This window comes from Thunnus albacares, chromosome 20, assembly GCF_914725855.1.
Source record: "Thunnus albacares chromosome 20, fThuAlb1.1, whole genome shotgun sequence".
Classification (NCBI taxonomy): domain Eukaryota; kingdom Metazoa; phylum Chordata; class Actinopteri; order Scombriformes; family Scombridae; genus Thunnus; species Thunnus albacares.
In genome coordinates, this window is record NC_058125.1 from 649,632 (window position 1) to 937,989 (window position 288,358).

A 288,358-nucleotide genomic window follows, 5' to 3' on the forward strand; every position below is an offset into this window, starting at 1 on the left:
ATTGAATTGTGCTAATCACACCAATAGATCATAATGATTTGTCAATAACCTGCATGTTCCTGTTCTTCTAAGATCATAATTATATCAACATTCTTTCATCATCTGGCAAAATGAGACATTTGTATCTAAAAAAAAGGAGTTCATGTTTGGTGTTCACCCTAAAATGTCTTGTTAGGTTTGATCTTTTCATGGGATTTGTTGACACTAAGACAAAATATAACTAGACACATCAGTCACTGGTTAATTATTATCATTACCTGTCCTTAGTTCCTACAAACCTTAATTCTTATGTACACTTATATTTTCAGGTTAAGGTAGTGCCTTTTTGAAACCAGTGAAAAGTATAAACCCTGACAAGGTGGCTTTTTTAAAGAAATATAATTTTTATAGTCTCAAATGATCAAATTACTGAAAGTATACTAAAATTCAAGTTAATGCACATTCCAATTAGCAATCACAATCCTTGTCTGATCACAGATGAAAGACAGTGGCATGGAGATAATACTTATTCTATACATGTACGATGGTGGACTCTGAAGTCTACAGGGCTGTTCAGACAGATGATTTCTGCATGTTAGCTCTTTTTTAACTGCTCCACTGCAAATGTAGAAGAACCTATTTTAAGATCTGCATTGGGGGAATACATTCCATATTAAAGTTGCATCAAACACTTTCAGTGTGGAGAAGGTTTTCTTTTTTTTTACTGCACTCCAGTTTTTGGAAGGTATGTATCATTTCATCATCAATAAACCATTACCACATTAATTTTAAAACATTGGAATAATTATTATTAACAAACCAGACTATTGCATACATTTTTACATTCCATGCTACTGTATATGGGCTAGATCTGACAGGGGAATCGAATGAATTGATTTAGGGCACAAAACCTGATTTACAAGACAAACTTTGTGGACAGCACTGCCCCTACATCCCCCTCATGACAGGAGGGAGTGGTGTGCATGGCAAATGTCTCAAGTTTGACATATTGACACTTACCAGTGTAAAAAAAATAATGAGCTAATTCATAGTTAAAATAGATTATGAATACCATTTCATCTGTAGCCATTTGTGCTGAAATTGGTTTTTAAGACTTGCTTGAAATGAGGCCATTTACATACATGTATGCATGCCTGGTGCAGCCTTGGCTCTCACTCCTTTTTACATCTCCCTCTGAGACGACCAAGAGCTCAGAGACAGGCTGACTTTCTCTCTTTTTTCCCCAGCAACTACCATTCAAAAGAGAACATTTTCCTATCAGATCTGGTCGTCATGCTATTTCAGGTCTGGATCATGAATAAGTTAGTCCAGACTCTGCATGTGAGTGAGCTAATGCAAAAAGACGACAGGCTGGGGGTGGTTGAGTTTTTTCAGGATCTTGGAGGAGAGAAGCAACATCAGGTCAGTCAACAGAGATGCAGAGTATAGAAAAATAAGCACGAGATGAACTTAAACGCACAATATGTAATTTCAGCCGCTAGGGGTCTCTCAATCAAAACAATAACAAAAGACAGAGTGTGATGACTTTGTGAAGTGGCGTGGGATCATGGGAGTTGTTGTCTTCATTTTTAAATAACCAGCTTCTTCAGGTTAGGATTACTCCAGTGTTCATCATTCAGGATGTTTTTACCGGGAGCCAAATTATCCACAGAGGTCTTTTTACGTAAAAAATCAGTGTTTCTCTGACGCTGTTCAGCAGGCACAGGATGTCCGGTAGGGGCTGCAACCTGAGCTGATGCTAACGTTTGCTCAGCTTGTTTCTCTGATCTCTTAAGAACCAGACGTTCAGCAGGTTTTTACCGGGATCTGAATTATCCGCAGAGGTCTCCTCCTCTCCAGAACAAACAGACCCAGTGAATAAAACAGGTAAAAACACTGAATAAAACAGTTTAATGTAAAAAAACCAGTGTTTCTCTGACGCTGTTTGGCTGGCACCGGATGTCCGGTAGGGACTGTTAGCTGAGCTGCTGCTAACGTTTGCTCAGCTTGTTTCTGTCTGATAACTTAAGATCCAGATGTCTGATGACTAAAATCCTTCATCCAGTTAAAAGACATAGTTAAAAACAACCAAGATCTAAAAAGTTTATCATAAAAATGTGGCTTAAAACTGTAAAAAAGTAAATTTATAACAGTTTCTATCAAACAGCCATAATGCCGACATCTTGTATGTGTAAACTCTTTGATAGACGTCATTATGGCAAACAGCCACAACACCAATGTATTATCTTGTAGGTGTATGATCTTTGGTAGATGCCATTGTGGCAAACAGCCACAATGCTGATGTATTATCTTGTAAGTGTATACTCTTTGGTAGACGCAATTGTAATGGACAAACACAACGCTGACACATGCATCTTATGCATATATGCTCTTTGGTAGAGGGGTATGACGCCATTGACAGGCGACCAAATGAAACTGTTGATTAAAATTACAGATTTCTCTGCGTTTGAAAATTGTTGGAAACATTGGGGATAATGTAAGTGCACAACTCAAAAAAATATATAACATAGGTCTAGTTGTTTTTAGTCTTACATTTTAATGAGGAATGGTTACATATTATAGCTTTAATGTACAAAGTGAATGTTGACTTTACCTTTCAAGTAAAATGTTCTCATGATGTGTGCATCCCATCAAACTCAGAGCACTTGTGGTGACACAGACTTCCAGGGGGATATTTACTAAGCCAACTCCAAAGTTTTACTAAGTAATGGCTTATAACTGATATATAAATGATTAGTAAATTATTAATTAATCATTAATAAATCTGTCCATTACAGTGTATGAAGCTTTTATTAAGGGTGCCTTGCAGTGGTGGTTCTAGCCCATTTAAACCACTGTGGCCAGACAGGGGCCATCATCTAAAGAAATAAAGTATACAGTACAACACTGTCATTTTACCAAAACAGAGTGAACAGCTTCAGAATTCATAGTATTGTTCTGTTGTGAGAACAGATTTATACTCACATCAAAAAGAGACAATGCACGTATCATGGATACATGATTTACACTTGTTTCCTATGCATTTTATTAATATAGAAACTGTATACAGGTACAGATCAGTACAGAATACTGAAAAGCTTACTTAAAACTTAGAAATATTCACATAACCAAAAGTTGACATCAAAAAGTCTTAATGCATGCATCAAATACATGATTTACAAACACTTTTCTATATGGATGACATATAACAGCCTTCAAAGCTGACAGTGTTCTTATTACTTTAAGCTCATTACTCATACAGCATGGAGAAAAATAATCTTACAGGTAACCAGACCTTCTGCACAGACTCATTTACAAATCACATATCAACACGTGACTGATACGTGACCAATAATAATAATAATAATAAAAACTGGATAAATTCTAAATGAATCAGGCTATGTGCCTGTGACTGAGTTCATGTAGACAGCTCACTGTGACACAACAGCTTCAGTGTCAAAACAACCTACAGCACATTATATGTGCTGTTTGCTACATTGTTTTTAAGGAGATAAATACACACAAAAGCCACAGAGAAACATTTAGCCATCAGAAAAAAACGAGTGCCCAAAAAGACAGAAAGAGACAGAGAGAGAAGGGGTACCTGTTTCAAGTTTTCTGACGTTGTGTTCTTTTTTTTCATGTAGTTCACTCACTAGCAAGGACCACACCATCAACAAAATGCATTTGGATGATTTATTAAGCAAAACAATTGATGTGCGTAGTTCTTTCGGAAGCTTATAGGGAATGAGGGGACCCCCTCAGGACCCTATGAAGGAGAAGAATAATCATGAAGAAACAGGAAAAGAGCAATGATACATATGGGAGGAACAACGGCCCATGAGTTGTATGAAGTGCTTTAGGACGTGCTTTGGGAAGCCATTAAGAGAGGCTGAAGAGGCAGCTCCAATTCTGAAGGCGTGTATGGAGTAATGAAAGGGAGAAATGCCAGACAGGTAGAGTATGTGGTGGAAGTGCTGGTGGAGCCAGAAACAAGTAGCTACTTGTATGGATTCAGAGATGAAGAGAGGATCTGTCAATTACAAACTCTGGAATTTCTGGAAAAGCAAGTGGTTTGCGATAGTCTCAGAAGGATTTAGTGGAGATTGAACTCTGAAGTAAAAGTGGGTATGGCTGACCGGATTGATCGGTTGTAGTTTGTTTAGTCAACTCAAGTCAATTTTATTTATAAAGTGTCAAATCCCAACTAAAGTTATCTCATGACACTTTTCATGTAGAGCACGTCAAGACCATACTCTTAATTTACAGAGACCCAACGTTCCCCTATGAGCGAGCACTTGGCGACGGTGGCAAGTTCTGCCTTGACCAGTTGGATTGAGAGAGAGATGGTGTAATCTGAGAAATATATAAGTCTGAAAAGCAGGCGTGGCGGTTTTGGTTGGAGTAAAGAGTTCAGGCGATGTATTCAGAGCATATCAGAGAACTGAAGAATGCAAGTAAGAACGTGACTTCTAAATTTTGAGCAACTAGCGGAATGCTATATCTGGAGCAAGGGGTGTGGATGCTGACTGACAGCAAGTCAGCAGTAAGAGGAAGGCGGCAAGGACTTTTAGGTGGCTCTTGGTTTAGAAGTCCTCTGAAGAGTGAAATTAAATGAGAATGGCTGGAGACCAGGCCCGGCTGCCGGTGAGGAGTTTAGAGAAGCAGAAACTGCTAAGGAGTTTAGAGAAGAAGTTGATGCCGCTAAGGTAAACATGGATGGTATGTGTTTTGACAGCCATCACCGAAGAGGTGTAAGTGATGAAACGGTAATGGTGATGAGGTTGAATGACGGGCAGGTTATGTTGTACTTGTTGTGAAGCGATGACGACTGGGTAGATCTCATGAACAGCTGGAAATGTTTGAAGAATTTACTGCAAGCAAGAACTGTGTGATCTCGATTGGCCATTCATTCTCCTGCTAAGCATGGCTGTTGTGATTGCTGGAGCTGGATGATCGGGGTGCTGACATCCCAGTGTCATTCGCCCTGCTGATGCTGGTGTTGAAAAACCTGAGGGGAGGTGGAGGGTCCTGGAGTTCTGGTGTTGGGTGCTTCATCTGAAGAACTAAAGTGAGGCAAGAACAGGCAACTGGCAACCTGCTGCAGAATAATGGTAACAATATGAAGTTACTAAAGTAATGTTAGATTAGTTGTATTACTAACTTGCAACCTGGTGCACATAACGGCAGACGTTACTGAAGTGACTTTAGATCTGTTTTATTAGTAACTGGCAAACAGGTGCACATACTGATAGACGTCACAGATGTGATGTTACATTAGTTATATTAGTATTTGGCACCCAGTGGCGGCTGTTACTGAAGTGACTTTGGAGTAGTTGTATAGTAACTTGCAACCCGATACACATAATGGTAGACCTTACTGAGGTGACATTAGTTGTATTAGTAACTGGCAAACATCTATGGCTACTTGCCAGTAGCCATAGATGTTACTAAAGTGACATTAGATTAGTTGTATTAGTAAATGGCAACCCGGTGCCAGTGATGGTACACATTAGCGTAGTGACATTAGATTAATTGTATTAGTAACTTGCAACCCAATGCATGTGACGGCAGACGTTACTGAAATGATGTTTGATTATTGTATTATTAACTTGCAACCTAGCGCACATAACGATAGATGTTACTGACGTTTGATTAGTTGTAAAAGCATTTGGCAACACAGTGCGTGTAGTGGCGGATGTTACTGATGTGAATCTAGATTAGTTATATAGTAATTTGCGATCCCATTGCACGTAATGGTAGATGCTACTGAAGTGACGTTAGATTAGATGTATTAGTAACTTGCAACCCGGTGCCAGTAACCATAGATGTGACTAAAGTGATGTTAGATTAGTTGTATTAATAATCTGCATCTTGGTGCAAGTGACGGTAGACATTACCGAAGTAACGTCAGATAACTTGTATTAGTAACTGGCAACCCCGTACCAGAAACTATAGATTTACTAGAGCAACATTAGATTAGTTGTATAAGTAACTTGCAACCCGGTGCAAGTGACGGTAGGTGTTACTGAAGTGACGTTAGATTAGCTGTATTAGTACCTGGCAACCCGTTGCCAGTAACTATAGATTTACTAAAGCGACATTAGATTAGTTGTATAAGTAACTTGCAACCCTGTGCATGTAAAGGCAGGCATTACTGAAGTTACGTTAGTGACCGGGTAATTGGCAATCTGGTGTCTATGGTGGAAACAGACAGACAGCCAGATCAAGAGGAGGGCACACTGTAGGTTCACTGTGGTAAATAGTATCCCGGACCATAGAGAGACAGCTCATGAGGGGAGAGTTGACTTCTGGCCCTCGCTGACAGAGGAGAGGCCTGAGATCAACCGGGAGACGGAGAGTCACATTAGGGGAGCTTGAGTCGAGGTGCCCAGCGTGGTATGCACACGCTGAGTGCAGTGTTGCTGCTGGGATGCTTGTCTGTGGTCTGACAGCTGTGTTGTGGTTGTAGGAGAACTGGTTTCAAACAAATCTTCATCTGAATCGGACATGTTGATCTGCCGTTCGTGATCCGTGGTGGGTTGACCTTTTTTAAAATTCAAATTTTGGAGTTTGTCCAAGTTTTATATCATGCAATTGTGCGATTAGGTGTGAAGTACGGTTTATCTGTCCAGAAATCTGACACAAACAGCTAATATCTGGTGGCTTGAGCTTTTTTTTGAGAGGGTAGACTGAAACTACATGCGCATGAAGCGCAGAACACGAGAGTGAAAGACGTGGAGAGGGTGGGTGGTATTTATGGGAATGCCGGAATTGGTGCAGTTGAGGTGTGGTCCTGCTCCTAAAACATCGCTAAATAAGCTTCAATTAATTACAGTCCCACTGCATTTGTTGCCGTTGGTCATCTTGTTTGGTTGTTAACAGAACTCTGACACTGCTAGCTAACCAGTCTATTATCATTAGCAACACTGACAAACAAGCTAACTCCTCCGGTTGTTTCATTTAAATTAAGTTGTTAATTTTTTATTGCTGTGTGGACAGAGTGTGACCAACTTCACGGTCAGAGTTTCCTTTCCAGCATCTTGTCCACTCACAGTTTGACAGTGACGTGAAAATTTCAATCAATTTTCAATCAAAGAATGCCAACTTCACCTTTCTTCCTTTCGGTAGACATCAGTTAGGTTTATACATTGTATATATATATATAATATTTGACCATGAACCCGCTGACAATTAGTTCTGTGCCTAAGATGTTGAACTCAGTGGTCAACATAATGTTGAATTGTGTTTGAGTGCCCAGAACAGTATATCATTCTCAAAATACATAAATACAAATATAGTTGAGATCGTAACACAATGTGAAATGGTCTTGCTTTAATCACGGTGTGTTCTGAATTTTACAGCAAACTCAAACATTATCGCTGACTCAATATCATTATGACCCCAAAAATTGTTACTAGATAGATGGTATTCCAGTATTTGAAATTGCCAAACACTATAACAAAACCTAATTTTGAAAAACAAAATGAAATCTAACATACTGAATGAGCCCCTTCAGCGCGGAGGCCTACATTCTGGGTTTCAGTGCCAGAAGCCTTCAGAGAGCAGTGTTTCCAGCTCCCCCTGATCTCAGTCCTCCTGCCAGAGTTCCTCTCATTGACTCACTGTCTGCTGCCAGACACACTGCACAATCTCTCACCTGGAAAAACTCAGCAGGCTGTTTTGGCTCCATTTCTGTTTATTCTACTCTCCAGGAGAAAAAGAGGCAGGTTTGTGGTGCATTTGTGTCTGTATGTGTTGCATCTTAATAACAGGTGTCCCTCTGGTGTCTTAGTGGGCACATATTGGCATTCCCTTCGTCTCTCTTTTTCTCTGTCTGGAATATCTGGGGACAGTACTGGCTGCTCTGTGTCCACTACTGGGGAAGAGGGAAGAAGATACAGATTAAAATGAACGAGGACGGAAGAAGTCAAGTGTTTGCTCGGTAACAAACACTTCATATTTGGAAGTTGGTTTCATCATGACTCAATATTCTTTTCCCACAAACTTGGAAATACATTTGTATAATGATGCTGATTTGTTTTGGTTCTTCATATTGGGATGATTGTATGTTAAAATTCAGTCCCTGAAATTTAACAACGTTTGTAACTGCCTGCCAGAATGACACATATAAGATTTGACATACTTTTTCAGTGCCTTCTAAAAAAAAAACAAGATAAAAAGACTTATCCCGCCCTCAAGCAAAGAAAATATATTTCCCTATATATTAACTGTCAATATATTAAATTGTTTGGTGTTCTGATATGCTGGTTAATTGAAAAGATTTATTTAAATTATTATTCCTCTTGGCTACACTAACTGATACTGATTAATAAACACCTGAAAAATTCCCACTGGAATCGCCATGGAATTGCCACTTTTCATATATTGAAAAATATATGAAAATATATTTACTCAATGTATGTCATTTTACATGTCATCATACACTTCATTATAATATATATATATGTGTGTGTGTGTGTGTGTGATTTTATTTACTATATTTTACCATATATATTCACATTTATATGGGAACATGTATGAGCAATATATGTACAATTAAGAGTAATATATTACCATATAACTACCGTATATCCATTCAGTTCAGTTCAGTTCAGTTCAGTTCAGTCACTTTATTATCCCACATGGGAAACTTGACTTGCAGTCAGGGGCACAAAATAAAGCAAACACCATGAGTACAAATACAAAACCCCCCCCCAAAACTATAAAAAAAGTTTCCTATACACACTATATACAAAACACAATACTACAATAAGACAATCTCTAGATTATACTAGATTAGAATCTAGGAAACAGGAACAAGGAAAGAAAAGAAATAAATTCTGTTATCCTGTTTAACAGTTTATTTATTTAGTCTATTATCCTCTTTAACTATGTAACGCATGTTTTTTCTCTTCACCTGGTGCCTTAACTCACAAATTATTGTGTTGATTGATTTTCTTATATCTAATATTTTGTCTCCTGGATGGTGGTTTACAACAGTATCTGTGGAACAGAACAATAACAATTAATTAGACATTCACAAAAGACAGGAGGAAATATAATGATATCCATAATATCTATATTAAATCATGAGCTGGCTTGGTGAATAATGGGGTAATGCAAATAATGGAAGAATGGGGTTTGCACATTTTTGCCTGAGGGTGGCGCTACTAGGGGACAGAAACAAATAAAACACCAGCACTCATGGATCTATCTTCTTATTATCTATTGTGGACAGAAACGCATTTCAGCCTACAATTAGGGGACAGATCATGAGGTCCCCAAATTTGGCATGGTTCATTCTTTGGGAAGCATGAATGTGCTAATCAAATTTCATGGCAATCCGCCTAACAGATTGTGAGATATCAAATTGAACATTTTGGCTTCTGAGTGGGGCTACAGGAAACATCATGGAGTCATGAAAACCCTGATAAATAAATAACTAAACTGCAAACTGATACATTTGCTCATGGTTCCAGATGATCCCATGTTACTCACTGTCATATCCATCACCGTCATATCCAGTTTTATGACAGTGTCGGTCACTGCCTCCTTTTGAACTCTACATGTGTTGATGTGTATTTACTGCATTTATTTATTTATGCTTGGATTAATTAGTTGATGACTGTATAGTCTTGTAAACTGCAGTTTCAAATTTGTTTGCTGTTAGACTACTTTTAAGAGACAGAGTCAGTGTCAGACTCATTGGTATGTAACTATAGGCTATTTCACTTATTTGGTTTGTAGCCTGTGGTTCTGCTGTTTTTACAGAGGTTGTGCAATATTTAGCTGTGGTACCATGTAGCGCAGTCTGGTATTTTTCTTTTTCCTCAACCTGGTTCAGGAGGTCTCTGATTTGGTCAGCATCATTGCATGAAACTTCTCCTGGACTCTGGATTCCTGGATTCTGCACAATTGGTCCATGGTCATGATATCCAGAACAAACTGGTCCTGGTTTCTGGATTCCTGGGGTAAGTTGGTTGTCTTCAGAAATAAATTCTCCCTCAGCCCGTCTCTGAGCTGCAAGTTTGGGCTTTTTCGAGAGGATATTCACTTTTGACTTTTGATTATGGATTAACCAATATACAAATATTCTAATTTGATGCCAGTTCCAGTTTTTTTCAAGTTTCAATTCTTAATGTATTAAAAAAGTAATCATGTTACAGAACTCTGACATATGGTGTGGCTCTAAAACAGAAAATCTATTTCAAAGCAGTACTAAGTAATGCACACTGATACATTATCTAAATGAGAGAATGAGAAGGCAGTAGCCTGTATAGATGGTATTGTTGTCTTTGGTCACAACCAACTGCAAATCCAGTTTCCCCACCTAGTGCATTGTATAGATCTTCTATTGCCTTTCCTCTTTCACAGTTTGTGTCTCCAGATGAATCCTCACCTTTGTCAAAGAACAGCCATTTGGGTTTCCTGGGTCTCTTGTGGTATTTTGGCATGTCCACTTTTAAAAGTTCCCGGTCAGCAGATTTCAGTGTAAGTTTCCAGAATTTTTAATGCCAAAAACATGCCAAAAATCAACACCATTACAGGCTATAAAACACTATACTTGAAGGCTAACTTAACAGAATAATTTCAAAATTAATAATGTGTCCCATTATTGATTTCTTTCAAAAGTAGCCCTATAAATCCAGGTAATGTACAGCTAATTATTGCAAAATAAATTGCTTCATGGGCCTGCTGTGTGTTTTGCAAGAAGGTACACCTGGCTATACATTTCTAATTGCTAACAAGATTAATGTTACCTCATTAGCATGCTGGCCCGAGAGTTTTCTAATTTACGTTATGGTTACTCTTAAAATTAAGGGGTGAACTTGCCTGCTAACTGCAGCACCACTGCATGCTCAACTTGCCATCTGTTGACAGGCTTCTAGGTATTAGCCATGCAACATTCCACAAGATATGTTCTGGAAGTATCTGTTGGGTCAAAGTCAATTATCCAGTTTGTTGGTACGATGCTAACCGCATCTTTGTCTGGTCCCTTAGTCCAAGAAACAAGGGCATACCTATACTTAGACATTTTATTTAGCAAATTCAAACTTGACCTTGAAAGTTAGCCGTTGTCTATCTACAATTTTAGCAGTACGTCCTTTTTAATGCTAGTTCTCAACAGTCTTAACATCCTTTTTGCAAGAGTTGTCCCACCCTATACTGTGCTGTGATTGGCTAGTACTACTGTGCTGTGATTGGCTAGTATTTGTTTCTCCAAAACCTTCTTATTTTGTAGTCCAAACATGGTGGCTCTTGCGCCACTGATCTCAAAAGAAAATCGGTGGAACGTGCTCTCAGAACCAGGCACATATGTCCCAGGCGAGAAAAATGGATCAGTTGAAAAGGAAATATATTGTCCCTGGTTCCAATAAAATGGAGATTCCAACAAGAACAAAGCAATGGGAAAAGGTTAGTGTTTTGTTTCATCTTAGCAAACTAATAAACAGCGCAGTTATGATTCTGCACGAGCATTAGGTTACAGCTGGTAACTTTGGCTCTAATTTTAGGAGTTCATGCTAACATTACCTACAGACGGGTGACAAAGTCAGACAGCGCTCTCCACCACCATCATCAAAACATGGTGTTTCTCAGCCTTGGCATTGATTCCACAAGTCGCTGGAACTCTTTTGGAGGGATGAACACCATTCTTCAAAAAGATATTCCCTCATTTGGTGTTTTGATGATTGTGGTGGAGAGCGCAGTCTAACACGTCCATCCAAAATATCCCATAGGTGTTCAATTGGAGATCTGGTGACTGTGAAGGCCACAACATGTGCGTCACATCATTTTTATATTCATCAAACCATTTAGTGACCCCTCATGCCCTATGGATAGGGACATTGTCATCCTGGAAGAAACCACTCCTATCAGGATAGAAAAGTTTCATCATGGGATAAAAGTGATCACAGATAACAACTTTGTATTGATTTGCAGTGACCCTTCCCTTTAGGGGACAAGTGGAGCTAAACCATGCCGGCGAAATGTCCCCAAAGCATAACAGAGCCTCCGGATCCCCTCATTGTAGGGGTCAAGCATTCAGGCCTGTACCAGTTTTCCCTTTAATTTGTCATCCGTCTGTATCCGATGCTTGCTTAATTCAACGGATTTCACGGCAGGGATGATGAAGGTGAAGGGATAGTTTGGATTTTACTTGTTTCATTTATTGCATAGTTTCAACGGCAGAGTGGCACTGTCCACATTTCTGCTCGATAACTCCATCAGAAGTGAAGCAACTGATTGCAGTGAGCTATCTTTCTTGTAGCCTAGCACCGCACAAACTGTAATTGTGTTTGGCACTTTATGTTTGTCATGTCTTAATTCAAGGCTCTCTTGTCATGTTGTTTATTTGATAATGCTCCTGTTACATCTTGAAAGTTATTATGGGTTCATAAAGACCATTTTGTGCACACTTCTAATCATTGTTTTAAGTTAAATAGTGTAACGCTAACTCATCATGCTAGTGTCCTGTCAGCCAGTTCAGTTTATGACATTAAGTGTCATGTTGTAAAACAACTTTATTAAGCAAAATTCCTGCATTCAGAACATATGTAACAGCAAACATTTTATTGGTTAAATGTAGTTAAATATCATCAGATAAAGTCTTCAAATGTTTCCAACAGTATATTGTTATAACAAGAAATGTTTCTTGTTATAATGTGATAAGTTTGTATGTTGTAACAACATGAAAATATCTTGTAATAACATGAAAATATCTTGTTATAACCTGAAAAACATCTTGTTATAACAATAAACTTTTCACGTTATAACGTGATACTGATCTGTTCTTCTTTTTCTGGTGTGGCAGCAATATGCTTCCTTACATTAGTATCTGGTCCTTGAATTGTTCTTATAAACTTTAGTCACAGCATGACTGTGTCAGTCTGCATAGCAAATTTATGTATGCCAGAGGCTTACATCTCTAAGGTTTTTTATTCAAACTTGGTTTGCCTTTCATACAAAAACATGAAGCTGTGCCAACATTTGTCCTTGAGGGCGGTTGCTATATACCATTCATTTTACATGAACACACATCTGAGCTAACATAACATTATAACTGATTTAGCTGGATTAGTTTGTTGTCAGTTAAAATCCTAAAATCCAATTTAAAATTTAGTTTAACTTAACTGTAACCACAGCAGCAGCCCCTTAAAACCAAATTCTAAGGTTTAGTCAGTTAGCTGAATACTGTGACTTTTTGAACTTCTTACTTCCATGAAGTAATTTCCAGATAGCTGCTCATTTCCTCAGAGAGGAGCCACCACATAGAATTGTTATTATGAATAGACAAGCTTTTAGAGGGAATATTAAAATCCTTTGGTGTCTGAAAGATAGAATTTTTTTTAAAATCAAGCTTTTTTTTTCTTATCATTTGCATCCTTAAAGCACTGACAGAGGCCAACAAAATTGAGATTCATCAATCAATCCAGGATCTGGTGAGTCATGAACTTTTGGAAGTTACTTGTACCATGTGTCTATTTTGTCCGTAGCCAGCACATGCTACTATGTACAAAATAGAGAAAAAAAAACAAAACAAAACTTTCGGTAGTCAGTCTGGCATTGTCATACTCTCCTGCAGCAGAGGTCTTCACTGATATCTTGAAATATGTAGTATGATACTTAAATTTTGACAATGCCAAGCTATTGGATTGTGTGCGATCTGTGTGTGACAGTATTGGAGATACTGTTTTTTGCAAAATGTGGTGCACTCATTACATAGACAGTGTTTTGGACATATGTGAGAGCTTTGTCCTTTTCTTAATTTTTAGCCAAGAGCCCATAACAGTTCTGAGGTCTGGAGCCCCCTTAGTGGACTATTTTAATAAAGTCTATCAGGAACTACAGAAGAAGTCGATGTAAGTTTCAGCTGCTCAATTTCTTGTTACCAAGATAGTCATGATACATTGTGATGAATAATAGCTCAATAGTGTCTTCCCTATATGTTTCTTTGTTTTATCCATATTTCACTGACTGCACTTAAATATATTAACTTAGTCAGGACATTGGTGTTATTCTCATATAACAGAACCTGAATCACAATTCCTCTGACCATGACTCTGACAATGGCTCTGAAGATGCACATGATGTCAGCCACGTTGCTATGAGAGTAGTGTACTTTTTTAACTGCACATTTTATGTGTAAGGTTTTGTCTTAAAAATATCTTAAGAACTTCATGTTACATCTTGGTAATTTTGGTCACATACAGCTTGGTTTGTACACTATGTATGGGTATTTATTTTCTAATCTGTTTTTTAGATAACTGAGGACGATTCTGAAGCTTGGGCTCCACTCAGTTGACAACAAAGTGTGTCAGGAGCAGAAGTTTCTGTAAGTTTCAGCTGTGTGGTGTGTAGTTGAACAATATATTCCTTAGCAACACTATCTGCACTAACATAAGAGAGTAAGAAAAAACTTGATATCTGCTGATATCCAACCAGCCAACATATTAAAAAACAAAATGTATGTGTGTTTTGCTATTGATTTCAGGTCAATGTCTCTAGCCCTACTGGTTTCTGTGTTTGACTTTCACTGAAGTCACTTAAAAACTGTAAGTTAATCAAAACTTTTTATTCTTACACATCAGAACCTGAATCACAGTTCCTCTGACCACAACTCTGACAATGGCTCTAAAGATGCACACAGTGTTGGTGACATTACCATAAGTACAATGTGCTTTCAACTTGGCAATGATCTGAGAACAGGTTACCATAACCTTAACCAAACTGTTTTATTTATGTAACTTTAACCTTTAATCTCATCTTTACCTGTTTTGCCTGCATTGCTTAACTCCTTACACTAAAATTTTACCTTTAATTTCCTCTTAACTATTTTCATATGTATCTGCTAGTTGCAGCTTCATTCACAAACTACACACTTATAGTAAAATATTCAAAGCCAAGATGCCATTGTTTTACGGCTACAGCATTACATCAAATAATAAATATCTACATGTCTTGTGCATCATTTCATACACACTGTAATTCAGCACTATTTGGTATCTTTGGAAACCTTGAGATCTCCCCTAAAATTTAAAAGAAAGTTCTGTGGGTTTAAACAAAGCTTAGCTGCACAGCGATTACGAACCAAACAACTGGACAAGCAAGTTTGAATTAACCCTTAACACTTACCTTAAACCAAGGATTAAATGATTGAGTCAACTCTGTTTTCATGTGAAAAAAACTGAATAGTGAACACGGCAAAGGGGATCTTCGCACTATATTGTTGTTTTATAGCCTATGTAGGCTAACACATTTATTGTTTTTATCCTTATTTGTTTTAAATTATTCAGGAGAAGAAGTCTCTATATGTACCAGTTATAATGTGTGTAGATGATGCAATGCATGCTTCAGTAAAAGCAAAGCATAAGCCTTTTCTTGTGTGAATGTGTGTGATGAAGTTGTTTAATTTTAAAATTAGTAAAGACTTGATCATTGTTCTCAACAAACAGAACTTGATGGGCCATGATGTTGAAAACTCTGAAGATGCTCATGATGCCCAACGCATGTATACAAGTATAAGTATATGAATGGGTTAGTTTCATAGATGCTATATGTAAGTCACAGTTTTATTTCAGCAGACTGAGTTTTACAAATAAGACATTCTGTTTTGTCACACACCAGAACTTGGATCAGTTAAGATCAGGTCCTATTGATCAGATTTAGTCATTCAGGATCATCGCCTTTGTCCCACTTAGCTGGTTGAAGATTTAAAAAATCCAAATTCACAAGCTGTCTGCTTTTTGCATCTAAATTAGTATTAGTTCTCATGTCCTAAAAACCCAGGCAGTTCCTCTGAAATGTTAATTTCCTATGTTGCAAAATGAATTTGTTAAATGTTTGTGGGGGTATATGGATCACAATTTTTATGTCTATGTTTAATGCATTTCTATTTTTTATTGTTTTTGTCTCTTATGTAATTTTCAAATAATATTTCTGATCAGAATTGACCTTTTCTTTTCTCCCTATAGATTTCCTGTAGATATCCTACATCCCCACTCTTATTTAAAGATGAATATTACACAGTGTGAGATCTTCACTTCAGTGATCTACCAAATTTGAGCCCAGCATCAGAGTCATCAAATAACTTCATTCCTGATAACTTGGATGACAGTGTTGGTATCGGTGTGTTTGAACCAAGGCAGTCTTTTACTGACTCTGACTCTGAATCCATTCTTGGCAGTGGAGAACAATTTTCCCTTGTATATGAAGACAATACTGATAAGTCAGTAAATGGGGGATCACATTTGGGAGAGGTCACTAATGAAAAGGTTCCTCAGGTAAATGAACAGCCACTTTACACTGGTTCATGACCAACCAAAGTTTTTGACTTACACTCTTATTTGTTTTGACACACACATTCACGTTGCCCTCTCTGATCTGATAGATTAGATTAATATCCACTGTCCAGAAAACACAGTGTCAACCTCAAAGCATCTGTTCTTAAAAGAGCTTAACTCAATACAAGGTCACCTACAATGTCACATACTGTCCAAACTGTGAGTATTACATTGGTGAAAAAGTTAGTGAAGGGCAGTGTACTGTATGCAACACATGGGATAAAAACAGCTCACTGAAGAATGGAAACTTCTTCATATACTTACTAATCCAAACACAGTTGGAACATCTTCAAAGAGAATATAATGAATGTTGTCTCAAGTCAGAAAATGGCACATGCAATTCTGAAAATTATGATGATATATGTAATGGTAAAATGTATCATAATCTGAACAAAAATGGAGGTCTGCTTGATCGTCCTCATGGATAATCCACTCTACACTCAACTGCAATGTTGTGCCTGTATTTAAATGATCACTGTATAGTATTTGGCCATAACAAGGAATTGTAAACGAGTTTCCTTACCCTGTGCGCAAAGAAAATGTTTTACTTTTTGTCTTGTGATTTGGCAATAAAAAGCCAAACATTAGTACATTTTTAAAGCCATTCACTATAGAGTGTCAGAGGTTGTCAACTGTGGGCTTTAAGTTAAAAAGAAACAGCATTTTGGAACAATGTAGACTTGTGGCAGCTCTTATGATGTGTGATTCAGTTGCCAGGCCCATACTATAAAACATGACCCAGATGCAGCCACTGCCTACTGTGGTGGAAAACTGCCTTTCCATGATCAAACGAATATGCCAGTGAGAGTGTAAAGATAGCATTATGCCAGTAAGAGACAGTTCCCAAGGAGTTAGTAAGACGGTTAACCTGTGGTATAGCAATTTGGTTTTCTGTGTGAAATGATTAAAGGCCGCAAGGTCCATTTTAAGTGTGAGAAAAAGATGGAAGATGCTGACGCAGTAATTTCTGAGTCACACTTGTATTATCACCAAAGCATCAAGGTCACTCATGAACTCAGAAATAATGACCAGATGGATGCATTTAATTAAAAATGAGGCGGAGACTAGAAACTAAGCTCCACAGTAGGAGGAGTTATGAAAAGTATATAATATGAGGTTTCATGATTTTGCATCAGGTTTTTCTTTGTCCCGGGACAAAGGCCTCAGTTTGCTCTGTATTTTTTTATATGCACAGTAAACCTATTTACATTGAACTCTACCAGCTTCCGGTGTATTTTTGAGTCTTTCTCTTATAAGTTTTGAGTTTAATACTAAGTTGTGGGTGACCTGAAGATTTATTGACCCATCTGAAGATTTTTCCACAACACTACATACTGGTGAACAAGTTCAAAAGGGAAATGGTACTATTAGGGCATACCCATACAAAGATGTTCCAAAAAGGGACCGTGCTTCAACCGTAAGTGATGCAAGGGAGGCTCTGCGCACCACATCTGTGAGGGTTGATAAAGGGCCCACATGTCATACAAACATTCCACACTTTGACATCATATCTGGCATGCCTCCTCACCATATGTATAATATACATCTTGGTGTGGTTTGGCAAATGGTAAGCATGTGGCTGGACAGTGAAAACCACAAGAAACCATATCATATCAGGAATAAAGTGATTGAACTTGATCAACAACTCTTACTGATCAAGCCTCCTTGCATTGTGCCAAGAGTGCCCCGATCTCTTCAGCAAAGGAAGTTTTGGAAGGCTAGTGAATGGCAGAAATGACTGCTGTTTTATAGTATCTTTGTGCTAAAAGGAATTCTTCCCCAGGTATTTTACCAGCACATGTTCTTACCATGCAAGGACATTATTACAACAGAGGCGTTAAAAAGATGTGAAAAACTGGTTGTAGATGTCAAACAATTGGAAACACTTTACGTAAAGCAAAATGTGTCATTTAATGTATATTTATGTCTTCATTTGCCTTAATCTGTAAAGAATTGGGGACCTTTGTGGGCACATTCAGGATATATTTTTGAGTCATTTCATGGGGAAATACTAAAAATGTTTCATGGCACTCAGTGTGTCTCTTTACAGATAATGAAAGAATTCACATATAGTTAAGTATTGACTCTTTTGAGGAATGGTGCACTGAGAAATTCTGTGGCTGAACGCATCCAGCTGTATAACAACTTAACTGGTCAAAAAAGACTGAAGCAATTTGAATGAGTAGCAGATCAGGTTGTTACCCTTGGTTTGCATTATTCATGAAAACTTACTAGTGGAGAGATACTGGCCATGAGAGAGCAACTTTCAGTCACTGCAGATACAGATGTGAAAATATTCAGTAGACTTCTAGTCAAAGGACAACTGTATTACTCACAAGAGTTCACTAGAATAGTGAAAAGGATCAGCTTCACTGTTTTGTTGCAGAATGGACACACAACCACTGTTTACTATTACACTATAGTAGAGCGACAAGGTAACAGAAAATGCTTTGCTCTTGGAAGAGAGTATGATAGATCAAACAGTACTTTGATTAATGTTGAAAATGTGGTTGGTCTGAAAAGAGTATTGCGGGGCAGGAAACAGATATTTGATGCGACAATGTTCAAAGGAAAATGTATGCTAATTGATCTGCCACAATATACAAGCTTCTATGCATGCATACCTTCAAGATCCAGTGTGGATGACTGTAAAGTTAAGGGCAAAGTGGATGTCTATTGGCAAGAAAAATAATGTCTTTTTTTAACACATAATGCTGCGATGTAGTTCCTGGGCCAGAGGGACAAATGTCATTTCTGGTTATATTGTTCAATGTTCAAAGGAAAATATAATCCGAAATGTGGTCTGGCCCATGGACAAATGTCAGTGATTTTCATATCTCTGTCTCACTCCCTCCGTCTGTAGCTTGACTCTCTCTTGCCTGGTTTAACTGGACTTCCGTAGGCATTAATCAGAGCAAGTGTATAAAATACATAAACACATACATAAAGTTTGAAAATGAGCAATCAATCCATTTAAGCATAAATATGAAATCTCCTTTTCTTCTTAGCATGTTGCCAAAATGACTTTGACAAGGCACCCAATTGTCCAAAAATCCTAAAAATTTAACTTTTTGTTTTCAGTAAACACTTTTTTCATGTATACCATCACACACAGTTTCATATATCAAGTGTGTAACTATGCAAACAATAAAGTGAGATAACATTTCATGAATATCTGTTCAGCTTTATGTAAACTTATGCAGCAACTCATGAAAGAGAAATGAATTGTTTCAATAAAACTATTACATGTAAAAATATAGTGCAGTTTTTGTCTTCATTTCAATATATTATTATTTTTTATATGTATCAATATATAGCCATACATGGTCCATGCATATATTGCAATATATTGAAAAATATAAGCACTACTTTCCCATATATGTAAATGTATATGTTCATAAGGGTGTGTCCAGGAACCATATTTTCTTTTCTCAGTACAGGAACTCAGGAAGTATAAGACATGCATTATAGGTCCAGCTCAGTTACAGTACATACAGCAACATATAGTACATACACAATGTATTTACTGCATACACACACATATTCACACACCTCATTAGCTTTGAGGGCATTTGCCTTCGTCATCAGTTCTGGATGCACAATAAACTCAGTGGAGGAAGGTCTATGGAGGTGTAGTCCCTCTCTCTTCTCCAGGTCTGTCTCTATTCATTTCCTATTTGCTTAATTAACACATTAATTACGTGTCCCACAGATAAATGGCTTAAATGAAAAAATAAAAGCTTCTGACACCAGCCTACAGTACAGTATATACTACTGAGTAACAGACAGGCGTTTTATAGCAACTTGGAAGGGTGGGATGTGGATTTTAGATATTAATTTAGATATATTTTTTGATGGGGTGTTCCAGCAATTTAGTACTTCGCTTCCGTAAAGTTGGGGGTCTCACATGCCAAACAAGACTAGGTCAAAGCCTAGTATATGGCTGAGCTGTATATGGTCAATGTGTGTAAGTGGTAGTGTCTGTTAAACTTGAATTAAGTAAAAGGACCAAATATAAAAAAAATGCTGCCTATATAATTTCAAAACACCATCTGAAAGGCCTACTCTTCAAAATTTGGCAGTACAACTGATTTCCAATTTCCAAACAGTGATAAATTATTAGGGCCTGAGCACAGAAGTGCCAGGAGCCCAACAGTCCCTTGTACTGAAAGTGCGAGGAACCTATTGTTTTTGAAGGGATTATTATTACGATTATTATTAGGGCCCAAGCACCAAGGTTTAGAGAGATAAGAACTCCAGAACACTTGTAGTATGAAGAACAACTTTATTAGTTGACTGATGCATTTCGGCTTGTGGCCTCCATCAGGGTCATGCACAAAGGTGCCAGGGGCCCAACGGTCTCTGGCACTGAAAGTGCAAGGAGCCTATTGTTTTATAAAGATTATTAGGGCCCAAGCACGAAAGTACCATGGGCCCAATGGTCCCTGGTACTGAAAGTGCGAGGAACCTATTGTTTTTGTAAAGATTATTATTAGGGCCCAAGCATGAAAGTGCAAGGAACCTATTATTTTTGAAGAGATTATTATTATTGTTATTCTAGTACACCATTGCATTTTTTAGGGGCTTAGGATGCTCGAAAACTCATGAAAATTGGCAGACACATCATAACTGGCAAAAATTGCAAAGTTCTGTAGTGATTGGGCTTGGGTGTGGCAAGCAGGCTCCATAGCGCCCCCAAATGCAAGGCCATTTTGGAACAAAGTTTCTTTGATGTGGATGAAATTTGGTTTCATCATTCTCAACATAATACAATTTTTTTTCCTAATTTTTCGCCCAACAGGAAGTCAGCCATTTTGGATTTTGTGCATCAATTTTCATTAAACGAACATGTTAAAGGCATTTAGGATGCATGAAAACTATCAAAACTTTGCATACAATCGACCTAATAAATGCCTCAATTAATATCAAAACTGGGCTTGCATTTTGACTCTTTAGCACCTCCTGATTGCTTTTAGTATTTTGAGGTGCTAAGGCTGCTTGAAAACTCACAAAACTGCACATGCATCAGAAGTGGTGTAACTTGATAATGGATATGGGTTTTGGGCATGGGTGTGGCAAAATGGCTCAAGGGCACCCTGTGAAACCTTTAATTTGGATGTAGATTTATGAAATTTGTTAGGCAGATGTACCATCTCCAGATTGAAAAAAAAGCCTCTTGGAGCCATACCACAAGTCCAACAGGAAGTCAGCCATTGTGAATAAATTGTGCATTTTTTTTGCAAAGTGAAGCCATTGACAGACGTATTTTAACAAAGTCCTCCTACAGATTTAACCCAACCAATTTCAAATTTGCTAGAGTCCAGGCCTGAACATATCTACATGTCAATATTGAGTCATGGTCATAGCACCACCTACTGACAACAGGAAGTCAGGATTATGTGTCAAACACTATCCAATTTACATGAAATTTACTTGGTGTGGTCTACACATGATATAGAGCAACATGACATATAATTAGTGGGTGCTCTCTAGCGGCACATGGAGGACACAGGAAGTGATAGATATTTCCTGCATGCCATTTGCCTCCTGGTAAATGTATTTTTGCATTACAATTTCACTTATGTAGTATTGTCTACCGGCAACAGGAAGTGAAGCCTCAATGACACAAAGTTTATCAACTGTATGCACAATTTCTAAAAAGTCATATCCAGCACCACATACTGCACACCAGAAATAATATTTTACCCATTCAAACAGTTTACAGTAGTGATACCACAGCTACCGCTCCTTCCGACGTGTGTGAGGTGGGGGGCCTGTTCAGTGCTGCTTGAAGATTATTCTAGTACGCCACTGCATTTTTGAGGGGCTTGGGATGCTTGAAAACTCACGTAAATTGGCACAAGCATCAGAACTGGAAAATTCGGTGGGTTCATTGCTCTCATCCTTCTCAACATAATACATTTTTCTGAAAATTTTTCACCTGACCGGAAGTCAGCCATTTTGGATTTTGTGCATCACTTTACATTTTACAAACACATGTATAAGGCCTTTAGGATGCACAAAAACTGACAAAACTTTGCAACCATGTTCTAACAAGTAAATATTTTGATTTGATATTGGAATTGGGCTTGGGCGTGGCATTTCAGTTCTGTAGCGCCCTCTAATTACTTTTAGTAATTCCAAGGTGCTGGGGATGATCGAAAATTCATGAAACTTTGCACATTCATCAGAAGTGGCCTAACTTGATACCGGATATAGGTCTTGGGCATGGGTGTGGCATGATGGCTCATGGGTGTCCCTTAGAAAATTTCTAATTGAAAGCCCCCACCTTAAATTTTGACCTATCCATGTATGTATATGTACCATCTCCAGACTTTAAAAAAGCCTCCTGGAGCCATACCCTAAGTCCAACAGGAAGTCAGCCATTTTGAATCTATTGTTCAAATTTGGTAGCTTACATCTAAAGACATTTGTGATGCTAAATTGCAAAGCATTTTAGTTTTCATGGTATGCCCTTGCATGGCGTGCCAGTCGATTTTGCCCAAAACATGTTTGAGGCTTTAAACAGGAATTTGTAATAACTCGATTTTACAATCTGCCCCAAATTTCTCATGCTTGATGAGAGTCCAGGCCTGAACACATCTACATGTAAATATTGAGTCATAGTCATAGCGCCACCTTGACAACAGGAAGTTGGCCTTAACTGACAAACATCATCCGATTTACATTAAATTTACATAGTGTGGTCTACACATGATATAGAGCAACATGACATATAACCAGTGGGTGTTCTTTCACACCACATAGTGGAATCAGGAAGTGATAGTTATCTCTTACATGCAATGTACAATATTCATGAAAATATATGTCCATTTCAGTTGCCTTCTGGTAAATGAATTGCTGCATTACTATTTCACTTATGTAGCATTGTCTAAGGGCAACAGGAGGTGAAGCCTAAATGGCATAGTTTATCAAATGTATACACAATTTCCAGTATGTCATCACCAGTGCCATGCACTGCACACAGGAAATAATATTGTACTCATTCAAACAATGTCCAATCCTGAAAATTCAGAGCTGTGTCAACAGTCCTCCAGTATCGATAACACGGCTTCCACTTCCTCAATGCATGCAAGGTGCGAGGGCTCGTTCATCGCTGCCCGCAGCTTTAATCTAAATTTATAATATCTACAAAAAGCAAAGACTCCAATTATTTTCCCATAAACCAAAATCAGCTGTCTTTCATCAGAGGCAATAAGCAGACAAATCTGAGAGTGTGTATGCTTCACAGGCTCACGGGTGAGTGATCAAACAGCCAGCAAATGTCCTCTGCTGTATCCTGACGGGGTGACAACATCAATATCTATCACATATAACATTTATCAGCAGTTCAATAAAACAGAGCCATGCAATCAGCAAGTGACATGGAAGAGATTACAGCCTAATTCACAGTTAATTGAAATACCACTAATATTGCACTAGTTTGTGTTAATGCTAGAACCCATTTCATTATTTAGCCATTATTCAGGTTGGTCCTGAAATAGAAACAACTGTGAAGGCAGAAACACAGTCCACACAATGTATTCTTATTTATCCCCAGCAAGAAACCTGAAGAACACCATAATGCTGTTAAACAATTTGAGAAACAGCCATATTTCAGACATTAAAGTCTTGCAATCACAAAAAAAACCTGTGCAATTAATTCTGTTTACAACCATGGTTCTCAAACGTGTACCTCTTTGAGAGGAGAAAACATATCATGTATCCTCACCCCCCCATAAACTAATTCATTTTTTTTCAATGTAGGAGGTCATAGCTGAGCTAGCACTACAGCTAGTTAAGTAATATGCTATCATACTATGATGAACTGCTCAAGTTTTGGGGACAGATGTAAAACACACTTCTCCTTCTTACAGACCAAGTAGAAAAGTGAGCAAGGCTACAAAGAAGTAGGCTACTGACTCAGTCTGTCATGTGACCCTCAACTTGAGGGTCATCCCTAGTGAGTATCCCTTAATGATATTGGGGAAATTAGCAACAAAACAAATTGAACGTTATTTAATTAAAATATCATGGTTTACCCAACCTTTTTCAGTTGAAAGATTCAAGGGTATACTGTCAGTGACTAAATCAGTGAGAAAGACTCACCTTAGTTTTGAGTGGTTTGTATTGTATGCTTCTTTTTTCTTATTCATTGAAAATCTGTCCATCTCGGACTGTTAAATCCAACACATTGGCTAACTATTTAAACCTCCAATAACGCCAGTTTAAATAGTTACAACATCTTTACAATACTTTTAAAAGCACAACATTAATCTAATGCACATTTTCCTTGGATTACAGCAAACTAAACAAAGACCCAAAGATTCATGTTAAGTAAGTTGTTAGACAGAGGTTTATTTGTATAACTCTGTGATTCTCATGTTTGTACAAATCCTCCACTACTTGGCACACACTCGTCCTCATTCCCTCTCAGTATTATTAGTGCAAGCATTGTTGTTAGTATGGCTGGTGCCAGTAATGTAAACTCCTGGCTTTGGTAATGCAATTAAGAAACCATCAATCACAGAAAGACTGTGTGTGTGTGTGTGTGTGTGTGTGTGTGTGTGCTTGAGAGAAAAAAAGATATTCAGACAGAGATAAAGCCAGCTGCAGAAGCAAAACCACAAAGCATGGGAGATAAAGAAATATAGAGAGAGAGAAGGGAAGGAAGAGTGAAATCAGGAACTGACCAGTCTGGTGACGAGGGGAACCCCGATGTGCCAGAAGTTCTCGTTGAGCAGCCCGCTGTATAGCACGTTACCAAACAGAGCAATGGTTCCTGGTTTACACAGACCGCTTCCTGGCTTGGTTTCTGCAAAATAACACAGGTCATTTTTCAATACTGTATACAGTCAATTAAAATTATTATATACATATACATTTTATATATTTCAAACAGTGAGACATTGTTAGATCAGCCCTAAGATAGTGTATATACACATCCACCTCCTTTCCCACACCCATCTTCACCTCTCAACCCCCTCTTACCTCACATCAATCAGACCCAAACTCCTCATCATCATCATTACCATCATCATCACCATCATCATCATCATCATCATCTGCTTTAACAAAACTTGTCCATAGCAGACAACAGAAACCACCAGTGTGAGTGTAATGCAAAGTTTTGTATCTATTTACTTCACTAAAATATCTGTATTTGGGGCATACTCTGGAAGTATTTATTTGTGTCTTTGTTAACGTGATAACATAATAATCACACAATAAAGCATGATTCATGTATTTGAATCCCACCTTCAATAAAGTAAAATAGGTTGTGTAGAGGATGGGAGGAATCTCAGATAAATGTTGGGTTGGTCTGTCTATGATTGAACAAGAGTAAGAGTCTACAGGCATGCTAGCTGCTCTGTGAGGCCATACTTATGCGTAGTGGTGATCTGTGCTAAATGCCAACATTCTCCCCCCTAACATGCTGATGTTTAGCAGGTATAGTGTTTACCATGTTCACCGTCTAAGCATGTTAGCATGCTAACATTTGCTTATTTTCACAAAACTCAAAGTACAGCTGGGGCTGATGGGAATGTCATTAGTTTTGCAGTATTTGATCAGAAACTAAAGTATTGACAAATATAAACTTTCACCTGATGGCGCTAGTGGAAAAGTCAGGGAATCACAAAAATGAATACAAATGATGGCAATGGCAATAAATCCAGTAGTTGTTGAGTCATTTCAGTCTGGACCAAAGTGGGCAACTGAAAGAGCCATGACACTAGCTGCTGCTTGCATGACTTAAAGTGCGAAAGGTATTGATTTAAATGGGCCATAGTTGCTCAATGGACCATACTGCAAAATGTTGAAAAACTGGAGGTTATGTTTGCAAGGGGACAAGGTCAAGATGAAAAAAAATCAAAAACAATTTTGACAAAAATATGAAAAGCTCTCTTGGCCATTTTACATGCACTTTTGAGGGTGTATCATGAAATATCATGCTACTTTGCCTGTTCACACTGCACAGACAGCAATAATCTGGATTAATTTTTAGGGTAAATATTACTGCAGAACTTTGGATGCTGTTCAAATCTTTTCAGAGAGCATTGTCTGTTCATTTCCAAATAATGTATTTATATTTGTTTACATTCCTAAGAAGGAGTACTGTCAGATCAAAGTAAGATGAACAAGACTGACAACACACTGACCAATTACAGACCAACATAAGACCCCCCCCCCCCCCCCCTTACCCCACCACCCCCCTTCCACACACACACACACACACAAACACAAACACACATGAACATTAATTGTGGGTCATAAAACAATGCATATTGGGCATGAAAAACCACTAACAGCAAAACTAAAAACAAAGCAGACAGATGTCATTCTGCCTCTTGTCTTTCCTGATTTAAATTGGAAAAACTGTAAAAACTGGAGGACATCATAGTGTCACTGTGCTGTTGGGGTGAGCTGAAACAGTAAAGGGGTCTCATAGCAAGAGAGCCAAACCATGCCAGGAGGAAACAGTGGAACATTACAGCCTGCCAGGCTTTATGCTCTTGGAAATTACACTCCTGAGTCTGACTGCAGGATTCTTCGTAAATCCATTCTTCTCCTGTCTGCTTCACCTGTATTCCATCCATTCCTGTGGTCCCTCCAAGCACAAAAGTGCCAGGGGCCCAACGGTCCTTGGCACTGAAAGTGCAAAGTGTAAAGATTATTATTAGGGCCCGAGCATGATAATGCCAGGGGCCCAACGGTCCCTTGCATTGAAAGTTTGGGTAACCTATTGTTTTGTAGACATTATTTTCATTATTATTAAAGCCTGAGCACGAAAGTGCAAAGGGCCCAATGGTCCCTGGCCAGAGGCACAAAAAATCTTTTTGGAGCCATACCTAAAATCCATTTTGAATTTAATTTGTGATTTTTGCACAGATTTTGCAGGCGTTGTGTTTAACAAACTCTTCCTAGACATTTAACCTGACCGACTTTAAATTTGATCAATGTCATCTAAAGACCTTTGCGAAAAGTTAAAATCTTGAGCTTCCAGTGAACACTCTTGTTGTGGCGACGCAGAAGACTTTGATGTTTCACCATGAAACAGGAAGTTGTTATAACTTAAATGTACATCGTCCAACCTGCCCCAAATTTCTCACGCTTAATAAGAGTCCCGACCTGAACACATCTATGTGTCAATATTGGAACAACTTGCAACAGGAAGTCAGCCCGATTTGACCAACATCATCTGATGTTGAAATTTACATGGTGTGGTCTACATATGATTATACAGCAACATGACATATAATTAGTGGGTGTTCTCTAGCTCCACATAGTGGACACAGGAAGTGACAGTTATTTCCTGCATGCAATGTCCACTATTCATGAAAATGTATATCCATTTCAGTTGCCCTCTGGTAAATGTATTGCTGCAACAATAGTTCACTTATGTAGTATTGCCTACATGAGAGGGGAAGTGAGGCTTAAATGACACATAGTTCATTAAATATATATACAATTTCCAATGAGTCATCTCCAGTGCCACATACTGCAGGAAATAATATTTTTCCCATTCACACAGTGTCTGATGATCTTGTCAATTCAGAGCTGTGTCAACAGTCCTACAGTAGTGATACCAAGGCTGCCACACTCTCTGACATGTGTGAGGTGCGAGGGCCTGTTCATCGTTGCTTGCACCTTTAATTATCAGGGCCCAAGCACAAAAGAGCCAAGGGCCCAATGGTGCCTGGCACTGAAAGTGCAAGAAACCTATTGTTTTTGTAATTGTAATGGTAATGGTAATGTTTGTCAGCGCTGAATATCTAGTTAAGCTGAATATAGCACAGTTATCAGCAGGATTCACTGCCACAGAAGAGGAATAAATATCTTATTCATGTATGAACTCATTCCTCTGCCGGTGCTTGGGAAGGCTTGCAAATGTTACCAGCAGCAATGAATTAGACACACAAACTGGCACAATAGGATCAAAATTCAAAACATACACCAGAGTCTTGCTTATTAGCTCAGACAGGGGACGGAGAATTCAGCTGAACTGACCTGTCACTGTACAAACTCATTTTGGGCAGACAAAGTGTTTTTTTACACACAAAACATGTAATGTTAGAAAAATCACCTGTGTTACCTGTATTATTATTGCTGACGTGTCTTCCTTACAGCAGGCTGAATATTCACAGACACTAGTGAGCCGGTATTTACAGTATAAATAATACTGAAATATTGTTAATATTTCAGTAATTTTGGTGAGTACAAATTCAACAAGTAATACATATTTATTTAGAAAACCAGGAGAGATGAGGAGCTTCCATGACCTACAGGCCACTGACTGAATGGATATCAAGTCTGCAAATGTAATGACAATGAAACCCATAATACTAAATGTGATTGCAGTCTACAGCAGTGAATGATGAGATCTAAATAAGGGGAGCAGGTAAATGAGGCTCTCCTCCAGGGTTTCTCAAATACACTTCAGCCAGATTACACTCTGTCTCACTGCACCAGCTCCTCTGTGTCACAGTCTAGGTTTGGCTAGTTTCTCCTGGCTCCGCTTAGAATGGGCCTATCGTACATTCCATCACTCTAAGTAGTTTGGCACACGCGCACACGTGCACAAACACACACACACACACACCATTATGGCCTGACTTGGCTTGGTTCTGGCCTGGTTCTTTGGCAAGTGTGTATCTGCTAGGCCTGCATCCCAATCAACACCCAATGGGTTATGTGTATGTGTATATGCATATGTGTGTGTGTGTGTGTATGTGTGTGTGTGTGTGTGTGTGTGTGTGAGAGAGAGAGAGAGAGAGACACAGAGAGAGAGATTACCGCTCACCCACTTGTCTCATCTGATGCTGATGGCAAGAATAGAAGGACAGGAGGAAAAGAAAATATGAGTTCGGCATATGGAGGTGTTTGGAGGCCTGGGGTCTCAGAGTGGGTCTCTCGCTCTCTTTCTCCCTCACACAATCACATACACACATTTACACCCTCTGTCACCTTTAGAGAGTTGGATGTTCCCAGTACACACTCCCTCTCCAGACCAATTTATCGTCTTCTCTCTCACTGTATTCAGAACCACTCTCTCTCTCTAAGCAGTAGCTCACTTCCCAGTATTTATCACTTTCCCTGCCCCTAGGGCTCTGGGCAACAAAATGTAATCCACTGTGTGTGTGTGTGTGTGTGTGTGTGAGAAAGGGAGAGAGAGCATGAAAGAAAGAAAGAGGGATGAGAAACAGAGCAAGATGTAAAGGCCTCTAGTTTCACAGCAGTATTGTAGTATAGCAGGCAAAGGTATGTGCAGTGGTCCTTTTTCAGTGAAGAAATTTTGTCAAAGTAGCACAGTTGTTACTAACAACATTAACAATGGCTCTGTTCTCTTTAAGTGTTCCAGTAAGCCATGACAGTGTGTCATTGAGCCAGAATGCACAATACCAGGACCCTGAAACTGAAGTAGGTAAATGGAATTCAGCTTCAGAGTTTAACAGAATTTTACTGACATCCATCAGCCTCCATACAAATGAATCACATTTACCTTGAGTCATTTAAGGAGAAACACTCATTCTGTTATCTTAAACATATGTAGATGTGTCTCCTACATTATCTAATAAGTGCTTTGTATCACTGTGCATATACGGTTAAATAATAAGCCTAATTATTAAATCAGCGTAAGTTTGAAATGTGATATTGATTCATATATTTGCCAGTCATGACAGCAGCAGGGGATGTGATATATTTTTTAAAAATGTGAATGATACTGACCCATGAAAAATAAATAAATAAACAAGTAAATAAATGTGAATTTGAAGCACACTCTCAATTTACCTCATCATTTCGAGTCTTGTACAATGTTCCTATAATATCCTCATAGGGCCTGAGAACATATCTGGTTAGGTTAAGTGACTTTAAATGTGAGCTTAACATATTTTATGTTCTTTTATGTTATGTTTAATTTCTAACATTTCTATAAGAAATAACTGATGTAGTGTAATTGAGGAAGAAATTCAAAATATGCAAGTTAAAGGATGTTGCATCTCCAAAAGAGAAACTTCAAAATAAGAGTACACAACAATTGCTTTTTGCTTTTTATATTTCATTTGTTTTGATTGCTTTTTTCACATTTGTCCATAGAAGCAAGAGCACACTTCTCCATGTCATACAGTGTCATTAATTCTGTTTTAGCTATTCAATAGTGAGTTTAGTTTACCACTGAGAAACTACAAGCCTTTGTGTCTCTAACATTCATGTTCAACATCATCATGATCATAATAATATTAATCAGCACTTCAAAACTGATCTCTAACATCTCTTTTTAATAACACAGTGAGCCTTGGCCTCGTTGCGGTTGGCTGCACAGGCCATCTGAGGAGCTGAAGCTCATCCTGCAGCCTCACTCATTGTAAGCAGCACCTCTGGATAATATTGTCAGCTAAATGCTTTAACTCTTTGGAAACACACTGAGTGGAAACAGAAACTTCTTTTGCTCCTCATCAAGCAATTCAAATGAGCCAATAAAGACTTTGCAGACCATCAGGCCAAGCAGTGGATTGGTCAGCACTGTTACTAATAACTACTGATAAAAAAATCATAAATGCCAATAAAAGCCGATGGATGAGCTGCTATGGGTTGCTATTACCAGCCAGTCATCTGGAGACAAATGTGTCTGGGACAGCATCTTAGGTAACTACAGCATAGATTTACACAGCACTTTGCAGCATACTCAACCTTGTAAATATACTTTTTTGCTGCAATGAAGATATTTTGATAAACTCACTCAATGGGTGCTGTGATGAATCACCTACTAAAATCTTCTAACATAACCCTGTGCAGTAAGAAACCTGGCATTATTACTTGTTTGGGGATGTTTGGGTAGAACTGACAAAAAGCGGCATTCACCATTCACCTCGAGGGGACACATGCCCCATGAATAATATTTTAAAAATAATAAATATTTGAGATTGGATGGCTTTAGAAATTGTTAGATTCTATTTTCACAATACATGTTTTAACTTTAATAATATAGTATGAACAAAAGTCACATTTCTGTGTGTTTTCATTTGTATTTAACTCTTACTGCTACACACAGACCCCCCTCTCTGTACCTTCCAGCTAGAGAGCTATATGTAATAGCAGCAGGCTAATACAGCCACTCAGGTGGGGCTGTGGAAGTCGGGGAGACATGTCAAACAATGAAACAATGTTAACCGCAGTGTGAGGTATGAATAACCAATTCCAGCAATGAATTTGTAAATTAGTTAGAGGTTTAGAATTTTCTTTTAAAGTGACTTTAGCATCAAGTCATTAACATTAGTTAACAATAGCTCTTGACTCTTTTTTACAAAGAGTCAAGAGTTAAAGTAACTCAAAACCAACAAATTAAATGACCAAATATGTGGTTTGACCATGTGACTCCAGAACCACACAGGAGCGTTTTTAAACTGGCACCCCTACCAGCAGTAATCAGCAGGTCAACATCATTTGTCTGTGCTTTCCAAAACAGTTACATATCACTGTTAAAAAATAATGATGTTTTATGACGTGATAAAGGTGTAGTTAAGGTGTGGTTAGGTTTAAGGAAAGAGATAAACATGTGGTGAGGGTTGAGTTACAACTTCCTTAAGGTTAGGCTATCTTCATCGTCATAACAATAATAACGATGGCGTTAAGGTTTGAGGACAATTGTAGTTATACTTTTTGAAAAAACTGTCCTGACTTTTGGATAGAAATGTGACGCTTGTGTTTGGAAACAGGAAACAAACAGTGGTCTCCTGTTGCAAAGCTCACTGTTTGCAGGTTTGGGTTAAGTCATCCACCCAATCCTCCGAATGAGGAAATTTGTCAACATACAGACGTCATCTGAACTGCGCCACTTCTCTGGGTCATAATTCCTAATACTGTTAGATGGCATCTGTCACTCAAACCTAACTAAAGGAACAACTGACATTATGATCTGTTGTGTCATTTTTCATGGGAGGACAGTCTCCTAAAAACAGTAGCTATATGTTTGTGAGCTTTCTTTACTTAACATTAATTTATTTAACCAGACTAATTAACCAGCTAACGTTAGACCTAAGTCTAAAGCCTCTTAACCTTTTAACATTTTGTTGTTCGGTATTGTGTCATTCAATTATAGTTGAATAGATAGGTACTGATAGAGGGGCGTTTTGATCATAAACATAGAAGCCAAAGCAGACAATTACTGGTAACAACTTGGTTTCATGTGAACCTTAATATATGCATTGTGAAACTGTGAAACCTCAGAGCAACTGACTGCATGACGCCCCTGCTGAAAACTATGTGGTGCACAGGTGGACTGGAAAACAGATACCTCTTTATCTACCTTGCAATATGTGATGCAATCTCACACGATGAGCGAAGACTAGGAGACAGTCAGCTAGCAGAGACGGACAGGAGCTGTTGGGTTATTGTTTCTGCTGTATTTATTTTTTTTATTCATTTATTAGACAGCAGCAGCTTTTCAGCAGTTGATTCGTCCCCCTCCTTTTGGGGACCAAATGTTTGTTTTGCTGTATTTATGTTCAGAGAGGTTTTTGCCATTCTGTATCCCGGCATAACTTATCAATGCATGGCTAAATCAATGTTTAGCATCCTTATGGATTAGCTCCAAATCATAAAAAAGGCCTTGACAAGCCATGTGGAGGAAGTAATATGATTCAATTACACTCACTAACCTTCCCTCCGGTATAAACACACACACTTGCACACACCCACACATGCTGCTGTGAACAGCAGCCTAATAAAACAGCTCTTAATTGGCACACACACCAGCAGGGCTGGCTGTACTGTGTTTATTTAACATAGTGCTGCACTGATAGAAAAAAGTGAAAGAACTAATTTGTTATTGAAGGACATTGGAAGGCTGTATGCATTTATGTGCATGTGCAGTATGTATGACATTATGCATGCACTACAGTCCACTTAACCTATGAAAACAATTCCTCTTGCCTGAGAAAAAACTGACCTCAGATATTTTATGAGTAAAAGCACTCTTTTAAAAAAAGTGGAGCTTTTATAAAGTGTGTTTTTTAACACACTTAAATAACACTAGTGACTAGAAATCAGATGAGTGAATGATCAATTACTAGCCTGTGTAATTTTAGTGATCAGTGAAATAAACCTTTTGCCAGTGATATCCAGAGTGCAGTGCAGCTCTTGTCCTGTCCCACCTAATACTCTTCCAGTGGCTCGAGGTCACATATCAAAACACACTAACAGCTAACTGGGACTGCTGCTGATTCCCCTACAGACTCATAAGACCCAGTGTTTGAGTGCATGTGGGTTGGGGGTGAAGTATCTCTCAAACAATACCCAGCCTCAGTATCCTTGGTTCACTTTCCTACAGTTTACCTTCAGGCCTCCAGTTCAACTATTATTTTAGCTGTTGCTACTTTTTTACCTTTCATTCCATCTCTCTTTCTGCTCTTGTTACTGTTCTGTACCTTTCAATTCTCTCATCATCCTCTCCACCTCTTCCTTTCATTTTCTTTCTCTTTTCTAGTATTTTCCTACCACTCCATGCCCCCTCCTCTGTGTTTTCTTCCCAGTACTCCAGTGTTCCTTGTGCTTCTTGTTTTACATTTTTTTTATCCATTAAACTATTTCTTCCCTTGATCCTTCCTGTTACCTTCCACTCTTCTCTTCTTCTGCACCTTGTTATACTGTATGTCCTTCACTCTGTGTTTCTTCTTCGTTAACTTTAAGAATCATTTACTTTCATCTTTCCTAACCAGTCCCTACATCCTTCCTCTCACCACTCTCAATTTTTTGTCTCTATTCTTTCCTCCTTTGCCTTCTCCTCCATTTTATTCCCCACTTTCCTTCACCCTTTCTTGCCTTTTCATTCCTTGTTTCCTCATTTCTTTCCTCTCATAACTCCTTCATCTCTCTGTTAACTTAACTCTCTTCTCATTGCTCCCTTCCTTTCCTCCTTTTCTGTCCTCCTGCCTTGCCTTCTTTCCTTTCATCATTCTGACAGCGCTCAATTCCCTTTTCTTCTGGTTTCCTGCCTTGTTTCATCCTTTCATCTCCTCCCTACAGTTTCCCTCTATTCCTCCTTTCCTCGCCCCTCCTCTCCAGCTTCCTCCCATTATGCTCCCCTCTCTCTTGGCTCTCCACGATGGACAGCTGGTTAGGTGGGTCTGCCTGTTCCTGTCAGTTTAACCAGCTTGGCTGCACGGTCAGCAGGTCTTTGATCCACTACCAACAGCCTTGAGTCCCGCCAGGGCCACAGCCGTGCCAGACCATGGGCCCCCGAGTGCTCAACCTCCCCCCACCATGGCTCCCTGACTGTGGTCTCCATGAACTGGCCAACATTGCCCACCTCCAGGAAGTATGTACATGGCAGCTTTTGCCAAGGTCCACAGAGAAGGAGGTATGGGAGGGGGGTAACCTGATGGAGGGGGAGGGTAGGGCCAGAGAGAGCTGGCTGGGGGGGCATCAGCCTGGATTATAACTCTCTATGAGATCTATGATCTATGATCCAGCAAATTAGCAAATGGAAAACCTCTGGGGGCTCCTGCTTGTGATGAAGACACCAGATATTAAATTAAGATGTGAAGAACTGCACAGGTTTCCACACAAATGTAAACATACACACACAGGCAGGCTCTGAGAGACAGGCTAACATACATAGATACTTACTGGAAATCAGTGTTGGGCAAATTACTTGAAAATTCGAATCAATTACTGATTACACATTACTCATTGTAAAAGTAATTGCATTAATTTACTCATCATTCATCAGCAAAAGTATTCCATTATGTTACCCATTACTTTACCTTTGTTACTCAGCTCCGTCAAACTTGCCTTTAAACAACTGAAAATCCTCCATGCCCTACACGTTGCATGTCTTGTATTTAATACACACAGAAACAGAAAATAAGACCTTTGTGGTTTAACAAGCAGGCAGGATACAGTTTGGAAAGATTTACTGACATCCAACAGCTAGCATTAGCATAGTTATGGTAGCATATGTTTGTTTTCAAAACTACAGGAAGCAACCATAGACACAGAACAAGTGAAGGGGATGTGAGGCAGAAAGTGTTATCTGTTATCTTCCTACAATTATGTTACACATGAGAAGCCTGAGGATAGGGGTGGGGTGTGCATGGGGAGTTAAATTACTGAATAAAGGAGGGAAGATGCAGGGATCAGCAAAGTTGTATGCAGGTAATATGAGCACCAACTTTTTACTCAATATAGGTTATGGACAGTATATGCAACATTTGAATATAAAAGGACTTAAGTGCCTACAGAAAATACCCCAAAATTTGTGTCAAATATAATTAAAAAAGGGCAGCAATATCCATTGGAGGAGGAAGGTATTCTCATCTGCATATACCCATGTCCACATGAGCACACTCTCCAAGAATCCACAGATACTCAGTACATTCTAGTGAAAAGCTGTTCCTTCTAGTTAAAGGTTTTGGGCAAAAAGAAGCAACTTGGCATTCAGCTGCCGGTATTAAAGCCTTAACTTGAATTGCCATGAAATACAAATAGTGTAATGTGAGCACAGTATGGTGCGTGCCTTGCTTCAAAGACCGTTCTTACATGAGATTGGAAATGGGTCATTCTCTCCTGCCTGGAATCAACTTGCCTTGCTTGCCTCTGTCAACAGCTGCTTTGAGAGGATTCCCATGGGCTGCTGGGGAGACGGGGAGGGGTCGCTAAGCTTTATGCTGGCTTCTCCTCGTGTCGGCTGTTTATTCCGGAGACTAAGCACCACAAAGCCAGCTAACTGTAAAACAATTAGATTAGCATAAATATGTTCAATTATACATGCAGATTTAAGGCCCAGCGCTTTGCAGCAGGGAGAAAATCTGCTGAATTATTCAGAATGTACAAATATTGGTTAAATCAGATCGAAACAACAGGAAGCAAATACGACTTCATTACTCTACAGTGGCCTGGGAGCGCACCATATGCCTCTGTCCACATTGGTTAAACATTTTATACTCTGTTTACTCATTGTTTGCAACAAAGATACAAGAAATATACATATGTATATAGAAATGGAAAAATCAAATGAGATGTAGAGAGCATGTAAAAAGTAAAGAGTTAAAGGGAGTATGGTGATGGCGCTCACAGCTTTATGCAGTTCCACCATTTCAGATCCAGCAGTTATTTTAACCCTTTAGACCCTAAACTGTAGACTCTGTTGACTTTCTATATTTGTGGCATAGTCACTACATGTCTTAGCTTAGCATGCTATATCGGTATTTTCAAAATAAGTTAGGGTATTCAGAATTACAATCAGTTACCATGTCAGTAGTTGGGTTTCCATCCAAATGTAGTGCAAATTTTAATTGGAATTGGAAAAAGAAAATGTTAATTAATGCATTTCCACTGACTACTGTTAAGTGAATATTAAGAGCTGGTTCATTAAGATAAATGGCTGGTGGTGCTAATTCTCCAGTCTAGTACCATTAAACCATCACAGAGGAAGAAGGCGATGTAAAAGAGTGCCAATCACATCTCATATGGCAGAAAATCATGTGGACAACATGATGGACACATGGCATTATTTCTGTTTGTTTCATGTATTGGTTTGAAGAATGTTATAGTGTCCTCATCGCTTCACACGGATCTGATCTTTTTATCTGCCGTTACTTTTTGTCTCTTAAATGGAGTGGAAGCTTGAGTGACAAATAAGCCATGTGCTTTATGTATATGATAAGACTGTTTCCATTTCACTTTGTCATATTTTCTTTTCAATATCGTAAACTTTTCCACTTCAGCCATGTGTACAAACATTTTTGTGATATTTCAACTTGCTTACAAATTTCTGCCATTTACACACTAAATGTGCATTAAAAAAACAGTTCCATGGTGCTACTTGAAGTCAAAACTCCACAGGGTATACCTTAAATTATGAGTGAAAAAAAAAGAAAAGAAAATGTAATGGCGCCACAGAGTCAGTAAGTCAGCTGTGAGCTACACCAAAGTTGCAAAATAACTAAGACATTGTTATATTGTTAAGATATATATAAATATTATATTTTGGTGAATCTACACCATTGGAAAGCATTTCACATTAGCTACTGGCAACTCCTGTTCACACAATCATTGATTTACAGACCACAATCTTCTGGATTATTTTTGATGCTGAAGAAGACATTTGAATATGAAGCAAGATCTCAAGTTATACAGAACTATATGAGTTCTAAGCAGGTTTATGGATGTTTATCCTGGATGGACATTGAAGAGATTGATATCATTGGAAAGAGAGATGAAGAAGAAAGCGTGTGATTTTTTATGCTGGGTCACAGGGTGAAGAGCCTTTTTCCTCTGAAGCTGTAGTTCAGATGGAATGTGTGAGATTGAGCCTGTTTCAGACCTGGTGTCCTACTATAAAACAGATCAATATTGAACACATCCGCTCTAACAGAAGACACTGTCTACTCACACTATACTCAAAAAGACACACAAATACACACACATGCACAACTCCATGCTGCCGAGGAAAGCAATAATCTGCAAGGTCAAGGGAGCCGTAGTTGATGTAGTTGGTGATACATACATGTAGTCTGTCTAATGTTCACTCCAGGGAAATCATTAAATCCATAACACCAGGATGTATGTACATCACTGGATTCAGTGTGTATGTGTAGTGCAGAGGCACCAAGGGACCCAGACTAGTCATTTCATGCATGAAATGCTCATCCCATTGGTCTTAAAGGAAGAGAAAATCAACCTTGGAAGAATGCACAGCTGAAGGAATGCAAAGATGGAGGGAGAGAGCATAGAGGGCTGGAGGAGGAGTGAGGGATAGACAAGAGGAGAGTAATGTATTATAAATGAGCTTAATTTTAGAGTCGCGGGTAAAGAAAGAGCCAGTTGTAATTCTCACACCATACTGCAGCAAATAAATATAGACTGCACAAACACTTTCCTGCTATTCTCATGCTCACTCTTTTTCTCTCTTTCCTTCTCTCCCTTGCCACATTTCCGCACTCACTCATTCATGTAAACCCACACACACACACACACACACACACACACACAAACACTAGTACTGCTCCATTACCAGCAGCTCCCAGTGATTGAGGATTCCTATGGTAATGGTGATGTGGGGTTGCCCTGACTGCCAGCTGGCAATACCATGATACTGTGTGTGTGTGTGTGTGTGTGTGTGTGTGTGTGTGTGTGTGTATGGGTGTCTGTGAGTGAGTCTGTTTTTGTGTGTGTTTGCAACTGAAAAGGAATTCATGTAATTAAGTCAAATGCAAAGAATGAGTGTGAATAAATATCAGTGGGTGTGTGAGCGTATGCCTGCGTGCATGCGAGTGAGTAAGAGAAAGGGAGGAGGAGACAAACCGATTAGTGCCCAGTCACACCAGGGGGTGACGCAATGAAATTCATTTGCACGTCTTCTCCATGGATATTGTGAGAACTGGATGCCAAACTTCAAGATGGCATCCATTCATTGTAATGAAAGTTAGACCATAAAGGTTTTCTCTCTGTGCTTTGCTTTTTTGTTGTGCTGCCCACTGCGCATGTGCATTAGTGTTTTCCTCCCTGGCCCTGCTTGTTCGTAGAATGGTGTCAAATCCCTAAAAACAGCGTTTCTAAAATCTTCATGTATTAAACAATCACAAAACAAGGAGTGATAATCAGGCATCCTGCTGGCCTATTGGTTAAGATGCATACGGTATAACTGCAAAGTCCCAGGTTTAATTGAGGACCTTTGTTGTATGTCATACTCAGCCATCCTTAAGTGCAGCAAAAAGGAGAGAACTGGTCGAGAAAGAAAGTGGCAACGCGGCGACAAAAAGCACTTTTACCTTCCATTTCCAAAAGCAAATACTGTAACTAGTTTTGTCAGACAGTATAAACCCAGTACAATAATATCAAGAAAAGCAAATCTTCACTATTTGACTAAATAATTAATCAGAAACATAAATGACACATTAATCAACAATGAAAAAAAGATAGTTGCAGAACAGGTGGTGCTGGAAGCTTGATGATGCAGTGACTACTATGAAGCTAGCTGGCGAGTTACTGTAACGAACAAATTGACTCGTGGGTAGCATGCTAGTACTAGTCATCCACAATAGCTTGCCAAAGTTTGCAGTTAACCATATGATAAGTTAACACAGTTAAGAGACATATTTATCAGTTCCTGTCTCACTGACTGCAAATCATCCCTCTTTTGTGAAGCAGTTTATTGTATACTCCAGCAGAAGAGGGTTCTGTGAAATAAGACAGCTCTGATAGTTTCCATTATTTGGCTGTCCATTCGCTCAAAGATAAGCACTGTCAAGATATGTGGCAATTGGTCAATAGCACAAGGTAAATAGCACTAGGTAAAAGAAGTACTCAAATCCTTTACTTGAGTAAAAGTACTAATACAGCAATGTAAAATACTCCAGTACAAGTAAAAGTCCTGCATGGAAAATCCTACAACAGTAAAAGTACATTAGTATTATCAGCTTAATATAGTTAAGGTATTGCAGTAAAAGTAGTGGTTTGGTCCCTCTGACTGAGATATAATTATATATGACATCATTAGATTATTAATACTTAAGTATCAGTGTGTAAGCAGCATGTTACCGTTGTAGCTGCTGGAGGTGGAGCTAGTTTAGTCCAGTGGCTCCCAACTTAATGGTCAGGCCCCTCCAAAGGGTCACCAGATAAATCTGAGGGGTCAAGAGATTATTAATGGAAGAGGAAAGAAGAAAAAACAAGGCTCTGATACACAAATCTGCTTTCAGTCTTTGGGCTTTTTCTCTAATCTTTGATTTTTTGGTGAATATTGGATCATCTGAAATGAAACCATGTGAGAGGTTTAGAGGGAAAAATCACTATTTGGTGGAGCTGTTAACAACTCATAGACATCTGAAATGTGACTCCGACTACACACTGCTTTTTGTAAGACGTCAAAAGTCAAAAAGGTTGGAAACCACTGGTTTCATCTTTAACAATCTGTTGTATTTTAAAAGCTTGTTATATTATCCATTGTGTCAAATGTTCATCTGAAATGTAACTAAAGCTAAATAAACTAAATAAATGTAGTGAAGTAGAAAGTACAATATTTCAATTGGAAATGTAATGAGTGGAAGTATAAATTAGCATAAAATGGAAATACTCAACTAAAATACAAGTACCTCAGAGATGTACTTAAGTACAGTACTTGAGTAAATGCACTTGGTTACTTTCCACCAAATTTCAAACTTCACCAAAGTAGAACACTGCGCGAAAGCTCCTCTATACTGCTGCATGTGAATCCTATGATCATAATGACCTGTTGAAATTAACATATTTTTATATTAAGGCTGGTTTGACTGGGCCATGAAGGATGCAGGCACTGCAAAGCCAGCCCATCCTCAAGAAAACCAACAGCATATGTCTAAAATTCAGGCCAGCAAAAACTACCTATAGTTACATTTGAGTGGCAGTGGCTGTAGTAATTATGACCTGGGGAAGTGACACAGTTCAGATGACGTCAATATAAGGTGTTGGGTGGATGGCTAGATAGTTAGATGGCAAAAAGTGGACTTTGCTGCAGGAGACCACTGTTCGCTTCCCATTTCCAACCTTGAGTATCACATTTCCAAACACGACTCGTTACAGTTTTTTAAAAACTGTAATAATGATTGTCCTAGTGTTTAAGTGTGACGAAGGTTGCCTAGCTTTTTGGAAGTGGTAACCACGTTACAACTCATCATTTTAACCTAAACCATGATCTTTCCCTAATCCTAACCAAGTGGTTTTTGTGCCCAAACCTAACCAGACCTTAACCACAGTGTTGTCACACCATAAAACATCATTTTTTAACAGTGATTTGTAACAGTTTTGGAAAGTGACATATTACGCTCCTATGGTTCATTCTGAAAACACTCCTATGGGTCATTCTGGAGTGCAGGTACAATCAACCTACTGTGCACAGTACAGGAAAGCTGTCTTAACAAGCTAACTCATAAAGCATTAAATACCTGATCAATCAAATGCAGTAATCATTCTTGTACTGTCTTTCCCTGTCTTTCACCTGCTCCCCCATTCACATCTTGATCTCCTTCCCCCTTCCTTTAACCTCGTTATACTGTACATTTCTTTAATTTCTTTCCCCTATCTTGCAGCCTTCTTCACCTACTTTTCCCCATTCGCTCACCTCTCTTTCCCCTCCATTTCAGAATTCTTTCACCAGCATTTCTCTACCCCTTTTCCGCCTCTCTTCATCCTTTTCCCACCTTAAGCTGTTTTTGTTTTTGTTGTTTTTCGCCTTTCTTCACATTTCCTCTCTTTCAGTGACTCGCACACACACTCACACACACGCAGAAACTTCTCTGCACAAGAGCACAAATACACACACTAACAGCCTCCATGCCACTTTGTTCTCTTTCTGTCACACAAAACTAGTTTTATTTCCTTCTGCCTCTGTTTCTCTTCCATAAATACTCTCTCTCTCTTTCTCTCCTGGTATAATGTACCACCTGCCAGACTGTCGCTGCCAGTCCACACCACATCACTAACATACTGTGGAGGGCTACAGCGAGGGAGGGGGTGGGTCAACAGGACTAGAAGAAGTAAAGCATGACCCAAGTTTGTATCCTTCACTTTCCTCATACACCTTCTCTCCTTCATCCTTATATCCCATCCTTGCCTTACCGCCACATCCAAGCAGGAAATGCAACGGTGAATTCAAAAACAAACACAGTCTATGGAGAGTGTCCTGTCTTCTCTAAATCCTCCTCCTTTGTCCAGTATCCCTAGGAAATCATATAGTACAAATCTGCATCACAAAATTTACAGTGACAGTGAGTGAATCAGTGAGTCACTGTAAATTATGTGCTGCAAATTTATTCTATATGAATGTAAGTTGAGTGTAATGCAGGAAGTAGTGTGGCCTTTGTGTAGTGAAGCAAAATGTAAGGATGTGGAGGTTAGGGTGTTGGATGATGGTGTAGCTTATCTAACTTTCATGCGGGAGATCTAGGTTTGCTTCTTGTCACAAGCCAGCAGTTAAAGTTCCCTTCATCTGACATGTGATCTCTTGTGGCTGTGTGTTCAGTTAACTATGACTACAATTTTTCCCTAAGCTTAACCAAGTAGCTTTAGCCTAAAATTAACTAAATCTTACAAGTAATGGTGGCAGATCAGAAAATGGCCAAATGACTCTTTTCATAACCATTTTAGTAGACACTGAAAAATGGAGTCATCTTTTTGATAGGGCATTAGATCAGAAAGCATTCATATGAATAATTAGAAGACATTGACTAACAGTGTGTTCTGTCATTTTGTTTTAGGACTTATTGCATATTTTAGTTTCTCTTTCAGTTTATTTTCTCAGAGAAATTGTAAAGTAAAATTGTAATGTAAAGCTGGGAGAGCATTCCTATGAAAGCCCAGTATTCATGTTAAATAATGTTTTGACTTGTCATCAGGCTCTGTAATGGGTATCAGGCGTCATTGATCTACTGAGCTCTCTGACAGGCAACACAATTCTCTAGTCCTGACCTAACGTACCTTTACGCTAACTTTGAATTGTACCCTCAACCCAAGCAAAGAAAAGATACTCAGCAGCTTGACCTGGCCCACTCAGTTGTCCAACCACCATCACTGTTTATACAGTACCACTAGTCTTACCAAGTCATTTATTAGCAACCCCCTTGGAATGAGATACTTTTCATGAATTATGTCCCTTGACCTGTCTTACCAAAGGAAAGAACATGGTTTCAATAAGAAGTTATGTGTCAATATAAGAGTAGAGGCAAGTCCCTAAGGTCATCAGGTGGGCACCCTCCCATTAATTGGGGTTTCACTCTCTCAATAACTGGGCCCACAGCATCGAGAAGACTCAACCATTTGCTCCAGGGTCTCAGACCCACCCCCCTCTTTACCTGCACCCACATACTCAACACAGTTCTCCGTAGCAGGTTATATTCACTTTTGAACATCACCAGCTAACATCTTCAGCTAACATCATGCTAGCTAACAACAACCAGCTAGCAGCTATCACAAACATATTGCCGCTCATTTTGTCCACACATGCTAGCTAACAACAACTAATAACATTTAAGGTAATCAGACTTGTTAAGCTGATAACATGTTAAGCTAACCAGCATTCTGCCATCATCTCTACATCTTTCCCATCATCCTTCTCCTCCCCACACCTTTCGTCATTTGTCATGCAGGTGGAGATTAAAAGGTGTCTGCATGGGTTCACAGGGTTTGCTGCCCAACGATCACTCTCCCCATTGAGGCTTAGCAGGCAGTGCCCACCCCATATGCCAGTCTGCAGCCAGGCCTGCACTGGTACGGACTGGTCTGGCCTGGATGGGGAGGATTGGCCTGGCCTGGACAACAGTCCAGGTGGATGTGGGCCATTTCTCTCTTCTGTCCAATGGAAAAAGAGCCACCAGGGGATCCTTTATGCAATAATGATTCACTGGATGACATGATATATGTGTAATTACTGGGACTGGCTCACAGAAAGAAGACACATCATATCGCACATGGCACCCGCTGGTAATTAGCTGTAATTAGGTGTTGGCTGGCATGCAGAGAAATGTATGGCATTGCTTATTGTTATTATACTGCTCTAAATGAAAAGGAAACAAATCTATACTTCATTAATGCTACTGTATTGCATAGTTACTTTGTTGTCTACTGTCTGCCCTCACTATTTCACTGCATCATGCTCTTCCATCATACAGCTTATCTATGAAAGAGAGGCTCACATTCAAATTGAAAGACGTTGCTGGTACATGGTATTCTACAAAATACATTTATATATTCATTTGCTTTCCAGCATACATTTTTGAAAAATCATAATCACATGTAGTGACAATATTTATCCAATTAAGGGAGTGTGACTTTACTGCACAAAAGTTGTAGGGAGCCCCTGAAGCAGCGCTCTGTTGTGAGGTGATTCTGGCATTGTTTTGGCCACAGTTGGAACTGCAAATCAAAAACATTCACAATATCCAAAAAAATTTTTTCCCTTGAACAATCCTTGCAAACTAAATGGCTGTAAAAGCATTCATCAAATGTCACAAACACTCCATAATGACATCGTAATGTTTTGCAATTTGCAAAATTTGAGCGTTCGATAAAAATAAAAATTTTGCCATGGATGTACATTATTTTTGTGGCATTTCTGTATGTGGTGAACCAGCAGGATGTCAGTAGCTCAGACAGCGAGCAGTTGCCGTGGCTCCTGGCTAAATCCAATCCTTCCAGTGTGTACACCACAGGATGCTGCTATCCACCTAGTTTGATCTCATCAACACAAAATATAGCAGACTGTAGCTTAACATAAATGAAACGGTAAGCAATATGTAATAAGTTTTGCTAACTAGTATGATGTTGTTGATTGACTGGATAATCAGAATTGAAGCTGAAGCTGCTCCAATGACGTTTATGTTCATTTATCTGTCTGTTCTCTACTGGTGGTGTATAGTTCAGGAAACTCGGTTACCAGTAAAATCAGTATGGTTTCCCAATGTGTTTCCCTTGCTGTGGTTTCCATGGTCACATGGCAAGCCACAGTGGCAAGCTGAAAAAGTTCATATAAAACTATCACCCATCATAAGATCCAAACACAGCGGCAAAGAGTTGTGCACGTTCAAGAAGATAGCAGCCTCTATTGTGTGTACAATAGCTCAAGTGGTGGCCACCATTTCCCAGTTTTGGAACCACTGCCTTACACTGTATGTACACTGGAGGAGTACTGTGAGCAGCACATTAGTAGAGCAGCAGCGAGTGCAAGTTTGCATGTCCACACATGTACGAAGGACCACAAGAGTCACGGAAATAGTAAAAAAGCATGTCATTAATTAATAGCTAATTGAACAATAAAAACAGGAATTCATAAATTAGTTTACAAATCAATTAATTAATCCATAAATAAATACACTAAATTACAAAGTAATTCATTATTTGATATTTTGATGGACAATAAAAAGAGGAATTAAAAGAATTTATAAATGAAATATTTATCCATCAATAAATTGCTCAAAAAGGGATTTAAAAAAACAACAACTTTCAAATAGTCAATAAGTACATAATTTAAAAATACATTAATTTCTAAATAAATAATGGAATTTCAAAATCAGTTTGAAAATGCAGTTTTTGTTCCTGTGAGTGGCTCCTGGTCTTCATGATAAAAGCTCTGTAGTGTCTTGTAAGTAAGGTTGTCACGTCATGTCTGTGGTTTGATTGTTTGTAGTGATACTCAGGTTTTATTCTAACAAATGTAGGCTAGCTGTTGTATGTATGTAATTAACATACATCTAATTGATGATTAGTGCCAATCACATACTTGTAATCTGAACCGAAGGAATGGAGACAATAGCTAGCTAAGACTAGTTCTCCTGAACCTGCCAGCTCATTCCAGTAACTTGCAGAACAAACACTAACATGGTGTCAAATACTGGCATCATAACTCTCTGGAAGGCCACATAGAGTTTGCCAAGTGCTGGGAGCAACAAGTGCAAATCTACAAGCTGCTGCTGAGACAACACACACCATTACCTCAGTAAAGGTTAGCCCCAGTAAAGGTTAGAGTTAGCCTAGCTCAGCTAACTTTAATATCTGGCTGGTTTGTCAACAGTTTAATAAGCATGAACTAATTTCAAGATCGTACACTGATGTATTATGAAACTGAATTGCATTGTTTTAGCAGTGCAGGGACCGAAGTGTCACGGAAAGGGCAAATGGGAAAGGGACTTGCCCTTTTAAATGCCTGATTAAAAACTGTATTCTTAATTCAATTTGCAATTTCAGTTACAGTGGAAACCACTTCTAGTGATCATGGTTACAGTCATCAACCACTTATATGGATCAAAAAGCTCAGGACAGAATCATTCCTATACAAATGCTGTTTGAATAATTAATTTACAGTAATCAAGTAGTTCGCTTACAGTGTTCATTTTGGGTCTTTTCATACATGAAAATGTGGAAAAAACATTTTAAACTACAGTAATTCTATTTTCTCTTTACCTTACTCCCATAATACACGTATGATGTGTATTTAGCGGCTGCAGCACTATTATCAGGCGTTGCACCTCTGCAGGTTTGTGCAGAGGTGTGAGGTGTGGTTGTGGGCATGTTTATTTGTAACCGCCGTCAAACAATCAGAAAATAACATTTTATTCCTCTCATTCACAGGCTTTTTTGCTACTACTACTCGCTCTCCTCATGCACTCTCTAGCCCACTCAACCACTGCTTCTCTCTCAATCTCTCGTCTTTTTTAAAATAAATCAGTAAGCTGCCAGCAAAGCCTAACTTTACTTTTAAGATTGTCAAATGAAGAGAAATGTCCTCCCCTCTTCCTAGTAATGTATAGTGTTACAGGTTGTGTTGCTCCAACAGTTGATTCTGGTTCAACTTTCTGGCTGTAGCCACCACCCCTGCAGCCCAAACGCACAACCAATTTGCTTTGGGCTGGGAGGCTGAGTGCACGTTGAAATCATGATGGGAAAAAGAAAAGAAAAAAGTAATTTTCTCTCAATGAAAAACATAGTATCTTTGAAGCTTATGACAAACTGCCAAAAATGAGCCAACGAGATACAGCAACTAAACAGGCGTTTGAAACAGCTGTACTGTATTTTGAAACGGTCAATAAAATTCAGTAAATAGTGAAGCTGCCCATTTTTTACTTCATATTCATGCAATAAATATAAAAATGTCAATTAGACGGTAGTCTGCATGAGAAATTAAGAAAAAGAAAAAAAAAATTGGTTATCTCAGACTCAGACTCAGACTCAGACTCAGACAACTTTATTTATCCTGAAAGGGCAATTCAGTTTGGCAGTGTACCCAGACCATGCATAAGAAAACAAAAAACAAACAAACAAATAACAGACAGATCTATACCAGAGACAGTCAGTACACAGGTACTCACAGACATGTAAATAAATGAACAATAAATAGATACATAATAAAAGTAAAATCCTAGTCCCAGCAATAGCAAGCCCTAGAATGATTAGTTAAGACAATAAAACTCCTAGAGTATGGAAATATTATGCATTCCACATACTGCTATCAAGGTTTAACAGCCTGATGGCAGAAGGAATGAAAGATTTTGAGAGACAATTTGTCTTAACTGAAAAAAAAAATTGGTTATAATAATCATCTGCTTATAGTGATCATTTAGACTTGGACAGATGTGATCACTATAAGCAGTTTCCACTGTATTCTCTTTTTAAAACTGCATTTTCAAATTGATTTTGAAATTGCATTATTTATTTAAGAATTCATTAATGTATTTTTAAATGACATACTTATTGACTAATGTAAAGTGTTGTTTTTTTAAATCCCTTTTTAATTTGAACAATTTTTGATGGATAATTATTTCATTTGTAAATTCTTGTAAATTCTTCTTTCTCATGTGTTTGGTCCTCCATCCACATGAGGCATTTAGGCACAATGGTGAGTGTAGGTCACCTACATTTTGGAAGTGCTCAGTCTAAAAAAATATGCTTCAGGTTGTGTTCGCACATGTATAGCAAGAGTGAAATGCGAGCCGTTCCGTGGCCTGTGTAGACAACTGAAAAACATGACTGAAAAGCTTTCTGTATAGACATGGCATTAACCTTTACTGTGTTTTGAGCTGCCTAAAAATAACCATAAAAAGCTTAATGGTACTCTAGTTGCTAGGAACAAATTGTAGGAAAATGTGTTAGTTAACAGTTTGCAGACACATTCAATATAAATGTTTCTGAAACAAATTTGTTAATGCATATTAGACATATATGAGCAGAATTTCCAGGAGATGAATTTAGGTATTTGCTTCAGTCTTCAGGACACCAAACTCAACATGTTTTTAAAATTCAAACTTCTAAAAGGGTTTGTCCCTCATCAATGTTCCTTTTCTTGAGGAAACATTTGTGTGTATGTGTCTAAATGGAGTGATAGGCACCAGAGGGGAAGGTGATGAAAGGTCACCCCCATCCAGGCTCTCCATGGTTGTATATGTGCCGGTTTGTGCTCAAGAAAACAAAGGAGGCCAGGCAGCGATGTGGACAGCTAATCAATAGTGGACTTACTGCCTCATAACTGGTCTGGTTGGGAACTCTGTCTCCATCTCCTAGCAAATGTCATCACCACTCCCTCATCAGAGAGAGAAATAGGCAGAGGATGGCTGGAGGGAGGGAGGGAGGGAGGTAGGGAGAGAGGGAAGGTGAGTGAGACTGCTTGGTTATTCAGCAGGGAAAAACACACAAGGAGAAAATTCACTCAAAAATTACCAAAGGCCTGTTTTTTGTGATGCACATATCTTAATTCCATTCCATAGATAACTGCCCAAAGAAGGACAACATAACATCATACTTCCACCACCTTTATGATACTATGAGACTAACTGCTATCTAAGAAACTACAGAATTCCATCACAAAATGACCCTAGAATAGCCTGAGCACAAACTAATCACAGTTTAAAATAATTTGAGGGTCAACTTTTCTTTCAGTGCCGGGTGCAGATGACAGCATATTTAGAGTAACAAGTCAGAATAGATCACCACTGCTTATGCTTTTTTGTCTTAAAGAGAACACACTATGTGGCTAAAAATATTTATGATGACTGCAAAGTATAAATTTTTTGCAGATATTGAATGTATCTGGAAAACAAAAACATTTTTATTTTTGCTTACAATATCCACTAAATGGTTATTACAGCATGATTACATCATGATTCAAATCACTTGGTTAAAGTTAGAGAATGATCTTGGGCATTGTATGCTCTGTAAGGTTCTGTTAAGGTTTGACTAACTTGATAATTCTGGTTTATCACAACTTGGGTCTTATGTTTCTACTTTTTTGACTATCATTTCTGTCAATTATTATAACACTACTCAGCAAAGTAATTGCTGTGTAGTGATCTATGATCACACTGACAGTGCTACAACAAAGTTCATGTATATTATCTAAACCAGGGATTCTCAACCTTTTGTAACTTAAGGTCCACTTCTGATTGTTAAAAAATTTCCAAGGACCACCTTCCCGAATAAGTAAAAAAACAAACGTAACATGACAAAAAAAAACTGTACCGCTGTAAATATGTGTTATGCCACTATCAGCTGTAATGACCAAAATAAATATTCTGCTTACCCTCAGTGAGATACTTGGGCTTGCTTCTGGGAAATAATTAGATCAAGTTGTGGTGGGATGGGTAAGAGGCTGACATGCAGAGTAGCATTCCAAGTTGCTTTCAGTTTGTTCCTTGTCTTTGATTTTGTGACTGTCACAATGGAAACCCCTGACTCACATAAATAGGTGGTGGTGAAAAGCAACAGAAATTTGATTGCCTGTTTTGACAGAGAGGGATATTGACTGGCAGCTAGTATCCAGAATGAAGCAAGGTCAACTTGTATTGTCAAAATATGTTTATCTCTACCTAATGATGTGTCGTAATTGGCATGATTGGATATTCAAACGTAACTGGTCATTGAAATTATGCATTTTAATTTGGTGTTTTTTATTTATGTGAAGTCTTGAGCACATTTAGATATAAAAATAACTAGCTTTGTAAATTCCCCCAAAAAGTTATTTTAACCATTTGGCAGTACCACTGCCTCCACGGCCCACTAGATGGAGCTCTGAGGCCCACCTGTGGGCCACGGCCCACTGGTTGAGAATGGCTGATCTAAACCACTGTATTTGGAACAAACACTGAAAGTGAGTGCACCTGTAGTAATCTATCATTGCGCAGGAAAACTGTGCACACATCTAAACTACAGTAAGTACAGCAGGCCAACGCTGAAGTAGCTGTTGTTTACAATGGATGTTGAATGGGGGTTTGTTTCTAACCTTTCCGTTTGTCTGACCACCTTTTGTTGCCCCATTAGGACTTCTATATTTTTTTTTGAGTACAGTGTTTAATAAAAACACTGTACTCACCTTGGTGAGTACAATGTTTTTATTATAGATTGGAGTGATGACCAAAACTACAAAAATAAGATCCAAGTTGTAACTGACCGCAAGTATCGTTTAAGGTTCAGTAACAAAGACATTTGGTGAATGTCAGGGAAAGACTATGGTCTAGATTCATTAGTGAAAATCCAGTGCAGACTTTCAGACCTCCTCCCCAAGACTTTGCTGTGGTACAAGAACATAAAGATTTCTGCATCGGAGAAAAACATCACCCAGGAACTAAATGCAATATGTTCAATATTGAAAATTAGTGTTATATAAATGTAATTAACCAGAAAAAGACTGGCACTGGGATTTCCAATTCTTGTTTTTTCCCCAGTCACCCATGTCTTCAAGAGCTAGAAGAATCAGAAGAAACTCCAATGATGCCACATCCTTTTTAAGGCTGTTTCTTAAGCATGAAAATAGTCAAAAACCCAAATTCCAATTACCAGTTAATGGAAGATTCTGTCCAGTATTGGCATCAACTTTCAGCCCCCCAAAAAATCTCCACAGTTGATGATCACTTTGGAGCAAAATAATTGGTTCTATAACAGCATGTTAAAAGAAAATAAACAGTAAATAAATAAATGAAAAGAAAAGGAAGAAAAAGTTTTGAAAATCAAGAGAGGAGGAACAGTGTGGCAAGGATGTGTGGATGAGCCCTGCCCTCTTACTGCCCCTGCGCCCCTTACAGTCCTCCTCATTCTACCTCATCCCTGCTCCAATCTATCACTACGGCAGCCCCAGCTGGAACACAAAGGACTGCTGGTAATCCCTAACAGTCCCGTCTTAAGCATTTTAAACCTGTAGTATTTTGGCCTTTCTAGTCTACTTAAAGTTTCACTTCAACCAAAGCCACATGGGAGTGGCCATTTCTTACATAGTGATGATTTATCTTCTGAGGTTAAATTAAAATTGATTGTGTTTTCCATCCAAACAAAGCTCTAGTGTTGTTTATGGTGAAAAAACCCCTCTCAAGAAGGTCCTGATGTGATTGCTGTGTTCTCAAATTGGAAAATACAGCCAACTAATTAAGAAACTACAGGTTGGCAAAGGTTGGAAGTAATTAAAGCAAACAGGTGTGTACATGCCCGAAAATAGGACATGAGAGAGGACAGAAGCAAAATGTCGCTATTATGTTGCTATTATATGTTGCTATAATATGTTGCTATAATATGTTGTATTATATTATTATATTATATTATATTGCTGCTCTGCCATCTCTTCTGTAAATGTAGCTTTCACTGGTTGTTTAAAGATGGTACCAAGGATTTAAGCATTCCCTTGATGGACATTGTTGATGTCCATCAACTTTATTAAAGTCACAATTGAATTCCCACCTTTTTACCAAGAATGCAGTTTTGCAAATAGTTCCTCCAAACCAAAGGACAAAATACAGCACTTCTACAGCACCTTTAAAAGTGACCCGCAGTAGCTTTTTCTGATGTGACAATTGTATCTACAAAACAATATTTGTCAAAGCCTTGCAAAACTCACCATTACAAATATTATTCAAATGACTTTCTTCTACTGCTATGGTTAAGATTTCATAAGGTTTAAAATTTAGAGAAAAAAATGTTGTTTAGGTTCAAATATACTTTGTACACTTTTTGGTTAGGTTTAGGTTTAGGGTTAGGTATTGTTCTCATGATTAAAGAAACCGACATTGACTGTTGGTAAAGAATAGGTAATGAACAACAGTTTGCCACATCAAAGTCTGATGCATTGTTGACCAGCCTCCACCTCGACCCTCTCTACTTATGAGGTTTTGAAGCACGTTCTTACGGGGCTTGGAGGAGTTTCTTTCATCTTTGTCCCTGACATACAAGAGTCAGTATTTACACAGCCACTAGAAACCCGTCTCAGGGAAAAGTAAATGAAGCATGAAGTTCATTGCTTTCCCTTCCTTGGTGAAGTTTATATTACATATGCCTATAAATTCTACAGAGCAAATTTTGTCTGTAACACAAGTGCAAAGTTAATGGCATTAGAAATTATTCTGTTGTTAGCTGTTTTTATGGAGTATTGTTGAGTGCTTCAATTAAGCTAATTAAGAGCGAACATGGTGTGTAAATTGGCTTGCCTCACATGTCAGCTACAATGTTTAACATATTTGCTTTAGCTTATTGTTTGTTTAGATAAGTTTCAAATGCTCACAAGCATGCCATATTGTTTATTGTGGTGGAGATCTTGATAGATATTCCTGTAAGGAAATATTACATGGAGTGCTGTAAAGATGGCAACATTCAAATGTATTTATGTAACATGTCAAATCTGTGACTTTGTTGACAGAATAGTAAACATATGCTGTATTAAGGCATTCAAACAAACAAATGGTGCTGTCATTATTCTTGGGTCTCAATTCATCTGGCTAGACAAGGCTTTAGGGATTGCATTGGATTTTACACCTCAATTGCATCCTGTCTTCATTCAATTGGAGTTTTTACCTGAAAGGAATTTTATTTGGCCTTTTGGTTAATCAGAGTCAATCATGCAAAGGAAATTGAAGGAAACTGTTCTCTGTCTCAGTGAGGTACTGGGAGGGTTTTGGGCATAAGACCCAGGACATGTTTTCTCTGTCTCAGTGAAGTACTGGGAGGGTTTTAGGCCCAGGACCCAGGACATGTTGGGAAAAATTCCCCCATCGGACGACTGCTGTTTTCCTATTACACCCCCAGCTGGGAGTCTCCCACTCGCCCACTGGGCTTTCAGATCCATGTCCTGCCGAGCTCCTGCTTGCTAATAGGGGAGCTGTTATAGGATGTAATTGACTTCATCAATTAAGAGACAGACGCCACGCAGCTGTTGGTATGTCTTGATATGTGTGTGTGTGTGTGTGTTTGTGTTGTGTGAGAAGAGTCTTTCGATCCTTTTGGTTTCACTTTTGCATTCCTTTCATTATGTCTCTTTTCAGTTCTGTCGAATTGTGCAACACTGAATAGGCATAGCAGTAGATAAAATATTATTTCTTTAAACAACTAAGTTTAATATATTAAAAACATGTTGAGATTTTGATTCTTTGGCCCGAAAACATTGCAACATACAGTTAAACAAATCATGCCATTATGGGTGTATTGGACACTGTAGTAACCAGTAAATGAGTGGTCTCTCTGTCTTTCCTCTTCCTTCCCTCTGGCAGTGATAAAAGCACCCACCCGAACTTGAATTGCCCTCTTGATGAATTACTTCATAGTGTGAGAGTATTGTGCACAAATAGTTCAACATTTATCTTGAGCACAATATGTGGTATAATGTACTGCATTTGTCTGTGCTAAATGTCTTGTGGCAAAGAAAAAGCCCTGTTATAGCAGTAACATCTGCTCTTACATGGCATAGCAGTGACATCCAAGATGGCTGCCGTAGCTTGGGGAAACAGGAAGTTAGAGGCTGGGGGTGGGGGCTTACAGTACAGGAGACAACAGCTGGCTGACAGTCACAAATGAGTAAACAAAGGCTGCACGACTCAGCCATTTATTATGGCATCAGTAGGCATTGTTGTTCTTGTCGTCGGCAGAGAAAAGAGGATGGAGGGGAGGTGTGTGTGTTTTGGGTGTTCAAAAACAAAGTGAAAAAAAGGAAAGAAAAAAAGGAAGGCAAAGAAAATCACCTCAGCTAGATGCACTGCACTTTGAAATCAATTATCGAGCATCCCCTGTTGTGACAAATGCCTCAAACACTCTGCTGTGTGTGCATACACCATGACACACATGACACTAACATGAAAGTCACACACACACAAGCATAGATGCAGCGCTACCACATCTGACAAAGAGAGTAGGAGAGGAAGAGGAAATGCATCACAGGAATTGAGCCCTCTGCTGCTTTCTTCTCTTCTCTGTCTTGTTAAATGTGATGGCTGTGAGAGCTTTATTCTATCTGGAAGTGGAGAAGCATTATGAGTTCCAAGCCAGGCCAACTCGCCTAGTGCTTACAGAGCAAACACTGCATTCAGCTTTTAACAAGTAAAGGGAGAAAAAGGTACAGCAGGAGTGTACGCCTGAGCACAGCTGCCTCATAGACTAATACTGAGAGAACAGATCCTTACTGGTGTCCTGGAGCCTATGTGTCAGACATCCTCAAACAGCTACCCACAGCATTACAACCTTGTCCAGAGTGCACTGGGATCATTGTGCACACTGGGTTGAATGACACCAGGAAAACAGCAGTCTGAGATGTTAAAAGAGGATTCCAGACATCACCTAGCTACACTGCTGTCCACAGGTAAAAGGATCCTGATTTCTGGTCCAATTTCAACTTTTGGACTCGGCTACGGCTGCTTCACCAGGCTTCTCTCTCTGTGCAACTGGCTCAAGGCAATCCAGACAATCCATTTCATTGACAATTTCAATCTCTTATGGAACCATAGTGAATACTATAAGAGAGATGGACTCAGTTTTAACTGCACTGGCAAACATGGACTTTGCCATCCTACACACTGTCATACTTGACTGAGAAACTCCATGCCCTCACAAAGTAATCACATTAAGAATGCCAATGTAACGATGGCACTTCCCAATACATAAACTTGACTGCATGTTTTTAACAGAAACCTGATTAAATAGCAACATACCTGCTGTTCTTATTGAGATGTCCCATGTTATATTACAAAGCATGGTAAAAAAATGCAGTGGTACTGCCTCTATATTTGCTGATGCCCGAAACTGTAGAAATATCCCTATTGGTGATTTTTCCTCCTCTGAACATCATAACCTGACATACCAGATGCTGTGTTGTTATCTTACCTCTGAAGTTGCTGAAAATTTCATAAATCATATTAATAACATACCCCCACAGATCCTTCCTTCCTCTTCTGATGATTTAATTAACAATTTTAATAATAAGTTGAAGACTACCATTAATGCTATAGCACCAGCCAAACTTAAGAACATTACATCTAAACAGAAACCATCATGGAGAACTGGGAATATAAGTGTAAAGAAAAACTGTAGAAAAGCCTCAGACCCAGATTCAGATTCAGATTCAGGGAACTCTAATTATCCCAGAAGGGCAATTCAGTTTCACAGCCTACCCAGTTCACATAAATAAAATAAATACAACTCGGTCTAGCAGCAGCATTCAAACATACACATCAACATCAACGTGTCAGTGACAACAGGTCAACGTATAATGCAAGTGCAAGAGCAGCAGGCAACACTCTGGCACCCTCAGATCGCCACGTATGGGCTGACGTGAGTCATGTGATAACAAGTTTACAACTTAACAAGTTTATAGGGATTGGCCTACATTTCACTTACTACTGTCAGCATTTAGCAGCCTGATAGCAGAAAGAATGAAAAAGGCTGAACATCAATAGAGAGAAACTAAGTTCATGGTACCTCTGCCTACCAAATTTCATAAATCTACGTCAAAATTAAAGGTGAGGGCTTTGACTTTGAAATTTTCTAGGGGGTGCCCTTGAGCCATTTTGCCACACCCATGCCCAAGACCCATATCCGATATCATGTTACGCCACTTCTGATGCATATGCAAAGTTTTGTGAGTTTTCGAGCACCCCTGCCACCTCAAAAATGCTGAAAGTAATTAGGGGGCACTATAGAGCCAATATGCCACACCCAAACCCAATTGCGACATCAATTCAAAATATTTATTACTTCGAACATGGTTGCAAAGTTTTGAGTTTTTGTGCAACCTAAAGGCCTCCATGCCATTGCATTTTTTAGGAGCTTGGGATGCTCAAAAACTCACACACGTCAGAATTGGTGAAAATTGCAATGTTCTGCTGTGACTGGGCTTGGGCGTGGCCCGCGGGCTCGATAGCACCCCCCAATGCACGGCCAAGTTGGGATAAAGTTGCTTGGATGGTCATGATATTTGGTGGGATCATTGTTCTCATCATTCTAGTCATAAAACATATTTTTAAAATTTTTTTCTACACATGATATATTGCAACATCGCGTACAGTACTGTGCAAAAGTTTTAGGCACCCTAGATGTTTAGATTCTTATCCATTACGCAGTACCATCAGAGAGGTGTTTGATCTGTCCCAAATTTATTCATGATATAACAATGACCCAGGGAGTTAGCAAGAAGGCTAATCTGTGATATAGCTATTTGGTTTTCTGTGTGAAATGATTAAAGGCCGCCAGACTAGAAACTAAGCTCCACAATAGGAGGGGTTATGAAAAGTATATAATATGAGGTTTCACGATTTTGCATAAGGTTTTTTCTTTTGTCCCGGCACAAAAAGGCCTCGGTTTGCTCTGTATGTTTTTATATGCCCAGTAAACCTGTTCACATTGAACTCTACCAGCTTCCAGTGTATTTTTGAGTCTCTCTCTTTCTTACGAATTTTTGAGTTTTGTGTTGAGTCGTGAGTAATCTGAAGAGTTATTGGCCCATTTGAAGATTTTTCCACAACTCTCCCCTCGCCAGATGAGATGAGACTTCACCTGTGTTCAACCGAACACAATTACCGGATCCGAGAGAGACCGCTGCTGCAACCAGCGCTCTCATTTCCCTGCAGAAGGAAGAAAAGGATTTCTTCAGGAAGATGCGGATAACTTCTCTGGCCCACTCTTCAGCCAAGTTGACTCCGCTGCTTTCTCCACCACACCGCTGAGGATCAGCTGCCATGCACTGCCGGCACCGTCAGCATCTGAGCCGAGGAACCGAGCTGGACCGAAAGACGGACTTAACACACACACACCCTGCTTGCTTTCTGAAGCGACCAAGTAAGAGGTTTAAGTCTGGAGAGAGGCAGTGTTATAGTGTGTTACCTTCAGCCTCAGTGCTGTTGTTGTGTTGCTAGCTTTTAGCCTTTTAAGCTTTATTGCTATGTTTATTGTGTGAAACAATGGACCGCCGAGTCCCTTTGTGCTGTTTACTCTGAGGAGTATTTTAAGTTTGCTGCCTGTTTAGTTGTGTTCACCATGCTAGACTGTTTTTGTCCCGCTCAGGACTACTACTGTGTTTGTGCCACCATGAGTGAGAAAGTAAGTTGCTTTGTCAATCAGAAACCAGACAACGTGCGTTACAGACTGCCATACGTACGCACATGCTCTGTGGACAAAGGAACCGCTTCTCTCCCCCTCATGGTTGCTTTCTCTCCTCTTTCTCCCTTCTCTTGCAACTAACACACACGCACACACACACATATACACGCACCAACTTCTTACACATCTGATGGTCAGATAACATCGCACAAAGTGTCGCTCTGTCCTTCCTTATCTGCCATCAGACACGTGTGTTTTACATGGAATTGGGTGAGAATAAGACGCCGACCATCAGGTGGCACCATCTTGCTATTGTCTAACCAAGACACCACCGTACTTCCGCCATTTGGTTCTCGGGTAACGTGACTTCCTCCTATAGTCGCGTCCGTGTCCCAAACCCTCAACGTCATCACACCAGATCACGTCGCCATCTTCTCTCTCTCTCTCACTCACTCACACACACACACACACGCACGTGCATTCACCTGCATGTGTTCAACACTGTACATAGCTGTCATTTGTTTACTTAGGTAGGATTAGATTTTAGGTCAGTGGCTTATTGAATGAAGTATTTGTTAACTTTGTTAATTCTGCCAAGTTTAATACACATTGTTATATCTTTAAAGAGAATTTCTTTTGTCATTATTGTGTTTAATACATTGTGAAAAGTGGCTGATTGAGGGAGTCAGAGCTCAAATTCAACCCTTCCTTGTTCACCTGTGAATGCTGATATCCCTCGGATATTAGTATTCTAGAATACTAGCATTCTACGTTAACGGAGTGGAGCAGCGAACTCCAGCAGTAACAAACAAGACCAGCTGACCAACACACACAGCAACACTTAAAAAACTCAAACTAACTATTAGGAAAAGAAAATAACTCGATGCTCAGTCTGATTCACCTCAAAAACCCTGCGCCCACTCAACATGTTGGACAGCGATGGCTTCCCCCAGAGCTAATGGTGCAGCAGAGAAGCTGCTCTCCACTGCTGGAGACATGACATTAATAACAACACAGTGGGGCACTCCTCCCCATTATTTTGTCAGTCTCATACAGGCAGAAGACTGTATGATGCTTTCAAATTAATTAATTAATGAATGCAATTATGTTTCATATTGTATTAAGGACACCAGTGAATGGTTTGGCACACAGTATACTGGAGCAAGTGGAAATAGTGCCCCTTTTTCTATTCATTCAATAGAGAATCCGTTTTGAATCGAGAATCAATTCTTAATCAAATCGACACTGAAGTATCGCAATAGTATCAAATCGGGAGATAAGTATATTGTCCCAGGTCTACAAAATTATCACTGTCATTTGTCAGAACCTTTATTTTTCAGTTTTTTGTTCAGTCTTGGTATAAAATTTAAATCCCTATGGACAGTTCTGTCTGTCAAATCGTGATTTTTTCACTTAAGCGCATTGACTGTAACGGTGTGTGATTGTGGGCGCAAACTGTACACCGCACCACGCACGTTCTCCAGCCCTTGCCACCTTTGTCTCAAAAAAATCCAGGGAAAACCTGATTACACTAACAATAAAGTATTACTAACAAAAGACAAATGGGTGACATAAACACACACATTTGCCTCATGTTAGGGTATCTCTAATGCTGGCATTTCTATGGAAGGTAATAAAAGATTTCAAGATTTCCTCAAACACATTTAGTCTATTTGTTCAGTACTATTTGAAAAATATTTATTTATTTTTCAAAGAAAAAAAAAAGCCTTCATCCAAGGGTACTCTGAGTCATTAAAAACAATGTCAGGCACTAATGTTGATGGTTAAAAGTACAAAGGGGCCCACACTTTTACTTGAATGCCATTGATATATAGTAGTTGCTATAGTTTCTTTTACTTACCTCTAACTTACTAAGTGTTTGTTTTCTAAATAATAATTTGTCTTTACTGAAGAAAGTCTTGAGATAAAGCACCAACTTTAGGCAGCATGCTGTCTTTACAGGAGAATTAATGATTAGATTAAAGTTGCTCCAAACATTTTAACCCTACCTGATCTTCTAACTTGTTAAATGAGAGATTCAACCTAATGGTGAAAGTAATATCTTAAAGAGGACCTATTATGCTCATTTCCAGCTCTAAATCTTATTTTTGGACTCCACTAGAGTAGCTTTGCATAATCAACAATTAAAAAACTCTTTATTTATCTTATACTGTCCCTTTATGCAGCCCCTCAGTATACACTGTGTCTCTTTACAGTCCATTTAAGCTTCTGTCTCTTTAAGCCCCCCCTCCCAATGAGCCCACTTGGCTCTGATTGGCCATCTTTTACATATCAGAGTTGTGTAATGTTACTTTACTTACTTTACTGCTTCAAATTAAAAGCTTTTAAATTACTAAATAATGGGAGGCTTTTATTGTGAAGAATTTACAGGAAATGTTTCTCACTGAATTAGCTGCGCTAAAAACCAGTTGAAACAACAACATATGGACATATATGGAGCTATTTGTTCAGCGGATCAGTTAGAAATAATGCAGGGAGGAATAGTGCCACAGTGAGATGTGGCAACAGCCACAGTGAGATGTTTGATGAAGAACTGCAGACGACCAGCACATCTCCAACAGGTAAAGTACTTATTTTATTTTGTTGTATTTGTGTAAGAGTCTCAGTGTGACTACCCCCAAAAAGATGGAAAAACACCATAATGTTAGCAGAGTGGAGCAGTGAACTTGTGCGCTGTGTGTGGAGCAGATGTCCATATAAAGAAATCCATCACAAGCCGATGTCAGCTTGGGCTGAAAGTAGAAAAAAACGTTGGAAACTTTGCGTTCAGAGCAATCTGAAGCTAGTGCTTTTTGCTTACAGGGATTACTTCTACATACCTTTACCTCATTATTTGACACGTCAACCACTTTTAACATCAACATCCGACACTGTGACATTACATAGTCTATATGTCTGAAAATAAGGAAAAGCATAATAGGTCGTCTTTACGAAGACAACACTAGGATGTGTGATAAGGCATAGTGGATCCCAAAAAGTCATCCACAGCAGATGTGGTCCAGTTAACAGTTTGGGCTTGGATGTCAGAGGGCTGCAGAGCTGCACACACTCAGCCAGATAATGAGGGATTTTCCTCTCTACTGTGAGGTTGATCCACCACAGCCTCAGTCCTCACGTGGCAGAACACATTTCTTTCATACAGAAACACAGATGAACACATTCTGCCAGGCAAGTGTCTCTATTCCTCAAGTGTGTGAGGAAGTAGCAGCAGGTCAGGCTTCTTCCCAGGAAGAAGGAGGAAAAAACACTCCACATCTTCTTCTGAAAGTCCTGGATTCCCATCTTCATCGCCATTTCTCTGCCTTCACTCTGTCTTACCTCTCACTCTCTCATGCCAAAAGTCAACTTATATCAACTGCTTTCCCTTCACTGTCAGTATCTCGCTTACTGGTACTCCCACTCAGGGATCAGAGAAGCCTGGTAAATTTGTCCTGGTGACATCAAGACAACATCCTTTGTGGGATGCCACAGAAAATTGATTTTGGAAATGTACAGTGGCACTCCCAGAGGCACATTGCTGACAAATAGGTAGATTCTGCATGAATGCACAGGAGGGGAGGTTTGATAAATAAGAGGCATGGAGATCAGCACACTGAAACATCAATGAGAGAGAGAAATTGAGAGAATAAGACAAGAGAAAGATGAAAAAAGCACAATACAGAGATTTTTCATAATGCAGAGTTGCAGAAAGACTGGTCTACTGAGTGAGAGATGTTTGCACTGGAGGTGATGAGACTGCTGAGGTGCTGCTGCCTCAGGCAAAGACCTGGGGAGGCTCCACTGCCGGCCAGGCCTCCAGCCTCCTCCTACTCAAAGCCATTCAACATGACATCCTCCAACACAAAGCCAGTATCAATGGTGCCAGATTTCAGCTGCAGAGGTTTTCAGCTCTGCACTGTTTATTTGGTGGACCTTCAAACAAACTCACAGGGTTGCTCTGAAGTAGCCAAATGATGGAGATGAGCTCACTCCACCATGGCTGGGCTCGATCCCAAAACTCCAGTTCAAGTGGTTCACTTTTACAACGTGAGGAGCAGATGAGTGATGTTTGTTCACACTATAGAAAAATGCTAGTTGGAATGTTGGCTCCTACAATCAAACTTATTCAATCTGTTGCATCCAACTTGTATTCTGCTACTGTCTTAATATAGCTCCATCTTCTCATCCTCCACCCAGAGTCTCCATAAGCTGTTGGCATTACAGTTAACAAAGAAGAAAAAAAAAGAAAGAGCACTGGCTCCAGGGTTTGTGAGGTACCACTTAAAGTCTGCTGACAAGGGGCTTCCAACCAAACCTGCCCTACAAGTGCTGCTTGGTGCTTTTAGAGACAGGCACAGGAAGAAGCTCATTCAAATTCAAAGGCTTGCTGTAGCCAGGGTTCAACAAAGTATCACCTCCCAGCTAATTTTGGACTCAAGAGCTATTTGTTCCACACTGTCTCAGTTGGACTGTTTTAGCATTCTCCACATTAACGGGCCCATCATAAATCATGTGATATAACAAATGGACTCTGCAGATACTGCTGCTCCTCCCAAAGCCCAGGACAAGAAAAGCAAAGGTCAAATGATTAGCCTTGCTCTGCCTATGCGCCTTTAATGATTGTGCCGAAGCTTTGTGTTGGATGCATGCCTCCTCAGCACATGTAGTGCTTGTTAAATACAGAGCAGAGAGATAAATTAATGAAGGTTTCCTCCTGCTGCTTCTTTGGCCTCTGCATGACCTAGTAGTGATGACTGAGCAGAAATGTGGCCACACTGTAGCGCTACTGTAACACTGTGTTAAAGTACATACAGCTACGCCAAAGTCACTTAACAGCTACACTGTAATTAATGTAGCATGTGGTGTTTTTACACCTAAACCATGTGGAAAAGAATCCAGGAACTACTAAAAAATCATGGACACACGGTGGAAGAATCATGTGACTCATTTGTAACCAAAGTTACAAATAAGTCACCAAAGTCAGTAACCAAAGTATCATAGTTTGGATATTAGGATTCTATCAGGCACTGTCAACTTAGAGCTAACCAATCCTAAAATAATAACAATGTATAATAATAATAACAATGATATGTTCACATTGCTATTAATTATTTGCCAGACTTTGCAAATGTATTTATCTACAAATTTATTTTGGGAATTTTGTTTTGTTGTTGTTGTTTTTTAATTTGTGTAACTATGTCCATACCTCTTTGGGGGATGATTGTAGAATAAATTCAAGTCTCTTGAACACTCAACTTTGGATACTACTATTACTGCCATTATTGCTGATTAAAATATCAAAAATATATAAATGAAATCATGCTGAATTTGATGGAATGGAATTTGAATTTACTGAGCTTTTTTTTTTCTCATAAAATATGCTGTAGATCAATAAACATCGATAGACGTAGAGATCAACTGAACAGGTTACAGTACAGGATCTCAATGAAAGGTGAATATCAGCCTCAGTTATTACTCTTACATTGGTTGGAATTAATGAGCTAACCAGACTTTAATATATCATTAACACAATGTGTTGTTTAGGTGAGTTGAGTCAGACTGGAATATCTCTCAATATATCTTGTTGTTTCAGGGGAACAGTGAACCACTTCAATCAAAAACAAGTTGTTGTCTTCACACATCACTTTCTTCACCTTACACCCTCTGCACTGCACCAGCCCAATAGAGTAGTGCAGGTGGCAGAGAAAAACACAGTACCAAACTGTTTTATGTGCTGCTTTAAACACTCATTGAGGACTTCATCCTCACCTACTCTATTCTCTGCACTTTCTCTCCAGGCCCCCATGCTCAACATCCCAGCCATTTACTCTGTTTCGATCCCCAGTTTATGGCCAATTATTAGCACAGCTATAGGACACAAATCGCAGAGTCAGCGAAAAATACAGTGCAAACACTCATTTAGCATGCCATCACAGGCAGGCAGGGAGAGGAGGGAGGAGGGAAAACGAAAGGAGGAATGGAGCTTCCCTAAATAGGATGGAAATGATAGTAGTGCTGGTGGTGGGGGGCTGAACTGTGTGGCACTCCATACAGATGTGGGCTGGAGAGAGAAGGAGATCATATGGAAATTGTGCAGCTAGCAAAATGCAGATGGAGAATGGAGAACTATGCAAGTAACAAATACCAGAGAAAAAGGAGTTTGATTTTTTTTTTCTTTTTTTCTCGGGTGGTTTCATAGAGTAAGAGATTTTTAATTATGAAACGTAAGTGTTGGGTGATAGGGGGGTGAAAAAAATGTTTGGGGGCACTAAAGTTTGGAATCTCTTACCCTGAAGAACCATGGAAATATATCAATGACAGATGATGTGATCTTCTCTCACTGGGGCCTTTGAGGAGGCTTCTTAACTTACATGTATGAATATAGAAGATGCATATGAAATAAACTACAGAAGGATCAAACTGCTGGCTGTGTACTGCCTACCAACCAAATGAATGATACATGATTTATCTTTTCTCTCATATAAACAACAATGCATATTCTTTACACATCTACAATATATGAACTGACTGCAATGTTTGAAGACAAATACAGTATGTACTGTAGTATGTATTGTCACTGTCACAGGTTTGTCCTTTGTGTTTTAATTGGTTGCCAGTGGTTAATAAGACCGGTCTTAACCTAATATGAGCTGGTCAGAGAGCAGAAGCCTGAGAGAGTAGAGGAACAAGTTGTGGTAAAGTTGCTGTCTGTGTCTATTTGTTGACTTAAATGAACTGAAACCAATACACAGTTCAGTGGTTGCCAATATGAGAAGAGGCCTCCAACCACACAGCGACTGCAAGCAACGCTGCAAGTGGGGCAAGTAGAGTGAATGCAAAAAGCGTGTTAAGCTCACCAGGACTCAGGTAAGGCCTGCATACTACATACTGGGGGCTTTCTGTATATGTTGTGGCCTGTTATTAGCTGGTACAGCTGTAAGCTGTAAGCTGTAATTACATCCCCTAGACCTAAAGTCATTTTATCAATTCTTTCAGGAAAATGTTAATGAACGTGTTTATTAACATGTTCTGTCTGTATTTCAAGCCCTTCTGTATTAAACAAATGCCATATTTTTTTCCTAACCTTAACCATGTGCTGCCAGTATCTAAACACAACCATAAAAAATAATGTAATGCTGCAATTATTACCAGCTGATACTGTACTGCTGTGTTTTGGTGGGAAAAAAAGAACTATGTTGCCACTGATCATTTCACTCATGCCTTCAGTATCAACATTTTTGCAATTTACCAAATACTTTAATTTTTCTTTTCTTTTCTCAGTATGTTGAGACAAAATGTAATTTAGTCAGCATTAAGTTTACTGCAAAACATATTTGCTGTTGCAATCTAGCAATATATAAACAACATTTCTAGGAGACAGGGTTGTCCGACACCTTTATTCAACTGGTATATATTTACTAAGCACAAGTGCTCTTTTCCAGGTTCACCCTGCACAGCACACATCACACCTACACCTAGGAACTGCCCCGTGCTTCCTCAATGGCATGTCAGTAGTGACAATTAATAGCAAGAGCTTTTTAGGATCAATGTTGCAACCAGAGGGGGGAGTAAGTTAAACATGTGCAAGTAACAAGCAAGTCTCAAGTCTTAACCTTCAAGTCTCAAGCAAGTCCCAAGTTACTGTGGCGAGAATCAAGCAAATCAAGTTGAGTCTCTGCTACAAGTCAAGCAAGACAAGTCAAGTCATTGCTCAGGTCAGGCAAGTCACAAGGCATAGAAAAATCTGATGATCTACCCCAGTTTCCAAATTTAAATCAGTTAAAAGACAGTGGTCATGAAAAGTCAACATTAACAAAACCTGTTGCAGCCTGCTTACTAGGGATCCCAGTATTTGTATTTGTAACTGTATTTGTTGAGGCAGCAAAATTATTTGTATCTGTATTTGTATTCGAATAAAAGTAGAAAGACGCTTAAAAATCCTGTTTTTGTTTTTATGACACTTAATTTTAGAAAATTAAAGTGTTACAATAAGTGTTCATGAATAAACTACCTTACAAAGGAGGTCCACACATCGGGTCTTGAACTGGAGTCTCCCAGATAATAGATGACTGCGCTGATTACTGAGCTAAAACTTTACTCATCGCCTCATGCAGACAGACCTCTACCTATTTATACACCCATAACACAAAGACAGCACACCGTGTAATGTGTAGGGAGGAACTTCAAAGGCAATTATTGCTTTGCATTTTTCATTTATTGCCTATTTTTTACAACCTAACTTTGTGGAAAGGAGAAGGGGAACAACAAGTTATGGAGAGTCCCTTGAGAGCACTTTGCATGTGTCAGTAGCTCAGCTTTATCTCTGGTGAATACCCCCAACAAATAATTTTTTAAATATTTGTATGAAACAAATATTCGTATAAAACCCACTATTTGTGTTTTGCCAAATAATGTATTTGTATTCGAGCACACCCCTACTGCTTACACCTCATAAATCTTACTATTTGACGTTTTGTGGCAATCAAAAACATGCCTACTAAATGAACAGCAATGGAGAGTGGAGCTCTGAAATTATAATATAGCCCTAGAGCTCTAAAGGGCTCTGAAATGAAAACAGAAATATGACACAAAAAATTTACATAATAATGTTAAGCCTCCTGCCCTGGCTCCCCTTGAGGAGGCTCAGACCATTTCCCCTCGGCCTATAAAGGCATCTGTCTAAGGTACTTCTCATATGACACTGGATCACTGTTTTCCTAGTTAACTGTTTATGTACAGAAAAATTATTGCATCAAAGCCAAATACAGTGGAAACCATTTATAGTGATCACTTCCATCCGGGTCAAATTGATCAGTATAAGCGGATGATTATTATAACCGATTTTTTTTCTTTTTCTTAATTTCTCATGCAGATTACCATCTAATTGACATTTGTATATTTATTACATGAATATAAAGTAACAAAACAGACAGCTTCACTATTTACTGAATTTTATTGACTGTTTCAAAATACAGAACAGCTGTTTAAAACGCTTGTTTTGCTGCTGCATCTTGTTGGCTCGTTTTTGGCAGTTTGTCATAAGCTTCAAGGAGACTAAGTTTTTCACTGAACAACTTTTTCCTTTTCTTTTTCCATTCATGATTTCAGTGTGCACACAGCACAAGCCTCAGGTCACCAGCTGGCAGCAAACAGCTTGTGCGTTGTGCATTTAGGTTGCAGGATGGGGGTCGCAGCGGCACTGCAGCGAGAAAATTGAACCAGAATCAACTTTCGGAGAAACGCAACCTGTAATGCTGTGTAACCCTGCCATGGGGGAAGATGAAAATATTACTAGGGAGGACATTTCTCTTCATTTGGTAATGTTAAAAGTAAAATTAGGCTTTGCTGATGGCTTTCCGACTCATTTTAAAGAAGACGAGAGAAAAGAGAGAGACAGAGACATGTTTTCATGTATGAAAAGACCCAAAATTAAGACTGTAAGCGGACTACTTGATTACTATAAGCAAATTATTTAAACAGCATTTTGTATAGGAATGATTCTGTCCCAAGCTTTTTGATCCATATAAGCCGTTGATCACTGTAACGGCGATCACTATAAGTGGTTTCCACTGTACAACTGAATAGTGTATAAAATTTAAAAAAGTGTATAAAAATAAAGAAATAAAATTAATGGCGTATTAAAGAGGCACTTAAAACAGAGAAAGGGTACAATGGTATGTCATGAGAAGACTAATGTTACACCTCATTAGTCATGAGCATGCAGCTGTGTTAGCTAGTAACATGGTGGCGTAGTTTAAGTGGTTATTTGGTTCCAAATCAGTCCCCCATATATCTTTTACATTAACAATATGTCTTCTCAATAAAATGCATAATCACTTCAAAGTCAACTAACAGCTTAAAATTAATGTTAGCTTTCTAGCTAACATTTGACGAGCCAACAAGTTAACTAAACTGAGACACATTCATGTACCTTTCTTTGTGGGTTTTGTAGTGACAGATGAAGCTGGATGTTATGGTGGTCGTGTCACTGATTTTTGAGCTGCAGACCTTGCATACTGCTGTTGTCTTCTATTACTATCATCAACAAACTAATTCTTGAATCCAAATCTAATTATTTTTGGACTAGTCCTAGGGCTATCACAATAACCATAATATTGCAATACTGCGCTATACACAAGCCAGCCATGGTGGATGGCAAGCAACTGCCACAACCGCCCTATGTTCACGTTTTTCCTTTTTTATGAGGCAAGGCTGTTGTTGTTTTACACTTCAATGCGTGTGTACTGAATGTTCGGTGGCTCCCCCGGTCTGGTCTGGTCTGGCAGCTCTGGAGGATCCCACCTGTTTCGTGGCTGAGCGCCAGCTAACCTTGCACCCAGCCCTCGTAACAGAGCCTGGCTCAGGATGAGCTGATAGGGGGTCGGTGCTGATGCTTGGTAGTTAAAAACATATCTATATGAATATCTTGTCTCGGTTATATTGGGGTTCGTGCTGAGCAAAACCACTTGCCGTGTGCAAAGGTGTTACTGATGATACATGGTGATCGAGCATACACCAATTACATTACTTGCTCACCGCCCCCACCATTGTTTTGCTTTTTTCATAAAAATAAAACCCATTTAGTTCATTTTTGCGTATCAGTGCCCACATTCATCAAATATAAAACTCTAATTTGTTAAATATTTAGCGTGTTATCAATACTGAGTCAGACGAAAGTGTCTCTATGGAGGACCACAAGGGTCATAGAAATAGTAATAAAGCATTTCATTAATTAATTACTAATTGTACAATTAAAAAGAGGAATTATAAAAAAAATTTAGAAATAAAATAATTATCTATCAATAAATTGTTCAATTTACAAAAGCAACTTGGAAATAGTCAATAAAAACATCATTTTAAAATACATTAATGAATTCCTAAATAAAAACATAATTTCAAAATCTATTTGAAAATACAGTTAAAAAGAGAGATAAATAACAAAATTCTTGAACTGAATCAAGACTACAGCTTTTAATCAGGCATTTAAAAGGGCAATTCCCTTTTCCCATTTGCATTTCCATTTCCTCGCTGCTTTTCCTTTTCCTATTTGCTATTGGATTTGCTGAGTCATTTCGCCTCTCCTTTTCACCTTTACGTGACACTTTGGTCCCTGCGCTGTTAATACAATGCAAATCAGTGTCTGCCAGAAGCCCCCCCTCCTGTCAGCGGCTCCTGGTCTTCATAATAAAAGCTCTGTTGAGTCTTGTCAGTAAGATGTCATGTTATGTCGGTTGTTTAATTGTTTGTAGTGATAGTTTTATTCTAACAAATGTGTGGTTGCTATGTTGTATGTATGTAAATAACATATGTTTAATTGATGATTAGCGCCAATCATGAACTTGTAATCTGAAACAGAGCTAACGTTAGCTAACCCTAGCTCTCCTAAATCTGCTGGTTCATCTCAGTAATTTACAGAACAAACACTAACATGATGTCAAATACTGGCATCATAACTCTCTAGAAGGCCATGGAGAGTTTGCCAAGAGCAAATCTACAAGCTGCGTCCAAGACAACACACAGCGTTACCTCAGTAAAGGTGAGTTAGCCCAGTAAAGGTGAGTTAGCCCAGCTGTTAGCATTTCCCCTGTGTAACTTAACGTTACTCAGCTAAATTTGATATGGCTAAAGTCACACTATCATGAGACGTTTGTCAACAGTTTAATAGGCATGAACTCATTTCAAGATCATACACTGAGGTATTATGAAACTGAAGCAGCTTATTTTTAATTTTTATTGTTGTCACTGTGTGTGTTTGAGTCACCACAGTGGAAGTCTATGGAGTTATATGATCAACTGAGAGTTAGTGTACTATCATATGTGTGTTGTCATTTGTTCTTTTATATCATGAATGCTTTTTATTATTACATGCATACTCATTTGTCTCTTGCCTCAAGTCAAGCATCCCTGGTTAGTCACTGCCTAGACAACAACAGACTTCAACATGCATGTTGCTGCCTTTCTGTGCACCAACTGAATTTCTGCTGAGGTTCACCTCCTTTGGCAAAGTGTCTGACAGAGTGGGCTTCACACACAGCACCATCCTGGAGGCTTGTATGGACTGGGAGGGACAGCAACTTCTTGCGACCACACACTCGCTACGAACCAAGTTATTCTTCATGCCAGCCATTCTCAACCAGTGGGCCACGGCCCACAGGTGGGCCTCAGAACGCCACCTAGTGGGCTGTGGAGGCAGTGGTACTGCTAAATGGTTAAAATTACTTTTTTTTTTGGTAATTTACAAAACTAGTTATCTTTATATCTAAATGTGCTCAAGAATTCACATAAATAAAAAATGTCAAATTAAAATGCATAATTTCAATGACCCCTCACAGTTGAATATCCAATAACACCAATCACGACACATTATTAGGTATAGACAAATATGTTTTGCCACTGTTAGTTAGCTAGCTTTCTCTGTGGATCCTGCTTCAGACAACATGACTGTATCCACTCTGTTGGAAAATGATCTGATGGAACTATAAGCAGACAGCAGTCTGAAGCTTCAGCTCACACAAGTTGACCTTGCTTCATTCTGGATACTGGCTGCCGGTCAATATCCCACTCTTTCAAAACAGGCAATCAAATTTCTGTTGCTTTTCACTACCACCTATTTATGTGAGTCAGGGGTTTCCATTGTGACGGTTATAAAATCAAAGACAAGGAACAAACTGAAAGCAACTTGGAATGCTACTCTGTGTGTTAGCCTCTTACCCATCCCACCACAACTTGATCTAATTATTTCCCCAGAAGCAAGCCCAAGTGTCTCACTGAGGGTAAGCAGAATATTTATTTTGGTCATTACAGCTGATAGTGGCATAACACATATTTACAGCGGTACAGTTTTTTTTGTCATGTTTCGTTTATTTTTTCATTTATTTGGGAAGGTGTTCCTTGGAAATATTTTAACAATCAGAAGTGGACTTTAAGTTACAAAAGGTTGAGAACCCCTGCCTTACGCTACTTGCAAAACACATTTTAGTTTAGAAAACATCTTAAAATACATTTTTTTTAAAAATCCCCAATGCTTAGGCCTGGTAGGGAGTCAACTCAGGCCCGGCAGGCCGGTGGACTTGCAATACACTGGCAGAAACCCTGTATACAATCTAAAGGTGTGTCCAGGCAAACGCCATTCATAAATCCCAGGTTTAAGGACACTCGGCTGTAGGTCAGCATTGTTTCTTGCCACAACATGATTTAAAGAGTAAAGGTTAAAGGTACTGGTGCTTCATTCGGCTGACACATAACCAGACTCACACACCTTGATTTTCACAAATAAAAATTAAAGCTGCAAGCAGCGATGAACCTTGCGCATGTTGGAGGGAGCGGCAGCCATGGTATCACTATTGGAGGTCACTGTGTCACTGTGTGAATGGGTAAAATATTATTTTCTGTGTGCAATATGTGGCGCTGGAAATGACATATTGGATATTGTGTAAATATTTGATGAACCATGTGTCATATAGGCCTCACTTCCTGTTGCACATAGGCAATACTGTATAAGTGTAATATTAATGCAGTAATAAATATACAAGAGGGAAAATGACATGGATATACATTTTCATGAATATTGGACGTTGCATGTTGGAGATAACTATCACTTCCTTTGTCCACTATGTGGCGCTAGAGGGATACCCACAAATTATATATCATGTTGCTATAGGCTATATCCTGCATAGAACATGCCATGTTAATTTCATATATATCGGATGATGTTTGTCATGTAAGGTTGATTTCCTGATGCCAGTAGGTGGCCCTATGACTATGACTCAATATTGACATGTAGATGTGTTCAGGCCTGGACTCTCAATAAGCATGAGAAATTTGGGGCAGATTGGACAATGTTAAGTCGAGTTACAACAACTTCCTGTTTAATGCCCCAAACGTGTTTTGGGCAAAATTGATCGGCACACCATGCCAAGGGTGTTCCATGAAAACTAAACGCTTCACAATTTAGCATCGCAAAGGTCTTCAGATATCACCTACCAAATTTGAAGTCGCTTGGGTTAAATCTCTAGGAGGAGTTCATTAAAGTGTAAATTAAAGAGTACGGTCTTGACCTGCTCTATGTGAAAGTGCCTTGAGATGACTTTTGTTGTGATTTGGCGCTATATAAATAAAAATTGATTGATAAAATTGAAAGTACAAAGCCTGTAAATGGCTTCACTTTGCAAAAAAAAAAGCAAAGTAAATTCTAAATGACTGACTTCCTGTTGGACTTAGTGTATGGCTCCAAGAGACTTTTTTAAGTCTGGAAGCTCAATTGTGATACTAATTGAAATATTTACCACTTTAAACATCGGTGCAAAGGTTTGTGAGTTTTCACTCATCCTAAAGGCCTCCAACATGTTTGCAAAATGAAAATTGATGCATGAAATTCAAAATGGCTGAATGAAACTGCTTCAAGCAACTGAATCCTGTCTTTTTTCCATTATCATTATCTCACTGGACTAAATAAGCTTCTATTACAAATTTCCAACTCATATGGGACTTTAGAGACAGTGGGGCTTTAAGCTGCACTGACAGGGGTGTATGCAACAGATGCAAATAAGAAAAGTTTTATTTTTCAAATGTGAGAATGATGATGACAACAAATGTGTTAATTTTGAATGAAGCCACTGTGTACAACATGGATATATTTCTGGGTTAAATATTCGTTCTGAATTATAACTGCTGCTATCTACACAGAATGGACAAGAAAATTATAATAATATACTGAGATAATGATGCTTGATTTAGCAACTGTAGGATGCAATGATAGTGACAGTGTACGGCGAACATCACAGTTAGCATTTGCAGAACACACATGTATAACGAACAAAATAAATGTATATTCTAATGATGTGACAATAAAACACACATGTCCACACTGTAAATGACCACTGGCTTTGTAGTGTGTATTTTGGGTCTATGCATAAAATACAGCAGAGTCATCAAAAAAGAAATGAAAAAGATGCAGTAGCACATGTAAAGTGTAATTTGACCTGAGCCGCCGCAGCTGTTTATGACTGGTCTTTACCTCCTCATGTAGGAGGCATTGTGTTCTGCATTGCTGCCCTCATATTAAAACCCTAGCTATTAAACAGCACTCGGCCAAAACATTAGCAACTACCCAAGAATTAATTGAATATAAGCTCGTTCAGCACATGCGGTGGTGTGGCACAAGTACACACACACACACACACACACACACACACACACACACATACACACACACACACACACACACACACACACACACACAGAGATGTAGATAGCATATGTGCAGGCCAGCCACAGAAAGCCAACAGGGCCAGAATTCCTTTCATTTGCAGTGTTAAAGGATAATTCTGGTTTATTACAATGTAGGCCTTATTTTGGTAGTTTTTTCTATCAGTTATGATGATACTGAACTCACAAAAAAATCCTGACCACTGAAAACACCACTAAATTGTACAATGAAGTCCAATGGGACAAGAAACAAGAGCAGTCAAATATCAAATATTTTGAAAATAAGCATAATTATGGTACAGTAGGTTAAAGATAGAGCAGGAAGTGGGTCTGTAAACTGTGATAGATGTTTATAATGGACATCGTGGGCAATACATTCAGCTTTTGTCTTTGTTTTCTCATTCAAATAAGTTTGGCTGCTTGTGATCCTTGAGCTTTCATACTTTTTTTCTTAGCAAGGTTGTTGCATTTCCAGATCTCAGCAATAAACCTGGTGTCTACAGTTAGATGTTATATGCAGTTATATAAGTTAAGCTATATGTAAAAAAAAACAAAAAGAAGAAAAGAAAAAAAAAAGAAAAATTTAAAAAAATCTAGGCTCACAATGTCCACTTCAAAGGTTATCAGAGCTTTCAAATGTATCTCATGGTCTTCATCAGTATCTGGAGCTGGCTCAAGTGTCAGCATGTGAACTAAGTGTGGAACTTAAATCATGTGATGACAAATTGATCAAAAGATTCAAATTGTAACCAGTAGAAATGTCACATGTGATATAATTAGAGCAGCTGATTCAAACAAATGTTGTATTAGAAAACAGATTTACATGGGGGAGTAACAGATTTCAGAAGTAATTTAAAAGATGACACTTATAGTGTCTTTTTCTTTTCTACATAGTATGTGTATTACAGCTAACCCTAATAATGTGTGTGTGCTGCATGATAAAGTTTGTGTGTACTACAGCAGAGCATGAAGAGATGACTCAGATCATGAAGTTAAGACTCATGAAAAAAATGTAGTAAGTAAACACAAGGTGTTTTGGCCAAAGTTGTAGGAGTAGTGGGTAAATGTGCCAAAAAAGGCCTTTCATGTCAATGAAGTCATTATTGGCAAATTGGCAAATTCATTGGAAAAAGGGGAAATAACTGTGGAAAGTCCCTAGAATTTGCCAATTGGGAGGAACCCTGGAGAGTAGACTCCACACTGGGAGGTGCTCTCCAGGGTATATAAGATCATGGTTTTTCTTTTGGTTTTGAGGTTTTGCTTCATGAACCAGCCTACTTGTATCTTGTTGAATACACAGTAAATCAAATATTGCACCAAACTCTGCCTGACTGGGTGTTTTTCTTCAGTTTTTAAGTATTTTAATCAATTTTTGAGTTGTTTCACTATTTTTGAGATACAGTGATGTTGTGAATGATCTGAAGATTTATTGGCCGATCTGAAGATTTTTTCAGCAACATTAAATTGGCGAGCCAGCCAGGAGGGGTGTGGTGCTGGGGCCTGGGAGCAGATGCGTCTGTTGACCAGAAACAACTGTGGCCACAACATAGAAGGTAAGCAGAACCTTTTTACGTAATCTGCTAAAATTGTTGGTTCTGGCTTCAGATTGCTTCCGCACAGCCCACAGGTAATATGACTCTTCTCTAAAAAAAAACCTAGCACATTATAAATGTTGATCATAACATGGCAGAAGGAGTTCAGTGTGATATTTAACTTGCATGCTTTGAATGTGTTAACCACTATGCTTTAAAAATGTTTGAGTAATTATAAAATGATGTTTTGAAAAAGCTTGGATAACTTTATAATAGAAGAAGTTTGGACAGTGCTAAATTTATGTTGTTTTTAAGTACTAAAAGTGTATTGTGAATATATAATGGAAACAACATTTGGGAATTACTAAATTTCATGGTGGAAGTTGTTAGGGGGCTCAAGGGGACGACAACTTAGGAAATAAAAAGTTGCAACAATGTTCTGGAAGTACCAAATTTTGTGGAGAAAGTTACTAGGGGGCTTAAAGAGGACAGTAACTTTGTGAAATACTCTGATATACCGCTGTAATAACACAAAATCCAGCTGCAGGACTGTGCTGTAGTTTTTACAGGGCAGAATCCAGAGAAATTACATGTGTTGCCAGTGTGTAATAATAGTGCCAATACTAATAAAAGTAGAAGTAGTAGTGTGCTGAGCTTTGCTTGTGAGCTCACTGTAAATAGTTGGTTGGTTGTTGTCATAATTCTATGTGTATGTGGTGATTGCTGTTATAATCCTATGTAGATAATGTAATTAAATACTTATTCATTTGTTTGGTGATATTGGCCACGTGTGCTATCAGTACTTGAGTGAGGATACACACAATCAGGTTCGTCTTACTCCTACTGAGATTGTTGAACATACTGCGCAGCTTGTGTGGTGTAGTTGTGTTGGTTTCCTCAGGCAAAAGGGAGTGATAAAGAGTAGAAAGTCAAGACAGGAGAAATCAAGTGTGTAGAAGATGGTTAATGTGTAACATTTGTAAATAAATACTGTAAAACAACTGCAGATGAGTGCTGTAACTGTAGAGGAAATACAGCAGTGTACCAAAAAAGGGGATCACATATTCATGTGTGCATTTTCTGTTTCTTTTGTGCTTTTTTGTTGTACTATGGCTAGTGGCACTTATATGGATGACATAAAAACATGGTATTAGAACACATTTTGGCTAAAAAAAAACTTACATAGATGATAAAAGAGAAGAGTGTTATCAACACTTAATTAATTGATCTAAAATTGTGGAAAATTACTAAGTGGACAAATTTAGAGCAGGTAAAGGTTGAGTTTCCAAACATTTTTTGGGAGTCATTTTTGCAGAAACTATGGACAGCTTATGCCTTAGCCCCAGTATCAGAGTTTCTCTGCCATGACCCAGAAGGAGTAGTAACCTTTTCTCTTGATCCATTTTTTGAGCAAGAAAAGGAGGGAGCAGATTGTTAGTTAATTCTAGATTAGACATTTCTATTGTTCCCAGAAAAGTCCAATGGGAACCAGATAAGAGGGGGTATAAAACTGCTATAACAGCTGGAAAAGTAATTGTTCTCATTATAACAAAGGGATCAGATGAGGGAGCAGAACTTAGCAAATTAGAACCAAACTGTGCTAAGCAAGGGTGCATGGGAGCAGGTGATGGAATAATGGGACAAAAAGATGCTGAAGAAGGGGCAACCACCCCAGCCAAACTAATAATCAAAAGACATCTGGACCAGAAGAACAGATTCTGAAATGCATGAAAAAATGGAAAAAATGGACAGCTGCAGGCCAACAATGGCCGATAGAGGGCACCTTTGACATTGCCTGCTGTGAGGAGGTAAAGGCTAACATTAAACATCACTCAGCATCAGACACCAGTGACAATAAAAGTAGGCAACAGACAGAAAGAGAAGTGCTGGCATGGTTTGTGCAAGAAGGCACTGCATACAGACAATCAATACAAGAACTGTGAAAAATAGTAAATGCAGAAACAAAAGAAGTCTCAGAAAAAGCAAAAGAAGCAGATAAGACTAGTCTGGTTAAGTCAAATGGTGGTGAAATACCACTAAAACCAATGCTACCATATCCTGGTGATATGAACCCACTCAGAGTTGGGCAATACCCTGTAAATGTAGACAATGGTGAGGCAAAAGTGGTAGGAGAGATGACAGGTTGATTTGAACTAAAAATGACAGAAGAAAAAGAGCCAGCAGTTTAAAAACAGAAATCACAACAAATAACATGAAGCCTTCAGAGATGAACTGGTTAGAGTACATGGAGAGTCATGTCAAGAATGGAGGGGTCAAGAAAAGGATCAACTCAAGAAGAATATGATGAGTTGGTCAGAGGTCAGCCACAAAGGCCACCTGGGAGAGAAGACTGGATGCTGGTGACAGGAGGGAAGCAGGGCAAAGAACAAAGTAGGAGGAAAAAGCCATTTTATACATACACACCAAACCTAGTGCTACTAATGGAGAACAGGGAATACAGGAGGGAAAGAATACATAGCTGGAGAACTAGTGATAGTGGAAATGAGAAAAAGAAGAGTTGCGGTTATGAAACTAATGAGAGTAAAAGAGGTAGTAGTAGTGAGCATGACAGTGAATTCGAAAGTGGTGAAAGCGAGGATGATGATCAGGAGTTTGATGAGAGGTTAGTGTATGGTACAATGAAAATAGAACACAAGAAAAAAGCTAAATAGAGACAACAAAAAATGAGGAGAGAAGTAGAAGGGAGATGGAACTGACAACACTGTTGATAAAAGATTCTGAGGAGAAAAGACGAGAACTGCAAAGGTGTAGAGCTGAAATGCTGCAAGAATCACAGCTCGAGAGAGAAAGAGAAGAAAGGATGATTGGTGGATGAAGATAACAGATGACCTGTTACAAGAAGCACAATGGCAGAGGGTCGATAGTCAAAAGGAATATGAAGAGTGGAAGCAAGAAAGAGAAATGGCGCAGAGGAAACTGCAAGAGTCACAGATGTGCTACAATGGAATGAGAAGTGAGCCATCCCAACCTAAAGTGAGAACATTTAGTATGGAGACTAAGGCACAGAAGCAGGACAGGCTGCTGAGGTGCTATAGTGCAGCTGACCTAATGGACCTCCCCAGTGAAAAGACTATTGTGACACAAGTGCCAGTAATAGAGGGATTCCAAATACCTCTCCAGACAAAACAGGGTCAAGACCAGTTTATATCATGGACATTCACAGACATGGTGGGACTGGCAGCAAAACTGCCTGAGCTCACAGCAGGTGCCAACAAGTGGATCCTCACCCTTGAAGAATGGCCAGCAGGATATAAACTAGCCCTGGGTGACATCAAAGCCCTGTGATGCACGCGGCAGGCAAACATGTCACAGAGGACATTCAGGCAACAGTGATGTCTGGAGTGATTGCAGGAAATGGTGCAGACCACACGCCATGTGGGTTTTATTGGACTCATGTGTGGGAACAGCTCAGAAAACAATTCCCAGAAAAGATGGATGCATCAAAACTAGAAGATGAAAGACTAAAAGAAGATGAGTGTCAATCTAAGTTCTTGAGAAACTTCCAAAGAAGATGGAAAGAAGAAATAGGGTTTCATGGAGTGAGAATGAAACAACAAAAAACTTCTTCAAGATAATGGTAAAAAAGGCCATGCCACCAGAAGTACAAAAGTAGCTGGAAGACGTAGTGGCGCTAATGAAAATGGAGTGGGATATGTTTGCAGCATATGTAGTTCACTATATGGAGCAACATAGAAAAGAAAAAATACAGCTGGAAGAACAAAGCAAACAACTGACCACTAAACTGACCCAGCAACATCTTGGAGAGCTGTTTGAAAACAAGAAAAACAAAGCCCCAGAGATCAAAGTCCCAGAAATTCAGGCTCCAGTTGTATCAGCAGTAGGGCCAACCCACAATCCAGCAGCAACCCCCCAAGTACTAATACCCAATCACAATCAGCAACAAGCTTACAGTTCACAACATGCTGATCCAGCACCCCAGTTTCCTCCTTTCCAAGTGGTGGTGGATGTTAGACAACTAGGAGAGATAAATGCTGAGCAACAAGGACCATACTTGAAACCATGACCACAACAACCACAGTGGCGTGGAAGACCAGCACAGAGAGGAGGTCCAGGCCCAATGAGAGGAAGAAGAGCCAGACCACAGTCTGCCCCACATGGCAGACCACCAAATGTGCCACCTGATCAGCAGAGATGTTTTGGATGTGGACAGGCAGGACACAGGCACAGGGACTGTCCAGAGAACCCCTAGATGGCAACTGCTGCTGATTTTCAACAATAAGGGTGCCCAGAGGAGCCAAGGGGGAGAAGGATGCTACCAGTCATCTCCAGGCATCCTAAAGAAGAACCTACCATACCAGTCATCATCAATGGGAAACAACATACTTTTATGGTAGACAAAAGTGCAACATATTCCTGTATTGGAAAAGAGGGCTCTGACCTCCCCCTCTCACAGTCAGTTATCAAGCCTGTCAGCTTCTCTGGAAAAAGACAAGTAACACCACTAACAGAACTTGTACCTATGCGAATTGGAAGTAGTGGTTGCACCACTTCTGTACTCAATCCAAACACCAATCAACTTGATGGGGAGAGACATTTTGTGTTCACTTAAAGCCAACATAATGTGCACTCCATGTCAACTTCCCAGGCCGATCAGAAGATGGCCAAGGGATGATGATGTAATTGGCCCTTGAGAAATGAAGAAATGATGTCATTAACCATGGCAGATGAATAGATGATGGAATTAACTGTGGCAGATGAAGAAACAGCAAAGAACCCGCAACCAATGGTTTACTGGATTAGACTGACTCCACAAGACTCAATGGGCTAGATTCAATGTCAGTGGGAGCAGTGGAAACCCTGGGTTCAAGCACAACTTCCAACAGTGTCATCTCTAGCACTCCATTGCACACTAACCTTTGATGCTGGCCAATTAGACACAGACTACAAAGAATGTTGGGATGAGTTTATAAATAAAAAACAAGTATTGCTGACTGCAGAATACATCTACATTGGACCACAAGATTAGCAGCAGCAGCAGTAACACTCCCAGAATACATTACTCAATGGTTCCAGGTTGAAAATTCAACTCCACATGTGACCTTGATTGAACAAGGATATGAATCACATGACTTGGGGCCTGTGGTAAAGAAAGCACTGCAAGTCCATCAGTGGATACCAACTAAGAACCCTAACATCTACATGTCAACTGACAGACAGTTCGTCAGGATTTTAACAAAACAGGTGATCAGGACATAGCTGAAAGAGTGTTGTTAGATGACAGGCCATTGACTCAGATGTCAGTTTCATGCAGCACAGAACACCAAGAACTGTTACAACAAATACTACTACTGCCCCTGGTCAAAACACAAGACAGATGTAGGGATAGTAAAATCAGCACAACCAGTTAAAACAGTGTGACAAGGTACTAGATCATGATATCAAAGGCAGTACCCCCTCACACCACAGGCAATTGCAGGTATTAAGCCAACAATTGAAAGTTTGTAAAAGGCAGGAGTCTTGATCAAAACCAGAAGCCCGTGTAATTCTCCAATCTCCCCAATCCAGAAAACACATTCAGAGGATTACAGACTCATGCATGACCTGAGAATTGTTAATACAGTGGTTAATGCAGAGACAACCATTGTGCCAGATCCTCATACTCTGCTATCAAATATTCCAATAGGTACAAAATGGTATACAGTCACTGATTTGTGCTCAGCATATTTCAGTGTTCCATCGCACCCAGACTCACAGTACCTGTTTGATTTCACATATAAAGGTGAGCAGTACAGCTACACTAGAATGCCAGAGGGTTATTGTGAGAGTCCAACAGTATTTTATATTATATATTGCATCAAGATTTGCAACACTTAGACACTGAGTTGATTTGTGACTATGCATTGAAAATGGCACCACTGAGTTATGGTCAAAGCAGTGGGACAAAACACTAAGTCAGCTAGGTTGTTGTGGACAGAAGAAGCTGAAAGTGCTTTTCAGGCACTTAAAGTTGAATTATGGAATGCACCTGCTCAAGGCACTCCAAATTATGCCAGACCTTTCCAACTTTATGTAGCAGAGAGACAGGGATATGCTAATGCAATATTGATGCAAGTAACACCCACAGGTAAGCAACCAATAGCCTACTATAGTACAAAACTTGACACAGTAGGACAAGGTCTGCTACCTTGATATCAAGGGTTGGCAGCAGCAGCCTTTGCATATGAAAAAGCCTATGCAGTTACTATGGGACATCCTGTGACCCTGTACACATCCCATCAACTGTATGCTTTACTCATTAGCAAAAGGTCTGTGCTTAACCATGCCAGAAAAACAGCCTATGAGGTCACCTTATCTGCACCAAGCATTGACATACAAAGATGTACCACTGTTAAACCAGCAACCAAAATGGTGTTGCCATCACAGGGGACACAGCATGACTGCACAAGACTAACAGATATATTTTTGAAAGCCAGAAAAAACATGCAAAATGAGTCAACTGAAGCTCAATTCCTGTCTCATCCAATTGAAGGGATGAGACAGGAAATCATGTTGGCTATGGACTTGCCAGACTGAATGATGATGGAGAAACATTTTCTCAAGTGCAGCTGTAGGGGCTTGATCAACCCTGTTCAGCACAGTTGGCAGAAATTAAGGCTTTCATCACAGTCTCCAAATAAGCAGACAGAAACAGAGTTAACATCTATACAGATTCTGCTTATGCTTATGGTGTTTGTCATGTTTTTGGTAACATTTGGAAGTAACAAGGTTTTCAGAGAGCTGATGGCACACCCATTACTCATGGAGCTTCAATAGTAAACGCCCAGCTCATCAAAAATCAAATACATTGGTAGCCAAAGGTAATAACTTTGCAGATGAATTTGCAAAACAGGCTGCAATGGGCACCAAACTGGCAGCTTTACTAGCAAAGTGTAATAATCCAACACCAGAACAACAGTTGTCTATTACAGCACAAGTGATGGCACCCATAGGAGCTGAGACACCACCTCCTGAGGCAGACATAGATTCATTAATCCATGCACAGGATGCAGCCAGTGTCTATTGGAGAAGAGTCTGTGGCTAAAAACAGGGGCTTATAAAAACATGGGCCCTATTCACAATGGTTTATGGAAGGGACCGCATGACCACTTTGTGGCACCAGCTTACCTTTTGCATACTCTTATTAGGACTGTGCATAAAGGTCATTGCGCAAGGATGGAGGTTATACAGAAGATTCAAGTAACATGGTGGTCACCCTACATGACAGCGATGGTTGATAGATTTTTAGCTGATTGTGAAGAATGTGATCAATACAACTACAGAAAAGCATTTTCAAATGATAGGCCATTCGGACACATAATGATGGATTTTGTGGACATGGGTGCAGACAATATTGTGAATGGTATGAGATAAATGTTGGTTGTTGTGGACAGATTTAGTGTTTGGGTTGAGGCTTTGCCATTTGCCAAGAATGATGTTCAGACAGTAGCAAAATTCCTCAGCATGGAAGTGATACCAAGGTTTGGAGTACCAGACAGATCAGCTCAGATAACGGAGTTCATTTTGTTAACAAACAATAGAAATCTTGACAAAATGTTTGAGGATTAAGCACAGTTTAGGTTGTGCGTATCACCCTCAGTCACAGGGGGCAGTAGAGAAAGTAAATGGCATTTTGAAGACTAAGATAGCTAAGATCTGCGCCAACAGTGATCATTTAGTCCCAGGAAGTCACAAATGACCTCCTAACTGCATCAGACAAAGGATTTGTCTCTATACTTGTCCTGTTAGATCTTAGTGCTGCATTTGACACAATTGACCATCAAATCCTTTTGCAGAGACTGGAACATTTAATTGGCATTAAAGGAACTGCATTAAGCTGGTTTAAGTCTTATTTATCAGACCGATTTCAGTTTGTACATGTTAATGATGAATCCTCCGTGAACGCAAAAGTTAGACACGGAGTTCCACAAGGTTCTGTACTTGGACCAATTCTATTCACCTTATATATGCTTCCTTTAGGTAATATTATTAGGAAACACTCCATAAATTTTCATTGTTACGCAGACAATACCCAATTATATTTATCAATGAAGCCAGATGAACCCAATCAGTTAAACAAACTCCAAACATGCCTTAACGACATAAAGACCTGGATGACCTGCAATTTTCTACTACTAAATTCAGATAAAACTGAAGTTATTGTGCTTGGCCCTAAACACCTTAGGAACACATTATCTAATGATAAAGCTGCTCTGGATGGCATTACCCTGGCCTCCAGCACCACCGTAAGGAATCTGGGAGTTATCTTTGATCAGGATATGTCCTTTAACTCCCACATAAATCAAATTTCAAGGACTGCCTTTTTTCACTTACGTAATATCTCAAAAATCAGGCACATCCTGTCCCTAAAAGATGCAGAAAAACTAGTTCACGCATTTGTTACTTCTAGGCTGGATTATTGCAATTCCTTATTATCAGGCTGCCCTAACAAGTCTCTAAAGACTCTCCAGCTGGTCCAGAACGCAGCTGCACGTGTATTGACTAAAACTAGAAAAAGAGATCACATTTCTCCCATTTTAGCTTCACTACATTGGCTTCCTGTAAAATCTAGAATAGAATTTAAAATCCTTCTCCTAACTTACAAAGCCCTTAATGGTCAGGCACCATCATATCTTGAAGAGCTCATAATACCGTATTACCCCACTAGAACACTGCGCTCCCAGTATGCAGGCTTACTGGTGGTCCCTACAGTCTTTAAAAGTAGAATGGGAGGCAGAGCCTTCAGCTATCAGGCTCCTCTTCTTTGGAACCATCTACCGGATTCAGTCCTGGGTGCAGACACCCTCTCTATGTTTAAGAGTAGGCTTAAAACTTTCCTTTTTGATAAAGCTTATAGTTAGGGCCGACCAGGCTCGCCTTGGATCAGCCCTTAGTTATGCTGCTATAGGCCTAGACTACTGGGGGACTTCCCATGATGCACTGAGCTCCTCTCTCCTCCTCCTCCTCTCCATCTGTATGCATTCATGTAACAGCAATGCATGTCACTAACTTTGCTTCTTCCCCGGAGTTTTTTGTGCTTTCTCATCTCACAGGAAAACCTGACTCCCGGGCCGAACCTTCGCGGTCCTTCACAGTCCTGATGGCATCCTTCCCTGTCTGTTGATGCTTGTGCTTGTTGTTGTTTGTTGTTGTCATTGTTTTTCTGCTGTCCCCCCTCCCCCTTCCCCTCTCTCTTTCTCTCTCTCAACCCAACCGGTCAAAGCAGATGGCCGCCCACCAAGAGCCGGGGTCTGCTTGAGGTTTCTACCCGTTAAAGGGGAGTTTTTCCTTACCGCTGTCGCCAAGTGCTTGCTCATGGGGGAACTGTTGGGTCTCTGTAAATTAAAGAGTACGGTCTTGACCTGCTCTATGTGAAAAGTGCCTTGAGATGACTTCTGTTGTGATATGGCGCTATATAAATAAAGATTGATTGATTGATTGATAAGCTCAAGTGGCTAGAAGTGCCACTTGCACTGATGTGCATGAGTCACGCTAACCACACAATGCATCTAACCCCACATGAAATGCTCACAGGCCAACCTATGCCAGTTGCATATATTAGAGGACCTTATAAGGGACCTCCACTTGAGCAGCTTGAAAAAGAACTGGAAAATTACTGTAAGCACTTAACTGAGATCCACAAAGTCATTTTTCAACAGGTCAAAGGTGCCACCAAAGGAAGAATGAGTGCGATTGCTGAAGACCATAGAGAGGTAAAACCAGGAGACTGGGGGCGCATCGAAGTCCACAAGAGAAAATGGTGTGATCCCAGATGAACAAAACCACAAAAGGTGATCTTAGCTACACCAACTGCAGTCAAGGTTGAAGGTAAGACTGGCATCATCTTAATCACTGCTGCAGAGCTGAAGAAGGAAGATGACCAACAGAGATCAGAGACAATTTAGGAAGAGGAGCACCTCCAGTAGGGGAACCTACTGGGGAACAACATGGAGAAGCCATCTCATAGGGAGAATCAGGCACCCAAGGGGCAAGATGATCCCAGAGACTTGCTGCTAGACAGACAGGCAGAAGGCCCTGATGAAGGATCCTCGGGATTGTAGAAATCAAAAGACCAGAAGAAGCACCCTAAGAAACTTAGGGGAAAGACAAGACCAACAGTGTTTTTTCTCATGGTTTTGGCACAGCTAATAAGAGGCCTTACCTTAGTGTTAACACTGCTAGGGAAAGGAGTAGAGCAGATTAGAGAAGTAAAGACAAGAGAACCAATCAAATTGCAAAGTACACAGGCAATCCAGTCAAGAGATATTCAGATAGCAAGCAAAACTGACATACAGACAGAAAATTGTGCATTGACAGCAGGGGCTGTGATAGCTTTGGAAGGTTGCATACCACTAGGAGACACACTGACTTTGACATATGACAGACCAACTGACTTCCATTCCATACACATCAGAATATCAGGCCAGAATGAGATTCAGGGAACCCAGAGAAATTTGAACAAAAGACATAGGAAGAGAGGATATGCACAAATCACAGTCAAGTGCCTCAAAGATTATTGTGTAAACCTGAACACAACACGGCTTGTGACCTCAAAGAGAGCAAGCAAGCCAATAGAAATATTCTCAGAACAGAATATAGAAATATGGAACAAAAATTTTGAACAAAGATATGGGCAAGACAAGCATAGAACAGAGAGGAGTACACAAACCAACCAAAGGGCAGTGATAGATGAGTTAAGAACCTCACCATGGGGAGCAAATATGTTTGACCAGTGGATAGAATATTCAACTAAACAAGCAAGTAACACATGTGACCTGTTTTGATATGAAGAAACTCCCTCAGGTAATGCCACCCCAGGTGCATGGATAGGAAGTTGTAATGAGACAGCCAATTGTTTTGCCTTCTGTGTAAAGCATATGGCGGGTGGACACCCAAGATGGAGTAATGACCACAAAATTTGCCCAAGAAAGTTGAATAAAACAAAGGTGGTGGAAGACAATATTTGAGGTATTTACCACCAAATAACATGAAGATATTATGAATTAAACAAGGCATAATAGCATATTTTACTCATTTTCATAGGACCAAAATGGTATGTGGAGTAGCTTGTAAGAACATAAAAATGTACATGGAAATGCTTGATGTATGGCCATTAAGGGTACAAAGTGCCAATGTCCTTCTGTTTTTCCTTCATACAAAATAGACACAGCTTTGAGAGATATTTTACTTCTGGCAGAAAAACATCCATTTCAGGATTACATTTTTTTTGCCACAGCATCTCCTTGATTATTGAACTCCTGTGTTATAGAAATTCAAAGAAATAAAGGATAAACATGTTTTCAGTATGTTCACTGGAATAGAGGGAATTTGAGATGGGAATTGTGTCTCCGGTAAGGTCCTGGATATTGAAAATAAGTGAAATATTTTGATAAGACCTCTGGTATACAGAGGAATAAGTGGCATCCTAAATGGCCCTATCAAGCTCCAGTGGAAGTATCTAATGTGTTTCACATAAAAGGTTGGATGTGTTTATTAATTATTTATTAATGACCTATAGTAAAACATCTATTTCTTTACTATATTAATATAATTAATATATATCAATATTTCAGAGGCTGGGACACTCAAAAGTACTGATAATAAGGGAAGACCCTGCTTCTTCATTATGGATGATTTTTCATAAATAATGCCAAATGACATTGGCACTTTGTACACTAAATGACCATACATTAAGTTATTTCCACATACATTTTCATGTTCCTACTAGCTACCCCACATACCATTTTGGTCCTATGAAAATGACCGAAAAATGCTACCATGACTTGTTTTATTCTTGATATCTTCATGTCCATTAGCGGTAGAAACCTCAGGAATTGGCACAAAAATAATAAAACATTGCATTTGAAGAAAAAATAATGATTGATCACTCTCACTTAGGAATTGTGCACTTTTTTCCAAATCTAGGGCCTTATAGAAAGTCGATAGGTATGCAGTACAATTAATGGTTCAGTTATACTGAGAACATGTCTCTCTTCCATCCTACAAAGTTTGGTGAGGCTAGGAATAATACCTGTCAAGATGCCCAAACGCCCAAAGATGCCTTCCCAGATAAGGGGGTGAGAGTGTGTTTTTGAGAGTGTAAAAATTAAAGAAACACCAAAAAATGTAAAAACATAAAAATGGAATTGAACAAAAATATTTTACAGGCCTTAGTTTTAGGACCCAAATATAAACTCTGAACAAACTCTGACACAGTGCTGCAACCACTTTCCTGGATTCTGTCGGATTTGACAGGGAACAACCCCATTTTATTCTATAATGGCAACTATTGTTGGTTGTTGTTACTAATTAGGGTAGCCATTTATTACAGATGCACATACATACTGTTCTGTATAGTATACAGATGTAAGAGTTCTTCAAGTCAAGAATGCTGCTTCAAGCCAGATTTCACCACACATCCTCTCTGCTAAAGTCTTCATGAGCAAGATTCTCCATCTCTCCCAGTTCTCAGGCTACTCTAGCTGCTCATGACCTCTGAACTCTTTGTGGAGGGGCACCACCTATGCAGAATGAATATATATATATATATATATATATATATATATATATATATATATATATATAGTAGTCAAGCTAGGGGAAACACTGAGGGGTCAAGAGAAAAGACTGTAATCACCAGAATCACATTATTATATTCCATAACTACATCATGTGTACACATGCACACAATACATAATGCATAACTATAGTTTCTCCCACATACCTCTAGTGCCCATACAGCTGTGCTTATTATATTCTTGTTTGTTAGCTACTGCAGTTGGAGTGAGAGGAGCTCCACCCTGATTAACAATCAAGGCAGAACTGCTTATTTTCACACTTCTGTTTGATTCATGATCTGCAAGCTGCGAGTCAGTGCAGGGTCACAAAGTCTTTTCGTGAGTTATGAGAGTATTTAGTGGGTACTAGAGAGCCATTAGCGCTGGCTAATCACCACAGGTGTGAGTATGAGTCTGCCCTGTGGGTGAGGTTAATTGTAGTGGGAAGGCCTTGGATTCTGGCAGGGGTCCCAGTGAGTGGAGGAGAGGTGAAAGGAGGAGGTAGACAGGGGGTCAAAGGTGAGAGGCCTGCTCAGGGCAATTTCTACTGTAACTCATTATCAGAATCAGGGTCAGGGGGAAAAGCTCATGAACACACAAACTCAAGTATGGTATACGTAGAGCTCTCGCAAGTCTTGTACACATACACAGAGGAAGAGAGGGAGAGAGAGAGAGAGAGAAGGAGAGCAATTACACAAGTTACATTACCACTGTCACAAGCCTAAATTTAGAATGCAATATTCCATCGTCATACGCTGACACAACCAAGCTCAGAACAAATACACACAAATATAACAGGGCCATGAGCAAACAACAAAGAGCTCAACACCACTGAAGGCCACAACGAAGCACACAGACAGCTTTTTAGGGATACCAATCCATTCTGTGACAACAACCTTATGACAACAACCAAAACAGATGAGCATGGACACATTGATACTCGTCACCATCTTTATCAGTCGATCCAACAAAAAAATATGGCCAATGCACGGACCAGCACCACAAAGGCAGGGTGATAAAATATGCTTTCACTCACCAAAGCTGACGGCTCACTTGAAGAGAAAGGCAGCATGGCGGTTCTTCCTCTGGGAAAACGTCTCGATGACTTTGGGGATAAAGCTGCTGAATGAGCTGGCTTTTGATGGACAGTTGAGTCGCAGCTGTCCCATGGTTTTGCAAGTGAAAGTTTTTATCCTCTTCAAGGTGGAAAAGTTCCTCTCTGACTCAGATGTTGTCATAGGAGTTGTTTTTTCAGCAGGGTGATGGTCTCAGCAAAAGCCTCCTCTAAGTTGTTCTCATGGATGGATTTTAACAGAGACAGGGCCATCTTACCAGTATGACGCTCAGTGTAGTGGTCAGCTCAGATTTCTACTTTTCCTTGTTTCCTACAGACTATAGTTTCACAGCACAGCCAAGCTCAGATGTAGAGAATGACAGGACAAATTGTGAAAGAGTGAGCTGTTAACCAGTTTTGCAGCGATTAGGTGGTCACTCTGTGAAAACCTCTGTTTCACCTGAGAGATGACTGTGTCACATGCACACAAAGGGCCAAATCCACAAAGAATGGTTTGCGCCTGCTAATAGCACTGTGAATTGCACAGCATTTGCACCTGCAAAAGATTTTCTGCTAATGATATGCCTGCGCAAACACGTCCAGTACAATTTGCCCGTTTTGTGTCTGATTAAATGGAGCTGTTTCCAGTGTTTCAGGCTTTTCTCCATATTTCAACATACAGATTGGTCCATAACAAAAACTGCAGAGAGCTCAAAAGCCTAAAATTGTGTGTCTTTAAATGACAGGAGCTCTCCACAGTCACAAACCTTTCATGCATTTTTCTTCTTTTACTTCTCTAGTGTTTTGCATCTATAGCCTACTGAAACATCAAATGTCAAAATACAGCTATTAATGTGAGGTCTGAAATGGTTTAGATAAATGTCTGAATCTTAAAATAATGTTGTGTCACCGAATGTAACCAGGATTTCGCAGATACATCAGTACTGATGTTCTGTTTGTTCTCCACAGCTGGATGTATGTCACAGCTGGCTGCAGCATCACACAGCAGCTGAAATGATAAGTGCGTCTCCAAACTGTGAAAGAGGCTGTGCGCATTTATGCATGCAGCACAGCAGCAGTAACTTCATTAACACCGGATCAGTCAGGATCTGATGGTAATTGATGTTCTGTGTTCTGCTTCACATCTACACAGGTCAGATGTTACACTCAGATTCCAGGTTCATATGGTGGAATTGTTTGTAATAAAGCAGCCCATATGGATGAATCCTGTCCTCCCTTGTGCTCTTTGCTATAAAACAAACGTAATGTTAGTTGTTAGCAAGCAGCTGCTCTCATGTCTCCCTGGGTCTCGGTGCTTGTTTTCAGCAGAAATTCTCCCGCTCTCTGCCTGCACAGTCTCTTCTTGGTGAGTCTCTCTCCGGATGGCAAACAGGTTGTGCCGGTTCTGGTTCTAAGCGGCAGTCATCCTCTGGCTTGTCCCCACATCTGTGTGCGCCACAGACTGGCTATACATGGAGGACTACTCGCTGGCAGCAGCCTGAAACCCACTGTCACTAACTCTTAAGTAAGGGGAAGATCTAAACTAAAAATCTAACGTTATAGATCAAAGTAAGCGTTCTTACGGATGAGCGTCATTGTCGAATATCTTATCTTGTAAAATGTCTGGGATAACCAGTAACACCAGTGTTGTCAGGAGATTATTAACCAGTGGGAAAACATCTCACTGTGGCATCCCTAGCGTGCAGTTAACACCAACTATCTGAAGATGCTAATAACTCCACTCTAATTGCATGTGTCAGTTAGCGCTGGTCTTTGTGAATTAGACTGTTTTTGCAACAAGGCTTATTTGCATAGAAGGGGCCAATATTGCACCTTGATGCTATCTGCTTGCACAGTTTGCGGTGCATTTCGCCCTTTGCAGGTGCTTTGTGAATTACATACTATCTTTTTGTCTCATTTACACAGGTCTAGCGGCTGCAAAAGCCGCACAATCCTTTTGTGGATTTGGCCCATAGTCTCAAAAACTCATATGATTATTCCCAGATCCAGAGAGTCTTCTGACTCATCATGGCCCCGCTATGCTGTTTCACATTTTCCACAAAGTTTAATACATGTAATGATCCAACTGAGCACGTACTTGTTTTCCTCCACCTGTTTATTATGCTGCTCAGTGGAGTGCCTATATGCACTGTCAATTTGGGCAGCGACTTTTACCTTTCCAAGTAAACCCAATTTCACAGCATTGTCAAGATGACTACCGCCGCTCTCATGTCAATCCTCTCAGAAAGATTTTTCAAATCAATTGTGCTGTCCTGAACCAAGTACCATCTCCACCAAATAGCAGACACGGAAAACAGGAGAGTGCCTTCTTTTGTATGCTACCTATTTAGCCACTTTTTCTTCAAAAACCACTTCACATTAAACCTGCGTAGCTGGTGGGCTCCAAGGCGCTTTAATTCCAATTTCTCCTCCAAAGTAAGGGTTTCAAACCTGTGCTTGAGTATGAAATCCACTTTGTTCATTTTCTCAAGTTAGCTGGTATTAGCTAATAAAGTCTCCCCTTTTCTTGCCGACTATAAATTCCAAGCTTGCACCATAGCCCCACTACAGTGTCATATTTCACAGTTGATTGGCTATCTGTCAGACAGATAGCCAACCAAAATTATACGTTATTAACGTATTTCATAAATATTTGAAATGTAATATGTGAACAGCTTCCATTGGAGATAATTGCTACTAAAACAGCCCCTGAAGACAGTGCTTCTGAAAAGGCCATTTTTCATTGTTGTGACCAGCACAATTTAAATTCCATCCACCTCCATTGTATTGGCATGAAGGCAGAAATCTCAGAAATAGTTGTCTCAAACCTGTACAAATAAAGCCAAAACTATGAGAGTGGAGATACCAGTGGATGTACATAAGATGTGTTTTTTTCCTTCTTCTTGGTAGGGTCTCCTCACCATCCTGATGTGAAAAGGCTGCTGCCTACCTGTTTCCAAGCAATGCAACCCTTACATCTTAGTGTTTATGATATAATTGACCACAAAGAAATAACGACCAAATAAAGGCTTTTTAACTTTACTAACTCCATATATGAAAATCTTAGTTTTTCATAGATGACGTCTGCACCAAAACATACAGAATTCTTTTAACATGCATGTTTACCTGCAAATAAAGCATTTTGGAATGTGCCTTAGTTTAACTTGTTGAGATTTACTTTTTTGTGTAAATGGTAATTGGACTGAATTATGCTTTATATCTCACATTTCTATAGGCATATCATGTATCATTGAATATATAAATGTTTGTGCAACAGAAGCAGCTGAAAGCAGCTTCAGAGGGTGTGCATCTGCACCAGTGCAGACATGAAGGTTCAGCCAGACAAGAATCAGAAAGCAACCTCTAAAATATTCACTTGACCTGCTTTGTTTGCTCTCTTCCTACCCGAGGCAAAATACGCCCTTTCACTCCCTCTTTTTTTGGTTCCTTTATCACCTCTTTCTTTGTTCTTGACCTGCTTTTGTGCTTGTGACAGACACTTCAGACTAAATCACATCTACAGGGAACTTACCTCCACATTCGCTGGCATCTTCTACTGGTACTCCACAGTGTGTAGTTTGGATTGGAGTACATTACATTTATAACTGACATTAAATTTGTTGGAGTTGTACACTTTGAAATACATTTCCTCTCTACCTTGTAGATTGTGGCACATCACTTCTATACTGATACTGATTCTGTCCTTGTCTAATGCATTTTGAATTTATGTGTTATGTGTAAAAGCTTACTGTATTAACGGGGAACTCCACTAATTGTGCACATCAAAATCATTTTGCTTATTATTGTGAGTACTACTCAACCTGAAAAAATAATAATTTACAAACAGTGTATGCACAAATCTGTGCTTAAACCATCCATATGAACATTTTAAGCACAAATCCGGGATTCATCAATATGTTCTTACCTGAATTTGTTCTTACTCTGCAAACAAATTTAGAACTGCCTTAGACCATGCGTACACACAAATCATGAAGTTTCTATGGTCTTAAAAAATTATATAGTCAATATTTATTCAATGTAAACAGTATATTACAACCACAATTATTTAAAAAATGCCTGTCAATTTTGAATGATTCTGATTCACTAACACGGAGGTAAGAACAAAGTTCGTCAGTGCGCACATGTCATGAATCCAACAGTAATTTTGCGTACACACTCATTTTGTGTGCCAAGTAAGAACATTTCTATGCACATTTTAGTGAATGAGGTCCAATGTCTGTGGCTCAGAAGGACCTTTGTCAAGTCCTGATGATGTCATAGTGATATCATCAAGGTTATTTCAGCTAGTGCTTAGAGACTACAACTGTATGAAAGAAAGTCTGACTTGGCATGAAGTTTGAAAAATGAGCGACCACAAACATCACAAACATCAGTGTAATATTAATGGTCAGATTTACAGAAATAAGCAAATATTTGCTGAGTGGCCCTTAATGAATCCCATCTACCACCCCATATGTAATGTGTTATGTACCCTGTCACATTCCAATGAGATCATTCACAGTAACATTCAGTGCTGGAATGATACTGTGTGTTAGTTTGTGGTCATTTCATTAAACACAGTTTTACTTAACATTCATCGTATGAGTGAGTTAAAATAATCAAACTAGATTTTGACATAGGGCCCTTATGTAAGAGACAGCCACAAAATAGAAACTGACATGCAGCGAAGGGCCCTGGGGCAGATGCCCACTTTGGCCGGTTGGTAATCTATCTTTGGGAATATTAAAGCACTGGAGTACCCTTTTAACTCTGACAGTTAAATTTCAATCCTCTCTCTTAGCAAGTTATCTCAAAGGTGAATGCTTTTCTGACCATCTCTTGAAATGGTTTCGATGATTGATCTAACATGTTATTGTGCTACTTGAACACAGATGGATCATGCAGGATATATGTGGAATGTACTTCTCTTGCTCTTTGCTGAATCCATCTTTTTCCTCCTTCCCTCTCTCTGTTGTCCTGTTCTGCCCACAGTCCCCAAAGGTGAGCAGTGTGTTACATTCTGTCTCCCTCTTTCTGTTTTTCTTGTCTTTCTTCCCCTCTCTACATTTCTTCTTTTCTTCTCCTTTTTACTGGTCAGTGGACCATGTATCTACCCACTGGGGGTAAAACCACTAAAGCCACTTTACCAAGACAGAAAAATCATGTCATGTCAAATCACACTCTAAAACGGACTGAATATGTACTGTAGCCCCTGTGGGAGAGTCACAGAGATAAAACACCAACACCTGTCTATTTCAATCTCCTTCTAACTAAACACTATCTGACACTGACACATTGTGAGGGAAGGCTGAGTATTTTGTGATATATGCCTCTGAGGATCAAAAGCACATTCTGAGTCTGCAAAGAGTGAAGCACTTTACCTGAGCATCTAATGAAAGACAGGCACACACAGAAATACACACACAGCAAGAAAAAACCTCTTATACTGCTGTACCTTAAGTACTCTAAGTGCTCCGTAAAATCTTAGCCAGCCATTTGGTCATCTATCCACTCTGAAAGCAATTTTTGTGTATCTTTAATATTCTTTTGGCTACAGAGCAGTTCTGCAGTACCAATGCATTGTACAATGGCACCTAGACTATAATTGTTAAGGAGCACACAGTGTTAATTATTCACTTTTCAACTCACATGTGTTGAGCTCTGTGGTTTTCAATCACTTTTTTTTACTTCAAAGATCCTCACCTCCCTGCCATAGTGAGGTAGACTGGATATTCTATGTCATCAATATGTGTCTGTCTGTTAGTCTTAGCCTTGTGGTAGACTGGACATCCAGCCAAAGTGGCTTCCCTCCCCTTGCCTAAAGCACACCGGAGTAGGTTAATTTATAACAATGGCTACAGAAAACAAAAGTGAACTGCTGCGTTCCATCTCGTCACATTACCCTTGCCCTTAAACCTCTTTTACTTGCACACTCACACGTGTTCAATTTCAAAATGGTGCTATGTAAAGTCAATATTTAACCCTTCTTCTCATTTGGTAAAGCTACCCATAAAGCCTTGCAAATAGTTGGGAAAACCAGTGAACAGTAGAGTGCAGTGATACAACAACAAATTTAATGGGATTTACTATCAAACCACACAAACAAGAAGAAAAAAAATAATGTAATTTGATATGTTCATCTCATGCATTTCTTGTACACATCATCTTTTTCATGATGTGTATAGGTTATGAGTGACATCTAATTCAATGCACGCTATGCCATGGCCCTTTCTAGCTCTGTTGTAGGTGGGACACTACAAATCAGTTGTTATTCCAAAACAAACAAAAACAAAGGAGAGGTTGTCTGTATACTAAAATTTGCAAGCTCCCATAAGTTTTTATAAGAAAGTTTTGACCTGTTAGGTCTTCGTCAGGCACACATACATGTGAACAAAAAGCCGTCTATATACAGACAACAAAGGACTTCACCTACAGTTAAGCAATGGTACAAAATAACATCATAATAACATAATTTGATCTACACAGTGAAAACACTGCCCTAAAGAAAGAACTGTAGCCCATAAAGAACATGTAAAACCCATTTACAGCCCAGACAGTGAGTGCATTGGATACATTTGGATGTATTTTTTGTTTTGTGAATACTACATTGAGGTGCCAAGTCAAAGTTTAGGGGTTAAAACGAAATTGGACAGATCCACATGAAGTCAAACAAAATCATCATGTTTAATATTTTGTGGTAATGACAGCCTGAAATCTTTGACCCATCAGCAGATGTGTAACTGTTCAAACACTTATCTTCTGGACTGTATATGTATCAGGTAAAGTTTGTGCACCCGAATAGTAGTATGATTTTAAGTGGGAATTATGAATTATTATTGCACAAAACTCAAATATGAAATTATTCGTCCATTGAGATAACTCACACAGATGTTGCCGAAATTACTGGTACCCTTGCATTTTATTAAAATAATGCACCACTGGCCTGAACAGTGTTGAAATTGAAAGACATTTTATTATCAATGCATGTCTACGTTTGGTTTGCATGGAACAAAACAAAAAAATAATTGAATTCATGCTTATTCTACAAAGACTGAAAATAGCCTTGACAAAAATTATTGGTACCCTTTATAGGTTGTAAGACATAACTAATTTGTAGTGATACTTTAAGCAGACTATTGCATTTTATAGTATCCCAGGTGTTTTCAATCATATAATCACTCATGCAGCCAGTTTGAAGGGAGAAAATCACTCTGCTGTTTTGTGCCACTGTGTGCATCACATTGAACATGGAAAATAGAAGGACAACAAGTGAGTGGTCTGAAGACATTAGAAAAAAGGTAATAGCCAATGATCAACGTAAAGGTAACAAGACCATTTCCAAAGAGCTTGATGCTCCTGTGACCACTGTTGCCAATATTATTAAGAAGTTTGAGGCCCATGGAACTGTAGCCAACATCTCTGGACATGGTCACAACAGGAAAATTGGCCCAAGATTGAACAGAGGGATTGCTTGAACGGTCGAGAAAGAACCAAGGAAATCTTCAATACAGATCCAAGCTGATCAACATACAATAGGTTCAAATCACACCATTCGTCGCTGTCTGAATGAAAATGAGCTCCATGGTATAAGACCCAGGAAGACCCCACTTCTAAGAGAGAGACACAAAAAAGCCAGACTGGCCTTTGCCAAAATGTATGTTGACACAGTCCTTCAGGGAGAATGTGCTTTGGACAGATGAAACAAAATTAGAGCTTTTTGGTAAATCACACCTACCCTATTTTTACAGAGGTAAAAATGAAGCCTTCAAAGAAAAGAACACCATGCCTACTGTGAAAGATGGAGGAGGCTCAGTGATATGTTGGGGTTGCTTTGCTGCTTCAGGCACTGGGTGCCTTGAATCTGTGCAGGGCACAATGAAATCAGAAGACCAGCAAGGCATTTTGGCAGCCCAGTGTCAGAAAGCTGTGTCTTAGTCGCAGGTCATGGGTCTTCCAGCAGGATAAGGACACCAAACATACATCAAAAAGCACCCAAGAGAGGATGAGAAGAAAATGTTGACTTGACTGCAGTTATTATTAAGGGTACCAATATTTTTGGCCATGCCATTTTCATTTGTTTTATTGTATTAAATAATATTTTAAGTTGTAAATCAAAAGCAAAGTTTCAGTTATATTCAATGTGAAATAAATAATTATGGATACCATATACATCTGTCAGTTTCAACTTAATACAGTACCCCTCTACCTTTTTTTAAAAGGTAGAGGGGTACCAATATTTTTGGCCACATCTGTATTAGAGTATGTAAAATAATAGTGAAATAGTCCTCCTTGTTGGCCACATGAGAGATCAATCAGGATTATGATTGTTATTAATCTTAATTATGATTTTACAAGGTTATAGGACTTAAGGTTAAGTAATTGAGATGCAAGCACAAGAAAACACCAACAAATTCACTTTAAGTTACATACACATTTATTACTAATACTACAGCTACAAGTACTAAACACTACAACATTTTGCAAACAAGACACAAGAGGGAAAGGGGAGACTGGTACACAAGCTAGTGAATGATTGAAATGAATGATGTAGGGTTATCTATTGTGTAGTTGGTATGAGAACCTGATAAAAAGAAGAAATGACTGTTACCTGGGAAGGAGCGAGTCAAATCAACAGTACAAGAGCTTAATTCTGAATTGCCAGTTAAAGTTACAAATTATGAAAGCACCGGGCTTTAAGCGAATTGATGATGGAGAGAATGGAGTGTGATTTGCTGGGGTGAGAAGCTGCAGTCTTGATCTTGTAATGATGAGTAAGTTGACTGGTCTGGATTTGAAAAGTTCCCATTGGAAGAGAGATCCTAGTTTATGCTCTCCTAGTTTTGATTCTTAACTCATGACTCCAGAATTTGAGGTTTCATCTCCTATTGTTTTGAATCACATCTTCAGGCTAGCAAAAAGCAAGCATTCAACCAGCATGGCAAACAACAAGAAGACAAAGACAAAAGCAAGAGGGGGGAAAAAAGCAAGAAAACCAGCCTGAATGTTATGTTACATGTAGGTGAAGAGCATTTTAGCATCTCCTGGTGGTTGCTTTGAAGACTGCTGTCAGCTGATTGTACTTGTTCTCTATTGGTCATTTGTGATTACATTGGTAGGGTCATAATTTGAGACCAGCCATTTTGATTTGAGATTTTGCGCACCAAGGTGCTATCTAAATTCCACCAGGCGCATGTGTGCCGCATTCAGGCTCCGACACGGCCACTAGAACTGATTGCGGCCACTGCAGTCAATGCTTGTGATCCCACGGGGCGCGCCGCGGCACGCTTCAGAAGCGGCTCTCCGCTCCACTGCGCTAAAGATAGGCGTCCCGTCTACTTTTGATGGAGGCCGCGTCAAGCAGTGCAGAGCAGATCGAGCTGGGCAGGAAGTCAGACACAGAAACAGCATTGAGAATCCGGTCAATTCTCAAAATTAAACACCCCGTGCAGTTTCCCGATCGTCTTTCAACAATAAACGCATTTAAAACAGACTAATAAAGAAACAATTTAACTACGTAACCTACTTAACCATAGTAGAAGCACAAAATCAAGGAAAATGACCAAATCAACGAAGGCTGAGCAAGTTAACAAAATTGGGCAGTTTAGTTGCCCTGCTACTGCAGTAATTACGGTAGCCTTAAGGTGCTTTATTAGCTTTGACTAGGCTGCTGTAATTACTGTAGCAGGAGTGCAACTGAATTTGAAAGGCGGATGGCTTCCCTGCAGTCAAGACGCTCCACATCTGACACACTCCCGGTGGCATAGGGCGCCATGCAGAGGACGGAGCAAAACCACGTCGGAGCCGGAACACGGCGCATACGTGCCTGGTGGTATCCCAGCATTACGCTCAGCGCAGAGCGGTGCCAAGTGCAACACAAGTGTCTTTGCTGGTTTAAGACTGACGCAGCTGTCATTTTCTCATCTAGTGCCCACGTTGTTTAAATAGAAAATGCACTTGCGCCCATCAGAGCGCCCATGGGCGTGTTAGTCTTAATTTAAAGTGAGGTGTGTTCCGGTGCATATTTGGCGCATTGCTATCCTGAGGCAGCGGAAAGCAAATGCGTGATTGACCAACAAAAACCTAGTATGAAGTCAATGGCGAGTGTTTCTCTGTTATTTTAAGAGCGCATTATCAAGACAGTAATATGCAGCTACATAGGCAGGTGCACAACGTGCGTACACTCTGCTTGTTATACACACACCGACATGCAGAAGATGACAAATAAAAGGATAACAGTGTGAAAGATTATTATTGTGCACACTAACATATTTTAAAAAACTCATGTCATAATGGTTAGTCGTAATATTTATCAAAATGAACCGAACACAGTAATGACGGATGAAACTGTCTATATATTTGACGAAATTGTGGCAATACACGTGGACAGATGGACAACAACGGATCAAACAGGGATCAACTCTCCTACTGCATCAATACATGACGACATGAGGAACACGAGGAAATAAATGAGGTGAAAACAATGATCAAACTAAAGAAAGAAAGAAATCTACACAACTTCTAGCTGCTGCCAGCAGCAAGATCAGCACTTTGGAGAACTGATCAAGTCCTGATAACTGTGTTGATGATTCTTTGCATGATTAAAATTAATGATTTAATTTACAATATTTAACAAATCTTTAACATTTTTGAAAGTACAGTGATCAGGTTTTCATACTTTCAGCAATTAAAACCCTGCTGATTTTTATTAGTCCATGACTTAACAAAACAATTTTAAAGAAACCAGAGCTGTAATTAAAAAAATAAACCTTTTCAAAAAACAAAAACAAAAAAAATTGCAACAAATTAATGAACAGGATCTTTAATTGGTCGTCTGGGGCCACAGGAGGGTCCAGGAGCAGCAGGGGCCAGTGTGCTCGTAATGGATTGTGCGCTTTCACGTCATGCATGAGCAGATCTGTTTCCTCTGCAGAGAAGTGTTTCTTCTTACTACTTAGCAAATGTGCCATTACAATAGCAATCTGCCAAGGTGCAAGTGCACCTGGCTTTTAAAGGTAAGGGGAGATGACACTCTGATTGGTTTATTGCATATTATGCCCAAAACACACCCATGATTAATTAGGAGACTTTGAACCATGTGCCTGGTGCTGCGACCATTTTTTCCGCCGTTAAACTAGCAAACGTGGATTTAGCCACACCCTAAATGCACTTGCGCCATATGCCTCAGACCGTGCGCTTTACATCGTTAAAATAGGGCCCTTTCTGTTTAATCCTTTGCATCCGCCTGTATTGAACCTTGGCGAAGCTTTGTAAGTTTATGTTACATGTTTCATCTTCATGGATAAGGATTGATGCATATTGTATTATTTTATTTCATATTTGGGGAGATTTATAGATAATTACCTAAATCCTTTTTTTGGCCACATGTAGTGCAAACATCTGTCTAATTATGTAGTATCAAGGAAGTATTTACATTTCTACACTCTTTTTACTTACATTAAGAACATTTTCTTGTGTATTTACTTTCAGTTTCACAGAGTTTCTGGAAACGCATTGTAAGAAAGCAAGATAAAGATAAACAAGTAAACGGACCTCAACTTTACTTCCACGTCTGAGTCATCATTTAAACCTTACAGCGCCTAGTACATCTGTTTAACTATCTGTCACTTTGTGTAGAGCCACACACACAGCAGACGGAATACTGAAGCATGGCAAATGGGCAAGACAAAGCAAGAAAACCAGCCTAAAAGCATGGTTTCTCAGATGAGAAAGTATTATAAAGTATTGGTCTGCCTGTCCAAAAGATGCATCCTGGTCAATTACAAGGATTGCAACTTTCTGGGGATGCAGACACAATCCCCTCGTGACAGGCTGGTTAAATTCCTGACTGCTGTCACTTTTAATCAAAATTGATAGTCTTATGAGAATTGCATGATTTCTAATTTTGCATTATGGATAATACCTTTAGCGTTTTTAGAGTGAAACAAGCAGAATGGTACTAAGCATTACCTTTTTGTTTTCAAAGATGATGGGACTGTGATAGTGATACATTTCCTGGCTTAAAGGCAGTGGAATAAAAGTATACTTAAAACAGACACATTAGGTGACATACACACATATACTTACATCCAATATTATTTGTTCTCAGACAAAATCTAAAACTGAATTTTAAAGTCCATGGGTTTTACATTCTTTTGCTCTCCTTGATCTGACTGCAAATGGCTGAGGTCCAGGCCATGTGCTACGTGTGGGTGTGTGTTCCTAGAGATAGAGTTACAATACCAAGTGGTGGGGTGATGTTATCCAAGATGTGCTATCAGCTCACACTGAAGTGTGAATTGGTCTGTCCATGTTGCTGGCTCTTTAGGGCTTGAAGGGTCAAAGGTGGGATAGTTAATGGTCTAGTTTAGGGGCCATGCAGGAGATGAGGGTTTTTTTTTATCCGGATTGTTGTTGTTTGCCGGATGTGGTGTATGGTCTAGTGAGTGAGAAGTTTGGGAATCTCACTGATGTCTTGTTAGCTAGCATTCCTAGGGGGATGAAGAAACAGCTGGTCCTGTTGTTTGAGGGTTTGTACTGTCTGCATTTGAAGTGACAAGGGGACTTTCCCCTACAAGTGCATTCCTTCTCTGTTTGTACATGCATTTTTGATTTGCCCATCAAAAATGCAATGGAAACAGACTTATCAAATAAATTATGGCATACATACGGTATGTGACTCAAACGTCACTCAAGCTTCCACTCCACTGCAGTTACGAATAACTGCAGCAGACAAAAACATCAGATCACTTTGGACCAAAGAGACTGTAACATTCCACAATAAAGGCCATATTTCCACATGGCTTCCATGATTTGAGGCATGACTACCACTCTTTTAGTTAATTCATATCACTGCAGCTCCTTCTGCACTGGCTGAATGAAGAAGTATTGCCACCAACTCTGTTTCTCTTGATGAGCTCAGTGGTTTAGGAAAATTCTCAGAGCAACTCTGAGTAAGGAAGGTACAGAAACTTTTATCTTAGTGAGGAAGTGTGGTTGACCCCGTTGCTAGGTATGACTCATTATTTTAAAAGGTGTGATTGGTTGATCAAAAAAAATAAATAAATAAACAATTCTTTGGGCATAGAATGGACAGTGAAATTGATAGGCCTAAATATAGAATTTAATCACTATTAAGAAATGGTGTAATTATGAATACTATTTTATGTAATGAACATCTCTGTGAGCGATACTTTAAAAACAGCCTATGAAATGTTTGAAAACACAGGCCTACTTGTGCAGTAGCTTATTCACATGCTGATATTTGTTATACTTACGTTTACGTTTATTTACCATGCCATTTTAGTGCTTAATCAATTTGATATTAACAGGGGGAAAATGGCTCAGCTTCCAACAATTTCTGTGATTGCTGGCCAGTCTATAAGTAGCAGCATTGGTTGGCATGTACAGCTTTTTTTCCAGCTGCCAGCAAATTGAAATTTTCCTAGTTGCCAAATATCTTAGTGTTGTGATCACTGTCATTTCTGGCATTACAGCATTATTGTGTTGGGTGGGAGATGTGAGTGTACCTCTAATGAGATTGACCACAAACATTATCCCTGCACGATCTAATCTGCAGCGTTTCATTAACTCACTGTCATTCAGCGTTTGGAGAATATTTCTCCTACCTCTTTGTCCTTCCGCCATTTTCTCCTCTGCTTAAGAAACTCTTAAGCCTCTTAAAAGTCCTCCTCCCTACTCCTAACAGTTTTTCACCTTAGGAGCTCTCTTAGCCCTCTTCCTAAGGGCTAAGATGAATAACTTTTATCTTTACCAGGATCTAGTCTTAACTGTTAGGGGAAATTCTTAAAAAAACATCATGATTTTAAGAATTTTCTTGGAATTTCTTTACTGGGAGCAACTCTTTGTACAAGGAAACTTCATGAATATGGCCCCTGGGGTTTAAGTTTCTCAATAGGGTCTGATGACAATTTCTCATAGAAAGCCAAATCACCTAAATGTCACCTGATGTAACATTCATTGCCACCCTGATCAGCAGGAGGAATCACCACTGTGACATCACTATTTAATAACATTAAAGCATCTATCTCTGTTTTGGAGAAGTCATGGTACTCCTTATATTCTTATTTATGCATCAATAGATATTTTTACTTCCTTTCCAACCAAATGACAACATGTGTGAAAAGATGCATTTCTGTTTTTTGGTGGAAAGAAAGTTGATTTTTATCTGAAAGGAACACAAACTAAAATGTTTGTGGATACAGTCATAGACTCTGTAGAAGAAGTTGACAGTCCAAAACAAAGAAAAAGATTATGTGGGTGTCAAATTGGAGTACTTAATTTCTGTTTTGACTCGTTTAACATATAAATTCATTTTACAACATTTTGTGTGTTGTTCTTGCATAGTGTGACAGTGCAGGCCCATGCCCTCTAGAGAGTAACAATCACGAATGACTAGCTGTGCTGGTCCTTGGTGTGGTCTGGGAGACTGGGATTTGAGACCTGGTGTGGGAACCCTCCTTCGCTACACATAGATTTATTAATATTTTTCTCATTTTACTTAAAGCATCCAATGACCACTTAGAGTAACTCATCATCACATTATAATGCATTATAACAGCAATTATAATGCATTATAAACTGATTATAATGTATTACAACTATGAGAATTATAATACACCATGATCCTTACAAAAAATGTCAGCGAGTGACCAGCAATTATGAAGTATTATGATACTTGACCTTTCATTATAAAATGCTTTCTAATGTATTAAGATTATTGTTATAAAGCATTATAACTGCGTTAATAACTATAATTATACAGTGTTATAAGGAGATTGTAACACATTTTAAGTATGTTTATAATGCATTATAGACATGGGCTTCATAGAAAGTGTTACCAATGTTTTCTCTAAAAGTGAGATTTTGACACTCAGCACTGGCTAAAATTGGTTGATAAGAAGGTCCTTTTTTGCAGAAGACATGTCTCTTTTTTCCAAATGACTAAAAACTGTGCACTGTCTTTGCCTTCTAAGCCATTTGAGCCCTTGCCTCCCCTCGCTGGTCCCTGCAGTCTCTTGCAGCATGACTGACTGACAAAGAAAGTGCTGATTACAGATTATCATCCCAAGCAAGGGTAATTAGGAGAGCGGCACAGCACTCCATGAGCCAGGCTTGTCAGGGACCCTCTGAGATGGATCAAGGGGGGCTATAGAGCTCCACCACCAGCCCCACCGATCTCCATTCGCCCTCAGGCACAAAGCGGATCAACCTCCATGTCCTCAAAAGGTAGAGTGAGAAGGTAGTTTTTAGTTGAGATTAAATAAAACAGTAGTTAGTGGTGTTTTTCAAGGCCAAAGCTTATTCATTTCAAGAAATTTGCAAGTCCCTTGTAGTTTCTTCATTCCAATCATATCACAGGACAACAGAAGTCTCCACTGAGACCCTACATTTTACATGAAAAAAATATTGTCAAAAATAACGATCGCTTCTATATAAATGCAATCAAACAAACTTGCTTAGCTCGTACACCGACACAACAGCCCATCCTCACAAGAAAAACAACAGTATAAGTCTAAAATTCATGTTTACACCATCTAGTGACTGTCCTAATTATGACCCGGGAAAGTGACACAGTTCAGATAATGAATAAACTTGATTTTTAGGAGGAGGCGGGTTGGGTGGATGGCTAGATAGTTAGATGGCAAAAAGGGGACTTTGCTGCAGGAGACCATTGTTCGTTTCCTGTTTCCAAACATGAGTGTCATGTTTCCAACTGTGAGTCAGGATATTTTTTTTCAGACTCCTTATTTATCTCATACTGGCCCTTTATGCAGCCCCTCAGTTCAGAATCTGTCTCTTAACAGGCAGTCTTAGCTCCTGTCTCTTTAAGGCCTCCCTCTCGATGAGCTCACTCTGTTCTGATTGGCCAGCTGTACAGAAGCCTGCTGAGGGGCAGCCATACTAGAGTCATGTTGAGTTATCGCTGATGCAAACCCAACATTTCCTGCTTTGCTGCTTTAAAATTAAAAGCTTTTAAATGACTAAATAACAGGAGACTTTCATGGTGAAGAATTTACAGGGACTACCCCCAAAACAATGGAAAAATGCCATTATATTAGCGGAGCAGATGACCATATAAAGAAATCTGTCATGAGCCAACGTTGGCTCGGGCTGAAAGTAGAAAAAACTCTTGGCAGCAAGCGTTCAGAGCACTCTGAAGTTAGTGCTTTTTGCTCACAGGAATTACTACTACTTATGTTTACCTCAGTATTTTGACACCTTGGCCATGTTTAATATGAACATCCGACATTGTAACATCATATATATGAATGAAAATAAGGAAAAGCATAACAGGTCCCTTTAACCACAGCGTTGTCACACCATAAAACATAATTATTTTTTAATAGTGATTTGTAATTGTTATGGAATTTTCCATCTTTAGGGGTTATAAATTGGATCACATTGGGTCAAGCCTGGGCCTTGAGGTCACACTGTAAATCTTATGCAGGAAGGAGACATTCTCTCCTCTCCTTGAGACTCCAGCTGTCTGTGATGTTTTGGGGAAAGCAGAAACCTCTCTGATAAAGGGTAAATCAGCATTGCCATGGTCACCAAGGTCGGAGGAGGCTTTCCAAGACAACACAGATAGCTGACGTTTAATTATGAAGATATGTTGGACACAAAAGAAAAGTCCTAAAAGTGCTATGAATTCAATCATAAATTAAATAAAGTAGCTCTTATATCTGACCACATCTAAAGGAAAAAGTGTTTATAGCTGTACAGGAGGAAAACCTGTCATCATAGAAAGGGCGATACATCATAGTTAATTGTTCAAGAGGCAAATGGTGCACACTTTCTAACACTTGTTTGTTCACATAAACAGTGATGAAAGTTAAGTGAGAAATGAAAAAGAGAGCTTTAAAATTCAAACCCTGGCTTCTTCACACCTTGACACACCTGGCTAATCACTGTGTGAAGTGGGTATGCTTGTCATACTTTTGTGGGTAGTGACATGTTTTAGTCTCATTATGCTGATGTCACTTGATATTTCACACTAGCCCCTTTACTGAAAGCTCAACTCATCTGCTGGTGACAGCAGATACAGAGCAGATACAGCTCATGTCGGAGCATGCCATTTTACTAAATGATTCTACCTGATGCTTATCTCATCTGACAGCTCATCTAGTCTTTCATTGCAGATTGCTGTTTAAGGCTAATTTAATTGTGTGGTTTATAGGAATGTTAATAGAGGGGAAATCAGGGTAAGCTTGGTTCCTCTGAATTGCCATCCACATGTCCAACTTTCCCAGTGATTCTCATAAGCCTGGTGTTGTGCTCATCGTGCTCTTTATTTCTCGCTGCTGCATCGTTTTTGGCAGTTTGTCATGAGCTTGGAGGAGACTATGTTTTTCATTGAGAAAAAAATGACCTCCTTTTTCCCATCATGATTTCAATGTGCATGCAGAACCAACCTCAGGTCACCAGCTGGAAGCAGACACGTTACTGTTGTTGGGCCTCAAACCACGAGGTCACACAGAGAAGGCCTACATGTACCCGCTGAGGCCTGACCACGAGGTGCACTTTCCTTTGTCCACCTGAGACAAAAGAACAGCACCAAAAACGCTGCTTACAGACAATGGGAGTCCATTGCAAACTCCATTTCCAGTGATGCTTTGCAATTTTCACACCTCAGCAGGGAACAGTTAACATACAGTCTCTCATTGGTGGAGACGCTCCCGCACAGCAGAGCGTCCTGATGACACAGCCATGACATCACCGCCCCTTTAAAAACTGAATTTACCCTGAAGAACACGCCTTCATTGTGAACTGAGCAAGGAGGAACATCATCCTCCTGTGAGTCAGCTTCGCTAACGTAGGTACCCCATGCAAGAATTTTTCCCCTCATCGAAGACTCCCCTCGCCAGACAAGACGAGACTTTGCCAGTGTTCACCCGAACACCATCCCTGGATCCAAGAGAGACTGCTGCTGCAACCACTGTCCTCAAATTCCCCTCGAGAAGGAAGAAACAGAGTTTTCTTCTGGAAGACGCAGAACTTCTCTGCCCCGCTCTCCTTCAACTGAGACGACTCTGCTGTTTTTCCGCCACGCCGCCAAGAGCCAGCTTGCCGTGAGATTTGCCGATCATGAGAGAACGGCCACCGTCTGCATCTGAGCCGAGGACAGAGCCGGACAGTGCCAGACAGAACTGGACAGAAAGACGGACTTCACACACACCCTGCTCGCTTTCTGAAGTGACCAAGTAAGAGGCATAAGTCTGGGCAGAGGCAGTGTTAGTTGTGTGTTCTTTTCAGTATCAGTGCTGTTCTGTAGCATTTAGCTTTTTAGCTTTATTGTTTGTTGTGTGAGTTGACGGACCACCGAGACCATTTTTCCTGCTTTACTCTTAAGAGTATTTTAAGTTTGCTGCCTGTTTAGTTGTGTTCCCCATGCTAGACTGTTTTGAGTTTGTCCCGCTCGGGACTACTGCCGTGTTTGTGCCACCGTGAGTGAGAAAGTAAGTTGCTTTGTCGATCAAAAACCAGACAACGTGCGTGACAGATTGCCATCTGTACGCATGCTGTCTGTGGACAAAGGAACAGCTTCTCTCCCTCTCACGATCGCTTTCTCTCCTTCTTCCCTCTCTTGCGATTAACACGCACACACACATTCACGCACAGACACCCTTTTACACATCTGATGGTCAGATAACGTCAGATAAAGCGCTGCTCTATTCGCTGTTATCCACCACCAGACACGTGTGTTACACAGAATTTGGTGAGTGCAAGACGCCGACCACCAGGCGACGCCATCTTGCTATTGTCTAACCCAGACACCACCATACTTCCGCCATTCGGTTCTCGCATGACATGACTTCCTCCCATAGTCACGTCCACGTTGCAGACCGACGACGTCATCATGTCAGGCCCCGTCGCCATCTTGTCGTGCACACACACACACACACACACACACACACACACACACACACACACCCACTCACACACACACACACACACACACACACACACACACACATGCATTCCCATGCATGTGCTCAACCCTGTACATAGCTGTTTGTGTTTTGCTTTGGTAAAATTAGATTTTAGAATAGTAGTTTATTGATCAGAGCATTTGTTAACTTTGTTAAACTTGCTAAGTTTAATAAATACTCTTATATCTTTAAAGAGATCCAACAGTTGATGCCCGAATTATTGATTGATATTAATGATCTCTTGATTACATAGTTCATAATTGTCTATGATAATTATGAATTATTACTAATAACCAAATGCACTCCTGCCCGTCCCAACACTGTGAAGCAATAATGGTGCCGCAGCCGCCAGATACATATCAAACGTGTGTTATATCATGGGAGTTAAGTAAATAAAATAGAATTACTGTAGTTTTAAAATTTTTTGGCCCCTTGTGGCTGAAATGAGTATTACAACAACAAACACTTAAAAATCCTGGCAAAAAAAAAAAAAATTGCTACTTTCACAGATGATGAAGAAAAAGAAAAAAAAACTTTGCCCTCTCATGGCTGAAATGAGTATTACAACAGAGAGCAACAGAAGAAGAAAAAAAACTTTAAAAAATGATCCTGGCAAAAAAAAAAAAAATCACCTGTTTTCACGGGTGAAAAAAAAACTTAGAAAAATGAATTGCCTGGCAAAACTCTTTTTTTCACCTGTTTCACAGATGAAATTTTATTTTTTTTAATGGAATTTAGAAAGATTATCCTTGCATTATCCTTGATTATCCTTTTTTTTTTTTTACTTGTCCTTAACTCTTGAACACAAGAGAGAAAAGAATTAAGATCAGACTTAGAAATTGGATCTCAAGAATTCTTTTTTTCTTGCTTCTGTATGTTTCAGTGCCAATGCATGTTTCTTTTTTCAGTGCAGATTTGATTTCAATGCCAAATTTTATTTTCGATGCCAAAATGTAAATGACACTGTTCTGGCCCCATAGGGTTGTAAGTAGGGACAGACAGCTGAAATGAGGGGAGGGACTTTTCTATGCTGAGATGGACAGTGTCCTTTCAAACAACAGAGAGAGTCATAATAGCAGCCTGCCTGCCTCTAAAAGCATGAGTGTCATTAAATCAATAATTCATTTACTTTAATGAGATAAGTACTCGCAAAACTAATTGCACACCTCCCCATTTAGCCCAGCCAGTCAGGGCCTCAATGCAAAATATCTCATTGCTATTGTAACTGCAGGACAGAATGAGATGAGATGGGAGACAGATGAATTGAGATGGAGGGATTGAAGAAGTGACAAAAAGTGGTGAGAGGGGAAGAGAAGTCAAGGAGCAGAAAAACAAAAGTGCGGCAGAGAGAGTGGAATGGGAGTAGGAGGTGATGGAGGGAAAGGAGGATATGCAAGCAGCAGCAGTATACATCAGTGGACTTTGTAATTCTCTGCTGTTCACTCTTTTCCTCAAGTTATATTGTTCTCAAAGACACGGACATGATGGATTTAGAGCCTGTTATAGAAGAGTCCTAGCCCTGCTTCTGCCACAGTCAGCTTACAGTTACAAGATTAGTACAACCTGTGCTTTACAGTTATAATTCTTAAGATTTACTGTAAGTCCAGCTTGATTTGGTGACACCCGTGGTTACTGGTGGCAACAATAAATGCTATTAAGTAAGATCCCAGAGTTCATCTGTATCGACCATAGTGAGCAGCAAACGCACCTTGAGCAGCCACTCTTTCATATGTACAACAGAAGAAGACAAACTAATATATCTGTTCACAGCAGCTGAGAAGATCCATCCATTAGCCACAGTGTTTTAATAAAGAAGATAAAAGACAACAACAACTAGGTTTCCTCCTCTAAATGGCCAGCATCAGCTGTCGACTTCTACATTACATGTGTAAATGAGTACATACACAGACTTTTGTCAAGCACATGTATGTATTGTTTCTTGTGAATCACTTGTACATGGATTTGAATCCCATGAAGGAAAGGGGGAGTCCACTGATACACCAATGAATACTACAATGTAAAGAGACAATTCACATTGGGTTGCAAACCAAAATGCATCACAAAAGCCACGTGAGAATGTTCACTTGGCGTATTGGTTAGATGTTTCTGGGAGAGTGAGAACATAAACACAAGAAGAAGGTCTTGTGTTCTGGGTTAGTGTATTCTGTGCAACAGCGTCTCTCACATTACTCAAACACAGCACTGATCAGTGGAGCAGCCACATCACCTCTCCTTCGGCTGCTGACTCAACATTTTGAACACTGCAGTGTTTAAGGTGTTATCTGTAGAAGCTGGCAGATGCAGTCATCTGCCCAAATATCAAGAAGTCACTTTGTTATTAGTCCAGGTAAGACCTAAATTAATTCTCTGGCTAGCTGCTGGCAACTGCTAGATTTCTCTCATCTGCATCTGCAGCATGCAAAGTGCAAAGTGCAGCTGTCTACAATAGTTGTTGCTCAAACTTACAGAGTATGCCTTGTAGTTAGGTCAGATTGAGGGTCAGATTCCCACCATAAACAAACTGCTCCAGAAATCGTTTATGACTGAGATCAGTTCCTTTAGAAGGTATTAGTACAGTTGTTTAAGTCCACACCAAAGTACGACCGCTGTGTTCATGGGAGGGGGAAAACAAATCTGTCTCTGACTCAAATAAACTAAACAATGCAGGTTTGAAAAGGCCCTTAACTTTGTCTTTGGACTGTGTGAAGAAACCTACCCAGAAATTGCGAGAACATGCAAACTTCATACAGGACCTTTTTGCTGTGAGGCAGTGCTAATCACTGCACCACCATGCCACCTAGAAGCAAACAGTAGGTAAATACACTGAATTTCTTGTGCTGAAAAAATATGGTTATAGATAAGATAAAAATTGGGGTTTGGTACATAAAAATCTCAAGGCTTATAACTTAAGGGATCCACTGTCAGAAGCTTAAATCATTTAAATTGTTATACATAAACTTAACCTAGTGGTTGAAAACTAATTGCACAACAATCTATTTCATAAATTATTGGTTAAGTATTGGGTAAACATCTGCAGGCCATGCATCACACCTTGATCAAAACACCCCATCAGTAAGTCACCTTCAAATCCGCTCTCTGTGCATACTGCACATTATTAGTCCTCGCCATATCTAATTACACAAACATTGCTTTGCCCTGTTTTGATGAAATCACAAGGAATTATCCCCTGCAGTGTCTTGGCAGGGTTTAAAAATCACCTTTCCATTTCTGATATTGAGCAGGGATTCTGGAGTGATCAGTCTTTACAGAGATCCATATCTCATAGCTCATCCTGTGTGTCAATGGGCCTGTAATAGATCACAAGGCTCGGCAGCACTGCGCTGACAGGGAGAAATTTGACTATACGGAATGTATGCTTCTCTGCTTTCACTACTTTTACTGTGAAGTCTACACACCAGCCACAGATTACTTCCTACATGTCAAGACTGTCTCAACCATATGAGACAACAGCAATCAACCAACCCCATGTGACCCTGCAGGATATTTCTTTTGGTTTGATTTAGGTATGTATGATAGACTTGAGGTAGACTTGGGGACTGATGTTAATCACACCAATCATTATACATCTAGACGTTATAAAACCAAAAGTCAGTTCACTTGTTTTGGAACAATGGATCCACAAAGACCTGAGGCAGAATAAATGTGATTGAACAAACTGTATTTTTCATTGTTTTTTATTGGTAAATACATGGAAATTATTTTACTGTATTCTACATTCTTTATCAGTTGCATATTTTACAGTACATTTATCTTTTCACTCAATTTCTGTTTAATTTACCACAGTACATTGAGGAATTAAAACATTTAAAAATGTATACATGTTTTGTGTCTTTACATTGTGTTCATCATGTAAAGAGGTTGTTCTGAGGGAAAATCATAAGCGCCATTATTCATTGCAGTAACAGGTTTTTATGGTAGTGTTTTGAATTGATCTCACCAGTGGGTAATAGTTATTTTGGAGTGTATGTGTCTTTGATGGCTTTTGTTTGATGTCTGAAGGCAAACTTTGGTTTAGATGTAAGATTACATGGTTTATGGTGGAGAGTTTGGTTATGACATGGAAGTTTGAAGTTTGTGAAGATGAGTGTGCAGTTATGCATTTGTGTGTAGGGTTTTGGGAACCAGAGCATAATTTAAAGAAATGTGTCTTAGCAATCGAGAAAAGCTGGAAAAGTGCCTCTTCCTGGAGTTCAGCATCCAGACTGGAACCCAATGTTTTTGGCAATAAGGCTTCAGGCTTGGTTTGAAGTATATTGTGTGATTTGATAAAAAAAAAATATCTCCGTGTCACATGTTGCAAGCAGATACACAATGCCCTCTGCGAAGAGGGAAGATAAACAGAGTGCCCAGTGTGTTAGCATTAGCATGGGAAGGTAGCAGTCAGCAATGGATGAAATGAAGTTGAAACCTGAAAAGGGGAGTTTCTTAAAACACGCAAAGATTCAGGAGGGCCAGTGCACCGTGGAGACATTATGACCTTGTTGTGACAACAGATGCAAATTTACAACCTTCCTCCACAACTCTTAAAGAGCATTGCAATTGCCTGTACAGTTCTGCTCTGGATTATAACTGTTTGGACTGTTGTCAGGTTCAGCTGAGAAAGACGCTTCTTCTTGTGCTTCTCATTGAGATCCAGTGGGCCCTCCCTGTCTGGCATGTCTGTCAATAGAAACTGCATTTCTTTTGGGGGTATCGACAGCCAAACCACAACCTTGATCAATGGGACCGCAATCCTGGGCCTGCAGCTGAGCAAATCAGAACATCATGTGTCTGCTTAGGGATCCAACTGTCCACCAAAGCCTCCTCCATCACAGCGGACAGAGGGATGGCCTGTCAGCATGGAGGACAAGTGATACATGATGCCCACAGATGGGGCCAGAGATACTGAGCGAGGGATGATGGGGATGGATTGATAAAAGAGAGGCGTGTTGTCTCTATCATGGAGTGAGTGATGACTCTGTGTGTGTGTGTGTGTGTGTGTGTGTGTGTGTGTGTGTATGTGTGTGTGTGTGTGTGTGTACAGCTGTTTCACTGTCTGTCCTCCTCTTTTATGACGTGTGTGTGTGTTTGTTTGCCTGTTTGCATGTTGTTTCCAGATCTGCTCAGCTGCTCAGCTGACTGATGAATATGGCTTGATAACTGATGAAGAATGATGTATGATGACTGTAGCCTTTCACATAGGTCTCAAGCAGCAGCAGCAGCAGTTGTGCTCCATGTTTCCTGCTTTTAGCTAAAGCAAAGGTTATGCTGTTGCTTCACCTATTTTTCTGTGTGTGTGTGTGTCAATGTGGTAGGAAGGCGTGCAGGTCATGGATGATTTAAAGTCACAAAGATTGGAGAGTTCAACCCAGGACCAAATTTACTGGCATGACTATCAATCAGGAAAAGAGAGAGAGAGACAGACTGTGAGATTGGACGTAGATAGAGAAAACTAGAATCAAAGACAGACTAACAGAGAAAGGGTGAGTGGAAATGAGAATAATAATCAAGCAGCTGAGATAAAAAAGAAAAAGAAACTACTCTCACACAACACAATATTTTCATGGTGGCTGGATATTTCTGCGGTCAAATTTTGAGTACCAATACTCACAAATAAAGCTAAAAATATACATATAGGTACAGAAAGTGGACAAAATAAAGTAATTTGTATGGTAGGTTCACATTTTTTAAATGTGAACCTACCCTTTAAATGTGTGATGCTGCTGACTAGCTTAGCTGCTGGCTAGCTTTCGTTAACATTCTATGTATTCTCAATAAAACTAAGTTGCTGAATGAGTAAAAATTGATTACATAAATAAAAATAAAAACCCTTGTACGTGGCATGTCTGTGTTGTATGCTTACAACAGTAGTTCATACAATGTGTTGTCCGAACTCAAATGTGTTTACAGTTGTTCAGGGCGGCCATGCTCAAAGGTGGAGTGAAAAGCTGATCATCATAGAGACAAGGAAGATACAACATAATTTTCAGACAGTCTCTCCTGGAAGACAATCATAGTTTTCTGTGAAGGATGAAAAAAGAGAGCTACAGAAATATAAAAAAAACATAGATCCTTTTTCACCTCTACATGCCTGTCCAATCACGGGTTAAAGTGGGTGTGAATGTCACACTCTCAGCTCGCTCTCTCTCTTTTTTCTTGTCTATTTTAAAATGAGTCAGGAAGCCAACAGTAAAGCCTGACTTTACTTTTAATGTTATCAAATGAAGAGAAATGTCCTCCCCTCCTCTTAGTAATGTCTTTGTACTCCCTCATGGGAGGGTTGTACAGTTGTGATCAGTCAGATCGCCAGATGTGATTGGCTACCGCAGTGTGACGTCAGATTGCGGTTCTCCAAAAGTTGACTCTGGATCAACTTTCTCACCACAAGCTGGTGCAGTGCCACTGCCAAAATGCCTTCAGCCTAAAAACACTACCGTTATTCAAATGAACAAGAGGACTAGTGTTTTCACTGCACCGCCTGATTTGGTCTGAATATGGCCGAAGTTACAGAAAGGTTCAACTTTGTGCAAATGTCCTCCAATATATGGGAGCAACAACCTGGCAGAAACCCATTAGTTTTAATAGTAATGAAAAAGTGTGTTAGCCTTTTTCAACCAAAAAATTGGAGAAACTATGAGACCAGAACTAATCTCAGAAACTAAACTAGATATTAAAAGTTCCTTTTACACATTCTGGCTTGCATCTACGTCAGTTTACCAAAAAACAGTTCAAATCTGGCAGTAGACAAGGTGTCACACACTATATCATATTTGCCCTTGCAAGGCAAACCTAAACTTACAGACTTTTCAAGGGATTGACTTTTCCCTGTGTGACAAAGAGTTGTGAATGATTACGTGTTGTAACATCATTCAAGATTAAAGATTCAAGATTTAGTTTATTGTCATTTTCTTGTATATTTGCATACACAAAAATAAACGAAATGCTGTTCCTCCCAGCCCACAGCAGTGCAACAACAACAGAAAGGATAAAGAAAGTACATGTCTCAGTTTGATGACAGCTCTTGCATGTAAACGATTGATCAGCACTTACAGGTTTGCTGTCCAGAGAATGAACATTAGGCAGCATAACTGTTGGAACTGCTGGTTTGTATGGGTTAACAGTTAGCCTAGCTTGCACTCATCCGCACTCGCCCAGCTTCTGCGTCCTGTTGCACTGCTTTCAATGTTTCCTCACGGGTGCAGCTCCAGGCAAGGCCATGGTCTACTTTGGGCCCACTTGGCATAGCAGACCAAGCACGCTCAGCTAATTTAGCTCCCAGATAGTATTTCCCATAGCAAAATCTTTGTTACAGATGTTCAAAACAAACTGACGATCATAGACATTTTTCAGTTGCACTCCACACAATGACACAGATGTAGACGTAGACATGGACAAAGACATTGCATAGTCGGAACGAAGAGCAGCCACTGAAAACATCACCGCGCTGCCATCACACCAGTTCATGGAGAGAAAAAGAGAATACCACCAACAAGGGCCCCTTCATTTCTCTTCTTTTCTTCACAAAATAACTCTTCTGTTAGCAGTTAGCAGTTGACAGCTAGCTAGATGTTTTGATTTAAAAAATATCTCCAAAGATGATATTTCCTCTTCTGTTCTTGCTCATGAATGCTGTTACCTCTTCTTAAGAGTCTTTTCTGACGAATATTTAAAAGTTATTTTGCAAAATGCCCCACTTTTTAGGTCCAAGTTTGAGATGTACTCAGGAGCCCATCTCTGGTGTAGCCACTCTCTCTCATTCCAAAATATATAGGTATTTACTAACCAATTCAACTAGCTAAGCCAGTCTCCTGGTATTAATCCCAAGGGACACTGAGCTCCTTGTGACAACTCTGTGTCACACCACCACCACCACAGCCACTGTAGAGACAGTAAGAGATAGCTTTTTTGTGAAAAAATTCAGTGTGTGTGTGTTTGTGCAGTTGGCATGAAACAGCCATGACTCACAGTTGAAGACCCAAGAGGTGAAGTCCTGAGATACCCACTGTGGTAGCTGTCAAACTTTAATCTCTCTCTCTCACTCATACACATACATTTTCACACCACCGGGGACTTCTTGCTGTGGGGTAGTGGAGTGTAGACTTGTAAAATATTCAACAGGTTTTGATACCTCCCCTCCCCCCATCCATCCCTGTGTCTGGAAAAGACATCTGACACACTAGGAGAGAGAGATTTGATGGAGCTCACTGTCTTCAATGGGAAAACACTACATTGGATGGAGCAGGCCTGACATACACATACACACACACACACAAACACACAAACACACACACACACACAAACACACAAACACACACACACACACACACACACACACACACACACACACACACACACACACACACACACACACACACATTCTCTCTGTGGAATGAGGCAGAGAGTCTGGGCAGACATGAAGAACTGTTAGATGTGCATTTCACACTCTACTTTTACATGGTTGAGGTGTTATCTGATTGTCATGGTCTCTATAGAGCGTGTATTATCTGTGTGTGTGTGTGTGTGTGTGTACAAAGATATAAAAACTCAAAAAATCTCAATGTCTCTTCTTAAATACCCCTGGAACGACTGTCATTGATTTTATGTATGAAACCATCACTGCTGGTGAGAAGCCGTTAATGTGACAACAGTGTGAGGGCGAGAGGGAGAGAGAGGGGGGTGGGGGGAGACCTTTCCTAGGTGTTCAAATGGTCCCTTAGGGCGACATTATAATGAGCCACCTGTAATACCAAGCTACACATCTAATCCATCATACATACACCTTGTGTGGTCATGTAAACATGGCCTGGTGTCCACACTTAATAAACACTGGACAACACACAGGGAGGGGAGGCTAACCCCAGCAAAACAATTGACATGTCCTCATACCTTAATTATAAATTAGGTCAGTTATCAGTGCCTTCCAACACTCGTATGACTATTTTTTGATTTGTCATATCAGTGGTTATGATTTCGGTAAGTACAGGCAACAATTTTTCATACTGGCCATAAAGTAATGACTTTGAACAATGCCTGCACTGTATTTTATTGTATTTATTGGGACAATGTACAGTTTTAAACATAAATGTTAACATTTGATGTACTTTACCAGAGTTAGCTTTAAAGCTATTTTTCATCTGCAGCACCTTACAAATAAAACATATAACAGCACAATAACAAACAGTACAAAGCAAAAAACACACAGGACACGTACAAAATACAAAGCTACACACAGTAGCACTTCACATACACCCACAATGTCAATTAGAAATTAATAATGTAAATTTGTCAAATTAAAAGCAAGATTATTAGAGATTATATGAGAAGACCATCAGATGAAATTTAGATTTAGTGGTTACAGAGCTGAGTAATTTTTAGCAGATTTTTTAATTTGGTTTTGTACGCACTGATGGAACTGCAGCTCTTCTCAGGTAGGACATTCCACTGAGTTGTGGCTTTCACAGAGAGAGCCGACTGCCCAAATGCAGTGCGACGAAATGGTATGATACGATCTTTTATAGAGGATATGCTGGAGGATCTAATAGAACTTACTGAGCACGTGTACACAAAGTCACATAGTGGAAGAGGGGCCAAACCATTTAAAATTTTATAAACTAGGAACAAATTTGAGAATAACCCAAAATTCTCAAAGCTCAGTAAATTGTATTTCTCCAGTACCCTACAGTGATGGAAATGCATTGGCTTTTTGTCCAGAGTTTTTAGTTTGTTTGTGTAAGGTTTCAAGAGGTTTTATGGCTGTTTCTCCACTCTGCCCCCAACATGTGATGCAATAAGACACATGGGAAAGAATCATAGCATGCATAAATATCTTAGCTGCGTCCAAAGAAAGACAGTTTCTTATATGCCTAAAAGTTGCAAAGTTGTTCTTTATGGTTTTAACTGTTTTTTTATGTACATGTTTCTTAAAGTTCAAATTTGGATCTACTGTCACACCAAGATATTTAAAATCAGTGACTATGTCAATCCTTTCACCTTTGATGAAAATATCAGAATTAGGAGGTTGTACCATGGTTTCAGAGAAAAACATACCCTTAATCTTGTTTACATTTAGACTCAGACATGATTGATCAAGCCAATGTGTGATCTTTTCCAATGCAATCTGCATACATTTGCTGTTCTACATCATGGCACTGTTGAGGGAGATCATTAATATATAAGCAAAATTATAAGGTACCTAACACTGACCCTTGTGGAACAACCATTGTGCACTTCATGTTACTGGACAGTGCATCACACACTTTAACACACTGTATCCTATTAGATAAATATGAAGACATCCATGCCAGTGCTCCTGATGAGAAGTTAAATTTAGAGAGTTTCTATATTAAAACATCATGATTGACTGTGTCAAATGCTTTACGGAGATCTAAAAATACAGCACCAACTACTCCCTCTTCCTCGAGTCTTGATTTAATTTGCTCTATTAAGTGAAAGGTAAAAGTTTTGATGGAATGATTTGCTCTAAAGCCAAATTGCATACAATGTTGACCAAAATTGCTTGTATTAAGAAATGTTGTCAGTTATTAAATGACAACTTTCTCAGCAACCTTTGAGAGTACTGGCAGTATACTTATTGGTCTGTAGTTACTGGCTTCAAGGTGGTCGCCAGATTTAAAAATAGGTGTGACAATGGCACATTGTCAGAGTAAGAGATGGGGATTAAAATTCACATTAATTTGTCTGTCAAAAATGCATTCCAAGATTCAGCTGAAGCTAATATGAGACTTCAGCAATATGAGTTAGTATAATCAAGTGAACAAAGTCTTTTTAGTACAAAGTTCTCTCTCAGTTTTTCCAGTGGCAGTGTTTCCTTGCTCATTGGTGTCATAGGGAAACATTCTGGTAGTCACATGAAGGTTAGTTGTTGAAACACAGCACCATTAGTAAGACTACACTGAAGGATGAGGTCTAAGTAATTGGCTTAGGTTAGTTTCCCCACCTTCAATAAAGAGCGGTGCACAGTCACTTCCCCAAGCCTTTCAATGGATGCATCTCCTTGTTGTTGAGGAAATGGTCACAAACAAACAGGGCTAGTGATCTATGAGAAAGATATTACATTTCTTTTCTTTTTAGGTCCACAGTTTTAAGAAAAAAATGCCAGCACAATGTAACAACATAAATATGAGTCAATAACATAACAAAAACTATCAGCCCTTCCTATATGGTGGCTTGACTAAAGTAGTGGGAAACTGGTACTGTCTGCCTGTTACCAGTGCTTTGAACCTGGTAACAGATTTTTTGCTTAATTTCACTTTTCTTTGCAATTTTTGGAGCAATGTTTTGCTGCGCAGCTATGTAGTGGAACGTAATAAAGCTGCGTTATAACCGATACGAATGCATCTCTTTATTAATACTACACAGTAAAATAACGTGTCTTCCTTGTAGGACGGGAGAAGACACAAAATCAATGCAACTCTATTGTGTGGGCGTGAATGGTCAGAATGTTTGCAGGTGCAGGCAGGAGTGGACACACACATTGTGAGAGCAGGTGGTAATGATCAGAAATCCAGCAGCAGTGGTTGGAAAATTAAGAAAATAGTCAAACGCAGGACTCTAGTTTAGATGTTCAATCACCACTATGATCACAATGAGTCTGTTGGATGGGAGCCCTGAAGGGATATTACAGTTTGGTACAGTAGCTGTTTTCTGTTATAATGTCGGCAGCACTGGATGGAACAACTGATTGAGTGTGAGTATGCAAGTGTGTTTGTCTTAGCTCTTCTTGTGTCACATGGACTGGAGTGCGGTATTGATCCAAACCTAATTATATTAAAACCTAACAGCACAGTCATCCAAGGATGCATATAGGTTATACTGGCTGCTCTAGACACAAATCCTCAGTGTATGTGTGTGTGTGTGTGTGTGTATGTGCAAATGAGTGCAACACTGTATTTGATTTAAAAAATAGTATTATTACATCAGTGTTGAACACTTGATTCTCATTTGCTATCATAAGTAGTATTAACATAAAAGGGAAATCCAAATTACTTTGGTGCACAAAGACTTTGAAAGCTGGTCGTAGCGTCTAATATTAAAGGTCTAACTCTTAATCACTGCATGTAAGATGTGATGTAAAGATATGGGTGGTTTATCTTATCTACAGTTAGGTGTACTGGTTTAAGTTTACTGTGAAATAAAGAAAAATGTCACTCTCACTCCTCTTAACCCTCAAAACGCATGTATAGATGTACATGTATTATTAGACTGGATGGCTTCCCTGGCCTCCCTGCCCTCCTCCTCACTGTATGCAGGCAGGCAGGGCCAGCAGAAAAGAGAAAATCAATGCTTGGCGTCTCAATGAATGTGGCGAGTGGTGGATTGATCGCGACGCTAAATTGGGTCAACAGGATTGTCTATTTAAAGGGCAGGACCCCTTAATCATCGTTTTAGCTGAGATAGACTCTCAGGCATGCACTGTTCCTTCACTAGCAGCCCGTTATCTCCACTGCAACGAGATGCACAAAGCACACACACACACACACATACATACACACGTGCACACACACACACACACACACAAACATGTAGAAATGCATGTCTGCCTACAAGATATCTAGAGCTAGGTGTCCACACTCATGTACAACCTACTGAAAGATAACAAATGCCTTTAACAGCTATACAGCATCTACAGTATTCTTGACATATAGACAAAGCACAAAAAGTAAGGAAATTTGTGTTTGGTAGATTATTTCTTTGTTGTAACAATGTTTCTTGGCAATAAATCTTATACCATTGGAAAGCCTGTTTATTTCCCTTTTAAATGGTGCCACATTTGTAAGGAACATGCATTTGTGAGATGAGCAGTAGAGCTGAGTATGTGGGTTGTGCCCATGAAAAATATGCCAAATCTTCTCTGCCAATGCTAAACAGCTTATTCTGCCATTATTTGTTGTTTGGTGGATTGGATGATTGAGGTTTGAAGAAACAAGACATATTGGCAATTTAACAATTCATTCATTTAACAAACAGGAGCCACAGTAGTGTGTGGAAGAACCATACACAGCTACAACAGCCTGGCACCTCCTCCTCATGCTGGTCAACCAGCCTGGTCACACACTGCTGTGGGATGGGATCCCATTCTTCAACCAGCATGGAGCAGTGGAGAGGATGGAATGGCCTGCCAGCAGTCCTGACCTCAACCCCTTTGAACACTTGTGGGATCAGCTCGGGCGTGCTGTTCATGCCAGAGTGACCAACACAACCACGTTGGCTGACTTGCGACAAATGCTGGTTGAAGAATGGGATGACTGCTTTCTATTGTCGTTATTGCTAATTTTGGTGGAATGATTTGCTCTGAAGCCAAATTACATAAAGTGTAGACCAAAATTGCTTGTATTAAGAAACGTTGTCAGTTGTTTAATGACAACTTTCTCAGCAACCTTTGAGAGTACTGGCAGTATACTTATTGGTCTGTAGTTACTGGCTTCAAGGCGGTCTCCAGATTTAAAAATAACAATGGCACATTTCCAGTCATCGGGAAAGGAGCTGTGTTTAAAAGACAAGTTAATTAAATGAGCAATGGGGGGAGTTAAAATATCTTTGTGTGATTCAAGAAACATGGTGTCAAATTGGAAAGCATCTCTACTTTTTAAGGAAGTAATGATTTTGTTTACTTGTAACTCATGAGTCTCTACCAGCTCAAAAACCTGACCTTTAGTATCTATAGGAACAATATCCAGTTTCCTTTTTGTACATTTTTTTCCTAATTCATATATAGACTCAAGAAAAAAAATATTAAAGACAGAAGCAACAGTAAGATGATCTTCAGTTAACTTTCCCTGTACTTTGAGTTCAGCTTCTCTTAGCTCTTGAATAACTTTGTTCCTTAAACCGTTATAAATCATCATGTCAATGTCTCTTCTAATTTTAATTGCCTTCCTTAGTGCAGCATCTCTAGACTTCATTAGTTTCCACAAATTTTCATTAAACCAGGGTAAATTGTTTTTATTTTTAGATTTTATCTGTATCCTCACATTAAATCTTTCCCACAGTTGATTCTGTGAGTAAAAGAATCACAGACATAGTCCAGATCATCGGAGGACAGTACATCATCCCAGCTCAAGCTGTTCATTTCACTGACAAATTCTTCTTGCTTAACTCTGGGTATGCATTGAAGGATCATTGTCTTAGTTGTTGTGGTTCTAAATCTGTTTTTAGTCAGTTTTCTCACACATAGGGTTAGGTTATGATCTGATAAACCAGTGATCAAATTATAACTTTTGGTTATTCTTTCTGGTTTGTTAGATCAATTTGTGTACTGGAGCATTTTGCAGTCCTACTTGGGTCAAAAGCTAAAGTCATCACTATGGGTTTCAGTTTTGACTTTGGTGCCCTTCATCACTAACTGCTTTTTACCAGGTGTCCATCTTGAAAACTCATCTCATTCATTAATTGATTTTCAGTCAATTCTTTTGGTCCATTCTGGTGATAACAGGATGAACAGATCAACCCAAACTTCCTTTTCTTTCCTCTCCTCATGGGCAATGCCCAGGTGCCAGTTGGGAGACATACAGTAATCCCTCTAGCATAAAATCCCATTCTATTAAAATACTGCATTATAATCACTAAATGTTTAAGCTAAGATGGTCTTAAACCAAGCTCCAAATTGTCATGAGAGAGACCACACATCCACCCTTCCCCCTGTTGTACTTGAGCTGCCCTGTGACCTTTCACCTCTGAGACATTCAAGGCCATTGACTGCAGAAATATGGTAAGGCAGCAGAGGCCATTAACAGACCTGTTTATTTAGTTTCTAAAAAGGCTTTCCGTAACAGACCCCCCTGGGAGCAGAGAAACAGCTTTTTCAGCTTTTCCCTTATTGCCCCCAGGCTCCATATTTGTGTGTGTATACAGGGTTGCGTGTGTGTGCGTGTGGGAGCACATTGCATATACAGAGTCAATGGTTTGCTGCTCCATACGTTGTGTATGGACCAATAAATCTAATCTAGTGCTGCTAGCTTTTCTGCTACATCACAACTTTGTTCCTTTTCTTTACCCCACACCCCCACCTACTCCCAATCCCTTTGTTGGCTGTTACATTAAGAAAGGGAGTAACTCTTATTCATTGCTGACTCTAATCCCAAGCCACATCGGGCAAATCTGCATTCTGGCAAATCAATTAATTGCAACATTCATTAACTGATAAGTCGATTAATGGGCGTGTTTTTCATGGGCAGGCTGACATATAATCAGAGGCTGGTTTTAACAGGAAACTACTAGGGCTGCTGATTACCACCTGATTCACTGCATTATTCACAAGAGGTCAGAGTGTGTGTGTGTGTGTGTGTGTGTGTGTGTAGTAGTAGCAGTAGTAGTAATGGGCTGCATTGATATTTATTTTTAAATGGCATACAAGACAGCGTGTGACCTTGGAATCACAAGGTTCTGTAATCTGAGTGATACTGAGATATTTAAGTTTGAAGTTTTCACACCTAAATGGCCAAACTGACATACGATAAAGTTCTCTTTAAAATAACAGGCACCCTAAATACACAAATGTATTATATCAAATATAATTATATGCATAGAAATCTTCAAGCTGGCAGCATGTCACGGTATTTGTCAAATACTTTATATTATGAATAAATACCTGCAAAACTAATGTCATCGTAATTATCTTCAGCTGTACTTAAATGTAAATGTTATCATGCCAAACTACATTGTGAGCATTTAGCATTCTGACATCAATATTTGGCTCAAAGCAACACTGTGCTTTAGTACAGCCCCACAGAGCTGCATAGCTGTAAACTCTTAAGCTGTGTGCAAAATCCAGGCAGGTAGTTCCAGGTCTGATAAGTGAAGCCAATGAGGAAGTGCCTTAAACCTGCATTCTCTCTAATGGCCAGCAGGGGACTGACTCCACAGGCTCCAAAAAGAAGCCCGATTGTATGGAGGTCTATGAGAAAATGACCCTACTTCTCACTTGATTTATTACCTCGGTAAACATTTTCCCAGTGAGTTTATGGTCTCAATCGCTTCAAGTCTTCTTCATTACAGCATGATGTTCATTTTGTAAATTATGACCCCATTTAATTTAAATATGACAATAAAACAGGGTATGCTTTAGGGCGTGGCTACGTTGTTATTAACAAGTTGCTACTATGGCGACAACATTGGTTGGGTAGCAAAACCATGACGTGAACCCAGATTCACAGAATGTAGCCTTAGCTGCCGCTATTTCAGTGTGTTTTCAGGTCATGAAAGTTCATTGTAACATTTTTGTGGCCTATAAAACGTCTTGTTCAGCATTTGAATGTACTAAAACACCTTTTAAGGAGTTGGATGTTTGATTTTTCTGGTGTTTTAATGGTTTAAAGCCTGTTTTTTTGTGACTGAAAATTAGCATTAGCATTAGCATTATTACAGTTATAGCATTAGGGTCATCTCCACCCTTTCATCAAAATACAGTCATTTCTCATCACTTCTGGCTCCAAAAATGCAAGATGGAGATGGTCAAAATGCCAAACTCGAGGCTTCAGAGTGGGTGTGCACAGCCAGTGGGTGATGTCACGGTGGCTATGTCCATTATTTTTTTTACAGTCTATGGCAAAATCACTCCCTTGTTCATTCACTTACTACTTTACACACTGTAAAAGAATTTACTCTATGGTGAGCAGTGAATTGAGATTTTAGACACAATTAGTCATCATCACTTTGTGTCATCAATGACAGCATGTACATCCGCTTTTGTGCTCCACTGTGGGAATTTTAGAGAACACTATATAGTGCTTAAGTTTTCAGACACTCAAATAAAATAGTAGAGGGTCAATACAGTGCAGTATATACGGTAACAGTCAAAAGTTTGGATACACTTTACCATTCGAGAAAGTGTGTTTGGGTCTGGCAAAATGACTCGCGGGTGCCCCCTAGAAAATTCAAAAAAGTAAAAGCCCCCACCTTTCAATATGATGTGAATGAACAAACTTTGGTAGACACATGTATCATGTCCAGACACACAAAAAAGCTTCTTGGAACCATATCATAAGTCCAACAGGAAGTCAGCCATTTTGAGTCTACTTTGCATTTCTTTCGCAAAGTGAAGCCATTGACAGGTATTGTATTTTAACATACTCCTCACAGAGGTTTAACCTGAGCAACATCAAATTTGGTAGGTTACATCTAAAGACCTTTGCCATGCTAAATTGTGAAGCTTTTTAGTTTTCATGGAATGCACTTGGAATGCACCTGGTGTGGCGTGCCAGACAATTTTGTCCAAAGCATGTTCTGGACATTAAACAGGAAGTTGTTGTAACTCGACTTTACATCGTCCAATCTGCCCCGAATTCCTCATGTTTGATAAGAATCCAGGCCTGAACACATCTACATGTCAATATTGAGCCATAGTCATAGTGCACCTACTGATAACAGGAAGTCAGCCTTATGTGAAGAACATCATCCGATTTACATGGTGTGGTCTACACAATACAGCAAGATGACATATAATTATTGGGTGTTCTCTAGCATCACATAGTGGACACAGGAAGTGATAGTTATCTCCTACATGCAATGTCCAATATTCATGAAAAATGTATATCCATATCAGTTGCAGCATTAATATTTCACTTATGTGGACAACAGGAATTGAAGTGTAAATGACACATAATTCATTAAATATATACACAATTTGCAATATGTCATCTCTATTGCTGTGTGATGCACACAGGAAATAATATTTTACCCATTCAGACAGTATTTGATAATGCTGAAAATTCAGAGCTGGCTCCCTCTGAGACACAAGAGATGCAAGGGCCTGTTCATCACTGCTTGCAGCTTTAATTGATCTTCTTGTAGCCTTTGTCTGAAACAGGCCATTTTAGCTCTGGTGTCTTTAAGACATCCTCCCGATGAGCCCACTCTGTTCTGATTGGCCAGCTCTCAGAGGCTTCAGGCCACTCTGGCAGCTACATCAACAGCCCATGAAACAAACTGTTGTAGTAGGATTTCACTACTCTTTCCATTCTTTACTTGTAATTTTAATTTTAATTTAATTTTAATTTTAATTTTAACATCCGTACATGTTTGAGTGAGAATCTGATCTGAAATATGGCAGTGGACAACACACACTGAAAAACCTTAGCAACAAAGGTTATGGAAAGGATAGCCATTTATGGACATGTGGGACAAGCCAACGTCAGCTCATCAGAAAAGTAGAAAAAAAACATTGCAAACAAAGTGTTCAGATCAAGCTGAAACCCTGGCTTTTGACTGAGTATTTCTAGATACAGTATGTTCAGCTCAAGTTTTGCAACATTGACCGTGTTTACCATCTGACATGAGAACGGGATATAAATAACAGAAAACACAAAACAGGATATAAATAACAGAAATAACATAAAACACAAAAAACAGACTATGTCCCCTTTAAGTATGTAGATAGTGTAATACATGGAATTGTTCTCATCCTTTTTTGGAATAGGCAGTGAACATGACCTGCAGTGCTGTAGTAGTCAATACTTTTTCAGGTGTAAACAAACATTTTAAAGTTGGCATATAGTTTGAATAGGTGACTGACCATGCAATTTCCAGATTTTTCCAACATCTTAGAACAGCCATTATCTTTGTGAAGAACTATATGTTGTGTTATCACAGACATCAGTGTGGGGGCTTTGTCTCACAACTGCCACCAAAACCTGCTTACTGTGCTATTTGTCACTGTGAGGCTCATTTGATTCAGTAAGTGATTGATCAGGTGATTGATAGCGGCTCTTTACCCTCCTCCTCCCCTGTCGTCATCCACCCTTTCTTTTTACCTCTTGGTTCCACTAGCTCACCTGCCATGAAAGTTGACACCCATCTCTCCATCTGTGTGCATTGGAGCTGGTTTGACTGGCAGCCCACCTAGACACACACACCCCCCACCCCCCATCACTCTGCATCTTTAATTGAGTCCTTTCAATATATTCCCTGTGGCTCGACGGGAAGGGTCACTTGTTTCTGATTGCCTCACCACACACTAGGCATGGAGGACTTTATCCGACGGCCAAGCTGCCAGAGTGGAATCAAGTGTGTGTGTGTGTGTGTGTGTCTTTGAGTCAGGCCTGTCTGTCTGTCTTTCACCACCTCGTCCCATTCATCTCTCTGTCTGGCAGTGTGAAGAGTAAAGCCTCGGCTACAGATTTGCTCAAAGAAATGGTTTTCCTAACACTCACTTTGTTTGCAAAGAAGTGTAGATTGAAACATAAATTTGTCACTACTGGCTTTTTATTAAAAATCTGATATTACCCAGTCATATAGCTGATGATTATTCTACGGTTTCCATTATTGCATATTTTGATGGGCTATTGAATAAATTCTGAACCAGTTCTCTGCATTATCTGTGGATTTTTTCAAATGTGGTATTTTGATTTTATTCCAAATAAAGAATAAACATGTATTGATAAATTAATAGTCTAGAGCATGGCCAGTATAGACAAATAAAATCTTGTGGCCTATATAGGCAGGGTAAAAACCACTGAGGTGGTACAATTACCAATACTATAATAGTTTACATGATGAATTCAGTATAATGTACATTTCCACAGCACTATTACCATCAGCAATAGATCAACAGAGCAACAAGTCCTCCAAATTAAACAACCACATAGGTGTTTTGACCATGTACTCCATAGGAGCATTTTCTAATCAGGTGCCTCTATCAGCAGTAATTGGCAAGTCAACATAATTTGTCAAATCACTCTTGAAAATAATTATGTTTTATGATGTGAGAATGCTGTGGTTAAGGTCTGGTTGGGTTTAGGCACAAAAACCACTTGGTTAAGGCTAGGAAAGATTATGATTTGAGTTAAATGATGACTTGAAACATGATGTGGGTTAATGTTACCACTTCCTTAAACTTAATCAACCTTCATCATCATGGCAACAGTTAACACCACGACAATCGCAGTTGCATTTTTTAAAAAACTATCCCGACTTGCGGTTTGAAATGGAATGTGAACATTGGTCTCCTATGGCAAAGCCCACTTTTTGCAAGTTAGGATCTAAGCAGTCACCCAACTCTGAATATGGAAATTTGTCACCTTATATGTCATCTTATATATGTCATCTGAACTGCGCCACTTCTGTGGGTCACAATGACTATGGCCTCTAGATGGCATCTGTCAAACGTAACTATAGGTTGTTTTTGGCGACTGACTGTCTCTTGGTAGGACAGTCTCCAACAGAGTCATGTCTTACCCACTCTGCAGCTCTTACTTTCTCTTTTTAACACAAAGAGTGTTTTAACTCACTTTTTAATTCCAATTGCTTCTACTTGCTTGCTGTTTTTTGAGCATTTGTGAAACATCAATGTATGGAGTGTAGAGTTTCATTGATGGTGAGGGTAGTGAGTATAAAATTACTTTGTTGTCCTGATGGAGTTAGTGCTGTTTAAATGTGTACTATGCTGAATTCACCAAGGCAACAGGAAACATGGAGGAAATGTTGAATTTGCATCAACAGTAAATTTAAACCAGGAGGAGATCAGACAACAGGAAGGAATGTTTTAACTAAAACATAATCAGATATATTTATAAAACAAGAAAAATCATAAATAAATTCTGTCTGTAATATAAGCCTGTTTGAAATAAAGTACTGGTTGTGTCTGAAGTGAAATAAAAGCCCGAGCCACTATTGGGAGATTTACTGTATATTAATAATGGCATGTTCAGATGATTCAGTGAAAACAGAGAATATGAAAAGAGAAGATAAATCTGGTGGCAACAACTTATTTATTCATCACATTAACATCACATTAAAAATATTAATGAGGTAACTTTAATATTACATGTATATTATAATATTTAATATTAGAAATATTACCGTATATTTATGTTAAGTGACTGAACCTTGTATGTTCCAAGTTGCTATGTGGATATGATATACAGAGCTTAAAATTATTAACTTGGAAACTATGGTCCATTTTTTATTTTTAATCTATCAGTATGTTTTTTTAAAATGTTTAATGTAACTACTGGCATGTTTATTACAGTGAAGACATGCTGTTGTATTGACAGTCTTTGTGAAAAAGACTTGATCTGGAATCAGATAACTTTTTGAATAAATTAATAAATAAACACCATGCGGAGATAGAGAAGTCATTCAGCAGGTGTGTTTCTGATGTGTTACACAAGGGTTTTACAGTTTTTGACTTTAAGACTTTTGAAGTGAGACTTGTGCATGTGTGGGTTTATGTGTGTATGTGTAGCTGCCTGTGTGCTGCACATCACAGTGTTATTCCCTTCTGATAGCTCTCTGATTGACTTCATCTGTCTCTCATCAAGCTTCTGTTAGCCCTGCTGCTCTGGACTCATACACTACAAAGGTGTGTGTATGTGTATGTGTGTGTGTGTGTATGTGTGTGTGTGCAGGCAACAGCCTCGTTAAATCATAAGACAACAAACCTCCACAGCCTAAAACGCAGGCGTGCCTCTGTGCTGCTCTGTATCAGGTAACAAACACACCTCCTCATCTTCGGTTAGATTATGGAATCTCACTGCGATTGCTTTCAACTCTCTCTGATTTATGAGGCAAAGAGGATGGAGTTTATTAGTTTACACCATCACAGCTAAGAGTTCAAAGTCAAGACACCTTCCATGAAGCTTTAGTGAGCAATGCCAATGAAGATACTTTATCTTTATTTATCTGTATTAAGGCTCTCAAGCTGCCTTTTAATGCAATTGCCTTATCACCAAAACACACAAAACACATCATTTCACTATATATACATATTCAATTCAATTCAATTTTTCAATTTTATTTATATAGCACCAAATCATAACAGAGGTTATCTCAGGGCACTTTTCACATTGAGCAGGTCTGCACTGTACTCTTTAATATATATATATAATAACTGATTCATATGACTAGGTCTAGGTCTTCGCAATTTAGCATCACTAAGTTCTTTAGATTTCACCTACCAAATTTGAAGTTGTTCAGGTTAAATCTTTAGGAGGAGTTCGTTAAAGTACAAGGCCTATCAATGGATTCACTTTGCAAAAAAAATTACAAAGTAGATTCAAAATGGCTGACTTCCTGTTGGACTTAGGGTATGGCTCCAAGAGGCTTTTTTTTTTTACGTTCCACGCCCAAGCCTAATGCAAAGTTTCTTCAATTTCCGCACATCCTAATGGCCTCAGACGTGTTTGTAAAATGAAAATTGATGCATGAAATTCAAAATGGCTGACTTCTTGTTGGGTGTAAAATTTAAAAAAAAAATGTATTATTTACAGAATGAACAGGACACTGCTCCCACCAAATTTAATGAACATCCCAGCAACTTTATCCCAATATGGCCCTGCATTTGAGAGTGTTATGGAGCCCACTGGCCATGGCCAAAAATTGCACAAAAATTACATAGTAAATTCATATCTTCTTTCCAGGAGCTGCCATCTTGCTTGTGTGACAATGTCATTTGGAGCCAGAGTCTGCACTGTAGAGTCGGGCAGTGGGATGACGGCTCGCGAAACACGCCCCTTCAGCCATCCCGCTGCCTGACGGAGGTTTCAGAGTGGCTGTCACAGCTGTCAATCATGACTTCAGACCCCCTTTTAATATCGGCAAATAATTAATTAAAAACAAATTTATCAGAAAAATGAGCACTTGGACATACATCAGTGTGATAACTACATAAAATGACTGAAACCATCTTTGGGAAAAATGTATTTGACGTGTACTTTGATTTTTTAGTTTGTCTCATGTCCTATCTGCCAACATGGAGGGGGCAGGATTTTTTTTACCTATACTGCAGCCAGCCAGCAGGGGGCGAGCAAGATGTTTTGGCTTCACTTTTGGCAAGCTGTCATGAAGTCCATATTTATAGATAGTTGATGTTTGAAACAAAACATGTGCAATGAAGACACAAATATATGTCTTACATTTTGTTTCATAAGCAACATACAACATTTATCTTTAATCCTACTACATGATTATCAACACAGGGATTATATTTATATATGATTTGTCTCTTTGTGTAACTGATAATTGTGTGCAAATAAACAAAAGCAAGCAGTATGACTGGATGATTTGTGCATGAACATGAACTTTTATTATTTAGTACTATGAACTTAATTATCCTGCTTTGCTTATACCATGGCCACTTGTCAACAAAATGCCATACGCTTATCAAATTAGAAACATCAGTATCAACTCATAAGGTATTATGCTCATTTTAATTATCATAAAAGGAATAAAATCAGGCTGTAAAGAAGTTTTGTATCTTCTTCATGATGTTTTGGGATTACACAGTGTGTCAGCATGACATAGCCCATTCAATCAGAATCAGAATCAGAATCTGTTTTATTACCCAATTCAAGCATATGTGTCCTGACATTTACTCCCACAAACACAACACAGAAGAATAACAATATACAAAAAAACCAAAACCAAGTTTGATGAAACATTAAAGTAACAAGTGCAGGGATTAAATGAGGGGTGTGAAATGTAAAGTCGAGTTTATGTGGTCATGGTATCAGATTTGATGCAATTTAGTGCAAAGGCGGGTTACAATTAAGGAAGAGCACTGTGTTGTGAGAGGACTTGGCACATTTGAGTATTGTTTTAGATTGTCTGCCACTAATCCAAGGCATTTTATAGCCTGTGATTGTAAAATGTGAAGTTGCTCATTTATTTTACATTTCCAAGAATATGTGGCTGAGGATATTTAATATGAAATCATCTTTCTTAAAACATAGAGTCTTCCTCAATTAATATTGAGCTACGTCTTCAATAAAGCACCCTGATGTTGTATGTGTATGTGTGTGTGTTTGTGAAGGGATGGACTCCATGAACAAAGACAAAATCTTAATCTGTTTAAAATAAATTACGGATTTGTAATGAGTAACACAAAGCGGACTGGTTTTGTCTCCATAGCAACAGTGGTTGAGAATGATGGGCAATGTAGCCTTCCACAATCAAAAACTGCCAAAAAAACCCTTTGATTTCTCAGAATTGAAGTAGAAATAATTCAAGCTGATGGCAATAACATTAACCTATCGTATTGTTGAATTATCAAGGAGACTTTCATGTTTTTGTGTTGAGAAATGCTGAGGATATAATTAAAAGAAAACATTAACATGGGAATGAACAGTGAGGAAAATACTTCCAGATGGCGGGTCCTCCATCGGACTGATATATGGCACTGCGGCTGGATTAACATCAGAATCAACGGAAGGCCAGAGCAGTTGTATGAACATCTAATATTGCCGCGAATGGGTCTACATTGGATTCAGTTGAAAGCCCAGTGCGTCGCTTTAAAGACACCAAAGGGCACCTTGTGCTTTGGCATGAGATGCAGAGGGATGTCACAAAGTAGTGTCAGTACTTGATGACCTGGGAAGAAGAACAGGTTTTTTCCTTTCACCAATGTGGCCAGTGTAGACAAGATGTTGCTGCGTTGGAAAATATACCATATATACATATATGGTATATTGATGGAGCTATGAGTTCTGAGTTGTACCAGCAAATTTTACAGGAAAATGTCAAGGTATCCGTCTGTGAACTGAAACTCAACAGTAAGTGGGTCATGCAGTAAGACAACAACACTAAACGACAAGTTGTTCTACCAAAGAATGGTTAAAGCAGAAGAAAGATAATGTTTTGGAATGGCTGAGTCAAAGTCCTGACCTTAATCCTAAAGAAATGCTGTGGAATGACCTGAAGCAGGTAGTTCATGCAAAGAAGCCCACAATATCCCTGAGTTGACACTGTTCTGTAAGGAGGAATGGGCTAAAATTCCTCCAAGCTGATGTGCAGGGCTGATAAACAGTTACCGGAAATGTTTGGTTGAAGTTATTGCTGCAAAAGGGGTCACACCAGTCATTGAAAGCAAGGGTTCACATACTTTTGCTTCCCACAAATGTGTAAGATTGGATAATTTTCCTCAATAAATAAATGAAAAAGATGAAAAAAATGATTTTTTTTTTTGTCTCATTTGTTTAATTGGGTTCACTTTGTCTAGTTTTAGGACTTGTGTAAATATCTGATCACGTTTCAGGTCATATTTATGCAGAAATACAGAAAATTCTAAAGGGTTCACAAACTTTCAAGAAGCACTGTATATATATGTACCATATATTGCCTGGGTCCAGACCATTGAATCCGCCCACTCCACCAAGTCGAGTTGACAATTCTTTCTGATATCAGGCACAATAACTGGCTGTATCAGCTTTTATCAGTGCAATGTTGTCAGCTCAGGTGTAATACACAGTACGGTACTTCCTCATTAAAAGCTTACAGAAGTCACAGAAACAACCATGATGTGATAACTGTCGCCAATAGGTGACTGATGAGATATTCACCTTATAAACAGTAATTTTAGAGGCCTCATTTTGTACTGAACTGAAATTAGCAGCTTGGACCAACATTTTCTCATTGAATCCACCCACTCCACCAAGTCGAGTTGACTGTTCTGTCTGATATCAGGCAAATTTCCTACTGAACCGAAGATTAAATGGAGAACTGATGCTTCCATTTTGATGAAAACATCAATACAGAGTAAGCTATGACACTGCTAGATTACATCTGTGGTACAGTATACTACTACTGTGCTTTCTTGACACAGCACATCTGGATGGCTGGCTGTGCAGGTACTGCTACTTTGGTGCCGTAAACAGTTTAGCATCTTCACAGGATAAACTTTTTTCAGTTAGGAAGCACAGCTCACTGTTACTGTGACTATATGCTGCTGATCCCTGTGAATCCAGCCTGTATGTACAGTGTCTGCCACCCTTCTTATCCACTGTGAGATAGAGAGGGAAAGAATGTGAAATAATTCAGGAAAATAAAAAGGCATAATCTCCAAGCATACACAGCCATGTGGAGCGCAGCACCTTGTCTGCTAAAACCCACATCCTGTGGGTTACATATGTTTCTGGGTAATCATACATGTTCATCGGAGCACTGAACCACATCTACTCATGCTGGTTATGATTGGATAGAGGGAGTCCCAAGGCACGCACACACACATACACATACTCTCTCTCTCTCTCTCTCTCTCTCTCTCTCTCTCTCTCTCTCTCTCTCTCTCTCTCTCTCTCTCATCCTCTCAGAAGAAAATGCAAATTAAGTCAGAACATAAATGCTGTCAAGTCTGAGAAGAGGACAGCAACAAAAGACAAAAGGAGGTCTAATTAAACAGAGAGAGAAGGATCAGAGTGAGCAGAGTGATTTGAATATATCAAATATGAGAAGCACTGATTTCTTTGCTCTGTGTCCAAACAAGCTGCTGTTTAAAATGGAATTCCTTCTAATTCGGGCTCCGTTTTCCTCCGCCCGGACTCAAACACAGCGCCTCGCCACTCCAATCCCCCACGGGACTCCAACAGGAATCTAATTAACCAAGATCAATATTAACACCATCTCTCTCTCTTTCTATGCTCTCCCCCTATATTTTTCCATAGCTGCATTTGAATAAGAGGAGGAATTCATTTCTCCAGCCCAGCGATACCGCCACAAAGGAGGAGGAGAGTAGGATGATAGGGATCACAAAACACAGGGAGTTAACAAGGTGAGATGGAAAGAAAAGAAAACTAGAAATACCAGCTCACGATTGTATGCCTCCACCAATCAGTCAAGTTGCAGTTTACTTCCATGTCTGTGCAGACTCATATATTTGTTGTGAAGATTTTGAGGCAATTTAATGAAAGGTATTCAGTGTATTTTCCTTCTATGTGTTCACATGCTTGGCCAATAAAGCTGATTCTGATAGAACACAAAGTTGTAGCCATGACAGCGGACAATGTTGGATGTTGCTGCAAAGAAGCTACAAATTCTAAAACATGGATGCTTCACACACATGTTCAACCCGGCAGCACAGAAGATCTAAACAAACACCACAGTTCCAAAGTGGGAACCCAAGTTTAATGTTATTCAGTATCCGACCGAATGTAAAATATGGTCACACTCTCCCCTTCTGTTCCTGATATGGTGTTGAATAATGGCTAGAAAAGGATTTTTGCAGAACATTATGGTGTCACCATGAAGTTGATCTTTGGGATATAAAATGTCATCACTTCATCATTTTATCCTATTAGACATTTATGTGAAACTTTGACATAATTAGTGTATGAATTCTTGATTTATGGCCAAAAATGTATTTTGTGAGGTCACAGTGACCTTGAACATAAACCTTTGACCACCAAATTCTAATCAGTTCATCCTTGAGTCCAAGTTGACGTTTGTGCCAGATGTAACGAAAGTCCCTCCAGACATTCTTTTATTCTTTATTCTTCATTCGCTGTCTGGTTCTCCATTAGCTTCTGCTACTACAGTTGCTAATCTTCCTGGGGTCCACATAAAATTATACAACACTGACAGCATACAGACATACAAACGTCAACTGACACCCTGTCAGTTTAGACAAAAATTACATAATTAAAAGTCAAAGTAATCAAAATATCAGATAACTTAAACAATGCATGTACAGAGGTTATCCAACAAATTAATTAGTTGAAATCCAAAACAAAACATCATCGCAGGTGCCATTATTCCTGTTGTGTGGTCTCTCTCATAAGTTTCTGCTTGAGTGATTTTTTGAATAGGTATTTACTTCTAATTTGTTTAATGTGTGTAGGTAATTAGTTCCACTGGCTGGAGTCAATTTGTCAATTTGTTTTTGGCTTTGGAAGTTCAAGATGACCCATGCTGACCTGTCTGGATGAATTTTGTTTTATTAGTAATTTTGGTCAGAGCTTTTAAAGCCACGTCTTCCCCTGATAAAAGATTATCCAGAACACATCCGAGGTAATTTACTGAAGATTTTGAAAAGATTTTTGTCTGACCAATCTTTACTATTAAATGAATATTATGGAATATATTATTAATTAATATAATATAATATAATTAATATAATATTAAGGAAAGTTTATTATCCAAGAACCACCTCGCAACCTTTTGAATCTCTGTACTCTTCTACCCCTACTTTTCTTTGTGGGATACTAGTAATGCAGCATCATCAGCATATAAAAATATATCACAAGAACAGGCCGAACTAAGGTCATTGATATATAATAAAAACAATAACAGCTCTAAAACACTCCGCTGCTGGACACCACAAGTAATGGGTTTTGGACTGGATAATGTCCCATTGACATCAACTCCTTGATATCTATCAGTAAGCTAGGAATTATTTAATCCACCTAATGGCCCTATCATTAAAACCCAAAGCTTTTCATTTGTAAATTAAAATGCAGTGATCTACAGTGTCAAACACCTTTTTGCAGGTTTAATATAACCAGAGTTTACCTGAGTCAATTTCCTTTCTGATTTTGTCTGTCAGAACAGGCACAGTTCGGTAGAGTAAGATTTTCTAAATCCTAAATCCTGACTCAGACTGAAATAAAATATTATTGTTTTGGATGTACCTCTTAATCTGTTCATCATTATTCATCTGTCTTTACAAGTTGTTCTGTGAAGAACCATCTACGATTGCATTTCAGACAAACATGAGAAGACTGGATGTTAATTTAGTCTCAATGGTCAGCCATGACAGACTGTGGTGAATCTTTGTGACATTCTTTTTAAAAGAGCAGTGAAGAGCTGGTCTTGTGGCTAAAGTCTGTATAAGCTGGAGTTTTTGATATCTTTTTTGCTGTACAGGACCACACTGAGATATTGCATTCATGAGAATGGGACAGAGGTGAGGTTCACAGTGACCTTGACCTTTGACCACCAAAATCTAATCATTTCATCCTTGAGTCCGTTTGTACTAACTTTGAAGAAATTCCCTCAAGGCATTCCGGAGATAGGGATACACAAGAATGGGACGGACGGTGGACAGACAAACAGACAACCCGAAAACATAATGCCTTTGCCAAAAAGGGAAGGAAGACGATGAACAAAAACAAAGGAAAAGAGAAATTACAAGAAATTATAAGAACAAGCAAAGTAAGGAAGTGAAAGAAAAAGGCTGCAGACAGAAACAGTGACAGGAATCGATAAGAGTTAAGGGCTCAGTCTGTAAATGTCTCTTTTCTATTGTTTCCCCACATGCAGGCGGCTTCAATATACAAAAGCAAATGCCGGAAACTGAATCAACAGATTGATGGTGTTTGAGGGCAAACAGGCTGTCGGCATAAAGCCAGACATGAAATGCTGGGCTATTCTGCAGCAGCTTGCTTGTTCACATATTCACCACTGGAATTGCACTTGTCTTTTGACTGCTAGAGTTCATCTGAGTACAAAAACTGCTTTGTGGAGATGTCATGGGCCTGAATACAGGAAAATATGCTGTCTATCTCTTTTAAATGGAGAGATTGAGTAAAAGTAGACCAGTGTCTGTTTTAAAATATAATAGGCAATAGTTACAATATGATTTTTTAACCTGAAATCACAGAAGTGATGAAGTTTACATATTCAATATATATAATGCAACTAGTTAATACAACACAGATTGTGTAGTAAATGCTTTTATAGAAGTTTATCACATGCCATTAAAACAATTCTGGGGAGAAAGAAAAAAAAAATTATTTTTTATTTTAACTGACATGATTTTATAGCATTCCCAAGATTGTCTGTCAGTTGGCCATCCACACTTTAGTCCACATCATGAATCATCATGAATCATCATCATCCCCTAAATGCTTTAGATGATTTTCCTTATTATTGCAAAACACTGAATGCACTTGTTTTTGTAATTTTGAGGGTAGTAAATACACAATTCAAAGATTCTGAATATCTGCGTAAACTTTAGCTATCCACATGCTCTATTTTTGGTAGACTTCAAGTCTTCACAGACTCAGACAGAGTGGTTGAAGTTGAAGAGCGGCAAAAGGCAAAAAGCAAGAGTAGAGTGACAAGTAGCAGAGAAGAAAAGGAAAGAGGACCCATGAGTGGGGGGAACAGAGGAGGATGAAAGGAACACAGAGAGAGAGAGGAGGTGAGGGAACGGGTGGAAGTGGTAGAGGTATAGAGGGCAGTGTGGGAGCTCCAGTATGTGAGCCCCGGAGCCCTCCTGCTCCCCTCATTAGCCACAATGGTGAGCTGGGAGAGTGATCAAAGGCTGGGTGTGATTGGGCCAGCACACAGCTGTCACACTGTCACCACCACAGGGAGGCCGAGAGACATTGACACAGACAGAGGCACAGAAAGAGAGAGAGATGAAGCCGATGGTAGTGTTGAGATGAAGATAGGAGGAGACGAAGTGGAAAGTCTGGAAAAAGACAGGAAAAGGGATGAAAAAACAGGAGAAGGAAGAGCAGAGGAATAAAACAAGGGGAGCGGTGTTAAATATACAGCAGCTGAAAGGGTAGAAGACAAGGAGAAGATAAAAAAGAAGAGAATACACAAGGTAAATAGAGGTAAAAGAAAAGAGAAAAAGGAGATATAAAAGATAGAGAGGGGGAAAGATAGAGGAAGAAATCAGAGGGAAGAAAGGAGGGGAATAAAAGAGAGAAGTAGCAAGAAGATAAAAAAGTTGAAAGAAGAAAGACAGGGAGGAAGAGGAGGAAGGTTGAACAAGAGAAGAGGAGTGGAGGTGAAATAATAGGCAGTAAAACAGGAGTAAAACATGAGAAAGGGAAAAGAGCAAAGGAGAGGAGGGGGGAAGTAACAGAAAAAAGACTGAAAAGAGGATAGTAAGGGAAAGAAGAACAGAGGTGAAATTGTAAGTTAGAGGGGAGAAAATGGATAGATGAGAAGACAAAAGAACTGTGGAGAGAAGAAGAGGCAAAATGCAGAGCACATCCATCATGTAGATCCAATCCAGTATTCAATCCTCCTCCTCTCTCATTGTCTCCGTCTGCTCTCCACTGCTAATCACTCCATTCAAACCAAAGAGGCGAACAGAGCACATCTCCATCCTGAAACTCATCTCTCACTCCCACCAATCTCTGTCCCACTCCTCTTCCTCCTCCTCTGTCCCTCTCCTAATCACTCCATCCTCCACCTGCAGGAAAGGTGTGATGGGAGGAGGAAGAGGGGTATGCTACCCTCATGCCTGCTTTAGTAAATGAGAGAAGGGAGGATGAAGTCCTGATAGAATAGAAGGAAGGAGGAGGAGGAGGAGTGGAATGAATGAATGAAGGAGAAAAAAGCAAGGGGCCGAGGGAACAGGAGGGAGAGAATGAGGGAGAAAGAAGGAGAGGAGGGAGAAATTGGACCCAGCTCATTCCCATTCACTGGCTCACTGGGGGAACTAATCTACTGATCTCCACAACAGGAAAGCAGGGCTGTCAGTGGAACACAGCAGAACTGAAGCAATTCAACCAGGAGGGATGACAGGAGGCAAAGAGCAAAAGAAGTAGACAGCAAGTTGAAGTAATTATCTTATAAAAATTCTTTAGTTTTACTGCATTAAACTGACATAATCGTCCAACAACACCATTGTGACACTCCAATCTTAATGGAATAAGAAAAGTGCTACTTCCTGTATTGGCACTGAATAATGGCATGAAACATGAAAAATCGTGAAAACATGAAAATCATACAGCATCTTCTAATACTAGGAATCTAGGAATACAGGACTAGGAGATTTGGATACTGTATCTTATGAATATGAATAAGTCCACCAAACTAAGTAATAGCATACAGAAAATTGTTTTTCTTCTATGGCCATTAAAAGAGATTCATATGAGTGATTCCTGGTGATAGCACACTGACATTTCCTAATATTTGAACCTGATAGAGTGAGTGTTCCTTCTCAGATTTCTGTCAGCAGCTAGAAGTAAACATGATCTGTTTGTTTGGAGGCTGATAGAGCTCAGTGGTGAACTGAAATTTTACAAATCCCAAATAAAGTTGTGATGGGGTTCATGGTATCAACATAGGGCTCAACACAGCAATGGAGAAAGCAAAGTGTATGCTGGAGAAAGATCTTGGTTTTAGTTTAGTAGTGGAAAATGTGGATTTTCTGTAAAATTCCAATATCTGCTAGTTTGATCACTGTAGTTCTCATGGAGAGAGGAAGAAAGGAGAGGAAGACCATGGAGAGACAAAGCAGGACTTTTCTCCTCACCATTAATTATGACTGTCTCTACTTAGAGGTCAATTACCATAAATCAAAGTTAGAATAATAAGCCCATCAAAGCCTTGTTCAGTCATTGGCCTCTCCCGTCGTATCACACATGTTCATCATGTTTTATGTTCACTATATCACACGGCAGCCTTAATTTCACTTCAGCATTCTTCATTTCTGTCTTCCCCTCTTTTCCATGAGTGTTGACTGGGTACAATGATGTGGTATACACTTTTCATATCTTAAATCCAAATTTGATCCTGTACTTTTTAATAATCACAGTGAAGAGCAAAATTGAAACAAAAGGGAGCATTCATGCATGTTGTTTCTATTTTTATTCTTTTAATATCTTCCTCTTTTAGTCTAGACACATTTTTAGAATAGTCTTTTATCCTAATTTTCAGTGTTCTATGATCTTCTTGGTCTTTTACACCATTTATATTTGTCCAGTGCCCATGTTTCCTGGTTCAAGTTAGCAAGCAACACTTCACCACTCAGTACAAGACTGAACAACTTGTTAAGGTGTATGACTTTTTGCAGTTTGTATTACAACTGTTTGAAACAGCAAGTGAAGCTGACTTGGCTGCTCCTTAGGGGCTGAGCTGTAGCTAATCAGTCCTGATGCTAATATGGGCTAATAAGTTAGCATAACAAATGGGAAAGAGAAGCACAGGCTGTTTTAGCATACTGAGAGCTAATTAGCAAGTTGCTGATTAAAGGCAGGGCTGAAGCAGGACTGAAAGTTATATGAGGAATTCCTGTTTACAATGCTAGCTCAACAACGGGACAATGCTAAAACAATAAATCAACATCCATCAGACCTGTTTAGTTCACCGCGCAGACATGCACGTAGCAGGGGTTTTACCCTCAAGTGTGTGAATGAAAGACAGAGACATATACTTTTGCAGGTATTGTGAGGATACAAGGATGTGTGAACATGCGTATGTGTGTGTGTGTGTGTGTGTGTGTGTGTGTGGCAATGAGAGAGCCACCAGCACTGGCATGTAATGCTTTAAAATATGCTGAAGCTGATATATAATGTATAAATGTATAAGCCATTTTTTAATGAAATGTTTTTCATTTTTGCATAGAACAAAGACTGACAAAGACTTACAGTGACCAACACCTTTTTCATGTACATATGAGCATGTGTGAGTATCGTTGCGGACCTGAAAAAAAGTGACCCTATCCTAACCTACCCTGCATGTCTTTGGACTATGGGAAGAAACGGGAGAAACCAGAGGAGAGTTGGTGATAATAATGTGGGTTCATCATTAGTACAATTGCCGTTTTCAAGGCTAATTTTCGAAAAGTTGGAGTTAATCAGAAAAGGAAGACCAACACCAGAGCTTGATTTGGTGCAGAGTACCAAAGCAAAAGGAGCAAAAGCTTTACTGCTGGGATTGTTTTCTTTTTGGCAGAGAGTGGGTCCTGGGCCAAAGATGGATTTTCTGATTTAGGAAGTTTATCCAAGCCCATTGCCATCAAAATGTTTCAAGTCATTTGAAAGCTACTATTTGTCTTAAAACATTTGGGGGCACCAGCTGAATGAGCAACAATGCCGGTATGTCATTGCTCATAATGAGAAGGTTAGGAGGAACCAGGACATTTTACATCTCATTAACTGCGCGGTGTTCTTGGGCAAGCAGGAGTTGCCATTCCGAGGTCACGATAATGGAGCAGGCTTGGCAAACAAAGGAAATTACCTGGAGTTGATGCCACATCAACAGCGTTCAGTGGCACATGATCGAAGATTCAGAATGACCTGATCAGCGCTGTTGCTAGCGTCATAACAAATAGCATGAAGGAGGTGGTGAGGAAGGCACCTTTTGTGGCTGTCATGTTGGATGAAACAACATTAGCAATGTGGTCCAGATGTCATATATGCTTTGCATTAGATGGGTGAAAGATGGGGTGAAAGAGGGTATGTATGAAGATGTGACAGAGGACAGACGAGCAGAGGCCATAGCTACATGGCTGCTGGAGTTCTTGCAGCTTTGTGGCTGTTTGAGCAGGGAGCAAGTGGAAGTGAAGGAAACCATTCCACAGGCCCTCTTCCTTCACTGCTATGCCCACACTCTAAATCTTGTCATGGCATAGGAAGCTACAAGATAAGAGAGTGCAAGGTCTTCTTTTAACACCTCTCCAGCTTGGCTGCCTTTTTCACCCGCTCATCAAAGCACACCAAGCTGCTGGATGATATTTGCTAGCGCAGGCTTCCACGAGTAGCTCCTATTCACTGGTGCTTCAATTCTGGTTTGGTGTGCACAGTGGCAGAGAAGACTAGGGAATTGAGAGAGGTAGGATAATAATAATAATGACAAAATAGCAATAATAATAATAATAGTAATAATAATAATAATAAAGACATTGGATACAGTGGGGAATACTAACTCATAAAGACATTTTAAGAACTAATGATAGTATTAAAACTGGAGTGTGGGACTTTTGTCTCCCCCTTCCTTACGGTGAGAGTAGTTACAAAAACACTGTCAACACATGCTTTCATAATATGCTCCGCTGTAGCCTACTCCATCACTACTGTTCTGGCTGTAAAATGGTGAATAAATTGACGTGAGTGTCATGCAGCCCCCGCAAAATTACTTGTTTCACTATCAGAATTTGATCCATTTGGTCTGATAACATTTGGAAAGTCTAGAAGAGCCGCACAATTCAATTATTTTATCCTCATTCAAGTTAGCAGAGGGCCAGCTGGCTCGGCCGATGGAAGTCTCTGGGTGTGCATTCAAACAGCCAGCATGGGAATGTCCCTCCCGACATGAGATTTAAAAACTCTGTATACTGTGAAATACAGAGAGATTTATCCGGCGGTGATAGGCTATATCAGCATTGTGTGAACTTGTTTGGCAAGGGCTTGAATGTAACGGATGTTCATTTATATGTAAAAGTTCTGTACTGCAGGTTTATTAGAGGTCTATAATTTCTTCCATAAGATAAAAGCCATGTAACTCTCCTAGGTGTTTGAGCACAACATAGACCACCACACAGTTTGCTCCATGCCAGGTTCAATTTCTTTTTGTGGTTGAAAACCTTCCACGACATCTTCTTCTTTGGAATTCTCCAAAACAATGGTTTCAATATCCAGTTCTGCCTGGCCAAAGTGGATGGGCTTCACAGAACAATTGAAAAGGAGAAAGAGAAGTTCAACACGGTCTACGAAGAAACACAGGCTTTGGTTGGCCCTCAAGGAAATGTTTGTGCACGGTACTCTAGCTCTACTACAGCATAATTGACAGCCTCCTAACCCAGATTGCCATCTGCTTTAGTGACCACAAAAAGCTGCCATTCCTGGCCCTACAGTGACCATTTTCCCAATGCTGCCTTTTCAAGTTTGATGGACAGCTATGGCACATATTTCAACCAGCCCCATCTCTATACAAAATTCACAATCATGCATGGCATGTCTGAATTTATGGGTAAGAGCCCAGACGACATTCATCAGTTTCTCCTCAAAAAAGAACTAAAAGAAAGCATGGCACAAGTGAACACTCTCACATGCCTCATCCTGACAATCTCTGTGTCCGCTGCCTCTGTGGCGAGGTCATTCTCTGCACTGAAGTATATAAAAACCTATTTGAGAAACACAACTGGGCAGGCCCGACCGTCAGACTTAGCCTTAATATCCATCGAGAAGGAATTGCTGATGAAATCAAAAGCAAAGGATCAGTTGCATGACCTCACCATAAACCACTTCATCCAGAAGGACAGGAAGATGGACTTTGTTTTCAAGTAATCATCAAAGGGTAAGTCATTTAAAATATAATAGGCTGTCATGCCTATTATATGTGCCGTGATATGTGATTTTTCAAAATAATGGTCATTTTTAGAAAAAATGTTTTACTATTTTACTTCGATATTATCTAATTCAATTGGTTTAACACTAAAAACAAAACCTCTGCCACTTCCTTGGCATAGGTAATAACTAATAATGGTGCTACTTGGATATGCATTGTCTCTCTGAAAACTCTCCTGCAACGTCTTTTGTCAGACAGAGGATGGTGCAGGAGACTTAGATGTATGGGTGTATCTTCCTGTTTTTTCTCAGGCTCATTATAACTTTCAGTTTGTGTTGTTTTTAAATGTTTGGTTCTCATGTCACATAGGTTTCCACAGTCATGTGACATGTTCCAGCTAAATATGTCAGGGCTGTTTATTGGCACAAACATTGCACAAAAGTATTGAAAATATTTGGAAGTGATGCAGCTACTAGGGGTGCGCCCGAATACAAATACATTATCTGTCAAAGCACAAATAATGGGTTTTTTTTTTTTGTTTCATACAAATATTTCAAAATCATTTGTTTTCGGGAAGAAAAAAAAAAAAAAAACTATGTCAAATACCAGAGCGCAGGTCGTTTACATTGCTATCTCAGTCTCTGTCCTCTGCTCTGCTGTTACGTCTATCAGCAGGTCTCAACGATGGGAGTCACATCCACGTGCTACATGATGCACATTTCCTAATTTGGACTTCACTCCGAAGTTGCGAGTGTTCAGATTTTATGTGCTGCTGACACACTGATGCTTCAGTATTACTAATCTAATGATGTCATATATAATAATATCAGATTTTTTTTTTTTTTTTGCTGTAAATCTGAATTCTGTTTCGTCTGTACAGATGATATGGGAGGCATTTAAAGTTACATGAAAAGGGTGGATCATTAGTTACTCATCATGTAAAATCATTAAATTACTGTTAACAATGTATCCTAGCCACACACACTGCTAGGCAGTAGCCATAGTTGTGTGGGTATTCACATGGATGCGCATTGCTTAGACCAAGTGTAGTTAAGACTAGGCTTAAGTTTGGTTGGTGCAACATCGGTTGCACCAAAGACTGGTCTTAACAAAGGCCGACTTAGGACCAGGCTTAGTAAACACCAATTGGTGCAACCCATTCCAGGGGAGGACAGTTTTACAACTGAATTTTATAAATGTCTCAAGGACACACTCCCCTTTCTAAATTTATTTTATAAAGATATTATTACTAATCAATCAGTGCCTGGCACCAAGTGCTCAGCTGTAATTTCTGTGTTACCAAAACCAGGTAAAAACCACCTACAGATGAACAATTTACATCCTCTCAGTCTACTGATTATAAGATATTTGCAAATATGCTTGCAATGTGTCTTGAAAAAGTGGTTCCTTCTTTAATTCACAAAGATCAGAGAGAAGGCTGAGCTACTGACACACACAAAGTGCTCCCAAGGGACTCTCCATAACCTGTTGTTCCCCTTCTCCTTTCCACAAAGTTAGGTTGTAAAAAATTAAGCAATAAATGAAAAGTGCAAAGCAATAATCGCCTTTGAAGGTCTTCCCTACACGTTACACGCTGTGCTGTCTCTGTCCTATGGGTGTATAAATAGGTAATTTATGATCTGGGAGACTCCAGTTTGAGACCTGGTGTGGGGACCTCCTCCGTAAGGTAGTTTATTCATGAACACTTATTGTAACACTTTAATTTTCTAAAATTAAAAGCATAATAAAAACAAAAACAAAAACAAAAAGAGGATTTTTAAGCCTCTTTCCACTTTTATTCGAATACAAACACAAATAATTTTGCTGCCTCAACAAAAACAGATACAAATACAAATACCAAGCCCTCTGCACACCCCTAGCACCCACCCACATTTTGTATTATATAATTTTGTTATCGATATTTTTTTTAAAGAAACTGATACCAAATGAGTAGCTTGTGAGTATCGAGGTATTGATCCCGTAGTATCGATCCGCCCATTCCTAGTTCTAACCACCTCCAACTACCTTCTTCACAATGTCATGTGTATGCCCATGATAGTGCAAATCTGCCGTTAAAGGATAGATAATACAGATAAACATCCGGTATGCCTAAACCACCCATATTTCTAGAGATCGTAAGTTTTTTCAGACTTATTTTAGGTTTATTATCTTCCCCCAAAAAACATAGTAAATAATTTATTTATTTCCTTAAACCACTGCTGTGAAAACTTGAGAGGAATTGCAGAGATGAGGAAAGATAATCTCGGAAGTATGTTCATTTTAATTACTTCTGCTCTCCCCCACAATGATAAAGGTATTGTCATCCATATCATAAGATCGTGCTTTATAGTTTTCAAAAGCTTAGGTCCATTCAACTCATAGATCTTTTCAACCAGAGATCTAATTATGATACCAAGATATTTCCCCTCTATCTTCCATATAATGGGAGTAGAAACTAAATCTGCTGGGGATGTAAAATGGTTAAGCAGAATGGCCTCACTCTTACACCAGTTAACCTTGTAATCAGAGTACTGGCTGAAATCATCAGTGAGCTTCAAAAGGTGTGGGACTGAGTCACCTGGATGGGATGATGTTAAAAAATGTTGTTAACATAAAGATTACCCAAAAAGGCTGATACCTGTTATGTTTGGATTGGCTCTGATGGCACAGGCTAAAGGTTCAAGTGCTAGTGTGAAAATAACTGGAGATACTGGACATCCCTGTCTGATAGAAATGAAAAGCTGAAAGGGGGACAATATTATACCATTAGTTTCGACACATTAAATTGGTTAATGACAGAGCCTAAATCTAATGTAGACAAGTTGGACCACAACCCAATTTTGTTTGTGTATGAAATAAATAAGACCATTCTATCCTGTCAAATTGTTTTTCTGCATCCAGTGATATTGCCACAGCTGGATGCTGAAGTGATGTAGCTCTTAACATGAAAATTACATGAAAATGTCTCCTCATGCAAGACAGCCAGCAAAGAAACCCACTTGATCTTTGTGAATTAAAGAAGGAACCACTTTTTCAAGACACATTGCAAGCATATTTGCAAATATCTTATAATCATTATTCAGTAGACTGAAAGGATGTAAATTGTTCATCTGTAGGTGGTTTTTACCTGGTTTTGGTAACACAGAAATCACAGCTGAGCACTTGGTGCCAGGCACTGATTGATTAGCAATAATATCTTTATAAAATAAATTTAGAAAGGGGAGTGTGTCCTTGAAACATTTATAAAATTCAGTTGTAAAACTGTCCTCCCCTGGAATGGGTTGCACCAATTGGTGTTTACTAAGCCTGGTCCTAAGTCGGTCTTTGTTAAGACCAGTCTTTGGTGCAACCAATGTTGCACCAACCAAACTTAAGCCTAGTCTTAACTACACTTGGTCTAAGCAATGCGCATCCATGTGAATGCCCACACAACTATGGCTACTGCCTAGCAGTGTGCGTGGCTAGGATACATTGTTAACAGTAATTTAATGATTTTACATGATGAGTAACTAATGATCCACCTTTTTCATGTAACTTTAAATGCCTCCCATATCATCTGTACAGACGAAACAAATTCAGATTTACAGCAAAAAAATCTGATATTTTGTCCTTTACCAATGAAACAAACTTCTCATCCCATAGCAGGGTATTGTTGAACTTCAAATACTGAGTTTAAGAGAAGAGAAAATACTACAGAAATAGGAGCATGGTCTGGTATTAATATATTGTGGATCTGAGCATTAATCACATTTTCATTAAATAAATAAATAGCCTATCCTGGAGAAGGAATTGTGGACCTTAGAATAAAAAATATATTCACTGCAACTTGGATTAAGACAACGCCGTATATCGGTTAAACCTAGAGATTTTTGAATTTCCTCAAAAGTACACATAATGTCGACAAGAATGCCGCTTGCCCATAATTAGGAGCATACATATTAACACACTTTAACTTACCCAAATACAGATAGAGGACATATCGTCAAGTCTTTGGATGACTTTGAATTTTATAGATGTATTTTTTTCCATCCACTGTGAAAATGAGCCTATGAGAACAACATAGCGGAGACCGGCTCAGCAGAGATTCATCTTCATATTGGCATACTCTACACGCCTCTGCTGGATTTCCATTGGGAGATCCTGGTAAAGATGGAGAGCACAAGCTTTTCTTCTTGGAAGCTGCTCCCAGTATCAGCTGACGGTCGCTACATTTCAGCAGGCATATGATGTAAGGCCTTGGAAGTTCTGTTGAGCTTGGATGGGGGTGAAGACTCCTGTGATCTGTCTCTATCTTGGGCACCTGGTCTGTTTTGCGCAGATCCAGGATATATCGCAGGATCTCTACCAATTCTTTGCCAGGGTTGCTAGTCTCCAGCAGGCCCTCTGTCAGTCCCTTTAGTACCAGGTTATCCCTATGGCTGTGTGATTCAAGGTATGTAACCTTTGAGGTTTTTAATGGAATCCTCATGCATGTCCTCCAGAACCTCCAACGCCCCAATTTGTTTCTCTGCATTGGAGACTCTGTTAAGCATGTTGTGAGTGTCTTTTTAAAGATATTTTATAGTTATCAGGTCATCAACCTTTTCTTGAAATGAGTCTTTGATGTTTCTGTTCTGTTCCAGAATATCCTGTGCCCAAACTGGATCACTTTGCTCTAATGCAGCCTTTAAAACCAGGAAAAGACAACACTTATGCCATATCAAAATATTACAATATCCAAAATCCAAGACAATATATAGTCTTATATTATGATACCAATATAACATTAATACTTTCAACATTCAATAGTCTGTGAACTCAATAGAGTTCAGATTCTCTCATCTGTTTTTACAAAATTGTAGTGTTGGAGGTATTGTTCTGGTAATGTTGTTCCCTCTTGTCACGCGGCCTATCTAGTTTTTGGCTCTCTGGGAGAGTTATTACTATATTTCAAATGGACTGAAACAAGTAAAGGCCTGGGGAACTGACAGGGCACAGACAGGGTCTGTACTGCTAATTAATTAGTCAAGCTTTATTTATTAAGGAAGGCTCATTGAGATAAAAATCTGTTTTGCAAAATTTCATAAATGCAACATCACGATAAGATGAGTCAGTTAGACGAAACAAACGATCACACCCACACACTAATTAAAGGATTTACATATTTTATTAAAAAATATCAGTTAGCAGAACATAAGTCCCTCAGAGGAATGAATGTCTCTAACTTCAGTTTGTGTGACAAATTGTTCCAGGTAGGTAGTATTGGAAACCAGTCAGAGTTGGTATGAGAAAGTTTTAAAGCTAACCTATTGTATCCTGTGATCTGGTGTCATGGTTTTTCACTTCAAACTCCACCGAGGGTGTTAAAATCTCACCACCTGAAATAGCAATGTAGTATATATGAAAAGACAAGTATGCTGATGTTCACTGTTCCTTGTGCTGTAGCCAGTGTTGTCAATTTTACCACTTTCTTACTAGATTTGGGGACTTGTTACCCTTTAAGCAACTTTTTGTCTTTTCAACAAGACTAGGTCAAAACCTAGCATATGGCTGGCCTGTGTATGGTCAATTGGAGAAATTGTGGCCAATTTGTTACAGGGATAGTCAGTGGTAGTGTACATAAAATGAATTATTTGATATTAAACGGTCATCTGCAATTTTCTGTCATGGTCCCAGTAATATTTACTGGTAAAATGAAGTTGCATATCAAATGACATGGTTCAGCTACATTTGAGTAAAAAAAAAAGGTTATAAAAGCAGTTGCAAGAACAATACTTTTTTCACTCATATCTTGGGATGTTTGATTTGACAGAGAACTTATTTAAATTCTAATTATAACTATTCTATCTGTTAACTCTCCCAGCTCTTCACCTGTTTCTATCTCTGGATGTTTCTCTTTTTTACTCTGCATTGAGTGTTCTATCAGAGTGATTGTCATTTGGGGTGCTTTAACTGTGCATGCTCCTTTTTTCTGCCTCTGTCCCAGTCAATGATCATGGAGGCAGTGGTGGAAATTGTAAATGAAGGTTTTGACAGCATTTTGGGTGCAAATTCAGGAGGCTCATCTCCGTCCACATTCCACAGTTACAGTCAAATCAAGAGCACCTGCAGAGCAGCGCCAATTCATTTTGAAAGAGTGACAGCCAATGGGGAAATTTCAATACTCAGCTGGCTGACTAATGGTGTAACTCCATCACTCACTCAGGCACTCACTCATGGACAACCATGGTTATAGGGTTGGTCTATGGCGGGTCTCGCCAAAAAAGCACAGAATCTAGCAACTTTTTGGGCAAACCTTAACTCCTCTCCCTTGAAGAGAGTTGCCAATATTTCTCAGTGCATATGCTCCAATGTGGCTGTGGCTCTCTGGATTGACCATGTTCAGTGATTAGTACAGAGCAGCACATTCAGTCAACCAATCATCAGCCAGACAGAAACATGAATGAGCTGTGAATGTGCGTACCTAATGACAAATCACTGATCCCAAATGTTTGTCCGGGTAACTCCTTTGTTTTTTTATTTTTTTGTTCCTTGATTTAACTGACTGTTACAAGAGTGAGGAAGATGCAAATTGATGAGAAAATATTAGCTTGAAAAATAATAATAGCTAATGATAAATTTAGTTAGAGATTAATTTCAATCAATTTCAATTCCTTTTTGAAACTTTAATTTCTAATCTTATGCAAATTAGTGAGTGACATCATCTAGTGACTTATTGTGCAGGCTTTAGCTATTTTCCACTTAAAATAGTTGGCAGGACTGACTGTAGTTGAGTTGAGTTGTAAGACACCACTTCTCTCTGTATCCTCACTATGGCTTTTCTTTCCTCTTGTCCCACTCTCTACTTCCACATTGTTCAAACACTGCTGACTGTATTGGGCAAAAGACTTTCCATTAAAACCTTTTGCATAACCATGAAAGAGTGTTGTATGGAAGACTAGAAGTTGAGCAAATATTCAATATGACCTTTTCTGAAGGCCTGTATTCCAATAAATACTAATTTCCTGTTGATCTAATAAGCGCCTGGAGGAATTTGTCTTCATCAATTATTGAGTAAAAACAGGAGAAAGTATATGGTCTGCCATTGTAATGGATTTATTATGGTTGAGGGAGGGGGAAGAAAGAAAGACTGGCTATTATTTATTAAGCAGTTCTTTAATTGTGTTGAAACCACCCGCTGACGTGTGCAGCACTAAAGGAGTGGAGTATAACCACACTACTGTGGGTTATAGGCAGACTGAACATGTGTTAGCTCAGTGGATGTACATGATATGGATGCCAGAGCAGAAGAGATGTGATTGAAGTCATAAACAAGTATTTAGTGAATACAAACCTGCTTCAGTGAATAGAAACTGTGGTCACTTCTCAGTCATTATATTTTACTTTCAAGCCACATGCAACTCTGGATACATTTTGCTGTTTGACTGTGCAATTATCTAATTCCCATGGATATCTGGCTGAATGTAGACAATGTGCCTCCAAGCTTGTAGTTTTCTAGTGTAGCCATAACAATGTTCAAAATGAGAAAGTGTTTCAGCAGCCTAAAATGTTAGCACTGAACATTAGTATTAAAGGTAGAGTCAGTCATTCTGGAGAAAGATAGTTGATATTTGAACTGAACACCAAAGCAAATACACGCCTCCCTTCATGCTCCTTCAGAAGCTCCAAGGCAACACAACATTGTGTGAGCACCACATTCCATTCACATTCTCTGCCTATCTGTGGCCTCCCAACTTTTTACTCCCTCTGCATTCAGTGTCTCTGTGCACAGAAGCAGCCATCTGTCAGCTGCAGCTCCTGGGGAGCTGAGAGGACAGTGGCCGGCCAAACTGTCTTCACCAGGCTGACTGACAGCAGAAATTTACTTGAACTAAAATAGTTTTCATGTCGGCTCCACGGGAATAAATCAACAGTGTTTGTACTTATTGATTCATTGATATGGTTAATAAATTCGAAACACATATACAGCAGGATATTTGTGTCATTTAACTCTTTCATGCATGGTGTCCACTACAGTGGACAGATGTTTGTGAGCCATTTTGAACCATTGAAGTGGTAATACCATGTTCCAACTACCAGGTGGCAAACCCCCAAAGCGTTGTCTACAATTCCATCTGAATATAATTTTTGGCACTCTCTGTCATTTTGAGATTTACGTATTTGTTTATGTATTTATTGGGACCATGTACAGTGTTAAATGTAAATGTTACCATTTGATGTACTGTAAAAGAGTTAGTGTGTAGCTCATTTTCATCTGCAGTCCCTTCAGCAGGTCACAATTAACATATAACAGCACAATAACAAACAGTAAAAAGCAAAAAAGACACAAGACACATAATACAAAATTCAAAGCTTCACACAATAGCACATCACATACACCCACAATGTCAACTAGAAATTAATAATGTAAGCTTGTCAAATTAAAAGCACAATTAGTTGTGTTTATGAGAAGACCATAAGATGAAATTTAGAGTCAGTGGTTACAGTGCAAAGTAGTTTTTAGCAGATTTTTTTTTGGTTTTGAACATACTTCGAACTTGAACTGCAGCTCTTCATATCATCAGGTAGGGCATGCTGACTATCCAAATGCAGTGTGACAAAATGGTATCGTACAATCTTGTCAGAGAAAAAATGCTCATTTGTGAAGGAGAGATGTTCAATGTTCAATTTATGGAAATGTTCAACTTATGAGCTAAGTCTTTTCATAAGAATATGCTTATCAAGCCTTGATGTGATGATTTCATCTACAGGGCCTCACTCTGGCCTGCAGGGCCTGACTCTGGTCTCCAAGGTCTCATACAACAGATGTTTTAGGTTCGCGGTGCCAGTCTGGGAGATAAGGTGGTAACCTTGGATGGGTAACAGCAGCTGCCCATATTGTTTTCCAATTAGAATTCATTCTGACACAAAGTGTCCCTGTTTCTCCCCTCCCTGGTGGCGTAACCATTTAGGTCCCTATCTTACACCCGGTGCAAAGCGGCGCCAATCGTGACGCAAGTGTCTTTGTTAGTTTAAGACCAACGCAGTTGTCATTTTCCCATCCAGCACCCACGTTGTTGAAATAGCAAATGCACTTGTGCCCATCAGAGCGCCCATGGGCATGTTGGTCTAAAAGTAAGGTGTGGTCAGGCGCATTGTTGGCGCATTGCTATCTTGAGGCAGCAGAGAGCGACTGCGCTATTGACCAACAAAAACCTGGTCTGAAGTCAATGGCACAATGTTTCGCTGTTATTTTAAGAGCACATTATCAAGACAGTAATATGCGCCTACATAGGCGGGTGCACAACATACACGCTGCTTGTTACACACAAAGGACGCACAGCAGCGCACAAACATGCAAAAGATTACAAATAAAAGGATAAAAAGGATTACAATGTGAAAGATTATTATTGTGTTGATCAACATATTTTAAAAAATACATGTCATAATGCTTAGTCATAATATTTATCAGAATTAACTAATCACAGTAATGATGGATTAAATTGTTTAATTATTTGACCAAATCGTGGCAATACACGTAGGTATTTAAACAGACAACAACGGATCAGACGCAGATCGACTTTCCTGCTGCATCAATAAATGACATGAGGAACACATGAGGAAATAAATAAGGTGAAAACAATGATTAAACTAACAAAGGAAATAAATCTGCACAGCTTCTAGCTGCTGCCACCAGCAGGATCAGAACCTTGTAGAGCTGATCAAGTCCTGACAACTGTGTTAATGATTTGTTACATGATTAAAATTAATGATTTAATTTTTGAACAGTTTTTAACAAATATTCTTTAACATTTTTGAGAGTACAGTGATCAGGTTTCCATATTTTCAACAATTAAAACTGATTTGAACTGTCCATGACTGAACAAAACAATTAAAAAAAAACAACCAAGCTGTAATTAAAAAAATAAACCTTTTCAAAAACTAAACGAAAATACATTCACAACAAATTCAATGAACAGGATCTTAAACTGGTGGTCTGGGGCCACGGGAGGGTTCTGGAGCAGCAGGGGCCAGTGTGCTCGTTATGAATTGTGCGCTTTCACTTTGCACACAAGCAGATCTGTTTCCTTTGCATGGAAGCGTTCCTTCTTACTACTTGGCAAATGCACCATTATAATAGCAATGCGCCAAGGTGCAAGCGCACCTGGCTCTTAAAGGGAATGGAAGATGACACTTTGATTGGTTTATTGCTTGTTACGCCAAAAATACACCCATGATTAATTAAGAAACTAAGGACAACCCCTTTGAACCATGCGCCTGGCGCATCGACCATTTTTCCACCATTAAAATAGCAAAAGTGGATTTGGACACCCTTATGTACTTGCGCCATGTGCTTCAGACCGTGTGCTTTAGATTGTTAAAATAGGGACCTCAAAATTTTATAAACTAGGCACAAATTTGAGAATAATCTAAAATTCTCAAATCTCAGTAAATTGTATTTCTCCAGTACCCTAAAGTGATGGAAATAAAAATAACATCATAAATTTAAAATGGCGGAGGGTAGAAGAGATGCACCAAGTAGCTCAGGAATATCTGTTAAATCCTTTTATTCTCAGAGAAAAAAAACAGGTTAAAATGTTTTTCAACTGAAGATGAAGAGGTTAGACAAATTTTTATACTATTGTTATAATAATAGCAATGTTGACTCGCTGTTGGAAATTGCAAAGGAATAGTAATCTCCCATGTAAAAGTCTGATGTTTTTTGTTTGCTCATCCATCTAACCTGACCTACTCCCTGTATAGACTTTGTTGGTCTATAATAATGTCATCTTATTTCCACTTTTGCTCTTGTCATAACTGCTACAGCCTGATCATGTTGTTTTTCTTGGGAGGCCAGTCCCTGCTGAGCAGATAGTGTATAGTGGGTTTTTAAAGCTCTCTTTTTTCTCTAAAAAAACAGCTGCCTGCTGCCGCCAAAAATAATGTGAGAGCACTAAGAGTGAACCATGACAGTAAAGTTACAGTCCAATAGCTAAACAATGAGCTGAAACTCAAAGCCAAGGGGAGCTGCAGAGTCACTGGATAATTCTCTGTAGGTTCATCACTATGAGTCACACCCAACACATTGCACATTTTCATTTGATACATTGCTGGAAAAGACAAGTCATCAGTCCTCAAAATACAAAACTGTAAAGCAAGTAACATTAGTTCTTAACAAAGTGCTTCATAAACAGAAACACCGGAACAGCACTGATTACCTAGTGTGGATGACTTAAGTTCACTCACCCAGGGCCTCCAATGCCATTGGCTTTGAAAGCAGGTGAGTTTGGCATAGCGCACTGTGAGCAGGGCTTGGGAGAGGCTTTTACCACTGTGTAGTGCAACTTGTCAGTTTTAAGATTGGGGGCACCTCTAAGACGTTGCTGGCCTCATTTTCTTCATAGTGTGGTCACTTGAAAAAATTAAAATGAGACCTCTGTTTCTGTATCATCTAACATCTGCAGAGTTGGTGATGGTAGTGGGGATTGGGGGTTGTGGAAGGATCATAATTTGACGCCCCAACAAAGCCAACTGTATTTATCTTTAGCAGCAGAAAACTGATGGTCAGCCTGCTTGTTTTGCTGTGCTGCTCATTTACCCTCCTAATGAGTAATGAGGCAGCACAGAGTAAGCAGCAAATTACTTTGGCTTTAACACAGGTTCAACCTAACAAAATAGGGAATGGTACATTAAATGTGGAAGCCAGGTTGATTTGGAGGGTGATATACCTGGAAGCATGAAAAAGTAAGGCTTCACAAAATACCTAGTTGTTTTGTTCTCTGAGAAGGGCTGAGGTCCCAACCATGACCAAGTGTTTGTGAGGTTAAAGGGTCAATTCATTATTGTTTGTTTTGATTTTTTTTAGGTTTTTATATCATTCTGTTGCTTCCCAGTAGTGGTCCATATGTATTCAAATACAAAAATTCAAATTTTGGTCGAAGTGCATATGCTTTAGTGTCAAAATGATATTTTCCCAAGCCCTTCTAAAAACTTTTTCCAAAATTTCCTGACATAGGTATCTGCATGATGATGTTGCTACATATAAACTGATATAAACCCCCCAGCCCACCTAGCCAGTATCCACAGAGATGGACTGAGCACACACTGTTGCTGCTGCTCTGCTAAATGTGCTAACAGACCCACAGACACACACAGACGGACCACTCACTGTTGCTGCTGCTCAACGTTTAAAAAATAAACTCTGAGCTCTCCTCCCGCCAGCAGTACTCTAATGCCTGGGACACACAGCCTACCTCCACCTGAGCAAAGCGTGTGGGTTGTTGAACTACTGCGTCTCACTCACCTGTGGTGTCCACATAGACACCATGCTGCTGTGGCCCTGATACTGCCAGCCCTATCTTTCTACATAGAGTTGGACGATGATAATGGCCATCAATAATAAAATGTTTCCTATCTTTTCATTATAAGTTTAGTTTATAGTTGTGTACTATAAGTGTGTACTCAATTGTGAAAAATAAACAATATGTGAGGTGAAAGCGGCTTTCATTCTGATGGGCATGGTGGGGTCTAGTTGGGGCAACTTCTGTGTCAGCCACATACACTCCTCACACACGACAGGTTTTTTATTATTGATTATATTGATTATTCTGCCAGTTAAACCCCCGCTGTCACCGCTCCAAGTGAAGAAAATCCCTCCAGACGACACCAAGTTCCCCAAACCAAGCCAAACATTGTCTGACAAACAAACCTCCAAATTAACTGTCAAGAGGGAAACTGACAACAAATAAGGAAAATAACAACACAAAATCTCCATCTGGAAGCAAGTAAAACAACAGGCAGAAGTCCTGGTTTGAACTAATATCACTGAGAGCGAGCAGGAGTCAAGAAAAGAAGCTCCGTGTGTCATCGACTCTCCGCCAGAGAGGCAGGGAACACAGGTTGACCTGCAGTGGTGACACTATATTTTTTCTTGTCTGTGACATATTCTACAGATATAGACATTCAAACTGTGAATGTTGCTGGTATGATGTCAATATGACTATCAAAAGATCATTTTCTCTTTGCTTAGAACATGTGGAAACCATGTGGAAAAAATAGGCAAGACCCCAAATCTCTAGATGATTCACCGCAGCAGCCGTGTGTTAGACCCGCAAACATAACAACATCCCACAAATGTAATGAACCACAAACATAGTACAAATTTGCAGCTTTTAATGTAATCATCCCACCAACATAATAATTCTCCCATAATTATAATAACAGTTGCCTATCACAAATGTACCATTTCCCGCAAACGTAACAGTTATTACGTGAAAATCTTCAGTTTTCAAAATTTTAATAACTTCCCATAAATATAATAAACCACTAATATAATCCAAATCTTCAGCTTGTACAAGATGCTAACTCTAGATGTCTTCAACAGTTAATGACATTTTCTTCCCACAGGAAGATTTATACCAGGTTTATTACAAAGCCTATTGTAAAAAATCTCAGGAGAGGCAAAAACAGTATCATGTTACTATAGCAATGAAAGGTTTACAACCAATCATACTTCACCCTATACAAAAGTTTCAGAACAAACTCACCGGCTATACAATTAAACTATCCACAGGTAAATAATGTAAAGTACTGATTGTCAGTCACAGCTGAATATTATTTATCCTCATTAGAGGGAAACTCCACCCAGAACATGATTCAGCCTCATTTTCTTTCTTGTTTGGAGCCAACTCTTTTACTCACTTTTTGCTAACAATGAATGGAATCTATAATCATCAATCTTTAGAAAGAACAAATGATTCTAAAAACTGTCTAGATGAGTGTATTGGGTCCACAAGAGAGAAAAAATGAGGTAGAGGTGGAGGATCCCTTTAAACACAATAGTAGCCTATGCTTGAACCATTTAAATAAAATATGTCTGCATATATCAAAAGCCAAAAACTGTATTTATATAAATAAAATATATATGTATATAAAAGCCAAAATTATGTATTTAGGACAGTCTTTTGAAATACGAAAGCATTTCTCAGGATTTAAGACAGTCTTAAGACTTAAGACTGAAAATTAAAGGCTTGCAAACGATTAATGACTGACATTAGGTGAATTTATATTAATGTCAGTGAATGCAGGAAAGAATCTGAATTCCCCTGTACCTAAATGAAAATTTCCCAAACAAAAGAAAAGGATAAATTATATGTCAAATTTGCTTTAAATAAAAGTCTCTAAGTGTCATCCAATCTCTCATCCCCTTATTTTTGTATGAAAGAATTATTTGGTAGTTGTGTAAAACCACAGTTGTGACCAGTTTTGACGAGCTTGTACAGTCTTATAACACTGATAACTCCTGATTTTTGTCTATATCAATATGTTCAGGCAATGGATATCTGAAATACATCCAAGGAAGGTATCTATTAGGTAACTCTCGAAACAGTGCTGTTGTCACTCACCCGTATTACTTAGGATAGGTGTTAGTGATTGTAGCTGTTTTAGTAGCACTTGTAGTGATGAGCCAAGTGACTATAGCTCATAATTTTCTAGCTATCAATAAAAAAAAAAAAAAAAAAAAAAAAGTAATTCCTTTCAGGTTATTGGTCTTAAGTCTTAGTCATCAAATTTGAGACTGGAGTTTCACTTGAGTCAAATCATGTGACTCAAGTCCCCTACCTCCACTAAATGAGAACATCAGTTCACAGTTATAGATTTAGAGTATACAGTCACCATTGCAAAGTAAACCCAGATAGGGTGATTACTGTAGGACCCTGACGAGAAGCCAGTGAGTTACACTTACTCAATTAATACATTCATATGAAATATTGGCTGTGAATTGAAAATAATTTTATTAGCGATTTGACCAATTAGCAAATGTGACAGTCAAACAGTGAAAATGTAATAGTTATTATGTTTGTGGGAAATAACGTATTACATCTGTGGTAGGCAACCGCTATTACGTTGTAGGAAACTTATTATGTTGTTGGGCCTCAAACCATGAGGTCAACCAGAGAAGGCCTACATGTAACCTGTGAGGCTTGACCACGAGGTGCTTTATTCCTTTGTTTTCCCCGAGACAAAGGAATAGCGCCAAAATGCTGCTTACAGACAATGGGAGTCCATTGCAAACTCCATTTCCAAGGATGCTTTGCGATTTTCACACCTCAGCAGGGAGCAGTCAACATACAGTCTCATTGGTGGAGACGCTCCTGCACAGCAGAGTGTCCTGATGACGCAGCCATGACATCACCGCCCCTTTAAAAACTGAACGTACCCTGAAGCACACGCCTTTCCCATGTCACTGAGCTAGGGGTAACTCCTGTTCCTCTGTGAGTCAGCTGACTAAAGGGGGTACCCCACACATGTGTTTTCCCCTCATCAAAGACTCCCTCGCCGGACGAGACGAGACTTCGCCCGTGTTCACCCGAACACATTCCAGGATCCGAGAGAGACCGCTGCTGCAACCAGAAACGCTTCTTCACCGAGTCGACTCTGCTGTTCTCTCCGCGACGCCGCCGAGAACCAGCTTCCATGTTTTTCACCGACCGTGCGAGAACGGCGACTGTCTGCATCCGAGCCCAGGACAAAGCCGGACATAAAGACAGATTACACACAAACCCTGCTCGTTTTCTGAAGCAACCAAGTAAGAGGCATAAGTCTGGGCAGAGGCAGTGTAAATTGTGTGTTCTTATCAGCATCAGTTGCTGTTGTATAGCATTTAGCTCTTAGCTTTTGCTATTGTTTGTTGTGCTATTGACGGACTGCCGAGTCCATTTTTCCTGCTTTACTCTTAGGAGTATTTTAAGTTTGCTGCCTGTTTAGTTGTGTTCACCACGCTAGACTGTTTTGAGTTTGTCCCGCTCGGGACTACTGCTGTGTTTGTGCCATCGTGAGTGAGGAAGTAAGTTGCTTTGTCGGTCAGAAACCAGACAACGTGCGTTACAGACTGCCGTCCGTACGCGCACTGTCTGTGGACAAAGGAACCATTCCTCTTCCCCCTCACGATTGCTTTCTCTCCTTCTTCCCTCTCTCTTCTGACTAACACATACACACGCGCGCGCACACACACATACACGCACCGACATCTTTTTGTGCATCTGATGGTCAGATAACGTCGGACAAAGCTTCGCTTTGTCTTTCCTTATCCGCCATCAGACACGTGTGTTTTTCACAGAAGTGGATGAGTGCGAGACGCCGTCCACCAGGCGGCGCCATCTTGCTTCTGTCTAACCAAGACACCGCCATACTCCTGCCATCCAGTTCTCGCGCGACCTGACTTCCTCCCATAGTCACGTCCACTTCGCAGACCGACGACGTCATCACGTCAGGCCCCGTCGCCATCTTGTCGCGTGCGCGCGCACACACACACACACATGCATTCCCCTGCATGTGTCCAACCCTGTACATAGCTGTTTGTGTTTTGTTTGGTAGGATTAGATTTTAGAATAGTTGTTTATTGAATGAAGCATTTGTTAACTTTGTTAATTTTGCTAAGTTTAATAAACACCGTTATATCTTTAAAGAGAAGTCCTCCTGTCATTATTGTGTGTAACACTGTGAAAAGTGGCCGATTGAAGGAGTCAGAGCTCGAATTCACCCTTTTTTGTTCATCCTTGGATGTTGATATCTCTCAGATATTAACATTCTAGGTGAACTCCCATTTATGAGACTACCTTGTTTGGTCATTGGTCCCGGTTTCCGGGTGGTGCCCTGTATTTGTCAATTCATATTAATAATTCTATTAATTGTCATAATTAGTTAATTATCCTTGATAATTGATAATTATTGCAAATAATCAACTGTGTTCCTCACAGATCCAACAGTTGGTGCCCGAATTATTGATTAAGGTTAACAATAACTTGTTTTCATAATTCATAATTATCTATGATAATTATGAATTATTGCTAATAACCAAACGCACTACTGCCTGTCCCAACAATGTAAGTGGGATTATTACATTAAAAGCTGCAGATTTGTATTATGTTTGTGTATTGCGTAGACCTAATCTATTAACATGGGAGCTGAAATGAAAAGCAAGAGGTTCTGCGACACACACACTGCTCAGGCAGGCTGTGTGTATCAGCTGTAACCCACTTCACTGCTTAGGTGTAGGAGTAGGTGTTTCCATTTGAACAACCTGGAAGAAAATGCAGGTGGAATTGTCCTTTTAAAGGTAAAGTCAGCAATTCTAATCCAATGCACTTTTTTGTCAAATTCAGCAAACATCTCCACACAATCCGCTACCTGTCAGTTCTGTGCGTGCACTGAAAAAAAATCTGGCATTCATGTATAGCAGTGGCTCTGTATATAGGCATGAAAACACAGAGGCTCGCAGGTGGAGTCTGCTACATTCAGCTGGGAGAGCTGGTCCTGCAGGAGAACAGACATGATCATGTTGTAGGAGTGGATTCTGGCATAGGTTCCAGAACCTATGCTGGAGGATGAAGTGGAGGTCCATGTTGACTGCATTGTCTACAGACCTGTTGGCTCTGTAGGCGAACTTCAGGGGGTCCAGGAGTGGTTCTGTGATAGCTTTGAGGTGGGACAACACAGGACACTCAAAGGACTTCATGACCACAGAGGTCAGTGCAACAGGTCTGTAATCATTGAGTCCTATGGTCCTTGGTTTTTGGGGGATGGGGATGATAATGGAGGATTTGAAGCAGGCTGGCATGTGGCATGTCTCCAGTGAGATGTTAAAGATGTCTGTGAACACTGGAGACAGCTAATCAGCACAATGCTTCAAGCTGGAGGGAGAGACAGAGTATGGTCCAGCTGCTTTGCGGGGGTTCTGTCTCTTAAACAGCCTGTATATGTTCCTCTCCAGGATGGAGAGAGTCTTTGTTGTGGTTATTATTTTAACCCAACCATGACATTTTCCTGAATATAACAAAGAACGTAACCAAACCTCAACCGTAGTATTGTCACATTATAAAACATATTCATTTTTCAACAGTGATGTGACAAACAAATGATGTCCTGACATCATCCTGTCATTCTGGAGTACATGGAGCAATAAGTTATTTGTCATTGAATTTGAAGGACTTGTTGGCTCAGCACCAAACAGCAGACAGACAAAGTTAGCTACTAGCTGGGCAACATAGTGGAGAATTCAGCAGCTAAAGAGCTAGATATCTACTTCAGGAGTTGGTAGACAGCAAAACCAGAGCTAAAAGAGAGTGAATATTAGACTGGAATCTTGACACTAAATGAATGAATGTAAATTTTTTTGCTTACAAGTTTTCCATATCAACTTAAAAAATAGCATGGCCACTAATTGTGTGCATCACAGCATCTCTCTGGCTATGTTACTGAGATGAACATAGGCTACAAAATGTAAATCATAGGAGAGAATCTGGATACTTATCACATCTCTTTTATCTGGATAATGACATCTGATCATTACATTTACACCTATCATAAATAAGCATTATTCTTATCTCAGTTCTACTTGTATCCATTTGCTACTCTTTGGTAGCCTTTATAGCTATAGGCTAATATTGTTTATACTGTAAAAAGGCAATCAGAGCCAGTGGAGAAACTTATAGATGTTATTTCACTTCTAATATTCAGTACAGTAAATGAAACATCACTATGACATACTGAACATACCAAGACTGTCTTTATACATGATTAAGGCAAAAAGATCACAGCTGTACAGTAGATATAGAAGTCCCGCAATTGTTTCCCAATCAAGTTGTCAAATAATGAGAGTCATAATAAAATATACCTGGTTGCAATGAGGAGAAGATTCATATTTTTGCTATACATTGTATATTTACACGTTATATGTTTGTGTGCAATTTATTTTAAAAAGGTAAAAATACAAGGCAAGTACTCTTTGATACACATTGTGCTTGGTTGTTTTAGGTGAGTGTGGTTTTAGTTGGTTTCATGTCGGTTCAGTTCAGAAACTGATGGATAAATGTCATCTTAATTAAAATAAATAACTAAATTACTGATGTTGGACATTTTTATCTGTTGTGTTAAAAGGGAGCAAAGTCACAAAGAGTGGAAATAAAAAAAGTGCAGAGTGTCACATCTATAGAACACACACTCACACACACGTTTTTCACACATACACACACTGCAGTAGAGTACAGTAGAGCCTACAGTGTAAGTGATGAAGCAGCAGAACCATGCTGGCATCGATAAGGATACGGCCTGACATTCATTAAAGCACTCTTCCTCTCCTGCTGCAACACTGGGGCTTCCACATGAAGCCAGTGGATGAGGCATAATTAAAAAGGTAATACTGCTGGCAGTGGCCTGGCTGGCATGGCTCAAGGGCTGCCCATTGCTATCAGGGAAACAAGAAATGAGAGGTGATCCATTTCAGTCCATCTTCCCACAGTCCCTCGCTACCGGCTAAAAGCATAATAATACCTACATCCTATTACGCTATGTGAGTGGACCAGCACTGACCAGAAAGGTGGGAGTCACAGATAGGGCCTTATCTTGCAGTTTAAAATGTAATTGTCGTCTTTCCTCCACTAAGTTTTTCCTCCACCTTCACTTTAATCTTTAATGAAGATTAAGGAGTCCCAACAAAGCCTTATCAACTTGACTGAGGAGGAAAGGAGAGGCCTAATCAGGGGTAGCCTTCACTCTCTCTCTTTCTCTCTCTCTCTCTCTCTCTCTCTCTCTCTCTCTTTCTCTCTCTCTCTCTCTCTCTCTCTCGCTCTCTCTCACACACACACACACACACACAAATACAGTATTTACATTTGTGGATACAGTATGGATGAAATATGCCAAATGATCGGGACACACACACAACCTCACACTTACAAGTGTAGTAAAGATGTGACTGTAGTCTCATACATTTACAAAATAATAAAGAATAATCTGGACACACGTGCAGCACAGACCTGCAGGTTATGATGTTAATACCGAACAAAATCCGCCACTAGAGCTACCAGCTAATTCCAATCCTACAAACAACATGCACCATAAACAACAGGATGCTGTGATCCACATAATGTAATCTCATCACATTGCAACCAGAACTGGTTGTATCTTAAAATAGAAGAAAGGTTAGCAATACAGCGATTAATATGTCATGTTTATTGGCCCAGACTGGATAATCAAACATTTAAAAGTGATGTTGCATCAACACCATTACTGTTAATTGATAAGAGGCGGTTTCTCTTGGAGGACAAAGGAAGCCTTGCATCCCCATAAATATATTCTAATAAAGAAAACAAAATTTATTATTCCCATGTATGTGTCTTTTACTGGTTTTTACTATTTGCCATTTGGAGAGAGTAAATAATTCACACCTCATGTTTTGTAGTCCACAAAAGCCTTGTAAATGCTATTTCCTAAGAGTGAATGAGAAGCATCACCCCAGTACCAGCACTCATTCATTCTGGTTTGTGAAAGCAAGTAACTATGATATATGATTAGATTAGATCTCCATATGTAATCATATGGAGATCTAATCTCCATATGATGAGATATGATCTCCATACCAAGTTGACTGGCTTTCTCGGTAATATTTGTATTTGTATTTGTATCTGTAATTGATCTGTTTATTCACTGCTGGTAAAGAACTGCACAATTCAGGGAACTCATATACCAGTAAGAGCAGCTCCTCCATTGTCTGGTCACCATCATCACACGGCAAGTGGGGCTTCAAGCTGATAAAAGTTCAAACATCACCAACTCAGAATGAAGTGGCAAACAGACTTACTGTACATGTTCACAACAGCGGCAGCAGCGCTCTCCTTGTCCAGCTGCTCGCTGTCTGAGAGCACCTTTAGATTGTTTCATGTTGATGTGGAGCTGCACAACCTGCACAACTAATCTCAGACTAGATGATTACAAGAGTATTCCATTTGGAGAGATCCATGACTTATGTAAATGATTGCCATATCCAACAAAATGCAAGATGTTACCGTGTGCCTGTGTGTACTATATAAATAAAACTTGACTTGACTCTGTGTGTGTGTTTGTTCTCTCTCTTTCCATTCTCATTGCATACTGCTCATCTCCCGTGTCAGATGCTCCAAGCTTCAGCTATAATAGAATCAATCATGTTTAAAAACTCTCTCAGATGTACTTAAAATAGATGCCTTGTTGTGATTGGTGCACAACTCATGCAGTCTGCATTGGGCTTCAGTCCACACTAACCAGTCAGTGTCAGCTGTTTGTCAGTTTGTCAGTTGAAATGACAAAATAAAATGTGGCAGCTCTCTAATAATGTCCTTTTTAGTCCAGTGTTTGTAATTAGAAAAAATGTTTATTAAAGAAGGAAATACCACTCTTTAAGTCCACTCCATAGTTAGAAGTGGGGTCAACAGAGTTGTGAATCTTATCTGGTGAATCAGGCTGATTCCTTCACATCAGTTTTAGTAGTCCAAATCTTACACTTAAACTTTCATTTATATCGCTAATTCTGTTCTAATTAACATTTCTAACAAGACCTAAACACTAACAGATATATGTAATCATTTTCTGATCTCACACCCCATTGGCAGGACGATATTCTCTGTCAGGGTCTTACCATGACAAAAATGTTTCAGATTACCATTTCCTGATCTTACATAACTATGGTCATGGTTTGTTTAGATAGGCACAGAAGTTACTTGGTTAGAGTTAGGCAAGGACTCTGGTTTGTGTTTAAAAAAAAAGTCTCAATTAAGATTAGGAAAATATGTGAGTCAGGTTAAAAGAAGCTCAACGTTGACTGTTGGTTTGGGAGAGGGATATAAAGAGCAGTCTCCAGGGTCAGCTCGAACCATACCAACCTCCTCCCTCTGAGGTTTTATGGCTCTTTATTAATGCCACACTACTGCCTCCTTTGCTCATCATACACATACAGTATTGTGTGTGTGTGTGTGTGTGTGTGTGTGTGTGTATGTTAAAGGACACAAGTACAGGTCAATATGCTAATTTGATGACACAAACTAAACTGTACAGAACCACACAAATGCTGAGTGAGGAAGCTCACAGCCATCCCAAATCAACAGCTAACAGAGGACATCCCATTAATAAAAGCCTTAGTAGATATCGGCCAATCAGAGGAGAGAAGACTCAAATTGGTATCCTGGATTCAATCTTGATCCCATGACACAATCATGCCTCCACTAAAGCACTGAGACACACTCCACATTATTCATCAGATAGAAGATGCTAGTTTCATTAAAGTCATATTATCGCACACATACACGCAACAATGCATATACGTGCACATACACACAGTGAATAAGGAGCAAAGGTTTCCATATCAAAGTAGAAGCGGAGGTTGTGTGTCGCTTTATTTCTATCAGTGAGGAGGAAAAGAGCAATATTGGCACCTAAATGAGTAGCAGGGCAAACAGTCTCTCTTTTAAACACATACACACACACACACATGCACACACACACACCTTCCCACAAGAGAGCAGCAGCATATACACCAAATCAGGGCTAAGTAGATGTGACATATGGGAAGATGAAGAACATGCTTTTTTTATTTATATAACACTGTGTGCGCGCGTGTGTGTGAACGTGTGTGTGTGTGTGAGAGAGAGGTTTTTTACCGTTCCACCTCCCTCTATTTCTCTGTGATACGAGAGTTGTGGAATGATAGCATAATCAAAATTGCTTGTGTACCATCGGTAGTTCTCTCTATATGAAGTTTAGGCAGCGAATGTGAGTCAATTCACTAATAATTGGCAACTCTGCATCTGCAGCTGAATCCCATACGGGTGTCATATGTAAAGTGCTTTCCACCGAGTAGAAACTTCTCCCATCTGCCTTACTCATACATACATACACACACACACACACACACACACACACACACACACACAGAGTCACATATCTAGATTGCCAAGAGGGAGAAGAAGGAGAGAGAGAGAGACAGAGAAAAGCTGACTTAAACATTTTTCTCCATTTCACAAAAGTAGCTGTGCTGTTGTCAACATGATGAATGAGAGAATAAAAAGTGAGAGACATAAAGAGAAAGGAGAGGGAGAGAGAGAGAGAGAGAGAGAGAGAGAGAGAGAGAGAGAGAGAGAGAAGGAGGGAGGGAGAGAGTGGGGAAGAATAAGTTTTAGAGGAGGGGGGAGGTGGAGCTGTCTGACCTGAAGATGTGACAGAAGCTGTTGAACATTTTCAATGTAATATTTTTTAAGCAATTATAAATGTTGATTTTCTTTATAGTATGATGGAATCTAAATTAGAATAAATTATGTGTGTGTGTGTGTGTGTGTGTGTGTGTGTGTGTGTGTGACAGCGCTCAGAAACATGCCCTCTCACACATGATTACAGTCAGCGCATGCATAGGTGTGTGTGCGTGCTACCGTGAATGAAGGAAAAAACACATACACACACACATACACACTCACATTTATGACCCCCTCCTACTGCTGGTCATTAAACAGGTAGGAAGTGACTCTATCAAGCAGCCTCAGCATGTTGCTGTGATGGACAGATAAGCATCATGTTCAGCATACAGGTCAGAGTGTTGTTAATGTGTGTCAGTCAGTGTTAATGTTGTCTGTATGATGAAAAATATTTGCTGACAACCTTTTTTTTAAATGTCAACAACGAGACTAAAACAAAATAACAAGTAGCCTTTGAAAATGAGACCTATGACAAAATGTTTTACTTTTTTTTATCAATGAATAAATAAACAGCATGAAAGACGAATTCATGGAAAAAAAAGAACTAATTACTGTTTTAATAATTGTTTTAATTTAAAGTGATATTTAATGCCCTGGATATGGGGCTAAACTTGTCCAGGGCTTTTTTTAGGGGGTGGGGGCTGTAGCGTCAGAATGCTTCTAAGACATAAAGAATTAAAAATGCATGACCAAAATGAAACTAGTCTGCTGAAAACTAGACTAAAAAGACTTTTTTTAAAACCTGATTGCTTTATGTCCTTTTAATTTATTGCTCTATTGCTTTTTGCTATTTTAATTACTTATATTTCCTCATAATTGCTTACTGTTTTGTTGAGGAGTCAAAACCTCTGATTTCTACTCTCTTATACTTGTGTTATGAGATGTAACAATAAATAATCTTGAATTTTGAATCTAAAACTATCAAAATAACTAATACTAATATACATTTTCATCAAAAGACTAAAACTAAATCAAACTGCATAATAAACTATAAAATCTAGAAAGACCACACAGTCGAATGATTGACTGTGTGGTCTTTCTAGATTTTCAGTTCATTTTGGCTCTAAAAGTTGATTACAGTTGTAATTTAAAATGTATTTAAACACTTTGGGTGAAGCCAGTATCAGTACACAGAAAAGCATCTGTGCACAGATTTTAGTAGAGTACATGCTAATGTGGTGCGTCAGCAAATGCATATTCATATTTGTATAGGTTTCAGTGCTGCAAACTATCTGATCCCCTGTGTAAAATTCTGCGTTTTTAATCTCAGTAATAACCATGGGGGTTATGAGAGAGAAAAGCAGACCATCAGCAGTCACACAGGCTTTATGGTTTGTTCCAAAAGATGATCAGTTGTGTGTAGAGTGTGTGTGCTGGTACAGTTAAAGCACAAGATTTTTTAAAGTTCTACTTATGTCTGAAAATCTTAAAGGAGAATTTTTACACAACATAGTTCTTATCAATTATGACAATATTTTACTCACCAGATTAACTGCTGAGGACGCAGTGACATCATAAGAAATCAATAAGAAAGATAGCCATAACCATGCAAATACAACCTGGGGTGTACAAAAACAAAACAGGTTTTTCTAAAAGCTTTAGTCATACTAAGTATTTTAAAAAACTAGTGCTGGAGATATACAGCTACTGCTGTAAGGAATTCTCCTTTAATGAGTTTTCTATATTGAACACCAGTACTATAAATCAGAAAATGTTTCACTTTTCAAGCTGAAGTCAAGCGAAAATTATATAAAAAAGAATCATTAAAAAAAAAATTCTCTCACTCTTTCTGTAGATCACTGACCAGCAAGGCTAAAGAGACTGGAGGAAAAATCATCATCACAGGCTGCAAATGTCCAAACAAGCAGTCATTCCAATAGACAGCTGAAAAAATAAAATCGCCTCCCTGCTCTGATATGTTTCGATGCAGCATTTTTACAACAATCTTGTAACTCAAGTTTGTGATACCCTTAAAAATGTGAGAGAGAAATGCAATGATAGAAAGAAAAAGACAAAGAGGAGAAAGTTAAATATCTGGTACCACCTGCTGGTCAGAGTCAGAGGAGATGTCATACAGAACTAAACAGTTCACATGGATATGATATGGAGTGGTTAAAAACAGCACTGAGCTTGTCTGGAGTGTGCTGTTGAAGGCATAGAGGAGCGCTCATGATCATATTTGCAATTCATTGCCTGAGAATTCTCCAGCCTATTACAACCAGTAAAACAACATGAATACTTAATGTGAAATGCCCCTCTCCTCCGGATGGCCCAGAGGACTCGCTGGCTGATTGTGATCCATGGCAGCTGACAATCGGCCCATTGCAGAGGGCCATAACCTGGTGCTTGTGTGCTGATGACAGTGTGAGGCGGTGGCCTCAAACGGAGCAGTAATTGGACATTACTCCCGCAGAGAGAGGCTAAAAGCATCTCCGCCACTCTTTGTGCTGACATCCCTATTTTACGCTCATCACACTCTTCTCTATTTCCTTTCTCTCTGGCCAGCGCTCCTTTAATTGTAATGGCCTTTCTGGGAGTGTTTAAAAGCAGCTCAGAGACACTGGACATCACTTTAACAAATACAAAGAGAACACCATTTACACTGAGCTCTCTCTCTCTGTGTTTGTGTGTGTTCACAATGAAAGGCAATGAATTCACACTGAGCACAGTTTGTGTCTATTGAGCATTTTCCCCCTTTTGTGCTGACGAGTGTATGCATATATATATCACACCCGCAACTCAACTGAAGACATATATAATGATAATAATGATATAAGATATTTATGTGTGTGAGAGTGTGTGTCAGTTAAGTCATCATCACGGTGATCTTTCCTCTTTAACCCCAGATGCTAGTATTTATCTGTGTTAATAATGTAAGGGTGCCTTTCACAGCCTGCAGGTTGCTTTGTGCTATCACCATTAAGGCCAAACTTAAATTTTTAATGAGGAGAAAACAAACTCTTACAGCTTCACTAACATTAACAAATGACTATGGGGTCGAATTCCACCAATCAGCATCAAGCAATCAGCCCGGAGAAATCAGTGTCACAGGTACAGTTTGGATTAGTTTGTGTGTCCAGGGATCAATCATCAGTCAATACTCATCATGCTGAATGTCTCTTGGTTAGGTCAAACCACTGTCTTGTCTTAGTCCATGTTTATTTTCCCAGAATATACTGTATAACTGTCCCATCTGTCTCTGAAAAAAATGTAAAATGAAATGAATCTCACTCCAACAGTGTTGGAGACAAGCTTCAACTGAAGGCTTTAGATTGAAAGGGTACATTATTAATCATTTGAGGAGACTGCAATTTACATTTGTTTACATTTGTTCTTTCTGAGATCTTGCAAAGTTTGACCAGGTCAGTCTTTTAATCAGAAACCTGAAAATAAGGACACATCGTTGACTTGGCTTTTGAACTGCTTTATTTAAACTTAAGAGTTTACATGATATTGTGTTTGAGCTCTAGAACCTTGGTTTGTAGTCAGTGACCAGACTGGTGGCCTTTAATAAGAACCCACACTTTGTCAATGAGACTTTTGGAACTGCTCCTAAACATAATCACAAAAGTTTAATATTATTGTAGTTTCTACTAGTGGATATAATACTACAAGATCAGATATTTTAGTGGAAAAAAAATACCAGGCATGTTGTCTCTGAACTTGTCACTCATACGTTCAATGTCAAATTTTTCAACTTGCCAAATATTTTACCATTTTCTCATGTTGAGAGAAAATATATTTTAGCCAGCATGTTTCCAACAAAACATGTTTGCTATTGCAATTTAGTTGTATATGAACGTAATTTCTAGGAGACAGAGATGACGAGGGATATTTATTAAGGATTTCTGGCTCCTTTTTACGTACTAAACAGCCAATTTGCATTTTTCCTTATTTAGTAAAAGGCCACACTCAGGCACTGAGGATTTGCACCACTGAAAACTGCGTGTTTTGGCTCATGCATTATGTATTTTAAGGCATTCCTGTTTAGAAGCCAAAATATGGGAGGAGGGAATGGACATTCATACAATCCACTGCACCTGATTTATCAGCGCAGACTGACCACTGCAGCAGAGGAAATTGCTTTTGAAATATAACATATGGGAAAACCAGGTGTAAAATCTGTGGCATTATTTTAGCAGGCACACACACACACAAACACACACACACACACAGAGGGAGAGAGACTACAGCAGAGAGAAACAGAGAGAGACGCAGTTTAAAAAATGCATTACAAAATGAATTCAGAGGAGCTCTCTGCTCAGCAACATAAGAAGACAAAAGAGCAGGAAGCAACAGTTTGTTATTTTTCACATGACCTTACCTTTCTGTTCCCCTCAGGTCCCTCCTGCGTATTTTTCTTGACTTTCAATGTTTCACAGTAGCTCCAGTCCAGCGTGATATGACTGAAGCAGCCAGTTATAGTTATTAAGCAGACTGATATATTCTCTGTTTACAAACACAATCTTGTCAAAGGGGTTTAAAAGTACCAAGAATCACCCTCATCACTCCATAAATCGCTGAGCTTTTTATCAAGTTGACAACATCAACAAGGAATTTTTAACTCATATACACTTGTCTTTTCTTCAACCAGTTTTCCAAGCTCAACAGCAGAAAACACTTTGATTTGTGCTCTATTCCTTTCCAGACATGTGCAACACATAAAAAAAAACAGTCGGGCATCAGATTTTATTTATTGGCACTTCAAATGAGCTGCAGCCAAGCTCATTTGCATCGGCAGTAAATAGTAAATATCCCGCTAAATTATGAAATTGTGGTAACACAAAGGTTTGCGCCCCTGGCGGTAATTTGTTTAGTAAATATCCATGCCATGAGACACATGGCAGGTAAAATCCTCCCCACTGCAATGAAATACAAAAACAAGAGCTGTAGTGTATCGAAGAACTGATTGTTCCAACTGTAAGACGGAGGAGAAAATTAGACAAAAGGCAATTTTACTTCCTACTGATAATTCAGATTTTTCTCAAGACTCTCCAAGCAGACATGCTGGCACATCCCTTCCATCCAAATCAGAGGTTTAGATGCTTGGGTTAAACTGGACTTAATTCAAACCTGTCTGAAGACTTCTGCTGTGAATATACTTTTGAACACATACTGCAGGGAGACACTGGACTTCAGTAAAAGACATGATATCAGCCCCACATATCGGTGCACATCAAACACAATTTTTGCCACAACAGCTCTTGCACCATATCACCAACACACATCTCATCATGGAGCTTCAAAGAAGCTACAACTCTCTCTAACAATGATCCTCTCTTTGAGCAGCGCACAACTTTCCAATTAGCTGCCATGTCAATGTGATTGGGCTGCAGAGCCTTGATTGGGCCTGGAGGCCTGTTGACGAACACTGATAGAGGCTAAACCAGGCCGAGCTGTAATTGATATTATGGAGAGGGAGGAGGAACTGTGTGTGTGTATGTGTGTGTGTGCGTGCAAATGTACTCATAGTGTTACAGTTTATTATGTGTATTATGAATTGATTAAACTGATTTCTCCAACAACATACTTAAAGTGAGCTGTATGGTGTATTTCCTATAGGATGCTCAGATTATAGTCTCTTCTAATAACAATTTAATAAATGTTTATAACATCCACAAAACTCCAGAGTAAAGCTTCTTTGCTCACTAATTCTCAATTCTCATAAAGAAAGAATGCTTATTACACAGTGCGTTCAAATGAATGTGAAGCACTCAGAGGCAAACGTTGGACTGAGAGATTTTATTCAGTGGAGTGCTGCAGAGGCTGCAGAAGAACTACATGGACTGTGTATATTTCCACAGATCTAAGCTGGTTGTGATTGATCTTTCCTCCTGCTATTAGATTGGTATTGATGGGCTGGGAGGACAGATGGCCACACCTACAGCCAGGGTCATGCTTCGGAACCTCAAATTGAATCGAAATAATAATACATTTTTTATGATCAAGCTGCGTGGAGGTTTGGAAGTGAGCGGTGAGTTGCAGGGAGCGAGCAGGGTAACATTAGGACCGGAGGTTTACAGCCAGCATTTATGAGCCCGCACTAAAGCGCAGCATGCACAGCAAAACACTGTGTTTAAGGTACAAAAGCTACCACACAAGTCTTGGCCTCTGCCAAACAGTCAACATTTTAACAGTGGACATTCGAGCATTCAGTCATCTCTGCTTTCAAATTGTCTGATTAACAACTGCTTGTACATGATTCACATCTGCTCGCAATCTAGACTTTTTCATCTAAAAACTATAATATTCTCATCCCTGCTCCCTTTCATCAACCTTGTAGACATTCTTAATTCAACTTTCTCCTAATGTATGGTAAAAAGAGAGGGGTGTGCAGGCCTACATTGCAGATAAAAAGGCCAAATACTAGCTGTATATTTCATCAATACTGGTTCTGAATAATAGATACCAGGGTCCTAACTATGGATGTTGTTATCTTCTTTTTATTCCATTGTTACAGAGGAGGAAGGGAGAGAGAGAGGGAGAGAGAGAGAGAGAGAGAGAGAGAGAGAGAGAGAGAGAGAATTACGAAAGGTGGATGTATAGCTAGATAGATAGCTAGATAAAGAGAAAGAGGGAGCGAGTGTGTAGCAGCGTGGCAGAGGCAGGCAGAATTAAAGAGGCTTTTTGTGGCGTTTAATATCCATTCATTGGCTGGACTGCTGACACAGTGAGAGCACTGCGCACAGGATTTATAGCCACCTCTAATGGGCATGCCCAGAACCAAAGCACTGCAGTCAGCACATTCTCCCTCTGCGCATACACAGCCACAAAGACAGCCGGCTGCACACACACACACACACACACACACATCCACCTGTCTAGCTGTGCTGTAGATGTTTGAGTGCATGTATCAGTAAACCCACTGGATTTGGGAACATAGAGATCTCATCATGTGGTGTGATTGTATGCAACACACACTGACCTGCCCAACTGGGGGTCTCCATGTACAGCTGACTGTTTGGAGGGAGAGGACCTTTGTGCTGCCCTGTTATACAAGCAGAGAAAAGAGGGGAAAGAGGGGAAAAGGTTAGCCATCAAAGACATATTAAACATGAAACACAGAAACAAACTGTGGTACTGTACCATCATCCAGAGAGAGAAGAGACAAAGGTGTCGTACACGTTAAGTCACACACCAATGACTCCTGTATAGATGTAGACACCAACAGATAGAAGTATGTACAGTTGCAGTGTTACAGTATATGGATGTAGCTGCAGTAGATCATTTCAGCTTCAGTTCAGTTTTCAGTGTTGGCACATCATTAAATAATACACTTACTCTTTGAAATCAACTGACGAAGCTTTGAAAGGAAATTAAACTGTGATGACTTTTACAATCAAACATAATAGGCCTATTATATCACTTCCAATGGTTACTTTATTATTGATTAATCTCCTGATTATTTCTTTAGTCTATAACAGAAAAGAGTCCATCACAGTTTCCCAACCTGAAATCATTCTTTTTCTTTGTCCAAAGATATTTACATTACAATATGACAAAGAAAAGCAGAGTATGTCTGAAACAGGGTGACTTATCTGTATAAGGGAAAATGCATGTTAATGTGAGGTGTAAACGCTCAACCCCAATTGAGATAAGAAGAACACATTTTAATACAAGGTGTAAATACAAAAGCCCATTGATCAGATATCATTATCCAGAGACAGATGTCACATGTTAATATCAGGTGTAAATGAGGACTGCTGTCTGTTTAATACTGACAGTCAATGTTGGTTTCTTTTATCATGACCGTGATTGTTCCCAATCATAACCAAACGTTTATCATCTCTTTACTAATGGAAGAAATCTCTGTCCATATGTCTGTACGTCTGTATGTCTGTGTGTCCTTGAAGTATCTCTTGAACTTTTCATCCGATTGACTCCACACTTGGCGGGTGCAATGCTGGGGGACAAAGGGAGTGTAGTGTCGAATTTGTTGCAATTTACACAATTAATATTAATAAACTCTGAATAAACAAGCCATCAGCCGCTTCGCTCTGCAGCAGGGCGGGGCTTCTGGGCTCATGACTGCATGTCATGATCAGAGCTGTAAAACCCTGCCATGAGAGAGAGGAGGGGACAACATTTCTCTTTGTTTGATGACATTAAAAGTTAGGCTTTGTTGTGCATTTTCTGACTCATTTAAAAAAAAAAAAAAAACGAGAAAAACAGAGAGAGATGGTGAGCAAGCTGAGAGCATGAGCAAGCGACAGAGAGACAGACTGGAAAGCTTTCTTTGAGAGAGAGAAAGCCTGTGAATGACAGAAATACAACGTTATTTTCTGATTGTTTCAAAGCAATTATGTTCTAAAGCACAAATAAACAACCATCAAACACTCAACAGGTGATTTACTGTGGAGACAGACACTCTTTTGGTGCAATACGGACATGTGACATATTTGATATTAATAAGCTTTGAATAAACATGCGAACAGCAAGCCACTCAGCTCCGTGTCTGAGTGCAGCAGGGGCTGTTTGATATAAACACCGTGACCTCACAGCTGGGTGGGGCTTCTGGGCTCTGACTCAACTTCACACTTGGTGGGTGTACTGCTGAGGACCCAAAGAAGTGCTGTGACGAATGTGAAGTTATTTGGACACTCAACACTTTTAATAAACCTTGAATAAACAAGCGAACAGCAAGCCGCTCAGCTCCATGTCTGAGTGCAGCAGGGGCTGTTTGATATAAACACCATCACATCACAGCGGGGTCTACTAAAGGAAGGAATCTCTGTCTGTATGTCTGTGTTTCTGAATATCTGTGTGTATGTCCTTTGCGTATCTCTTGAACCGTTCATTGGATCAACTCCACACTTGGCAAGTGTATGGATACATTGTTGAGCGTAGGTCACCCACATTTTGAAAGCTCTCAAAGCCTATGGAGTGAGATTTGTTTCATAATGATTTGTGTGAACAGATCGACAATCTGTGTAAATGTGTGATCTGTAAATATAGACACCTTCCACAAATACAAAAAAGATTTGTAAACTCACAAAAATATTTTGCAAATATAAAACGGATCTGCAAATACACAAACAAATTCCACAAATAAAAAAATATCTGTGAATACATTAAATTAATTTACAAATAAATGAAAAGCATTTGTGAATATCTTCCTAACATTTACAACTTTCCAACAGGCATTTGTGAACTCAGTTTTTATTTGTGAATCAAAAAAACATTTGTGGATCTGCGCCTGCTGACAATGTCATTTCCGCATTTCAAAGTAAGAGCATGCAATCTTTCTATTAGCTGTTTTTTTTTTTTTAAATAATCAGTAACGTGCATTCATTGTTTTGTGTCAATGTCATAGAGTGAGTATTAGTGTGTGTTTATTTGTTCTATGTACATTATCTGGCTCACACTTTCGTATACATTTCTGTTTGAGTATGAAATGCAGGAGGATGCTTGTGGGCAACGTTCAGCTCTTTAAAGTGGTGGTTTGGCTGCTTCTTCAGTTGGCAGTTATCAGCCACCTCATCCTTTATATTTTTCATTTATTCTTTCAGATGTGTAAAAGTCACAAGCACTTCATCTTATCTTATTAGTAGTGTACATTATTAGTAATATCTGTGTGAACTGCACCGTGTTTAGTTATGTCACATTGTTTCAGTGAGGCTACGTTAAGATATGACAAGTGACAGCATCCTGGTTAAGATCTTTGATAGAATGGCTGTTGGTGTTGATAGTTGTTTTAGATAAATAGGATAGATAAATGTCGTATTGTAGTTTTATTGTTCATCGTTAATATGTAGATTATGCTAAGCTAATTTTAGCTATGGACCAGCATCTGTTGCCATGGCAACAATAAACATTCATGCTGCGGGCTGGAGGAAAAGAAAAGTGAGAGAAAAGTGCTCTAAAAAGAGAAAAGTGGACAGCAAAAACAGAGCCTTTAATCAAGAATGGACACTCTTACCCCATGTATAGACAGAAAGCATAGCTTTGGCAGCATGTTTAGCTGATCAGCAACAGCGAGTGACTACAAAGGAGACGTTTAGATACATTATTGAGTGTAGGTCACCCATCTTTTAGAAGTGTTCAAAGCCCAATACACAATGACTGTCATTATGCGCGTAAAACGGAGTAAATACTTCCACCGACAGCTCAAAACCAGTTTGTCTCATATGTTCTGAGACTGTGACTATGGTTTGAAGCGCCACCACAGACAAAGCACAAATCTTTGGAGCAAACATACGCACATTCGAACTGAATGCCTAGAAAATAAATGATCTAAGAGCCCAATACGATCAATCCACTTTGATGCACATTATTTTATTTTTAAATGTAGCCCTCATTTTACTTAAAATGAGAAAAGAACATTTATTTACAATTAGAGTACTTATAATTTATAACATTTGTGTACGGTGGCTGACAAGGGCAAACATGCTGCAACTTAAGAAAATACATGCAAATAGACAAAACAAAAGCAAATTAAGAAAACATCTTTCATCAATTTGACAACATGTGCGCAGCATTTAGGAAATGCGCTGCAAATACCACAACACAACAGAAGTATTTCCAGACACTTAAGAGTGATGAACATGTCAATAACTCACAAGCGAAACGTTGTTAAAACACAAATGAGGCCTCTTTCCTACCATAGTAAGGTAAACAATGAACTACAACCTTAATTTCACCAAAACAAGCCATCCTCTGAGCTGGACCAATAACATTGTTCTACAAAGTGCCACACTGCAAAGAGATCTTCAAACAATTAGGGTTGTTTGCATGTGTTTTCTTAAGCTGTAGCGCGTTTACCCTTGTTGGCGACCGTATTTGTGTATAATAGAATGTTAGTTTCTTTAATGTTGTCAGTTGGTGTATATACTCATTCACACCTCAAATCAACTGTATTAATTTTTCAACTGTATTTATTTTTCTATGTATTAAAGTAGCGGCTGGAGGCACAATTTGAACGGGCACTGCACTAGTTATTATTTTAACTATTGTAACTGTGACAGTGAAGGTCCCCTCATCAAAGCAGTCATTTCAACCATGATCTTTCCCCAACCCTAATCAAGTAGTTTTTGTGCCTAAACCAAACCAAATCTTAACCACAAGTCCGGAAAACCATTTTTGTTGATTTTATGTGGTTTCAACTCCACTCCAAGAGATTATTTTGTTTCACCTTTTTCAGTCTTAAGCACAGCCTTACTGTTTTACAGCCTTGCTAAATGCCTCTGTTAACATCTTATGTTACTCATTTATTTATTCATTCATTTTGCCTTTGAGGATTTCTCTATTATGTTCTTTGTACAAGATCAACATGGCCTCTTTTGTTTGGATAGAAACTAACATGGCCTTGCCTAAAGACAACTTCTTCTTTCCTTTGATGATTCATCTACAACCAAAGTAGCTTGAGTTAATAATTCAAAGACAAAACTTTGTTATTAAAGGAAAATCATATTTTATCCATCCAGAGATTGACACTTGTGTAATACAGTTTATCTAAAATCAAGTTAATATCTGCTGCTGCGCTGTCATCAGATACATCAAATACACACAGAGTCACAGAACTGTATTCCTGAGACACAGCAGTGAAGAGCAAATATGGAAAAATGACTTTAGTGAAGTGCTCCTGTAGCCAAACAGTAGCTGTGACAGTGGTGCTTGTTGGTGTTGGTGGGGAAACTGGCTCAGAGAGAGGGAGGGGGAGGCGGCACCTCTTGCTGCTTGCTGCTGTATTATGGTAATTAGTGGGGTGTAATGGTGGAGCAAGGCCTATTCTGATTAAAAATGCATGCAGCGAGCACAGGATGGTGGCAACTGTGTGTATGTGATTGTCTCTTAAATGGTTGGCATTAATCTGATCTGTAGCTCTAATCCAACCAATGGTTTGTGTTTGTGCATGTGTGTGTGTGTGTGTGTGTGAAAGAGAGGGTTTGGAGAGAGCAAAAAAGAGGTTTAATTTTTATAAGTTTGGTGATATATGGGCTGATGTGTGTTTAAATGTGGAAATATCTGTAATTGAGGTGTGTGAGTTTGTATATACATGCGAATAGAAGTAAATATAGATATAAATATATAGATAAAGTAAATGATTTATTTATTTATTTGTTGTTGTTTTTTTTTTATGTCCATGTGTTTTGTTTGTGTATTCTGTGTCTGGCCATGTTCCAGCCTTGACTGGCTTATTGATTTTCTAAACTAGCACCAAATCATGAGCAGCGCGACAAAAGGAAAAGAAAAGAAAAGAAGAAAAGGAAAAGAAAATGTAAGTAATGTAAGAAAGAAAATAAGAAGAGTTGTTGAGAAGAGAGAAGAAAATAAAACAGAGCAGAAAAGACACAAAAACGAAGGAGAAGAGATTAGAAAAAGAAGCTCCAATAAGGGTAAAAAAAAAAGAAGAGTAAATGTGAGTAAAATGAGTAAAATGAGGTTAAGAGATGGAAAAACAGCAGAAAAGAAAAGAAAGATGAATGAGAATAGGAGCAGAAAAAAGAGAGCAGAGTGTGAAAAAATAATGAATCCATTCACAATAACAGTAGAGTTCATTCAGCAAACAATAGCAAACAGATAATTAGCTGTCAGCAGAATATATAATATACTTTTCATCTCCCCCTGACTCGCGGCAATAGCAGACATATGAACACATCATTTAACAAATATAGACAAAATGTCCAAAGCAGATGCATCTATCCCTCTTAACACACACAAACATACAGACATGATACTGCTGGTCTGGAGTAAAGACATTTTTACTGGCTTATATTCACTGTCTAATACCTGAACAAATACTTTAATATTACCTTTCTATTTCGATTATTTCACAGACATGCAAACATACACATCTTGCAGGCAGGTGGTCACTAACAGTAAAAATTAAAAAATAAAGTACAACAATGCAGTAAGACATATTTACATTATGTCTGCGTGTGGTTAAAATCCTGATGAAATTATTAAAAGCTATATGAGCTCAGGATATGATCAGGCAGGGTGAATTAGCCTTATGATCCACTGAGACCTCGGGCAGATAGTAGAAGTCCAAGGTTCACTGAGTTTTGTTCAGATGGCTGAATACACCACACACATTAGTCACTGATGGGTTGCAGGTCACTCTCCAGAAGGGAACATCAACTACTACTGCAATGCATAGTAACATAGTATTGTGTGTGTACAGCATGTAAAAATTGTACAGGCCCTTGATTTACACTGTGTGTGTTCGTGGGCTGCCACTGCTGTGGTGTTTTGCTTATACATTTACATCCCTTTTCATTTTGTTTAGTTTCATGAGTTTTGTATATGCTCTTTCCTGATTAGATCTTTAAAGGCTATGCTGAGGAAGGTGGTTGTATATTTGTAACTTGTAGACTATTGTATGGGGTTAATATTTAGCTCAGAGGGCAGGGGACATGAAAGCAGCTCAAAAAATCGGCACTATTTAAACCTGCATTATTCAGTATTTTTATATTAAATCAGACGACTCCAATATGAGAGTGGCTGCTTGTAATGCGAAAATCACTCAGAATTATCTTCCAATCCTGAAGATCTATAAAGCTACTTAGCTATTTGTTTTGCTTTTCGTGTAACAGCCTGTGACAACAGGAGCTTTGATAGATGAGTTTACCAGTCAGAGAGGGACTAATGAAAACTTAAGCAAGGGACTAGTAAGTCTATTTTGGCCTCTGCTGCTTTGACCATTCTTTTGGGGGGGGGGGGGCGGTAATGTAACGTAAATGAGCCAGATGAATGGCTATCTATACATAAAAGAAGAAATAACACAATAAAGTGTAAACCATCTGTCCAGGTCAAATTGATTACTACAAGTGGATAATTATTATAATCGTTTTTTTTTTTTTAATTTATTTCTTATGCAGAATACCATCTAATTGATATTTGTATATTTATTACTTGAATATAAAGTAACGAAAATGTCAGCTCCACTATTTACTGAATTTTACTGACTGTTTCAAAATACAGTAAAGCTGGTTGTTGTTTCACTGCTGCATCTCGTTGGCTCGTTTTTGGCAGTTTGTCATGAGCTTCGAGGAGACTGTTTTTCATTGAGAGAAAATTACTTTCTTTTTCCTGTCATGATTTCAATGTGCACACAGCACCAGCCTCAGGTCACCAGCTGGAAGCAGATGGGTTGTGACAGTGCGTGCGTGATGTAGCCTAACTTCAGTCACATACAGTAAGAGAGGAAGTTTTCGTGAATCTGATAGGGTGGGCAAGCTGTCAATCTGCTGACTGACAGACTGACAGCTTGCCTACCCTGTCAGGTTCATGAAAACTCAGTCATTCGGTCACATAAGAGGAAAGTTTCATGAATCTGATAGGGTGGGCAAGCTGTCAGTCTGAATTTTGGTTGGGCACAAAAATCCCAATTTGACAGGCATTGCCCTCCAATGCCGCCCTATGCCACCGGCTATGGGAGTACCACTGTAATTATTATTTTTTGGTTAAGTCCTAGTCAGAGCTAAAAAGTGAATGAATAACAGATAATATTTTTTGTCAGTCAGACAGAAACACAGTCATTCGCTCTCATAATTCAATTAATAATAATGATAATGAGTGAATGAATAACAATATTATGATGGCAATAACAATGGCCAAGAAGGAGCCTCTGTTATACAGAGGTGGACCACACTGTCTGGCCCAAATCTGATTTCTACCAGAAATCTAATATGAGCTGGATGTAGTGGTCTAACACTAGTTACCACAGTGTCTGCACTCTGTAAAAGCCTCATCAGTCATCAGTGTAATTAAAAGCATCTCTTCGCCTGTTGTTGCTATTGCTGGCTCTAATGAATAGCAGGAGGATAAATAACATGATTATGACAGTAGGTTGGGAGGAATTAAACCAGCAGTCACTCTAACTGACCAGAGGAAATTATGTCAGATATCACTGAGTGGAAGGATATGATGTCATGATCCACGAGCTTTGCAGCATCCCTCTTTGTCTGATCAACTATTGCGTTTGAAATAGCACACATCTGCCTGAAGAAAAGAGATTGCCTTATATATGGGCTTATGATTGTGTGTGCATGTGTGTGTGTCTGTCTAGAGGCCCCTGGCAGGTGACTGGGCCTGATTCCATTAAGAAGCCAGTAATTTGGCCCACGCTTAATCAAATCAACTTTAATACCTCCAATCAAATTACATCAGCCTCCTGTGTCCCATCACACTGAGCCACCAAAGAAGAAATGGAGGGATGGAGAGGAGGGAAGGAGGCAGATAGGAAAATTAAAACAGGGTCAGAGTACTGCAAAAGTTAAAAATGGAATGTTATAGAAAACCAGTGTTCACCGGATGTATGGAAAATGATTAAATAAAGCATAAATAAGAAAAAAGAGGAGTGGGGGAAAATTGAGCAAGGAGAACGAGAGGGAGGAAGGAGATAAGACATGGTGAAAAAACAAGACTGTCCTCCTAAGAAAAACGACACAATAGGTCATAATGTCAGTCAGTATAGTTATGTTTGAGTAACAGATGCCATCTAGCGGCCATAGTAGTTATGACGCAGACCAGTGGTGTAGTTCAGATGATGTATGTACAGTATATATCAACATATTTCCACATTCAGAGGACCAGAGGTGGATGGAGATGTTAACCCAACAGTGGACTTTGTCACAGGAGACCACTGTTTGTTTCCTGTTTCCAACTATGAGTTTTTTTAAAAAGACCTGATGGTCCCCTAACCTTAACCCCGAAGTTATTGTTGTTGCCATGACTAGAACGGTGGCCTAACTTTAAGGAAGCAGTAACTTTAACCCACAACAGATGTTTCTATTACTTTAACAAAGTGATCATTTGAACCCAAACCATGATCTTTCCCTAAACCTAACCATATGGTTTTTGTGCCTAAACCTAACCAGACCTTAACCACAGCATTTTCACATCATAAAACATCATTATTGTTAACAGTGATGTGTAACAGTTTTGAAAAGCACAGACAAGCAAGAAGGGAAGAAAGAACAGAGCAGTTTGAGGTGGCTGATAGTAGACCTCTATGTCGGATACAACTGTGTGTGTGTGTGTGTGTGCACACGCGTGCATGTATGTATGAGAGAGAGAGAGAGAGAGAGAGAGAGAGAGAGAGAGAGAGAGAGAGAGAGAGAGAGAGAGAGAGAGAGAGATCCACTACAGCAACAGAGGAAATTGATTCTGCTTCTCAGGAAAGAGGACTAAGGAATAAAATAATCACCTCATGCCATTTATACTGTATGTGTTGTGAAGGAATTTATATATCATTCTTCTATTAATATGTCACAAATCCCAGCAGATAGAGAAAGCAGCTGTCTGCCCTTCTCTGGGTCAGGCCTACTTCTCTTCATGGTCATTCTCATGGGAACCTGCGCCAAAGAAGTAAATTATGTTATGACTCGAGCCAAGGCTGTCTGCTAAACAAATTCTTATCTGGACTTTAACTAGGCTTTGCTCACATCTCTGCCTTAAGACTTTGGGTAACATCTCACGGTGTCAACTCTGTGCTCTTAATCTGTATCCTACAATGTCTCCTTAATCGATTGAGTGTCAATAAGTTCTTTTGCTTAAGACGTCCAAGGTTTCCTTACTTTCTGAATTAGAGCTCCAGATTTGCATCACATGTGTGATACAGATTATTAAAAATTAAACTGGCAACTTCTATTAAACAGGCGTTGCTCATCCCTAATATTTCAGATATCATGTAATTTGTTTGATTAAACATTTAACAAAGAATGCTTCTCCACCAGCACCCTGTTGTTGGGACCTAGTAGGTTTTGGGGTTACATTATGCGGATGTGACCGAGCATTCAGAGCAGTCTGAAGCTGGTGCTTTTTGTTCACAAGGATTACTTCTACATATGTTTACCTCATTATTTGACACTTTGGCCACGTTTAATATGAACATCCAACATTGTAATATTATATATATATGACTGAAAATAAGGGAAAGCATAATAGATCCCCTTTAATATTTCATCTATGTCAGTGTTGTTTTTATGCAATTTCATGGCCTGAGATTCACCACTAATCCACTTAAAAATGATTTGTGTTTATTCATCTACCAGTGGTCTTAATTGCATTGTTTTTACCAACATTTTGTAACAATATAAATTAATGATTAATATATGCATTCTCAAATTGTGCCTATGGGAAATTTTATCTTAAAGGGATATATTTTGTAGTTTGTTAAATTATTTAAGGGGGGATTCTGTATGTGGTATATAATGTTTTTTACATACAAATTGTTAAATGTGAAGATAGAAAAGGGGTGTAAATGAGGTGTCCTGATGGATCAGTGGTCAGGTGCTGACCCTGGCACCTCTTCTCCTTGGACAATCCCCCTCTCCTATCCAGTCTTTTATCTGAAACCCAGAATTCCAATTCTTTCACCCACTCTCCTATCCTCACTACCACTTCAACCACATTTTTGCAGCAGTTCTCCCAGCAGGTGTTTGTGCACCACAGCCTTGCAAACTCTCCTGATGGGGCATGATGAATGGTTGCAGTACCTGGAAGTATCGCAGCACCACCTTTACTAAGCCACATGTAGCAAATGTTAATGAGAGCTCCCAAATGCCAGCGCACATAGGAGATAGGCCTGTTAAACACGCAGTCACTGATGAAGAACAGCAAGTGTGGCTGTGAGAGTAACACCAACACGGACAGACAGACACAGGCATGGGGCAAGAAAAGAGGGCATAATGAAAGAAAGAAAAAGTTCAATTTATGGGGTATACCTTAGATAGATAGAAAAAAGAAGGAATTACAGGGAAGAAACAAGAGAAAGACAGAGAAAGAAATAATAGTGTAGGAAAATGTGAAAATCTGGAGCCAGTGAATGTGTGCATTATGTATATGGAGATAGAAAGCCCCATAAAAAAACACAGAAAAAGTGGAAGGAGATTGCTGATTGGAGGGATGTAAAAATGAAAAACAAACACACACCATTACAAACAACAAAACCATGTATAAATGATCACAAAGTGTGCAATACTTTACTTCCAATTTGTGTTGATAAAAGAAAAGGTAAGAAGTCGTAAAAAGGTAACAAGAATGTAAAGCTGGGTCATAAAAATCCACCATGTCATATACAAAATCCCCCCCCCCCACTGAAGGGAGAACGTAATTTGCTGTTTGTTCAGGGATGGATAGTTGTTATTTTGTAGCAGGGGCATCATTGTTTGGTTAGTGGTTTGGAGGAAAGAAGCACTGTTAAAAGTTCCTGATGGGTGTGTGGTTGGGGATGGGGGTAGGGAAGACATGAAGCCTGGTTTTTATGGTAGTGATGAGAGCTGAGCTGGGAGGATGTCAGCTGTTAATGCTGGAATCACAGCTTCCTCGCCAGCAGTAATCTTGTAGATTTCATCTTGTTTAATTGGAAGCTCCTTCGCTAGAAGTAATGGGGCTTTTTATTTTCAGATGTCTACATGCTGCTGGGTGATGCTGGCCTCTGATGAGTATCTGACTTTTTTTTCTTTCTCCTAAGAACATTTACACCATGATGCTTCTGTATACTTTTTGGATAATTCTGCATAACCTTAATCATTACTTGATTACAGTTCATTTGAAGATGTCAAAAATAAATACAACAACAGAACCTGACTGGATTCCACCAATTTCCAGGCACTACTCATCCCACCAAGATGTTAATGGCTTCTCTTGCTGATCTAGGTGTATCCATGTGGTTTACCAGATGGCAAATGAGGCTCAACTACAGGGCCACGATGAGGGTTCAGGGGCTTGTCCCTTACTTAAGTGACATTTGATGGGACACAGTGGGGTTAGAACCTTGGGATGTCATTGTGCTGCTCCACAGTGAGGGCATAAAAGGGAGGGAGGGGTATTAAAAATGCCACTGCAGCAGCAGTGAACAATATCAAGCTCTGTACACTAACCAAAGTGTTGCTGGAAAAGGTCAGTTTAGTTGAACAGAAAGATGAGAAAAGAGGGAAAGTGCACTGCTGGCATTGCACTTGAAAAATGTACACTACATCTTACAGGCTCAGTTTAAACTATGAACCCATTTACACAGAGCACCTTCATGCATCTTAGGCAGGTTGGATTGCCAACTGATATCAAAAAGCCAAGTGTAAATGCATCCAAGAAGCTGTAGAGATGGGTTCAAATCAAAAGTGGTGCATTCTTGCCAAATGTTGAAAAGGTGTAAATACATTGATCTCTCCAATATATGTAATCTTTACTCCTGCCAAGTGTTACTATGTCAGTGAGCAGTGTGTGAAAATTTTCACATACAGGGCATGTCCTTTGTGATGATAGCAGCTGAAGTGACACTGGAATTACTCTGAATCCCTCTCACATACTGTATAAAAAGAATGGAATACTTCACATGCTGTTGTTGGAGGTTATCTGATCCCTGACGATCTGAGTGGGTGAAGACAAGTAAAACTTTTGTGTCACTACTTGCCAGTCAATTCAAGTAATCCATGTGTATGTTAGTTAATGGATTGCTGTTAGCTTACTAGCCAAACTGTTACTGTTGTCATTAAAAAGCACACATGGTTATTCTTTGTCTGACATGGACTGAAGGCTTACACTGATTTGCATGTAGTCTGGGAAAACCAAGACTGAGTTTAATCACATTTGTGATGTGCCTAATGGAGATGTCTGCACGTGACTAAGTGTTAAACTGTATATGTATTTGATGTGAAACTTTTTAAAAGTGTGACCAGGGTTCAAAGTCTGGAAATCACTCACTGCAAAAGAATCGAGCCCAAGAGAAATGTGTCAGTCCAATCAGAAACTTGTATCAGTTGACTGTATCAACTGATTCCGTCTACTCCAGCCATGAAACAGCTAGTACTTAATAATAACAATCTGAAGTGTTATTTTAGACTTTGGGTACCTGACTGTGTTTTGGGATTGTGTTGAAAAGCATCTGAGCACACAGCAGCATTGTTGCTGAATGGATCCAGTGGAGACACTGACAGAGGACTGCAGCAGCTGCTGTTGTGATGCTGACATGCTGCTTCCCCTGCACAGAGGGTGAGACAAGGTGTCAGGCTATCTTAACTTTCAAACCTAAGGAAGAATGATTTAAAATAGATGTTGCAGGTGTAACATTAAGAATGATTTTGCAGCTGTGTGGTACATTTATTTTCTCGGATTCATTCAGAATGGTGTTGGTGGATGGTTTACAAGGAATTTGACCAGTGACACCCTGGGAACCGCAGTCAATCCTCTTTCAAAACCCTATATTTAAAAAATCATGTGTCCCAAGAAAATGTCTGTCCGCCATGCCAGAAAGCCAAAATTTCAGTTTGGCTTTGGCAGGCTTAATTTAAATGGTAGAACTATCTTGGGAGGCAAAAATGTCTGGAACACTAGTACACAAGATCATCTGTGTAGTGGATCCCACCATACTAATATGTTGTAAGAATATTAGGCATTAATCAACATATAACCTTGTATAATGGGCACCACTTCCTATAGTGTAATCTTTACATTAAACCCTGAATTCAATTCTCAATTTGGTCAATTAATCAGTCTCATAGCTGAAAGTTCTTTTCAAAGCAGTGACCTCTGTTTTGCTGTGCTCATAGAAATCACAACAACTTCTTAGGATAAATGAAGACATTTAATAATAACTAAATGTCTTGAGGATACATGATAAAGCATAAGATAATAAAGAAAAAGAATAATAAGGCCTATAAATGATAATAAAATAAAATAAAGAAAGTTGTTGAGAAATAGTGGCTTGAAGTGTATGACTCGAGACTAACATATTGCAATGGGGAATGCTAAGGAAAAGCTAACTCAACTCCTCTAAAGAAATTATCTTTTTAATTTTAACATTATTTGACATCAACCCTTGATCACAAAGCCCTGTTATGCTTTACTGTTGACAAGTTTTGTTGTAGTTGGTGTTGTCTCAGCAGGTCCAGTGTTGGGACCTACTGTGTTGGGCTTTGGGCTGTGGGTAAGTCTTTGAGGAGGCAGCGGTGTTAAGTTAGGTTAATAGATCAAAACACTTGATGATTTAAAATATAATTGCATAGTTACTATATAAACATTCATTAATTCTTACATAAGAACATAAGAAAATTCAAAATCTTATCACTAGAGGGCAGTATTGTCACATGTAGGAAAAATATAATAAAATCAAAAATTAATATTTCTACAATAGATTACCACACAGCTATCAAAGCTATATCATTCTTTATGCATTACTATGGCAAACATTATTACATGATTTACATAATGAATAGACATTTAATGCACATGAATTTCAGATTTGGCTCAGATTTGCAGAGATACTCAATGAATGTCCTTCAGGAATGTGAGTTAGAGTTTTTAACTCTGCTCTGTGTGGGTAAGGAGAGGGATTTTCTGTTTTGGTCCTTTTTTTTGTTTTTTGGTCCTTTCTCCTGGTTCAAATGATCCCAAAGGTCTTTTATGCTTTTAGTTCAGGCCATAATGTCAGACCCCACTTGGCAAAGAGGTCTAATCGGGGGTCCAGGGGTAAGGCACAAAGCCATGTCTCTGTCGAATTCACTCACTTCCTCAATATGAAATTAAAGGGGGGTTATTTATCCCATGAATTTAAAGACAATGCCGCAATGTGTTGTACAATGCATACCTCCAAATATCCACAAAATACCCTTATTGGTGGTTTCTGAGGAGGGGAGAAAACCTTTTTTGGACAGTAATATAAATCTGGAGTATCTATCTCTCTTTTCAGGTCTTTCCCTGTATCTGATTTTCACAGTCCCACATATCTCTATCTTTATGGTTGACTATCCTTACTTTTTGAAGACCCACAGTATGCAGAATGGCTGTTTCAGTTCTCACCCTCCTTTATTGTGCCAGGTCCACATAAAAGCTTGATTGTAGCCATATACTGCAGTATGCTTGGCTGTGTGTTATGGCCACTGATCTTTATGTCTCTCCACAAAGGAGGAAGACCCCAACCTCAGCAAAATGTTAGCTACATAAGCATTCAAGCTTGCATGGTGTGTGTGTGTGTGTGTGTGTGTGTGTGTATGTGTGTGTGTGTGTGTGTGTGTGTGTGTGTGCATGCACGCACAGTGCGCGTGTATGATGGAACTCCCTGACACCACTGCCACCAACCACCAGTTCATCTGCATACATTCTCCCCGGGGATGCATACAATAGGAACACTTAAATGAGGCATGCATAAATGGATGAAGTGCCTCTCACGTCATACACAAGACCCTGTGTGGGTTTTCCTGGTTGCATGTGTTTTATTCTCCCTTCTACATGCCTGGTGGTGGCAGTTTGGTAATTGAAAGTGAAATGGAGTAAAAGAAAGAGAGAAAGGGTAGAGATGTGAAGATGGAGGGGAATGAGGAGGGAGGGTGAAGTTGTAGGCGTCAGACACAATTAACCCCTGGAATAATTCAGGGATCAGATATACTGTAAACACCTGAAATGAAAAAAGGGAGGCAGGGAACGGGTGTGGAGTTAAAGAGTGTGAGTTGAAAGAATGTATTGTGATAATGTAATTAGTCCCACTGTGGGTACATGGAACAAAGAATGTGCTTTATTTTTGTGTTTGGGAAGGCTTGTGTGTGCTTGTGCACACATATATGCGTCTCTATTGAATTTGACACCATCTCTCTCTCTCTTTGGAAGCATCTGAATGCCTCCATGTCTGACAGGTGAGCATGAAGCTGCCATCTCTGGTACGGTGAACTCTATATTATGGGTTAGTACTACAGCGAACAATGACAGCATCTAGCCTCTTGGCTTCATAAAGCACAGTACAGCTCGCTTTCCATCTCACAAAATACTGTTTGTCCACTTTTAGTTCCATCTCAGCAGTGCTATCTCCGGCAAAGCCACTGTTCCAGGCCACGAGGGGAGCTTCTCCAAACAACAAACCCAGCCAAACTTTTCTGGGATGGTGACCAGAGTACCACTGGTGTCCCCCTGAAGGCCAGTACCTACTATATCTCCCTGGACCTTCCAATGCGCTAAAGACTTGCATGGCACACAGAGGAAGTGAACAAAGGGCAGCAAAATGGTAGTGGAATGGAAGTTAGCAGAAGCAATAAATATAAGATATTTAATATATACCTGACCAGCAACACATTCACCAAACTATTTCAGAAAAAGTAAAACATTATTTATTCATACTGAAATAACTACTTATATGTTGCAGTAACAGGATTTCAATATGTATATGTTAATATTAATCTGCAATCCAAACAAGGATTGCAGGTGTGACTGAAATGTAAAACATAATGTTTCAATCAAAACTAAATAAGCAGTTTGAACGAAAATGGATTTAGTAGAGCACCCTGTCTTGTTCCACTGGTCTCCTGTAGAAAAGCAATGGGCTTTGGAGGAAGATATGCAGTCCATAGAGGCAGAAACAGACACGCAAACACCTTCAGTACTTTCTACAATACAAGTACTTCCTGGAGTGCTAAAACTGCTGAGCTGAGAATAATCTAAGCTAGCATTATCAGCTTGTGTCAGTGGCAGAGGGAAACAATGCAAGACTAATGAGCGGGTGGTAGAAAAAGTGAGTGTGTGCGCATATTTGAGTATGTGTGTGTGCATGTGAGAATGCACACATCCTTGTGTGCTTGTGTGTTTGCATGCATAGCAGTCATTTGATGGTTGTTACCTTAATGCTAACTCAGGCTAATGTATTCAGTATACCTTGGATTAATGCACCTTGTAAGGGTGCTTATGTTAACTCAGGCTAAGGTGCTAGCTTGCTAGCATATGGCAAGCCATAAAGGAAGATCACTGTTCAGTGGATATAAAGTGCACAGAGACAAATTCCCCATAAGGAAAGCCATTTATGTCCAAGCATTCCAGCCACCGTATTGGTTTAGCATCCAGATTAATAATCCTCATCATCATGATGAAGGGCCCCTGTGTCCAGGGACACACAGCTGGGGGAGAGGGAGGGATATAGTAGATAGATCTATATAGTAGATATATAGATGAGACTGGCTTTGTTCTGTACTGTACTAAGTTAGCATAAATTAATATTTGCAGTCACGATATGCCTGTAGTTATAGTGTGTGCACCAGGGTAAGATATTACTGATATCAAAGTCCAAATGAAATCGTGTATTCGTTTTTTCTTTTTCTGCTACAACATGCAGATGCTCTGTAAATTACATGTCCTGTGCTGTCTTGTAAGGAAAAAAAAGCTCCCCAAGGGAAGAAATTAATTCTTTGTTTATTTTCTTTAGTTTTATGACGGTAAGATCATGTGTCAATGCAAATATTTCGTTTTTCATGATGATCTAAATTCAAGCTTTTCCTACATCAAAGAATAGATCTCTGGAAGAAATGATGATCTCAAGTTGTTTTCAAATTATTGTTTGTGATGAGGACATGAAATATTAGTGGCTCCAATCTAAAAATATCATTGTCAGCCTAATACACACACAGGCTGTTACACAGACACAGAACACACACATTAGTGATGCATGGCAATGGACCATTTACAGTGTGTGAAGGTGAATTTATGATTATGGGAAGAGAGCTGAGGATGTAAAAATTCTCTGTTGTAAACATGGAGCCCTCACAATTCAAGCATGTTCACAAACAGAACACACACACACACACACACACATCAGCATTCACCTGACCTGTAAATCAACTCAATTCCAAGTCATTGTTGAGTGTGTCTGTGTGTGCAAGTGCTGTGCTGCATGTATGAATGCTCTGGTATGAATGATGACATGTGTTGTGTGTGTGTGAGAGAGAGAGAGAACAAAGAAAAAAAAAAAAGAAATCAAAGAAAATTTCAAAATGAAGTGGCTTGTGCTGGTCTGTGGGTGTGGGAACATGGGGGTTGGGGGATGGGTGGTTGGGTGTGCGAATGGATGTGTGAAGTGAGACGGACACAAAGCAACAGAGAACAAATAACCCATTAGGTGGTCATGCTAGACTCTCAGGGGCAGTACTGTGTGTGTTTTTAGTATTTGATGTTTTAAGTATATGATTGTGTGTGTGTGTGTGTGTGTGTGTCAGAGATGGAGAGAGGGCTCTCCCTGTGTGACATGATTGACACGCATTAAAAGTCCCATTCTGCTGACAGTTGCAGAAGGACATACACACACACACACACACTTTCACAGCCCTCCTCCTCTACTTGTCCTGCTGCCGTCGCTTTATTGATTCTTAAATGACACCAGAGTCACTGTCATGGATCTGCTGTAACCACTCTGCTGGTCTGTCTGTTTCATTATATCTGGAGAGAAAGAGGCAGAGAGAGGCCAGAGAGAGGTGTGTGTGTGTGTGTGTGTGTGTGTGTGTGTGTGTGTGTGTGTGTGTGTGTGCCAGAAACACAGAAACGCTTCTAATTGTCAAATTTCACCATGTTAATTAATAATAACAAAATAGCAAGTAATTTAGAGGGGCATATCCTTCTAAAACTGTGAACCACTCTGTTTACTGCTGGGTGGTCATCTCCCATTCCCAAACAGAGAGCTCTTGCTGCTAATTTGTTCACACATCAGCAAACTTTTAGCTAAATGATGAACATAATTTGGTTTATCATAATTACTTTCTCCACTCTGGTCAAATGAGAAACAGGGTATGTCTGTCCGCTCACCCAGTACACAGGCTCTTTACAGAAAGAGTTTTGACTGCTACCGGACAATAAATCCATTCTACAGACATGCTGCTGTAAATACCGGAAGAGTAGACTGATATATGCGGCCAGTATTAGGGCTTTTATTCCAAAAGTGTTCTGGTTCAGTCAGCATTTCATTCAAATGTTGAAAAAATGTTAAACAATTTTCCAAAAAGTCATCAAAATAAAATGAAAATCGGTGTGTGTTTGTGTTATCTATTTCAGATATTCTCACAAGGATGTACCATCATTACATTATCAAAACAAAACGTTTTCTCCATCTAATCGGGTGATTTGTATAATTTAAACAGCCGTCTCTGCAGATTACACTTCACTAAGCACGTCAGAGAAGAAGAAAACAGACTCAGAGCTTTAAAATATGCAGAGGGTCCATGGGTGATGCGTGTGTCTCGGAGTATGAATTGATACATTTGATAAAATGGAGACGTTTCTGTTCCGCTTCTAAAAGAATTCTATGTCATTTTTAGTTTCATGTAATAATGAATTCATGATGAGTAAATGCAAAGACATGCCAAAATCAATTTTTTTTTTTGCAGTTTAACTGCTCACTATCTCCACTCACTATAGATTATTCCATATAGTGAAATCCTAGTGTAGATGTAAATACCTTCAAATTAAAACTGAGTCAGTTATATTTATTTTGAAATAGTTATATGTATAGTCAATGGTTCATTTTAAATCCATGCGTGTGTGATGCTGACATGTGATCCTGACTAGATCCCTGCATGTATTGTATCAGGTCTTAGATGTACGTCACTTTGGATAAAAACGTCTGAAATTGTAAATTGTAATTGTAAACATGTGAGTGTATGTGTTACGTATGATCATGGGACTTTTACAACTTAATCCTGAGCTTGAAACCAATTAAAAACCATATAGATTATATTGCAACATCAACAAGTGTGGTAAATCTGGGACAGGGGTATGGAAAGCCTCATAAAACTGACTGTAAGGTGACATCTGAGGTATATTCACCAATTGTGGAATATCTATCTATAAAATAGCGGAGCATCTTTTCTACACAGAGAAGTACAATATTTAATAGTGAGTGCTGTTTACACGACCCCCACCCCACAAATGAAGATGAAGCTCTGAAACTGGTTAGTGACATGGAAACTCAACCCAGATGCTGCATTTATCATTGTTGGTGTCTTTGATCACCATAATCTCAGAGTATGACGACTGACATTACACCAATACATCAGCTTCATCATCAGAGGAGATACCACAATGGACCATTGATACAATAACATGGGGAAGGTAGGCAGGTGGTAGAGCTGGTTGTCCACTAATCACAGGTCCACAGGTCAAAGTGTCCTTGAGCAACATACTGACAAGGCTGCGGGAAGCAGGGGTACGGAGGGTGCTGAAGCACCCTCTGCTTTCATGCACGCATCTTCGTATCACTTCACATAAGCCTGGGTGAATTCAGGTCTAATGGTGTCTACGATTGCCTTTGTACACAAGCTGCCTCTGAAATTTCCCTTGTGTTTAAAGACATCATCAAGACTCTGTACCATGTTGATTCCCACAAAATTGGACTAGATAGAGTATCACCAAGGGTACTGAAAGCATGGAATTAATTTTAAAAATTTATTTTGAAAAAAGGAAAAACAGCTTGCAAATTTCATCTCATGGACATGAGACACGATTATGTGTCTGCAGAAACTGGTACTGGAATTTATAAACTCCATCATTCAGCATGGAGACCTGACTAAAATGCAAATAAGAGTGGTTATGGTAAATTAGCCTAAATACACACAAAGTCTGCAGTGCCGGCTTGACGGAAAACAAACTAAAAAAATTGACATTGTAGTGTATGTTTGGTCAGAGTGCAACCAACTCTCTAGAGGGCATGGGGTAGCACCGTGACAGACCCCTTCCAATTTGCCTACGTCCCACTCTGTTCTGTTACACCTGAACATAAGGAACACCTACTGTACATATGCACGCTCTACTTGGACTATAGCTTGCACTTAACATAATCACACCTACTAAGCTAATTACAACTAGTTAATCATGGTCTGCCCATCCACTTTCGCACTAACAGACCACAAGTAGTCAGACTGGACGAGTATCTGCTGAACTAACAATCAGTGCTGGTGCTTTCCTGTGTCAGCCCAAGCTGTTCAGACTATACATATAAGTCTGCACATTCACCTTTAAACACAATGAAATATTTTAATTTGCTGATCACATAGCCCGCAGCCTGGTCTACAAGAATGATCAGCCAATCAGACAATTGACACTGAGTCGGGGTGTGTTGTATTTTCTACGTGTAAGTGACAAAGTCTGTTGAATATTTGTTCAGTGATGGTTCTGTGGTTGGTAGAAATGTCAACACTATTTTTCAACCACAACCGTAATGAAGATCTGAGTGGCACTGTGGTTGTACATATTTAAAATGTATTACTGTGGAATTTATCATTTTAAATAAATTCCACAGTAACCCAAGTGCCTTGTGAAGGTTATAGGCAGTAACAATGATTCAACAAGAAACAGCAAGAAATTACAATGGAACTGTTCTCCCCCGACATTTTTTAAACATTTTTGAATCAGCAAATTAAAGCTATAAGTTACTAAACATATCCCTGAACAACAGTATCAGCCTTCAAAATCGCTCTTTGGTCAAACATGAGCTGTGCTGTTTATGTGAACCTCTCCATCACCCCTTCAGCCTACTTTAATTGAACACATCAAACCACTGTCTAGATTTTAATTACACCTGACAATCACATGCATGCCAGACCATCAGAGATCCCCTGGCTAAGATATAGGGTGTCTAGAACAGTGGATGTCAGAGTTGGGCCTTGAAAGCCTCCAAGGTATTTGGAGGGGTTTCTAGGCAGTCCTCAGCAGTCCCCAAGTGCTGCTTTTTGGCTATGGTGACACGTGCAATTTCAGTCACATCATTGAAATGCAATTTGAAAGACAAGTGTTTCTTGAATCTGGTCCCTTTGCATCCTTTGGCTGGTTTCTTAAAATCTGGCTGGGGTTTTGTGAAGCTCTCCCTTTCCACATCCTTCCACTGCCTGTATGAACATTGTGAGTATGGAATTTTATGCCCATCTTTCTTCAAAAACATGACCTTTGAATTTGAGAGCATGATTTCTTGATTTCACGTTCATATTTTGTAATGCTTTACCTCAAAACCCTGCCCTCGCACTCATATAGTCCCTGCTTCACTCCTGCTTAAAACTACGCCTGTGTTTGGATGAACAATTGCTTGCACAGATGTTCTCTGCTCCAGCCTAAGTTCTTCTCTTGCACTCAGGCTGCTTCTGTGCACTTGTGAACTTCCCCAACCAATAGAATGCCAGGTATGGTATTGACCAATTAAATTAAATCACTTATCATATAATAATGTAATTATCAACATTATCATGCTCATATATCAACTTATCATATGATATATGGATATGACCTTGATCATTTTTTCTGACCTCTGCCCCATTGTGTTTACATGCATGTTTGTTAACATAAGAATGTCATGAAATTTTAGCCAACATGATGCCAGAATAAAAAGCATAACTTATTGTGTGTGGTATATTTGAGGCAAATAATCTGTCTACCTGTTTCAGCAGGTTGTTTCCAAAAGGTTTCAGCATTTTGATAAATAAATCCAGTTTTCACTCCTGCTGTTAAAATTAAAAAAAGGGGAAGGTGGCACGTTAGACCCGTTCTTCCTCGGCTCCACATCATGGGCAGATCTCCCACACTCTGCATTAGTGGCTATTAGGCTATTCATGTTACATTGGCTAAGTACGTAGTCACCACCATTCCTTGCTGTGCATGTCCCAAGTGGGGAATGTGCATTATTATGCTATTATACTATCATTATATCAGTCACATAAAATGGTCTTAAAATGACAATATCGTTTATCGCAATTATTTCTGGGACAATATATCATCCAACAAAAGAAGTTATCATGACAGGTCTAATAATAGTGACATATAGTAGCCTTGTGCCTCCCACTGGCATGCTACAGGAGAGAACAACATCACGTTCATGGCAGTACGGATGGATGAATGCTAGTGGATCACTCTTCTAACACGGATCGCTAAAGTAAAGGGCCTCCAGTAAGTTTTTTAATATTATAATATTATAATATTTTCTCATTATTTGTGTAGTCTGCATCCACACTACACACAGAATTCAGTTTACATGGTCTGACCATTCACTATACATACTGTAACTAGTTTAGAAACTGCAACTGCACATGCATATGATGAAATTCACAATGAAATGACAAGGGTGATATTTCTGTACCCTCTTGAATGTGATCCTAGTCAGTTCAAATATCCCAACCAACAGCCCTCAGGACACCAACATGCTCCTTGAACCTCTGAACCTCTTCTGAATCAATACTAAAACAACAACAACCAACCACACACTGAAATGCAGACACACTCACAAACTGAATACCAAAGGTGTGCACTAGCAGAGTAACACTCTGGCTACCTGGATTATATCCATCAGCATTACAATGTTACCTTCTCTAACCATTTTACAGCTGAGTTCCAATGCAGACAGCTAATTATGTTAGTCAACACAGCTAACATTATAATACACCAGCAAAAAGACAGATATAGATAAATGTTTAAATAGAGCTCAGTCTAAAACTACTTGCCTCCTGCCTCCTCTCTGCATCTATCAGTAGTAAAGCAGGCAGTCAAATGAGATCAGAAACTGCAGTGAGATGGCTGTGTGATTGCTTTTTTAAGGCTAATAGTGCTTGTATTCAAACTACTCTAGGATACAATTCAATCTGTATTGGCAATATTGAGGCAGTGTCAACAACATGCCACAATTACCCAGACACATCCACTTCAGTATCTTATTCTGCAAAGATGTGGTAGGGGCCAAATAAAACATTTGTATATTTGTACTTGAAAACAGTTATAAAAGGCTGCAAGCGTTACTGCTGTTTTATGATTTCTGAAATGTAGTCTTTCAGTTGAAAGTCATGCCAAGTGCAGAAAGCTGTCCTGCATTAAAGTGGGGCAATGGTAAAGGGGGCAGTGTGAGGCTAAGAAGTCTTGTGTTGTCTTCAAACAAATTGGCTGTTGTGTGTAACAGCAACAAATCACGTATGTATATTCACATCAGGGACTCAAAAACAGCCAAGTCAGCAAGGCATTACTGGCAGAAAAGCATGCAAATCAATACTAACAGCAGGCCTTACATGAGAGAACACAATGAGAACACTACACATATTGTACAGAGTATAGAACATGATTAAGGTTTTTACCTTCCATTCAATTCTGTCATTTCTATCTGTCTGTCTGTCTCTGTCTCTCTCTATATATATAACACACACACCATAGACATTTCTCTCTCTCTGTCTCTCTCTATGTATTTATCTAACAAGCACCATAGAAATTTTCCTTCATAAAATAAAATTTCAGATTTTTTCACTGTAGGTAAAACACTTACATTGAGAGAGTTACTAGTCACTGTAATCATTTCCCCTATCTAAAGTGATTTGTTCCTAGCATGGCTATGAGGTAAAATATGGGGAATCAAATCCTATGTCAATCAATCAATCTGTGCAAAAATGCATCCTAAAATTCAGCTGATGCTAATATGAGGTGTCAGAGGCCTAAAATAGCCAAATCAAGTGGGTATCATTCAAGTATTCTTAGTAAGAAATTCTCTCTTTGTATTTCCTTGCTGAGTTGTGGAAGAGGGATCCTGTTGGTCACATGTAGGTTTGTTTGTTTGTTTGCTTGGATGAAACACTGGCAATAAACCCACATATGACTGCCAAGATTAAGATACCAATGTGATATGGCTAAATTTGAGAATATCTGATGCAAGCAATTAATATCAGTCCAGTCATCGATACAGCGTAGGACTGGAATTATAGTTCAGCATCATCAGATTTCACTTGCACCACCGCAACACTAGACAGACATATATTATCAGACTGCATCACATTTTAATTAACATTTCTCGTAGTAATTGTTTTTTTTACATTCTCAAGCTGGTGGCACTAGCTTGTGAAGGGCGCTAGCTGGGGTGCCACCAGTACCATAGAGGAGAAATATATATATTTTTAATTAATTACACTTTACCAGGTGCAGGTGCACCCTCAACTCGAGTCAGGTAGTAGTTAATCACTTGAACAAAAGATATATTAATAAAAGTTGTAGTCCCTGAAATGAAAGTGAAACTAAGGACTCAAGATCAGGCACAATCCAGGCACTCAAAAATGCATTCAAACAGTGTGAGTGACCCGCTGAGCCACACAATAAAATAAATGCAGCCATCAGTTTACATCCATGATATGACAAGTATCAGTGAGCAACTTTGCATCCATTGCAGTAACATTCTGCAGGTGAATGACAACTCTAAAATGCTACAACAGACCCACATCTTACATGCTCTATAGATATTAAACAAAATGTTATAATGACATCATACAAAATATGATAGAAAACCATCTTGAGAAATCTGTGCTGCACGTTATATTTTCTTATTACAAAGCTTCAGCTGTCAAAAACATCTAAATCGACTTACTAATGTTAATGGAGGCCTAAAGTAGGCCAAGTGTGTACTATAAGTGGTGTAATGTAAATATAGTTAAAATAAATATTGGATCATAACTCGTGATCAGGACATTCACAAATGACAGTAAGATACTAAAAATGCCTGCACATCAGTATAGAAACAGTCACAGACTGTCCTTTGTTGAGGAATAAAAAGCTGGTGTACACAGACGATCAGAAAATTGGGTAATGTTAGAATCATACAAGGATATGAATAACAGGGTTTCTTATGTTCTCTTATATGACTATAACTAGGACTAGACTTATGACAGCCTAGTCCTGGGTGTATATGTAAACATACTTATTGGCAGACTAGGCTGTGTGTTTATGACTTGACACAGACCAGAAGTTGAATTTAACGAACATATCATTACAGTTTTTGGCTATAAAATTATCAGTTCCCTCGGGGGTGCCAGTGGATGTCTGGCATATAGCAGCAAATGGCCAGAAAGAGGTCTGAATATGGGCATATGGGTATTATACTAGGACAAATTTTTCTTCCTTTTCTTTGGGATATAAGATGAATTGATAGTAATTCCTTGTTATTCCTTTTGGTTTTTCTGATGGGGTTTGGAGAGATGAAATTACAAGTGAGTCTGTGTGTGTGCATGTTCAGTGTGAGAAGTGTTTGTCGTCATGTGTAGGTGCATTAGGTGGAAGTATCACACACGCACACACACACACACACACACACACACACACACACACACACACACACAAACCTTGACTGGAAAGTATTGCTCATTGTAAATAAAACATAAAACTCCTGTTTCCCAGGAGATGCCTATATTACTGTTTCTGCACAGGACAGCAAAGTTTGCAGCTACTGCTCTCCCTCAGTATCTCCTCCCGCGCCAATTCAGTTTGATTCAGTTCACTGTGAGTTACCACCATGAATGTAAAGAACAAATTTGCCACTGCATCCAGATAAAAGTCCAACATCTTTACATGAAATCACTTTACTGTCTTGTGTGTCTGTGTGTGTGTATGCCAGTGGCTGTTGGGTGGTGAATGTGGTTAAAGATATGAGTGAATAAATCCATCTGTCTCACTTCAGATTAGCTGTTTTATTGCCAAGATATCTAGAGCTCACAGCCAACAACCTACTCAACAATAAATGACTAAACAATAACACCAACAACAACCAACCAACCAACCAATACTAAGAAAACAATATAATATAATGAATGAATGAACTGCCACTTTGACTAAATGTAAAAAATACATCTTTTACAGTTATCAGGGCCAGTGCTGAAAGATATGACTGTCCACTGATGTTTCTCAGCTATATCTTGATGTATTTCAGTGCAGGAAATGTGCACTCTATTGATTAGATATGCTAGTCTGTAGAGTTGCTGCTGAGTTCCTCCTGCTTTAGGAAGAATAAAGAGTACAGTAAGGGGCTTTAGCCTTTGAATCTGACATGTATTTCATCATACTCAGCTGAGTTTTTATCTTCAGTAAATCAAAGAGGTTCCTGTGGTTCTTGGGCAGAGTCAGGGAACATGAGCCTGTTGATGAACTACTGTCCAGAAGGTAGAGGAATGCAAGCTTTTTATGGTCTTTGGATATTTCTCTTATCTAGAATAGTGTCAAGAATTGTGCTGTGCAGACTGGCCGTGTGTAAAAAATCCACTCACACTGGAATTCTCACTCTTATCTTCTATGATTCTGATTTGGTTCAATGATTCCAAAAAACAAGTTCTGCATGTTGTTGTTTTTTTACAGATAAATTTTATTGATTTTCAAAATGCACACACACATAAACATAAAAAACCTACAAAAAATAAACAAAAAACTACAGTCCCCCCCCCCCCCCCAACACAACAAAACAAAAAACAGAAAAAGAAAAAAAATCAATACAACACCTAAATCAAGAATCATAGCCATGTAGCAACATTAACAGCATACATTACAACACTAGTGTAACACAAAAAAGAGATCTACTGCATTCCAGTATTAGGCCACTAAAGAGGAAAGGAAGATAAATTATTCATAAAAAAAGAAAAAGGGAATTTTAATTCAATTCAGTCCAACTTTTATGAGATGGGATTCACTCTGAGACTTACTCCACACCCCTCTGTAGTAAGTCTGATATTTCATATGGTACATGAACTAAAACTGGTTGCCAGACTTTTAAGAAATACATGTTGTTCCCCTTCAAAGTAGCATATAGGATTTCCATTGGTAGAACATTGTATAAATCTCTATACCACTGTGTTACTGTTGGGGGTTTGTCTTTACTCCGCTGGAATAAAATACACCATATAGCTAGCAATGGCGGTTTCGTTACAAGAGTATACTGTGAGGGGTTAAGATCAAAACCTTCTGGCGAGAATCCCAACAAAAACAATGCAGGCTCCACTTTAATTTCCATGTGGAAGACTGTGAAAAGCTCTTTTTTAATATTTTTCCAGAAATGTGCAATCACAGGGCATTGCCATAGTAAGTAAAAATAAGTTTCCACCTCCTTCTTACATTTTTTGCACATGGGAGACATGTTGGGGCTACATTTGTTGAGAAACTGAGGTGTGCAATGTAATCTAGGAAGTATTCGGCACTGGCTCTCATTTGACTGATTACATGAAAAGATTTTACTTGACAATGAGAATACATGAGACCACTCACCCTGGCTTGGTGGATTCCAAAATACTTCTGTACTGATAATTTTATCAATCCTATATTGTTCCAAGAACTGCAGCTTCTGTTAAACTTTTTTGTAATGTTTGGAGTAAGAAGAAAGTTGTCATGAGGGCTCCTAACATGCTTATCATCAGGAAACTTGCAGGTAGTGAATATAAAATGTCTAATCTGCAAATAAGCAAAAAAGTATATGGAAGATATTCCATATTTAACCTGGAGCTGCTGAAAGGACATAAGTGTCTTTGCTTCAAACAGGTCTCTGATTGTTTCAACACCTTTTGCAAACCATTTTTCAAAAACACCTTTCCCTTGTCCAGATAAAAAAGAATTGTTATTAATTATTGGTTGAAGGGATGATGAGAAATATCCATGGCAAATCAATTTAGAAATATTATACCATATCTTCAATTAGAGATGCATCAATTTCAGTTATCTTGGCCAATTCCAATTTCCGATTTTTTAAAAGTCTGACCTGCCAATTCCAATTTTTGCCAATTTCAATTTCCTCTCTTACAAGAATTTAATAAGAAAGAAAGATTTTTTTCTTTATATATTTCCTTTCTTTCTAACAACTATAATTGACAGTATACACAAACATTTTTGTAACTATTCTTTAATGGAATATCGAAATTCAATTGTATGTTCATTAACTATTTAAACACACTTGCCAAAGCCTGGGTGAATTTTCTGAGTACCACTTCGGCAGCCTAGATGCATCAGATGCAATGAATTATTGTACATAATTTGCATACATATGCATAACAATACATCATTTGCATACATGCAGTAGTCAAACAGACAAAAAAGTGAGGGGAGCACCGATATGAAAATTCTTGATACCATTAACAGATTGTCTACAAAAATATCTCCAGTTGCCAATACTGTTAGTTGGTAATTTATACCTGTTTGTCCATTTGTCTTTCACTTGCCTAAACATAGCTTACCCATGAACATGATTTTACTCAGGCAACACACTAACCTACCACTTCTGCTGAATTTATAATGTTTCAACTGTTTACACCTCCACAATAATCAAACTTTAAGCCAATTTGACTTTTGAAAATATGATTTTCAGCTAATTTGAAAAGATGATGACAGTATACTGGCTTGTATTCACCAGGTTTGACCAGCCTACTGTCTGTTTAATTTGTGACCATTGTGTTGATTTGGCAACGAGATTCAGTGGCTGATTAATAAGTGAATAAATGTGAATGCCTTTTGTTGGTGACACTATTCAATTTACATAATGTAATAAAAAAAGGACCAGACAAATATATACTGTGTTGAACATACAATAATATAAGACTTTTAGGAGGGCACTTACATGTTCTGTTGCAGTTGACAATTGCTGTCACCATGACTACTATGACACATTCAGCTGAAAGTCACCAGTTAACATGGTCACTCTTAAACCGCAACACCAGCCGACATGCTAACCTCAGCTAGCTGCTCTCAAACATTCCACTCCGGTGTCACACACCAACAAACAAAGAAAAGAATCAAAATCTATAGCTTCATGACAATTGAGCAAACTCCATCTGCCAATGTAGATCATGTAATATGATTGAAAGCATCCAGAACAGTTACTAAATAGTAACTTAGTAATTTAATAATTTAGATTTCAAGATAGAAGTGGCAGATCAAGAAAAAAAACATATGGCTCGTTTTGGAAGGCAATGACAAATGACTTGTTAAAAATATGGCAAATGAACTGCATTTCTAAATTTTCTAGTCTACTGACCACTCAAATCACTTCACAGCACATACCAGCATTCACCCCTTCACACACCGATGGCAGAGGCTGCCATGCAAAGTGCCAACCTGCTCATCAGGAGAGATGTAGTGCTTTTTATCCAAAGCGCTTTACAGTGTTTTTAATGCTCACTCACATACACAATTTGGGGCTCAGTATCTTGCCCAAGGCCATTTGGGCAAGACATGCAGAGCAGAGGAGCCAGGGATCGAACCATCAACCTTCTGATTAGTGGATAACCTGCTCTACCCGCTGAGCCACAGCCACAGAACACAACACAGCTGGCTACCAAACACACCATCAGTATTGCATATGATAAGAGCATAGTGATGCTGGATATGCAGAACATGAAATGAATACTCCAGCAAGTTTTAAATCAATCAATCTGAGCTAATTCACTTATCAGTCTTTGTTCAGATCATTATTGTCTTCGATCACAGGGACCTTCAGTCTAAATTAGAGGGCCCTTGAGGGGCTTTTATTATTAACACAGAAACAGCTGAGAAAAATATCTGATTTTTCAAAGCACCCTGACATTGACTTGTGCTGACAGTCCTCTCTGACTGAAACGTCTGCAGCACTGAGAGAAGAGTTTGCCAAGAACAATGCAACAATATTTTAATAGGTAATGTTCGTCATTCTGACTTCTATAATGTCTTTTGTGCTCATTACATCTTTGTGTCTGTGTGTGTGCACATACATGCTTATGGTACCTGGCCACAGGGGATCTGTTTTTACTTCTTTTCTATTGTTTTCTTGATATAGAAGCTATAATAGTTTTTTTTCCAAACCAGAAAGATTTGCTGCAAATAAGTGACTCTCTGTCTGTCTCTTTTGGTCTGGAGTGAACTGGATAAACCTCTAAAGCACAAGGACTATCAATACATTCTTTATTGTTGCTTCCGACAAAGCCCTTTTGAGTGCTTTATGTCGGCACTTGGTGAGCCTGCCATAAGTAGCTGTAATCATTCATAAAGAGTTATGGCTAGTGGCTGCAACACTGGAGAGGGATGGCAGAAAAAAAACTGGAGAGGAAAAAGAAAGAGAAGAGGTACAGGGAAATGGGATCAGAAGAAAACTAAGCAAGGATGGAGGATAGAAAAACAGAGAAAGAGGAATAAAGAAAATAAAAGGTGCACCCCTGTGTTCTCTTATGGGATGTAATGTTTATCTATTTGCTGTCTAGATTATTGGAAAAACCACTGTCTCTGCAGGAAGTATGACTTCAATGTCCAAGCTGGCTGCTGAGGGGAGGAGAAATGGGGTTTTAGATGGCACATGAATGATACTTTAGCTGCCTCACCTACTACACTCACACTGAAAATGACTGACTCAATGTGTGGCCAGAATACCTACCATCGATGGGTGCTGCAGCCCATGCTGTTAATCTTTCTGAGCAAGTATGCAAACCATAACCAACTGTATTAGTTTTAAACTGTAGATCAATATGCTGACACTGTGCATGGATTGTTGTTTGAAATGTTAATTTCTATTTTTGTTGCTGAGATATTCCATATTATTTTAACTGATGTCCATGTAAATAGAAATGAGAACTTTTTAGAAAATGGGTATAGCTGCAATATTCTTGCTATTTTGTATTTTGAAACTACCAGACTTACTGGAACAAAAGTCAATAGACATCTTATTGTGGAAAAACAAAAAGGTAAAAACAGCTAATTGGCTACTGCTAGATAATATCACTGCTAATTTAAATGAATATGAGTTCTGCTAAACTGCTGACAAGTCAGATATCTGCACTGTCCACTTATCTCCAGTAAATCAATTGAAATGAATGTTTGTTAAGATGTTTTCAGACAGAAAGTGAAGCACATTTTCACAAATTTGATTGCTGGACAGTACCAAACAGTACAGACACTGGCACACTGTGTGTGTGTGTGTGTGTGTTGTGTGTTTGTGTGGCAGCATGAACCTCAGCCTCTGATTGATCTCAGAACTCAGGAACTCCAGTCTCTCCTTTTCCTCTTGTCTCTGTACGTTCATGAAGCAGACATGCCTTCGCCTTTTAGGCTGAAATTCATCTCGCATTCAGTCTGAACACACCTGTACTGTTGCTACCTGTGTAAGCACATGGCAATCCAACATGGATGACAACAGCATTGTTCCTCATGTTTACATGTGAAACTATTCAGATACACCATATCAACCAGGCTTACATATTGTAATTGAACATTATCACTGCCTTTCTTTATATTTCAGTTAAAAAGGAGCACAGGATTCTTTTCAGTGTGACTGATGGATTGCACTGCTTGATCCAACAGTCAAGACGTGACTAGAAATTGTAAAACAGTACGAAACTTAATTGACCATAGAAGTTCACATTTGACAGTAACATTTCACCATACACAAAAATAGGAGTAATTACCAAAGACTGAGTAAGAAATCAATCAGGAACTAAGTGAAAATTCACTGATTTACCAATAGAAAAAAATAGAAAAGACGTAAAGATACTATGATATTGAATAGTAATATCACAATGTCTTTCTCCATATCTGTGAATTGACATAACAACTACTTTGTTTATGTGTCATTACTGATTAACTCATTAATTAATCAGATGAGATGCACAAAATGAATTACAACTCATTCATTTTTAAATACTTACATACTGCTACTCTTCAAGTAAAGTGGGATACAGAACAGAATACAATAAAAGCAGGTGGGTAGACACAAAACCATCCCATCCTCTCCCCACAGCAACACATGAGAGCAGTTTGTAACAATATACAGTGGACATATCTGGGAAATGAATGGATTACAACCTAACACTTACTCTTTGGCAACATTTTGGACAAAAGATTTTTCTGTTGTCTTGAGATAGTGTAGGTCTTACAACTCAAAGGACGTGATCCTCTGTGCAAGAACAGAGTGAATGGGAGCATGAGAAAAGTGCAAAGGAAGTGAAAATGATTAGGAGTGGATGGAGACAAAGAACGTGGAAAGAAAGAAATGGAAGGAGGGCAAGTGAGGGGGAGACAGAGAGAGAGAGAGAGAGAGAGGAGAGGCAGGGCTTCTTAAACTAATGAGATATTGATTTGGGAGAGACACACCTCCTTGGGGCTTCCGGCTGACACTCAGATAAATGGGCAGCAATTCATTACCCAGAGAGAGAGAGAGAGATATAACACTCATGCATGGAGGGAGAGAGAGAGAGAGAGAGAGAGAGAGAGAGAGAGAGAGAGAGAGAGAGAGAGAGAGAGAGAGAGAGAGAGGGAGAGAGAGCAGTCACAGATGGAGATAAAAAACATCAGAAGGGTAGAACAAGGTAAGGAAGGAGGAAACAAACTTGGCTGAGGGTTAAAAAGCTGAAAAAAGATACAGAAAAATGGGTAGGAGCTGAAAAAAAAAGTACAAGAAAAAGTATTGTGAAGGAAGGTTTTTGTGCAGTTTAAAGGAGAATGCATTTTAGAATCAGGTAGTGTTAGGTCAGAGCAGAGGGCTGGATTCAAAGGAATGGTTCTGAATTAGGCAGAGGCTGTAGTAGAGATCAATACCATCCCAGCATCAGAGAGAGCAAACACTGACTCATGCTGGGCTCACCAGGCCTACACTAACAGGGAATACTGTACTGTATGAAGAGAGTGTGTGTATTGTTTTTTTCATTGTTTTTAGGTCCGTCCTTGAGAACCACTTCTCCCTATTTTATGTGTAATGCGTAAATAATGGGATGGGTTGTCCATCTACCAGCCAGATATCAAGAACCAAATCAGTCTAACAGAACTTCACTGAGATTCATCAGCCTCTACACAAACTAATCACATTTAGCTGATGTCATCTAAGGACAAATGCGTCTAATTCCTTAGGTGGCTCACTTAAACAATTCTATATCTGTCTGCATATTAACCCTGACCCTAACATTTTTGCCAAGTGTGAATCTTTTATATTGATCACTGGATTATATTTCTCTGTCATGAAATGTGTTACATTATTGAACAGGACAGCATTAAAAATGTAAGCTCTTTGCGTATGGGTGGTATAATATTTTTAGGACTGCTCTGTCCAGAAGCTCTCCAAATCCTAGGAAAGACATTTTTCTGCCAGTTATTACATGTACTAATGCATTAGTCCAACAGTTTGGGCAGAATATATAGCGGCCTTTGGATTTTAACTGGCTGTTCAGACTGAAAATAGTGCTGTGTAAGAAATTGGTGGAGTTTTTCAATTTTTCGAGAAAAAGTGAGACACCGAAACACAATTCAAGGTTTATCAGATGTCAAAACACAGCACAGAGGTTTATAACACTATGAGACAGTTTTTGACAACTCTGGAAAGTTAAGGCGACAGTCATTTTATCCTCTGTATTTTTGTTCATTATGTCAGATAATGTAGTGATCATAAAATAGGTTTTATCTGCAGCGTAACAGTTTGGTAATGACTGCCAGTTAAGATAGTATTTATGTGCTGTGATCTGCCATCTGACAACAGAAACTGAAAAAAATTGTAAATGAGAACAACTATATTGTGAATTCGGCTGTATTAAAACACAGTGTAAGTGATCAGACTGAACAGGAGGATACTGGTTTGAACGGGACTGTCTCCCTCCCCCCTCGTACTCTAATTACAAACACTAAAACATTTTTTCTGCATATGTATTCAGACAAAGTCAGTAACAAAAAAATGCATATTTACAAAACATTTTCAGGTCAACTGTCAATAAATACAGTCATTTACATAAATTCATATTTTATGCTTCAAAGACACAAGCCCATCCAGCTAAATTAGACACATAGCAATAGAGGGGTTAGGGTTAGGGTTAGGGTTAGGGTCTTTAAATTGAACAGCAGCTCTGAGCCTGCCTCTCTCATTCATCATTAGGCATATAGATGCATGCGTCCAAACACACTCTCTCTCTCTCTCTCTCTCTCTCTCTCTCTCTCTCTCTCTCACACATACACACACACACACACACCACCAACATGGTCACATCAGCATGTGGGGCCATAAAAATGATATTTAGAGTACAGTTTGTTCCCTCAGAAATGTAACAGAAACAAACACTGCTCCACCAACCAAGCATTTAATCATTGCTTTATGATCAAATTTCACTATTGGCTGAAACAGATGACCACATGAGCAATCTCTATTGTATTCTCACACTGCTTAAATTTGTTGTGTGTTTTTAGTGCAATTAGCTGTTTAGGTATAGTTCCTGAGAGTGAGCTTGCATTTGCCTATACAGCTTCTTAAGTGGGCTCATAGTGGAAATACATTTAGGCACACTGACATATAATAATTATAATGAACTGATAAACAAAGCAAAAAGTTTTAATGTAAAAACCTTAATAAGCAAAGCTTCTTTTCTAGGTGGAAACAGTAGAGTTTGCTTACGTCTGGATCTTTGGTTATTGGAAATAAAATGATGAACTATGAATAATGCATGTGGTGAGTATGAAATTACACTATTAGAGCTTTAAGATAAGTTGTGTTTTGAGAGCTGAATGTAATTGTTTTGAGACTATAATTTTCCCTTTTCCTTCAAGAAACATAACTGAACTACGTGGATGGAACTGCTGGTAAAGAATGAATCTGTTGCTTTCAAAAAGTGGGCATCTGAAGGTACAGGGATCAGTAGAGGGATTTTTTGGCTTTCATACTGACTATATCTGTTTGGTACATCCATGCCATTCTGGTGTTTAATGGCTCTCTGCGAATTTAACACAGAGATAATGAAAGTTACAGTATGAAAAAGATGGACAGATGCAGTGCAGGGAGAGAGGAGCAAATGAGATTAAAGGAAAGAGTGGAAGTAGGGAAGCTGCTGATATTTGAAATGCTGCAGATCCCAATTTAAAAGCAGAAAGCAGTGGAACAACCAAGTGAGGTTGTCCAACACAGAGGCAGTCCATTCTTGGTTCAGCCATGATGGCCTGTTGCCAGCACTCAGGCTGGGAAATTATTACATTAAGTTCATACTTGCAGATTCAGAAGTGGCAGGCTGTATCCACTTCTTATGACTCTATATTTTCAGTGTGCAGTGTAAGCACTGTGCATAAAATTCACATTGTTGGTTCCAGTTGTCTCTGAAGTTGCTATTAAACTGGCACGCAACTCTATATAATCCATATCCATATACAGGTTTTCAACTTGTATACATAACTGAAGTGTATGTTTCTCACAATGTGTGTTGTTGAAACTAAATGATATGGCATCATAATGGCATTCTGTTTCTCCATATTGTAATTTTATAATTATTTCTTTCTACTCTGTATGTATGACATCTATTGCATTACTGTTGATGAGGGATCCCTCCTCTGTTGCTATTCCTGAGATTTCTTCCTCTTTTTCCAATTTGTTTTTTTCTGTTGTTGTTGTTTTTGGGGAAGTTTTACCCTATCCAAATCAGGGTTTGTAAGGATAGATGGGTGTCATCATATCCAACCTTTGAATCTGTATAGTATGTGTGCAGGGGGTGAGTGTGTATGCTGGTGTAAAGAGTTCTAGATTCTTCCCTAAACTTCCTCTATTATTTAGTGTCAGTGTTAAATAGTGTGAATGCTGACGTTTTCACACTTTTGTTCTTCAAATCTTTATTCTTTTTCTTCCATATGTTTTTCGATCACTAACTACTTCTGCATACTTTCAGCTACAGAAACCATTAAAATATCAAAATGTTCAGCTCTTTAAGGACATTTATGCTATGGTACAGGCTACTGAATGTAAGAATGTCGACACATGGTACAGTACTTGCTCTGGATGAGGGGAAGGCTGAAGCACGTAGGGAGAGAGAGAACGGACTCGCCAGTCTGTGTGGGTTCATGACTTGTTGTGGGGGAGGAAAAATCTTGGCGAATACCATCGTTTGGTTTGAGAGCTGAAGTTGGACTGAGCCTGATTTAAAGTGTGCTTTTGTATGAGCAGGACACAGTTTGAAGTGTTGCTCCGGAAAACTGGACCTTCCATATCAAGGAGAAACACAATTACCGAGATCAGCTCGGAGGAGCATCTCTCCATTTGTCTGTGTTTATTTTTTACCTACTTTTTATGATGTAAAACTTCTAGTCCCTTGTGCTGTTGGGTCACTGTCAATTTGAATTTCCCCTATGGGGAATCAATAAAGGAACATCTTATCTTAATATAGCATGTTAAAAAAGTATAGATTTTTTATATTTCAGGTATCTGGCAATAGGAGGTTCATTCAGATAAATAGCTTTTAGCTACAGGGTGGGTTACTGTACAGTGGCAAGAATAGTGAAAGATGTGTGTGAGGAAATATGGTCCGTCACAGTCCAGGTGTAAATGCCCTTCCCTGAACAACACCACTGGAGGAGGATTGCAGGAGACTTTTATAGACTATGGAACTTCCACAACTGCTAGGAGCAATTGATGGGGAGCATGTTGCAATACAGGCCCCATCATCAACAGGTCCATGTATTACAAATGGTAAATGGTAAATGGACTGTACTTGTATGGCGCCTTTCTAGTCTTCCGACCACTCAAAGTGCTTTTTACACTACAAATCACATTCACCCATTCATACGCTGAATGGGTACAGGGGCTACCATGCAAGGTCCCATCAGAGGAAACTAACCACTCACACACATTCATACACTGATGGCACAGCCATCAGGAGCAATTTGGAGTTAAGTATCTTGCCCAAGGACACATCAGCATGTGGACTGGAGGAGCCGGAAAACAAACCACTGATCTTCCGATTAGTGGACGACCCACTCTACCTCCTGAGCCACAGCCGCCAAGCCATTACAAAGGGAGCTTTTCCATCGTCCTCCTAGCAGTAGTTGATGCCCGCTACCAGGGGAGCATGATTCAGGAAATTTGATTTGATTTGATTCAATTCAAATTCTTGGGGTCATGAGTCGATTCACAATAGATTTGCAATTCAAAACGATTCGAGATTCAAAATCGATATGATTCCTGAATCAAAATCAATTCTCAATTCATTACATTCATAGATTTGATTCTAGATTGATGTTTTGAGTTACTGTTTCCATTTGACTGTGGTAGACTTTTATATGTCTCAAAGAAAAAAAAATAACACTGAATCAAATGTAAACATTTACTACTCAATATCAACCCTGAGTAAGATTTATTTTCCTTTAGTCCACTCAGTCAATAGGAAACCAAGGCAACCCTGAGACAAAGGGTAAAATGAATACTAAATACAAAAATAAAAATGATTGCAAAGATAAACTGCTCAGTGCAAACTTCAAATAATAACTTAAATTCATACTTCAAAATCAAACAAACAATAGCTGCCTGCTACATTTAGCTGCAAAATGCAAACATGAAAATTGATCAAATTGGTCAAATTGATCACTATAAGCTGATGATTATTATAACCAATTTGGTTTCTGTTCCTTAATTTCTCATGCAGATTAGCATTTTATTGACATTTGCATATTTATTACATGAATATAAAGTAATGAAACGGGCAGCTTCGCTATTTACTGAATTTTATTGACTGTTTCAAAATACAGAACAACTGTTTAAACGCTTGTTTCGCTGCTGCATCTCGTTTGTCATAAGCTTCAAGGAGACTATATTTTTCATTGGGATAAAATGACTTTCTTTCTCCTTTTTTTTTCTTTCAATGTGCACGTAGCTCCAGCCTCAGATAACCAGCTGGCAGGCTGACTGGTTGTGCATTGTGCATAGGCTGCGTGGGTGGGGGCCGCAGCAAGAAACTTGAACCAGAATCAACTTTTGGAGAAACGCAACCTGTAACGCTGCACAACCCTGCCAAGGGGGAAGACAAAAACATAACTAGGGAGAGGGGAGGACATTTCTCTTTCTTTGATAATGTTAAAAGTAAAGTTAGGTTTTGCTGACGGCTTCTCAACTCATTTTAAGAAAGATGATAGAGAGAGAGAGAAAAGCAGTGATCAAGTGAGCTAGAGAGTGGATGAGGAAATCAAGAATGAGAAAAATAAAACATTATTTTCTGATTGTTTCACAGCGGTTACAAATAAATATGGCCACAACCACACGACCTTGCGGAGGTGCGCTGCAATGCCTGATAATGGCATTAGTCTTGTCAAGCTCCTTCTTCCCTTCGAGATAATAAAATCCAAAATATGACCAAATGATTGCCTTCATTGCAGATGAGGCAGGTTGTATTTGTTTTTTTGTCAAGTACTCCATTGCTCGCAGTCTCTCCATGACATACACTCCATGACCCTTGACCTGCCAGAGGTTGAGCCTTTACCAGGGGCTGAAGACCTCCAGCCTGTGCCACATGTATTTGTGGGTGATGAAGCTTTTCCTCTGAGGAGGCACCTTCTCTGGCCCTACCCAGTAAAACACCTTGACAGGGAGAAGCGTGTGTTCAATTACCGTCTTGTGCACATTTGGAATCACTGCTGCCCAGTGGACACTCTAATACAGAGTGCTTGATGTCTCACCAAAGGTGGCAGATGCAGTGGTGAAGGAAGGAAGGTGTGGCCCCCTGCCATCGAAGCCACAGCTAGCCATGCAGCCCATCCAGTGAGTAGGCAGAAACAACGCCTCTAAGGAAGCACTGGAAGTTAGACAGAGGTACACCACCTACTTGTCCTCTCCAGCAGGCGAAGTTGCAGGCAGCATTCTGTCATCTAATGCCTCTCCAACTCTCACCACTATCAGTACCATCAACATCAGGATCACCACATCAGTACTATCAAAAAAGGTTCTTTTAAGAGCCAAAACCCTAGAAAATTAGCATATTTCCTTTGGCAGTATTGCTTTTCTTACACTAAACAAGCTATACAATGAGACACATAAAAGAGTGGTCTAAATCAAGAGGAAAAGAAATTACTGAAGAATCATTTTGATCATATTATTTTAATTATCAAGCACAGATTCATCAATAATGTATGTGTGTTTTACTGATTGTAAGAGCTAAATTCTGCATCAGGTAAAAGCTGTTGGAATTTGATTTTAACCTCTGATTGACTCCTTGTCTGGCTGATTATTAATGGCATTAAGAACACACCACTAATATTCAGACACATCTGGCTCAGCCCTTCTCTTCGGAGCCAGAGTACGCCAAGCAGGTCTTACAGAAGTGCAAGGTAGTGGCACATCAGGGGAGTTGGGAGATCTGGGCTGTGGGGTATTGGTCTGTGTCAGGGAGTCAGATGAAAGTGTGCTCTCATCTCTTGGGGGACAAATCAGAAAAAATTAAAATAATAATAAATCTCTAAAGCCTCTAGATTGACATCCTCATCACATGACCTATTCTGCCTGAAATTGGTAGAGGTGTCCCTATCCTGGATGTATGGCTCCAAGAAATTGAGGATGGACATGTACTTTCACCTCCAACTGATTCCTGCTGCCCCTGAACCTGACTTCTTCCTCTCTTTCTCCTCATTTTTCTCTCTCCTGTAGGTGTGCCTCAGGTATTTCCATTTTTTGCTACATTTTTCTTTTGAAATTTGTAAGGGCAGAAAGGTTATGAGTTATAAGTTCTATAGCCAACGGATTAACATTACGCCAGCTCTAGTCTGTTTTAAGAAACAACTTGAAACAAGGAGAATTTTCTAAGTGTGTTATATATAGAAAAAGTTGACATACTTTTTAAGTAGTAACAGTCTGACTTTAGCAAACTTTTTCAATAGTAACAGCAGCTGTAACAAAATTTCATGAAGTTACGCTACAAGCAGTTGCAACAAAAGTATTATTTTAAGTGACACAGGAAAGTAACCATTGACGATTAGCAAGCTATGCTACTTTGGACATTTTTCCCAATCAACTGGCTGACTCTGGCTTACTGCTGCTTACCTGACAGACCCATGGCAAACAAAATGTTCCTCCAAACATTATTTTTCATACTGATATTATGGTAGTCCAGAGATCACCTGGTACAGATATAGATACTCAGAGACCAACAGTATTAATTTCTCCTCCGTTGTTGCCGTTGTTCAGCACTGGATGTGACGGTTGGTCTTTATGGTATTTGTCCTGCCCCTCATCCACTGTGATTGGACGGCTGGGTGAAAAGTGACAGTGACGAGTGGAGCGTTTTACCCAAAGTTGAACATTTTTCAACTCTCGGCCACCAGAAAAAAAGACTACGCACCGCTGGCATTTGTAGCATAGTGTAAATATGCGGTGCTCTCATTGCAAACAATTAAAAAATACGCTGGCCTCGGGAAAAAACGCTTTGGTTGACACAACCCCTTAGCACCCTTTCCCTGCAGCAGACTGATGCCTCTGTAGTGCTGTTGTCAGAGTATGTTGAGCAGTCAGTAGAGCACATGTTATAAGCAGCGAAACTGAAAACAGTTTGTTGGTCCTGCAGACCGCTAGCTTGCCTGTCTCAAAGATCTTCGCCTCTATGTAATCTTCCTCCAAAAAATGCTCACTGCAAACCCTGGAGTCACTGCCCATCAGAGGGCTCTCTCTCCCTAGAGCCGCTAACCAGCACAGCAATACTGTTCTCCGTTTCAGCGGCAGTTTATGGAAATGGACTGTTTTGTCCTTGGCTTTTACCTTGTAAAACTCATTTTTACATCCAGGAGCAATACAGTAGTGCTCTCTCTTTTGTCTTCTTCTGTCCTGTGCCTCCTCGGTCTCTATCGTCTATCTCTGTCTTTCACTGTCTCCGTCTCTCACTATCTCTATCTTTCACTTTCTCTATTTTTCACTATCACTATCTTTCACTGTCTCTTATCTTTCACTGTCTCTTATCTGTCACTATCTTTAACGATCTCTATCTGTCATTGTCTCTATCTTTTACTATCACTATCTTTCACTGTCTCTATCCGTCCCTCTCTACCGTTGTATTTGTTGAACTCAGCCAAGCTAACTGACCCTGTGATGTCACAGGTTATAGTACACCAAGATGGCGGCACCCTTGCCATGAAAGATATGACAGGGCTTCTTTTTTCTTTTGTATGTTTATGTTTGTCATTTTGTTATATAATTTTTGATTAGAGAGGAAATCCATTCAGTAAATCACATTAACTTGATTGACTGCTTCATATTCACTTTAAAGGTTTATTCCACCCAAATAGTACTTTCTGTCTAATGACTTTGGTTGGTTTTAAAGGTTTCTGTAAATGATACTTTCAGTCTAATTTCTTACAGTTGTAAAGGACACACACACACTTCACACACTTTACACATTTTACACACTTCACACATTCTCACTTACCCATAGAGTCTTTCAAAATAAAAGCCCCGTAGAGTAACTCTATCTTAACAGGAAGTTCAGGATGAGGCTTCTTTTTCAAAATAAAAGCCCTCAACAGTCACTGTATGTTAACAGAAAACTAGGAATGGACTTAGTTTTTCAAAATAAAAGCCCAAGACAGTAACTGTGTTTTAACAGGAAGCTCATGATGTTGTTGTTTTTTTCAAAATAAAAGCTCCAGGTGGTAAAAGGAACTTGCCATGGACAAGGCTTTTAAGTAATTAATTTCAGGTTTATGCATTTTCAGTAATGCTTTGCAATTTGTTCTTATTTTGAATGTTTTTCGGTCAACTACTATCTCTGCATAATTTAAGCTACAAGAACCATTCAAATGTTAAACATGCTCTTTAAGGATATTTATGCCTCTAATCAACTTTTTTCTACTTTCTCAATCTGCAGGGTCTAGAAAAAAAATAGATCTTTGAAGAAGATGGGTCAGAACCCAATAATCAAGACACAATCAAATATACTTGGTGGTGCATGTCATATCAGAAAAGCAGCACGTCTGTCCCAGTTCTCTGTTTTGTTATGTCACAGACATCTGTCAACTCACTGGTTGAACATTAAAGGTATCAAAGAAACAAGACCAATGCTGAAAGTGTTTGAACTTAGATTACAGCAGCAAGGCAACATCTGTGTGAGACATAATGCCTAAGATGTATTTTCTGCAACATTCTCATCTTTGCACTCTCTGTAGGAAAACAATTGTTCATGCACAAAGCTCTGATTGTGTGCAGAGAGCCTAAAGGCAGGTTTATGCTCTAGCAGTGTCCCTAGCATGAGGATGCGCACACCAAAAATGACATCATTGCGTCTTTCACATTGAGTGCAAAGGCTCTGCAAGCTGTCGTGCACCTCTGAATTTTTTGTAACGAGGCACAGGCTGCGCGTGGACATGCAGAGATAGCTGAAGTGCATTTCCTTGTCGATAGCATGCATCAGTCTCACAAGACAGCTATATTCCCCATCAAGACGTCTCTGCATGTAAGGGGCAGGCAGACCATCTCCTCTTGCATTTCCTTTGTAGTTTTAATAGCCATAAGCAGATAAAGTCTTCCTCAGCAACGAGAAGCACCAAGGCAGTGCGTGTAGCCATGCTGGATGATGTTCTTCCGGTAACACTTGTTGACTTCTTGCTTATTCACAGAATATTTTGTTTGTACACCCCCTGGCATTTCAGGGAATACTGCAATGAACAATGTGGAAGTGCCTTAAACCTGCATTCTTTCTAATAGCCAGCAGGGGTGACTGCACTGATTGCAAAAATAAGTCAAATTGTAGGAAAGTCTATGAGAAAATGACCTTTCTTCTCACTTGATTTATTACCTCAGTCAACACTTTCCTAATGAGTTTATGGTCTTAATCACCAGATTCAAGTCTTCTTCAGTACAGCATGATGTTCATTTTGTAAATGATGGTCCTCTTTAGAGTAAAATAGGTGATAAAGCTTTAGGGCGTGGCTACCTTGTGACTGACAAGTCGCTATGTTGATTATGTAACGTAACCATGGCGTAACCCAGGATTCACAAAGTATAGGCTTAGCTGACACTATTTCATGTTGTGTTTTCAGTTCATGAAAGTTAATTGTAACATTCTGGTCACCTAAAAAATATATTGTTCAGCATTTGGTTGTACTAAAAGACCCTCTAAGGTGTCAACTGTTCATTTTTCCAGTATGTACATTTTGTTTTAATGGTTTTAAGCCTGTTTTTCACTAGCGAAATTTAGCATTAGCATTATTACAGTTAACCATAGACTGTAAATGCACTGTAGGATCAGGTCTAGGATCAGCTCAACCTTCTTGTTGACATATGGTCACTTCTGTCTCCAAAAATCAAAGATGGCGACAGTCAAATCGCTAAACTCGAGGCTCCAAAACATCAGTCCACAAACCAATGGGAGACTTCATGGTGACTATGTCCATATTTTTTACAGTCTGATGATATATGCCTGTGTGCATGCTCATGGCTTGTGCACCATCTGCAGAGGCCTGCACCAGTGCATGAGTGTAAACAACGCTTAAGTCTCCTGCCTTATACCTTGCTTTTCTCACTCCCTCCTCCGATCTATCCTTTCCCCCTCCCTTACTTTTACAATCGCTTCCCCCCAAGATTTCCAGTGACGGAACCACCGCAATGATTCTCTCTCTCATGACCCCTATAGAAGCCCCAAAAGAGACCATTGATTTCAGCAGGTCTGTGCTTCTCTCTGTCCGCCCCTTCCTCCCTCTATCCCTTCCTAAACTGAGTGGAGTATCTTCAACTGTCCGGTTATTGCCCCTCCACATCTTAATGGGTCTGCTATTGAGTGTGCACTGATTGTTTTAGTTGGTAGACGAGGGCCATTGACCCAGCAGGGCTGTCTAACAATAGGCCCTGTGGGATAACAAAACAGGTCCATGCACAAGAGCCAGAGATAAGTGCCCTCTCCAGAGACCAAGTGGGCAATCAAAAGGCTAAACAGATGTGGAGAGAGAGATGGAGAGAAAAAAAGGTGGTGAGAGTCGTGGAGGGGAGAGGGGGAGTGATAAAGGCCATTGTCAATCGATAGGCAGAAATGACCAGAGCTGAGCAACATTAAGATGTAGTGAATGTGAGAATGCATTTGTGCACAGAGTCCTGGCCCCACAACTAAAAAAGACATCAGTACACAGATTTACTTTACTGTTTGTAGTTGTGTATGTTCTAGTTTGTGTCTCCGTGTGAATGTGTGTATGTACATGTACTGTAGTAAATATTCAACTTCAGCGAAAATTCAGCCACAGCTTGCCGACAGACAGCTGCTGAGAGCTGGCTAGCTCTGGAGGAGGGAACCGGGAAGCACGTTGCAACTGCTGATGATTTTTGGAGGAATAAACACACACCATACCACCACACGAGTCACACCAGATTCCGCTGTAATCCGGAGCCATTTACCGGTGGGAGGAGTTTATTTTTTTAACTTTTAAACTGATTTATCTTCACTTTCGCATCTCAACCTATCCGGAGTCACACACCCCCCTCGACTGCTGTCATCAAGAACAACCTAAATGCCAATGACTTGACATAATTTTAAATTTAAACTAGTAGATATCAAGCCAGTGGAGTGGACATAGATGGACAGTGGTGTGGGAAAGGAGGTGCAGAGGTGTGGTGGAAGATTAAGGGGCTCCAGTGAGGAGGAGGAGTTGCAGTAGTCCAGGTGGGAGATGAAGAGTGCTGAGCACCTCGGTCACCTCCCTAGTGAAGAAAGGGCAAATCTTCCAGATGTTGCACTGGAGGAATCTACAGGAGTGGGAAAAACTGTTTGTCATCCAGGGTCATACCCAGATTGGCCTCACCACAGTATTGTCAGTGGTGATGAACATGGTCTTGGTGTGAGCAAGACCTTTCCCCACAAGCTCAGGCTTGTCCAGGATGAGCTTTAGGTGGAGCCTTGATATCCAGTTAGAGAAAGGCAAGGAGTAATGCATGCCTCCACCTCAGTGCTGGATGAATGAATGGGTGTCCTCAGTCAAGGAAAGTTGTTTTGGAGTAGATATGCTGAGAGTTGGTTAAAAATAGCCCCCTTAAGTGCCTTAAAAACATAAAGAGACACAGCCCTGGTGTCCCATAAGTATCTGTATTCAGGCTTTTATTTTAATTTGTCACCTGTCTGGAAATCTGTTCATTATTGTGAACTGAGCATCATCTTGTACAAAAATTCTGGGTAATTCTTCCTTCCAGTAGGGAGCTGTGTGGAGAAATTTTTAACAGGCCTATCTCTGTCTTCATCGAATTATCCATTTATTTATGTATTTATTGGGAGCATGTACAGTGTTAATGTAACCCATGTTACAACTAGGTAACCCACTAGGACTTGTGAGTGTAGTAAAGTAAGAGTAAGCAATAAATTATTATTGCTAAATTGATATTTGCCATAAAGGAAATAAATTACGAGTTGGTTACAAACAAAATAGGGCATTGTGTTATAAAAAAACAAAACAAATAAACTTTAATCTTTAATCTAAATATGTCTGTCATTTCCAGTGAGGTGAATGTAGTTAGTTGAAATATATATAAAATTTCCGGTGACATTGGAGTGGAGTAGCTCTGAAATCTGATTTTGTGTGATATACTTGTGATACTTTACTGTTCAATCAGAACTCTGCTTACTGCGTGAGTTAACGTACCAGCATTTGTAGTCTAGACCCCCTCCCCCGCTTTTTTTTTCTGCACGGAAGAGATCATAGTCAGTCACACGTCGGATTACTCTGAAGATAACGCAGTGAATTACGCTGGAGAGCTTGATATTTTGCTTCGGGTTTGAAGATACAAGCTGTATGAGTGGGAGAAATTCCTGTTTGGCAGTGCATGGAGCTAAACCCAGCTATCTTGCACAGCAAAAATTGGAGGGAAAATACTGAAATCTGGAGTGTGTGAGCCGTGCTCTTTCACAAGTTAGGAGAGTATACTTAAGAGTGAACTTTTCTGGCCGGGTCTTTTTCTCCTTGTTCGTGTGTTTGGTGTTGGACTCAACATCCTTTCTGGAGAGTGGATTTCTGCTGCTTCTCTGAGCTACAACAGTGGTGGTAGAGTTCAGCAGTTGTGGCGAGCCAAGCTACTTGATGAGACAATCCTAAAAGATCTGAACTGTTGCTTTCATCATCAATCCTGGTAGGACTGATCATTGCCAGAACACTGATGGATAGGTTTCATGGACTGCTTATTTTCATCCCTTTCACTGGACTGAGAAAAAGGATAAAGGGAGGGAGACCGTTCATTGCGAGTCTTTGGTTATTGTGTGAAGTTAAAGGAAGCCACAATTAAGTGACCACTAGACACTGTCTGGTTAAGTGGTGTATGATTATATGTTGTGAGTGATTCAGTTGAAGAAGGGGACTTATACATTGTTTGCTGTTTATGGTTGTGATTTTTTTTCCTCTGCATACAAACAGTAATACATTACCACTTTTAAACTTACCTGTTGGTCTATCAGTCTCCTTTACTCTTGCTACTTAATATCCACTGTTTAATACTCATCTCTCCGGTGAATGAACCTATAGTCTCTGATGTGCTGGTCCCTGCAGTCACTGGTCTATAGATGTAGACCTACACGTCTGTACCACCCAGTGTCTACTACAGTAAGTTAGAGCTGAGGCTGGTTAGATTAAACATAAATATTACCATTTCATGTACTGTACCAGAGTTTGCCTATAGCTAATTTATATGGTAAATAATCATAGCATGCATAAATATCTTGGCTGCGTCCAAAGAGAGTTACTAATATGTCTAAAATTTGCTGAGTTTAAGATATTTAAAATCAGTGACTATGTCAATCCTTTCACCTTTGATGAGAATATCAGTGTTAGGAGGTTGTACCGTGGTTTTAGAGAAAAACATACCCTTTGTCTTGTTTACATTTAGACTCAGACATGATTGATCAAGCCAATGTGTGATCCTTTCCAATGCAACTGTTGGCTTAGCAGCAACTAACTCAGCTGTTTTTGTATGTGTGTACACAACAGTATCATCTGCATACATTTGCAGTTCTACATCATGACACTGTTGAGGGAGATCATTAAAATATAGTTTAAATAATAGGGGACCTAACACTGACCCTTGTCAAACACCCATTGTGCACTTTATGTTACTGGACAGTGCATCACAAACTTTAACACACTGTAAGCACACTATTAGATAAATATGAAGACATCCGTGCCAGTGCTGTAGATGAGAAGTTAAATTTACAGCGTTTCGATATTAAGACATCACGATTGACTGTGTCAAATGCTTTACACAGATCTAAAAATACAGCACAAACTACTCCTCCTTTATCAAGTCTTGATTTAATTTGCTCTATTCAGTGCAAGGTAACAGTTTCGGTTGAATGATTTACTCTAAAGCCAAATTGCATACCATGTAGACCAAAATTGCTTGTATTAAGAAAGGTCAATTGTTCAATGACAACTTTCTCAGCAACCTTTGAGAGAACTGGCAGTATACTTATTGGTCTGTAGTTACTGGCTTCAAGGCGGTCTCCAGATTTTAAAATAGGCGTGACAATGGCACATTGCCAGTCATCAGGAAAGGAGCTGTGTTTAAAAGACAAGTTAATTAAATGAGCAATGGGGGAAGTTAAAATATCTTTGTGTGATTTAACAAACATGGTGTCAAATTGGAAAGCATCTCTACTTTTGGAGCTTTTTAAGGAGCTGTTGATTTTGTTTACTTGTAACTCATTAGTCTCTACCAGCTTGAAAACCTGGCCTGTAGCATCTATAGGAACAATATCCAGTTTCCTTTTTGTATTTTTTTTTCTAACTCATATACAAACTCAAGGAAAAAATATTAAAGATAGAAGCAACAGTAAGAAGATCCTCAATTAACTTTCCCTGTACTTTGAGTTTAAAATCTCCTAAAAATTTTGGGTTCCTCCTTGTGATATTATCGATGTTTTTCCAGGCCTTTTGCGTCATTCAATATATTGGATAAAAATAAGCTCTTCGATAACTTTGTTCCCTAAACCTTAATAAATCAGCATGTCAGTGTCTCTTCTAATTTTACTTGCCTTCCTTAGTGCAGCATCTCTAGATTTCATTAGTTTCCACAAATTTTCATTAAACCAGGGTAAATTGTTTTTATTTTTAGATTTTATCTGTATCCTCACATTAAATCTTTCCCTCACAGAGTTGATTCACAGCCATAGTCCAGATCATCAGAGGATAGTACATCATCCCAGTTCAAGCTGTTAATTTCACTGACAAATTCTTCTTGCCTAGCTCTGGATATGCATTGAAGGATCATTTGCTTAGTTGCTGTGGTCCTAAATCTATTTTTAGTCAGTTTTCTCACACATAGATGTTACAGATGTGTCATCGTCCCCTTTCAATGTTAAAGCAGCCAAGAAACTGGACAATCAATAATAAAAATGGTAGTTCCCTTTCTAATTTCCTCAAAAACATTGATGGCATAATTGGCATATCTGGTCTAGTTAATGCAGTCAATATTATTTGAAAATTCATCCAGTTAGGTGGAAATTTTAGTCAGTGAGTTCATACTTTGAGCTCATAATGTAAAAGACAACACAATGTCCTCTGTCACACTATTCAGGTTACTGTAATCTATTGAAACGTAAAGATCTATATTATTTAATGTTTGTATTGGTTAAAGGGCTATTTTAACCTTTGATGGGTAGTGTATATCAGTAAACTGAGTAGGGTATTGTGCTCTTGCTCTGTTCTTTGAATAGGTGGAGAGTTGTTAACTGTATTATGTTGGTACATTAAAAGATATAGTGTGCTGTGCTATTGCTTTTTTCTTTTGAAGACATGTTAGAAAAATCAAATGTATACAGTTTAGGGTAATTTGGAATTATGGAAAAAATAGTTTTAAACAGCTGTACTCAAACTTCTGATGGATATATATCAGTAAACTGAATAGGGTATTGTGCTCTTGCTCTGTTCTTTGAATAGGTGGAGAAAGTGGTTAACTGTATTATAATGGTACATTAAAAATATGACGTGCTCTTACTTTTTTTCTTTTTGAAGGTGGAGAGAGTAGCATTGGTGCCACAGTAGTAGTAGTAGTAGTGTCATCTCCCTCCTTAATGACATGTACCTTTGGTTTTATTTGAGGTTCATAACAGTACATTGTACTAAGCAGTTGTTGGATCATTAGTTTGTTATTCACATGCACTAAAATTCACCAGGATGCAGGAAAACAAGTCTTTGTAATTAAAATTTTTCTAGAGGGGACCCACCTCCTCAGATGCTGCAGGTGTGTTTTGCTCATCACATCATGACTCAACTAAAAGAAAAATATGAATTTCAAAATACAAAATACAATTGGTAGTTTAATACTTGTGAATCAAGACAACAGCTGTTGTCTCCATTTGCACACATGCATCTTCTCTCATTTCCCACTGCCCGAAGCAAATTCACATCCCTGTGTGTGTCAACACACATCTTTCCTTTGACTTTGAACACATTTGTGCTTTGCCCTCAGCCTGAGCATACCTTCACACATTAAAAAACAAAACAAAATAATTAATCGATTGACATCCCTGATTTATATGATCAGCACATTGATCATCACATATAGCTAAATGAAGGCTGATATTTTGGTAAGTAAAGTGCACAAACTTTGATAAAACCAGAAGGTGGTCCTGTAAAATTCCTTTTGAGGAAATTTTCTCTCATTCACTTCCCGCCAGGGAACCTTCAAGCATCTCAGCAGTGTACAGACTCAGACCCTTCATTAGAAGGTTATTCAGGGAGAGAGGCTGGCTTCAGCCCAATTTAACCCCTGGATAAAATGCACATACAGGTATATGTCTATACTGCATATATACACAACATATTGATACATAAGTAAAGATACACCCATATATGCAGACACAAACTATGTTACACACAGACGCACAAAAAAATAGACCAATTCTGCCTTTCTTAAGGGGCCCTGCACCACCAGAACAATAGATTGGCCCTACACAATGCCTGTGTGAAATATAACCCCATTCCCCCAGCCAAGACCCTGTGGTTTTGTGATAAATCGCTCTCCGAGCTGCTATATAAAAGGGGAAAACATGCATAACCAAGATCTGAGCACAGGACAGGACACAGTTCTGCTGCTTAGAGCTCTCCCTGGATTGAAATGAAAAAAAAAGTCAGTGCTTTAAGTGTTGTATTCTGATCAGTATTTTTCATCTAGCTTCATTTGAGGGAACAGCTTTATCTGAGGTGAGAGGAACAATTGTTGTCTTTATCTCCAGGGATGATATGGCTCTTTTTCTACAGGATATCCACAGGTCTGATTAAGTCTAAGGTCTCATAAAGTCCTCCTTTTGGCTTTCTGAAAGCAGCAGATACCTTGACTGCCCTCATCTCTGTACATGAGGCCATTTGATCGATGTTAGTCTTTGAACCCTCTCCTGCCCCTCTGTTCACTGGGTTTCACACAGACTAAAGTTAAACAATAGACAGCTTCTGCTCTGCTTTTATCCTTCTGTAGCGGCTGCAACCACACTGTAGTCTTCCTATTCTCTTTCCCCCAGCTTTGAACAGCTTCAAATGCTGTGGTTTTCCTGTGTTTTCTCCTCTCTCCATCTACCCTCCCTGCCCCCCTTTATCCCTCATCCCACTGAGTTTCTGCACAATTAGCCTGGTGGGAGAGATGGATGGCATAGCTGGTGTAGGTGATGACAGTAGGAAAGAGGGGAGGAACAAGGTAGACGGTGAGGAAGGAAAGAGGGAGGGGGTAGGAAGAAGGAAAAAATGCAGGAGAGAGAAGGAAACAATAAGGACATGGAGAAGAGGAGGGGAGATGAAGAGAGCAAAGATGAGAAAGTGGAGATTAAATACGGAGAAAAGAGGACGAGGTTAGAGAACGATAGAACTACTTCCTACATATACACATTGTAGACTGGAATATACAAACACAGTCAAATATATAGTGCACATGCACTCACATGCACATACACATACTGTACATGCTCTCAGTGCCATAGTTACACACAAACAGTACACGACCATTTGTTTCTGGCCAGCACAAAAGCAAAGTAATGGCTTCCATCACACCACTTCCTGCTCTTTAATGAAAACATACAGCCCGCCCCCAAATACAATCTTCACTAGCTTCAATCTAAACCATGATGCCATGCCACAAAGTAGCTTTAATTACCCAGAATGCAGCAGGCCAGTCTGACACATTGGAAAAGGTCATATCATCAAACATGGCTGAGCCAGGAGTTAGGCAGATGGGGGTGTGTGCATACGCAGTGGAGGTCAGTAGAACTTTACCACTGATAAAACAATAATGACTGTGGACTTACTTCACTATACTATACTATACTGTAGTTATACTGTACAAGAAACAGGAAAATCTAAACTTTTATACAAATAGCACATCTGGTCCTCCAGCCTAAAAGCCCAAACAGGTAGTTTTCAATTACAATTCATAATGACACATATTAGCATTTTCTGATCCAGCACCTCTATCAGCAGGATGACACAGTTTGTCAGTGCCTTCCAAAACCGTTACATCTGCCACATCTGCTTAAAAGAGAGCTCCACCAGGTAAGCATTGCACTCCTATAACATTGCCAGACATGCGATGGACAGTTTTTTTTAAAAAAGGATCAAAACTGATGTGGCAGAACCAGAGATATTATCTTTATGTTATTCACAGTATGCTAGTTGCGGCTAATGTAGCCTGGAACTGTTAGCCTCCAGCAGAGATGAAGAGCGGGCTAGGTCTGGTAACCTTACTTCTTTCTAACTTCACACCCTCAGAGTTTTTTTTCATTTTCAAACTACTCTTCAGCCCCAACCAACTTTTTCAAGCTTTGCGCAGCTCTTTGTGGAGCCACAAAAGGCTTTATACACTCCCAAACACCTGTAAATACACTTTGATATGTTAAATTAATGAAATTTTCCTTTCATGGACAGGTTCACAGTTTTTCAAGTCTGTCTTAAAACAATAGTCAGGTGCACGAATAATCATTAAAACATATTTTTCTTGCCATAATCATTCCTCCTGTTCATACTGACCATTAGAAGATCCCTTCATAATGCACATACAGTGTAGGTGATGGGGGACAAAGTCCACAGTCCTCCTTCTGTGCAAAAGAGTATTTAAACATTTATCTGAAGTTAATATGAAGCTTCAGTCATCCAAATGAGTCCAATCAAGTAGATATCTTTCAACATTACAGTCTTTTTAGTGGCAAAGTCCCTCTTTTTGTTACTATACTTCCACCACACCACACTAGGGAAACTGCCTGAGGAAACACAAAGAGGGAATTTGACACTAAAAAGACTGTAAATGTGTCAGATATCCACTTGATATGACTAACTCAGACTGCTGAAGCCTCATATAAGCTCATATAAACTTTTAAATGCATTTTTGCAGAAATGACTGTGTGGACACATGGATTTTGTCCCCCATCACTTACATTGAAAGCACATTTGAAGGGGAACTTCATAGCCAGTATGAACAGGAGGAATGATTAAAGCAAGGAAAACCTCTTTCAGTGTTCATATGGACACCTGACGGCTGTTTTAAGACATACATGAAAAACTCTGAACCTATCTTTTAAGGTTTTAGAACTAAAACTACTTAAAGATTAAAATCCCATGAAATTGGCACTTAAATTTCTGTGAAAAAGTGCATCTTCAGTGGTAACATCATGCTGCACTAATGGTTGGAACTGAAAAGTCCAACCAGTAAAGTCCTCACCTTTCTCTAATAACCCATCAGTTTACACCTAAAACTGACCAATCTTCAGTTGTATGCAAATCTGTTGTATGCAAACATTGGTTTACTTATGTTTGTGTTTTCACACAAACATAAGTAAATAAGTAATTATATAATTTAATGAGACTTTTACGGTTAAAAGACGCCAGTATTCCCTGGAGACAGAATGTGAACAGTGGTCTCCTACCTTGACAACCTCTCCAAGAGGTATGGTATAAGATGATATTTGTTAAAAGCCACTGAAGATATCAAGAATGGATTGTTTTTTGAAGAAATGACTATCCTTATTTAGACAAATAGAATGAACTACTATTGAACAACTATGAACTACTATACTATTAAGCAATGTTATGTTGTAGAGCTAGAATTTGTGCAATTTGCCTCAATGACAAATGTCACTGCAGTTTTGAATGAGGTTTTCTTACTTCTGGAACATAATTCATGGTTCTGGTTTTACTTCAGCTCTGTAATCTAAAATCTATTTTTTGTGTGTGAAATGCTCATGAGAAGCATTTTTTTTCTACATTCTGTCTACATTTGGTTTAATAATTAAAAGTATCCAATGATAGTATTAATATGAAATTCAAATGCATATACTACAGTGAAAACTTTTCCTGTGTCGTGCCTTTGTGAGCTACTGTTTTTGTTCTATCAGTGAGTGACTCTTCAGATTAAAACAATTAGCCACAAATTTTGTCACGGCGGCATCTGAACGATTAAACATACTCTCTTCCTCTGTTACTGAAGTTTTCTCCTCTGCAGGGCTTTATCTTTTTATGGAGCCATCCTTTAAATCTCCTCCTCTGTTATCCTCAGTGGTCAAACCACATGACAAACAAAGGAGTGCTGTGGGAATAAGTTACAGTGTAACAGCAGCTTGATAAAGACAAATTATAAATTGAATTTCTATCCTTGAGAGGCCAACATTTTCATTAATTTGTCCTCTCTGTAAATGCTCATTCCTTAAATCCCCCTTTGTGTCCTTTTTTATTGTTTGAAAACTTTAATACCGAGCTGTATTAATTAATTCTCTCTGCAGTGTATCCAGGAGGAAGCAGAGTTGCTGCTGGAAATGCAGGACATCAGGGAACTCTTTGGCGTGAACGATTTAAGTCCCTGGGCAGCTATTTAAGATACTGTCACAACACTGGCTTGCTTTTTACTTTTTTTCTCTGTCCCTGTTACTGCTTTTTCTTCTTACATTACTGTGTCTTTACTTTCTCTTGTTTCATTCTGTTTTCTGTCCTCTTCTCACAGAGTCAGTGGACTAAAGGACAGTCATTCTTAAAAGTTTAATTTACTAGACTAGCTAGAAGGAATCGACTTCTGTTACTTACAGATAATAACCATATGGTTTTCTTTTGCTTTAATTAAATCAAACTGGTATGTGCAGTGAAGTTTGGCTCAGTTTAAGCCTTATTCAGGGGAGAACCACAGGAAGCTGCCAGATCAAACCGGTCTGTTTTCAGTGCGAAGGGTAAGTCTGGGTCCTCTGAAATGTAATGTTACTAAAACAATCATGAAAGGAGACGGTTTGTATGGAGATCTAACATAGACACTGGTTTTACTATACTATAGTGAAAAATACTGATGGTAATAAAAGAGTCAACAATTTCTATTGCCTCTGTCACCATAAGTACAGCGCTCCTGCTATTGTTAGCTGTGTTATTTTACAGAGCCACAAGGCAGCACTCTTCTACAGGTCAATCAGAGGCAGAGCAGCCACAGCAGGAGCAGAGAAGCAGGCTCAAATATCATCAAGTATCATACAGGTGTAGTTACAATGCCATATGTTACGTACTCTGCTACTGTTGTGTGCAAACATTGGTTGGCTTCACTGCCATCCTCCTCTCTGGCTGCCACCACAACCTCTGTGACTGGAGGAGTGCCTAGTCTGACTCATCAATCCTAGAAGCCCCAAATTTGTGTGCTTCGTATACACAATGGAACTGTCAGTGATTTGGTATGAACAGCTCACCACTGCACCTCTCATTTTTGTCTTTATTAAACTACACAGACTTAGAATCTTGCAAACTTTGAGTCAAATATTTTCACACTTACTCATAGGTTCACTTTTGTACAAACACAGTAGGAGGAAGCATTGCTGCCTTCATATGACACATGAGAAACATAATTCACATACATACACGCAGTATGCACAGTGTGACGAGAATCACACACACACACACACACACACACATAGAAGATGTAAAAGTACACTGTAGCAATTCAGCTGATGTTAAACCAGGGTATCTATTAGAGTCAAAGTCTGATGTCTGACATAGATTATATTTTCAGTTTCTCATAAAGAACCAGTTAATCCCTCAAAGGATACTTGCAATATGATTCACGACCTTTGGAATAACCCTAACCTAACAACCAGATAGCACAAAAATACAGGCAAACAAGAAACTATTGTGTATTATACAGGAAGTGCTCATCAAAACATACAATTCCAACCCACCTCTTCCTGAATCCTTTGGTCAGTTCAATTACACATTTAATTCAACTCTCAACGGAAAAACTTCCCTCTGGGATCCCAGCAAAACCAGAAGACAAGAAACACATAGTAACAAATGTCAGACTTTTTTGGTTTGTTTCCAGGAGTTGGCAAGCTATCTCGGTATCACTTGTATAGGTGAATGTGTGTGCACCATATTGGTTTTGAAATCCTGCATGTATATTGCGTTAGGTGGGAGTGTGAGTCACGACAACACAAACAAGTATTTGTTTGCAAAACCATATGCAAGCTCTACTATATGTGCGCGCACACACACACACACACACAGACACACACACAGTCAGTTAATCAGCCTTAGGCAGCCCTGCAGCCCTGTCTCCCTCTCTGGTGTTCTCTGTAGGTAAATTCCAGAACAAACCAGCTTGTTCCAGCTTCATCCCCACATCAATTCATTTAGCTATGCATCCCCCTTATTTCTCTCCATTTCCTTTCACAGTCTGCCTATTATCACTATTGTGACTCTTCCATTTTGTTTCCTCAAGTAATGAAGCCTACTCGCCCCTACATATGCCCTTTCCCAATAATAGCACACAAACACAAACATCATTTTAGTTTTTTCCTGTTTTCACTCCACTAAAATGTGGTGTACATTAGTTCCTGTTGCCAGAAGAGGCTCTTCAGCCATGTTTACAGCAGGATGTCCTGTTGATGATGAGAGTAATATTGAGAGAGAATGCAATGAAACTGGTGTTTTCACAGATCAATCATTAAAAGAATGTCATACTTTTTTCTTTTTTTTAAATCCAATGCATGGAGTAGAATGGATTGTTTGTCAGAACTGAAGCTATTGGTTTTGTGCATGATTATAAATAATAGAAATTAATATTTTCATAAGCTGGGTTGAAATGCAGTGCACCACTCTTAACAATGAAGTTGAACAACAGCCATGTACTTCTATAAAATACCAATTTCCCGTGTGCCTTCTTCTTTGTTTGCCTTTGGATTTTGTTTTCATCTTCAGCACAACTAACTGGAGCCATGATTGTGTCATCTTAGATTTTCTGTGAAGGAATTCCGAGTTTGTGTGGGAGGGAATTTTTCTTTTTCTCTTCAGCTATGGTGAGTACTACTACCTATGTGTATTATTACAAATGAACCTGAAATGTCCAAACATGCAAAACTACCATTTATTAAAATGGTGCAGACTGTTATTTTATTGATATTGACAATTTATTGATTGATATATTGGTTGATTTTAGTTTATCATAGATATCAGTATTGTGTATATGTCAGTTGATAGGTAAAAAGAAATGTCAAAGATATGTTTGGGGTCATATCTGTTTTCAACAGTGTCAACATAATTCTAGTATTGCATTATTTGTCCACACTGATAAGTTTATATTTCCACTGTAAATGATCCTGCTCACTATATATCTTGGTCACAATTCTTTCAGAATGAAAGAACCAGATTTAACAGGGATCCTTATCAAACATTTTTGAGTCATGTGTTTGTTAAAAATTGACCTAATCACTTAATAGATCATTATTGGATTTAAACTGTATATCAGCCTTAGAAATGTAGTATCAGTCAGGCTAGAGCCTCTTCAGTATAGGCCTGTCTCCAAATGTATCCTTCCCCCACTTCTCCATGTTCTACTCTCTCCTTCTTCCTTCAACTGTCTTGTCATCCTCTTGTCTCCAGCCCCCCAGATCTTCCTCTTTCCTCTCCTCATCTCGACCTCATGTCACCTCTCCTCTTCTCCCCACCCCCTCTCCAGCCAGTTCTATTTAATTGCATGTCATAATGAAATCTCATTTGATCAGGAACAATCCAGTGCTGCCTAATCAAATTAACAAAGTCATCCTTTGATTTTCAATTATCTCTCCTCCAGGCTCCAGATAGCCTTATTTTGTACCCTCCATCAGCTGCCAGCCATTGGCAAAAGATAGATGGGTGGATCTCTCTCTCTCTCTCTCTCTGTCTCACACTCACACACACACACACTTCAGAAGCTCATGTATGCTTTAGAAGTTTATACACAGAGGAATGGGGTCAACTAGCATTTGAAGATAATCATTGGAGTTGTTTTAATCCTACATGAGTTACCAGATGAGTAAAGGTTTAGCAAATCAGGACATTTAAAATGCTGTCAGGTTAAGAAAATACAAGTTTACTTTAATGGTCGCTGCAGGGATACTGAGTTGTTGTACCAGCAAATAACACTGGCAGAAAAATGACAAAAGAAAATTTTTAAAATAACTATTGTAAAAATAAAGCATATGAAGCGTACAAAAATATTCAAGATGCATAAAATCTTTAAAATGTCAAGCAGGACTGTACTGCACTGACGGAAAATATGAAAACAAAACATCTGGAGCCCTTTGTGCTGCATGTTCATTCATTCACCTTATTTACATGTTTCCATCTTAATTTCAAAACTAGGCTTGGGTGGGTCACCCAGTATTCTTCGCTATAACGCCAGAGAGATCTCTTTACATCCAACTTACTATGTCATCTTACTGCTGTGTCCCTGGGTGCAAGTTGTACAAGAAGAAGGAGTGCTGTCAGAGTAAGACCTTTCACCATTTTCCTGTCAATCCTGAAATCCGTTGTGAGTGGGTTGTGAAAATAAGGAGAGCCATTAGTCCTAAGTTTCAGGTTTTCAGGTTTCAGACAATCACTACTGTTAGTTCAGGAGCTAGCTAGCTAGCTACCGGTATGTTATCATGATAGCTAGCTACCAGTTGGATTTAACAGGATATATGGGTTAGCTGGGTCCCAAAAACTTACCAGCTACCATCTGGTTAATTGTGTTGTTGCTATGCTATGCTATGGCTAAAATGTTAACTAGCTAGCATTTGGGTAATGCTGGTATCAGCAGTAAACAGTGATATCTTAATGACTGTTGTAACATTTAAGTGAAATATTATCTTCTACAGATTACTGAAAACACAAGAGTTTGTGGTAATCATTTCACTGAAGACTGCTTCACCAAAACATTAGGAATCAAAAAGCTGTGGGAGGGGCCTATGCCAGCCTAGTTTGTGTGGTCCACTACCAAGCCTGGCCAGAGGAAAGTGGTCAGAAGAAGGTACACACATTCACTTTCACTGAACTTGTTATATTCTGCCCACCAACTCTGTCTTATTTCAAAAGGTAGAGTGCCATCCTGCTATCGCCTACGCCTTCTCCCTCTCCAACTCATATTTCTCATTCTCATTGTATGTTATACTGAGTCTCTCTCACCTGCCACTGGACATTTCTACCCATCACTAAATTTTTTTGTCTGTCACTTCAGAAATCTATCCAGACAGCCTTAACATTATAAACACTGAGGGCCCTATCTTACACCTGGCACAAAGCAGCACCAAACGCAACACCTTGTCTTTGCTAGTTTAAGACCGATGCAGTTGTCATTTTCCCATCCAGTGCCCACTTTGTTTAAATAGCAAATGCACTTGCACCCATCTGAGCACCTATGGATGTGTTGGCCTTAAAATAAGGTGTGGTCAGGCGCATTGTTGGCGCATTGCTATCTTGAGGCAGTGGAAAGCAATTGCGCAATTGACCAACAAAACCTGGTCTGAAGTCAATGGCGCAGTATCTCACTGTTATTTTAAGGGCATATTATCAAGATAGTAACGCACCTACATACACACAACACGCATACACTCTGCTTGTTACACACACATGGACGTGCAGCAGCGCACAAACATGCAGAGGTTACAAATAAAAGGATTACAATGTGAAAGATTATTCTACATTTACATCAACATTATGATTTTAAAAAATACGTCATAATGGCTAGATAATAATAATCATCATTTCGTCCAAATATTTAAAAAATTCTTCGTTTTCGTGAAGGAAAAAAAAACATGTCAAATATCAGCGTGCAGGTTGGTTACATCGCTAACTAAGTCTCTCTCCTCTTCTCCGTTGTTACGTGTATCAGAAGGTCTGCAGAAGGTCAATGAGGGGAGTCACATTGACCTGCAGCATGACACACATCTCTTATTTGGAAATTTCTCCTGGAGTTGGGGGTGTTCCCCAGAGATAAAGCTGAGCTACTGACAGGCACAAAGTGCTCTCAAGGGACTCTCCATAACCTGTTGTTTCCTTTCTCCTTTTCACAAAATTAGGTTGTAAAAAATAGGCAATAAGTCAAAAGTGCAAAGCAAGAATCGCCTTTGAAGTTCTTCCCTACACGTTACATACTGTGCTGTCTCAGTGTTATGGGTGTATGAATACCTACAGGTCTGCCTGCCCAATTGCAATGACCAGAGTTTTAGCTCAGTAGTCAGCGTAGTCATCTATGATCTGAGAGACTCAAGTTCAAGACCCAGTGTGGGGACCTGCTTCATAAGAAAATTACTAAATTACTAATATCATAAAATATTAAATAATCAAATACAAATACAAGTATAAATAATTATGCCACCTCAACAAATATAGATACAAATACAAATACTGGGCTCTCTACACATCCCTAATGTGCTCGTAATGGATTGTGTGCTTTCATTTTGCGCACAAGCAGATCTGTTTCCTCTGCAGAGAAGCGTTCCCTCTTACTACTTGGCAAATGCACCAATATAATAGTAGTCTACCAAGGTGCAAGTGCACCTGGCTTTTAAAGGGAATGGGAGATGATGCTCTGATTGATTTATTGCATGTTACAACCAAAACACACCCATGATTAATTAAGAGACTAAGGACAAACCCTTTGAACCATGCGACTGGTGCTGTGACCATTTTTTCTGCTGTTAAACCAGCAAAAGTGGATTTTGACACATCCTAAATGCACTTGCGCCATGCGCTTCAGACCATGCACTTAGATAATTAAAATAGGGCCCTAAGTCAGTGATACTTGTCAGAAATATAATAATAATAATAATAATGGCCAGGCTTATATAGCACATTTCTCAGTAGCCCGCCACTGAGTCTTGTTCTCCCACTTATCTAGGGCACAGTGCTAACAGATTCTCATGATTCCATTCCACTCTGATTTTTGATGACACAACTCAATTAATAATTGATTCTTGATTCAAAACTGATTCTTGATCCATTAAACAGAAAGGGGATCACTATTTCTAGGCTCTTACTCCAGTGTGCCAAACCTTGTGTCCTTAGCCTACTGAACTGCAACATCAAACAGTTCAAGCTAACTATTTAAAGATGAACTACTCTAGTGTGTGCACACTGTACACAGGTCAGCCTATTTCCAAGTTAAATAATGCAATTTCGATTCTTGCCATTTGTGAATTGATCCAGAATTGTACAACATAAGAATTGTAGTTCGTATGTGAATCACTTTTTTCATCAACCCCTACAAAGTATCCCAGGCAGTCCTCCACATACTCCTCCCAGGGGGATCTTGAGGCATTCACATGGCCCTCCATGAATGTTGCAACCAATAATATGTGAATAATGTATTTTCAAATTTTGTTCATATTGCGTCTGGCACAACTCAACATATCATCAAGTTTTCCAAATTAAATGCCCAAATGTGTCATTTGACCATGTGACTCCAGAACACCTATCAGCAGTAATCGGCAAGACAACATCATGCTTTCCAAAACCGTTAAAAAATAATGTTTTATGATGTGACAACACTGTGGTTAAGGCCTGGTTAGGCTTAGGCACAAAAACCACTTGGTTAGGTTTAAGGAAAGATCATGGTTTGGGTTCAAATGATCATTTTGTTAAGGTTAGAGAAGCATGTAGTGTGGGTTAAAGTTACTGCTTCCTTAAATTTAGGCCACCTTCATCGTCATGGCTACAATAATAACCATGGGGTTAAGGTTAGGGGATGACTGTCTCGATTAGAGGTTGGAAATGGGAAATGAACAGTGGTATCCTGTTGGGTGAATTCCCCCTGCCACTCCTCCTCCTCATCTTTTCACAGATGTCATCTGAACTGCACCACTGCTCCGAGTCATAATCTGTCACTCAAACTTAACTATAGGTTGTTTTTGGGTGACTGACATTACAACCTGTTTTGTTGTCAACATATACACACACAAAGTATTCAGATCATCTTGCACGTATAATTTATCATCGTGTTATCCTAACCTCTCACCTGATATTAATGTACAGTAGCAGTCAAAACTTTGTACAAATCTTCTCATCCAAGGAAATGGAAGTTGTGTCCAAACTTTTGACTGGTACTGTATTTATATACTGTTGAATACTATGCATTATTAATGGATAATTACACCACCCTTACTAACGGCACCTGTGAGTATACCTGCCTCAGAGAGAGGCTCGTTGCTGTTGTGTTGCAGGTCAAGCCATGGACAAGCAATAATATGACACCCTACCAATAATTCCCCTCAAAATGACCACAAAATCAACAAATGGAGACATGGTAAAGCATACATAAGATGTTAGATGACACCGGGCCTGGAACAATATCTGTGTTAAAGCCATATTGAAAAGCCCCTTGTCTCTGTGTTGCACCCAACAGCTGAGGAAATGCATGGCTTTTATTAGCCTCTGACAATAACTGTCAGCCAGCATTTCATATTCAAAGTAATGTGTATAATTACAGTTTTACGAGCAGTCTCTGAATACATTTAGACAGTGATTTTATTTCTGAATGTGAAGCTGTTCCACAGATTATCAATATTTAATGTGCTGTCTGTTTTCCACTGGATACCCAGAGAGAAAAAGAGAGAGAGAGAAACAGAGAGTGAGAGACATAGAGAGAGAGAAAAAAAACACATTCTGTCCGTTAGGTATAGTTGGTAGAGCTATTTCTTCCTGTTTTGAGCACCATTTGCTAAAGATTACAGTGGCTGACTGTTTTCGGATTTTTTTTTTCTTTAACGTAACAATATATTTGTGAGCTATTTTCAAATATTTCCATCTTCTGTAGGAATCAGTGGGTTTGGGTTTGAAAGCCACAGAATAGAGAAATCATAAATTATTGAGAGAGGACTAATATGGTTGGTTTTGGTCTTTTCATGGCATTTGTTGTCAATAAAATAAATACATAGCAACATCACCAACCTCATGATCATAACTTTAATAATGGGATAGCCAATGTTAAGCATTTTGGTCCATAAAAAAATTACCGTAATGAAAGAGTACAAATGGCAATCTGTTGATATCTGTCAGTGTGTGGGGTGAGTTGATTTTGAGGTTCAGAGCTCAAAAACCTCAAAATCCAAAATCGGTCATCCTCTGTTTGTCACTGTGGAAAAGATGCAGCTGTCTGTATGGGCGCGCACACACACACACACAGTCATCATGCATACACACAGCCTAGTTTCATGCGCTTCATCATTGTCCTCTTTGCATCTGCTCCAGCTTGTCTCTATCCCTTATTTACATGCTTAGGGAAGCAAAATGTAATTTCTAGAAAGGGCCAGTGCAGCGAACACTGTTTAAGATATTCACTCCCCTCCTCGCTTACATTTAACTCATTACTTTTCCTTAATGCATGCAGATTTGCTCTCTGCCTGACTGAGAAAACTCAACACTATACAAATGGATTTTTTCCCCTCGCTGTCTCTCTGTGCTGTGTTTTCCCGTATACCATTCATCCTAAATTTGAATAATGTTGAGATAATAATAGTTGAATGTGGGCCCTCTTGCCAACCCTCTCTCTGTGTGTGTGTGTGTGTGTGTGTGTGTGTGGATACAAGGGAAACCTTCTCTCATTTCCCATTCATCATGGTCATGACAGCTCTTTGTAGTGGAGGCCCTACCTCCTCATATCAAGCAGTGGGAGAGGGTTATCATAGGTGTCATTCAATCATTCTGAATGATGCTGCTCAGAGACACACACACACACACACACACACACACAGCCCTTTGATCTAATTACAAACCTGACCTTTAGTTCAAATGATTGCGGGCATAACCTCTCATCCACTGACACAAATAAATACAACACACAAGCACATATTCCTTCACATACACACGCTGTCCATCCCTGTTACATGTAAACACACATGCAATTTTTTATTGCACTGCACACACCCCCATGCAGTCTCACTAGTCCTTTACACACATAGGGCCCTATTTTAACGATCTAAAGCGCATGGCACAAGTACATTTATGGGTGTGTCACATCATGGGTGTGTTTTCGGCGTAACATGCAATAAACCAATCAGAGTGTCATCTCCCATTCCCTTTGAATCCCAGGTGCACTTGCACCTTGGTGGATTACTATTATAATGGTGCATTTGCCAAGTAGTAAGAAGAAACACACACACTCTGCAGAGGAAACGGATCTGCTCGTGCGAAAAATGAAAGCACACAATCCATAACGAGCACACTGGCCCCTGCTGCTCCTTAAATCATTAAGTCATTACTGCGATTAGTTCATTCTGATAAATATTATGACAAAGCATTATGACATGTATTTTTTTAAATATGTTGATGTACACAATAATAATCATTCACATTAGTCCTTACATTGTAATCTTTTGCATGTCTGTGCACTGCTGCACATCCTGTGTTTGTAACAAGCAGAGTTACACATGTTGTGCAGCCGCCCGTGTAGGCGCATATTACTATCTTGATAATGCGCAATTAAAATAACAGTGAAACATCGCGCCATTGACTTCAGACCAGGTTTTTGTTGGTCAGTAGTACAATCGCTCTCTGCTGCCTCAAGATAGCAGTGCACCAACAATGCGCCTGACCACACCTCATTTTAGGACCAACACGCCCATGGGCGCAAGTGCATTTAATATTTAAACAACGTGGGTGCTGGACGGGAAAATTAAAACTGCATTGGTCTTAAACTAACAAAGACACTTGCATCCACTCGGCTCCGCTTTGTACCAGGTGTAAGATAGGGCTCATAGTTGTTCTCTTCCAGACCCCCAAGGCTCCGCCCTGACTGTAACTCTGTTTGCCTCACCTTTAGGCAGACTGTTCTGACACATCATGACGATCCAAGACTTCCCACTTACCAGGGGCAAGAACACAATTCTGGATCAAACATTGAACACTTATATGAACTTTATGACATGAATATAACAAGCTTTAAAGACACTGGGTGTCAAATCAAAAATCACAGCAGCTTCAAAAATATTAACAGAGGCTATCAAATCTAAAACTTGTAAAATGGAGTACAGAATTTTGAAATTCATCATTTGCTGGGCAAAATATTTTGCCCAATGAATGAATGTAAATAGGAGAAAGTGCAGGTTCCAAGAGAAGCTGCTTTCACCATGGTACTTAAACCATACTATGGGCCCAATTCTAATCATGCAAGTGCACTCCACAGCCAAGTGATAAGTCTTGGGCACACAAGCTCACCTGCTATTTTGGTTCATGTATGTGCAGCAGTGAAAAGTGTTAAAGGGCTGGATGAAGTAGAATATGGATGAGAGGGTGTGGTGATTCATAAATACACTCTCAGACAGTCACATCACTGGTCTGAAACAGCTGAGCCAATCACAATGAAGCATGGGAACAATAGATTAACAAATGGAAAGATGCTTCTCCAAGACATCATGCTGTTGTAGTTAATCATAGTACAATTATGATAGAAATAACTAATTAAAAGCGAGTGAAGCTTCTGTATGATCCATCAATCCCATCATTGCTATTTTAGTTTGTATCAAAAAATTATAAATGTTCATTAGGGATGGGTGGATCAATACTGCGCAATAGATACTTCGATTCCTTTAAAAATTACATTGATAATAAACTCATATAAATACAAAACGTTGGTGACTGCATCACTTCCACACATGTTCAGTACTTTTCTATAATGTTTGTGCCAAAAAACAGCAATGCCAATTTTAGCTAGTCCGTGTCACATGACTATGAAAACTTACGTACATAAGAACTCAGCTGAGCGCACTTCTACAGTTCACTTCTGCAAAGTGTGGCCCTGCAGCCACACTCCTGCATCAAACCTGAGAGAGAATGGCAAAAAGGAAACCTAGTGTGGTGTGGTGCTACTTTTCACCCATAGATAAAAATACAGAAAGATAGTCTATTTGTGACAAGAAAGTACACAGCAGCGACACGAGTAAGTAATTTAAGAAATTATCAGTATTGGTATCGTTGTCATTAAAATTGTAACAAAAAGTATTGGTATCATATCAAATTTAAAAAGTTCAGTAATGCCCATCCCTAATGTTCACATCATGCTGCAATCAATGTGACAACAGCATCTACACTGTGATGCATTTTCAAGAATGAAACATGAAATGCCACTTTTTCTAAAAACAAAGTTGGACAGAAGGCAGACAGACAGAATACCGAGTAATAACTGACTAGTCTGATGTGTGTAAAAGTGTGTGTTAGGGGTTATTTTGTAGCAGCCTGGTGTTTGCACCAGATTTAATCAAACTAAACACTGTGAACTGCTGTGTGTAATGGCACTGCAGATTTATCAACATATCTTTCTGCTGTCTTCAGATGGCGACTTTATGAACTTAAAGAGAAGCTTTTCATACAGTATTAAGCAGCTGTGGATAACAGGTGTAAGATGTGTAAGAATTAACCATGTTAATAAATAAATGCAGACAGCTTCACCAAAGTTCTGCTTTAGCCATGTTAAATGTCATTTTTTGATACGGTGCCAGAAATAGACATGGTCAGCTGTTTGGTCCTCTCAGACAAACAGATCAGGCCAAGAAAATACCAAAACTATCAGAGCACTACTTGCATTTGTCTTTGTATTGCCATAACAAATGGGGACATAAATGTTTATGTTTTGGCCATCAGTTTAATATGAAAATAAAATAAGATTTCTGCAACACAAACCTGACCCAGGGGCCTCTATAGACCCGGGTTCACTGTGTATCAAATACTTACACACGATTAAATTATTAACCTTTTAGTTTCAAACACTAAGCTCCCCAACAACTCCCTAATAGGTAAATATCCTCTAATAATAGCCACTACACTTACTGCAGCTCGATTGCCCACATCTGACCAAAGTTACAGCCTTTGAAAGAAAGTGCATCCCTGTGTAAACATGATTGATTCATGTTTCCTTTTTCCCTTGTTTTCTCTCCGTGATTAGGACAATTCTGGGGGAAATGTGCTTGCTGGAAAAAGTGACTACCCTGCAAGCCAAAAAAAAAAAAAAGATTATTTGATTAATTAGCATGCAATGATTTAAGTTCATATGTAAAATAGCAGTAATTGACATGGTTCATTGATTTAGAAGAAACTGAAAGGAATATTTACAGGTTGATGTATTTATAGTTCATATTTACAGTAATGTAACAAGTTAAATGTTTGATTCGTTGCACTTAAAATGTGTGTGGATAGTTTAAAATGGATAAAATCTCATTTATATTACATTTGTAATATTTGGGAAGAGGTGACTATGATCGTTGCTTCCTAGTAACTGCACACCTTTAGTTTTCACTTTTGATCCCATCATGGGAAGAAGGGTGGGGTGATGAGGGGGTAGTTAGGCAACCAGAGAGTGGAGCCACACACAGTTTCTTGACCTTGACCTCCTTTTCTCTCATTAACGATTCTTGCTTGAGTTTGGCTCACCAATTTGATAACTTTGGAAATGGACAGTTGTTCTGTACCAATAATTTTTTGCGTTGAAGTAAACAGTTCAACTTTACTGAGTGGTACTGTGGATATTTTAAGGTGTTGGGACAGTGGCATTCCACCACACCCTCTGTCCTAATTGTTTCCATCCCTGAGCTGACACCAGGGCCAAGTACAGCAGTGAATGACCAGGAGGAGGAAGAGGAAAGCCAGCCAGAGAAAGAATGCCAGCCAGAGCCACTTAAGAGAAAGAGCGAGAGAGAGAGGATGAGCTTCCTCAGCTCATGAAGGAAGACATGAGGTAACAGAGAGAGGCAGTGGACACTTCTCTCTACTCAAGGGATTAGTTGAAAAATAAAAAAATATTGAGTGAATATAAAAATCGAATTGAATATGAATGAATGAATGAATTAAAATAAAGTAATTGCTAAATACATTGTTTATTTCATTTACAATGGTCTATTTACAACATAAATAATAAGAATCAGAATAACGGGGTGTCTGCAGGTCCTTTAAAAAATCTTAAATTCAATTTTATAAATAAATGTATGATAATAATAATAATAATAATAATAATAATAATAATAATAATAATAATAATAATAATAATAATAATGAAAATGTGTTCAGCTGAGCAGGGTCCCTGGTGGTGCTACTGGACCTAGATGGGTTGCCACAATAAAGACCCTGGTGTATTCTGTCAGTGGGACATCATCTGGGCACCACTGACTGCCTCCAACCCACTTCCTCCTCAGGCTCATCCTTCAAGACCACAATGTCACCAGCCCCAAGGCAGATGTTGTGGAGGATGGCACATGTAGTTATGACCTGAAATGGTGAAGAAAAAAAAATTATACCTCCTGAAAAAATAATTCATCATTTTTTAGTATTCTATAAAATCCTGTTGAGTGATTACTTACAAAGGTGTAATGCACTTCCCAGCACTTGCAGGAAGATGGCCCGAAACCTGGTCCTCATCATCCCAAATGCACGCTCTATAATGGAGTGTAACCTGGAATGATGGCTGTTGAAGCACTTGGCTCTCACACCTTGTACTGACCTCTTGTAGGGAGTGATGAGGGGGTGTGGGTGATGGAGGCACAGGTACCCTCCGTCTGCGAGGATAAAGAGCCCTGGAGGAGGGTAGAGTGAACTCCTGCACAGTGGGCTGTGGCAGAGCACCCTTGAGTCATGCACTGACCCAGGCCAGCCCACGTCCATGTCAATGAAACGGTCTTGATGGTCACAAACAGCCTAAAGGATGATGGAAGGGAACAGTTTCCTGTTCCTGCAGCACTGACTATCAGGGCCGCTGGGTGGCTTGATCTGCACATGGCAGCCATTGATTGCTCCAGCTGTTTTTATGAAAGCTTGGTGTCTTGCTAGCCCTGCAAACCCACGGGACACTGCCTCCAGGTCTTCCGGGGTCTGTGGGATGTGGATGACCTTGTAGTGAATGGCCACCACCTCCTCAGTGACTGTGTGGACGATAAGGTGGACAGTGGAATGAAGCATCACTTGCCAGCTAGAAGGAAAACCAGGGTCTCAATTGTTCCACCCCATCCATGTCTCTGTTCCTGGTTCAGAAGGTCCAGCAGCACTGCCAGGGCTTCCCTGCTTGCACTTGGTTCAGTGTCACACTGAACCAAGTGACACTTGTGTTCCAATGCAGGGGCTGCATTGGAACACAACTATTGCATTGTCTGTGATCTGATTTCTGAGGGAAAATCTGGATCGTGACGCAAGACCAGTTGGGAACCATTGTTTTATCAGGTATCAGCAAAGTGTAATCTTGATCAGTTTCTATTTCACCTGTAACCACACCCAACTGTGATGTCACAGTGTACTGACACACCCTGTGGTACACCTCTACATCACAGCAGAAAGCTGAGCTGGACCATTTGAGGACGTGAAGACTTTCAAATTGCTCTTTAAGCTTGGTAATGGATGGTTTGTTTTTGTTTTTTTTACTAAAATACACTTTGGGAGTTGTAACTGACTTTGCTCCTTCAGTTTTTATGTCTATATGCTTGTATCACTGACTTCTTTGACTTGTACATCCAATCCTTGAAATGTTCCAACCGTGAGTCACCTAACAAGTAGAAAAAGAAAGAGAATAGAATATATAGAGGCAGATAGGTGTAGAACAAAACAGAGAGAATTCTGTTGAACACCGGTGGATAAAAAACAGTGGAATCGAAAACAAAAGAACATAAAAGTATAGAGCAGAGGAAAGAGACAGAAGAATGTGGAGAGCTGAAAGAAGGATGGGCTGAGTGAGCAGAATGGAAAATGATGGAAGGAAAGAATTAGAGATAAAGAGGGAAGAAAAAAAAAAGTGTGAGCTCGGAGGAAGATGATGCTGATGCGAGGCTCAACAGCCAGCGTAATAAAGCATGCTAAGTGCAAGCCACCAGATTTACAGGGCATTTACACCACAGCCGAATGTGCCATCATTTTTCCTCACAAAACGTTAATGTCGCACAGCACTGCCATAAATACATCTCCGCACTAATTCAAGGGTCTGCAATGGAGAAACCCCTCCATTGTTCTCTCCTGGGGCTCAAAAATGCCCTGGAATAATGGAAATTTTTATGAACATGTGGGAAGATGATGTTCATGATGGTGCCTCTGCAGCACTGCTCACACAATGGCAGTCAGATGTAAAACACACAGCAAACAAATGGGTGTGAGAAAACGGGCTTTTCCTCAGATCTGTCATTTCATTGGTTCTGCATAACAAGCAGTGATTGTCAGCCTTTGTCTAATAATGGCTTGCAAATGCATCTTATTATGCATACCATGCACACTTGTATAGAAATATGTTTGGTCTTCGCTCGCAATGGTCCTTGGTGCCTGGTGCTGGCATTCTCATGTTTCTTCATCTGCAGCACTTCACTAACACACAGTAAAGCTTGGTGAAAATGCAGGAAAGGGGGAAAAATGTGGATCTGTAATAAGAAAATAGTGTCCACAGCTCATCCAACAATGCTTTCAAGCAAACAAACTCTCCTTGTTGAAGCTAGTAAGTAAGTAATTAAGTAACTTCATTTATATAGCACCTTTCGAGAGCAGAGACATCAAACAGTGCTTCTGAAAAGAACTAAAGCATAAACATACATACAGAACAGAAACACAATAAAAATATGATTAAATAGGAAATAGAAAAATTACACAAAGGCAAGTCTAAACAAATACTAAACAAATTAAAGGTGTCCACATTGTCCACAGATCTTAAGTCCAAGGGGAGAGAGTTCCAAAGTTTTAGGATTCACAACCACAAAAGCACAGTCTCCTTTAGTTTAAAGCCAGAGGAACAACCAGCAAACCCTGATCAGAGGACCTTAGAGATATGCAGGTGACATAGGGCTGCAGTAGAAGGCAGGCGCCTGGCCATGCAGAGCTCAACAAGTTAAGAACAACCTGTCTTATTTATGCATGTATTTTCAGCGTGTAAAAAAATGGCCATCATTAAAAAGTACAAACCTTGAGCACAGAATGAGTCAACGGTGCTGTTGTGCGAACGGTCTACTAAATGAAACAGACGGGTTTTTTTATTTTTTTATTTCTGCCTGCATGCCAGTAGAGGCCTTTCACACAGGTAATACATGGCAACAATTACACAGCATCATATAATGAGAGGTGTAAAGGAAGACAATGGCTAATAAGCAGGAGAGGGCCATTCAGCACTTCCCAGGGAGCTAATGAAAGCTTTAATTAAGTGTCAAACTGTAGCAATACTGGGGAGGCTGAGGAGAATGCCGCTGAGGCCCCATACTGGGTGTTTCCTCAAATTCATCTAGAGACCAGAGCCCAAACTCACAGCTAGACTGCTGTGCTTAGGCAAGAAAGCCCTTTCACTATACACACACACACACACACACACACACACACACACACACACACACACACACACACACACACACAAACACACACTAAAGGAATTAAAAATGTACCATGTTTTTTAGCCTTTGTTTGTCTTGCAGACCTTAGTCAGGACCAGGTCATTTACTGTCGTCAGCTTTTCAGTGTTATCAGCACTGCTACACAATAAGCTGTGCTGATGTGGTGGTGGAAAAATACAGCAGGTGCAGTCAGGAGGAGTTTGCACACATAAATTGTAGAGGAAAGTAAAATGTTTCAAATCTAAGATGTCTCAGTATAAGTAAAACTATTTATACAGCAAATGTCTTTCTATAGGAGATACAATGTGCTTCACAGAGATGTAAAGAACGTTAAATCCATGGACAGATTATCATGACCATGGGCCCTGGACACAAACTTGCCACAAACTCCTACTTACACACGCAAGTAATACACATGCACTGCGTGTGTTCTCCCCAAGCACACAGAGTTTTGTCGCACAGTAGCACAGGGCAACCCACAACCACAGAGCATGAATTACTTTGAAATGATATTTGTTGTTTTGACATGACAAATTACTGACATTTTAGGTCTGTTGAGTTCTATACATGCCATGTACAACATGGTATATACATCTTTGGGAGTAAAAATATACACCATAATTTAAGTAAAAACATTAACAACAAATTGTGAAAGAAATGAGAAGAAATTACATAAAGTAACATCAAATGTAGTACAGAGTCACAACTACGACCACACAAAACCACAGTGAAAAATATCTTATGTAAACCACCATTCTTCCTCTGGCCTTCTTTGAAGAGGAGTCATTGATCCAGTCATCAAAGTCCAACTCCAGAACGAGTTACAATTCAATGGCCATGAGTGACAGCATGTCTCTGTGTCATCCTTCTCCTTTGTTCATTTTTAATCATGGCCATTTGCAAAAAGGACTGTTTTCCCTTGCAGTTGCTGACAGGAAGTGTCAGATACAGTCTTAACACTATGTATACGTTGGGAGATGCTGGCTGTAATCCACAATTGAGTATTGTTTTCAGAAGTTTTGGTGGAGGCATGTTCACTCTGTCAGGTCTAATGAAAGATCTGAAGCAAATCAGTTCATCAGGAGGACTTCTGTCCAAATCAGAGGGATAGGCAGAGGAGAGCGTGTTTGCTTTGTCAATTACTTCACTGTCCAATGCAATCTCTGGCATGAACAGAACCCCAAACATGCTTGTATGCATCAAGTCTGTGGCCAAGACAGATGACTACCTTATCAATAACCAGAGTTTATGCTTTGTTGACCTGCTAGTCACGCGTTGACCACAAAAACGAACTTTGACCTATAGCCTACATAATTACATTATGTGATTTAATCGGCTGATTTACAAAACATTCGAACAATTCCATAATCATACTACATTTTCAAAATCCAATTCACTCCAATATTTTAAAAACAAAAATACTTTACTCTGAAAAAAAAAAAAAAATCTTAAGGCCAATGGCCCGCATTAGCTCCAGAGCCCTGGGCTTGTGCCCACTTTGCCCATGCGGTAATCCATCTATGGTCAAATCTATAGTATGCTGCCAGTTTATCAGACTAATGCAGTCTAATCCAACAGCCTTGTAATAAATCCTCCCTTCATGAAGGGTCTAATGTTCAGTTTTTGTTGAAACTGTTTTAGAGAAGTGTTGATGCAACTTTCAACTCATTTTGGAGGCTGTAGTTTGTTGTGCTGTTGAATACGATCACAATTATCATGATTATCATGATTATTATTATTATTATTATTATTATTATTATTATTATTATTATTATTATTATTATTATTATTATTATTATCATTATTATCATTAGTAGTAGTAGTAGTAGTAGATATCCATATTGATATAAATGGAGTGAACAAAATATTAGATGTGTGAATCAACCACGGGGGGTACATGGCTGGATGAAGTAGCAAGGGGCCCTGAGGAATAATGAGTAGGTGGAGTGATCACTCTCGGTGCAGTTGGTACAGGTTTTCTGTGTTGGAATCCTACTAACATGTTCTCTAAATTATACGACATACATTGTTTGTAACAGCCCTGTAGACTGACACAAGTTTTTCTGCTTTCTGACTTTTCTCTTATCATGGCAGGACCACTTTTATTTTTCACTGTGATGATCACAAGGTAAACAGGTGGACGTAATTTGAATTTATGTTTGAATTTTTTGTTTTATATTTAATATGAAATGTGTAGAGCAGCAAAATGATGCCAAGCAAAACAATCTATTCAACTCACTTAATCATCCTCTTATCTTTATTCTCTTAGTTTGTGTTTCACCCATCTCCCCTCTCTGTACTCATTCACCTGCTTTTCTTCCTAATCCCTCTTTTGCTCCTCTTTTTTACTTTTTCTTTTCTCCTCCCTCTCTTGTTCCTCCCTCTCCTCTCCTTCCTCTCCTCCTCAGCGGGAGGAGACAGCAGTAATGACTATAATTAATAATGGAAATAAATGCAGCATTTTAAAACTCGCCGGGATTTCACTCTTATTGAGTCTTATTTCTCCTGTACAGCTGTGCCTCTGTGCATAGACTGATTGGAAAAAAGTGTGTGGGCACACACACAAACACACACACACACACACACACACACACACACGTGTAGGCTACACAGACAAACCTACAAGGTGGTGGGCTGAAACACACCAAATCGTATTTTCTCTTCCATTGTTCCATTTTTCCTTGTCTTCTGTGGTTTATACTCTCTCTCATGCTTTTCACTTACACACACACACGTACACACACACACACACACACACACACACAAACGGCAGGAGTAGGCAGGATATACATTTACAGATTGTGATAAAGTGATACTGTCAACACTTTATTGCATTTCGTAAACTGTAATATGATTTTAAAAAAATAACAACATAATTATTAATATTTTCTTATAATGTTTCATAATAATAAAGAAGAACATCTCCAAGAAAATCATGAATCTTTAAATCATATGTTCACACCAGACTAGTCAATAATGTGGAATTTTATCATATTTGATATTCATACGTTACAATGTTATATACAACATGTACATAACATTTGGTAAATTACTCACAACCATGTTGTTCAATTCACACACCATTGCACTATTAAAGAATTAAACGGGAAGATGCACTCTGTCCAGGGCTCACATGATGATTTGTATGTTTTTTTTATTAAATACTGGCTTATTGGAAGGTGGTAATAACACATATTGTAAAATATTTGTATCTGCATCTTTATCAACACATTCCATTCCATTGTGATGGGATGAAAGTATTATTACTCCTCATCACCAGTGAGTGAACCTGATCCTGAACTTTCAGTCTGTATCTCATTTATACAGCTGGCCTGTTAGGCCTGAATGACCAAACTTACATCTGTAAAGACTGTGTCTATACTGTAAAAAAGACCACTGGTCGGTGAAACAGAATTTATGTTCGAGTGGATCTGTGACGTTGTTACTCTGCCAGCTTAAATGCTAGCAGTACTGCAGGTTTACACTGCCATCTGTTGGGAGCTAAGACACCGACACAAAAACGCTACAGTATGGACTGGAGAACAGCACACTTCAGAGGAGAGCTCAAAGATTTAGTCTCATGGTTGTGCTGCTTTTGAACAGGCTGATCCTGATAAGTTCATGCCACATCAATTCTCTTTGTTGGCTCATGGTGTCTTAAGCAAAAGAAGTGAGTGTGGAGGGTGCAAAGACATATTTGATGATATGAGAGCGGATTAGAGCAAATTTTAAATGATTAAGGGCAAAGAACAAAAAAATTGATAATACCATGTTTGACAGCATCAAACCTCTATAAATATATGAATGAATGAATATGAATGAAACAATGAATTAAAGAAAATATATTATGTGTAGTACATGTGTTAATAGGAAGGCGTAGAGACAAAGCAATGATAGATAGATTTGTGTGGTATTTTTTGTATCTATTCTAATGTTGATGCAAGTAAGAATAAAAATCACAAAAAATATATTTTTTATATATTAAGATAAACTCAATGTGTACATAGAAACACATGTAATGATACATTTACAATGTTTTGTGCAACTGTGTAATAGTTCAGATTCAAGTTCAGTCTTATTTGTAGTAAACAGGTCTGACCACTAGATGGAGGAATCAGTGCAGAAATAGCAGGAGCACTTCTTCCCTTCTCTTTAAACTATTTCTAAGGATAAAATGTAACTGACACCATACACATCTGTTCATAATACTACAAATTTCATGATACTGAGGCTGAAGCAACTTAAGTGATATTATAAAAATAATTATTTCACTTTTCATCAGCATTAATAATCCAGAAAAAAACAAGAAAAATAATATTTTTCATCATTTTGTAAATATGCGATTTGGGACATGGGGAATCCAGACTCAACTGTTATAGTACCCTTTATTTGTACATCTTCCACAGTCCTCCATAAATGTCAGTACATCTAGATCTCTGCCTTTCACCTTTCACTCTCACTTCTGTGACCATATCAACTATCCTAAAACAGATCCACCTCTATTCACACGCCTCTGTTCTACAGCCCATTCAATCCAGTCTCCTTCTCTTCACTCACTCCATAACCAGTCCTGCTCCTACCTTACCTGCCTTTTCCACCACCATGCTCCTTCCTACAGTCCAGCCTCCTGTCCCTTCCTTTCAGGGCCAAGCACCAGACCTGAAGTGACAGGGCCTTCTCTATTGCTGCCCCCTCCCTCTAGAACAACAGGTATCTCCCAAAACACATCTGTGACTGCTCTGATCTGTCTTTGTTTAGAAAGCAGTTTACAACTGCTTTTAATGTTTGATTGTATGCCCTGCTCTGCCCATGATTCTGTGTTTGCACTGTGTTAAAGTTCTGTGTTTTTTACTCACGCAGCTGTAACATATTATAATTTAATATTAAATTATTATCATGTCATTATCATTCTTATTATTATGAAGAAAAGGATTAGATGGTATAGTTATGGATTGTGGGTTCCCTTTTCACATCATATGCAAGGGGCAAGATAATTCCTTTGGTTTCCAAACATCAGAGTGGTGGGCAGGCTGGCTGGGGAGAGAAGGGATTAAGATGAAGAAAAGATGAGCACAACTTTGTGTTTTAAAGAAAAACGTGAGAGAATGTGCAACACAAAAAACAAGAGAGAGAGGCAGACAGTGAAGGACGTGAGAACGCTGCCATGCTAAACTGTGCGGATCAGAGCTGAGCCTCCCATCCCTCCAGCAAAACAAACTTCAACAGTTAATAATCTACCAACTTTAGTGATGAGCAAGCAGGATCTGCAGCTGGAGGACAGGAGGAGGGGGGCAGGGGGAGACAGAGGGAGAAGGAGGTGATCCTCTACATCCTCTCTTTGTCTCTGGTCTCAGGCTAAAGCCCTAGCTGCAGTAAACCATCATCAGCCCAATCATCCTCCACAGATAAACAATAACTACTCATCCTCATGCAAAATCAGTATACTATGAAGATTAAAGATCATAGTCATACAGTATCAGTCAAATGTTTGGACACACCCTCACATTCTCTTGAATGAGAAAATATGTTAAAACTTTTGATTGGTACTATGTAATAATACTCTGCTTGGAACAATAAAGTGTGTCTGATATGGTTTTTCCACATAAAAAGTATGATTATCATGATAAAATCCTGACATCTCCTCCTTCTCCCTCATTAAAAATCCAGAATCTATATGCAAATATATTCTGTTTCAAAATTTAGCAGCTAGACACAAGAAGTCTCAAATGAACAGATATACAAGATGACTAAGTGCAGCGGTGTGGTGCTGGAGATCAAATGCCGCCAAATTCGATGGCTAAGGCATGTCTTCAGAATGCTCTGGGATCAAATCCCTAAGGTCACACTAAGATGGACTCAGGGAAAAGGAAACAAGGCCGGCCCAAAACAACCTGGTGGCGTACTGTGAGAGCTGAGTTAAAGGAGATGGACTTAACATGGGGTGAGGCACAGCATGCAGCACAAGACAGGTCTGGATGGAGGCAGAACATTGAAGTCCTACCAGGGATGAAGAGGATTAAGTAGTAAGTAAAGCAGGGTTATATAAAATTATATGATGTGACCGAATAACTATGTATCCAACTTCAGAAAGTCCCTAAAAACATATCTCCTCCATTTAAAGAACTTCAATGACTGTCCCAGATTTCCCAAAGTATGCTGTCCCACATTCTCAATCATATTTGATTAAGTGGGGCAACTAAAAAATGTTTGAAAAAAACCCCACAAAAAACAAAAAAAAAAAACACATTTTAACATTTTCATGCATATTTTGTTACATGAATAGATCACAAACAAAATTTTTCAACAACTAGGAACATTGTCTCATTCATGATAGATTTATATCCTAAACATTAATCTTGTAAGAATCCTATCTCACTGACCTTGTCATGCACATTGTCAGTCACATGACATCCATGCTAAACCTATAGTAAAAGTGCTGTTGACCAGATTTTGTTAGAACAGGAAATAAACACATGGGACCTTATGTGTACCACATTACCCAATGAAAAAAAGAAACAGCTCTACGCAAAAACACATCAGACCCTATTTTAACCATGCAAGTGCAACAACAAGTGCAAGGTACAACACATCCTCATAATTAGACAGTATAGGTCTGAATCAGCCGGCAAAAAACAACCTGTAGTTGTTTACTTCATCTAGTGACCGTAGTAATGCACTTCAGAGTTATTTAAGTTTTATTTATTGGCTGTTACGTGTCACACCTGCATGAGACTTACCCTAAGTGTTGCCTCTTTCAATCAGCTGCTCAAAACCTTGACCACACACCCCATACTCTCTCTCCAGGAATTATTTTTTTTATTTGTGGTACTTGATGGTTAGACTTATCTCCAGCCCTGCCTTCTTAACCTTTTGAGTACAAAATGAACTGCGAGCACACATGTTTGCAAACACAGACAATTACTCTTGTGTCATATAATTTGAAATCTATACCTCTTTGAAGATGCTTTGTCCTTGAATACAAAGACCACCATTCCTTTTCATGAAAAATGTCATATTCAATTACTGCTTTAAACACGTTATTTTCGGTGCTGATTTTGGTTGGACAGTGTTTAACTGAAATAAATTATTTATATTTCAAGCATTAATCTGTTGTTGTTACTTCTGCAGCAAGTATTTAGTTTGATCCTGTTGATAAAATCATCAAAACAGCAGCGGATTGATGTTGCACTACAAATAGACGTGGTTGTGAGACGTTTGTTTTCAGGGCAACATCTAAGATCAAATTTCAACCAAAAAACAACTGTCTTTGCGCTCCTTTATTTGAATGAACCTCCCACCCGCACCTCTCCTCCGATCCGTGCTCTGTGTTAGTCACCACACAGACAGGCAAAGCGAGTTTCAAGGTCAGGAAAATACTCAACAGTCAGAGCACTGCTTGTGCTGGTCATTGCACCTCCACGAAATTCAGCCCATTGAGTAACAAATGTTAAAATAATGATTGGGGGAATGACACACTAAGGGCCTGGTCACACCACCCTTTATAACAGCAAAGTAGTGCACTCAAATCAACTTTCACTCACAGAGTAGATCCACACATTTGGGACCCAGAGAGTTCCAAATGGAGGAAGCTATTAGCTGTGTAGCACCATCTGATACTACTGTATATACTGTATAACATTGCTCTGCTGGAGTATGAGTTGCTCTACAACACATGCGGTATAAAGGTCAGTGAGATGGCGGATGATGCAAATATACTCCCTTTACTTAAAGGGAAACCTCTGTATTTTTCAACCTGGACCCTATTTTCCCATCTTTTCGTGTCTGAGTGACTAATGGGGACAACAGTTTTTTAAGTTGGTCCAGTACTGAGCGAGAGCACCGCGGCTGGTAGCTACGAAATGGGCTTCAATGTAATCCAGCAGGGCAATAGCGCTCATCAAAGTACGTCCACTAAAAGTGCTTATTTTTGCCACTGACAGGCTCAGATTGTTAAGTGACTGACAACATTATGGAAAGGACCATACAGAGAAATAAAACATTTTTCTTCACCTTTTGCCATTTTGTACAAATTAATTTCTTTTGTAAGTGGATACTAAAAAGGAGAGATTTATGTATATTTTTAAGGATTTCCATGACAGTGTGTTCTTAAAGTTTTGCTGTGATGAACTGGGAATTAGTGCTGGGTGTTCACCTGCCTTCTACCCAGTACATGAGGTAATTCTGAATACAAATGCTTTAGTGTTTATTCAGAAGAACTTAATGAAAATAACTTGCAAATAAAACCTGCATAAAATTAAGACCTCTAAACTAAGACCTGTATTACTATACTAAACATTTTCATGCCAATTTCAAATACCTTTTTAGACTATTAAAATAAATTTAACTATCATGAAAGCCACCATGGAAGATTTGCTTTACCACAACACGTTCTGTTACCCATGTTTCACTTTATAGCCTTTCTAATTACACAACTATTAGGCCTAATGAGACATTTTGTATCGTTATTACTCATTCTATGAGGGTCAAGTCCCCTTCACTCTGATCTCATAAACTCTGGTAGTTTATTACTGCCTGAGAGGCTGCTGTACAGTCAGCTGCTACCTCATGTCTGGAATTTATAGCCACAGTCAATCTCCACTTTCAAGTTTAAACAAAGATGTATCACTGTAAAATTTTTACTCAGATCCATGCCTGACCAACAGAGTGTTTTGAGCAGGATAAACTTTGCATTAAGATACATTTTCCTCTAATACGGAAATGGAAACTCCGTGTTTTCTTTGTTGGATTTCTGGTTCTACATGTGACTGCTATTGTTTCACTTTACGTTTTCAAGATATTCAGATATTTACAACTTTAAAACATGTTATTTTAATACCCAGACCTACCCATCCAGCCTAGCTGTTGGGACAAGAACATACCCTGGACCACTGACAGGATGGGAAGACTATACCAAATAAATATAGCAGCTCTGTGTGTGTGAGTGTGTGTGCATCAGTCTCCTGACAGAACAGATAGAGGAAGCTGTTATTCTGCCATGTCCATTTGCTCCAGCCAACATCCAAGCCTTCCATCCAGCCAGGGAATGTTACCTGTGAGTGGGCCACAGCAGCTACAGATCCCCGTCCCCCATACCATCCCCAACCAACCAACCCACCTACCCTGTCTCCAGTGTTGGAGGTCCAGTAAGGCTGGCAGGCGTATCAGACAGGCTCTAATGTTTCAGGCAGAGCATGGGTCTATGACATCTGTCACAGCACACACACACACACACACAGAGTCAGAGGTGCCTGCTTATAGCCTTCTTTCCAGTTTGGTCTTTTACAGACAACTCATCATGATAACCATGACAATACATCAAGTCAGAATATGAAAAATATAAAATAAATATTTTTTTTTCTAAATCTGTCTATTATGGGTAAATTAACAATGTGATTCACAATAATCCCTGAAGTCTAATGATACAAATACAGATATTAGCAGAGTAAATGCATGGTATTCATCAAACTTAGGTGTTATAGTTTGATCTTACATCTGAACAAAATTCACACCAGTCTCAAGTTACATATGTGAAAACCTCACTTTTCACCAGTACTGATGTAAATAGGCTGCTTTAACCATGGGCTTACTCAAAGGAGTACTCCAGTGATTTAGTTTTGCACTTTCAGGAAGTTGGAGGACCCACAAGACCCATAAAATCAAAGCTGAAAAGGCAGAAATTTCCTAACTTTTAATTTCTAATATACATTGCCAGTCAAAAGTTTGGATGCACCTACTCATTCAGGGATTTTTCTTTATTTTTTACTATTTAGTATATCGTAGAATAAAACCGAACAGCACATATGGAATTATGTTGTAATCAATAAAGTGTTAAACAGACCAAACTATGTTTCATATTTTAGATTTCTCAAAGTAGCCATTGTTTGCCTTCATGACAGTTTTGCATATTACTGGCAATATCTTAACCAGCTTCCGGAGGTAGTCACCTGGAATTGTTTTCAATGAACAGGTGTGCCTTGTCAAAAGTTAATTAGTGGGATTTCTTCCCTTCCTAATGTGTTTGAGACTATTAGTTGTGTTGTGCCGAGGTAGTGTTGGTATATAGCAAATAGCCCAATTTACCACTACTGTAGTAATCCATATTATGGCAAGAACTAAGAAAAGAGAAATGACAGTCCATCATTACTTTAAGACATGAAGGTTAGTCAATGGGAAAAATTTCATGAACTTTAAAAGTTTCTTCAAATTCCTTCGCAAAAAACCATCAAAAACGAGTTACCAGCCTCAGATATAGCCAATTAGTGGCACCTCAGATTAGAGCACATCAATGCTTATCTGAGCCAAAAAAACAAGGAATGGACATTAGACCAGTGGAAATCTGTACCTTGGTCTGATGAGTCCAAATTTGAGATTTTTGGTTCTAACCGTCATGTGAAATGCAGAGAATGTTATCTGCATGTGTGGTTCCCACTGTTAACCATAGAGAAGGAGGTGTGATGGTGTGGGGGGGCTTTGCTGGTAACACTGTTGGTGATTGATTCAGAATTCAAGGCACACTTAACCAGCATGGCTGCCACAACATTCTGCAGTGACACACCATCCCATCTGGTCTGCAATTAGTGGGACCATCATTTGTTTTCCAACAGGACAATGACCCAAAACACAACTCCAAGCCAAGGGCTATTTGACCAAGAAGCAGAATGCTGCATCAGATGACCTGACCTCCACAATCACCCAACTTAAACCAAATTTAGATGGTTTGGGATGAGTTGGACTGCTGAGTGAAGGAAAAGCAGCCAACAAGTGCTCAGCAGATGTGGGATCTCATTCAAGACTGTTGGAAAAGCACCCCGGGAGACTACCTCATGAAGCTAGTTGAAAGAATGCCAAGCGTGTGCAAAGCTGTTATCAAAGCAAAAGGTGGCTACTCTGAGGAATCTCAAATATGAAGTATATTTTGGTTTGTTTAACTTTAAATCAAGATCCAAAAATACTGGATCTTTTTGTTAGACCCTTCCTGTCTGGTAAACACCCATGTCTTTTGTAGGGGAAAGTCTCCTTATGTTCAATTGCAGACTGTATAAACCCAATTCACCAATTCACACCCCAGTGTAAGCTGCTGGCAAATAAATAAACTTCCCCCACCACTGACTATCATAACTCACCTCTAAGAGCCAGTCACCCACAGAGACTAACTGGCACCATCTTTAATCCTACTGTGAACTCTGATTTTTAAGAACTTGAATAACCAACCGAAGAGCTGATCACCGGGCAGACCAGCATAACAGCATGAACTCCAAAATGTAGTTTAGATTTTGTGTAAGGGCAATTAATATAGTGTATTAGTATGTGTGAACCAAGAGCTCTCCTCTGATGGGAACTTTTCAAATCTGGACTGGCCAACTTACTCATCATTACAAGATCCAGACTCCAGCCTCTCACCCCAGCAAATCTCTCCACGAGAAGCCACCCCAGGGAGAAAGCCAGCATTTCTGCTAAACCTTCATCAACTTGCTTAAACCCTGATGTTTTCATAATTTGTAACTTCAATTGGCAATTCAGAAGTAAGCTGTTGTACAGTTGATTTGACTTGCTGCCTCTCTGTTTATCACGTCTCTCATACCAACTACACAATAGATAACTCTGCATCAGTCATTCCAATCATTCACTAGTCATAGCCTTGTGTACCAGTTTCCTTCTTGTGTCTTGTTTGTAAAATGTTGTAGTGTTTAATACTTGTAGCTGTAATATTAGTAATAAATGTGTATGTAACTAAAAGTGAACCTGTTGGTGTTATCTTGTGCTTCGTGTTTTCTTATACTTTCTAATTGACCTCTCTTATGTGGCCAACAAGGAGGACTATGTCCTTATTATTGTACATACTCTAATATGACTTATGTCGCATGACAAATAATTTCATATTTGAGTCATGCACAATAATAATTCATTATTCCCCCTTTAAAATCATAAAGCTATTTGAGTGCATGAATTCCTACACTTTTCAACTGTTTGAACCCACAGAGTTGGTTAAAACACATTTTAATGCCAAAACTATCTTAATATATTGCATTTTCCACTGAGAATAAAAGGAATGTCAGCCATTTTGTTTGTTTTCACAGAGAAACTTGACAGTCACGTGACAGCATACGCCTGATAATGTTGGTGGAGCACCTACTGGGCTCCACCAACTAGCCCATATATTTGGGACAGCTGTGTGATGATAATGCCTACTCAATAGGCTGATAACAGTTAAATCGGGTGGCTAGGCCTACATATCTGATCATAACCTAAAAATTGCACCTGTGCAATAATAGTCAAGCTTTATGCTACACTGCACAAGTCCAGTGGAAATGTTGATCTTATTCATATGTTTTTAAGGAGTAACCTCACCAAATGTCTGTATATCCAGCTAAAAACTATCTACATCTCCATGTTTTATTAGTCTATATTTGTTACATTTTGGCAAATCTGCATCAAGGACGGTCACGCTGCTTCGTCCATCAGCAGCTCCTGTTTTTACTGTATAAACAACAATCACCTGCAATAGTCTTGATACTGAAGATAGTGAAACATGGCAATTATGAGCCAAGATCAGAAGCCGAGAGGAACACATTTTAGATGATTTTTATTTATGGAAATGTATCCTTGGACATTGGAGGTCTTGATGGAAATAGAAAAAATGACTTGTACTGATTTCAGCAGCTGTGTGTATGATGTCTGTGTCTACTGCTTGTTTTGGTGACAATGTTGGACTCCACTGTAAAGCTGCTCCCTCTGTCATCACATCCCCAGATCTTTGCAGTAAAACTGGGAAGTATCACAACTCACAAGACAAAACCTAAAACTGGGACTGTCCTTAGAGTGAGTTCTGTGTCTGCAAAATTTTTCATTTATTTTATGATTTACTTCTATTTTTCCATGCATTTTGTGAATGAACCTAACGTGTGTGTGTGTGTGTGTGTGTGTGTGTGTGTGTGTGCTTGGAGTCTGTATGTTTAAGGCTCCCGCAGCTCTCTAAATCTAAATGACAATGTTTAGCAGAGGGGTCTCTCTCTGGGCAGAGGAGTGAGCACTGTATCGCCCTCTTCAGCGCAGGCACACACATGCACACACACAGACAAACATACACACAGATAAATAGGCTGTCCGCTGCTTTCTATTTGATTTGTATTTGAAGAAATATTAGATTTTTTCTCAGCCAGGCTTAAATCCCTCCCCTGGGCCACGAGATAGTGCAGGGAAAGCCGCCACGGCCAGGCAAATAAGGGCTGAATCGCTAAAACACCTCCACTGCTGGCTTTATTCATGAAGAGAGAGAGAGAGAGAGACAGAGAGAGAGAGAGAGAGAGAGAGAGAGAGTGTGGGGAGGGTGTCTTCAGGATTTTCAAAGGTCGCCACATGAAACAAAGAAAGTAATTTAAATCTCCGAAGGTTTCTCTCAATGAATATCAATAGAGAGCATAATGTTATTTTTGTTCAGCACTTTCACAAAATGAGGAAGGATGGAGAGAGAGAGACAGAAAGGAAGAGTATAGGCGCAAAAAAGAAAAGCATTGATCCGTGAGCAGTCCCCACCCTCTGTGGTCCTATCAATGTGATTGTCATCCTGATTGTGGAGGCAGCAGTGGGTTCGGCTTGTTTCCATGGCTGATGTTATTGTCAACCGTGTTTCAGCTTAGTGTGTAACATGTAACCACCACATGTCAGAAACATGTCACAGCTTATATTTACAATTGATTTCACATTAGAACACTTTCCTCTAATAGCTGAGCAGAGGATTAGTGGAGACCTCTGCTCTGCTTTCCACTCCATCCTCTATCCTCTTCTCCCATCAGGTACTGGGAAATCCTCAGGCTAACACTTTTCCTATTGTAAGAGTTATAAGTCCTAAATATGGGAATCCCCTTTCGCTAGGAACTAAACATATACAGGGCATATTAATTGATGTAATCATGTCCTTAAATGTGCTTTAGTTCAGTGGTATTCAGCAATCATCCTGTTAAATGCCAAGTCACTGTTTCATCTTTCTCAGATGCAGTTATATGACCTCTTCAGATTTCTGTTGGCATCATGTCTTTACTATAAGGACCAGTGTTCAACTCGCACAGGGCTGGCCTGTGTTTAAGTCCAAAACCTAATGGCTTGCAACATCCCTGCATCAAGCTACAAAAGTTTACAAAAGACAGCCATGATGGAACACTTTGGCCCTATTTTAATGGCACAAGTGCAGCAAACAGCACAAAGTGGCAGGTTTTGAGCACACAGACTGTGTTTCAAAGCACATGTTTGGTTCTTGTTTGTGCATCAACTAAAAGTGCTAAAGGGCTGGGTAAAGATGAATATAGATCAGAGGGTGTGGTGATTAACAAACACACTTTCAGCCAATCACATCACAGGTCTTCTAGCTCTGAAACAGCTGAGAACAATAGCTCAACATATGGAGAAACAGCTTCTCCAGGAAATCATGACCAGATGTCACATGGCAGAAGTATTGGTTTCATTTGATTCCTTATATTTATATTTGTTATAGTTTGCTGTGCTTATTGTGTTTGGAATTGCTTTTATTGTTTGGTTTTATAAAAAATAGGGTACGCTTGGTGTTGGTGCAGCGCCTGGTGTTCTGAGGGTGAGTTACTGTAGATTGTTTTTGTGTCACTAGTGAGCAGCTGTGGTCAGCAGGCCACAAGGGTGGCGGCAGCTCTGAAGGAGACAGTGAGTGGACAGTTGATGAGCCTCCACAACGAGGAAAGGGCCGGCATCTCCTCCTGCCATGGAGCCGCTAGGTGAGCCACCGACCCGGGTTCACCAGAAACCTTGCTGAAGTGGACAGTCTTTCTCCTCTCCAATTAGACTGTATGCTGTAATGCACTGTGAATTACCAAGTAGCTAAATATATAACAAGTGAATTTCAAAAATGTCCTCTGTACATTGCTGCTTGGAGCAGATGACTGAGTAGTGATGGACAATCTACATTTTTACATGTACCATGCATTTATTGTTACCCTCACAGGGCAGCAATTACAAATCAAAACTGAAAATTTTACACTGTCAACTTTTTGTGTTCATCTTTGCAAAAATAAATGCCCTACAATAAACCTACAATAAGAAGATATATTTGAGACACAGTGTCTGTGCTGGGGTTAATGCAGACAGGTGTTTTGGTTTTTCTGGAGATTATCTTTATTACGGTTTCATCGATTGTGGCATAAAGCTCCATTACTGCAACTTTTACTATGCTGTACACTGTATATATTTTTTAACCAAAGTTGTACTTTGTTGGTGAAGGCATCCATTAGAAAAAATGTACACACATAAATCTTATTAAAAAAGTTACAGGAAATCATCCCTATACCTAACTATGAAAAGTATGTAACTGTTCCCCATGTTAATCAGTGATACCATACACCTCTCTCAAAGGCCCTCCACTGTGAAAGTGACTGATAGAAGTAACAAGTCTAACTGTGTTTTTGAATGCAAATGTGTGTGAATATGAGTGTAAAATGCACACTTTGATTCAGGATGTTATGATCGTGGGTGCAAGCTTTTCATTCCCTGTGCAAATGACCCTCTTTTAATTTACCATAAAAAAAACATTGAGAACAAAATATGCAGATTTCCTTAGACTCTTTGTACCCTCTCAGTGACAGCTTGTTTACATTCAAAGCCTTGTGCACACACACCTCACCCCAAACAAGTTGCAGCCTATGTGAAACTATGCTAATGTCGCTGCAGCCAATTTATTTGCCATAATTAGCCAGAGGACTCATGAACTCCATCATGTCCTTCTGAGGAATGAATCACCAATACTACAGGGAGGGTGTAGGGGATTGGAGTGGCAGATATATGCAGATATTTAAAGGACGAGGCCAAGAATAGAGGAGAATCCAGGAAATGGATTGAGATTGATCAACAATAACACATGATTCTGTGTGCATCTTATAAAAAGAAAAAAAAAAAGTAGCGTGAAGTCTGCCAGATTAAACAGGTTTATTGTTCAATGTTTCCATGTTGTTGAACATCTGACTAATAAAGTGACAAAGTGACAAGAAGAGACCACCCTCAAAACTCTCTAAATGCTGACTTGTGTGGAATGTTATAATGCACTTAAGTCTTCTTGTTTGTTCAGGTGCCTCTATTTTTGTGGTCACTGATGATGAGATATTTAGCTTGTCACATTGATACAAGCTAAAACTACTTGCAGTGTGAATTTCCTTCCTCTTTCCATTTGAAAATGGGAACAATTGGAATGGGAACTACATTCGACTACTATAAAACAGCCTGGGCTGGGCTGCATGGAGAAAAAAAAAATACAAGTGCTAATGGAAAATAACCTCTATTAATCATTGTGTGTAATGATCGCTGAATTAATTTCTCACAGAAAAAAAATACACAACATGAGTAAAGAAGTTCCCTAATTAGTAAATTAGTGTGTGTGTGTGTGTGTGTGCCTCTCAGTGTCCTGCTGCTGCAGTTTTGATTAAATTGAAAGGCATGCTGGGACAAATGAAGTGAAGAGTTGGTGTGTACAGAGCTGACATGTATTAATGACTATGGATAGGATGGACACACACTGGTAATAACCCATTCAACACTGGCTAACACTGAGAGGAGGGGAGGAGGAGGGAGAACAGACTGATTGGACAAGTCCTGATGTTTGCCTCTGATGATTACACCATGGAAATAGAAAGAGAAGGAGGACTTTATGAGCTCACAGACTCACTGACTCCTCACTGGAAAACACTGAGAATGAAGTATTTGACCAACAGTAACAAGTCCAGAGCAAGAGGAAACATCCCACACTGAACACTGCTCTAACAGCTAGCCAACAATACAGACATATCTGTGCTGTGACGGCCCCAGAGCCTGTTGCCTTTGGTCCTTTGGTGTGTGTTTGTGTGTTGCAGATCCTTGGATGGGTGAAGCTGAGTTACCATTGAGTACTAACTGGGAACACCTGGCCAGTGTCCTAAGGATTCAAAGAAATTTATTGTTATTCCAGAATATGTTGTACATGAAGGGATGCAGTTATTGTTATTTACTTGCTTTGTTACTGCTAAGTTTGGCGTGCATCTCCTCCTTTTTTTGTGGCCCACTTGTCAACCCCCTCACCGAACAGGAAGTTGATATTAGATACTACATTACAAGATTTGGGCTTCAATACACTCACAATACCTCTGTGTGCAGGATTTGAACATTTCTGACTTTGGTGACCCCTAGTGGTAGCAAAAGTCAAACAACGTGCTGGCCATTTAATTTGGGGGACTTGTTGGATTTTCATTCAGTTTATTCAACAGCATATAATGCTCCACTCCCAGATTTCCAGATGGCCAAAAAGTAAACCATGAAGTTCCACCTTGCACCGTTCAGCACAGTTTTCAGTTTTGAGTTCACTCTCAATTAAACTACCCAAGGAGCAGTTGAGTGTTACTGTGTCCAGTTACTGCGATGCAGGCGTGTCTCTAATTAAACCAGAAGCCAACGTGGCACTGTGCCCCTGCTTACTGTAGATCTACGGTGATTGAAGGTGATGAACGGAGAACTGAAACATAGTGAGTATGGACACAGTACAACTAAAGAAAGACATTTCCTTAACAAACGGTGGTTGGACTGCCATGGAGCAGGTGTGTAAATACAACTGGTTCCGATATGTATGTATGTCTGGAGGTGTGTGTTGACACTTGCGAGTGGAGGTAAAGATGGGGATGAATGCAAAACGAAGCAGGTCATCACAAGCTTGCACAAAAGCACACACACACACACACTCTCTCTCTCTTTCTCTCTCCCTCTCTCTCTAGTGGCTGTAATCCATCCAAGGCCTTTCAGCCTTTGGGCGTTTAATGTAAACACTGTGATAACACAATCAGCCCCAGTCCTCTCCATCCTTCTCTCTATCTCTCTCCTTTTGCCTCCCTCCTCTCCTCTGCTCCTGGGCCAGATAATGAAATACATAAATGCAACATGGGTTTTTTTCAGACAGTGGGCTGTTTTCCTCTCCTCTCCCATTCTGCCTTTGATGTCAATGTGTGTTTCGCTCCAAAACAAAATGCACACAAGCCAATGAATAATGGAGCCAAGCTCAGCACAGCCACCTTCTAATCTCAGCAGGCCTGCAGCCCAGCGCTTCAAAGCTTCATGAGCCTGCAGCACCACAGCAACACCACAATCATCATGCACTATCACCACAGCAGCTACAGCTTTATAATGTTGAGGCAACACAACTGCAACAATAGTATTATGATTCTACAACATCACCATCATAACAATAGAATTATAATTAGGCTACAAAACAGAAGTATGATGCTACAACAGTATCACATTATGATACAACACAATGGTATCAACAGAATTATAATTCTTAATGCCACAGCATAATTTGCATTATGAAGTTACAACAATGCTATGCCACTAAGAACATTATACAACATGTTTAAGACTGTAGAACACCACTATAGCACTCCTGCTGGTACAGCTGTTTGGCAGCAGCAGAGTGATGCTTCAGTCATACCTTGGCAATAACATTGTGATTAAAAAAAAAGGAAAGACACGTAGGATGTTTTGGGAAGCAGGGCCATCCATCTGCTACAGTTGAAGAATGACACATCATCAAGATGAATTCACCAATAACTGGGTTTATATGCTAGTACTGCAATATCAACAATACCTCATAAACACTTAAGTCTAGTTTTTTAGCCACTTTGCAGCACCAAAAAAACATCAGAACACATCTTACATTAGCACTTTAAGTAAATTATTATGAAGAAAACATGCAAAATTGCTTATCGTTACTATAAGGCCAATATTCACGCTCTAAATACACTCCACTATGCTGTGGCACAACCAGAAATTTTTCATAGGGGTGGCCAGATGGGGCCATGGAAAATCTTTGGGTGGCAAACCAAAACCAAAAGTCATAAATGAATCCCAGCAATTCTATTGTACTGTTGTAGTTTATAGGCTAGTTAAAAACTATATGAGAGTTAAGGTATCGCATAGTGATACACTTTGGTTTCTTATTTTACAGATGCTAATGATCTGATGAGCATATTCTTATAACAGCACAGTTAACATTTTAGCTCCACAACAATCCTGTTTTAATGTGTTATGCATCTGTATAAACACATGTGTTTGGAGATCATTGTTCTTCAATTGGCTGCGATTTAAATCCCATTTCCTGTATTTCTACATACATTTAGAGACTATGGTAATCAATACAAAATTGAAATAGAAAATTGAAAAAGAAATAACTAAGTTGGTAATCATGCTAAATTCTGCCAGAATTCTACTAAATATGCACAAGAAAAAGCTGTCTTATTTTGTATTGTTTAACCCATAACTGCACTGAACTTGGTGAGTTATGCAATTATGGATTTAAATATATTTTGAAGAATAGGACTGACAGATCTATGGTACATTAATGTGGTAACACCGATAGATAAAGTGTCATTTGCAACTTTAATCACAACAAACACATACATACAAAACAGATACATACATACGAAATGTATCAACAAATATGAACCTTTTTTTTTAGAAGTCACACACTGTCAATACTTGCACATAAGAGCGCTGTCAATGAATGTGTTAGCCTTTTTATGTAAGTTTAGTGTGTAGTTATCTTTATTATGAGTATTGGTTATACCTGTAACTGTATTTTATGTAGTAGGAACTGGCACGCAGCAAACTTCTATTTTAGATACCATTTCCACTTTTTATCAGAACTGCAAAATGCAGACGGTCCCTGCTGCTGAGTGACAGCTGAACTGGACACAGAAATAGAGTTTAGTTGTAAACAAACCCACACAGTAAGAGCCATGCGTCAAACAAAGTGCCATGTAAAGGTTTAAAATAATAACTGGAGTCATTCTGTCATGTTAGAAGCTGACAGTGGTTCATGGCAGGAGCTCAAGCAGTTAAAACCCTGTGAAATAGGGAAATAGGTCTGTATGTCAGCACAGCTCCATCAGTGTTTCCAGGTGGCGTATTAAGCACGATTTTTGCAGTTAAAAAAGAAAAAATTAAAAAGATTTCGAAAGTGTGTGTGTGTGTGTGTGTGTTTGTGGGTGGTGGTGGTGGTGGTGGTGGGGGGGGGGGACACACAAACAGGATTTTGAAATGAGTGGAGTTGGGTGCCAAAAATAATATTTATTAAATTATTATATAATTTAATAATATAAAAAAAATATTGATTAGTGCAGCTTTAAGACTAGTATATTCTAAATGAAATTATTTTGGTGATACAGATATTTTTTAGAGTAGTTGCAGAGGCTTTGCACATGCGTAGAGTAGTGTTCAAATTAAATACAGGACATAAAGTCTTTCGAGTTTCCTCACTTATAGAAACTCCCTCTGGGACAAGAGCACAGCAGTATGTACTGATCAACTGCCATGAGCAGTGTGCATGAACAGTGTTTGGGGGGAGGGTGGGGGGCTGTGAGGAGGATCTTCCATCAGGCTAATCTTGCACAGTACCAATCTTCCAGACGTTATTTTATTACACCACACCATGCGCTGCGCACGACGCCTTTGTTTGCATAAACACCGCAGAGGGATATCTGATTGACATAGTAGAAATGACAGAGGCAGCTTTGTTTGAGCTTGGAGGTTTGTTCAAAGGAACACAGCTAACTCTTTTCTCTTTGAGCCTGTTTATCTTGTGCCTCACTCCCCTCCATTATCTTCTCTTCCTCCTCTGTCCCTCTCCCAACAACAGGAGATGGACAGCATTATGACAATATAACACTAAAATGTACAGTACAGACCAAAAGTTTGGACACACCTTCTCATTCAAAGAGTTTTCTTTATTTTCATGACTATGAAAATTGTAGATTCACCCTGAAGGCATCAAAACTATGAATTAACACATGTGGAATTATATACTTAACAAAAAAGTGTGAAACAACTGAAAATATGTCTTATATTCTAGTTTCTTCAAAGTAGCCACCTTTTGCTTTGATTACTGCTTCGCACACTCTTGGCATTCTCTTGATGAGCTTCAAGAGGTAGTCACCTGAAATGGTCTTCCAACAGTCTTGAAGGAGTTCCCAGAGATGCTTAGCACTTGTTGGCCCTTTTGCCTTCACTCTGCCGTCCAGCTCACCCCAAACCATCTCGATTGGGTTCAGGTCCGGTGACTGTGGAGGCCAGGTCATCTGGCGCAGCACCCCATCACTCTCTTTCTTGGTCAAATAGCCCTTACACAGCCTGGAGGTGTGTTTGGGGTCATTGTCCTGTTGAAAAATAAATGACTAAACGCAAACCGGATGGAATAGCATGCCGCTGAAAGATGCTGTGGTAGCCATGCTGGTTCAGTATGCCTTCAATTTGGAATAAATCCCCAACAGTGTCACCAGCAAAGCACCCCCACACCATCACACCTCCTCCTCCATGCTTCACGGTGGGAACCAGGCATGTAGAGTCCATCTGTTCACCTTTTCTGCAACGCACAAAGACACGGTGGTTGGAACCAAAGATCTCAAATTTGGACTCATCAGACCAAAGCACAGATTTCCACTGGTTTAATGTCCATTCCTTGTGTTCTTTAGCCCAAACAAGTCTCTTCTGCTTGTTGCCTGTCCTTAGCAGTGGTTTCCTAGCAGCTATTCTACCATGAAGGCCTGATTCACACAGTCTCCTCTTAACAGTTGTTCTAGAGATGTGTCTGCTGCTAGAACTCTGTGTGGCATTGACCTGGTCTCTAATCTGAGCTGCTGTTAACCTGCGATGTCTGAGGCTGGTGACTCGGATGAACTTATCCTCCGCAGCAGGGGTGACTCTTGGTCTTCCTTTCCTGGGGCAGTCCTCATGTGAGCCAGTTTCTTTGTAGCGCTTGATGGTTTTTGCGACTGCACTTGGGGACACTTTCAAAGTTTTCCCAATTTTTCGGACTGACTGACCTTCAGTTCTTAAAGTAATGATGGCCACTCGTTTTTCTTTACTTAGCTGCTTTTTTCTTGCCATAATACAAATTCTAACAGTCTATTCAGTAGGACTATCAGCTGTGTATCCACCTGACTTCTGCACAACACAACTGATGGTCCCAACCCCATTTATAAGGCAAGAAATCCCACTTATTAAACCTGACAGGGCACACCTGTGAAGTGAAAACCATTTCAGGTGACTACCTCTTGAAGCTCATCAAGAGAATGCAGAGTGTGTGCAAAGCAGTAATCAGAGCAAAAGGTGGCTACTTTGAAGAAACTAGAATATAAGGCGTATTTTCAGTTGTTTTACACTTTTTTGTTAAGTACATATTTCCACATGTGTTAATTCATAGTTTTGATGCCTTCAGTGTGAATCTACAATGTCAATAGTCATGAAAAGAAAGGAAACTCATTGAATGAGAAGGTGTGTCCAAACTTTTGGTCTGTACTGTATATGATTAACAACATACCCCGGTAGACAGTTTTAAAAGAAACTACAGCAGCTAGGACATACAAGCACACACATACGAGCAAGCAGTAAGTGCCAAGCTTCACACATAGCCAGCTTAATTACATAGCTTCATGTTAACAAACAAATATACACAAAAACATAAGCACACAAAATACATAAACACATACTTTTCAGTAACACAAAATTAGCGTTCCAGCTGAGAAATGAGTGAATGAAAAGAGTGCCCTCTCATGCTCTGGAATCTTCTGTCTCTTTGTAGACTTTATAATTCTAGCTCTGTGATTTTTGCACCAATCTCAGCAGAGCCCAGAAGATCAAAATGTTGGTCCATCTATAAGAATAGTTTTCGGTGTCATCCAAAACTTTTTTAAAGGACTGTAGGGTGTAGAGAACGTTGTCTCTAAGGGCTGTCACTTGTCAGCATATCCCAAAATGACCCATATGACTGCTCTACAAACATCAAGTATGAGCACTGATTAGCCACTTTTTTGGTTGAGGTTTGGTTAAGTATAGGCAACTAAAATCATTTGGTTAAGTTTAAAGAAAGATAGTGGTTATGGTTAAAAGACTGTAGGTGTCTAAAGGTAACAGGAGGTGAACCGCAGTTCCTCTCACATCCTTAAACGGTCTGATGTCAAGAATTAGTAAATATAAGTAGTTGTAAGCATCTGAACAAACAACAAACAATGTAGTTTTTCTGCTGAGGATAGTCTCACTTGTTATTCATCTACAGGAATACTGTTACAGGTGTACAACAGATCATCTCCTTGTGGTAATAACATCCAGACAGGCTTGCACCGGTGCTGTGTTGGCTGTCAAACACACATAGTGTAGGGATGACCTTAATTCAACTCAGATTTTATTAAAGGATGCACTGCGACTCACTAAAAATATATGTTGATTAAGGTTAACAAGACAGATATACAGTATATACACATGGCTTTATATCCTCATGCAGCATAAAACACAAACTTGTTCCTTTTTTCCTCCGCTTCGCTCTTGTTAAATTGTTTGGGCAGTGGAGACAGAATAATGTACGACTTTCATAAGAAGTCCTCAGAAGCACATGCAAATAAGTGTGAAATTGCAATAAAATAATTTATGTAAATGACATTGTGCTGAGGAGAGGATTCATTATTTCCCACAAAGGCTATGAGAGGCTGCAAAAGCAAAACCAGAAGAAACACAGTGAGACAGAGATGGGGGCATGGAGTGGGGATCACTGGGTGGGCCAGGCCCAGACTAACACAGTGTGGTGCCCTAAGGGGACCACACTCCTCTCACTTCACACATAAACAAGTGAAATTTACTATGGACATAAAGACCATAGATTTACATCAACTTATTGCTGAAGTACAGGCTCAACACTCAAACTAAAGAAAAATGTAAGACACAACCAAAAAACCTGACACCATAGATAGACATGGGCCTACAAATGTCATAATAGCCCTTACACTAATGCTCAAATGTGAATACAACTCACATCCTAATGCAACACGTCATGCTAAATATCATTATCTCCATCATAAATGGCCTGCATGAGGATGCAAAACCATTACAGGGTATGTCTAAAAAAAAAAATCATTACACACATTTACCAAATAAGGCAAGCCTAATATGGACTTTTGCAAACAATCATTTCAACAGCTGAATGATCATAAAGCGCCAGGTGAGGTGACGTGAAGGTATAAGTATCATGGATTTGCAGAGCAGGTGGACCCAAATGCAGAGACTTGGCAGGCACAAGGAACCGAAGAACATATTTACTCAGATAATCAGGAACAGGACACAGAAGTGCAGGCAGGCAACTAAAACGAACAAATGATCCAACAAGACTGAACTGAAAACCAGACCTTAAATACCAACCAAACTAATCAGACAACAAGGAACAGGTGGCACAACACAAGGGCAGGCTGGAAGCTGATAGGCTGGGAAGACACTGGGAGCAGGGCAGGGCTGACGAGACTGATATAGGGCAGGTGTGAAGGTGACAGCAGGCTGGGGAAGAACATTGAGACAAGGCAGCTGTGGAGGGGAAAATGGGCTGGGGAGGAGTGCAGGCACACAGGAGGAAAACAGAGCAAACAAAGAAACAAAACCAAGAAAACACAATTAGGCTCAAGAAGGCCCCAAATGCCAGCAGGCCAAATGCGAACAAAACACACTGTGCTACTGCACAGAGCTAAATGGGCTGCAAGATAAACTAAGACATGCAAACTCCTGGAGTCCAAAACATAGATCAATTCCACAACCCAAAAACCAATTCACCATTTAGAGTTACAACTGCATGAAAAGCACCAAATCTGGAAGTACAGAGAAACCAGCGCAAAACACATTCTCAGGTAGCAAAACATACAAACTCATTCTGAATCATGTGAAGGTAAAAGTATTACTTCAGCTCTGTATGCTCACATGTACACAAACTTAAATGTCAGGACAAAGGTTAACTACAACAAGCAATGATATCTCAAGGGCTCCGTCAATATAATACTATCCTATCTGTCCACCTTCCACTCAGTCCAGACCTAACATCAGAGGGAAAAAGCTGAGGGTCTCTGGTGGACCTGTGGAGAATGGCAGCGAAGGACACAGAGTCAGACTGCAAACAGATACAATATACAATGTATCGCAATGTGTAGGCTATTAGAAATTATGGTTGTTTTGTTGTTCTATTGTTTTCAGAAACAACAAAAGGTAGGTAAATTAAAGGTATGAAAACAGAATAGTGATTTGATTTTCATTTCAAAATCCACAAACAAAGCATTTTTTGTCTTTCTGGTCAGAAACGACAGATACAACATTGATAAAGGACTTGGTTTTCTTTCTGGCCTTTGTAAAACAATAAAGTGTACTACTATTATTACTGAAATAAACAGCGACCCCCTGCTCCCTCTCTGTCTGGCCACATTCAGACCAAATCAGTCAGTACATGAAAAACCACAGCCCTCCCATTCCATTCCCTTCCGTCCTTAAATACATTAATCTGTAGCTCCAACTCCTGGATTTCCTGGATTAAACAACACGCCCCAACCACCGCAGACCCCTGCACCATAGTGCTGGACTGCCAGTTTTGGTCTGAATGTGGCCTTTCTCTCTCTTTCTCCTCGCCACTCTCCATGCCTCTATGGTGCTGAAAGAAGCACAGCAGCAGCTACTTCCCCCCAAAAGGGCATTTTTCATCAATTTTCTTATTATTCATATTAAGAATAATAATAAATAAAAGCTCAATCAAGTTAATATATGTTGTATCTGCAGTTTCTGACCACAAAAAATGAAAATTGCCCTCTATTTACGTTTTTCATTTTTTTCACATTGGTGCCCCCCAGCACGGCAAATTGGCTGGTGCCCCCGGGCACTCACCCGATGCCATATATGGATAATTCAGCCCAGGGTGGGGGGCTGGGGTACGTGTATGTGTGTGACAAGGAAAAACACTGTGAGACAAAATGATCCAACTGTAAGGAGACAAGTTTTCTGCAAGGCTGCAGAGAACCTCGTTATGATATTGCACTGTGTGAATCTTTAACTCTGAAGGGAGTTTTATCAAGATTGAGAAAATAACCCTACTGACGTCACTATGTACACGTACACTAAGGTGGGTGTATCAAGTTGTATTATGGGAACTGTTGGAATGTTTTTGGAGTTTGGCCCATATTAATGAAGTCATGAAATCTCAGCCTCTGCTACTTTAATTTTGACTCTTTTATTTTAATTTGTCTTTCACAAGTTCACAATTTTTTTGGATGTGCAATAATGCTGAAGTTTTCATATCACAAATAGGAAGCCATCAACACTATCTGTCTCGTACAGTCTGATGCCATATCGGCTGTTGTGTCAGCATTCTTTGTTTATGCTGGCCAGTCAATAAGGTGCTTGAATAATGTAGACTGCCTTCCCTTTATAGCTGCTACAGTGTTGTTTCCCCAGTCTAGTCCAGTGTTGTCCTTTACTAAAGACTGATGCAACTGCTTTTGCTGATGTGCTATTGGTAGAGAGTTTAAACAGCAGAACAGCATGTTCAACTAATGAACAGAAGGAGAGAGAGAGAAAAGAATTCCAGAATGAGAGACAGAAAGTAAGGGGAAGTGATAAAGAGTAATTCCTAGAGGCATGTGACACACCAGACTCCTGTTGACTGACGGCTGAATTCTGACACCTGACAGAGAAGAAGGAGAGAAGTAAGGAGGTGCAGATACAAGTCCTTCAGCCTCCTTCAACCCCTATCAGGAGATCCTCCTCTCAAATCCCTCTTGCTCCTGTGACTGTGCTGATGAGAGCATGATGGATTGAATTCATGTGTTCACCTCACTCTTTCTCTGACAAATTACCATTCAACAAGAAAGCTAACAAGTATTTCTCAAGTTTTCTTGTATCATCTTCTGCTATTCAGTTCTGCTCAATGAACAGCTAGCATTCCAGCTCTTAGTGTTACTAGTGCAGTGCCCGTTCGGAACAGGCCAATTTCTCAGTATTTCTCCAGAACTATCTATCTATATATATATATATATATATATATATGTGTGTATCAATTGACAAATATATCAATTAAAATGATAAGGATTTAATAAATTAAATGGTTTTAATCCAGACAGAAAGCTCACCAGTGAGACTAAACTGAAGTTGAACCGTAGAAGTGGTTTAAAGCCTTCCATTGGTTGATTCTGCTGCCAATCAAATGTGTCTGCACTCCTGCTAGCTAGTTTTACCGCCTCCGACTCTGTTTTTTTCTCTTGTGTGTGCTCGTTCTTCTCTCTCGGGCAGTTTAACTGAGCACGGCACGTGCTCTTATCCTGCTCAGCAAGTCAGAACCCAGAAGCCCCACCCTGCTGTAATGTGACAGTGTTTCTATCAAACAGCCCCAGCTGCACTCAGACACGGAGCTGAGCGGCTCGAGGTTTGCTTGTTTATTCAAAGTTTAGTAAACATGTTGCATGTCCAAATTGCCCCAAAAGAGTGTCTGTCTCCACAGTAAATCATCTGTTGAGTGTTTGATCGTTGTTTATTTGCCAGTACCTAAAGAGAACAGCGCCCGTCCCCTAAACGCCTCACATGCAGATTATCAGTAGATAGTAGCTATAATTTACCCATGTTCCCTAAATGCCTCACATGCAGGCTATTGGTCGACGCTACAATTTACTGGTGCTCCTTAAATGCTTCACATGCAGAATATGTGGAGTCTACAATTTTGAGTTGAGCTGAAGTTGATTGGATGAACTGTAGTGCCTGTTCAAAACGTGCCTGAGACATCTTGCACTATGTCTTGAACATACAAAGTTTCCACACATGAGGAACGGGAATAGAGCTTAACTTTTTCAATTCATTCTCTATGGTAGTTCTTATCACTACAGTTGTAATCCCACCTCTGACCACAATGTGGGTTGCAATGGCAGAGTGGCACTGTCCATATTTCTGCTTGTTGACTCCTCATGCAGAAGAAGCGGGAGCGAAGTTGTTTATGAGGTATTTTCATATTTTTCTGAACATGCCTGAGACATACAGCACTAAGCCTTGAACATACATGCCAACTTTCATTCACACTACACACTTTAATGGTAAAAATATAAATCTCTTAAACTTTTTCAAGTTATTAACGCTATGGGTGTAATCCCACCTCCAACCACAATGTGGGTTTAAATGGCAGAGTGGCGCTGTCTGTATTTCCATTCGTTGACTCCAAGGGCAGAAGAAGAAGCAAATAAATTAGGAGGTATTTTTATATATTTTTATCTTCACACATCAACATTGCACTTCCTCATTTCCTCAGAAATCCACCTGCCAGGTATGACGTAGAATGGATGAACGGTTCTCAAGATATGCGAAGGACAAACTTACATACATACAGACATACAGACAGAGATTCCTTGCTTTTTATAGAGAGATGTAGGAGTATAAATACATTATTTATATAATTACCTCATTATTGGGAGCACCACCTTCTTTTTGGTTAGGATTTGTTAGTGCCAGGAGGAAGCACTAACTCTTGCTCAATTTAATCAGTTAATCACTTTTATAACTGTAAGTTCTTGTCCCAAACAGTGACCTCAACAACCAACCACTTTTAGGATAACTGAAGACATTTTTATTAATTATTTATAGCTAAACGTCTTGAGGATACACGATAAAGCATAAGATAATATAAAGAAAAGGCCTATAAAATGGTAATAAATAGTAATAAGGAAAATAATTCAGCAAGAGTGGCTTGATGTGTGTGACTCGAGGTTTAACGTATTGCAACGGGGAATACTAAGGGAAAGCTAATTCAACTTCTCTAAAGAAATTATATTTTAATTTCAACGTTATTCAACATCAACCCTTGATCACAAAGCCATGTTATGCCTTACTGTTAAGGTGATTTGTCGTGGTAGAGGTGTTATCTCGGCAGGTACAGAGTTGTTTGGTGTAGCGTTACCAGTGAGTAGTGAAAGAGCCCAGATCAGGCTTTGGACTGTGGGCATGTCCTAATAGGTGCGGTGTTGAACACCAGTAAGGAGTAAAGCCATTTCAGGCTGCTCTGAAATAGTCTTTAGGTCGGTTTCACTCCTATTTGCCATGCTGCTCTCAGCAAGCAGGCAGAGATCCATTTAGAGTCTTTTTCTTCTTCAGGCATTTACGTTAATTTGAGTTTAATGCCAAATAGAGTTTAATCTGACTACACTCAAATCTTCAGTGGTGTTTGCTTCAAAAATAAAGTACTGTGCATATAAACACATTTTTCTAGAGTTCTTGGAGGCCAGCTTTTATAAGTTTGGATGACAACAGGTGGAGTTTGGATGTGTTTTAAAGGTTTTCGCGCCAAATTGTTGATGAATATTAAATTTCTTTGTTCTCGGGGACTTTAGGTGTAGCTGGTGTCTACAGCCTGTGTCTTCTGAAATAAAGAAAATTTTGGGGAAGTCTAATTCTGAGTTTTGTAAAAATGTAAAAATGTAAAAATCACACTTCAAGTCACTGTGGCCTTGTATTTCACATTAAGTGGGGCACCGGTGGCTCAGGGGCCTGTGGCTCAGGAGGTAGACCAGGTTGTCCACTAATCTGGAGATCGGTGGTTCGATTCCCGGCTCCTCCAGTCCGCATGTTGAAGTGTCCTTGGGCAAGATACTGAACCCCAAATTGCTCCTGATGACTGTGCCATCAGTGTGTGAATGGTTAGTTCCCTCTGATGGGCAGGTTGGGACCTTGTATGGTAGCCCCTGTACCCATTCAGCGTATGAATGTGTTTATGTATGAATTAAGGCAAAAATCATAATCGCAATTATTTTGGTCACTGCCAATGCCGATATATGCACATATTTTTTTCCACCTGGCTGAGGAGACTATTACACATGCAATCATAGATTTGTACTAATGATCAAGAAAGACAATATATGAGGAAAGAACTTAGGAAGACTGGAGTTCTGGAGCTCAGCATTAAAACTTTAATGAACCTGCCAAGTGGGTGGAGCAGTAGTTTTCTTTGAGTTTAGTAGACAGACGGGATTAATGTGTAGGATTTAATCTTTGGTCCACAGTCTGAAGCAGAGGGTGGCGGTAATGCACCTAATACGCTGGTTGCCAACCGTTATTACAAACCAAAAAGAAGAAGAAGAAAAGGTTCTTTCAAACAGAGTGGTACATCCTGTCAGCTGAGGGGTTTCCTATCTGTGCACCTGAACACCGCAGCTCTTCCACGGACTATCACATCCTGATGGTCCCTGTGTTTCCTCCGCAGCAGAGCGTTAACCACAGCATGACCGGAGGGAAGCACAGCCAGTTAGCCTTCGCTAGCCTCCTAGATAGCCCCGGCTCTCCATTTGGATCCAACCGGAGCCCCAGTTTGTTATTCAGGTTAAAGTGGGAAGAAGCAGCGGGTCTGTCAGGCAGCTGAGTGAAGTGGAGCCTGCGGAGGAAGCACCGGTTAGCCTAAAGGCAGATTCACTCGCTACAGTGGGCGAGGAAATAAAATTAATGAATCAGTAAGTAAAAACACTGTTGATTTCTTCCTGTGGAGCTGACATGCAAACTATTTTGGTTCAGTAAATTTCAGCTGTCAGTTAGCCTGGTGAAGGCAGGTTAGCCAGCCGCCTGTCGGAGGTGTTTAGGGAGGAGCGAAAAAGCACCGCTGTAAAGGAAAGGGGTTTGCTAGATCTATAACACAAGACAAAACGAGAGCATCATTATGAAATGACAATAATAAACAATAATTGTTTTATCTCGATTATCTTGTTTTCATAATTGTTGGAAGCCAAAATTGTAATTGAAAATAAAATTCGATTAATCGCAGAGCCCTGGTATGAATTGGTGAATGTGACTCGTAGTGTAAAAGTGCTTTGAGTGGTCGAATGACTAGAAAGGCGCTATACAAGTACAGTCCATTCACCATTTACTAGTAAGGTTGTAAACACATTCTTTTCATAATGTTCAAGTATTTCAAATGGTACTGCTGTAATAGAATGAATAAAAGAGTTAAAGCAGCAATTCTGTAAGGTTGACACAACATTCAGAAACAAATATACATTCAACATAGTTATTTCATTACTTCTGTAACTCGAGCTCGTTTGGTCTTTCTCCGGTCCAAGTGGCCTTAGGGTCAGCTTTATGCTTGTAGTTCAAGCCATAATTCAAATTATTGATCAGAAATGGTTTCTCAGGAGGCCTGTTCAATCTCAATCTGTTCAATTTTGTCACAGTGTTTAAGTTTGGATAAAGTCCTTCTAGCAGACACTCCCTTGGCAAAGAGGTCAGTTCAGGGTCCAGGGGTGAGGAATTTTCCATGTCTCTCAGTTTGAAATTAAAGAAACGCTGTTTTACTCATGAATTCTCTATAAATCATCCAAGTCGTCCTACACAGAGTTTGAAGTTGTTAGTAGTTATTGTGTCGTGTGTCCAAACTGCACCAAATTTGACACAGCACTCCCTTTTTCCCCAGCAATGCACCTGCTAAGTGTAGAGTCGATCCAAAGAACAGTTCAAGAGATACGCAAAGGACACACATATATACAGATACACAGGCATAAAGACACAGACAGACATTCCATGATTTAGTAGATAGATTCTGAAATGATGGTTTTCAGTGTTTCTTGTATGTCTTCTGCCAGGATATCAAATATTGCGTTGCCATAAAAATAACAGCTTTTATTTTAATTGTTCAAGATCTTTGACAAGACATTGCCATATCTAGAGCCAGGGAGCACTGGGGTAAGAAACCTCCACTTACCCAGTTTACAGTTCTGTTGCCTCCACATAATGGCAAGCTAAAGATTGTGCTTTGCAGGGCTCTGGATCAATTTGGGATGAATTCAGCAGCTCTAATTTGTGCCTCTGGCTAGCATTGTCTCTTTTTCAACAGTTGATGCTCATGGGTACTGAAGCATTTAAAAACATTTGTCATATCACACTAAAGGAAACACATGACTGTTAAGAAGAAAAGCTTCAACCACTCTAACTGATTATGGCCATGATATGAAACTACTGCATAGTTTATTTATCCAAGAGACTTTTTCACAATCTTGAGGTTATCATTAAAAGAAAACCTAAAAACTGTGAATTGACAGAATTTAGAATTTTTGTATCATCATATTATACAGCATAGATAATACACCTGTATTCTGAGGTGTAGAGTACTGTCGTAGAAGTGAAGAACTGAATGTTCAGCAACCAAGGGACACAGAGCCATGTTGACAGAAACTTAACAGGCTCAGCAACCATAAAGAAGAACTGGAATTAATAGAAACACAGAGAGAACACAGGAACCCAAAAGAACAAAAACACAAAGAGTCCAAAAACCACGAGTCCATGACAAGGACTCTGTCGGGAAGTACAGTTTACAGCATTATGAGATTGGAAAATGCATTTGGAGTACGGACATGATTACTAAAACATGCAGTATGTTGATTAAGGCTAACAGGAAGCATATACACACATATGCCTTCAATCCCCGTGCAGCATAATCACAAACTTGTAGAGTTCCATCCTCCAGTCAGCACAGCTCACAGCAAGAGTCAGCTGCCAGGAGTGCTACTCATGTTTTCATTTTCCTGAATATTCAGAGACAGTTTACCATGTTGTGCTAATAAAACCCACCCCTCCCCTCACATTCCTCCACATTGTCCAAAAATAAACCATAATTATTTCTGTATTGATTCATGTGCAGGCATTGAAAAAAGAAAAAGGAGAAGAAACAACATTTGGAGTTTTGGAAACTGACCACGTTAATTATTGCTGCCAACTCCTTAAAATGCATTTGGTTCACAGGGAAATATGTATATCATCTGTTAGAGGCAGTCACATCTTATTAAATATGGAAAGCAGGGAAAACAAACCTTGGCAGGCTTTATCTCTCTCTCTCACACACACACACACACACACTATTTATGCACATACAGGTAGACACACGCAATTGCATTTGAGACTCCTCCTGCCCCTCTCTACTCTCTGGTCTCTTCAATAACAGACTTTACACCAATGAGCTCTTGCTAAGTAGCATGCCCCTGTGTTGATTACTGTAATATTAATACACAAACATCTGCATTTTGTACACTCACACAAAACAAAAGGTTATTGGCTCAGAGGATCTAAAGACAAAGCCATGCGAAGCACTCTATGACTTGTTTATTACTTGAAAGAATATTAACAGAGTTACAAACCTGCCTGAATAGACAGTTACAAAACCACTTACATCCTCCTAATAAAGTTATCAATAGATGTGTTTCCTTTTTTCCTTTCCTGTGGTTTTTTTTTTACTAATCTGTCAAGAGCAGGAGCTAACTGTCAAGGGTGGAATTAGGTTAGAGTGATACATGGGGCCATTATGGGCCCATACTAATAGTAGTAGTATAAACTCCACTAGACAACTCCGCCTAAAAGTTTGAATATTTAAAAAAATAATTAAAAAATAAAAAACCATCCAGCAAGGGGTCCCACAACCTATCCACATGCTCCAAGACTTAGCGGAGTAGCTGAAAATGACCAAAAAGGCATCAATCTGTGCTCCCACAGACATTGCACCATGCACTGAGGGAGACACAGAGTAAGACATAGAGACATACAGTGTGAAATACCATATCCCCAAAATATGACTTCACAAAAGTGGATGTGAAAGACCAAGATGCAACCAGGCAGATGACTTCCACTGATATGCCCCAGGCAGCAGATGAGGCAATACTCCTGGTGGAGTGCACCCCAAGACCCACCAGAGGTGTGCAGCCAATTGCATCATAGCCCTTGTGAATCACATCGCAAATCAAATGAACCAGCCACTAAGTTGACAAAGGAGCAGCCAGGGCTTGCAGCCTATGGCAGATATCTTTATCTTCCTGAGGCTTGCTGTATTGTCCCAGTAAGAGCAAAGCGCACAAACAGGACGCAAAATGCGACAAACGCCTCTCCCCTTATTTTTCATGAGGAGTGGAAAAAAGGTCCCTCAGGCAAATAATCATATATCTGAAGGAAGATATGAGCCTGGGTTGAAAGGTTTGGTAGTGGCTTCACTCCACCCCTTTCCTCATTAATAAACCTGCAGGTGAGTTTAACAGTGTCCTAACACGGTACAAAGATCCCCCGCTCTTTGGGCAGAGGAAAAGACTGGAGTGAGGCACAGGAGTGTCCCAGGCTGTGGACACCCATAAGAAGCATTTTACAAATGGATGGCTCCTGGCTGTGAAGCGGTCGAGGCTATCATGACCAACCATGATGGCCATCACAAACACCCCCCAGGTGGACACAGCAGGATCTCTGTCAGAATGCCCCTGAAGAAAGGCTGTATATCCTGCAGCAGGCACAAATGCAAGTCTGCAAACACATGCCAATGCATCCCCTACACCCTGGATGTGGTGTGTTTTGGACCATGAAAGCTACAGTGACTAGGAGGCACAACCTGCTCAACTTTTCCCTCTTAACTTCTGAACAGACATTGTCTTCCTTTCATCCACTTCACCTGATTTGAGGAGACAGAAGCAACCCCATCCCCCGGTGGGGTGCCTCAAAATTTGACATGCATCTGAAACAGCCTGTATTTCAGTGGAACAATGTGGAGGTGCTTATGTTGCTCTTCAATGGTGAAAGGAGGCATGTAGGCAGGGGATATAGAGGTTGCGGGAGACACACAAGCATCCAGTACTGTCACCCCCTCATTCACCCTGCCTGAGTTAGGGAGAGAAGAAGCAACACAATCTCACATGGGGTGCCTCTATTTAACATGTATATATTAGCCCAACAGATGAGTCTGTAGCGGGCGTGGGTTGCAGGCTTCCCGCTTGAGCATGATGGCGAAAACCTAGAGCAGTCCAAGGAATGTGGCCACTGTACTCTAGATGTAGATTATTTGCTCTCTGTAGAGCAAGCCAGCATGGGAAGCAGTGTTGCTAGCTAGTGCTAAGCCAGATTAGTAAGTGCTAGCAAGTCGTTATGTAGCTAGAGCTGGCCAGCCAGCCTGCCTGGCTGTATTGTTGTCAGGCCAAGACAATAGATACCAAACCAGAGCTTGTCCAAAGGTAGAAACTTCACATGAAATAGATATCAAGCTGATATTAGCCACTGTTATATGGTCAGTAAACCTCTAGTTTTACCTTTATTTTGGCCTGTTATCTCATAAATCTATTGTTCTGCAGCCATTCTGAATTTAATATCTGTGCTACCTGATTTAAATCAAGCTTGATAGGTCATCCATGACCTTGGAAACAGCAGTTGACAAAACAAGCTCAATTCAAGGTCAATGTATTGGTTTGTTCTGAAACTTTTGACCATGTAACATAGTCCTCGTCAGCAGATTTAGTTTGTTTAGTTTGCATCTACATTGTCATGGAAATGTAGATGTTCAAACTTTCCATGATTCTGTGAACCAATTGACAAGTGATGTCTCCAAGGTCAAGAATGAACTGTTACACTCAACTTTTAAGCTGACATGGATGATTAAGTAGACTGTTCATGCTGATGAGGGCCTTGTGTTCAGATTGGCAATCAAAATTGTTGCTCACAAACTTGCAGTGTCATGCCATCCTCTGATTTCTCCCTTAGCTCTCTAATTCATCTGATGCATATCTCTTTAGTCTCAATTTATGTCTAGATTTGCATCTTGCATGGATTTAAGTCTGGGCTTCAGTTTCACTGGGACACTATAATAATTCAAATTTACACTATTAAGATTGGTTGAAATAAAAAGATGATTCAATTGCAATTCTGCTTATAAAAAGAGAAAGTATATGTTATGTTTAAGTAGTTTTACTCCCTAGTAGAACCTTGGTGATGACCTTTCACTGACATTGTCATTTTCACCTATTAACCAAAAAAGTTAAACTCTTGTGAAAGTTGCAGTGAATTAGAAAGTGATTTCCGTGACTGTGCTAAACAGTGTAGCCTGCAGGCCTGCAGAGGTGAGCTGAGAGGAGGAGAGGAGGGAGTGTTTATGAGCTCCTCTCTTTCCATGATTCTCTATCTCTCTCTGGAGGATGGAATAAAGCTTTAGGCGTCTGATCTCCTCATCACCAATGCCCAGTGGTGGTGGTGGTGGAGGGAGGGGGGGGGGGGGGGGTTGCTTGTGAATCTCAATCAACCCTTTTCTCACATTCAATTCACTTCATTCCTCTATCTTTATCTTTTCTCACTTCCACTCTCTATCCCTCCTCCACTCCCCAACTCCCATTCCCATGTCTTCTAATTAGAAATGCTAAAAAAGTACAAATAAAGCAAACTAGGATAGAGAGCTGGTTCCCTGGGTAGCATGCTGAGATTTAAGCAGGGTCAAGATGACTTAGGTGAGTTTGCTTTGTTGGAAGGAAAGTAGTGAGGGAGAAAGGGAAGGAAGGAGGAAAGAAACTAAAGAGGAGAGCTCTACAAAGAGAATACATAAAGCATAAACATCCTGACAGTAACCAGCTTTACTCATCAAAACCTGTAGCAATCGATGATGTAATACTTGTTGGAAAATGTAACACCTTGAAGAAAATTACATCCTTTTAAAGAAGTCAAAATTCATCTTACGGGGCATGGGAAAATTACCATATATTTCCATAATGACTCCTGAGTTGATATAGGTGACATGCACTTCATATTTTGTATATTTTGTGATCTGGGACTGTTGGTCTTGGTTTGCTAGGCCCTATAATTCCAATGATGGAAAACGTAATGCTCCAGCATACAATGATATGTGTTCCTCCAACTCAGCATTCTTCCAACTTTGTGGTAACAGTTTGTGTTAAATGGTTTTAACAGTTTGTTCTAAAGGAACCTGACTGGCCTGCACAGAGCCCTGACCTCAACCCCATCCGACACCTTTGGGATGAATGCTGACTGTGAGCCAGGCTTTACCACCCAACATCAGCAGCTGACTTCATAATGCTATAAGGCTGAATGGGAGCGAATCTTTGCAGCAGGTTCCACAAGCTTTCCCAGTAGAGTGGAGGTTGTCTGTTATCATTAACTCATATGGGTGTGTTTAGGTGTACTTTGTTTGGGGGTCCACATACTTCTGACCATTAGGTGTAGTTGAGGCATTTGTAAGCATCATCAATCTTATAACTGAATTTATAGTGAATGAATAAAATACAGAAATGTAAGTAACCTTTTCCATGGAGTGAAAGAAAGAACACCAACTTGTAGATGTGAGTGCACATGAATCCCTCTCAGCTTTAAGAGGATGTTTGCAACCTTGGATTAAAGCCCTGTTTATAAAAAATGAGAACACCGCACATTTTTAAAGCATTTTGTGGCCTCTTGCTTGTCTTGATGCCAATTGACATTTAAAATGTGTTTTTGTTTTTTTTTATTGTTATTTTTGTTTTTTTTTTGATGATGGGTGGGGTTGGGGAAAAGGAGGCTGCGCACACAACGTCTTGCTTCTCCTGGAAGGGTTAAGTGTTTGCGAATGTACCCTGCAGCGTCAACACTGGCACCAGTGGCTTACCCTCATTAGCATAACGAAATGTAGCTGCAGAGAATCTGACAGCAAGGAGAGAGTAGGCAACAGAGGGAGGAAGGGTGAGAGGGTGAGGATAGGTAGAGAGCAAGAGAGAGAGAGAGAGAGAAAGAGAGAGAGGGGTGGAGGTTTAGAGGGGAGGTGTAACAGAGAGCAGAGGCATCGGGCAAAAGTGGATGTAAGTGGAGGTAAGATGTGAGGAGATAATCTGATTAAAGAAATAATTGATTGAATTGTATCTTTAGCAATATTATAACACCTTGGAATTTGAATACAACTAATGGCAATCAGGAGTGGGCAATATGGATAAAATCCTTTGTCATTGTTTATCATGGTATTGTTTTTTATCGTGACATTATCTGTCTAAAGTAACCAGACAGTAATGTCTGGTTTTTGTTTTTTTTTGTTAATCAAATGAATTAAATCTCTGAAAAATCAAGGTTTTTCATCAAATAAATACAAAAATTATATAAAAATACAATATTGTCATGAATCAATTAAGTTCACTGATTATGGTGAAATCTGTAAGTATCTTGTAGTATCACCATATTATCCAACCTCAATGGCATTTATTTAAAATAAAGTCTATATATTATCTATTTTAAATATTTTTATTTTGAAAGCATCTAGTGACTTCCAGGTTACTGCAGTGCAGACAACAGTGACAACAGGTGAAACCAGCAAGCAGGAGCTTTACAATGCTCCTCACACCCATATCCAATGGTCTTTTGCATAACTGCACAAGAAGAACATTTCCACTTGTAGGAACTACCATAAGAGTGCAGTTAACACTATTCCATTTTATAGGGACAGTTGCTTACTTGTTTGGCTGTAGATATAACAGTGGGGATTACTTTCCTGCCATTCAGCAGGAGACAAAGCATAGATGAGGACCAGTTCCAGAAGAATCATTACTGCATCAACACAGTATGGTAACGCATGATGGTTAAATAGCTTCAGAAACCCATGGCCTGGCCATTTCTCTGACCTAGTGCACCATTACACAGTCTCTCCAGGAATTCGAGGAGTTTTTTTGTGATTAATGCGGCCAAAAATGCTTGATTTTGCAGCAGGTTTTCTCAAAATTGTGATACCATTTGCAATGTTTTATGTGCTCTTTCTGTGATAGAATTGCAGAAATTGGAAAAAATTGCAAGCAAAGAAAAATAATATGATTTTTTAAATATACACTACCAAAGAAGAGTCATATGTAATCACATCCATCAATAAAAAGCATACTTCAGAAACAGAATCCGAATCATCTTTATTGGCTTAGTATGTTTACACATAAAAGTTATTCAAGAAATGACTATATATGGGTGAAACCGTTTCTGTGAACTGTAAAAATACAAATAGCGCAAAGAAGTGAAGATTACATAGAGATAAATATTAAATGGTTAATATATATCACAGAAACAACCATATTTCAGTGCTAATGTTTTAATTTATTTTCTTAACATGAGAACCATGGGCTTAAAGTTATATAAGAAGAAAATACTGTACTTGAGTTCCATTTATAAGCCTTTATTAAATAAACTTTGACCCACTCGCTTAAACGAAAGAACTGGCATGTTTAACTCAGTCTTAAGAGAGTGTCTGTAGTGGACTCTAAGCACCAAATAAAATCAGTCAGTAATGGCATTAAAATATATATATGTCAGTGTTTCCCCTAGGTTGAGTGGTTTGGCCTGGCGGGGGGCTGATTTAGCTGCCACACATTTCTCCATTCTCTATTTCTCTGTTTAGCATTGTCAGGTTAGGCTAACCCATTGTTGCTAACTAGTAAAAAAGACGGGAGAAAGAGAGAGAGAGAGAGAGAGAGAGTTAGAGAGCTCTCTCGCTTCACCACTGACTGGCTTACATACTGCCTTATTCCTTAAAAGGAGTTATGCTACCTGCAGTTTCCCGGGCAACAACACAGACATTGACTCACGTTTCAAAACAGCGCTGCTCAGAGGCTCCCAAACATTATTGATTTCCGAACGAATGGATATTTAGCGTTATTTTTGGCATTTAAAAAAATGTTTTTGGGCCTGGCAGGGGTTCTCGTTGGCCTGGCGGCCCGCTAGGCCTGTGCTATTATAGGGGAAACGCTGTATGTGTTTTAGTAGTACTCATTTTTTTTCATAATAAAATGAGCATTACTCATGGTCAGTTGACCCACTCGCTTAAATGAAAGAACTGGCATGTTTAACTCAGTCTTAAGAGAGTAATGGGTGCCTGTAGTGGACTCTAAGGTACATAATTCACCATAATCGGTGGTTCAACACAAGCAATTATGTTATGTGCTCTTTCCTTTGCCATCATGAAACGGCATTGTGAACTTTTACCACTACTTTATCCTCAAGGCCGCTCGACTCATGCAGCCCGTCTACGAAGCTCTGAAAGGGATAGCCCCCAAGCATGACATGGACTGGACCACGGAGAGGGACAAGACATTCATGGACGCTAAATCTGCTTGGCTAATATGACAGTGCTGGCGCACCCGTCACCCGACACTCCCATCGCCATCACAACAGACGCTTCGGACTATGCTGTTGGTATGGTGCATGAGCAGTGGGTGAACAGTGCCTGGCAACCGCTTGCTTTCTTCAACCAGCAGTTACGCCCCAATGAAGTTTGTGGACCACAAACCACTTACATTTACCATGGCCAAGGTGTGTGGTCCACCCACCAGCAGCGAAAACTCTCTTATATATCAGAATTTACTATGGTAACGGGGGGCTGTATTTTTGCGACTCTTTCAACAGTTTATGTTCTGCAGCGTTTTGGCTAGCGGTGTTAGCTGTGTGAAAAATAAACCTCTAGCTATTTATATGTCCATGACACAAAGATAGACAGAGTGGGTCAAAGAAGAGAGACGGAGACAGCGATGTAACCTCACTATGGCTCCACTCTTTGTCGTTGTGTGACGTCACGCTAGCACATGCAAACTGAAGAGCCAGGCTGTTGTGTTAGGTCCGCCTACCCTCTCTTGCGGATCAACCACTAGATGATGGAAAACGTGTCACTAACTGCACTGCATGTGATTTGAATGCATAGTGGGAAAGTCGCCACAGACACCCAGTTTGTAATAATCATAATACTGCAAATGCAAGAGCTTTCATCAGGGGGCTATAGGCTCAGTCATGATTGTGTTACCTCATTTGGTGATAGATAGCGACTTAACAGACATTTATTTAAATGACAATCTTCGAGATTATAACATTCAGTTAACAGGATAAAAAAAACAAAAATCTGTTTTGACCACAAAATCCCTACAGTTTACCTCCACTGAGTGGACCTTAGGTTTCCAGCCACACCCATCTGCCTCTGCTGTCAACTCTGTATATCTAAGTTATTTCATCTCACGGTCCAGTTCTGTTAGATCCTCCAATGGTACTGTCAGCACCACAAAATACACATCATGCTGTGTTTCTGACCACAAGATCTGGTCTTAGATTAGTGGTAGATATCTCTTGAGGACCTATGAGCTGTTTTCCTGAATCTACTCTCATCTTCCCTCCCTGACTTTATCTGTGCTACATCATGCCTGTTCAAAATTGCTTGCTGCCTGACCTGTTCACCCTCATGAACAAATAAAATCCCATCTTGTTTCCTTTTTTCATCCAGTGAGTTTACCTCTAAGTGCTCAATTGCCTCTGCTATACACTTGGCAGCTCTTGGTTATGTCTGCTGGTATATTGTCCTTGTTTTACACTCAGACAGGAACCTTCAGAAATGATGTTCCAGTCCTTGCCCAAGTCATCCTTTCATTATGATTCCTTCCAGGGATGCCGAGAGACTCTGAACTGGACTTCTGTAAAGCAGCTGAGCAGCGCTCCATGCCTCTGAGACAGCTCAGCACACACATCTCCATCAAATCTTCACAGTCCTGTTTCTCAGTTCTCAACAACACTAGAAAACATTCATCCTACTCTTCACCACCACATAGCTTGTGGCAAACACCTACACACAAAACACACTGTACACATACACACATATGCAATCACTGTAACTATTCCACTGACAAGGCCTCACCCTCAGTTTACCTTGTCATACAACTCCAGACTATCCACAAAACTGTCCACACTGCTGTGACAGAGAGTGTTTGGATCCCAGATTAACTTTTGTCATTTATTACATTCTCTATTTGTGTGTGTGTGTGTGTGTGTGTGTGTGTGTGCGTGTGTGTGTGTGCATGTGTGTGTGTGCGTGTATATGGCATTTCTGTTTCAATTACTAGCACACTTAAATTAATAACACTGCTGGTTTCTACAGTTCTGAGAGGGAGAGTGAGACAGAGATAAGTGAAAGGACAAGAGAGGAGAAAGGAGAGTAATGAAAAGATTCAGACAGAGAGAAAGACAGATTAACAGTATATGGATTATTATAATGATAACTGCATTGGTAACTGAATTTCACTGTGCAACTGTACAGTATTGCAGATTGGAGATAAATCTAAACCTTAATTAATGAACACAGACTTTCATCACGAATAGAAAGAAAACGACAATGTATAACATTAGTGACAAGGTTTCATTGTTCAGTAGTCATACATAAATAGTTATTCACACGGCATCAACAACCCCCATGAGGCAAAAATTAGAGAACATGACCCAAAGCCTGTTTTAAAGTCTGAATTATCTTTATATTTGATTTTGGAAATACCTAGTTAATATTTTGTGTAGTAGCTTCCATCAAAAATATCATCATCAAACTAGTACTGAATTCGCCCCCTTGTGATACCAGACTGTCAGACATGCTGTCTGCTGTTGACCTAACTGATGACTGATGAACATTGGGTCCTACAGCATCCAAGTAATTATTTGAGAATGAGCAACAATACTATAATATGTGCATGTGCACTGTCACATGCACTCAGCAAAAGGGCCTGCTCAGAATTTGCAGCAATGACATTTTGGATCTGGTCTTACTGGGCACAAACCTTTTCTCTATACCGTAATCTATCATTTATTTGGATTTCATATCCAAATAAATGATAGATTACGGTCTCTGGTTATGAAAATCTATTTGTAATCAGTCAAACTGAATTGTATTCATTGTATCAGTTAGACCACATACTTTAACACAGATTCCACACTTTCAGTCTTAATGAAACAAAAGTACATGAAGAAGTAATGGAACTATCAGCTGCAACATTATAACATCAATAACAAGATCCCAAAAGACAAAGCAGCCTGACATAAATATACAGCCACCACATTACAAAAACGTGATCCTTCATGTATTTGTGGCAAATCACACTGCCCTGGGCAAATTCACGTTTTTGCATTGACTTTGTTTATATTTGCTTCATGTCAGAGTCAAAACCTGTTGTTTTGGGCTAGTTACTGAGCCAGCCCAGTATCCCTGGCAAGAACACCTTAACAATTCTGTGTCCAGTACCAATGTTTTAAGATGGAAAGGAGTGTGTGGTCCATGAGGCCAGAGTTGATGTCCTGTAAGATTGTTTCCTTTTTTAAAAAACAAAAAAACCAAAACATAATCAAATCTTTCCCTACCCTTTCTAAATAGATAATAAAACAAAAAAAACATCTTCTTGACAAAGATCATCATTCAGTTCAGTCTGGGGTTTTGCAGATACCAATGTTCAGATACCAATGTTCTTTCTGACAAGCAAATTGACTAAACCCTGTCTTGGTTAGTTCCGCTCTTTTGTTTGTATGACACCACAGCAGTCAAATACTTTATTGAGAGAAAAGTTTTTGTTGTTGAACTGCTGCACTTCACTATCTCGCCACAAAACAGAAGAACATACTATAAATATGAGTATGAGTTACGATCCTGCACCACGTCTCTGATCCATTACAGAACAGACAGGTTTGATGATGAAGGTCTTTGAAAATGCCTCCATGCTAAATGTAACAAAAGCATTCTTTCTCAGCTCTTACTGTCCTTTGGCCTCTCAGGCTTTTAAATATGCTACTTTCCTAGGAAAACAGGTGAGATACTCATTTAATCTCTGCACGTCCTTGTCCTGATTTCACATAAAAATCTTTTATGTCTGCCACTGGCAGGAGATTCACATCCTATCATCTTCCTCCTCCTCCTCCTTTCTGCCTTCCCTGTCCGCCTCTTCTTTTCATTCTCTTTATGACTCCCTGCCTTTCCCTCCCTAAACCTCTCAACACTCTTCCCACACAAATATTTTCTCTCTGTCACTTGTGGCAATAAAGACATTGCAATCTGAGCAATGGTAAATGACAAGTAACAAAAAAGAAGTTTCTCCTTTGATTCATCATCATCAGAACTTCTTAGTAATTGCACTATATAAACCAAAACTAAAGAACACAATACAATACTGTTTTTGTGAGATTACTCCCAGTGCAGCAATGGAGGAGTTGATAAGAGCTAGAGGTTAATTCAACTGCAGATGAACTTTTCACAAACATCCAAGATAGGCTGTAAAGGATATTTGTCATGGCTGTATTGGTATATGCTCAGATGGAATACAAATGCATGATGCCCTTTCCACATTAAATACAATATGTTGTGGCACACAGAATGAGACACAGGAGGCTAGAGGCCATTTTCTCCGGTCTCGGTCAGCCATCTCTGTGGCTCTGCTTATTCACTACATGGTTATAGAATATGGGACACAGAGGTCACTCTATCATAGATAGATATCTACCTTTTCCATAGCTGAGGCATTCAAGTGAGGTTCAGTATTTCTTTTTCAATCTGTAGCATAAGTTCACCACTTAAACTGTTTGCTGCCTTGTCCAGATTTGATTACAGAAAAAGTGAGGTGCGTTCAGCATTGCTAGATTTACAGATATGTGACAAATTGAAGGATAAATTTGAGTAGAGAAACATATCACAGGCATTGGTTTCAGTGTCCAGTAAAGTGCCACAGACATGGAGAATCTATGACAAGGAGCACTGAGGCTGTTCTGGAGGCTTATGTAGAACAAATCCTTATGAACACACTTAATGTTGGTTTGTGCTGTAATTCATCACTTGACTGTATCTCCAAACCACATCTGCAAATGTGTACCATTGCAGGAGAAAGGTACAGTACAGATGAACCTCTAGCCATTCGACAAAGGTTAAAGAGATGTTCTGGATTTTTTTGGATTCCTTAAATGGTAAATGGACTGTACTAGTATAGCACCTTTCTGGTCTTCCAACCACTCAAAGCGCTTTTACACTACGAATCACATTCACCCATATTCATACTCTGAATGGGTACAGGGGCTACCATGCAAGGTCCCAACCTGCCCATCAGAGGAAATCTAATCATTCACACATTGATGGCACAGCCATCAGGAACAATTTGGGGTCAAGTATTTTGCCCAAGGACACATCAACATGTGGACTGGAGGAGCCGGGAATCGAACCACAGATCTTCCGATTAGTGGACGACCCGCTCTATCTCCTGAGCCACAGCTACCCCACCTTAACTGTTTTGAAATTTTTTGGTCATGCACACTGTTTTATAAGACTTTTAATGACTCAAAAACCTCTGCCATTTGTTAACACTAAAACTACTGAAATTCAAAGACACCAGCTAGGCTCTTGAAAATATTCCATCAGTGCTTTTTAATTCAGAGCCTTCATTGCATTTGTGTTATTTAGAAAAATAGCAAAACCCAAAATGGTTGCCACCTGGTAATGTCATCTACTGTACATCTATTGTACTCGATCTGGTACCAAACAACCAACAGGAGACGGCCTTATTCAATGCCCAACATTTTACCAGTAAAAGTCTGCCTTTACATATTTAGGGTTTTGTTATTCCATGAAGCCCCATGACTTGTGAACAAGAACCGAAACAAAAGGCCTGTTAAGTTACAATTCTAAAAAACCCATAAGTATGTAGCTCTACTGCTGTTGAACTATACATCAGTCTCAAGCTCCTCCTTTTGTGGCCTTCGTGGTTCTATAATAACATCACACTGCTTTGTTCCCTGTGTCTGATGTCTGTTTTTTGTGTATGAAAATACACTAGAAAATTACAATAAATTAAATCTTGAACCTTGAAAAGTCATTATTCTGACAGTTGCTAGAGAGTTTTTTCACATTTAATTATTTATTTAAACACACTGTATACAGATTAAACATGGAAAGATGCACAGATAATTCACAGACAAATGTTAGACATTATATTCACATCAAGAAAAGCAATTAGTGCAAGTGGGATTGCAAGTACTCTACAAAAGTACAGCCTTTTAAAATCTTCAAGTGAAATTAGAGAGTGTAACTTCACATTTTTTGCAGCTCATTCCATTTGTATACAGCAGAGTATCTGAACCCACTTTTTCCAAGTT

General features: G+C 39.3%; 2 long non-coding RNA genes across 2 annotated transcripts; both read left to right on the forward strand.

Moving 5' to 3' along the window:
* The first annotated feature begins 8,498 nt into the window (after positions 1 to 8,498).
* On the forward strand, positions 8,499 to 13,838 carry LOC122971964. Its single transcript, XR_006399599.1, has 5 exons — positions 8,499 to 9,953; positions 10,357 to 10,473; positions 11,225 to 11,397; positions 13,372 to 13,421; positions 13,755 to 13,838. It is a non-coding gene; the product is annotated as an uncharacterized LOC122971964 (long non-coding RNA).
* Positions 13,839 to 14,246: 408 nt separating this feature from the next.
* LOC122971968 lies at positions 14,247 to 18,067 on the forward strand. The gene is made up of 3 exons (XR_006399604.1): positions 14,247 to 14,314; positions 14,474 to 14,534; positions 15,954 to 18,067. It is a non-coding gene; the product is annotated as an uncharacterized LOC122971968 (long non-coding RNA).
* Positions 18,068 to 288,358: the final 270,291 nt, after the last annotated feature.